The sequence below is a fragment of the Canis aureus genome, chromosome 38, assembly GCF_053574225.1.
Source record: "Canis aureus isolate CA01 chromosome 38, VMU_Caureus_v.1.0, whole genome shotgun sequence".
Lineage (NCBI taxonomy): Eukaryota > Metazoa > Chordata > Mammalia > Carnivora > Canidae > Canis > Canis aureus.
This window is the reverse complement of record NC_135648.1, coordinates 9,157,749-9,446,106: the sequence shown is the minus strand read 5'-3', so window position 1 is coordinate 9,446,106 and position 288,358 is coordinate 9,157,749. Positions and strand designations below refer to the sequence as shown.

General features: G+C 40.6%; 2 protein-coding genes and 3 long non-coding RNA genes across 16 annotated transcripts; 1 reads left to right on the top strand and 4 right to left on the bottom strand.

Annotated features, from left to right (window-relative positions):
• Positions 1 to 18,835: 18,835 nt before the first annotated feature.
• On the bottom strand, positions 18,836 to 26,542 carry LOC144307404 (uncharacterized). The gene is made up of 3 exons (XR_013374280.1): positions 26,418 to 26,542; positions 19,211 to 19,297; positions 18,836 to 19,039 (listed from the first exon to the last, which is right to left on the bottom strand). It is a non-coding gene; the product is annotated as an uncharacterized LOC144307404 (long non-coding RNA).
• Positions 26,543 to 80,753: 54,211 nt separating this feature from the next.
• LOC144307104 (uncharacterized) lies at positions 80,754 to 128,618 on the bottom strand. Of its 3 annotated transcripts, XR_013374066.1 has the most exons (8): positions 128,332 to 128,618; positions 121,694 to 121,913; positions 88,805 to 88,979; positions 87,280 to 87,433; positions 83,804 to 86,202; positions 83,401 to 83,455; positions 83,024 to 83,101; positions 80,754 to 82,874 (listed from the first exon to the last, which is right to left on the bottom strand). It is a non-coding gene; the product is annotated as an uncharacterized LOC144307104 (long non-coding RNA). The 3 variants fall into 3 exon arrangements; XR_013374065.1 differs by having other exon boundaries at positions 83,804 to 87,433; XR_013374067.1 differs by having other exon boundaries at positions 83,804 to 87,433; positions 128,353 to 128,618.
• A 16,637-nt stretch (positions 128,619 to 145,255) lies between these two features.
• On the top strand, positions 145,256 to 178,272 carry LOC144307372 (uncharacterized). 4 transcript variants are annotated; one of them, XR_013374262.1, is made up of 5 exons: positions 145,256 to 145,446; positions 155,132 to 155,277; positions 165,806 to 165,888; positions 167,132 to 167,299; positions 168,242 to 168,435. It is a non-coding gene; the product is annotated as an uncharacterized LOC144307372 (long non-coding RNA). The 4 variants fall into 4 exon arrangements; XR_013374259.1 differs by lacking the exons at positions 167,132 to 167,299; positions 168,242 to 168,435 and adding exons at positions 175,733 to 175,920; positions 177,311 to 178,272 and having other exon boundaries at positions 145,257 to 145,446; XR_013374260.1 differs by lacking the exon at positions 167,132 to 167,299 and having other exon boundaries at positions 145,259 to 145,446.
• SLC30A10 (solute carrier family 30 member 10) lies at positions 169,368 to 210,809 on the bottom strand. Of its 6 annotated transcripts, none has more exons than XM_077887116.1 (4): positions 210,347 to 210,809; positions 181,867 to 181,944; positions 176,949 to 177,188; positions 169,368 to 174,567 (listed from the first exon to the last, which is right to left on the bottom strand). In XM_077887116.1, exons 1-4 carry the CDS (start codon positions 210,792 to 210,794, stop codon positions 174,068 to 174,070), a joined length of 1,266 nt encoding a protein of 421 aa, XP_077743242.1. In that variant the 5' UTR covers positions 210,795 to 210,809; the 3' UTR covers positions 169,368 to 174,067. The 6 variants fall into 6 exon arrangements, with proteins under 6 accessions (XP_077743242.1, XP_077743246.1, XP_077743245.1 ...); XM_077887120.1 differs by lacking the exon at positions 210,347 to 210,809 and adding an exon at positions 185,058 to 185,305; XM_077887119.1 differs by lacking the exon at positions 210,347 to 210,809 and adding an exon at positions 184,784 to 184,825.
• Positions 210,810 to 218,574: 7,765 nt separating this feature from the next.
• On the bottom strand, positions 218,575 to 287,676 carry EPRS1 (glutamyl-prolyl-tRNA synthetase 1). Of its 2 annotated transcripts, XM_077886893.1 has the most exons (33): positions 287,499 to 287,676; positions 283,241 to 283,325; positions 279,722 to 279,821; positions 278,677 to 278,833; positions 276,812 to 276,951; positions 275,176 to 275,270; positions 271,414 to 271,540; positions 270,497 to 270,689; positions 268,747 to 268,918; positions 266,347 to 266,580; positions 264,948 to 265,032; positions 264,476 to 264,535; positions 264,162 to 264,182; positions 259,391 to 259,501; positions 257,374 to 257,510; positions 256,358 to 256,565; positions 255,352 to 255,464; positions 254,365 to 254,482; positions 248,818 to 249,174; positions 244,929 to 245,156; positions 243,618 to 243,880; positions 241,664 to 241,715; positions 240,990 to 241,199; positions 240,529 to 240,601; positions 238,929 to 239,008; positions 238,399 to 238,500; positions 231,273 to 231,428; positions 230,551 to 230,748; positions 229,778 to 229,951; positions 226,070 to 226,230; positions 223,968 to 224,046; positions 219,043 to 219,107; positions 218,575 to 218,943 (listed from the first exon to the last, which is right to left on the bottom strand). In XM_077886893.1, the coding sequence occupies exons 1-33, from the start codon at positions 287,542 to 287,544 to the stop codon at positions 218,793 to 218,795; spliced, it is 4,551 nt and encodes a 1,516-aa protein (XP_077743019.1). In that variant the 5' UTR covers positions 287,545 to 287,676; the 3' UTR covers positions 218,575 to 218,792. The 2 variants fall into 2 exon arrangements, with proteins under 2 accessions (XP_077743019.1, XP_077743020.1); XM_077886894.1 differs by lacking the exon at positions 264,162 to 264,182 and having other exon boundaries at positions 287,499 to 287,675.
• Between the last annotated feature and the right edge of the window lie 682 nt (positions 287,677 to 288,358).

Here is a 288,358-nt window from a genome sequence, read left to right as displayed (position 1 = left end):
AGAGAAAAGTTATTTAAGGTTTACAACTTTATTCACACTGTGGTGTCAATCACTGAAATGACGTAATGTGTAAATTATCTACCCAGTATTTACATTTCAGGCGGTACAGGGTTGGTTTTGTCTTTCTAGAATTTCAGGAGACCACAGTTTTGCTGTCTGAGAGGGCTATGCTGATCCGAAAATCATATTTTGCAAGATAGTCCAGCCTCTTTAAGTATGAATTACATTTCAAGGTTTCAAAGGACAGAAGTAAGTGAACTGATTTCCCTGAAAACCCTGCCCGCCAATCTAACATGCTAGAATTCTACTCAGCTGTCCTGTTGGAATCAGAACAGTTTAGGTTGAAAAAAAAAAAAAAAGACTTTAAAAACTCTATTCCTATGATGCATTTTTTTTGATACCTGCTTACCTGACATGGCAACCCAACAATTTGGCAACCCAAGGAAAGCCAGCAGCAGGGAAAGAAGGCAAAGAGACGCATTAAATGAAGTAACACTACTCTGCCCAACAAAGGACAACACATAGAAATCCAGCAGTGCATTCTGGGGACACTAAGCACTTTTTTTTAAAAGATTTTATTTATTTATTCATGAGAGACACAAAGAGAGAGGTACAGACATAAGCAGAGGGAGAAGCAGTTTCCCTGCAAGGAGCCTGATGCAGTACTCCATCCCAGGACCCCGGGATCAGGACCCGAGCCGAAGGCAGACACTCAACCACTGAGCCACCCATGTGCCTCCTAAGCATTCTGAAGACAGATGGCCTGCAAGCATTTTCAGCACCTATTATGTAGCAGACATTAAAGTAAATGGTAATATGTTAACTCATTTCATTTTTTGCAGTATACAATGTTGATCTAATTTTTGCAGATACAAACAGAAGTTGAATGAGTTCCTAACATCACAGTTAAGAAAGGACAGCACCATTTCAGCTCTGGCCAGTTTAACTCTAGCATTTGTTTTTACCCCTCTCTACCATGCCTTTCATTATCCTATCCAACTTTCTAATAAACTTGGTAAGCTCATAAACCAGCACCTGATCACCCCCGCTGTTACCTATCCTTAGTGTGTAACTGCTGGGGACATATAAGTCAAAGGCCAGAGCTTTCCCAGAGGATCTTTTGCTTTTTGCCAAACTAAGGTTGAAAATTCAACATCTGATTTTCCCATCATGATGAAAAGGACAAAGCAAAACCAATATGCAGTGAGAAAGGGCAAGTAAAGCGTGCTAAGAAATATCAAAAGGACATCTCTTTTGAAATCGTCTTTCTATACCCTTAAAAGCAGAGGTTGCCTAGATATTTTCAGAGATTGGTTCTTACTTGACGGTTGGGAAGAGAAGAGAATAGCAATGATAGAGAACAATTCAACACCTAATTGTATAGGGAAAGTAAAAAGATGCACAAATTTGTTATGTGTGAAGAGTAATCTCCCTCTGTTGTAGAAGACATGGTTCAACCATGTGAGTTAAGGGCAGTAACACTTTCCCTATTTTACTAAAAGCGTTACAGCTGGGATCCCTGGGTGGCGCAGTGGTTTAGCGCCTGCCTTTGGCCCAGGGCGCGATCCTGGAGACCTGGGATCGAATCCCACGTCAGGCTCCCGGTGCATGGAGCCTGCTTCTCCCTCTGCCTGTGTCTCTGCCTCTCTCTCTCTCTCTCTCTCTGTGACTATCATAAATAAATAAAAATTAAAAAAATTTAAAAAAAAATAAAATAAAAGCATTACAGCCAAGATATTCTAAATGGGTCAATTTCTTGCAGTCCGAATCCAGTGAGAGATAAATGAGATTTAAATCACTGGAAACGTATGCCTGATGCACCTTGCTCTTTAAAAATCCAACGTCAAGTTTCAATTATGCAAGACAAATAAGTTCTAGAGACCTGCTCTATATCATCATGTCTACCATTAACAATACTGCATTGTACACTTGAAGATTTGCTAAGAGGGTTGATCTTATGCTAAACATTAACACAATTTTAAAGAAATCTATCGCTGGATGACATCAAGAGGAGTTGTCAAAAACTGGTCAGGACATTTCTTGCCTGGAAATTTGAGAGGTCTTAAGATTGTACTTTTAAGGGACCAATAATAGCAGTCTGCCTGACTGGAAATCTTCCTCTTTATGTGATGATGAAAGGTTATTTTTAAAGAAGTTGGAATTAGATACTAAAGGAATCTGTTAACATCTTTTGTCAAAGCAGAAGAGTTTCTAAGAGGTGAATGCCAATCAATTTCTTTTCATGTCTGTAAAGATAAAATGAAGGGAATAGGCTTAAATTACAGTTTGAAAGCTTTCATATCAACCTAGAAATGGGCCTTCTTGAGGATGATAATGCATTGTTTAGAATACTGAGAAATGTGTTAAAGCCTCCATATTTAGACATCTTCAAGAAGATAAAGTATCAAAAAAAAGAAGAAGAAAAAAAAATATATATATATATCTGCCCTAGATAAGGATCCCTTGCTAAAAAGTCAGGGAAAAAAACAAGATGTTTTCATGAGGTTCCACCCAGCTCTGCTCCATAAAATTAGTATTTCCCAAAGATCTATGAAAGTAGTTGATTTTGAATGTTTTCACTATAAATTTAGGGTTGAAATTTAAACTAAAACCAAGCAATTCCGAAGCTTATTTTGATTATCCTTGGAAGTGACAAAATGGTCCTTCTCTGAACATCATTACTTTCAAGATAAACTTTAAAATATAAATCTGCCCATCTTGCCCCTGAAGCAATGTTCACCCATACTTCCCAGCCATGGTGTGCCAAAGATAGCTTATATTGGGTCAGAAAAGCCAATTATGCACATCTCTTCCCAACTCCACATTCCATGACTTCACAATAGTAGCTTGAAATTGGCCATGATGTAAGCATTTATATCATAAAAATTAGCAAACACTGCAAATCAGGGATTTGTTCATTTGTTTTGTTGTTGTTTTGAGAAATCTAGTTCAACATTTACCAGTTCATCACTGTGTCCATCTGTTTAGAAAAAGAAACATCAACTTTCTGCCCAACAGAAATTCAAGCTACGTGATATTTGACAAATTAATCACTCTAAATCTCCCTGCTTACTTATCTTTGAAATGAAAATAATAATTCCTCTTTCATAGGATTTTTGTGTTAATTGGGATAATTTGGTGAAGTATTGTAGCACAGTGCCTACAACAGGAAGGAGTTGGTTGTGGCCAAGATGTGGTATGCTAGTAATAGGCATTATTGTGACATTATCAGTGGCAATCATGATATAGTAGGGATTTTAAAAAAATTTCTTTGGGGCTTGAGTTGTAAAACTGTTATTGTAAATTTGGAGGCCAATTCTAAGTTTCAGAGGTTCAAAATAAAATAAGTAGCACCAAATTAAATAAAAATTCTTTGCTTCCCAAACTATCTGAAATTTTCATACTTCTTAAATAATTGTACCAATTTGCATGGTTTGGGTGTTTTCATTACCAATGAATGAGTACCACCTAAAGACTTCCCAGGAGAGAGGTATAAGACATTTTCTTCTTATCCCACTTCTCTTCAATCTGAGTGGTTTTCAAATTTTCATGAGCATCACAATTATTTGGAGGGCTTATAAAAAGAGAGATTGTTGGAACTTACATGCAGAGTTTATGATTCAGTGAGTCCAAGAATTTGTATTTCTAATAAGAACAAGGATGATGTTGATGCTGTCGGTCCTGGAACCACCTTTTGAGAATTGCTCCTCTTTCTGTATTCTGAAATGAGCCATTATCCGAGAACCAAACTAATACATGATAGTGCCCTTACCTTTAGGATACTTGCTTTCCCACCCATTTCTGTATCAGTTATATAATGCTGCATAACAAACCATCTCAAAATTTAGTAGTTTAAAAAATAAAAATTGATTATTGTTAATGAGTCTATTGTTCAGCTAGATGGTTTTGCTGATTTGGGCTGACTTTGATGATCTCCAACTGGGCTTAATCACAAAGCTGGGGTCAATGGACTGGAAGTTGGCTGGTCAAGGATTGTCTCCTAAGTCCGGTAGTTGACCCATCAGCTATGGTGATAAGGGCAACTGGGCCCTGTGTCGCTCATCATCCAGTAGGATAGCCCAAGCTGGTTCAAATGGTCAAGTTTCCAAGGCAGCACAGAGATACTCACAGTCTCTTGATACCTAGACTTAAAATTGACATGATTTCATTCCCTCTACATTCTATTGCCCAAAGCAAGTTATAAGACAGCACAGATGCCAAGGGAGGGGAACTAGATTCTATCCCTTGATGGAAGCAGCAGCAAATTCACATTGCAAAGGGTGTGGCTGGAGGGAGACATAGAAAATAAGGGACATTTTTGTAATCAACCTCTCCTAATCCTTTCTTTCAAAGAAAACATGAGTTAGCACATTTGGTATTCTAAGAAGTGCCCAGATGCATCTAAACACTAAAGGTAAAAACAGCTTGGGTTCTCTAGCTGACACTCCTACTACATAGATTATGGCTCTTTGAGTATGCCTTACCTCTTCCCATATCAGAGGATGAAAAAAAAACATCTTCCAAAATGTAGTTACCCATAATCACATATTACAGAGCCAAACTTCTGCTTCCCAGGTGTAGCTGGATCCTATCCACTCCCACATGTGCACATCAACCACTTACCAATTGTTTGGTCTTGGAAGAGGGATGTTACATAATAGGTTTACCACATAATTAAGAAATATTTTTCTTGGATCTCTATATCTCCCTCCTTCACTCTGTCCTTAAATGCATTTTATATTTTAATAACATTTGCCCAGACATTGCACTAAAAGAAATTCAGAAAAAAAGTGTTTCTTAAAAAGACTTTGATCTAACTTCCCAGATGAAATCTTTTCAAAACCATTTAACTCTAATTTAGTATTAAAATGCCACGTATTGTTTCCTTAATAGAAATAATGCCAACACTACCTCAGGAAAAGGTCAAAGAGATGAGAAGACTCAGTGAGCCATGTCATATTTATATTGCGTATGGATATTTTTTCTTCTTTATTCTTCCACTATTGATATTAGCCTTTGAAAATGCTTGAAGTGACTTAAAATTATAGTTCTTTACTGGGAATTATTAGAATATGTATGGAGACCAGAACCCATTTCTAATGCTTTGTGCTCTTCTAGGAAAAGTGTCCGTAAGTTTGGACTGCAAATGGTAATATTGTGAGGGAAAACTCCATAAATAAATCAATTACAAATGTAGCAACTCTGAAAATTTGCTGATGAACAATCCTATAGGATCTACATCCTGGAGTGAATAAATCTATAGGATCTCTTTTCTTTCTCCCCTCTACTTCTTTTTCTTGGATTCCCTATTCTCATACACGTGAATATCAAGGTACACATTTGAAGAAAGAAAAAAAAATCACAAAAGAGCAGCATATCACTTAACACAGGAATCTGTATAAATGGGGAGGACTAGTCTCTCTGATTTTGCTTTGGTGACTTGCAAAGGAATATCTGAGCTCACCGTATGTATAGGGGATAGGAGTTTCCTTGGCTGCAACAACATTGCAAAAGTAAAGCTCTTATTTTCTATTACTGATCTCAAATCTGGATCCTCCATTTCAGCTCAGCAACAGAAAATCTAATTTAGCCCAATATGATCTAACTCAAAACTCAATTTAAACTCAGTTATTTTCTTAAAGGAGTTTTTCCACTGATTTTCTATTCTCTCTCTCTCTCTCTCTCTCTCTCCTGAAAGCATGGAGAATTTAGGCAGTCAGGTACTAATAATAAAAGTCTGAGAGAAAAGGGCAGAGAGAAGGATATATTTCCATTCTTAATGTGTCTTTGTTCTCATCTTCTTAGATATATGGGCACTTGGCACTATATGAAGAGTAAGGGTTTGAGCAGATTTAGGCAGCATCTTAGATGGTCTAGAGCCCCTCAGCTGGATCCTTGTGCAGCTCCCTGGCCTGAATGATCCCATAGAGTCAGCCCTTTGAGCAGTCTTCTCCATAGACTTTGCATATAGAGTGTGATCAATTTGCCAAATAACCCCTTGGACATGTTAACAGCTAATATTCTCTGTATCCTAGGTACAGAGGAAACTCATGAGTCTTTGCCAACCATGTAGGGACCTCAGGTTATCCACTGGTCCGGTTTCTTACCAACTTCTACCACAATCTTTGTCAAGCTCCCCAACTTCATGAGGATTTGTGTTAAGCCTCATCCCAACCCTCTACAGGACAACTGGTTTGTGTGTAAGGACAAGTTTAAGTTTTAACTAATTTTTTTGAAACCACATTTTTGTGTTTAAGTGGTCTAAGAGAAGTGAAATTCAGAGGAAAAATTATTGCATATTTATTTACCCAAGCACCAAAGAAATCCAGATGTTTAATATATGGGAAAACCTTGAAAATGAGAATTCACTTTATATATTAGCTATGAAAAATGACCAACAATTGACCAAACCAATGCTTATGACAAAACAAAATGTTCTAATTTCTCTTTAACAGACTCACAGATAATTATAAATTATAATGCCAGAGAATTTCTTGGCTATTCAAATTCATTACAGTAGGCAATTGAGAGTTCAGTAAAAAGGTCATCTTACCAATAAAGCTTGAAATGTGTGATTATGCTTGCTAATTAAATCTAGAGATTTTGCTTTATGTTTGCTAATTAAATCTAGAGATTTTGCTTTGCTATGAATTCCAAACCCTAATTCATGATTTCTCTCTAGCAAGACTATAAGTTCCAATGGGACAGTACGTCTTATTCTTCATGTGCCCCAGCAACAACTATAAAACTATGTTTTAAATATATTAATAAATACTGATAATTACTTAATTAAAAACCTCAAATTCAGAAAATTCCTAAAGAAAATAAAAGACCTTTTTTGCCAGAATAGTCTTATATCTGGGTCATCGTCTCCTTCTTTGATCAACATTTCGTCTCTAAGTTTATGAAAAAAAATCTTTCCACATTTGTGGAATTGGATTAAGATAAGAGAAAATAGTTGATGAGTGCAACATTTTAAAAGAAAATACAGTAACCATACAGATGTGGAAATCCCTATTCATGACTACAGGCAGATTAGACCGTATCAATTTGCTACTTGGCAGGAAAATAATAATTAGTAACTTTCAACAAAACAGAGAACTGCAAATATATAGCCACACATAGTTTATTTCCATCATATGTTAGAAGCTCATGAAACAAAATGATATAAGTTTTGTACATGGAGAGGGTTGCAAAGTAGAAAGTAAAACTCTTCATTGAAATCACTCTGAATTTTAGCAAATCCTGAAACAGTATTTTCGAGTGAGTCTTATTTGCAATAGTCACTATATGCATATTTAAAAATAGCTATTCCGGGGATCCCTGGGTGGCGCAGCGGTTTAGCGCCTGCCTTTGGCCCAGGGCGCGATCCTGGAGACCCGGGATCCAATCCCACATCGGGCTCCCGGTGCATGGAGCCTGCTTCTCCCTCTGCCTATGTTTCTGCCTCTCTCTCTCTCTCTCTCTCTCTGTGTGACTATCATAAATAAATGAAAAAAATAAAATAAAAAAATAAAAATAAAAATAGCTATTCCATGGTCAAATGAGTTAGAAAACACTGCATTAAATAAAAGTAATGGGTTTCTTAACTACAGGACGTCCCAAAGACTTAAATATGCTAATGACATGATGAACCTAAGAAGGAATTATAGTGTGTATATCTCCAAAACTTACTTACTAAGAAACACTTTCCTCAGGAAGAAAGCTCTGTGTTAGTGAAAAAAATCTAATTTGTGAAACCTAGCCATTTAAAATAGTGTATATGTTTCAAACATGCTCCATTTGTTTTAATGCTTCTAGGTACGTATTAAACCAATCCAAATAATGTGAATACATCTGTCAAGTAGCTGAGTCTGCGTTATTCTAAACATTTAACTTTTCCAAATATCTGGATGTTTGCTATTATTTAAATTAAAAAAAGTTTAGATGGTAAACTGAATTTTTCATTTCAGTCGCAGACACAACCTATATAATACATACCCTTTTTTAAAAAAGAGGGAAAGAAAGGTAGAGTAGGGGATCTATTAAAGCCTCCATTTTCTCATCTAAAGTTTTGGATTATAATAGTTTCTATTACATAACTTTTATTTATTCATTCATTCAACAATCATTGACTGCCGACTATGTACCAGGCATTGTTCTTCCAGGGCTGAGGGAACAGGAACGAGCAGGGAAGAGAGAGGCAATGCAGATAGAAACAAGGTGATTTCAGATAACGATATGAACTATGAAGACAATAAAAAGCTAGAGAGAGGGACTGGATGGACACTCTAATTTGCATGATCAAGGAAAATCTCACTGAGGAGGTGATAAGCAACATGAATCCTGAGTGATTACAAAGAACCAATTGGCAATAATAAGAGGAAGGATGTTCCCAGCAGACGAAACAGATACCAAAGCCCTGAGATAGTAACATGCTTGGCTTTTTCAAGGATCGAAGAACCTGGTCTGTGTGGCTGGAGCATAGTACGGGAAGGCAGAAGGAAAGGGAGCTCCAAGTAAAAGCCTTAGGCTACTACCTGACCCATAGTAAATGCTCAATATATGAAAGTTAAGGTGATGATGATTGATGATGATGATGATGATGATGATGATATAACAATGATCTTTTAGGAATAGAAATAAAAATAGAATAAACTCCCAAAATGTCAGAGTCACGAAATATATTTTAGAGTAAACACAGGTTAAAATATCAACCAGTGGCCCTCACCCTTTCTGCCATGATGTAGATGATGTATTAGTCAAGGTAAGTAACGCTGATAACCAGTGACACTGAAATCTCAGTGGTGTGCCAAAGTAACAGTTCTTTCTCAATAACTGTCTGCTTTCAGTTCTCAGCTCTGCCCCAACTGGTACCTCAGTGATGCAAGCTTTTTCCATCATGCCACCCCACCATCTTAGAATCCTTCAATTCTTGTGCCAGGCAGATAGGTAGGGGAGGAAACAGTGAGGAAGCCACACCTCATACTTTGCCATCTCCCAGAAGCAACGACCATTACTCCAGCTCATGTTTCATTGGCCTGGATCAATCCCATGATCTAAAAGGGCTGGAAAAACAGGTTCTTCCTGTGTGCTCAGAGGGGAAATGGAACAGTTTAGTGAGCACAATTGCATTGTCTTTGCACAATATACTTAATCTCATGAGCATAGCCAGATTTTGGGCAGGGGGGAGAGTATCTCCTCCTTGAGTTGGCAGAGAAGTAAAATACTGTAGCAAACTCTGAGAGATTCAAAAATCACTCACTTCAAGCTGTGGAAGGATTGGGCAGATTCTGGGTTATCCTACCCATTACCCCTTTTTTTCTTTTTTCTTTCATCTAAGAAAGTGCATCATATTGTCAGTAGTGGCTTTGAATCTACCTATAAAGGCTAGTTTTCTTTTTTTTTTTTTAACCAGAACGTTTATTTTGACTAATTTTTGAAATCTAAAGGCTATTTTTCATTAGCCTTGGAAAAGCCATTGGAAATAAAGCCATTGGAAAACTTTCTATGACAACAAATTATTGAACAAGCCTCATGACAGATTGGTACATTGTGCCACACCTAAACATTATGGTTAGGAACTGCCAGATGAACCGCATCATAATAGAACATACACAATAAACAAAAGACTGTGCTGGTCATTGTTCAGTTCATTTGGCCTTTGCTTCAGCGATTCTTAACTGAGCACCCATTATGTGCCTTCAGCGGCCCCATCAGAACCTTCATACCTCAAGAACGTTTTTATCATCCCCATTCTGAAGGGCCAGCTGGAGTTCATCTCTTCCCTATGGCTTTCCCTGATGACACTGACTGAAGTGTAGAGAATTATGGAAGGAGGGAGAGAGGAGGAGACAGAAGGCTCTTTAGACCTCCAGGTCTGAGGTGATATGAGGAGATTTGAGCACCTTTGCATGAGAAAGGAAGTGATAGAGCACAGTGTTAAGGAGCACGATGGTTTTTCAGATAGTGAGACATTGCACAAGTGACTTTATCTCCTTCAGCCTCAGGTTCTTTGCCCATAAAACAGATGACAGGGTTATGGCAAGGATTCGATGAGAAAATGTGTGCAGAACACTTAGTTGCTCAGGGCCTAGTTGATAATAAGTGGTAAATGTCAGTACATAGTATGGTAGATGGAGGAGAGATCTATGCATCCGTGAAACGTGATCCATGGGATAGGCTGAGGTAACTGATGAACATTATCCAAGAACCAACTAAGGGAAGGATGACTAACATGATAAAGGGAACAGACTGTCAAGAAACCACAGGGAGATAAATCGGTGAATGTTCTGCTTAGGATGAGGGCAGACAGGGAAGAAAGGGAGGAGCATGCCCAAGGCTGTCCTACAGGAAAGCTCAGGGCGTGACCCGTGTGTGCTCCATCCCAACCGTGCTGCTGAAAGGAACCTTCTCTGAGCTCAGGCCACCCACTCCATAATTTGGCCCAGTCCTGCCAGGATTCCTGATACAACGCAGCAGCTATACCACCCACAGCCTGTGGTTAGAGCAGCCCTGAAGGAGAAGAGACAGACCTAGCAAAGAAAGAAAGGAAGCCACAGAGGAAAATGGGGTGCAGGGAGAAACAACACATCCTGATGTTAGCTATATTATTAGGTACTTGCACGTAGAAGGGATAGGAAGCTGAAGTCTAGACAGTCTGCAATTATATTAAATTTAATTAGTGTAATTAGATATAAGTGAATATACAAATATAATTGATATACAGTATATTAATTCAATTAGAGAACCATGAAAAGCCTGTGCTGATAACCTGGTCTGATGGGGCCATGATTAACAACTCCAGTGATCAATAGGAATCAAACGCTAACAAGCAAGACAGACGGGCTCTAAAAATTAAGTAGGTGTTCTTCCAATACTCAGAATCTCGTATTGCCAAGTTCATTTCAAAATCCATTCACTAATTTTTGACATTCTAAATCTGAGAAAACATATAAAAATGTGTTCGTTGTTCAGGAGATATGACCCACAAAGAACAAGCCCAGCATTCTTTCCTATAGTATCTTCTCATTAAGCTCCTGAAAATGCTGCTTGTTTCACATTTTCGCTTTAGAGCCCCTTAATTTCAGGCATATATGTCCCAAGGAGAGGTAACATATTCATCTGTCCTTAGTTGTTAAAAACTAACCTTAAACTATGACTTGAAACCACCTTAGAAAACATAGGGTAGAATCCTGAGAGAACATGCAGAAAGCATGGCTACAGAGATTGAACCGTGGTAGCCCAGAATCCACAGGAGGGCATCCACACCTGGGGAAGAGAAAGAAGAGCATAAAAGATATGGAGAAGAAGGTCCAAAGGCAAATTTCTCTGTAACTTTGTGTGAGCCAAGCGAGTACAAGAGAGATGAATGCATCTATAAAAGCTGTGAATGCTGAGTTCAGATCCCATCACAAGAATGAGATTATACAAACAGGAGAGATATGACCCCACACACAGGTCTAAGAATGCTCTATTCCATTGGGAAGGTCAATATTTTTATTCAATTATATGAGAAAGCTTTGGGTCCTAGTTTATAAATATGTAGAATTCTCCTGAGTGTTATAAACCTTTGTTATCTTTATCGGAATGTTTCCAGGCTGGTGGACATTTTGGTGAGTCCAGATCCTTCTAAAATCTTTCTGCAAGTCTGATTAAATCCATCTGGCTCTGATTAATTTACAATTAACCTGCCAAGTACTGTCTCAGAAGAACAGCAGAGTCCAAGCCTCTCTGAACCATCATTTTGCTAAAACTAGATCTTAGAAGAGCGTGTGAAGCCCAACAAGAGTTCAAAGGAGAGTGATGTCACTGCGGGCTGGAGGCATCAAGAGGTTCCATGGAGAAAAGGGAATGTGGGCCAGGCTGGAAGGAAGCAAGAATTTTATCCCTTTGTAGCCACCCCAGTGTTCAACAGTGTCTTACAAATGATAGATATGCAATAACTATGTGTTGACTAAAAAGAAGGGCAATAAGAACTAATATACTTCTCAATAAATCACCAACAGAGCATCTCCAAGATTTCAGTTAAACTTCATCCCAAGGTTTCAGGACCCTATGTGACCTCAGTGAAAAAAATCTGCCTTCCTAAGCACTAGCACCCTGCTGGGGAGGCCTTTGTGGTCACTGATATTCCCAGTCACTTCTGAGACTTTTGCCCAAATCAATTAGGCTACACATTGAGAGTCAAAAATCCTCTCTTTATAGGTTATGGGACAGGAAGAAGACAATATAAGAATTGGTTGAGCAAATTCATTAGGTATATTGGTGGGTTCTTGTTTTTTCTTCTTCTGTTTGCAGTCTAGCCTATTATTTCTCCAGGAAGTTTAGCCTCAGTATTCTATGCCCAAAATATTAGGGGAAAAGAGGGAAAATGTGGGGCAAACTCTTGTTTGTCAGGGACAAACCTGAGTCCAGCAGATCTCTGATGTTGTCTACTGATAATGTCTACTTGCTCCCTTTTTAACAAGTTTTTTGCTACTTCGTAGACCTTTGGTTTCGTAAAGACAGATATGTATTTCCCAAAGACTCAACATTCCTGGCATTCTCTATTTTTTTCTAGTGAATGTTGGACAAATATGTCTACTTTCATGTCCTCAGTGGCTCTGACTAAAGAGTATTTTCTTCCCCAGCACTTCCAAGATGGCTCCCCATTCTTGGTCCTTTCCTCCTATGTTGTCACTTTCCAGGCTTCTATCTTCTTCCTTCTCTTACCCTACATAATCTTGCTTATCATATATATTCCACTTCTACCTTTTAGCCATAACGTATAGACTGATGACTCCCAAACTGCAGCTTCACGCAGATCTTACTCCTAAATTCTGAGTGCTTAGTGGATATATTCACCTATAAGGCCCATAGGCCCATGTCCAACTTGAAGTCACTAATATTCTCCTTTACATACTCTTTTCCCTGTGTTTCCTATTTTAGGGAATATGAATCATCTATCCTTCCCACAAACCAAAGATTTATGAGGACAACCTTTCTCCCTCTCACTCCCCATTTCCAAGGTATCACCAAGACCTGCTGACTAGCAGGGGACTACCTCACAGAGCCACCCACTTCTCTCTTTGATACCACCACCCTCATTCTGTCCCCTAAGCTGCACCTGGACTATTGCAATAGGCTTGACTGACCTCCCATGTTTCCACCCCCATTCATCTCCACGCCATTCTCCACATTGCAGCCAATGTGGTCTTCATAAAATTTATAAAATTCAAATGTGATTAGATCACATCCACCTACACACACACCCCGCTCTGCTTAGAATTCTTCTCTTGGCTCCTCTTACTCTGAGGATAAATACCAGAATCCTCTACACAGCCTTCAAGACCCTGCATGGCTGACTCCTACCTTCTCTCTAATCTTATTTCACACCACTTTCTACCTTTACCTTACATTCCCGCTACACTGGTATTTCCCTATACCTCCCACACTCATGTTTCCCACAACTTCATGCAGTGCTGACTCAGCCTCTTTAAGATTCTCTTCTTCAGAACTTCCCCTCCAGCAACTGGTTGATTTCTGTTTACCCTTCAGATCCCAATTCAAAGCTCTCTTGCTCAGCCTTCTCTGAACTATAGACTAGGTTAGGCTGTTATACACACACAATCCATGCCATCCTGCTCCTGTGTTTCAGGCCACTTATGATTTTATATTTGTGATTACTTGATCAATAAGTCTCCTGTCCATCATATCCACAAACAGGGACTAGATCTACTTTACTCACTATTATTTCCCCTGATCCCTGTATGATGCCTAGTATGTTGTAAGCAGTCAATAACTGTGACTAATGATTCAACGAATAAGTGAACGGATTCACTATATTACTCCAAACAATATGTACCCAATTTTTTTTCAATTCTACCTCTTTAACATCTCTCATCTTTAGCTCTGCTTCTCTATCCCCAATGCTGTTCATTCAGAGCTCAATAATCTCTCACCTCATCTATTACAGAAGTCCCCTAAATCCCTCCATGCTTCCAGTGCTATAGCATTACAATCCAGTGAACACCCTAAAATACAAATGTCAGTATGGCTCTCCCTTGCATAAAAATCCTTTGGATATTTCTAAAAAATGGTGCCGATTTCCATCTCAGTCTATTTGCCCTAGCACCTCCCTCTACTTCTTCCCTCTTCAAATGTGTCATCTTAGCAGTGATCCCCAACATTTTTCATGGCATGGCACGTATTTAAAAATGGCAATATTTATACAACATACTGGAGTCTGTAGAGGAGGTTCCAAGAGCCCAAAGGCTAAGGAACTTGACAACCTAACACATTTATACTCCCTGTGGCCTGACACCTAGAATGGGAAGCTCTGGTTTGGGAAATATCAGTTCAACAGTCAAGTCTCGCCGAGGATTGGCTTTCTCTATCACTTTTTCGGTCACTTTTGTGACTCTACTACTGCCTGGCAGACTTTTTAATAGCACTCTAAATACTTACTCTGTTTACATTCCTGTTTTTTCTGTGAGACTGAAAACCCCTTTGGAACAGAGAACATACCTCACCCATTTATGAATTCTCAAAATATAATGGCTGGGCCCGGATGAATGAATAATGAACAGAAAAAGGGACTAGAAAGATCCAAGAGTCCAAAAATCCTGGATGGCCATTAGGTAATTTTCTTCAATCATCACTTTAGTGTGTGTGTGTGTGTGTGTGTGTGTGTGTGTATACACATATATGTATATTAGAAATTAAAGTGATTTCTTTCCCTTCCCCTAAGCTCCTTTTTTCTAGAGGCAAGCTCCCAAGCTACAACTATGACTAGAGTGCTGGCGTTTTAAATTATAAATACACCAAAAAGCAAAATACAGCTACTCTGAGAAGTTGAGTCCTCAAGTACCCAATAAGGTCATTGTGCTTTTTACTGCCAGAATATTTTCTATCAGTTGATGCTTCTAAAATCAGATGTTTCTCATCAGCAAGAAGAACGAGATTTCAGAAGGTGAAGATTTTATAAACGCATTGAAAAAATGTCAACATTTTTGGTTCAAGTTATGATTTAAAGAAGTATAGCCTCATATTTTAAAATGCTAGGAATGCTCTCAATGTGGTGAAAATGTAAAAGGAGAGCTGAGGTTCCCAGAACAATGTTTTCATTTCTCAGATGGACCTGACAACAGAATGAACATGGCCAGAAGCCCCCTTTCACCTGAAAAGCTCTCAGGTACTTACTGAGAAGTCAGTAGACATCAGCAAGTTCATCAGTTCCATCTAAGAATGGATGGCTCCAATCAGCATGCCCAAATTCAGCAATTTCCATCAGATTGCACTTGGGACACTCAATTTATTGCTGCTGACCTAGAAGCCAAGGAATCATTTCTTGGTGGTAATAAACGTCCCTGCTTCTTTCTCATCCTCAGTTTCCTGGTGAATAAATATTCCAGTGCCCTCACTGGAGTAAAATGTACAGGATATAAGCTGTGCTGCATTTCTCAGTATTTCCTTCCGTGCATGGTGCCAGGTTGGATTGGCAGGAGAAATTTCCCTGAGTCTTGTAAAGGCACCAGTGAAGCAGCAGCCTTTATACTCTGAAGGTTGCTAAATGACATGAGGCACAGTTGTAGCTTGTGGATATTGTCACTGATCTATCAGCTCACCTTGTTGACATGGGACTCCCCAGGCCTACATCAAGTCCAGTTCCTACCACAGAGCTTCTTTCATCTTCCTCCAGTCCAAAGCAGTTTGTCCTTGAGTCCAGTTGAATCTCATAGGTTCCATTAAATTGAAGTTTGGTTGCTCCCTCCCATTCCACAAGGAGCTTCCTGACAGCAGTCCTACAGACTCAGCAACTTCATGCCCACGTCAGATACATCAGAGTAAAGAATCTTCTACAGAGTTCTTTACCAGATCCCACAATTGTGGTAAGCCTAATCACTATCACAAACCCCTTATTTTATGTCACTCATTGTCGTTCTCCTTCTCAAATTAAACCTGATATAAGAGAACTCCTGCTCATCTTACCTTTCCCTCTAACTATCCTTTGGAAAACAAAGGGAAGCTTTCTAAGGAAGTATATCCCCTGTCACAGGTGAAGCAAGCTACCTCCATAGGTATCATCTGACTCAGGAATGCACAGTCACCAGTGCGTCATCCACCTCATCCCCAGTAACAGGGGATCAGAGCAAACATCTATGTCCTTGTAAAACAAATGTCTTAAGAGAAATATATGATCTTCAATCTGAAGCATCCAATGGCCTCAGATCCAAAGGAAGTAATTCTTGATTCCTGTAACAGCAGATGAAACCAGGGAGGAAAGATCCTAATGCTCCTCCAAATTTCTTAAGTTCCTAAATTACCTAAACTCAACGTGACCGGAGCTAAAGGAGTTTTTCTGCTTTAAAATAGTCATACAGCATGGGGAAACTAGTCAATGCTATTATAATATGGTGACATAGAGTAACTATACTTGTGGTGAGCACAGCATAATGTTCAGATTTGTTGAATGTATGTTCTCATTCATTTGGGGAATATAAATAATAGTGAAGGGGAATAAAGGGGAAAGGAGAAATAATATGTGGGAAATATCAGAAAGGGAGACAGAACATAAAGACTCCTAACTCTGGGAAACGAACTAGGGGTGGTGGAAGGGGAGGAGGGCGGGGGGTGGGGGTGAATGGGTGACGGGCACTGAGCGGGGCACTTGACAGGATGAGCACTGGGTGTTATTCTGTATATTGGCAAATTGAACACCAATAAAAAATAAATTTATTATTAAAAAAATCATGGATACTAAAAAAAAAGATTCTCTCTCTCAAATAAATAGATAAATCTAAAAACAAAACAAAATAAACAAACAAAACACCTCATCTTCACATCCTGGACCACATCAATAGCCCTTTCAGAAACAGAAGATAAAACACATATCTGGTGCTTGCCGTGGACTTGGTGTGTTTGCCAAGTTGCCCAGGCAACCAGAACCACTGACTTCATTACTTCTGTCAAATGTTTCAGAAAATACATTTTTAACTACAGAAGATAATTTCCATAATTCAACCTTTCTTCAGAGTATCACAGCCAAAGAGCTGCTGTGTGAGCTCATGAAAGTCTAGGTGTGTTGAGAAAACTGGGTGCATTGTCAGTATAAGCACTTAATTACTGATGGTGCCTCATGTGGCTAGATCACTTGCCAGGACTCAGGAGGCTCATCACATCTCATCCCATCTGAGCCTCATAATCATCTTATTGGTCAGTGATTATAATACTCTAGTGGCCATTTTACAGAGGAGAAAAATGGTCACTCAATACTGACATGACTTTCCACAGTCACATAGCCACTGAGCAGTAGAGTCTGAGCAAGAGCCCAAGTATTCCAAGTCTTTCCACTGAGGGTGTCTACTGTGTCACACTAACTTAAAAAAGTTGTTCTTGCACAGAAATATCATTTTACAAGTAGACCAGGAGGTTTCTACCTTCTTCCCCAGGTGAAGTTTACCACATCTACTGAAGTGTTGTAAGCACTGGCCAGTTATCAGGATGAGCACCCAGGCCCAAAGAAAAGAACAAAGTGGATTTCACTGATTTGATATGTCAAAAATACACATTTTTTAGCAACTATTCCTCTGTTTTCCAGGCTTCAAAGAATTGCAGGTTGTTAAGCAGGGAGAAGAAACCAAATAGAACTTCTCCAGAGAAAGAAGGTATCTATAAGAGGCACGCTATCTCCCTGACCCCACCTGTATACCCTCTGAGAGGAGACAGAGAATCCTTCTTAACTGGCTTCCACTCCCAGCTTGTCTTGGGAAAATCCCTTTCATAATCCTCAGCTCTCTTGTGTGTAAAATGAGGAGCTTGGAGGAGATACCCCCAAACATACCTTCAGGTATTATGTTCAATGTTTGGTGGACGATGCTTGAGGGAACTAATGTGTCATGGGAGAGCACTGGATAAGGAGTCAGAGAATAGACTCCGATTAAGCTCATCTGTGCCTCTTGGTGACTACATGACATCAGGTCACTCAGTCAGCCTCTCAGAATTGAAACTGCCCCTCTCATAGATCATTTGTGAAGAGCAAATATACAAGTGACAATGGTATGGGCTATTAGTAACTATCACAAAAGAGTTACCTGCCAACCCCAGATGAGCCACTGGGACTCTAAAACCTATTTTCTGAGATGATGTAAATTAAGGAAAGGAGGTCCAAAGGCAAGAAGTTTTACTCATGGTATCTTGAAGAAAGAAGAGATGGCTACGGAAGAGGACAAGCATGGTGTATGAGTCCCCTCCCAGGCTTAGGGGGCTGCACCTACCTTTACCTCCAGGAAGCTGCAGGTAGAACCTAAAATCATTTCCTTGAGGAACTTCTACCTCAATATAAGTCAAGGTTCCTTTTAGGACCCAAGAGATCAGATTCATGCAGTTGGAGAATGGGGATATTTCTGCAAGGGAACACAGCATTGTTCTAGGCACCAAGGAGGATCCAGAAGAGCCATATTTGGTACCTAAGAGCTCCCGCCAGGGTAGCACCAAGTCTGGATGCTGCACTGTCTCCCAGAATGCCTGCAACAGTGGCTACCCAGATATTTCCTTCTGGTGGTCAGTGTAGGGAGCAGGAAGGACAATGGCAGAGGGTAGGATAAGAAAAAAAACACATGCAAGCACATAGAAAATGCTTCAGGGACTCCTAATGCCTCCACATTTGCTGGGCGATGGGGGGAAGTATATTAAGTTTACTATGACTCCATGGGTGTCCATGAGTAGAAAGGCGGGGGCTGTTTGGGTTCTAGTCCATAGACTAGACTAGGGTGGATGAGAAAAATACTTATCCCAAAAGGTCATTCAATAAGCAAACTACAAAGTAAAAATTCAAACTAAACCTTCTTTACTTGATTTTTATACTTAGCAGATATTTTTAAAAATATATTCTTAAAAATTCTCCCCAAATAATATATTCCTTGGCCACTTGACAATATAAATTGACTCTCAATCCATTGTGCACAGGTTAGTGTCCATTATCTAATAAGCTGGTCCCTGGCTTCCAAGCAGATGATTTAATTTTGTTGATGCCACCTTGCTCAGAGTTTCTTCTAGATGTAATGAATTTCAAGCCATCCTGTTTATAAGAGGAAAAACCATACAGGAAAAATATTTTTGCATGTGAACTGTGTTACTATGAGTCCTATCATATAAGACTTTCACAGGAGGTGGCAACATTTGGACATATCAGAGTACATTTGGACAGTGTCACATAGAAATACACGAAATGTTGAGCTTTCTTATTCACCTGCACAACTGAATGCATTGTCCATGTGTTCTTCAAGGGCTTGTCCAGCTTCAAAATTGCATCTCAGCATTTCCAGCATGATGGGACCTGCAAATTCCATCCATGGGCATAAATCTCCCCCAGAACCTTTAGAACATTTTTATGTAAGTATTGAATAGTACATGATACATTTGTAAATAAAGATTTGTTTTAGATTGGAATAGTACTGACTGACTTATAAAGTTCCATTATCAATAAATAATCATGATACATGACTCCTTTTGACTTAAGTTCTGTTAAATTTCATAATACAAAACAATTTACAAAAAAAAGTTTTAAAATGGCATGTCATATTTAGAAACCATAGGATATACATAATTTTATACCTGTAAATATGTATATAAATACAAAAATTATGTATATTAAAATGTGCACTAAAATTTAACCAAATATTGGCAACAAATTTCACTTTTTCACCATTTTGTTTCCAAATTCAGAAGGAAGGTTTTATTTTTTTTAACATTTTATTTATTCATGAGAGAGAGAGAGAGAGGGGCAAAGACACAGGCAAAGGGAGAAGCAGGCTCCATGCAGGGAGCCTGACATACGACTCCATCCCAGGTCTCCAGGATCACACCCTGGGCTGAAGGTGGCGCAAAACCACTGAGCCACCTGGGCTGCCCAGGTTTTATTTTTTTTTTTAAAGATTTTATTCAGTTATTCATGAGAGACACACACACAGAGAGGCAGACACAGGCAGACAGAGAAGCAGCCTCCATGCAGGGAGCCCAATTTGGGACTCAATCCTAGGACTCCAGGACCATGCCCTGAGCCAAAGGCAGACACTCATCTGCTGAGCCACCCAGGTGTCCCTAGAAGGAAGGTTTTAGACTTTTATTTGTAGACCCTCTCCACAAATATTGCTGGTATATAGTCTTTATTCTCAATTATAATTTCTCTTTAAACAGTTTTTAAAGTACTAAAACATCTCAATAAATTGTGTAATAATTTATATGAGATAAATGAAACAAATATCATGAAGAGCCTCCAGAGATTAATTTATAGAATTGTACCCATATTTCAGCATCAGTGTTATGATCCTGTATTTATCCAACAGTGCTGTTATGGATACAAATTTCAAGATACATGAGACTAAAAGTCATTTTTAACTGGACCACAAGGGAAGAAAATGTTCAGCTGAGAAACAAATTAGCTGAGCGACTGAATCTTGAGCAGCCTCCCAACAAGCTCACATATTCACTAGGTCCTGAGAGTCTTTTGCACTGATTTGTTTTGAAGGGAAAAAAAAAAAAAAACTAATGACTTTTATTTATTAAAAAACAGATGGCATTCTTGTGTTTAGTTATATAATCTACAAGATACTTTGCAAACCCCAACACTAACAGCCATGAGTGAGGAAATGTCATAATATTGAATCCTTGTCTAATCATTGTCTATTCTGGTGTAACTGAGTTCTGTTTGCCAAGATCACTAGAACTTAGGGAGACAGAGACACTCCTTCCCCACTGCAGTCCTAGGATGAGTCACAATGTGAATACACACATCATTGGAACATCTAAAATCACCTTTTTTTTTTTTTTTTTTTTTTTTTTTTTATCAAAGACAGGCTTTGTGTCTCCTAGGAAAGACCCTTTCTTGCTAATAAATCTCCTTCGACTCTTCTTCTTGTGGTTTGTTTCTTTGGTTTTTGCAAATTCTTTGCCAACTTCTTCATCCTTCCTGGTTCTGAATTACCTATGTGGCTTGACCTGAGACGTAGCTCTCAAGCTTTCTCTTGACCTTACCTGCCCACTTTCCCAATTTAAAATCCTGACTCAGCACTCAAAACAAAAAGCGATTGTTTGCCCCTTTTCAGTATTACTGTTCATGTCTTGAAATGACAGGTCTGAAACAAGACCTCAGAGTTTCAGACAAAAGGTGGTAAATTCTAAGACAATGGGACAATATCCAGGAAGGCAGGCAAGAGAAAATTCATCAAACTGCCTTTTCTAGACACAGCTGGCATCTTTCCATTTGAGTGAAAGAGAAAATAGAATACATTCTCTTAATTGAGTCTGTTTTTCCATTTCTAAATTGTGTTCTTTTTAAGATCAAAAAGAATCAAAGAAATCTCTTGAGGCTGTTTTCTTGTCATTGATGTTTTAAAAACAGTAAAACACCTTCACTGAATTGTCATAAATTCAAAGCCGCGTAAAGGAAAAATGTTGATAGTGCGTGTTCTCTTTTGTCAGAAAACATTTTTACAAATCCTCTTTATATCACTCCTGCTATTTTTTTTATTACTTCAAATACACTCTTGTTGACCTTTTTGCCAATAACAGTGGGGTCAGCCCAACAAATTTTGCTGATAGAAAGAAAACATCTTGCACGTGTAAAGCACACTTCACATTGACCTCCATCATGTACTTCACCGATGTCATCACTAGCATCGGAAGAAGAGGGTTGTCTTGCAACTACGTATACATGGAGGAGTCTAGCCCTTTAGGAAGGCAGCAAAAGGTAAGGGCCAATAATGGTGATCTCTTCCTCTCTGAAAATAACTTCAAGCCATTGATATAGCAGAAGACAGTGGTCCCACTCAGCAGTCTGTACCTACTGACAAGCATCCATGAGAAGAGAGCCTCAGAAAACTCAATTAGAGGCCTCTTGTGGAGTGGGCAGTCACAGCTTAGCATTGCAGGGTGTCAGAAGGAACACCCCATTGCCTAAAGGAAACAGGAGAAAATGTTGCCATGCTTCTGAGAGGTTCAATTATACATGCTCCAAAAGGCCATTCTAACTCCAATCAGGGATTGCAAGGGTAAGAAGGCTTTTGGACTCAGGAAGAGTTCTCTTCTCTGATACTGTCATTGTGTTTTGCCACTGAAGAGGCCATGATATGTGTCTTTGTATAGCTCATTATTTCAGAAAAAAAATATTCACAAAGAATACAAAATGTAAAGTATAAGTGGAGGGGTGGGATTGGAGGGTAAGAAATTACATACACCTATAGCAAACCTCCCTCCATGAGAGTGAATAAACCCCAACACTGGAAAATATAGCCTTCTTTATCCCTCATAGTTTGCCTTTAGAAAATGGAAATCTCATTATAGACCAGAATTAGCCCCCTGAACTGTAGGGGACTAAAAGTTTTTTCTCTAGCCTCTTAGATTCTATAACCAGGGCTTGTAAATTAAGCTGAAAAAGACAGATTAATAAGATCAAAAACATACAAATTGTGTTAACATTTTTAATTTTACATGCACAGTGGCTTCACAGAAAAAAAAATATAGCTAGAGATAAAAGAAAACAATTAGACTTGGAGTTTTTATATACCACTTTAACAAAGGGTGATAAATTATGACATACAACTACACAAAGGAGAGGGGGTTTGAGTTTCCAGGGGCAATAAATTGTGGGAAGGTAACTGGGAAATATACAGAGGAAATTCACTGTAGATTAGAGTTATTTAGTAAGCTTTGCTTAAGAAGATTTACCTCAATACTATCTCTGCCTCCAGTGATAAAGTTTATTCTCTCTTCCTGATATAGGAGAATGGGAACAACTTCCGTGTATATATATATATATATATATATATATATATATATATATGGAAGATGGAAGAAGAACAGAGAGCTCTTTCCATGCCTTCTTTTTCCCAAACATGGCCAAGTGGCTAGGTTGGGGTGGCATATTTAATCAAATCCTTCAACTCTGTCTCTGACAGGTGACATAAGCAGTGATGTGATGCATCCGGTCCACAGGTTTACAGAGTCACTTATTAAAGTGTCAGGGATTTTGTGAGCCAGTGTTAAAATAGGTGTTATTAAAAAATCAACTGTATAGCAGGAAGTGTGCTCCCCCTTCTCACTCTGTCTCTGTCTCTGTCTCTGTCTCTCTCTCTCAAATGAATAAATAAAAAGATCTTTATTCAACTATACAAAAACTTATATGAGTTATACTAAAAAACAGAGATAATAAATACTCAAAACTCCCATTTATTTTAGTATATTTTATAATAACCTACACAGTTATACACATCTACCACATCTGTATGATAATACTGTAAAATATTGTGTTATTGAACACCACCTCTTCCCAGTTTCTCTCCCAATTGCATGTTGGTAACTAGAAATCAGCCATGGTGGGAGTATTTACACCATGGAAATCAGCAAAAACTAAACATCTGGGTTTGATTTATTGTGTTATTTTTTAGTCTTAAGAAAGATGGAGAAAATGTTTATAATGCAGATTAACTTTAAAAACAAGTTAGCCATGTATTCTAAACTATACAAAATACTGAGGAAATATTCTTCCAGTATTTGAAAAGTATCTGATTCAGCAAAGAGTCACTCATGTCATCAACAAATGAGTAAAGTTCTGACATACACAGTACTGAAGCTGAAAAAATTTCTGTTTAATGAATGTGATTTGGACGAGAATAAGAAACAGCTGAATCATAGGTCATATAACATGTGTGAGGACAATAAATTTTACTGGGAAAAGAATTAGCAGATTGAGATGAAACTCTACTTGTCAGGTCATGGTTGACCTACAATCATAGACTGGCTACAGACATGAGTTCAGCAAGAATCAACAGAAGCATTCTGAGAATTGGCTATATGGAATTTACAATAAGAAGTGCTATACATGCTACTATTATTTGTAAATTGTGTGCTATGCATCTATATATCTGTAATATTACAAAATACATATACGGATATGTGTACCTAATGCATATATTTTTTTTTTTGCCAGTGATTAAACATTTACCAGCACATCATTAGACATTAGATGCAAGGATGGTTATGGGAAACCATGGGAGCTGACCCCCATTTACTAGCTTCAAATGTGATGAGCCCTGAACATTCCTGTGTTCTTTTTAAACTTCTTAGATGGATTCTTTTATCTATGAATTTAACTAAAACTGACTTGAATGTGCTCATATTTTTGGCCTATATGATCTCAGGGGATAATGAGTTCCACATTTCTTATTCATGCTTCATAAGATTTTAGAAAAATATCTCTTTAATCAAGCAATGTTAAAACTTCTTTTAAAATTAATTGCCCAGCATACATAAGATACTCTCAATGGTCAGTCCTGGGAAGTAAGATTGAAGAGTCAGGAAAAGTGAAGGGGTATTTTTATTTTCATTCTCTATCAGTCTAACTTGGTTTCCTGAAAAAAGGGAAGTATAAGATAAGGTAGGAAGAGGAGGATCAGAAATGTGCTATGTGGCACATTTCGTGTGGGATAGGAGATTTTTATTTATTGAGATCCCATCACAGTCAAGAAACATTTAAATGGCTTATAGAAATTCATATAATGCAAATGGACTAAAATAATGACAACACAACCAAGGTGATGGGATAATCATGGTAGCACAGAAGGGGAAGCCACAGATAAAGTTAGCATACTAAAATACATGCCCTAAGGGGTTGCGCTACTATTATGGGTAAACAGGATTCACCTCTACACGTGGGAAATTTAGAGATCAAAACAGAAAGCTATATAAACCAGCTTTTTCAGACTTGTTCACAAAGACTTCTGGGCACTAAATAACTCTTGCTCACTGTTGAGCATTATTGTAGAAGGCAAAGAGCCATTTACAGAGCAGCGTGAGGCATGAGAGCTAACAATACCATTGTGGCTTTAGCTACCAGTCCAGTGATGCTTCTTGCTCCTATCAACTGAACAGATTAGCATTCCAGCGCTTCAGGATTCCACATTGAAGTGGTCCCTGTGGAAGCTACAGCACTAAATTAGATGAGCCTCTAAGCTCTCTTGACCTTCTATTTAGTTCAAGGAGTCCTTCACAGGGCACTCCAGAATGTTCCCTTCACTCCAGACTGGGGTGTCATGTAAGGGTCATTCAAACAGTCCTTGAAGCAATTCTTTCAAACCTAGACATCTCTCTTTTCCTCTACCCTTCCTCAAATTTTCCCAACTAGTCAAAGCCCAGCTAAAGCCCCAGGTAGTCCCTTTTTGAGTATACAATAACTGATTGAAATTTTTATCTACTTTCCATGACTAACGCTAAATATTTTCCTGACCATTTCCCAGCCAGAATTCTTTGAGATGGGAGGCTTGTTGGCAATAGGCACTCCTGGCTGAATGACTAAAATGACATCGCTACCTTAGATAGGTAGAAAGGGAGTCTGAAAGCCAAGGCAGAATGGAAAAAAAAAAAAAAATCAATAAGGCAGCTTTTTAAAGTACAGGTATATTGCACAAACATCACACTCAAGGCCCTGGGAAAATTATCCAGAATACATTTCCATCCAGGTCTATGTTTTTTAAAAACTACATTATAGCTGGAAAAAAACTGCTCCATTCTTTTGGAGAAACAACTGTATCAAAAAACTTAGATTTCCAGGAAGATGGGAGTAGGAATTTCCCTAACTTGAATATCAACAATGAACAATTTGACAGAATTGGCTAATTCCTCAAAAAACACAAGCCACCATAACTCATCCCCTAGGAAACAGATAATAGCCCTCAAAGAGAGAATATCAAATTTATAATTTAAAAATTCCCCAAAAATGAAGTCTCCAGGCCCAGGTGGTCTCACTCGACAATTCTACTAGATGTTTCAAGAAGAATTAACACCAATCCTATGTAATTCCTTCCAAAAAATAAAAGGAAATAGTTCCTCCAACTTGTTTTATGAACCTAGTGTTACCCTGATACCAATATCAGACAAAGGCAATATACAAAATGAAGGAAGGAAGGAAGGGAGGGAGGGAGGGAGGGAGGGAGGAGAAAGAAAGAAGAAAGAGAAAGAAGGAAAGAAGAAAGAAAGAAAAGAAAAGAAAAGGAAAGGAAAGGAAAGGAAAGGAAAGGAAAGGAAAGGAAAGGAAAGGAAAGAAAAGGAAAGAAAAGGAAAGAAAAGGAAAGAAAGAAAGAGAGAGAGAGAGAAAAGAGGGAAAGACCCATATTTCCTTCTTAAATAACTCTTTGTTATAGAATATAAATCAATAGCAGGACTCTCCCCCAAGAGATTCAGGTTGGCATTATACACTCAGCAAACTTTTTTAAACATTTAAGTAGTATTACAAAACCAAAAAGATAAAGCAGATATAATAGAGAATCTGGATTAGGAAGATGCCATCTTGGAGCCTTTAGCAGGCTTCAGGATCCTTGGAATAATTATTAAAACACAAACCTCTGGACTCCACCCAAAGAGTGTCTGATTCCATACACCCAGGGGAAAGCCTGAGAACTCACCTGTCCAACAAGTTCCAGTGGACGCTGATGCTGCTGGTCCAAGGAGCTACACTTTGAGAACCACTGCCTTACTACTTTGTAGCTCTAGGACTATCAGGATACCACCTATATAAGTTTCAATGTCCTCATTTGTAAAATTCATTTGGCAATAACATCTATACAAACTATCTAAAAAAAAAAAGAGTCAGCTTTGAAAATCAAAAGAAAATGTAAAAAATAAGAAAAAGAAAATGTGAACAATTGTGTATTTTATCAATTAGGAAGAATTACATGAATTCCTTCATTCAAAAAATATTTTTATAATACATATTAGGACACAAAACCAAATCAATCATTGGAGCTTATTGTCTAATATGGAAGAAACCTTAAACAGATATTTAATTTTGAATGTAAATGTTGTCTTTAATAAAAATATTTGAACAAAGTTTTAAAATTTGAAATAGAAAGCAATAAAGTAAAAGAAGTGATTAGAAAAATAAACCAAGTTAAGTGAGGCCATAGGAAGTTTCCAGATAAAGCCCTGTCAACCCATCAGCTATACTTGAGTGCCCTGGATTCCTTCTGTAGAAAAATTAATTAAGGAATTAATCTCCAGCCCTCCTAAATTACTGTCAAGCAGGTTGAGAAAGTTTTGTGATGTCTGGAGTATAGAAGATACAGCAATCAGACCTATAAAAAGAGGCAATTGAAGAGAGGAGATACATCCAATTCCAATGTTCAGTCCCAGCACCTGCAGGAAGCAGTCCTGGCCACTCACTTCAGCTTTCAACAGTACTTTATGTTTTGCAAGTTATTACTCAGAGCCACAGCATATCGCCTTTCATTAAATCTGACTGGAAATAAACTGGATGTTTTCCTTAATCAAGTCCACACTACCACTTGAGTCACCTTTAGGCCAAAATGTATTCTCCTGTGCTCATCAGAAGACTCTCTAGGGGAGCTTTATCTTTGAGAGGGAATTTCCTAGATTTTCAAGCTGGCAGTGACCAGGAACCTGTCTGCCCTCCAAGAACAGCCAGCAGGCTGGAAGAGCCCTGTGCTGCCCATCTGCATTTAGTAGCAAGTTGGTGATTTGCTCACAAACTTGAAAATTCAGCCAAATAAATACAGGATTAGATTAGAAGTCCCTTTTTTGGCTCTCTCCTCAGTTCTTTCAAAACTAAAAATTAGGGATGCCTGGGTGGCTCAGTGGTTGAGTGTCTGACTTTGGCTCAAGGTGTAATCCTGGGGTCCCAGGATCAAGTCCCACATCCAGCTCCCTGCATGGAGCCTTCTTCTCCCTCTGTTATGTCTCTGCCTCTCTCTCTGTCTCTTCCTCTCTCTCTCTCTCTCTCTCTCTCTCCCTCTCTCTCTCTCTTTCTGTGTGTGTGTCTCATGAATGAATAAATAAAATCTTTAAAAAATAAAAATTATTTCTTTTTCTGCTCAATACTTTAAAAAGGCAAAAAAAAAAAAAAATAGGATTTCCTCAAAGAGCTTTCTATAAACTATGGGAAGAAAGAGTTCTGTTTTCCAGAACTCACTTTCCAGGAAGAGACCAAATTTCCAATTTCAAAATATTAAAGTTTACCCTTGCTGCTCCTATGTCTCATTCACAGCAGAGAACAAGTCTACAAATCTTGACCAGACAGGCATCAGTAGGTGATGGGACAGTGTACCTTCAACTTAATTTAACATCTTGAATCTATCTTGGGATAGTTTATCCTTGAAAAAAATACCTGCAAATAGCCCAATCCACCACCATCTCTAATTTCCTTTATCTTTGTCATCATTATTCCTCTTTCTTTTCTACACACAGATCTAAGAATAGAATTGTATGTCTTGATTTGAGTGACCTGAAGAGACCCAACTGGCCTTGTTCACCACATGTTTTCAAGCCTAGAATCACTACCATCACATATTCCCCCATCTTTGTACTACCCTTTCCTTTGTTTAAAGTTGCTTTCAGAAGGAAAACTCTCAGGTCTATTTACATATGGAAAGAGGGGAAGACAGAGACCTATCAAGAAAACAGTCATGGGGGACAAAAGGCAAATTGAAGACTGTCTGTTGCAGACTGGGCTCTCCTGAAATCAGATTCTGATACAGGTATGTGTGCAAGAAGCTGACTGGTCACAATTTTGAGGATGAACACCTGCTGGGGAGAGAAAGATGCAGATTGGTCAGGGGAGAAGTTGGGATGTTATAGCAAAGGCCTCAACCAATGCTATGGAGGGCTCTAGAGTTGGCATGGTCTTGCACAATCTTTTTACCCTACACTGTATCTGACTAGCCACTGGATACAGGATGCCCCCCACCTTCCCCCGAGGAAAAGAATATGATCTTGATTGAGGTGGCTTTCTTCAGTGGAGGACCAATCACCAGAAGGGAACTCAACCACTAACACCTCTGGCAGCTGGAGAAATGAGTATATAAGTCCTAAAAGAGGAAATCTGGACAACACATAGAGCATCTACAACAAAGACTAACTACTATCCCACTTATTTTATAATTTTGCCTGAATCTACCAAACTTCAGGAGCTCAGGCTCATTGTTAACAAGAGGAATTGGGAGGATCAGTCAGGATCCCAACAGGAAACAGATGACACATTCATGATAGGACAGTGTAAAGAAGGCTTAATTACAATGGAGCTTTTTGCAAAGATATAGGTCAGGTACAAGAAAATAACAAGGTGGCCACATAGACATTATGGCTCCTAGAGAGAAAGAAAGAATACTGGAACGCAGCAAATACCATGTAAGGGAAGTGATGTTCTTTAAAGAAGCAGAGACCTTCAGTTGAGGTAACAGCCAGCTCAGAGTTATCATAGAGAGGAACTGGGAGGACTGAATAAACCAATCTTACATTCTTACTAAGGCTCCCAACTGGCCCAACCCAACCTAGCAAGGGAGCCTATTGCTGGCATCCACTTAGGTCAGCCTCCTGGGACAGAGAGCCAGATGACAAAAGTAGAGAATGAATCTAAAAGCATAGATAGAAGCTCTGACAGTGATTTAAAGGGACATTGATTTGCTCAATAATTTGCTCAATAACACAACTCCATGCTAGCTCCCACTTCCAACAATGAATATATAAGGTAGTGTCAATCAGTCTCCAAAACTGAGACCACATCTTAGTGAAAAAAGTTCATAATGCAAAATACAGTAGCAGTGAGGGTCAATGAATGTTGAGATATTAGGGAGGTCATCTTTCAAAAAATTTTTTGAGCCTTTGGAATGTGCTGATAATGAAAGTCAGTGATGTGGTGTGTTTAGAAAGTCAGGATTAAGAAACAGAAAAAGAACCTAGCAACAATGAGAAGGTAACACCTGGGACTATACCAGTGACCTAAGAACCTAAAAACAAAAAAACAAACAAAAAAAATGAGCTTTATGGACACCGAGTTAGAATCAATGCAATCTTCATATTTGTATCTTTAAAAATTCCACAAGTGACCTCAATGCACAATTGTGGTTAAGAAACATTGTCATGTCCCTGAATAGATAAGCTCACTAGGGACTCCTGCAAAACATAGACAAAGAAAGAAAGCAGGACATTTTAGCCTTTGACTGATTTAAAGAACATGAAAGCATAAAGTATTTGGAGTGTCTTCTGAAGGCTAATGCCAAGTAATTTGAACATAAAAACAATTTGCTGCTTCTCATCTGATTAATGTTTATTATTCATATCAGGCTATCTACAGCTATATACTCTTTGTAAGTATGATCTCCAAAGCATATAGAAGAGAGGATATTACTGAGAGTTTTCTCAGAATACAACCCTATTGTACCATAAAGTCAATTAAGCCCCATATATGTCAAAATTATAAAAATAGGTGGCAGAGTCTTAGAGAAGATGTTAGGAAAAGGGCAATCTCAACCCACCTAATAATCTCTCCAGCCCTGACTCCACTCTGTATATTCTTGAGCCAAACTGCTGCTGGGGTCCATGGCCACCCAGATATAGGTAGGACCCCAGCCTCTGCATAAAATCAAGTAGAAAGAAATGACACTAGCATTTCTCTCTGAAGAGTTTGCCTAATGGAAGCAAGGGTAAAACCTGTTGGGTGGACTGGGTCCTCCCTACCCCTGTTGCTGGAGGAATGCAAGGAGATCTGGGAAAAAGGGTAACACAGGGGCCCTCCTCTCTACTGCCAGAAGAGCAACCATTTGTAATTCAGCACACCCGCAACCAGACCTGCAGGTCCATGAGCCAGCAGCATGGAATAAAACTTAAGGATGCTCAGCATCCAGAGAAGGGAAAAAGTATGAGCACAAAGCAAGTATAGACATTTTTATAATCAATAAGAAGGATAAAATTCCCTCATTTAAAAAAGACTGACTAAATAAATAAATAAATAAATAAATAAATAAAAGACTGACAGGTGAAGCTAAACAATGAAAATAAAGCTATATTCTATTTACAAGAAACACACTGTTTAAAAAAGATAAAGAATGGTTAACAAAGAGGAAAGGATGAGAAAATACTAGGCAAATATCAAGAAAAACAACAGTGGCAAGAAAAATACCAGGTAAGTAGAATTTAAAGACAATAACATGAACCAGAATGAAGAACATTAGTAAAAGACACAATTTGTGAAGATAAAATAGTGATAAACCTAAATACATCACATGACAGTTAAATGTATAAAACACATTAAAAAATCAGCTAAAATACAATTATAAGAAGTGATTTTAATATATTTCTTACAGAATTAAACATATCTAATTATCTAATATATCAGTAATAACTAAGTCAAGGGTAAGTTAAAGTAACACTTGATTTTAGAAAGAGGAGAATTTTAATCCTTGAATAGAATATATATTCATTCCATATATTTATAAGATATTTGCAAAAGTGAAGCACCAGGGTGGTTCAGTTGGTTAAGCATCTGCCTTCAGCTTAGATCATGATCCAGGGGCCCTAGGATCAAGCCCCACACTGGGCTCCCAGCTCAGGGAGGAGTCTGCTTCTCCCTATTCCTCTGCCCCTCCCCACACCTCAAATAAATGAATAAAATCTTTTTTTTAAGAAGACATTTGCAAAAGCAAGTTACGTATTTGACCACAGAAGGAAAGTTTAATAAATTTAATGTAATAGAAATCTTACAGGTCATGTTTTCTGATAATATAATAAAATTACAAATGAGAAACAGTTGATGCCCAAAATATTAAATTCTTAGAAGCATGCATTTACAAATATCTAGATAATCCTTTTAAAAGATGAAGCTAATTCAAAACTGGCTGAAGACCCAAGGAGTAATAGAAAGAGGTACGCTTCATATCAAATTCTATGAGACTTAGCAAAAACTAAAATGTACAGCTTTAAATGCCTTCATATTTGAAAAATGGAGAATGTACCAACTTAGTTCTTTTTTTAAAAAAATTAAAGGTAAGCCATTAAAATAAATGAAAAATACATAGGAAGGGCAGTCTGGGTGGCTCAGTCAGTTGAGCACCCAACTCTTGGTTTTGTCTCAGGTCATGATCTTGAGACAGTGAGATCAAGCCAGGCATCTGGCTCCACACTCAGTGGGGAGTCTGCTTATGAGTTTCTCCCTCCCTCTCCTTCTTCTCCTCCTCTCTTTCTCTCTCTCAAATAAATAAATAAATCTTTTTTAAAAAATACATAGGAAGAGGGAATTAATAAATCTAAAATGTGGTATTGGTGAAATAGAAAATAAAATTGATAGATACAATAAATATACCCAAGAATTTATGCTTTTAGAAATAAACAATGCCATTGTATAGCTAATTACAGCACAAATAGATCTGACTGGGAATGAGGAAAGGAATGAAATCAGATTCAGGAGAGATCAAAAGTATAAGAGAATATTTCATACTGATCTATGACAACAAATCTTAAGCCCATAAGAAATGATTTGCTACTACTATAAAAATAATTTTTTTACGAGATGTGGAGAACTTGGATAGACCAACAACCACAAAAAGAAATGGGAGAGGTGATTTTAATCTACTGTGAATGGGACACAGGACAGGAGGGTCAATGGCTAAGCTCTACTCAATCTTTAAAGAACAGATCATTCCTATGTAATTTAAAATATTTTGGCCATATAGGGACACCTGTGTGGCTCAGTCAGTTGAGCACCTGACTCTTAATTTTGGCTCAGGTAGTAGTTTCAGGGTCATGAGACCAAGCCCCACGTCTGCACTGAGCACAGAGCCTGGTTGAGGTTCTCTTGCTCTCTCTCTCCCTCTGCCCCTCCCCCTGCTCCCTTGCTCTAACTAAATAAATAAACAAACAAACAAAATCTTTTTAAAAATATTCTGGCCATAGAAATTACAATTCCTAATTCACTTTATGAAATCAGTATGTCTCTAAGGCCAGAATATAACAAGCAAATAAAAATAATCTCACTCTTAAATATAAAAGAAAAATATCTAAATAAAATAGAACTATAAAAAAAGAAAAATAAATAAATAAAATAGAACTATAGCAATCAGATGAATAATATACTATGACTAAGGAAAGCTTATTCCAGAAATACAAAGGTAATTCAATATTGACAATAACTATAACACCTCCATGAATTCTTTATCATACCTTTCCCTCTCTTACCACTATTTCAATCTTTCTGGCTCACTCTCTTTGGTACCCAACTCCTACAAGTATTTCCCCCCTACAGGATCTCCAACCCATTGATCACACAACTATATTACTTGCCCCCACTTTACTCCATGATCAATCATTATAATCAGGTCCTTACATATGCCTTGGACAGTCTTTCCATCTCTAGCTTTACAACTTTTGGAAAATGACAAGCCTAGCTATACTAGCAACCCAATCTTCATGCCCTTACCTGAATATTTGAACATGACTTAGGAAAACACATATAACTACCCTGAATGGTCACTGAAGTTTCTTATTGAATCTCAAGTGGCTCCTTAATTGCTCAGAAGTCATATTGAATTCCCTAGCACCCTCACTTTCCCGCATTACATCTCCTCCCTCCTTAAGCCTCCAATCTTCAGCTTGATTATTTTGCATTGCAGTGAGAAGGTTCATCAGAACATAATTTCAATAGATTCATACTATCATATCTACCAAGATGTGTTGACATTTATACCCATATACTCTGCTTTCCTGCCTTTTACTAATGATGCTGTCTTATCTAAAGCCAATCCCTTGTGCATTAGATCCAAAAAAACATATACACTGTCTCCAATTCCTCTTCTTCAGTGTTCCTATTTTCAACTTTTACTGAGAAAAATGTTAAGCATACTTAAAAGTTACAATAGCAGAATCAAGATCCACATAGACTCCTCTAAATTCACTTATTACTAATATTTTGACACATTTTCTTGATACATAGATGTGTGTGTAAAAAATAAAATGTGGGCAGCCCTGGTGGCTTGGTAGCTTAGTGGTTTAGTGCCTCCTTCAGCCCAGGACATGATCCTAGAGACCTGGGATCGAGTCCCACATCAGGCTCCCTGCATGGAGCCTGCTTCTCCCTCTGCCTGTGTCTCTGCCTCTCTCTCCTCTCTCTGTGCCTCTCATGAATAAACAAATAAAATCTTAAAAATATAAAATTCATGCATGCATGTGTTTATTACACATGCATGTGTATTCCTTTGGCTGAAACATTTCAGAGTTCATCTTTATTATTCCTAAACACATTAGCATGCACATCCTAAAAATATTTCCCTACAGGACTACCATACAATCATACTCAGAAAATTTACCTTGCTACAATATTATTATTTAATAGCCCATATTCAATTTCCCCGTTTCTCCCAATAATATCCTTTACAGATTTTTTATTATTGATGGTAATGGTAAAAGCCATGTGGTAATAGACAGTAGTATTTTAACCTAAGATTCAATCAAGGATCATGCATTACATTTAATGATTATTCTTGAACTCTGTTTTAACTACATTACAATCAAACTTTCACCCCAACACTGCACTCCACTGGTGGCTTCTTATCAAGGTCACCAATGTGTTCCATATTACCAAGTCCAATATCCTCTTACTCAGTCTATAATTAGAATATTGACATGGCTGAGCACACCCTCCTCCTTGAAAAATGTCCTTCCCTTCATTCTAAGACACTAAATTCTCCTGGTTTTCCTCTGACTAAACTTGACCTTCTTTGTCACTCCCCAGTAGTCTTCTCTGCTCTACCACTCCACAACAACCCTCCAAAAAAAAAAAAAAAAAAACCATGAAATACAGACTCCCAGGTCTCCCCAAGTGAAGATCATTATTTTTTAAATCTTCTTCAGATCAGATTCCAAACTAATAGGAAATAGCCAAGGGATCTATAGATAATCCAGAGAAGAACAATTCCAAATAGCCATCAAATGTATTAAAAGAAGTACAAACTCTTGGTACAGGCACTATGGAAAACATCATGGATGTTCCTCAAAAGTTAAAAAGAGATGTACCATAGGATCCAGCAATCCCTTTGGGCATTTATCCAAAGGAAATGAAAAAACTAACTCAAGATGATATCTGCACCCCCATGTTCATTGCAGCATTATTTACAATAGCCAAGACATGGAAATAACCATCGATCGATGAATGAATAAAGAAAATGTGTATACACACACACACACACACACACACACCATGAAATATTATTAATAAAAAAAAAGAAGGAAATCCTGACATTTGTGACAACATGGGTGGACCTTGAAGACACTATGCTAAATGAAATATCAAGCAGAGAAAGCCAAATAGCATATGATCTCACTTATATGTCTAATCTAGAAAACAAACACCTTATAGATACAGAGAAGAGACTGATGGTTTCCAGAAGAGGCAGTTGGGTAGTGGGTGAAACAGATGAAGGTGGTCAAAAGATACAAACTTCCAGTCACAAAATAAATGTCATGGGGATATAATGTATAGCATGGGGACTATAGTTAATACTGTATTGTATATCTGAAAGTTACTCAGAGAGTAATCTCAAAAGTTCCCATTACCACTATGTGAGGTAATGGATGTTAACTGGACTTATTGTAGTGATGATTTCACAATATTTACAAATACCAACTCATTATGGTATACACCTGAAACTCTTATGTCAGTTATATTTCAACTTTTTCAAAAAGTACAAACTCATCTGTAAGATATGAAAACAGCACTTGAGATCTAGCAGACACACAAAAACTAAAAATAACAATAATATCTATTACTGGCAGGGATGAGGAGGAAATGATAGAAATGGGAAATGTTGCAATCTTTATGCATGGACAGATGGGTTACTGTAGAAATATTTCTTTAGTAAAATTCTTGAATTAACATTTTTTAAATAGCCGCATCAAAACAGTGGCCCCAAAGGGAAGTATATACCTTCCAAATAGGTTCATTTAGACAGAGAAATGCTCAAGATCCTGGGAGAGGAAACAAAAGATAAAGAACTGGAGAAGGAAAGGTCAAAGCGGCCAGAAGCTCTCTCTATTCTACTCAAAGATTCCCTCCCAGCCATTTACCCAGAGCACTAGCAATTTCCTGAAGGACTAAAAACAAAAACACATCTCACCAGGAGTAATGAGTATTGATTTCCAACACAATTAAAATCCTTTTAACCAGCACTGAAAGCCACCAGCATACAAATAAGTTATATTACAATTGTCTGTAGTTTAGAATTTATTTGCCCATAAAAACAGTAAGATAAATCTCCTAAAACAGCTCAAACTTAAATCACTCTAACTAACAATGGGAAGAAAAATGTAAAATCTTGTTACTAAAGTTCATTATTTCAGCAACATTCTGTGTCTGCCCTGAAACCCAAACTCCATTTGTAATGTTTCAGTGGTCTTGGTCATCTCCCAAAGAGGTTATGTGCTCCTGACCCTCCCCTGACTCTCCAGTTGGAGAATAATGGTATCAATATCTACTACTTAACCCTGGTCAAGTTCATGATACTTTTCACATGCATCATTTAATTTAATCCTCACACAACCCATGATATAGATATTATTATCCCTACTTTCCTTAAACAAGGCAATAGGTTACAAAATACCTATCTTCTTCCCTGTAACCAATAGATGGCCGAGAGAGACATATCTGACTCTGAAGCCATGTTCTTCTTACGTGCTATACCACCAAAGTTCCAGTGTTCTGCCCCCAGAACCTTAGTTTACCTACCACTGGCCCTGGGTTCCTAGACTATGTGCCCAACCAAATTCTAGAAACACCAGGCTCCTGGACCTTTACCACCACACCATGCTTTGTTCACAACCACCAATCCAGATGAGAGTATGTGGGCATCCAAGTAACACATCTCTGTTCTTGAGAACATTCCTTTGGACAGACTGGATCTTCCACTCCAATGTACAGAATTCTAGATCCATTGGTGAGCTCCTGCCTAGTGTTTTGGTTGCCTCCATGGAGGCTGTAGAGATAAGGATTATGTTTCAATTTCTGCCCAAATTTAACCAGGGTCCAACTGGCTGTAGACGCTCCACATTCGGGAACATTTTGACTCATAAATGTCTATGATCTTGCATGCTAGCCCCACATGAATCCAGCACACAAGGTTCTTGTTTAATAGGTGACCTTCTCAAAATAGCTTCAGATATTAGCTCGCCCTGCAAGGTCTCTCTGGGGAAGCTTAAGAGACAGATTTGCCTTTCAGCTTTCCAAATCCTTTGTTTGGGGTTTCAGAAAATAACCCACAATCCAGCACTCCCTGTACCTATCATCGCTTTACTTTTTAGAAAGTTGAATCACTTGGAGCTTTGTACTATATTCATTTTCACTGATCTCATTTTTTCCCCTTTCTTCATTTTTTCCACTTAAGGGGCCATTTTCCCACAATTTTGCCTAAGGCTCTGTCTCATGAGAGGTGATAATAACTAAGTTAAGTGCTGAAAACTTCCAAGATGTTTCTTGTGGATCATTTTGGGCTGTTGCTTTTCTTCTTCCTAACACGAAAGACAAAAGGGATGGTAGGACAGGATATCTTCGAGATTCTGTAACAGGTATACACAGCTTAACCAAGATGAGCTCATTTCCTATTTTGGAAGAAATGGAATTTTTAAGAACTGAATTTCTCAAGTGATATCATCATCCTGTGAGGGGGGCAGGAAAATCTATGAGACAAAGGATTCCAAGGGAGCAGGACGCTCTTCAAACAAAGAGTTCTGTAAGCACAGAGGCAGACTGACCCATGTGAAAAAGGAAAGGAAGCCCAAGGTCAAGTTGGCCACACCTGAACTCTGGAGGCTTCTAAGAGGAAGAATTGGGCCACAGCATTAAGTCAATGAAAAAACACATTCATTCATTCATTCATCCACAGTAGTTATTGAACATCTACTAAGTTCCTGATACATTATGCTAGGATATCAAGATAATTTAAGACCCAGTTCTTATCACCGAAGAACCACCGCCACTCCCAGCCCCATTCAAGTGCAGTGACTTCTACTGTTTTCTGTCATGCTGTTTCTGGTTTAATATAAAAAACTTTGGTGAGGTCATGACAGTAAGTCCACTCTTAAAACCCACTGGGTTGGGAAAATACACATGCCTATAGACTTCTAGATCCCTTAGAGTAAGTCGGGGGAGTACCTGGGTGTGAAGAAGCACTGGGTAAATGAGATAATCAATAAAAGCAACATGACGAAGAATGAATCTTGCTCAGTTTGGCATGAGACAGGACTTGCTTTCTGAATTAAAAACTGTGAGTGAGCAAGAGCCCACTGCAGTCACACAAACATCTACTAATTCTTTGCCTGATGCTCTAAATTCCATATTAGTAATAGCTCTGTGACAATCAAAGTACTATCAGAATCATCATCTTGTGCACTCTTTACAGTGCCCCTTGGAGATAAGGATTATTAGCAGCAACTATGAGACAGACCGCTGAGGTGGCTTGCACAAGATCACTGAGCTAGAATGGGAGAGCTATTCCCATGATCCTTCCAACTCTGATGCTCTTCTTACTACATCAGGCTGGTCCTGCTAATAAAGGTCATGCATAATTCCCCCAAGTGTACCAAATATGTCCCATACTATAAATGGAAGGAAGGAAGAAAAGGGGGGAGCGAGGAAGAAAGGGGAAGAGACACCTAGCTAAGTGCTTCTTATAATTTTATCATCCCTTTCACCTGCCCACTTACAAAGTTGTAACTATTTTACAGAAAATTTTATATATGTGGAAACTAAAACTCAGAGAGATTGAATCGCCTGCCCAATGTCACATAGCCCATAAGAAATGAAGCCAGAACTAAATCCCAAGTCCAACTAAATCCACAGCCCACACTCCTAGCTCCTTACCTCCCTGCCTAGTATGGTTCATGTGGGCAACTTCTGAGGAGCTCACATAACATCTGAGGATCATTTTTCCCATTCCTCAAATGGGATGTTGACAGAAACGACCTTTTTTTTTTTTTTAAGATTTATTTATTTGAGAGAGAGAGAGAGAACACATGTGTGCAGGGGTGCGGGAAGGGCAAAGGGAGAAGAAGAGAGAATTTTTCAAGCAGATTCCCCACTGAGCATGGAGCCACTCTGGACCCTGAGATCACAACCTGAGCTGAAACCAAGAGTTGGTAAGCTCAACTGACTGCACTACCCAGGCACCCCAAAAAACTACTGTTTTTTAAGCGTACTTTACCTACTTCTTTTTCAGAGCTCACAAATGTGCTGCATGACATGTGTTTTAGACCCCTTTTACTGGAAAAAATTGGATCTCAAAACAACAGATCAAAAGCAGAGTCTGGACTTGAACCCAGGACTCTCTCATACCACAACCCAAGCACTTTCCACTATTCTGTGCCATCTCTCCAGACAATGGATAGGCAAATGGTGGAGAACAAATGAGATGATGAATTTGATAACCCTTCATGAAACATAAACTAGTAACACTAACATGTTATTGGTGTTAGTAATAGTTAATTTCCAATTACTCAGCTGAGATACTAGACAGAGGTTACAGGTTGAATAACTTGCCCAAGATTACATTGCAAAGAACTGAGAGTTGGGTTTATATTCCAAGTTCTAAGTCCTAGGCCAGTGTCCTATTCCCTTTCTGCTGTGACTCAATCACCTGGTGCCTCAGCCTCCTTGGCACTAAAATGAGAGCAATGGTAACTGGCTGTGTGAGAGCACATACACACCTACCAGATGTTCCTTAAAAGGATTCTTTTCCCTTCTCCCCAGCACTCAGATCATAGAGCTGCACCCTGGTTGCGTGTGGATAATGACCTGCCACATTTTTACAACCACAAAAATAAAACAGCATTTTGAAAGGTCATCTCCATGCTCCCTGGCTACTTATGGAAACACTTGCTACAATAAGATCTGTGAAAAGCCACCTCTGTTGTGCAAGCCACTTGGGGGTGGTGCTGTGGTAATTGTAGATTTGGGGCAAATGGTGTTTTTTTTTTTTTCATGTCATCATCCTTTCAACAAATGTCCCAACTACTCCTTCCACAGGGAAGAACTCTAATGACCTAATGCACCGGAACTTTAGTGCTACTAACACCATCTTAATAATCAATTCATGCTGTCAAGATGCTTCCAGGAATTGTACAATTCAGTAACTGAAGTTCTCAAAACAAATAAAAAGACCAAGTTCTCAAGGGTTGGATTTTCCTATGGGAGCATATAATTCAGCGGATGTTTAACAAGTGCCAGATTTATCAGGATACTTCCAACCCTGCATCTGATAAGAAGTGTCTAGAGAATAAAGTCTTCTATTTCTCCCCCTGGACCTACACAGCTGGAACCTTACCACTCCCAGACACCGCAGAATTAGCATTAGCCTTTGCTACTTGCAAGTAGGTCATCCGGATAAGCCTGTGTATTGGCTTACACATATATTTGAAAATGAAATTCCTCCAGCAACTGTAGCTCCACCGTAGTTTTTCTCAGGTAACTCCTTCACTGGCATCGACCTTCCTGTAACATGCTTCTTTCGATTTTATAGTGATTACTGTGATGATAAAACTGTGTGTGCCCACAACAGACTATCCTCACAGTGAAGCTTCATGCAGTTCATTCAGGGTCAGGCAAGTAGGGTCCATTCCATGATTCTTAACTCATAGGCAGATATCGGGAATGGTACGCATTGCTGATCATCCTTTCCCCTAGAAAAGCCACAGCGCGTGTGTCCTCATGCCATGTGAGAAATCAACTGTTCTTGCTCTGTGCTCCCACAGAACTTTGTTCTTGATTTGTATACAGTTGTGGTTTATCTGTGTGCATGTCTGTGTCCTCCACAGCCTGTGAGTCCCCTCAGGAGCAAACCAAAGCCACAGCTAATTGATTTCTCATATTTGCATCATCAAGCACAATGCTGGGAGTCTAGAAAATGTCAAATGAATAAACTGTTAATAGGAGCCCGAGAACATACACTGTTGTTGGTTTTCAATGGACAGGGTTCAGTGAAGGGACAATCTGGAAGTGGACTATACAGGTCAAGGGTTATGTAATTTGTGTTCCCTTCATCTGTCATTAACCAAGTGGCTGGATCTCATAAGTGATGGACAGAACCATAGTTCTGAAAGAATGCTTGTCACCAATGCAAACCATTGCAATTGTTCAGTTCCCCAACCTCAGCTCTGAGAGGAGCTCTCAGAAAAAAACCCACTAAAAGTCTAGAGCGAAGTCCCCTGTGTTTTTCTTTAGCCTGGGATAGAGCACATACATCGGTGGCTCATTGCCAATCTTCCTCTCCATTAAAACCCCACAGAACATAGTCTGGTCTCTCAGAATTGACACATCCCTTTGCTTGACAAACTCCTCTTCTTCCAACAACAGTGACTCATTCCCCACTAGTGTCACATGAAGATGACCAATTGTCCTAGGCTCAGTGGGTTATGAAAAAGCAGCTTGGCACGATGACAGCCTGCCCTCCCAATCCCCAGTCACAAGCCTATTTGGCTGTCTACCCTCAATTCTGCCTTTTAATTGCTCATCACCCGCTTCCCATTCGCTCTTCTCTGTGACCCTACACAGGGGTTCAGAGTCAGAACCAAGGGAAATGGATAAAAGAGTCCACTCAAGCATTTTATAATTACTCAGAGGCTGACAACTTTGGCCTCTAACCATGTTCCATAGTGAAATCTTGTCATTTGAAGAAGGATGAGGATGCAGAAGGTTTTTAAGTAAAATGAAAATTAAGATGAAAAAAGCATAGCAATCATCATTCTAATGGATCAATTTAGCATAAATGCACCAAAACTGTCTAGAAAGACACCCAAAGAAATAGATTCCTTTGCATGGAGTCAAGAAGATAAAGGGGGCTTCAGATTATAAAAAACATTTCATGGGGATCCCTGGATGGCTTAGTGGTTAAGCGCCTGCCTTTGGTCCAAGGGCGTGATCCTGGAGTCTCAGGATCGAGTCCTGCATCAGGCTCCCTGCATGGAGCCTGCTTCTCCCTCTGCCTATGTCTGTGTGTGTGTGTGTGTGTGTGTGTGTGTGTGTGTGTCTCATGAATAAATAAATAAAATCTAAATAAATAAATAAATAAATAAATAAATAAAGTGTAATTCCTGTTTTTAAAAAAAAAACATTTCATGATGCTTCCATTGGTTCTGAAACACTTGTGAATCTATATGAAAGAAACTTTTAAAAGTAAGAAAAACAGGATGCTGTGGCTTGGATATAATTTTCTATTATACAAACAAAACAGATTGCCGGGGATACTAACAGAACACAGTTTAGAGAAACAACAAACAAACAACCCTCCTGTTTTCCATGCCTAAGTTCTGAACCAATTAAGAGGCACAAAAAAAGAAGTATATAGAGATGAAAAATCATCTTTTTCATCAATCTCTTTTTAGAGAATGTGGCTTACAGGTTCAGAATGAACTCTATGTTACTGACTCCTAGAAGCAGGCGTATGTAAGTGTGAAAAAGCACAGGCTTTCTAGTTAGGAGCTTGTCCCTATAAAATGTTCAGTGTACAGAAGCAGGTCAGAGTGTGTTTACAGGCTCCGAAATCTCCTCTCTACCCCTATCACTCCTTTACCCATTCCCACAAGGCAAAATGAGACTGACCTACTTTCTCATGTTCCTCATCCCAAACTTCCTGATCCCAAATGTATTCTCATTAAGACACTTCTTCCCAAAGAAGATATGTGTGAGGCCAGGATAGTGTGCTAATAGAAATTCCTCAACACAGAAGCAAACATCGATACTGAAGACCAGTTCTTAACCATAGGGTGTGGTAATCATTCACCCCAAAAGAATCTGCTGATTGCTTAGTTGGCAAGAAACTTTGCCTTGGGCATTAAGGAGAACGGCAAAGGAAGAGGAGGAAGCTACCATTTGTTGAGCACTTGCAAAGGCCAGGAACCATGGGAAGGCACCTTGGGCATCTACCATTTCATTGAATCCATGCAGTTCTGGGAGGTAAGTATTAACATCCTCTTTATTCTTTTCACAGATGAGGAAACAAAGGCTTGGAAAGATTGTAGAGAAGATGACATAAGTTTATAGCCAGTTCACAATGCAAAGAAATTTGAATGAAACCATTATAAGGCCTCAACAAAACCAATCATCCATACTGAACACAAAGTGAATGAAAAGTAAACACCATGGTGTTTACAAGGAGAACATAATGTACAGATCGACAACCTGCAAAGCCAGAGAACAGAGGGTGAAATGGGATCACTAGCTGGAAGTAGAGACAGGGGGCTGGAGACGGGCATGGGGAATGGAGAGCAGAGAGAGGCTCCAAAGATAAGGGAGGGAGTCAGACATCTTTGAACTGGTGGCCTGGATCCTTCAGCTTTGATTGGCACCAGGCGTTCCCACTAAAGTGCACTCCTGCATTTAGGCTCCTATCAGCACTTCTACTCCAGAGAGGCTGAAAGAGGAAAGTCAGCCTGAGAAGGTGACTGGGTGGGGAGAGAGGAAAATGAGTGTGGAAAGTTTCCCTTCTTTGTTTCTGCTGTCTCGTAACCCATACGACGTGATGTTTTATAATCCCCCATCACACAATCAGCAGAGGGATGAGCATACCCTGTTGCCACGAGTCCAATGTTAATGCTAAAGAAATATTTCATTTCAGACTCAAAAAGCTTTCTCTGCAACCATTCACAAAGGGAAGAACTTCATCAACCAAATATTTGGCTATTCTTTAAGACCAAAATAGCTTTTTTTTTTTTTTTTTTTTTTTAAGCATATACTTTCTTATCCTAGAAAGAAGTAAATTGGTCCTTAAAACTTGACCAGGAAAAAAAAAAAAAAAAAAACCTTGACCAGGGCAGCCCCAGTGGGTCAGCGGTTTAGCACTGACTTGGGTCTGGGGTGTGATCCTGGAGACCTGGGATTGAGTCCTGTGTCAGGCTCCCTGCATGGAACCTGCTTCTCCCTCTGCCTTTCTCTCTGCCTCTCTCTGTGTGTGTCTCTCATGAATATATAAATAAAATCTTAAAAAAAAAAACTTGACCACGTGGATCTAATAATAATACTACCACCTACTAAAGGAATTTGGGGAATGAAGTAGATTCCAGTTGTAGAGTTCTACAAAGCTGCCTCACACGTAAAAATCCTTTTTATTCTAATTTTATAGGTAATGAAACCAAAGCTTGGAGAAGTCAATTCATTTGCTGTCACATGTCTTAAAGACAGTAGGTTAAGCTTCCAGTCTAGAATTCTCAAACTTCAAAAATTTCTCCAAATATTTTATCATGCTAGCCAAAAAAATATGACCCAAAGATACCTAGGAAATTCTTAATTGACTCTTCACATCTTTAATCAAGGGCACCTGGTGGCTCAGTGGTTGAGCATCTGCTTTTGCCTCAGGTTGTGATCCTGGGGTCCTGGGATCGAGTCCCACATCAGGCTCCTTGCAGGGAACCTGTTTTTTCCTCTGCCTATGTCTCTGCCTCTCTCTGTGTCTCTCATGAGTAAATAAATAAAATCTTTTAAAAAAATCTTTAATCAAATGTCTCTTGTTTTGGGAGTGAAACTGAGCAACCATCCAAATAATGAAGACTTTTGGTAGTTTTTTTTTTTCTTAGCCACTTGTGAACCCCTAAGAAATATTTTTTATTTTATATTTCCTTTTATAAACAGTGAAAAAGAGCACTAGGACAAATGTTGTGCTGGTAAATGTTAAACACTCAGATCTTCCAGGACCTTTACAATTCGATGGTTTCTGTGGCACCAATACCCCCACTACAGTCATTTCCAGCCACCACTGTGAGGTCACTGAATGAAGAACTGGGTAGAGATTGCATCATCAGCCATACAAGGGGGTCCAGCACACCACTGCCCTCGACCATCAAACTGAATTAACCAGAACCCTCGTAATGAGCTAGCCCTTGAAGAAATACATCACCGGCAGGGCACTGCATACAAATAACAGGCTCCAGGTGTGACATTTATCAGACTAAGTGTTGGCAATGGAACTGGTCTGACTTGCAAATGAAGATATGAGCCCTTAAAAAGGAATCTCCACTTTCCAAATCAAACTAAAGTCAGAACTGCCCACTGGAGGTTTTTAGCTTGAGAAAGCAAGCCTCCAGGTGCAAAGAGATGAATGAGCTGCAGCCCAGATCTGACCTTTGGCTTTGCCCTTGCCCTTTCTAACTTGAATCCCCACTGCTACCCCTTCACTGGCCCCTGTGGTGAGCAGCCTTGCTTTCAACACTGTGGATCTCACCTTGGTTTGCATGGGCCCAGGACTCACAGTTTCTAGCCCACTGTATACTTTGAGATGCTTACCCTAAAACCCAAAGGACTGATATAACTGGACAGCTTCCTCCCTGCTTACCTCTAACTTCTGGCCTTTTTTTCACCAAGAAGCCACCGTATTAGGCCCCACCACCTGGTTGCTCCCCCTTGGAAGGTCTCAGTATCTGCACCCATGCTGAAGACCAAACATTAGACAAAATTAATTAATTCCCACCTGAAAGCATTTCACACTCTCTCTTGTACCGTTTTCTGACCTGAACCATAACTCTTACTCATATCAGGAAAGTTGTCACCCCCCTCTGAAGATACAACCACACCTCCTATAGACTCACAACATTTTCTTTAAAATATACAATAGCCATAGCCATAGCATTCCAATAATGAGAAGTTCACAAGTACCATAATAGAGATATCGTTCCCTCCCTCCAGTTGACCTGAGGCCTAAGCAGTCTGACCCTTACTTCACCATCTCCACGTTTTAGGAAACCAGAATGCTGTAGGTGCTCCAGTCTTGAAAAGGAGATGGTCCTCCCTCTGATGTTCAAAATAAAAAAAAAAAAATTACAAAAATGCCTTCCTTTCTTGAGGATCAAGTCAATCTCCATAGCTTATTGACCCCAAATCAGTATTCTCCTTAAAGTAGCCCCCTAGGCAGCTATGTACATACTCCCTAAAAGTCCCACTGATGCTAAGCTTCACTTGGAAAGTTGGAACTTCACTTTGAGAATCACCTTCAAAGTTATGGCTCACCCAAGATTGTCAATTATATTTTGTTTTTCTCACCCATCATATACACTGTACTTGGATCTTGAAAAAAGACCAAAGTGCTGTCATTACTGAGCATATTCAGAACAGTTGCCAGGCAACAGTATCTCCTCCACACACATATCCCCATACCACCTCACCCCATCTCAGACTGCCCCAAAGACAACTTCTAAGAACAAAGGAGCTGGGGATCCCTGGGTGGCTCAGTGGTTTAACGCCTGCCTTCGGCCCCGGGCATGATCCTGGAGACCTGGGATCGAGTCCCAAGGTTGGGCTCCCTGCATGAAGCCTGCGTCTCCCTCTGCCTGTGTTTTTGCCTCTCTCTGTCTGTGCCTCTCATGAATAAATAAAATCTTCAAAACACACACACACACACGAGCTTATTTTTACAACTAAAGCTTCTATCATTGTTTACTCTCACCCAATTGTTCCTTAATGAAATGGCTAGAGAATGGAGTGTAACATATGGTATGACCAAAGCACAGGTTAGTATTCCCCTTAGAAGGGCCCAGAAGCCAGGGATTCTCATTGGGAGACTGAGAGGGACCCAAAGAAGACATCTAACCCATCTTTGGGTCTCAAATCAGTTTCTTCCCACATTAGGACTGTCAGAGACTGAGCTGGACTGGATCAGGTCACAATATCCTAGTGCCAGCCCCTTGCTGTTCCTCAAACATGCCAGGCAAGGTTCCATTTTATACCATTCACACCAGCCAAAATAGCTCTTTACGCACAACTAATTCTCTCTCCTCCTTCCAGGTTCTGCATAAACATCATTCTGATACTGCAATCCTTATTTAAAATTGTAATCATTCTCCACCCCTATTCAGATTCTTGCCAACAGCATTCTATTCCGTTTCTCTATATAATTGTTACCTTCTACCACATAGTGTATTTATTACACTTATTTATTCTCTGCACCACCCACTCCCCTATTAGAAGATAAACTTTTAGAAGGCGGAGATTTTTGTCCTTCTTGTTGACTGAATATCCAAAGTGGTTGGCATAGTAGCTAGTACAAAGTTGGTACTCAAAAATATTTGTTGAATACATGAATGCTAGCAGAGACCTTCTTATGCGAACTGCAACCTCCTCCCCAAATATGTTCATAATGCTTTTCCTTGACCACTTACCGTCCTCTGTCAGGTTCCCATTGTCCTGAAAATGGTGGGCACTAAAGCTAAGGTGTTCTCATGAGCACATGTATAGGATTTTTCTAATCTTGCCTTTTCTTCCAGAACCTGCGTAATACCTACTGTGCATCGTCAACATACACATTAACCCAGGAAGGATGGGGAAGAGGAGCATGGGATAGGGAATGTGAAACACACATGCAGGACAGAGAAATTCTGCAGGTAACAAGAGGGTGCATATATACAAGCGTGAGGGGATAAGGTGAGGGAATGCATGTTCCACTGTCCATGTGCCTGCACCACCTGGGGGTAAGGGATCCCACCTGTCAATTACCATGCTTCCCCAAGCCAGCAAAAATAAATGCATCAAAAGCTCAGCCTTACGTGAGTTTTCACCATGTGGTTTAGCTCCCTCTACAAGCTTCCCACCAAAGGGAAAAAAAGAAAAGAAAACTTTCATTTTTATTTTAAACCTTTAGGACTGCAAAGAAAGGATAAAAATGAGAAAGTAGGGTGGCTGGGGGTTTTCTCCCTATTCTCTTTTATAAAACAGCTTAAGAGTTTAAAAGATCATAATTCACTATCAGTGAATTGAAAACCATGATCTGAAATGTGCACTAGCACACCGTCATCCATAGAAGGGTTTTCCTGTGGTTGGTAGAGTTACTTCAAGGGTACATGAAGTAGGACTATAAAATGGATCCACACTCCAGAACTACCCTGGGCTGGAGGAAGAGAGAGGGAGACAATCCACTACTGGGCAGGGAAACCAAAGGCATAGGATCCATGTGTCTGCCAAGGAAATTTCTGTTCCACTCATCACCTTCCAGTACCTTCAGGACCATCAGCAGCAGGACACTGTTAAAGCACTCACCTTTCTCCATAAGCAGGTTTAACTGAGCATATATATTCATGTATCAAAAATGCTACTGTTAAAAGTTGTATTAGTTTTCCTGTCTTATTAGTATTAAAGGATGTTCTAACAGCATGATTGTCTATGTAAAAAAACCTAATGGTACTATAAAAATCTACTAGATATAGTGAGTTTACCACGGTCCCATGCTGTAAGAGCAATGTACAAAAATCAACTATATGTCTTTATACTAGCAACAAACAATTGGAAATTAAAATTTTTTAAGTACTATGCATAATAGCAGTAAAAAAATGGAATACTTAGGAATAAGTATCACAAAATATGTGCAAGACTTGAAATCTACTGAGAAATTAAATCTACTGTAAGTTAATGGTGAGATAGAATATGTTCAGGTGAGATATAATATGTTCAGGGGTTGAAAGACTTATTACTAAAATATCAGTTCTCACCCAACTGATCTACAGACTAATGGGTAGGAAATATCAGAAAGGGAGACAGAACATAAAGACTCCTAACTCTGGGAAACGAACTAGGGGTGGTGGAAGGGGAGGAGGGTGGGAGGTGGGGGTGAATGAGTGACGGGCACTGAGGGGGGCACTTGACGGGATGAGCACTGGGTGTTATTCTGTATGTTGGCAAATTGAACACCAATAAAAAATAAATTTATTATTTAAAAAAAATAATAAAATAAAATAAAATAAATAAAAATAAAATAAAATAAATAAAATAAAATAAAATTAAATTAAATTAAATTAAATTAAAAATCCAAGCAGGCTTTTTATTTGTAGAAACTAGCAACCTGATCTTAAAGTTTATCTAGAAATGAAAATGACCTATAATACCCAAAACAATTTTGAAGAAAAAAAAAAAAAAAAAGAACAAAGTTAGAGAACTAACACTATCTGATTTCAAGCCTTGTTATAAGGCCGTAGTAATCAAGACAGTGTAAATTTGGCCTCAACAGAGACAAACAGGTCAATGGAACAGACATAAGCTCCATATATGTCTTAGATATGACAACTGATTTTTGACAAATGAAAAGAAAAAGAACAATTCAGTTGGTATAGAATACTATTTTCAACAACTGATGCCAGAACAATTGGATATTCATATGTAGAAAGATAAAACTTAATTCATACCTTACACCATATACAAAAATTAACTTGATTTACAGTCTGAAATCCAAACCTAAAACTGTAAAATATCGGGAAAAAAAGCATAGAAAGAACTCTTTGTGTCCATGGGTTAGCAAAGATTTCTTAGATACAACACCAAAAGCATGATCCATAAAAGAAAAAAAAAATGATAACTTGGACTTTATCAAAATTTAAAACTTTTTGAAAGACTGTTTAGAAAATGAAATCACATGTCACTGAGCTGGAGAAAACATTTTCAGATCATGTGTCTGATAAAGGACTTGTATCTAAAATATAGAAAGAACTCCCAAAACTAAGTAACAATTGTTTTTAAATAGGCAAAAGATTTGAACAGACACTTCACCAAAGAAGATATAAAAATGGCAAATAAGCACAAGAATATGTTTATCATTAGTCATTAGATAAATACCAATTAAAAACACAACAAAATATTAATACATGCATATTAAAATGGCTAAATTTAAAAAGACTAACTATACCAAGTGTTGGTGATGGTGTGGAGGAACTGGTCAAACTATAAAATGGTTCAACCATTTTGGAAAACACTTTGGCATTTCTTTAAAAGCATTCAGTTCCCTAAAAAGTTAAGCATTTATTATGATCAGCCATTCAACTCCTAGGTTCTGGCCTAAGAGAAATAAAACCATATGTCCATGAATAGGAATGTTCATAGCAGCTAGTAGCTGCTATGAATAGTAGCTGTTCATAGCAGAATGCAATGACCAAAAGCTGGAAACAACCCAAACACCTATCAACAGGTGAATGGATAAACACATTGTGGCATATTGCTTCAATAAAAATGAATGAAATATTGATACAATCACAATATGAATGAATCTCAAAATAATCATTATGAGTGAAAGAAGCCAGACCAAAAAAAAAAGTGTATGTATTGTATTCATACAAAATTCTAGAACATGCCAACTAATCTGTAGTGACAGAAAGCAGATCAGTGGTTGCATAATGATGGGAGGATTCAGAGGCAGGTAGAAGGGAGAGAATACAAAGGGGCATGAGGAAATTCAGGGGATGATGGATAGGTTCATTATTTTTATTGTGGTGATAGTTTCACAAGCACATACATATGTCAAGACATCAAATTATATATTTCAAGTATGGGTAATCTACTGTATATAAATTATATATCAATGAATCTGGGGCTTTTCTAATTTGTTTGTAATAAAAAGAATGTTCTAAAAAGATGTTAATATCCCTAAGCCTTTATATATGATCTCTCTCTTATCAGCTAATATCTTACTGTAGAAAGAGAATGAATGATCATTAAGGACAAAACTCCCAACTTTTCCAAGAACTTACCCTAATGACACACTAATCAGGTAACCCAAAACTCTTGACAAAAGTCTTGATGATGGTGTATAATACTGAATCCACTCAGGGATACTTCCTTTTTACTCAAAGTTTCCACACAAGCCCATATAAAATTAAGGGGTGGTCACTACCTGGATGGGAGTAGTTTTTCTATTTGTGACCCTTACCCTTTTATTTCTCTCCTCTCTCCACCCAGGTCCCCAAAGTTAGAATCAAGCCATTCAAATCAGGACAAAACAACAGGACAATTTTCTGGATCCCAATTAGCCATCCTAACCTCTTGGGGCTTCTCCAAAGCCAAGAGAGGGAACCTTATATAGTTGGGACCTTGGCATGCTGTGTGACGATGGTCTCATCTTTAGACCACCCCCAACTTGCTGAACTACAGAGGACATTTGGTCCTCACTGAAATTCTTGGGCTTGAGAAAGTTCAGCTCTACCGTTCATGTCAATTCAAGCAAGTACTACTGATCATAAATGAAGAGAGTGCTCTAGAGACTGGGGAAATGGAAATGTGTCATGTCCTATAATTTTGCAAATAACCTTCTAAAGTTTCCCCATGCCATGGGTTGACTAGCATATGATGCTCATCATTGCATGGGTGCCCAGTGCTGGCACCCGACCAACTCAACTGGGAGCATTCCAAACACCAAGCTGAATAAGGGAAGAAGAGGACACCGAACCTCTCTGAGCTCTTTCCATTAACAAGGTGAAGGGTTTCTGGCAGAGTCAGATTTCTGGAGTGGAATCATCAATTAGCCAGCAGAGACCATTTCAAATCCTGCTTCCTGTCAGATAGCATCCTAACTCATGACGAAATGGAAGGCAAGTTCCAAAGCTACTTGGCCGCCGGCAGAGTGTGGGCAGCCCTCAGCAACTTTGACCTCCTCGCACTGAAATGAGAGGAAACTGTGATCCAGGGCTGACATTTCCGCAGAGCATCGCCCAACTCTCCCAAGGGGGGGACCACAACTCACTGATAATGGGGCTTTGAAGTGTCTGGCCCAGGGCCAGGAAACGTTGGAAGTGTCCTTTGGAGAATATCTGTTTTAGATTACTCCCAGTTTATAGGAAGCCACACATGCTAACTTTAGCATTTCTCCTGCCTTCAGAATGCAGGGGCTTTAGAAGATTGAGCACAAGCCTGCTCTTTTGGCTCCGACTTAAATGGCAGGCCTACTGGGTTTGGGTGGTTTACTTTGGATTTTTTCCCCTTCTGTGCTACATTCTAACCCTACATACATTTCCCCTCCAACTGTCTTAATTCTCATATCACGGGGGACATTTTATTTCTCCCTTTTTTCTCTTTTTCAAAAGGTATTTCTACAACAGAAACCTAAATCTACCTGACAATTAAATGCTAGCATAAAGTGCCTCCTTATAATACCACTTGGATTGTGAGATGGGTCAAACGATGCGCCCCAAAATGTGCTGAAGCAGCTCTCTCATTATAACTTTAAAAATCCCAATCTACTTTATTTTTTTAAGATTTTATTTATTTATTCATGATAGACACAGAGAGAGGGGCAGAGACACAGGCAGAGGGAGAAGCAGGCTCCATGCAGGGAGCCCAACGTGGGACTCGATCCCGGGTCTCCACGATCACACCTTGGGCTGAAGGTGGCTCTAAACCACTGAGCCACCAGGGTTGCCCCAAGCCCAATCCATTTTATAATGGGATTCTGCTCCTTGGTCAAAACAATCAGAAATTGGTTCTGCTGAAATGTGTGCTGTTAATTCTACCAACAGACCCAAATTGATTTGGCCCTGATTGCTTCTCTCTGTAGCAATTGCTTCTGATGAATAAATCCAAATTATAATCTAAATCCTCCCCCCTAAAGTGTGGTTTTTGAGCTGCCAGCATTGCCATCACCCTGGGAGCTGTGAGAAACTCCTGCTGCTCTCTTCCACCTGAGAAATTAGATTTTCTTCTAGTCTATTCTTATCTTTGGGTCTTAAACTAATAATCTTATCTGCCCATTAAGAAAACAGCTTTTCCATCAGGTTAACACTCCTAAACCCAGCCCAGCCCTTCCCCAGCTTCCTTTCCAGCTTTATTGCCCAGGCACCGAAATCCCAGTAAACTTTTGGTCAAGCCTCTCTGTTACAAAAGAGGTTGTCAAGTGTCTATGCTCCTGGCCATCCATTGGCTTTGCCAACTCCTGGTGTACTGCACACAAACACAATATATGGCATGGAAAATACTATATAACTGAAGGAGACCAAGGGCCAGGGTCCCTCTTCTGGAGTCTGGACACTGGTCTCTACCCTAACCCAGAGGGCAATGGACAACAGGTCACCTGTGTTTGTTCATAAATTCAACAAGTATTTACTTAAAATAAGATTACCAAATATTTACGTGTTGCTTTCATGTGCCAGGTAGTAGTCTAAGGATTTTTACCCTAATTACCCTATTTAATCCTCACAGCTGCACCGCAAGGTAGGTATTAGTTCCCCCACTGCCCACTGAAGCATGGCTCCAGAGACTTCGCTTTTTACCACTATTATCTTACTTCCTCTACCAAGTGCCACTGTGTGCTGAGCACAGGACAGGGCACTAGTAGTGCAACAGCGAAAAGCAGGCATGATTCTTGCCAGGTGGGGGGGATGTTTGGGAAACGAAACATACATTAAAGACAATGCCCAATTAATCAAGAGTGAAAAGAGAAGTACAAGATGGAGTATGAGCCTATAACAGGGATGATCACCTACTGAGGGGCTAGGGAATGCTTCCCTGAGAAAATGACATTTAAACTTTTCTATGGACCTGGAAATTAGAGGTTCTACCCTGAATGACACAGAGAAATCATAAAGGTACAAGCTTCCTCAACTGCGTCTAAAACATTTATACTGCCTACCCACATTGCGAAAGGGTAAGACAGAATTTTGTTAAATGTCTACTACGCGTACTTAGCTCAGAGCTACAAAGAACAGTCCTGCTGTCTGGCCTCGAGAACACACAGCATAGTTGAGGAAATAAGATTCACATCCATTCACTGATATTTATCACACAAATTGAAAGTCCGACTCTGGAGACACAGGACAAAGCAGAATTTCCAAAATTATGATGACATACTATCTAAATAGCGGGTAACGTGGAGTGCTTACTATAACCTAAGTGCTCTGGGTACATGAGTCATTTAAAGTTCACAAAACCATGTAGGGCATATTCTAGTCTTATACATTTTTTTGGAGATGAATCAATTCAAGTTCAAAGAGTTTGAAGAAACTTGCCCAAGGTAACATGATCAACAACAAATGGGAACATGGGAATTAAAACACAGGTCAACTCCAAAGCCCCTATGCTCACCACTTCAAGGTTCCCAAACTCTAGTGCCCCCAACCAACTTGATATGGACTACAAGTCAGGGAAGCAAACCTGAGAGCACCTGCCTTGCTCCAACTGACAGTAGCTATGGAGCAATGGTGTCCCTGGGATGCAGACCTTCTGATTTTTTTTTAAGATTTTGTTCATTTATTCATGAGAGACAGAGAGAGAGGCAGAGACACAGGCAGAGGGAGAAGTAGGCTCCATGCAGGGAGCCCTACGTGGGACTCGATCCCAGGTCTCCAGGATCATACCCCGGGCTGAAGGCAGGCGCCAAACCTCTGAGCCACCCAGGGATCCCAGACCTTCTGATTTTTAAAGAAAAGCCAGAAATTTGATTTCTCCCTGAAATCTCTTTCCCAAGTTGGCAACTAATTGTTTAAAGCTTTAAACACTATGAAAGGCATATCAGCCACCTTTGTAGAACCATATGTGGCACCACTCTACTGTGTCTACACTTCCCCATATCACTCCAGATGCCTAAGGAATCCACAAACAAATGCCAATAAGTCCTTCACGTGGGTGAGTGGAATAACAGAGAAGTACTACATCTAAGATGAACATAAAAGAGGAATAGATTAGATCTATTTGAGGCAGAAAGAGGCACAGAGAAAGCTCCACAAACAGAAGCATCTGAGTTGATGTGGCTACTGAGTAGCATAGAAGGCAGGGAGGACAGCATTATGAAACCTCAAGAAAGCACCATATTCTCAAGAAGTTATAGCAGCTTGGGGATCCCCGGGTGGCTCAACGGTTTGGCACCTGCCTTTGGCCCAGGGCGCAATCCTGGAGTCCCAGATCGAGTCCCGTGTCAAGCTCCCTGCATGGAGCCTGCTGCTCCCTCTGCCTGTGTCTCTGCCTCTCTCTCTCTCTCTGTCTCTCTCTCTCCCTCTCCCTCTATCATGAATAAATAAAAAATCTTAAAAAAAAAAGAAGTTATAGCAGCTTGAAGTTCATAGCACTAAAAAGGAGCTTGTGAGAGAGTATTAAAAGGCCAGATGGGTGTGGTAAGCAGAGGCCAGCTCTCAAGTGATTCTTCCTGCCCCACTGAAATGGTTGCTCCTTATCCAATGTTTTCATGCATATGAACCAACAGTGCATGACCTAAATCTATCAGATAGGCATTTTACAGAGATGCCTCTGGCAAGAAGAGAGGGACCAGAAGCAGGAAAATCAGTCAGAAGGAAATTGCAATAGTCAGGAGGAATGGCAAAGTCCTGAACTAGTGAAAGAGGAAGGGAGACATAGAGGTGATAGGAAAGTGGAGTCAAGAGAGCCAGGTTACTAATTGCATATGGCGGCCAAACAGGGGAGGAGAAGGGTTGGCTCTCAGGTGTCTGGCCTCTGGCTAAATGGAAAGTTAAATGCAACATGAGGCAGCACCTGGCAAGTGACTCCCCAGGTAAAATTCAATAGTAGCAAAGAAATTTATTAGCTCTAAAGAGCTGAAGACTGGACAACACTCTTAGTGACTTATTTATAATAGAAACTCCAAAGCTGCTCTAAAATTAGTGGAGGAAATGGAGGCATATTGCAATAAAAACTCGAAATACATTCAGCAAGTGTAACAAACAAAAATCAGAAAGATGCAAAAATAATCTAAGCTAAAAAGAGACAGGTGATTCCACAAGAACTATAAAGACAGGGGATCCCTGGGTGTCTCAGCAGTTTAGCACCTGCCTTCGGCCCAGGGCGTGATCCTAGAGACCCGGGATCGAATCCCACGTCGGGCTCCCGGCATGGAGCCTGCTTCTCCCTCTGCCTGAGTCTCTGCCTCTCTCTCTCTCTCTGAGTCACTCATGAACAACTAAATTTTTAAAAAATTAAAAAACTATAAAGACAAAGATTACGACCCACGAACTTTAAATGAGGCTACGGCATATTGGTGGCTGAGGCAGGAGAAGGAAAGCCAGAGCCTTCTGTAACAGACAGCTGGAGGCTTTGACCTGGTAGGGAATGCACAGGCTTCAGAGTCTGAGGGACCAGGGTTTGAATCTCAAGCTAGTTACATACTGTATGATCCAAGATTCATGGTTTAGGTTTTCTGAGCCTCACTTCCCTCTTATGAAAAACGACAAAAATCATCTCGGGGCACCTGGGTGGCTCAGCTGGTTGAGCATCTGACTCTTGGTTTTGGCTCAGGGTCGTGAGATCAAGCCCCGAGCTGGCCCAGAGCAGGGTCTGCTTAAGATTCTCTCTCCCTCCACTCCTTCCTACCGCCTCTCTAAAAATATATATCTATCTACCTATCTATATCTATCTTTAAAAAGAGAAAATCATCTCTGTACTGAAGATGTGTGAAGCATCTTGCTCATCATAGGTCCTCAAGAGATGATCCTTACTATTATTTTTCCTCAGAAGACAAAACCTTTCCCTGGCATTAAATTCTCAGAGGAACTGAAGCTTGCTCAGCAGAGACAGGTAGACAGATGCACACTTTTACAAGCATTAGGTCACCCAAGCAAATGATAGAATAGACTGTGCCTGAGCAAGTCAAGAACAGGAGGCTCCCTAAATCTGGAAAATCTTTCTTCTTTCAGGGAGGTCTCAGTTGGGTGGAACCAAAAGTTTGGAAACCTCCTGTTAAATAGAAGGTGGAGAAGGGTCGGAAACATATCCTCCAGGCTGAGGAGGCACTTTAAGATCGAAAATGAAGCAAGCCACCCCACACCAGTTTCGTTTAAGATAACTTATGGATAGAGGGGGAAGCAAACAAGGACCCAAACTACACAACTATTTTCCACAAAGTCCGGACCTTAATCCCCAGCTTTTATAGACCAAGGGGTGGTGTGGTGCGGTCAAAGGGTAGTTACCTAAAGTGGCACCATCTGCGTACTAGTCATCTCTACTAATCATCTAAAGTGCGGCTGTCTTTGCCCATCCTCTCTACTAATTAGCTAAATAACACCTTCTGTGCACCACTTTAAGGAACATCAGAACAAGCCTTCCCGCATTTGGTCAGGGCATACTTTAAGCTTCAAGGTACCTAAAACACGTAGCCTGAAGGGAGGTCATTGGGCGGACATGAATAAGATGGAGGGCCAAAGATGGAGGCAGTGTTGCCAGCACTCCTACATCTCCCTACAGATGAGCCCTGGATTTTTCTATTTAGGGTCCTGTGGGTGATGTCAATGCAGTGCTGGGAAAGTGTCTACCAGATGAAAGGCTCCATCCCAGAAGCCTTCCATGGGATTCACTGTTGCAAACAGTCTACAGGTCAACCCCAGGACAGGACCAAGAAAGATGAAAGTTTCTCACTTGAGCCTCTTCGTAAGTTATAAAATCCTCTCCTCCAGTAGAAGTTTAGTCCAGGGGAGTTTTCTGGAAGACAACCAAATACTGGTCTTGAAGTCATCCTCCCTCCTCACCAACCTTTACTACTTCTCTTGTTACCCAATTACCTTATAAAGTCAGACACATGTCTCTGATACAGACATATCTCTGTGTCTCTAAATGAAGGAGGGCCATGCTCCACCTTCTCTCTTCAGAAAGGAAGGTGTGGGGATGCCTGAGTGGCTCAGAGGTGGAGCGTTCTGCCTTCAGCTCAGGGAGTGATCCTGGGATTCCAGGATCAAGTCCCACATCAGGCCCCCTACATGGAGGCTGCTTCTCCCTCTGCCTATGTTTCTACCTCTCCCTTTCTGTGTTTCTCATGAATAAATAAATAAAATATTTTTTAAAAAAGGAAGGAAGGAAGGAAGGAAGGAAGGAAGGAAGGAAGGAAGGAAGGAAGGAAGGAATGTAGGTAGGTGTGGGGAGAAAAGGTAGCCATGGTTTTAGAGGAAGTTGGAGACCTCAGGAAGTGAGAAAATAAAATATGGCCTTTTAGCCAGAAGATAGCTCTGTGATTGGATCTCCAACATAATCATTATTACCATGGATAGAAGGCCCAAACACCCTTCTAAAACCTAAGTCTGTTGGAAATTAAAAAAAAAAAAAAAAAAAAAAGGAAAGATGGAGAGGTGAGAAGGAGAGAGAGAGGGAAGAGATGCAAAGTGATTAAAGAGAGAACAATAATTAAAATCTGTACTCAGAATGAGTGTGCAAACAGGAGTTCCAGAACAGATTGGAAAACTGCACTACTGAGAGAGCAAGCAAAGTCAATCATTGGAACTGAATTAAGTCTGACTGATATTAATTTTGTGGAGTAGTCTGAAAAATATTGTGTTTGAGAGTTCAAAAGAGATCAAAAAAAAGCATAGTATCCATTTTTCTTAAATAAGAAAATATTTTTAAGGAATTTTTAAAAATGAAGTAACAAATAGTGAAAAAGAACCCAAGAGAATTTTTGGAAATACAAAATCTAGTCATTAAAATAAAAAAATTCAAATGATATGAAATGACATAAGTTCAAATGTTAATATGCAAAGATTATCAGATAGGAATTAGAAATAAAAATTCCAAGGTAGAAAAATATGTTGGGGAACCTTTATAATATATTCCTAAATAACTCATGAAAAAAGTTACAAATGAAAAAAATCAGAAATGCAAGATGAAAAAAGTACAATATATGTGAAAAAAAAACCTTGTGGAATATAACTAAAATCATATTTACAGGGATATTTGTAGCTTAAAATGTAATTATTTAAAATAAAAAGGAATAAAATAATGCATTAAGCATCCAACTCACAAAGCTAGGAAAAAAGAGAATAAATCTAAAAACCAAAACAATAAAAAAATAAAAAATAAAAACCAAAACAATAGAAGAAAAACCCTCTGAAGTAATAACTAATGAAGTAGAACATAAAAAATAATAAACAAATAGAATAAAAAGTAAAATTTAAAAATAAATACTAAATAAAACAAAAGAACAGCGAAGTTAAAGCTCATACTTCCAAAAAGACAATAAAAGAGGCAAGAGTTAGCACAATGGAGCAAAAACAGTAGAGGAAAGTTATAATTAAACAATATTTAGAGGGAAAAAAGGATATATCCATAGACAGAACGAAGTTTAAAGATCAAGAGAATTTAGGCCTACATTTATACCAATACATTTTTAAAATTTAGCTTAAATATAATGTATATATATAAGTATTATTATATATAATATATAATAAAATATATATAAGTAACAAATTATACATAATAAATAATATATATTATCTCCAAAATTTGCTTAATAGAAAACCTAAATAAACAAAAAAAAAATGAAAGAAATGGAATTAGTCATCTGAAATACTTCCCTTCAATGGACACCAGGGTCAAAGGTTTTTATGGGCTAAATCTACTGAAACTACAAGGGAGGGAAGGTTTTATAGGTTAAGTTTTATAAAATAAATGGAAATATAATATATCACCTTTGTTTCTGATGAAGCCCATTAGTGGCTTTGTTCTGCTTCTACAGTGTTTTCATGAAGCCAACTTCCCACATTTATTATTTTTTTAATAATAAATTTATTTTTTATTGGTGTTCAATTTGCCAACATACAGAATAACACCCAGTGCTCATCCCGTCAAGTGTCCCCCTCAGTGCCCGCCACCCAGTCACCCCCACCCTCCACCCTCCTCCCCTTCCACCACCCCTAGTTCGTTTCCCAGAGTTAGGAGTCTTCATGTTCTGTCTCCCTTTCTGATATTTCCCACACATTTCTTCTCCCTTCCCTTCTATTCCCTTTCACTATTATTTATATTCCCCAAATGAAAGAGAACATATAATGTTTGTTCTTCTTTGATTGACTTATTTCACTCAGCATAATACCCTCCAGTTCCATCCACATTGAAGCAAATGGTGGGTATTTGTCATTTCTAATGACCTCCCACATTTAAACTCACCCACTAATTACAGGCCCAGCTCAACACCTTCAGAGTCAAAAATGTGCTCCGTTAGCAAGAGGAGCTGTTTGGGATGTTTCAGCAGATAGGTGGCAGGGCTGATAAGATTTGCTTGGCACCAATGAACAGGACAAGTTGGAAGTCATAAATACCTATGGCAGGGAAAACCCTTTAAGAAGAGATAAGGTTGTGAGTTAAGTAAGAGCAATAAAAACACAAGGGTTTAAAAAAAAACACACACACACACAAGGGATGAATGCAAGAGACTGCACAGATAGAAGCAACAGGATTTAGCAATTGATATGGTATTTGGGGAAAAAAGAGGCTGCAGGGAAAAAGGATTTCACTCTAGGGAGCAACCAGGAGTGAGTTTGTCCCCTAGGGAATATTTGTCAATGTCTGAAATTAGTTTTGATTGTCACATCCGGAATGGTGGAGGTACTACTGGCATCTAGTGGGAGGAGGCCAGGGACACTGCTCCACATCCTACAATGTGCAGCACAGCCCCCTACAACAGAGACGTATCCAGCCCCAAACGTCCACAGTTTGGGGACTGAGGCTGAGAAACCCTGCCTTAGAGTTATGGGAAGAAAAGTAGTACCTTTAACCAAACTACAGAAGTTAAAAGGAGATAAAGAATTTTTAAAAGAATAGGATAAGCTCTGTGTTATACACATTGCGTTCCAGGAATTCATAATACATACAGGTTGGAATGTTCAACAACCAGTAATGCAACAATTATGTAAACATAAGCTTATCAACTCGGTTGGCTTCAGCACTATATTGGCAAGACTTTGGATTTTGAAACCTTACCTGAACACAAAGAGTGGTTCAAAACTTGGCTCTACTGCCAGAGGTATTTTCAGAAAACATTTTAGATTCCCTGATCCTTGGCCTCCTCAGCACATTAAAATTATTCTCTGATACTTCTAGTGAGGAGTAAATGAAAAGTATGTGGGGGCTCCAACCCGATGTCTGGCACAAACTTGCTGTTCAATAAACATTATTTTTCTTCACTATTTTTAAATTAATGTTACATATTTGTTTCGTAGAATATGTGTATTGTGTGCCTGGTATGTGCCAGACTAAATTCCAATTAGAAAAGAAAGGAAAGGACTATAGAAGGAGTTCTGTTAATTAGCTACGTTTCAGTATTCAAGTTCAGGAGACTAAATGAAAAGGCCACTCCCCAGATGGCCAACTCCAACATACCCTTCCAATCTAGGTCAGCCCTGGAGATCCCACCCCAGATCAGTGTCAGGTCAGCAAGTCTGGGGTAGAGGGGTGAGGGGGAGAGCCCAGTCCAGGCCAGAAAGACACCAAAATGATTCATGAGAGGCCAGAGCTTCATGTACTTTCCACTTTCCTGAACTGGAACTAGAACTGGAGCTGTCCCATAAAAAAAAAATAAATTAAAAAAATAAAAAACCAGTTTTGCATAATCCTAGACCCAGAATAATCCAGAAGCAAGGAGTGTCCTGAAACGGATATAATAATACCCAGTGGTCCTTATATATATATATATATATATATACAACTGCTGTTATCAAGAGAAAATAAATAGGGTATCCCTTATAAGAAAATGAATCACAAAATTTAGGGGAGAAAGGCAATTATGATTACCTATGTATTTCTCAATTTCAGGTCCTGCTTTACGGTCTTCCCAGGCAAGTGTTAATCTCTGGGTACTCAGCAGCCGTAAGTATGGCCCTGGGAATAAAACTAGGAGGCAAGGGCCCTGCCGTTGAGAAGCTGAAAAAGATTCAGGGAGATAGGACGTGGAATTCAAAAGATGAACAAAAACCATGTAGGCTGCACAAAGTGTAGTGTGCTAAGTCTCCCGCGCAGCCCACACCCCCATCAGCTTTCTCTGTGTCACCACCCTCTTCAGCCTCTGCCACGGTCCTGGGGCCTCTTCCCTGAAAGACTCTTTGTTCATCAAATGCACCAAGTGCTGAGTTCTCACTATGCAAAATGGTTGAGTAAGAAGGGCCAGAGGCAATCCCTGTGCACAGAGTTTCCAATGCTGGAAATAAAAAAGCTAGACGAGGACACACAGAGAAACATGTCATGATCGTGACTTGGAGGAGACACTGAGTTCATACATGGGCAGCAGAATGAAAGTCCCTGCGCCTTTTTCACGCTCTGCCTAATTGATTCTTGCCCCGGTAATTAAGGAGCTTCTTTGACATCATGTTGGATTCACGAGAGAACAATTCAAAATCACTTAGTAAAAACAATAGCAAACACAGCAGTTTCCAAGACACACAAGGCTCTTTCTAGCATAGATATAGACATAGATGATATAGATTATAGATAGAGATAGAGATACAGATATGGATAGAGAGATATGGGTAGAGATAGAGATAGAGATAGATAGAGATAGAGATAGAGATGATAGAGATAGATAGAGGTAGAGATAGATAGATAGATAGATAGATAGATAGATAGATAGATAGAGATAGAGGTAGAGATAGATAGATAGATAGATAGATAGATAGATAGATAGATAGATAGAGATAGAGATAGAGATATGGATAGAGATATGGATAGAGAGAGATATGGGTAGAGATAGAGATATGGATAGAGATAGAGATAGAGATAGAGGTAGAGATAGAGATAGAGATAGAGATAAAGATATGGGTAGAAATAGAGATATGGATAGAGATAGAGATAGATAGAGGTAGAGATAGAGAGATGATAGAGATAGAGATAGAGATAGATAGAGATAGAGATATGGATAGAGATAGAGATAGAGATGATAGAGATAGATAGAGGTAGAGATAGATAGATAGAGATAGAGATAGAGATAGATAGAGGTAGAGAGAGATAGGTAGAGATAGAGATAGAGATATGGATAGAGATATGGATAGAGAGAGATATGGATAGAGATAGATAGAGGTAGAGATAGAGATAGAGATAGAGATAAAGATATGGATAGAAATAGAGATATGGATAGAGATAGATAGAGAGCTAGAGATATAGAGAGATAGAGACAGAGATATGGATAGAGATAGAGATAGAGGTAGAGATAGAGAGATGATAGAGATAGATAGAGATAGAGATAGAGATAGAGATATGGATAGAGATAGAGAGCTAGAGATAGAGATAGAGAGGTAGAGATATGGATAGAGATAGAGATAGATAGAGGTAGAGATAGAGAGATGATAGAGATAGAGATAGATAGAGATAGAGATATGGATAGAGATAGAGATAGAGATGATAGAGATAGATAGAGGTAGAGATAGATAGATAGAGATAGAGATAGAGATAGAGGTAGAGATAGATAGGTAGAGATAGAGATAGAGATATGGATAGAGATATGGATAGAGAGAGATATGGATAGAGATAGATAGAGGTAGAGATAGAGATAGAGATAGAGATAGAGATAAAGATATGGATAGAAATAGAGATATGGATAGAGATAGAGATAGAGAGCTAGAGATATAGAGAGATAGAGACAGAGATATGGATAGAGATAGAGATAGAGGTAGAGATAGAGAGATGATAGAGATAGATAGAGATAGAGATAGAGATAGAGATATGGATAGAGATAGAGAGCTAGAGATAGAGATAGAGAGATAGAGGTAGAGATAGAGAGATAGAGAGATAGAGAGAGAGAGAGAGAGATGATAGAGTTATCCTCTGATTCTATGTATTTCATTCCAGGAACTAACAACACACGCACATCTTCTGACTGCTGGTTCTCTTAGGACGAGTCTTCTGGGAGCATTTGGACTCCTCCCCGAGGAAGGCTCCGCATGTTGGCCAGTCTCATCTCTAATGAAGAGTGTGACCGCCCTGGCATGCACCCCCTCGAGGCTCTCTCACCAAGATTGTTTGGCTTGGCTGATGTTCACCAGTGGCTTAGCAACTGCAAATCCCCCACCGTTCATGTCAGCACTGGGCTGGGCTAATTGTTTTACATGATGAGTCATCCGGAGCAGCCAACTGGTTGTCGGTCATCTCTCCTACCTTCCATGGGCATCTCGAGGCAGCGCTCCCACATCTGGTTCTTTTTTTCTTTTTTTAATAAATTTCTTTTTTATTGGTGTTCAACTTGCCAACATATAGAATAACACCCAGTGCTCATCCCATCAAGTGCCCCCCTCAGTGCCCGTCACCCAGTCACCCCCACCCCCCGCCCACCTCCCCTTCCACCACATCTGGTTCTTCTTCCTGGCTGACGCTAAGGGTGCTGTGTGATTTTCACCAACCTAGAACCTCCCTGAGCTTCTGCATTATCACCAATTAAAGGGTAATAATCATCCCCTTTTGCGAATATCAGGGTCTAACATTTACTTAGTGATAAGATTATAATTTGACTAAGGACTTTAGAATCAGTGACCAAGATCTCTATTACTAGGTAATCTTCCAACTGCCTAGCAGACTGTTCTCAGACGTGTTACCCACCTGGTCCACTGGCTTCAGGGTTCCTATCAGTTAGACGGTTCCTGTACCTTTCAAGCACCAGCCCTAAATCATGGGCATGACTGCGGTGTTGGGCTTTTGTGTTACAGTTCCCCGTGGATTTGTTGCCATCAGTTTTTTCCTTTTGCATATTTCTTTGCATGTGTCTTAGTTAAAAATGCCTTTTAATGGGGGCACCTGGGTAGCTCAGCCAGTTAAGCATCTGCCTTCGGCTCAGGTCATGTTCCCAGGGTCCTGGGATCAAGCCCTACATTGGGCTCCCTGCTTAGAGGAGAGTCTGTTTCTGCTCATGCTCACTCTCTCTCTCCCTCTATCTCTCAAATAAACAAAATATTCTCTTTTTTTAAAAAAAAAATGCCTTTTAATGCTTGCTTATACTATGTAAGAGGGTTAGAAATACGTCAGGTCAGTATTTCATTGTTTTGGGTCAAGTGACTGAAAAAGGTTCAGAACAAAGCCTGGGAAGAAAGCAATCACCAGAGAGGATCACAGAGTCAAGACAGAACCACTTTTGTGCACATATTTCTGAATTTGAAATCAAGCTCATCTTTATGCAAGTTTAACTTTTGGACTTAAAATCACTTGAACTAGACAATGTAAAAAGAGAGATACTAGTAGTCTCTTTGTCCAGTCTTTTCTGGAATGGTTCCTTCCATGAATTCCCAAGAACCTTGCTATGTGTTTTTACAAATGAAGAGCATGTACTCCATTGAAGAAGAGTCCAATGGCATCTGCTTCCCATCAATACAACGGGAAGTAGATGGCCAGAGCTTTATTGGAGACAATTCTGTTGGGGGTCCAGTAACCCCCCAAATGACAGTGATTGTCTGGCCTGCCTCTTTCTCCAGCTTCATCTCACACCACTAGCCCACATATCCTTTTTGTTCCAGCCACACTGCACGGTTTCCAATTCCATTAATCTGCTGTTTTTTAATATCCCTGGACCCTTGTATCAGTACCACTGTCCAAATGCCTTCCCCATAGTCCCCTTCTCTGCCAGGTTAAGTCCCACTTGTCTTTCATCTGTAAAATGAAGACAGTCTTCACACATACTTCAGAGAATTGTGAGAACCAAAAAAGATCATCTATGCTACATTCTGAGAATGGTATCTGGCCTGTTCTACATACTCAGTACCCTTTAGCTGTTATCATTACTCTTGTTTCCAGACTCAATTCAAACATCATCACTTATAGGAAACCTTCCACAAAATCCTTTCCTGCCTATTAGGTACCTACCCTATATGCATTCCTTACACACTGAACATGTCTCCATCACAATGAAACAATAACAAGGAGTGGTGGGATGACTGGGTGGCTCAGTGGTTGAATGTCTGCCTTCGACTCAGGTCGTGATCCTAGGGACCTGGGATCGAGTCCCCCATCGAGCTCCCCCGCAGGGAGCCCACTTCTCTGTCTGCCTATGTCTCTGCCTCTGTGTGTCTCTCATGAATAAATAAAGAAAATCTTAAAAAAAAAAAAAAGGAGTGCTATGTGCAGACATTGCTCAAAGTTCTTACAATATGAATCCTCACAATAACACTATGAGGTAGACGTATTATTATTCTCATTTTAGAAAAGAGCAAACAGGTTAACCTATTTTTCCGACAACTGACAGCTAGAAAATGACCAAATCAAAATCTTGAATTCTGGGGTACCAGGGTGGCTACAGTCAGTTGAGCATCTGACTCTTGGTTTTGGCTCAGGTCATGATCTCAGGGTGGTGACATCAAGCCCCACACTGGGCTCCACACTGGGCTCCACACTGGGTTCCACACTCAGAGGGGAGTCTGCTTGAGATTCTCTCTCCCTCTCCCTCTGCCCTTCCTCTCCATTCTCTCTCTCTCTCTCTCTCTCCCTCTCTCTCCCTAAAAATAAATAAATAAATCTTTTTTATTTTAATTTTATTTATCTATTTGAGTGATTGATCAAGAGAGCACAAGCAGGGGAGAGGCAGAGGGAGAGAGAGAGAAGCAGGCTCCCCACTGAGCCGGAAGCCCGATGTGGGACTCGATCCCAGGACTCTGACATCATGACCCGAGACAATGGCAGACGCTTCACTGACGACCCACCCAGGTGCCCCAATAAATAAATCTTAACAAAACAAAACAAAACCTTGAATTCTCTGCTTTGAGCATAAATTTCTTATGCTTTATCACATTGAATTTTATTTGCTATTTTTTGTTTTGTTGTTATTTCTCCCCATTAGACGGCAAGTTCTTCAAGGATAGAGATGTGTTTATTGTGACTATCATTGTTTTTGCCAGAACCCTGCTTTCTGCCTGGCACAAAGTGCTTGTTCAATAAATGTTTGACAAATTAACATATATTCCAATTCCCACCACATAAAGAGGAAATGAAGACTAGAGAGTCCTAGCAAAATAAGTCAATCCGGGAAAGGCAGGAACTTGTAGTTCCCATTTCCTGCCTCCATTTTATGGTTAAGATGAGGCTCTAAGTTCTGCCTGACTAGAATTCAGCTGCATCCACAGCCTTATATTCCCATAAACAAAGACACGGGGTGGTCCAGTGCTGCATAAATCCAACAGGGGAAAGTAGTTGGATGAGAGACAGCTCTTCCCTGTGAAAAATCTATTTAGCAAGGAAACCAACCAGAGCATGACACTTGCCTGGATTGCCTTACCTCTCCCTCCTGCCAATCCATCCACATGGCTCCCCTGAACTCCAAGCGGCCCTCCAGGTGCCCCCCACCTCCCCACACCCACAGGAGAACACAGTATGTGCTGTCTCTGTGTTCCCGCAATTCTTGGATAGAGTATTTGAACCACCTTAGTGGGTCTTCTTCATGTGTTAGTCACAATTTGTCCTCTCTGTGGCATGGTTGTGGTTTGTCTCCTGGATTAGATTTAAAGCAACAAAAACTCAGTTGCCTAGCCTGGCACATGAGAGACCCTCAGCAAATACTGGATGATTGGTGGACTGGGTGAGTGGATGACTGGATGAGAACCAAAGAATAGAACTAATTCAACCTTCTGTTTCCATCCTACCCAGATGCTGGCTCATCAAAACCCACTGACAAATCCTGCGACCTACATCCATCCCTCCCCTGTAATTTTTCAGTATCTTATAATATAAATGTAATTATGCCTCAGTCTTCTTTTTGTCTACCACAGCTAACATAGAGCTGGGTATATAACAGATTCTGAATGAAAGGGAAGTGAAATCATTCATTCATTCAACAAATATTTATTGTTCCAAGCTCTGTGCTAGTATATTGCAAGACCTACATTGACATTTTTGACATCTCTGAGCCTCTCTCAGCTCCCAAAGTCTTAGCTATAAGTTCTCCTTCTCTCACCAAATATGACCCCCCAACATAGGAGGGAAGGCTCACCACCACCACCACCCCTCCAAGTCCTCTATCAGCCAGACCAGCTGCATTCCACCCAGCCCTCAACCCTAATGGATTCCCCTCTCTAGTAGCCCACAAAGTATTCAAGGGAGCCAATCTCATGCTACTGACGGAAACAAGAGTCATCTCACCTGCTTGTCTCTACAAAGCCTGCCTCCCATAGCCCCTGCTGGTTCCCTATTCCTGCGGCCAGCCCCCATGTGGCCCTGCATGGCAGGAGGTGTCTTGTGCCCCAGAATGTGAATATATGTAACTAATAAACTCCTGTCAATCTTACTTGTCCAGTGTCAAGAGTTGAGTGTATGACCATCTCATACTATTTTATAACAGGCAATCACTCCTTTACTAATTGAAGTGAATGAGATGTGATTAGAATAATTTCAGCCATGATCAAGATAAACAAGTCTCCTTGCTGAAAACTGGGATTCTTATTCCAACCAGATGCCAAATGTACTGGCTCCCTCCCCTGAGATGAAACCTGACTTCCTAAGAGAGAAGCTATTACCATGAGAGAGGAAGGTAATAAGCCTTTGAAGAAAGTTCCTGGGATTGGGCGAGTCCTGCTGGGGGAAGCTCTAGCCTGAGCAGGAGTTAGCCAGACAGAGTTCTAGTAACCAAGGATGGAGTTCCTGCTCTCAGGTGTCCTGTGTCCCAACAGGGGAAAACAAAGCACAAAAAACAAATGAACAAATAAGACAATGTTCAGCAACATGAAAAATGAAGGAGGGAGATACACTAGAACTTCAGTTAGTAAGTTACAGCCTTTGGGTCAAGGCCTACTTGGGTACAGCCTACAAACTAACTTTTTAAATGATTGCAAAAAAAATCAAAAGAAGATTAATAATTCATGACATGTAAAAACTGTACACAATTCAAATTTCTATGTCCATAAATAAAGCTTTATTGGAACAGAGCCACACACAATTCACGTACGAATTGTCTATGGCTGCTTCACCACAAGAGCAGACATTGCAGGGATTACAAAGCTGTAAATAGTTACTATCTGATACTGTGCAGAGGTCTGCCCACCTCCGAATTAGGGTCACAGGGGTGGAGACAGGGAGCAGAAGGCCGGCAGGAACAGGCTGCTCTGAGGAAGTGGGTTGAATTAAAACCTGAAGAATGACAAAGGGCTGCCAAGTGGCAGTCTGGAGGAAAAGCATTCCAAACAGAAGAGAAGCAAACATGGAGATTTTGACATGGTAACCAGGTTGATGAGCTCATGCATTGGACAAAGCATCTCTGAGACCAACTCTATGCCCAGCACTGTTCTAACTATTGAAGACAGAGACTAACAAGCAAATAATCCTTGCCCTTGTAGCTTAAATTCTGAAGGAATGAATCATAAAAGACTATGAAATAGAAATAAATGAATGTATAATTCATTTCACATAGTAAGATGAGCTCATAAGAAAAATAAGACAGCAGGTTACAAATTAGGGAGCCAGGTGGCTGTTTCCTGTTTATTGACAAAGGTCTGTTTAAAGCAGTGTCACTCGAGATGAGGTGGAAATGAGGAGGAAAGACATGTCCTGGGCCACCCAGGTGCTCCAGGCAGTGGAAACAACAAAGTACAAGGGTCCAGAGACGGGGATGGGTTTGGCGAGCTTGAGGAACAGCGAGATCATGGGACCCACGTGACAACAGCAGTGGGGAAAGGGGCAAAAGCCAGACCTGGATGGTTTTGTACATCACTATCACGTAATCTGATTTACATGTTTGAAAGAACCCTAGACATTGGTAAGTGAGCCATGGGAGGATAAGAGTGGCAACAGGGAGATGAGAGAGAACACTGGCAAAGCTGTGAAGAAATGACACCATCAAGTAGATGAGATCATGGTGGCAGTGCTGAGCAGGGGCTGGATCCTGATGGTTTCAACGTAGAACCAACAGAATCTGATAAGAGACTGAGGTGCAGGAGCCACACAGGGAAGGACCAGGGTCAATCAGAAGACAGAAAAAGAAAGAAAAGGCAAGAGCTTTTTCTATGGCTTCTATGCAAAAGAATGGGCAAGGCAAGGTAAGTCAGTTTAGGATTGGCTAGTTTGAATAAACTCAGCAGGCTCTGAGGTATAGGCGCTGTCCCTAGTTGTCTGGTACATGGCCCTGGGGGATTATGTCAGAGGAATATTGCCCTGGAGTATAAGAGCTGTGTGAGTAAAGAAGGTGGTTGGGGATATGGGATTGAGATCAGGTGGTTTGCATTTGAAAGGCACACTCAGGGCTGAGTTGACTATTACCTAACCCTGGGAGGAAGAGTCCCTTCATTCTCAGCAAGACCCTGAAGGTCACAGCACTAATATGAAAAGACCTAGTTAATACAAAGGATCATCCAAGGAGATGAGAAGTCACCAATAATGTGGGAGAAAGAGGGGAAGTGTGTGGTGGTGCCCTCAGAGGACTAGAGAAAGTAGACAATCACACTATAAGCTAGTGATACACAAAGTGAAGTCAAAACAGAAAATCAACTACTAGATTTAGCCAGATGGAGTCACTTGTGACTTTGCCCAGTATCGTGCATGGTGGGAGATAGAGTCTATTTAGAATGGGTTGAGGGGCAAATAGGCAGATGACAAGTATAGACAGTGGTTTCAAGAGGTGCTCTTAAGAGCATCAGACATGAGGCAATAGTAAGTGGAGGGTGTTGGGAAATAGGAGGGCTTTTAAAAGATGGACCTTATTAAGACCAGCTTATGTGCTGATTGGAATGACACAGGAGAAAGGGACAACTGGTGGTGGAGACAAGGAAGGGGTAAACGACGAGCCAAGTCCTTTAGAAGGCAAGAAGCAATGGGACCCAGAAGGGAAATGGAGGGAATATTACCTGTGGTAAGAGACCCATTGTCACACGATGGTCTGCATCACTGTATAGATATAGATGCAGGGGCACGGGTAGAATTGAAGAAATTCTCACCTGGCTCCCACTGTATTGTCTGTGAAGTGTAGGATGGGATAACTGCAGGATGAGAATGGGAAAGTGAAGTCTGGTAGGATGATCAAGCAGAGAGAAGGGCCCTTTGGAGATGTGTCATCATCATAGATACATAATTATCTCCAATAACATTCAGGGGCTCAGATGCAGGTGCGGCACCATCAGACAGTTGTGACTCTGAGCTCTAGATCCCACACTATAGGCTTGAAATCCAAAAGAAGCCAAAATGCTCATCCCTACCTTTGGGGAGCTTCGAAGGAGCTTAAGAAAGCAAAATTAACCAACACCTTGAAAACAAACACAGCAATGTATAAAACAGGAGGTGTTGTTCGGGTCCCTTCACTCATGATTGCCTTTATTAGTCATCAAATATGAAAATGGCACTGCAGACAAATAACAAAAAGGACAGAATCAACAAAATTATATTTGACTTTGTGCTTTATACTTGTATTCTTTTCACAGTGATTTCTGTTAATTGAAATTAGCTTGGAATCCAATCGAATGCCAATAAAGAGGTGAGGCTAGAGGTATGATTGGTAGAAAATTTAAAAGGAGTCTTAGCTTTTAACTTTTATAGCAAATAATCTTAACAATGAACAGACAACACATTCTTCTGGATTCTAAAGAATCCATGAACTTTTTCTGTAAAGGGCCAGATAGTAAATATTTTAGGCTTTGCAGGTCAGACAGTCTCTGTTGCAAGTGCTCATCTCTGCCGTTGTGATGTGAAAGCAGGGTTGAGGGGTGCGTAAGAGAGTGAGCGTGACAATCTCCTGATAAAACTTTGTGTGTGCGCGCTGAAATTTCACCTTCATATAATTTTCACATGTCATGAAATGTTAGTCTTCTTTTGATTTTTATTCAACAATTTAGAAAATGTACAAAAACATTCTCAGCCTGCAGGCCATAGAAAAAGCTGGTGGTAAGCTGGATTTCGTCCATGGCCGGTAATTTGCCAACCCCTATTTTAGACCACAATTAGGCACTCAAAGCTGGAGGGGAACCATCTAGCTAAATGAAAGCAAGCATGTTCAGTTCACATCAGCTCAGCAATTATTGAGCACCTGATATGTACAGGCAGTATGCCCAAGGATTCTAAGTTATTTGGAGATCATGTGAACTTACTGAACAAAAGCTAAAAAGACAACTCAACTGGATTCCCATGTGACTTATAAAATGATCTCACATTTGCATCAGTTAAGTATACGCTATTAAATTCTCCCACCCATGAAAGTTACCGGCTTTACAATATAGAGCATGTTTCAAAGGCAAAGGAAAATAACACACAGTGTCTGCTCAGTGCAGTATTTTTAAACATCCATAACTTTGTTATTTCAAAACCAAATTTCTTCAAACAAGGCAAAGCACACATTCCTTACTCAGGGTTATGTACCAGGGATGCCAAGTTTGAAATTTCCAAATAAAGCTGCTTTTGAGTAATCCAAAGACAAAAAAGTATTTGAAAAATCTCTGAACTGCTGAAAAAATAGCATTTTTTTTTCACCTTTAGATAACTCTGAAATGGGTAAATGGACTTTCATTTACCTTCCAAAGTAAATCCATTTGGGAATGAAACTGAGAAAGAGAAGCCAGAGAAATCTTCCATAGATTCCATTAATTGCTATTGATGCTCTGGGGCTTGGGCGGGGCGGGGGGGGGGGGCGGGTGGGCAGGGGGAAGCACTAGGAATCAGAAGATTTAGATTTCTAACTACTTTTAGTTGTCTGCAATCCTCTCTCAATATCACATATTCCGTTTAAGAATGGGCCCCAAACAGATTCCAGTAGGATATAGGAATATCACCATGCAAACTTCTTGAATAATGCACTGTCCCCATTAACCCAGGGTGGGAAGTCAGGGCTTAAGTCAGAGTTTAAGCAGTGAGGAAGATGGCTTGGCATGGTGTGGAGGCCAACCAGAGTGAGGAGAGTACCCACACGGGAAGTGGGGGGACAGGATTGATGAACTAAGTAAATAAATATAGTAGGATGAGAGCCAATGCTCTCAATGTAGGAGAAAAGATAGAAAGAGAAAAGAGCATAATATACTCCATGGTGTTGAACTGGAATTGGAGAGATTAAAGTAAATTCGTGGTGTTCGGTGTACATGGTAGATACAGATACAAGTATAGATATGAGTGCGCGTACACACATGTACGTGTGTGTCTGTATGTGTGTATACATGTGCCCTGTCGCTCTGTCCACTGAGGGGGCCTGGGAGCAGCAACACCCCCAAAGCAAACAGCACACCAAACGTTCTAATCTTCTGAATACTATTCTCCACTAAAAACAATCAGGGCTCCTTGGAGAAGTGACCGACTCCATGGCTAGAATAGGAGCGAGGAAAAGTAGAAGATGAGCCTGGAGCCAGAGGCAAGGAAATACTCAAAGAAGGCCAGGAACACGCTACACAGACATGGAAGCCAGATTGCAGGGGTTCCCACCGGCCAAATCTGGGATGATTTGAGTATGCAAATAAATATAGTAATGAATGATAACCCATTGAATAAATAGAAAACCATGTGAGTCCCTTCAGAACTTAATTAGCTAAAAGTTTACATAGCTTCAAAGCAACTCCCTACAATATATTTATTAATTACAAAGGGGAAAAAATGTTTACAGTGGAGAAGTCTGGCAGATACCAACTTCATCAAGTCATCAAGACAACGGGCATCAGTAAAGGACGAAATGGAATCGTGCCCCACATGACAGGACACAATAAAAAGAGGAAATAGTCTTTTTCCTCCCTTCCCAGCACATGGTACGATTGTCCTTCCTCGGTTTCTTGAAGCTAGGCATGAGGATGACTTGGCCAATGAAATGGGAGCACAAGTGACACAAATCATTTCCAGACAGAAGATTTAAGAGCCAGATTCATTATTTCTCTCTCTTTTTCTTTTTTTAACTCTGTCTTAGTGGGTAGAAGTATGTGTCGAGATGAAACCTCTGTTGGTCTCAGTCCACTGATTACAAGAAGAGCTCCATGCTTCCTCCAATCGGCCCCACCCTGTCTGCTTTGGACATGTAACATGACAGAAAAATAAATCTTTGCTGTATTAAAACATTATTGTGGTGGTTGTTAGCACCACATAATTCACTGACGCATACACTGGTTGATAAAGTGGTTTTATTTGCATGTTTGTCTCCTCCATCAAACATAAATTTCATCAAAGGCAGGAATGACACCAATTTAATTCCCCCCTGCCAAGAAAATCTGTTCTTTCTTGTGTCTTGTGCCCCCCCCCAATTTTTTTTTCTTTTTTTAAATTTTTTTATTGGAGTTCAATTTACCAGCATATAGCATAACACCCAGTGCTCATCCCATCAAGTGCCGGTCACCCAGTCACCCGCACCCCCCGCCCACCTCCCTTTCCACCACCCCTTGTTCGTTTCCCAGAGTTAGGAGTCTTTCATGTCCTGTCTCCCTTTCTGATATTTCCCACTCATTTTTTCTCCTTTCCCCTTTATTCCCTTTCACTATTTTTTATATTCCCCAAATGAATGAGACCTTTGTCCTTCTCCGATTGACTTATTTCACTCAGCATAATACCCTCCAGTTCCATCCACGTCGAAGCAAATGCTGGGTATTTGTCGTTTCTAATTTGCCCCCCAAAACTAATGCCAACAACATCCACCTAATTCTTGAAGCCAGAAAACTGACCACACGTCTGTGTCCTTCTAGATCTTTCACCTGTCCACCTGATCCTGTCCATCATACCTTCTTAATACCTCTGAAATCTCTCCTTTTTTCCCCCCAAGCTACTGCACTATCTAAAACAGAATAACACCTTCTTTTCTTGCACCCATCTCTCTAGTCTCCTGGCTTCTAGACTGCCCTGCCCCAACCATTCTCCACACTGCTCTCAGAGCTGGGATATCTAAAATGCAAATCCAACTATGTCACTCCCCAGCTTTGACCACTTCAAAGGCTCCCCACTGTCTTTACACTAAAGCCCAAACCCTTTATTATGACAAAGGAGGCATATTATGACCAGGTCCGCTCTAAAGCATATGCTCCCTGGGGGCAGAGGCTTTTATCTGTCCTGTTCACTGCTGTATCCCTGGCATCGCTCAGAGTCTGGTCCATGGAAGGCTTGCATGAATTGTTGTTAAGCAAATGGTCTTTGCTTATGTCCAGCCTCACTCAAACTATTCCCTCTTTCCCTCTCTACCTCCCAGGCCCCAGTCACACAGTCTTCTCTAAGATGCATTCCAGTTCCCTCTTGCTGGGAGGTACTTCCTCTGGTAGCACCAAGGACTCGCAGGGCAAGTTTCAAGTCTTGGCTCAAATATCACTTCCTACGAAGGTAGGATAAGATCTATTCCTTATCCATCTTATCTCAAGTAGCCCCCACCCCACCAAGTTCCTCACTTATCAGGTCTTCCCTTTATATCCTTCTTAGCACATTTCATAATATATTATTACCTATTTATGTTTATTTTTATGTACCATTTCTCCTCCCCCCAGAAGGTAACCTCTTGAGGACTGTCTTGCTTTTGCCTGACATGTAAGAGGCACTCAGTAGACAAATAAATGAATGCCTATTTGGCCCCCATGCCCTCTTTTTTCCTATCTAATTTGGGGTTGCACTTCCTTTTCTACTAAGTGATCCATGTGCAACTTCAGATTTTAAGATTATTGTTGGCTTTTCTCCCCTTACTACCAATTACCAAGCAAATAGGTGTGAATGAGATTTCATTTATTAAATGTCACTTGCAGTTACCTAGAATTTTCTGACACTGATTTTTCCCTTTACCAAGCCCTTCTTCCGACACACAAAACAAAGCTTTTACTATAAACACCACATACTGTAATGGAATTCAAATGTCCCCAACATAAAAAAAAAGAAGCAGTATTTTTAATGAACCATAAAATTTTCTGACAAAATTTTGAACTGGATAGCCGTTGACAAATCCAAAAATCAACTTAGAAGTGTGCTAAGCAGCACAGGCTGCCCACGCCTAATGCCTGAGGCAGTCAGATGTCCCCCCCTTATTCCCTGAGGGCTCACCCCACCCTGCCATGTTTGCATTTGACTCTTGATCACAAGGAAAGAGATCTGCTCTAGTTGCCTTGGGACATGAAAGTTTATTGTAAGGATGTACACAGTAATAAAGAAAATGGGAATGTCAGCCAGACATTCTTTCTTCCAGAAAATGGAAGCTAGCCCTTCAGTACAATTCAGGAAAAGATGAACCACCAGGATCCTGGGGAAAAGTAGAAGTGGAGACACTAACTAAAGGATTGTTCTAGATACAAAGCAATTCTACAGATCTTGGCAGAACGATTTCTGGACGATCCCTCTGCCCTCAACCCCACTCAGCTCCTTGGCTTTTTCTGTTTCCTGTGCATTAGCCTGCCTCTCTCCCCATAACAAGTGATTTATTTATTCACTCTCTTCTCTCTCATAGCGGCTCTTCCTATTCATTGACTCAGCTTCCTCAGACCCTCATTTGCTCTGGACATCTCATGATGACATCAAGGTCCGCTTTTTGCTTTGCTTCACCTTCAGTTCCCAGCCATATCTGAAATCAGTCCTGCTTCCCAACTGTACGTTCCTAAAAATGATCCACTGACTGGGACAGTAGTTTTGGTCAAAGCATCTCAGTTGTTTGAGATGGAACAGCAGCCTCTAGATCAGTGCTTCTGTATCTTGACTCAGCTGTGCCTGGATGGACCAAGACATGTGGTTCAAAGCATGGCTGGCTTAAACCTCCCCCACAACCCCAAACAGCAGCTGAGAAATGACACAGGGTCCCTGAGGAGGAGCCGTGGATAGACATGGACCATGGTTACATGTTCAATACTTTGCACTGAGCATGGATGTATTTGTTTAATATTTTGATGACTGTACTGTCTTATAACTGGTTTCCTTTGTATGTGCTCATCTTATACATCTAAAAATGTTACTCTAAGAAGGCTTCCATAGATTTCGCGAAACTGCCAAGGGAGTCCATGGCACAAAGGTTAAGATCCCCTGCCCTCAACCCAGATCACCCTGAGAGCCATGTCTCAAACTCTGCTGTGCCCTTAGGGTCCACTATAATGCCAGCATGGAATAGGCATTGAGACATGAAACAATGAATACTTACATCCCCACCACCCCCAGTATCAAAAACTATGCCCAGCCCATGGAAGACACTCAAAGGAAGTTTATAAATGAATAACTCAACATCTGAAGCCCCAACTTGTGAGCCCTTTGCCTCCCTGCTCCAGTCTCACCCAGCTGACTCTGCATTCTGGCATGCTGAAGCAAGGAATCATTTATCAAGTAGGCTGGTACACTATCAACAATCAATTTTTACAACAATGCAAAATCCTCAGTCACTCATAAATTACTTCAAGATAAACTCCAGGCCTTGAAGTGAAGTGCTGCCAGATTAATGAACAATTCCAGAATGTAATGAGAGGTTTCTAACGTCTGGAAGGCCTCTTCCAGGGAGAAGTCTCTAGATCTAAGGATAGGCCTGTTATTTAGCCACCCATGTTCCCGGGCCCCACAGAGCACAGTTTTTCAAGCCAGCTGGTGAGAGTCAGTAAGGCCATCCGAGGACTTGGACGGATTTCTTTGTCTGCAGAGTTAATTGGCTCATATGGAGACTGAACCCATGACCTTGATTTCCTTAGCCCCATAGCCTAACCAGCTGAGCTCATCATCTTGACCACCTGAATGGCTTCAGAGCCGTGCAGAGTAGGAGCATAGCACAGAAGAGATACACAGGAAGTCAGAGTGAAACAGAATTAAGCAGAGAGAGAATTCTTGAATAACATCCTTGATATTTCACTTCCTGCTCACAGTAATGGGCAAAGGGCTTCAAAGCTACTACCTCCTTCCTATACCACCCAAACCCTGACCCTTGAGTGCATGACCGTAAAGGGCAATGAAGGTCATGTCCTCAAATATCTTGCATGATTGTTGGCAGTGATACCAAGAACTAATCCAGATTTTTTGCTACGATATATTTTGAGTTTTCTTTTGCCAACTTTTTATGAGCTTCGCTTTTGATCCACCCAGAAGAATATAGGAAGACCAGGGTTCACATCCTTCCCACCCCCTCCCCAGAAAAGCCCTTCCTGACTGTGTACAGGGACTTCCCAAGGCTATGATGTGCTCCAAGGGATAAGAACTTATCAATGGCTTTGGATGTACCAGAAATAATACTGGGCATTTTATAGCCGTTATTTAATTTAATTCAGAGGGATGGATGTTTAAAAACTATTTTAAACACCATCCTTCTAAACTGCCGTCAGAATTAGTCCTTAAAATAAGTTAAAGAATATATGAGTTGGATACATTCATTAAGTGAGGAGAATGAAAAAGTTAATAGAATAACTCATCTGCCAGGTAATTCTTACTAGGGATTGATTTATCCGATTACCCATTGTCATTCCTGCCATGCAGGAAAAACTGTCAATGGAATACTGGTATTTTAGGGTTTTCTTTATGGAGATATTTCTTCCAGGAATGTAGTTAATAGTATTAGAAGCATAATAAATTTTGAAGTTGACAGGAGTAGATGAGAGTTCTGGGAACCATGCCACCAGTGGGATGTCATCACGTGGGGTGATGAGAAGGCACATGATAGGATGACTGTACATCCCCGAACAACCCTGGTTTGTGCTAGCAATCCTAGCATCCTCTTTCACTCTCAGATGTATCCCAGTTTATATGATCATGGACCAGACTCAATATTGTTAAGATGTCAATTCTCCTGAAATTGATGTATAAGATCAACAAAATTTCAATCAAAATCTCAGCAGGATTTTTTGTAGAAACTGTCAGACCAACTGTAAAACTTATATAGCCATTCAAAAGACCTAGAAGAGCCAAAATGACTTGGAAAATGAAGAACAAAATTGGAAAACTAACAGTACCTTAGTTCAAGGCTTATAATCCAGAGCACTGTGTGGTATTGATGTAAATATAAACAAAACAACAACAAAACAATGAAAATAATGGAAAGTCCAGGAGACCCACACATGTGGACAACTGATTTTTCACAAAAGTGCAAAAGCAATCTAGCAGAGAAAAAAAAAAGTCTTCAACAACAGGTGCTAGAACAGTCAGCTATGTATATGCTAAAGAACCGAACTTTGATTCACACCTCACATCCCTTCATATATAAAAATTCACTCAAAATGGATCATGGGCTTAAAGATAAACCTAAAACTATAGAACTTCTAGAAGAAAAAATAAGAGAAAAGCTGACTTTGGATTAAGTATAAAAGAACAAATTGATAAATTGGATTTCATCAAAATTAAAAACATTTGCTCTGGGAAAGATACTGCCAAAGAATGAAGAGGCAAGCCACAGAAATGGAGAAAATATTTACAACTTTGCATCTAATAAGGGAGTTGTTCTCTAGCACATATAAAGAACTCTCAAAACATAAGAAAAAAAAAACATTTCTTTTTACTGGGCAAAAGATTTTAATAGATACATGATGGCCAACATGCATATGAAAAGATGCTAATCATCGTTCATCATGAGGAAAAAAAACTAATCAAAACCACAATGAAATACTAGTATACACCTATTTAAAATAATGATCATACCAAAAATAAGATAATATAATGACCATACCAAGTGTTGAAGGGGATGTGGGAGGGAATTAAAATTCTTGTACTGTACACTAATAGTGGGAATGTAAATTTTACTTTAGAATTTAGAATGTAAAAATACGGGATCCCTGGGTGGCGCAGCGGTTTGGCGCCTGCCTTTGGCCCAGGGCGCGATCCCGGAGACCCGGGATCGAATCCCACGTCGGGCTCCCGGTGCATGGAGCCTGCTTCTCCCTCTGCCTATGTCTCTGCCTCTCTCTCTCTGTATGACTATCATAAATAAATTTAAAAAATAAATTAAAAAAATAAAAGATTAAAAAAAAAAAGAATGTAAAAATACTTCAGAAAATAATTTAACAGTTTCTTAAAGTATATCTATATATATATCATGTGAGCCTACCATTCTACTCCCAGATATTTACCCGAGAGAAAAGAAAATATATATCCATGCAAAGAATTCCGTATAGATGTTCACGGAGCTTCATTTCATTTGTAACATCCAAAAAAGTCCCAAACAACCTAAATGTCCAGCAACAGGTGAATGAATAAACAAGCTGCAATTTATCCATGCAGTAGAATGGTAGTCGGCAATAGCAAGGAATGAACTAATGATATGACACAGAATAAATTTCAAAATAAAGATGCAGGGTGAAAGAGGTCAAGCCAAAAAGAGCATCTATTGCATAAGGTCATTCATGTAAGTCTTTAGAAAATGCAAACTAACCTATAGCTACAGAGAGATCAGTGGTTGCTTGTGGCGTGAGGAGTGGGGCTGGGTGGGGAGAAGATCCTATCAGGAAAGGGACAGCAGAAACTTTGGTGGAAGGATGTAGAGGTACATTATCTTGTTTGTAGTCATAGTTTCATGGCTTCATGGGCATATTCACATATCAAAACCTAAAAATTGTACTTGCTAAGTAGGTATGGTTTATTATATGGCATTTGTACTATGATTATACTGTTAAGAAACCTGACGAGTAACTTGGCCCAGATCTCACGTTAGTAAGTGGCAGAGTTGCAATTTGAACCCGAGTTTACAGCTTCAGAGTCCATGCTGTTATGTCTCAGCCACTAAATATACAAAAGTGTAGTTGCTACTATTATCATTATTATTTACCCAATCCTAGGCCTGTCCTTTATGGAAACCAACACTAGCCCCAAAGAAACAATAAGACTTGCCAAATTTCCCCCTAGGAGTGAGCAACAAACCCAAGACTGTGCCTGTATGTCCTGACTCCCATCTCGGAGCCCAAGCCCTATTTCTCTCCCATGAAGCTCCTCACCGGTCACTATGGGACACCAGGTGATACATTAAGGAAGTACCCATCCCCTTACAACCTGACCCCACCACTGGCTGAGTGAGTATGGATTCTTCATGTGACATCTTAGTTTTCTCATTGGTATATGAGATCGTAAGACCAAAAATGCCCTGGTTTGGATGACAAATTATAGGGTCACTTTAGTATTATTTGATCCTGCGGCCCTAGGAGATCACTAAAAGGAGTAAAAAACATTAAAAGCAGAGGGGAACACCCAAAGACCAGTGTCACCACTTGAGGACTTCACCCAGCCTGGACTCTGAGAATGGTGTCACACATAGGAGGGGTCACAGCAGTGTGTTGGCCTATCCAAGGACACTTCTGGAATCCCTCCCAAGACATGCTGAGAAACCTAGCACTCCAGCCACCCCAGCTCTCGTGTTGATGGGCCAGGAAGTGCCCACCTTAGAAAGCCTTTGAGAAAGTTCTCCCCAGGACTTCAGGGAGCAGTACGGTAATAACAGGATCCAGGCTTTCTTGTTTTAACAACAGTTATAGGAGAAAGTCTCTCTGGCATCTTAGGTATTCTCCTTCCCCTCCTCTGTATTTCTTTCATTTTATTCCAACTACCTAAGTAGACCGTGAGGAGGCCTCCCTTAGGTCCTTCCCAAATCTATATGACATTGTCCCTCTCTCTCTCTCTTCCTCTCTCTCACACACCCATACACACACAGAATGCGAACTATTTAGGCAACTTTCTATTTTAGTTTGGAGCTCCTCCTTAAGAAGATCCTAAAACACAAAATCAAGTGTAAACAGTTTATTTGAGAGGAAATCTCGAGAAACACCATCAGGGGAGTTTTCAAGGAAGTGAGAGGGCAAAGGGAAGACAGCCAATGACAGGTTTGTTATCAAGCGAGTCATCGCTGCAGACAATTAGAGCTTAATCCTGCTGCCATCACTGGGAGCCAGTGTAGAAAATGCACCTCGGGCTCGTGCCACCTGAGCGGTGACGGAGCAGAGCTATTAATACACTCCTTCCCATCAGTCATTGATCAAGTCGATGCTGCCTTAAACAAGCTGAACCTAGGGAGGGAGACAGAAATTTCAACAGTATAAACTCCTCGATGGCTGCTATGTGTCTTATTCAACCTGAATCTCAGCCTGATGTAGAGCAGTTCCCTGACACTGGGAGCCTCCAATGCTAAAGGCAAAGCAGGAGGCCAAAGCAAGCTCCAGCTCCCCGAGACAGACTTCAGGCAAAGAAATGCAGCTGCTGGCATTGGGAAGGTGGCAGGCACACACTGGAGGGGCCACAGTGAGGATGGGACACCAACACTTGCTTTCCTAGGGCATTACAGCATCCCTCTGCAAGCCTGACTAACATATTTAGCACAGCATGCTCACCGGATACTCATGGGCTCACCCATATTTCCCAGCCCTGTAACCAAAAGGCTGTGAGCAGGAGGGCCATGCATCATTTCCAGGCAAAAGCATTTATGAGTCAGTACGCAACCCTTCCACCCTCCCTTCCTCTATAAGAGCAACCCAAAAGCTATATGTTCCAGGTCAGCTATAGGATACAGCCATCCCGGATCCCAGTGTTAACTGGAAAAGGAGCTGATCTGGAAGGCTGCAAGACCCACAGCCAACTTTGCGGAAAAGAAAAACAAACCTCTGTGCTCAGGCCCTGAGATTTCCAGATTTACTTGTTACTGCCGCATAGCTTCACCGAACCTGTCTAATATGTTAAGGTGTTTCGTCCTGCTTTCAATTTTTTGCATTTATTCAACAAATAATCATGAATAAATCAACATGTAATTACTATGTCCCAGACGGTATTGTTGGTGCTGGGGAGAAATAACAATGAACAAAAGGACAAAAACAGATCTGCCTTTACGGGGGCACCGTAAAGTGGGACTAGTGGGAAGTCACCCTTGCCATAAAGGGAAAAAGTTTGTTTCTCCGCACAGTCATTGTAAGAGGCGCGACAGGAAATATGCCTCTGGAGAGAGAGCTGTTCTGGTATTTTGATGGGATGAAGTCCATCGGCTGACATGTGTAAGGCAAGGATGTTAGAGAACAAGAAAGGAGGATATCGTGGCAAACTGCTCTTTGCACGTCATTGTTTCAACATGTGGACCAGGCTCTGTGCTAGATGGCAGAGATCAGAAGGTAACTAAGAATAAGGCCTTGCTTCACAAGCCAAATCTAGCGAAGGGAGAGAAATATACACCAAATATAAATTCTTTGATGGCTGCTCTGTGTATTATTAAACTTGGAATCTCAGCCTGACACACGGTAGATGCCCAACAAATGTTTATAAAACCTACTAATAATTACATGATATTGTTTCACTTGATCTGAAAAGAAAGACTGCATTAAAGCAACAAATCAACCCGTATCTCTGCAGATCCTCGCCCTCAGCTTTTGAGCATCGGTGCCTAAGGAGACCAAGGCTATGACTTCCTACATCACTCCAGGAGTGTGTGGCACATGGCTCTGCAACAGGCAGTCAACTGAAAGATTGGGCTCTGGGGATATGAGCATCAAAGACCTAACAGCTGTTCAGAGCTCAACTTGAACTTGAAAGCTGGATAGAGTAATCCGTAAGATGGAATGTTAGCCCTCGGGACTGACACTCAGTCAGCAACCTCCCATCTGAGGCATGTCCCGTCTACATACCTCAGTGCAAATCGCAGCAATCCATTGCAAGGACTTGCAAACATTTCAAGAAATGAATACCTCTAGCAATGCCCCAGGTTTAGAGAGAGGTAAAGGTACCATGTGCATCCAGAGAAGAATTCAAATTGGTGCATTTGTTACGTTTTGGGATCTCTTGTTGCCAGATTCTCATCTCCAGGGATGTTCTCTGCCATCCACATGCCTCCATCCTCCTGCGACTCTCTTGGCGTCGATTATAGGTAATATGGTACCTATAGCATAAGTACCACAATCAAAATAAATCCAAAAAAAAACCAAAAAAAAAAAACAGAAAATAAATAAATAAGTAAGTAAATAAATAAATAAATAAATCAAAGTTGTAGAAATGCATGAACATTTACCATTTAGCAACACAACTTACAGCGAGGTGTTCTTCCCCTGAAAACAGAGCTCCCTCAACCTCTTCTCTTTTCCAGGAAATATTAAAGGTTTGAGAAATCTCAAAAAAAAAAAAAAAGAGAAATCTCTGTCCTAGGAGTCACCACACATCCAGGGGTCCTTAGAGAAGAGAGAGCACTAATTTCCCCTGTTGGACACCATCCCACTACCCAAATGGTCTCCAGTGTGTCACCTTTGCCCATCTTTGTACTCACTGGGCCCTGTTTCTTAATGACTGTTCAATTGCTTGTGGATTAGCACTATTTAAAATATAGGATATCTGCAGTGACTGCCACAAGTTACCAGCCCCTTCTTACCCCCCCCCCCCCCCCCCCCCCCCCCCCGGGAAATTCCTCTTACTTGGCAACAGCTTTGTTGAGGCAGTAAAGAGCTCGGTGAAATCTGATCCAATGCACTGTGAAGTTTAGCAATCTCTTTCTGTTAGGTACACAGCCTACCCTGTATCTTACCCCAACAGTTGGAAATAATATTAACTGACCCCCTTATAAGCATCAGAAACCAGTTGCTTCTCACCACTAATCATCTATTTTTGGAAATAACTGCAAAACAAGCATATGGTCAGTCACGGCTCTAACTCTAAAACAACGCCTCTTGATCTTTCATCTCCCCCCCCCATTACTTGGTTCTCTTTTCTACCAACCCACCCCCTCCCATGACTTTAGCCCTAAGGATTGTTTTTCCTCTCTTCATTCCCTCCCCACCCCCAATCCTTACCCTTGTACCACAGCAAACCACATCTTACCTATGTGGAATGCAGAAGAAATGTTTTCCTTTTGATATTAAAAAGTCCTCCCACCAATTAAGTAAACATTGGCCACACCGCAGAGCTGGTATGTTATTGCAAAGCACAGGAGAGCACAAAGCCAGAGTTTTCGCAGAGCTGTGTCAAAAGGAACCTCAGGCTTTGGCCTCACCTCCAGGGAAGAGATGAAAACACGCTATGCACGTGTCAGAATGCCAAGTGCAACCATGTGCGTGCCTTGCTACAGTGTTAGAGGACGTGACTGAACAACAGGCCTGTGGGATTCCCTCTCCTCTTCCCAAACAGGATCCAGGCTGAGATCAAATGCCATGCTCTAGGAGGTTCCTCTCTGGCGACAACAGGCGACACTGGAACCGTGTGGTCCATGGGGCGCCTTCACGGTGCTCGAGGAATTGCAGCACAAAAGGCCGAGAGCCAGACTGTGCCACGGACATCAGCCAAGTACACATCTTTCCCAAATTTCTTAGGGTTGTGACGTTCCGAACCACAACCGTAAAACAGGAAGATGGGACCAGGAACCATTTAAAGGATTCTTTTCAGTGCACCTGCGTTTCGGTATGGGCAATTTGCAATTGTCTAAGATGAAGTTTCAACATTTAGTCGTGCATCATTGAGCTAAGGCCGTCCACTCTGAGGCTTCACAGAGGGAATATGGCATGCTGCTCCTGATCTGTGTTTGATGTGCCTAATGGTAACAGGAGGGCTGTTTCAACTCCCCTTCTCCATTTCCGCATCCCTTAAAAGAGATAATTCCAATTCTTCAGTAGAGCATCAAAGAGCACCAAGAAATCATAAGGCTTCCACGTGAAAAGTCTCCCACTGGGATGCCTGCATGGCTCAGTGGTTGACCATCTGTCTTTGGCTCAGGTCACGATCTGGGCTCCTGGGATTGAGTCCTGCATCGGGCTCCCCTCAGGGAGGGCTCTCCCTCGGCCTATGTCTCTGCCCCTCCTGTGTGTCTCTCATGAATAAATAAATAAAATCTTTTCAAAAGATTAAAAAAAGTCCCCCATTGTACCCATAGGGATTCAGTCAGTTATTAATAAAAACACCCCACTGAAGGTTTCCATTTTTGCCTGGGATCTGAGTATGTGGTTACTTTTGTCCACGGCATCCAAGGGCGAGTTAATTTTATTAAGAACATTTTGAGCAAACTAGCATGTCAGAAGTTGACACTACTCTCTCTCCAGTCCCTCTATTCTTGGTAACATGGTTAAATATCGCCTGGCCCCAAAAGCCAGTTGCGCCTTTTTTCAATCTAACAGCCATTCTGTGGATAGCATTTGTTTTCCATTGCTGCCAAGGAGACAATCTGGCTCTCATTTCCTTTGAAGAAGAGCCCGTTCTGATGAGTCAGGTCTACATTGGGAATAATTAGGTCAAATAAATGAGCCCTTCCAGCTGCCTGTGGCATCACTCAACACCCCCATGTTGCAGATAAAGGAGACAGCACTGGAGCAAAAGCAGAGGTTATCTGTTGTGAGTTATACCTACCTCTTGCCCAAGGGATGTTATCAAAACGTACGCAAGGTAATTACGGCTCCTCTCTTTGCATCTGGAAAAGTGAAAACTGATCCATAAAATCGTATGGTGGTCCCACTGCCTTCCCAGCCTGCAGGAGAAGGCTCCTATCCCATGAGGAAATGCAAACCAGCTGGAAGGTCTCAAGACAGCCTTCTGCCTTGTGTCACATTTGCTCCCGTGGTCTCCCAGTCACCTTATCCTGAGCTGTCATGTCCACTGGCAGGAGAGAGAGGAAACTCGGTGAGGTTGGAGGCCTACGCCAGCTCTTGCTAATGTTCTGCTCAAGCTGATACGTGCAGCTCATCATTCAGGCAAGACTCTCAGGTTAATTTACCAGTTTGCTCAACAACGCGTATGCACGGCAGGAGATCCATCTGGGCTCGGATTAGAAATGCGGAGCTGCTACCCCATTTGGGAGCTCCCCCGTCCAGATCTGGGCAGCGGGAAGTGGAGAATGGAGAGAAAAACCTTTACAAGGTAGTCTTTCATCCAAGAGGCTCATTACTCAGGGAAGGTGGGGAGGACTCTTTGTTTCTCCCTCACCTCTCTCTTTTTTTTAACTTTATTAAACCATTTGGAGCTCTCAAAAGTTGCACCACCAAATCCCACCAACCTGGGATTTTGTACCTAACATTGACAAGGGTCATGGACTTCACACGAGGGTTAATGATGCATCTCACCCTACATCAGGCTGACCAGACCAGGTGCTCTTTCCCAGCAGCATGTTCTCACAATTATCCCACCACTACTTGTTAAATCAAAACCACCATCCGAAGCCTCTCGTGCAAGTGGATTATCTTGAGTTGTGGTTGCTTTGTTTCCCCACGGACTTCACTGTTTGAGTTATGCCAGTTCTACAAAAAAAAAATGCGAAACTTGCTCCCTTAAAAAATAAGAAGTGAGAGAAATTCAGCTTACGTTGAAGTAATAGGTAGGAACCAAAACACTGCTCCCCAGGCTTTCCTGCCTACAGTGATTGACACATCTCACGCCTACCAGGTGGTATGTGATGCCCGAGGAGAAGCCTGGGAAGGACAGAACGGGACAGCTCTGAGCTTCAAAAATGAGCCCATTTTCAACTGTTCTGGGGCAACAGACTGTCAAAGTCAGTGTATCATAAAATATCTTTCATTCAGTCACTCAATAATCAATCACTGAAGACTGGTGGGTACAAGGCACTTACTTTTGTGTCCCTGCGCCCCTACCCCAGGTGTAAACACCAGCCCTGCTGGCCCTCCATTGTACAGCAGACCCTAAATCCAGGCAGCCTCCCAGATGCCAGAGCGATTTGCAGTGATGGGAGGTGAGGAGGGCTTGTACCAGGACACTCAGTTGAAAGGCAGCAGGGCTGACTCATAATTCAGGTCCTCCGTAGAGTCCCATCATCCTAATTTCCTCCTATATGAAATCTCCAGGTTGAGGCCAGGAGCCCTAACCCCATGCTGCCTGTGGATTCACCCAGGAGAGAGGATCTCATATCCCTAAATGAGGAGGAATTACCTTTTTTTTAAATCTCCTTGTAGCCTTGAAACAATCTCACTCACTTGTCTTGCTCTAGTCTAACTTCCTCTCCTGGGATGTGTCTGCAAGGCTCATTACTAAGAAATGCTGGCATCAGCCACATCATAGGCTTGAGACTCCAGCACCTCTGCTTCCATGAGCAAACCTCAGCTGTTGCAGAGTGAAGCTGTATTTCACCTCCCCCAAGAGGCTCGATCTAAGCCATCCACAGACCCCAGAAGCACAGGCAAAGGTGGGGTAAGAAGGGAGGCTCCCTCGCTGGGGCAGGGGAGCGACCGCAGGTCCTTTGCCACCCCAAGGAACACACAGTCGGCTTTGTACTGCCATCCCGGGCCGCAGGTGCAGCACGGTTCATGCATGCACCAAGTGCAGGATGTGCTTTGGGTCAAGGGCGAGAGAGGTGTGCTCACACGTGCAGCCACTGAAGCCTGGGGCTGTGCTCAGTGAGGCGAGGCGAGGGAGTCGGAGTCTAGCAGGGTCCGTTAATCCATCCGAGTGTTGTCTGAGCTGGCTGGACTGGAAACGAATTCACAGCAGGGCGGCCTCATGGTCCCACTGCCTTAACTGGGGTGGAGACCACAAAGACTTTTAATTGCTGGTAATACAAATGGAACAAAACTTTAAAATGTAATTTCCTCCTGTTTCTCCCCTACCCTGTGTCATCTTTAATCTGTGTTGGGGACGATATTGGGTGTATCAAGAGTACAGAGGAGAAGGAAAATCCTGTGATGTGAAATATCCTTCAGCAAGAAAAGCAATCGGAGAAGTGACTGTAAATCCACTTCAGCTGTTTGCTCTCTTCTCTTTCTCTCAGATTCCCCCTAGTAAGTAGTAAAAAAGACGATGGCTTTGGAATGCATGTTTTACTGGAATTGGAAGGAGTTTTACCAAAAGAAGTCCAGAACACTCCTTTTGCACCTGAAGAAGGACAAGACCCCCGCTATTGCAGCACCAGATTGGGGGGCGTGGAGCCCTGCTGATGAGATCTTAGCTATTTCCCTATTTGCAGACTCTGAAGCGCCTTAACTTGAAAACTGATGAATAAGTTTTCTTTTGTGGCATAAGAATAGGTGACCTCTTCCCCCTGAATTCCCATCCTGGGGGCCAGGGAAGAGAGCCCGGGATCCCTTCTCTTGGCCTTCACACCGTGGGAAAGAGTATCTAGAGTTTAAAAGCCTGATAAATGCCCTCCAACAGCTTTGAAAATCACTCAGCGTGAGCACTTGCCCCCTGAACAAACATCCACGTTGTATCGCGACAGGCATGCCTGGGGTCTTTGACCCAGTCACAGGCGCAGAGCTGATTCCCTTTGTCAATAGATTCAAGCCACTTGTCTCGCTTCTGAAAACAGTTTCTAAAGAATGATCTGGGGAAGTCAGTTTCCTAGGAGAATCCATCACATCTCCCGAACAGATATTTCCAACTCTTGCAAACCATTAGATAAACTTAAAGAACAAATTAGTCCTCACGGCCGGCCTCCTCAGCCTGCCCAGTTCACCACTTAAATCACGCTGCTTTCTCAGTGGATTTGAAGCAAGCTTTCAGATCAGAGCCCTCCAACCAAGAGCCCGAGTACATAACTCATAAGAACAATTGCCCAACAACTGTTTCTTCAATTTCTCACATCTGGTATCTGCTCCCTTGTGAATGGGACACCCACCAACCTGAAGGGTTAGGGTGGGGGTGAGTTAAGTCTCGAAAAGAAAGAGGTGATGGAAGAGCAGTGAGATCAGAACTGTCCCAGGAGGCAAATGTCAGTCAAGGGTTCTGAGACCCTGCACATAGCTATTTCGACTCTGTCTTGATCTTGTCCACATCTCCAGATATATATCCCTGCCACCATAGACACTATAAGCTATGCCGAGCCACGTACAATCAACTGCAAGTAACTTTACAAAAGAGTCTGTTCCTCGACAGAATCAGAACAAAACTTACTTGGATTCAGTTAATATCCCTAAACTGAATTAAGCATCATAACGGCCCAGTATGGTGTGGAAAGCAGACTTCGATGTTAGGTAGGATAGAGTTGCTGTACTTTGCCTCTGCTGCTCATCTGGTAGTGTGGTCAAGGCAGGCTACTCGCTGAGTCTCTGCTTTCTGCTCTGCAAAACTGAAATGATGACACTTAACCTTATATGAGGCAAACAAGAATAAAATGAGAAAAAAAAAGAAATGACAATAGGTCTTTCACACACTTGATACAGCATCATAAATAGCATCTAGTTCCCACTATCTTTAATGTACATACAACCATAACTGGGACCCCATTACTAAACTGGTTCTGACATTTTGACTTGTCTTGGTTTCCTTTATAAGAATTAATGAACAATGCCAGTATCCAGGCCGGTTACCATAATCGTTGTAATATTGATGCACCAAACTAATCACATGGTAAATTATAAGGGCAAGTTATTTCACACAAAAGGGAGAAAGGAATGGCTGGAAAGAGATGAGAAGTAAATTCACAACTTTAGCTACACATTCTCCCAAAGAAAGTTTTACTATATTTTTATGTCATTTTAATGTAGAGTATAATATTATAGAAGAACATTTTATTAAATTATAGAATTTCAGAGTCATTCAGCCCAAATCCTTCACTGATACCTGAATACCATGTGAAATACTTTTTATTTTTAACTTACTCTTCAGAGTACTTTTTTTTAAAGGCTATTAGAGGATTCCCTGAGTAAGCAAGATTGTGGCAACCTAAGAATAAGAGGTTCCAAGTCATGAGGGCAGGTAACTTTAGAGAATCCTCTCAGTTGACATGTTCTGAGCTGTAACTGGATATATGTCCTATAATTTCTCTTGGAAGAGATGAGAGAGAAGAAACTTAAAAATCTAAATGTCATGGCTGCTCCCACATGGGCACAGCCACTGCAGACTGACCATGCAGTCAAAGGCCAAGTCAAAGGCCCATAATCCAATGTGTCTAAGTCTCTTAGGGAAGATGGGCTATTGGTGGTAGATATTGAAAATTGGGCCCCAGGGGCACCTGGGTGGCTCAGTGGTTGAGTATTTGCCTTCCGCTCAGGTCATGATCCTGGAGTCCCGGGATCCCAGTCCCTGACTGTCTCTGCCTCTCTCTGTATGTCTCTTATGAATGAATACATAAATAAATAAATATTTTTTAAAAAGAAAGAACAAGAAAATGGGGCCCCAGCCCTAAACTCCTGAACAGAATCTTTGAAGATGATTCTGAAATTCACATTTTTCATAAATTCTAAATGTCTAACCCTTTGTAATGCAAAAAAACTGATGAGACAAAGCATTATACTCATCACTGAAATCGGCAAAGTAGTTTATGTATTAATGGAGAGAAAGAGGAAAAACAGAAAGCCAGTCATCTTCTTAATGTGCAGATGTGTCATACTGTGTCATTTAAAAAGTGCCCATGTAACTCATCCCCCAATTAGAAATATTACCCTATGCTTCTAAAATGAGTCTCAAAGTTTAGTCACATTTAAAATAAAAGGGTAGAAGCAGAAAATATTTGCCTCAATATAGCACTCAACACTCAATACTACATTTTTTGTAAGGGTCCAAATATGACGTTTTTTGGAGAAAGAAAAGCCTACTGGGAAAATAATATGGTTTTGTTGGGTCTGAATGCATCTTTCCAGAAAACCAACTATGCTGCATTCAGCCACAGGAGGATAAATTCTTCAGAAAGTTTCTCAGGAGATAATAATGGTGAATAGACTAACTTAAAATCGCAAGCAGAAAAATTTTTTCAGTTTCCAAAAAGAAAAATCAGCACCCTCTTCTAGTTCACTGAGAGATGTAGAAAGTGTGTCATATTTACCAAAGGCTAAGTGATTCCTATTCGTTCTAATGAGAGCTCCTGAGAGCCTAATTTTTAACTTTATCACAAGTTAAAATAAAAAGAATAAAGATATGATAGAAATACAAATTCACACTACCCATGAAATGAAGTTTCCACCATGGTCCACCATGGCCATTAGACTACATAACCTTATACCTATCAACAGTCCCTTCTACCTTCCTCATTCCTATGTCTTCATCACACCCTTAACAACATGCCATCTGCCTAAAACTGGACTGAGGGGATTGTCATCCTAAAATAATGAGACAAAAGTTAATATATACAAAGTACTACAGAATCTTTAGAAATTAGAGGTAATATCTACCTGGGACAATCAAAAAAGAGTTCATAAAAATAACATTTTTATCAACAGAGATGACCAAGAAAGGATGTTATGGAAAGAGAGAGAGTATGAGTCAAAACATGAAGATCAAAGATGAGGGACACAATTAAAGGGAGGCCTTGCCTCTCTTGCCACTTTCCCTCCACATATTTTATCAACCCTCATATCTTCTATTAGACTCCTTCAATATCTCTCCAATCTTTGCTTGACATTCAATTCTCTTTATCGTTATTCTAATTTATACACTCAGTATTTTTTCTCCACTTAGACTCCAACCATTTGTTCATCTTTAGATTAATCTATTTACTCCTTAGTTTAAAAGCAGGATTGGCTCCTTCAATGCCTATTGTATAGCCCCCTAAACCCTTACTCTAGCATTTAATGTCCCCAGTCTATCATTCTAGTTTTTGGTCTCAAAGTTTCCCTTAACACAGATACACAGAGGTCAGTGAACAAGTGAAGAAGTCAGGTGACAAGAGAACTGAATCTCAATTAAACAGCCACTTTAACCTTTGAGAGCCCAGTCTCAACAGAATGGTGGGCTATGGATATAGTGATGAGCCAGTGATGAGCCAGTGATGAGCCAGTGATGAGCCAGTGATGAGCCACAGTGGATATGGGGGAGGGGGGAAAGAGGCATAAAGGTGAGCGAAAGAGGTAAAAATAACTAGTATAGATAATTCTTTGGGAGCAGTTAGACAATAAAAGTAATATGAATAATAGGATGCTATGCTTGGAGAATCAGGAATGCCAAGGAATGGCTTCTTGGTGGAAGTGGGAGTGGTAGGTGATAATAGTAATAGTAGATGGAGGTGGTGGTGTTACTGTTTGTGGTGGCTGGGATCAGGAGAGAAGAGACTGCATCCCCAGGTTTCCTACCCAAAATCACAGCAAAAATGAGAGGTGCTCACCCGCAACCAGAGAAAAGTGAGGAACAAGTCAAAAGCCCTTACCAAGCCAACAATCTACAAAGAAATCTTAAAAACATTTGTAAGAACCACAGCTTTGAGTAGAAAAATTATTTCAGCATATTTTGGGAGAGGAGGAGGCAATATCAATTAAATATAAACTTATTTATGTATTTGTTTATTCCCCAAACTAGTTCCAGAAAGAATCTAAGGCAGCCGCAAAGTGCTAGGTGCTGGATAAAAGCCACCACATCCTGGAATATGAGCTAAACTCCCTTGGCCACCAGTGCTATAAGACCCGAGCAAATCGTAAACAAAGAGCTCAAAGCACCAAGCTCTTAAACAGAAGGAATAAAACTGAAGGACCATGATGAGAAGGGGCAGGTCCCCCAGGTGTACCTGAGTGCTGAACTGGTTCCCACCACATCAAAAGCAATGGCACAGCCCCTAATTCCAATTGCTGAAACATTTTAACAGCTGGGAATTAAAATAAGCTGTCAGCCAGCTCAAAAAGATTTTTTAATTCAAAATAAATCAGGCTAACAACCTGCAGATGTTTGGAAAGAAAATGTTTGGGTGACTCATTTTCAAAACCCAATTCCCTAACTTTGCCATTTCAGGGTTTCTGAATGACTGCTACCTGCCCTTCGTGTCTAATCATGAGACAAACTGTTATGCTGGCGTTGTCAGATTTAACATTGGTCTAACATGTTGATGATCGTGGATTCCATCTGGTAAACTAGGCTAAAATCAGAACTCAAGAGCAGAGTTGGTCAGATTACTGAACGTGTTACCAAGTCTCTGGATCTCCAGAAATCCTTCCATCTTTAACAGTAGATAGAGATACTCAAAAGTTCTACCCAAAAGTCTTGTACTTAGGTTTATGCCACATTTGTGCATACATTTCTTACAATGTATTAATTTCTGGGAGGTATTTCTTTGTGCCACATTTCTTAGAAAAAATCGGGATCATCTCAGGATGGGTCGAACGACAGAATAGAAACAAGGAGGGAAAACAAGAAGAAGAGGCTGCAGGAGCAATCAAAAATATCACAGACTCAAGATCAATGGCCAAAGAGAAATCAGCACCTCAGAGTCCCATCTAAGGACGACATGAGAAGTGCACGTGTCAGTGAGTGCCCATGGAGGAAGAAGAGGAGAGCATCAGCTTTTCCACCTGAGAACCATCTAGGTCAATTCCATTCGGCCTCTTTTAACTGGTAGATATAAAACAAACCACAATAATACAGTACTAAATCTGGTTCTAAAATCTGGGAGCTGTTGGTCATCAAAGTGATGAGATGAAGGTATTAGATTGCTGCCAGTGGGAGGGGAAACTCTTCACCCATTCATACTCAGCAGGTGATTTTGCCCCCGCTCCCAAGGCCTTCCCTTCTCCTTTACCTTCCCAGAAGTTCAGGCTGCTCTAATGTAATGCCATAGATTGGGTGGCTGATAAATAACAGAAATTTATTTCTTACAGTTCTGGAGGCAGGGAAGTCTAAGATCAGGGTGCTAGCATGATCAAGTTCTGGTGAGGATCCTCTTCTGGGTTGTAGATTGCCGACTTCCCAGGTATCCTCATGTGGGGCAAGGGGCAAGAGAGCCCTCTGGGGTCTCTTCTATAAGGGTACTAATCCCATTCATGGGGGCTCTGCCCTTATCATAACCTAGTCGCCTTACCAAAGTTCCCACTTCCTTATTCTATGACATTAGACATTAGGATTTCAACAAATGAACTCCGGGGACAAATTCAGTCTACAGCACTCTCCTGGCTTCAAGTCGCCAGTGATGGGAACTATCTCTGGCCTCAGTTTCCAACTCTTCTGTACATCCACAGGCATTTGCATGTTCCCCACTGAGGGTCTCACACCCAGCAAGGACAAAATGATCTGCCTCCAAGTCCATCTCCCACTTCATCCTTGAAAGCAAGAGCTATGTCTTGTCATCTTTGTATCCCCAGCACCCAACATGGGGCCTAGCATTTAGTAAGCAGTCAATAGCTATTTGCTGAATTAATCAAGTTCATTAAGGAGAAGATTATTACTTTTAAAGAGAATAAACTGAAAAGTCTCAAACAATGTCTAATAGGTACATTTTCCCAAACTGTTGATCAATCTGCCTTTTAAGACCAGAAGCTGAAAAAATAACAGAATGTCTTTAGAGGTTGTTTGATCAAACAAAAAATGAGAAGGAAGATTTCTTAGAAACACACACTTATTTCAACATTTGGAGCTTCCTCATATCTCACTGCCCGAGCCAATATCAGTCTCCCTGAATCCCTTTGAGCCAGAATTCAATACAAATAAAAAGTAGAAGGTCCTAGATCCTTAGCTCTAAGAGAAGAAAAAGTGAACAGAAACGATGTTTCATTCCCATTTCATCCTATTTCCTTTTCTCATCACACCGATCTCATTGAGAAAGGGGTAGAGTCCCTACTCTGCCATCTTATGCATAGTTCAAGACCATCTCACCAAAGAGTCAACATCCTTGATAAATGAAAACCACATGACTATCAAGAGTGTATTCCTTTTCAGCAAGGATCTATGGCCAAAAAGACATAAACTGAGCTTGATTTGCTTCCACATTACAGAAATTAGACTTTCTCTAGCCATGATTATATCCAATCTAAATTGTCAAAATCAAGTACCTTTGTACTTGACTCCACTACTTACTAGTTATACCAACCTGGACAACTCAGTTCATTTAGTTAGCAAATGTCACTTAAATTCCTGCTATGTGCCAGGCGCCATGCCAGAGGCTAGCGATAGAATGGGTAGATGAATAGAAATGGTCTTTGACCTCCCAGAAATTAATCCGGTTCTCCCCACCTTAGCACTCCCTAATGGCAAACCTCTGTTCTTGATACAAAGGGTTCCAATTAGGAATAAATGAAGTAACCTATGTCAGGTGCCAGATGCAGCACCTGGTAAATAATATGGGCTCATCAAGCGCAAGAAACTCTTATTATGATTAACGAATAAGTTAATGTTGAAATTTCATAAGTTATAAAATATAATACAGTTGTTACTGTTATCATTTCTCTAATAGGGAATTTTTAGACCAAGTTGTTAAAATAAAGCCAGTATTATATTTCCATCGATCAAAGATGAAGCATTTTATATAAATTTAAACTTCAAATGTGGCTGTTCTGATAGCCTAGGCACACTCCAGGCCTAGAAGATATTTTTAGGTAGCCCCATCTCCTACCATTCTCTGTAAACCTTCTATGCACCAGCTACACAAATGGCTTGCAATTACCCAATATAACAGGGACGTCCACCCTATACTCCAATGGGGCCCCATGCAGACTCCAGTTTTGTGCCCCTGTCACCGTCTGTCTCCTCACCCAGAGCTCAGGTATTTGAGGACATGGAATCATGTTTTATCTTAACTTCTATCCCTCGTGGCTTCTTGTTCAGTTCTTGGCATGCAGTAAGGATTTGGTCCAAAAATCCTCATTATTTTAAAAGTAATGATTAAATGAGGGCTACCTGGGTGGCTCAGTCAGTCAGATCTGCCTCTGGCTCGGGTCATGATCCCGGAGTCCTACAATCGAGTCCCACATCGGGCTCTCTCCTCATCGGGGAGTCTGCTTCTCTCTCTCCCTCTGCTGCTCCCCCTGCTTGTGCTCTCTTGTTCTTTCTTTCTCTCAAATATTAATAAATAAATAAAATCTTTAAAAGTAATGATTAAATGAATCAACCAGAGGGAAAAAATAGAATATGTTATTTATGCCTTAATCATCTTCTTAAATGTAAAATAAATTACATTAAAAGTATATTTTCTATTCAGTTAGAATTCAAAAAGCATTTCATAAATGCACAATTAACTATTGTATGCCCAACCATGTGGGAGACCTTATGAGTGATGTAAAAATGCTATAAACACTGCACACACGGTATACAAATTTTCCAACTTTGGAGGCTACAAAAAACTTTGGAAGTTATACCATTCAAAACTGTCATTTTATGGGTCATGAAACTGAAGTTCACAGCGTTTGACTGGCCCAATATAAAAAATAAAAAAAAAAAAAAAACAATGACAACTAACATACCCTGTACTCTTACCAGATGCCAAACACTTCACTGGTATTATTTCCTTTAATTCTCAAAACCACACAATGAAACAAGTACTATTATTAACCCCATTTCACTGATGAGGAAACTTAGCATTAAGGAGATTCAATGACTCGCCCAAGACGAAGCCAGGTCAGAGAAGAAGGCTGTGTGACCCACTGCCCACTTCTCGTGCCACCTGCCCATGATCCGAAGGCAATACGTGCACAGAACTCCAAGTAGGAGCGGGGCTAACCTGGCACCTCTCACCACTCTGGACAGCGGCACCAGCAGTGACAGAGCCTGTGGCTTCTGCAGTCCTCCCAGGCCGGCGTGGGACTTCTCATCTGTCTTGTTATTTATTCAATGAGATTCTGGTTACTTTTGTAAAAGCAAAAAGGAAGGTGTTCTTTCTCTCTCCCTACCCCCACTTCTCTCTCTCTCTCTCTCTCCCCACCCCCTGCCTCTTCTTTCCTCCCCTTCTCTCTCTCTCTTTTCCTCCCCCCTCCCCTTTCTTTCTCTCCCCTTCTCTCCCTCCCTCCACCCCCCATCTCTCTGTCTCTCTCTGGTACAAAAGTAGAGACAGAAAGAACATGTGTGGGGCCACAGACTTGGAATCAGACCCTCCCCCAAGCCACTCACTTCACCAGAGCAGGACCTGCCACAGTCCACTGTAAATAATTGCCTTACTGCCCTCCTTCCTTCTCCCCCAAAGGCGATCAAAGTTCTTGGTGAGGGAATTAAACTCCTCTATGAGCCACTCCTGCCACCTAGTGTGAAGAGATCTAGAGAAAAATAATTTGAGCTGATAGCAGAAGAAACACAATTTAACCTCCATATGGCAAAACATTTTCAAATAAACACCATCTACTTTCCCTGGACTCTTCTATGAGCTGCAAAACAAATGAGCGTCTATAGGTCAGATGCAGTAGATTGAGGCCATGATTTTATTTTTTTTATTTTTTTTTTTTGAGGCCATGATTTTAAACAAGCCAAAAGCTTCTTGACATTTTGCAAAAGAATGTCCCACGAGCACAAATTCCAAGACATGCCACAGTCACTTGGAGATCAAAATCACGTGTACAAACTATGAAAAATTTCAAATCAGCAGGGACCAATCCAATGAGATTGTTTATATATAAATATATATAAATATTGTTTATATATAAATATATTTATATATAAATATATATATATATATATATATATATTCTGCTATGAAATTGCTTTTCCTAAGATAGCTCAGGAGAAGCACATTTTCCCTAATGCTGAGACATGAGAGCATCTCTTTGCTTGTTTGTCCTGTTGTTGTTAACCTGATAAAAATGTCCCTGTGGCGTATAAGATAACGTTTTCAAAAACTTCCCTACAATAAATATCACACGTTTCACACAGCTTTCCCTATATCATTGGTTGGCATAGGCTGGAGACCACCGCAGGGTGAAATTCAGTGCAAGTATCGATTGCAAGACGCCAAGATATCTCCCCAGCACACAGCTTTCTGGTGCTGTGGTTTTACTCAAAGGTAAAGTAAGGTGTGGAAAGCCTGATTCTCTCTTTCAGAAAATCTTCAATAAAAACTTTCTCGGGGCACCTGGGTGGCTCAGTCCATCAAAAGTCCCACATTTTAAAAAAAAGAAAAGAAAGAAAAGAAAAGAAAAGAAAAGAAAAGAAAAGAAAAGAAAAGAAAAGAAAAGAAAAGAAAAGAAAAGAAAAGAAAAGAAAAAAAAAAAAGTCCCACACTTGCTTTCTGCTCAGGTCATAATCTCTCGGGGTCGTGAGATCGAGCCCCACAACCAGCTCTTGTGCTGAGCCTGGGGCCTGCTTGGGATTCTCTGCTCCCCCACCACTCGTGCATTCTCTAAAAAAAAAAAAAAAAAAAAAAATTAAACAAATAATTTCTCACAACTGGCCGTGGTAAAAGATTGGACAGAGAGAGTTTAGGTTTTTATAACTTCTGGAAAACCCTTGGAGTACGGACAGTGATTCTGATTAATGAAATACTGATTTCCTTCAATAATCAACCAGGAAAAGCATCAGGCTACTGTTCTTAATGGAAACTAAAGAGCCAAATAAGCTCCTTGCCGATGTGGATAAACCACCCCCATCCGGAAAAGAGGGGGTTAGTACAGTCCCTGTGAAATCAGAGTGAAATTTTCGGTTGAAATTCACAGCACTTGAACCCCTGCCTCAGCACCTGCCTCCTCAAACGCACAGGCACCCGCGTACAAGCAGAATGTACTGATCCCCAATCTCTCAGAGCATCTAGTGAAGGAAACAGAGACCCTGGGGAGAATTGCTGGAAACGAGAGGGGCAGTCAGATCGGGTTCCCCGGCTGCAAACCACCAGTGACTAGTGTGAACACAAGGGAGTATGAGAAACAGCCTCTTCAGGCCTCGCACCGGGGATCCAGTTACATCACAGAGGGTGAAACCACTTCAAAGCCCAGATATTGGCAGCCTGAAGCCCACTAAGGATTGAAATGAAATACTACCTATTTCACCAGGCCTGGAGCGACGAATCAAACAACTTAATTCCTCCGCCGAGCCTTGGTTAATGATCAAGAGGCTCGTCTCCCCCTGGCTGGCTCGGCGTATTGAGTGTAGTTTGTCTTTATGTACGTGTTTCATTTTTTTGGAAAGCTATACGAGATGATGGAAAGGCATAAATTAAAGAAGTATTTTATGGGGGGTAAGGCATTTATTTATTTTTATTTTATTTTATTTTATTTTAGTACTGCCACCTGCAAAGTCCTTTTAGGGCCACAACCGATAGAAGCTAAAAGGCCAGGAGGGAGAGAAGCAAGAAGAGAGAGTCTGCACCGTAAAAATAGGAAAGGCTCTAGGAATGTGGCTCTAGGCCCAGGAATCCAAACTGGTTATCTCGGACTATAATTCTTTCAAATTATTTTTCCAAGAACAGAGGCTCGTATCCCTAGACTGAGATTGTGCCGGGGAGCTCCTAAACTCCATTCCAGCATCTCGCCTTAGAAAGGTCTACAAATATCAAGGAAAAATGAGTTCAAAAACACACAGAAGTCCTACTAGCCAGCTGCCCAGTGTTCCTTCTACTTTTTTGTTACTCATCATGGGCCTCGGGGGCTGTTTCCACCTCTCTGGCACTCCCATGGCCAGTTCAGAGTGCTGGTCCTCTTCCTTGACAACTGCTGAAAGCCCAATTTTGTGCCCAACACCCATAAGAAAATTTCTCTGCAAATCCCATAGATTTATAAAGCCCTTTCCAAAAGCCCTACTGGGCTTCTAAGTCACCTATTACGTACCTCAGTTTCTTCATTGTTCATGTGTTTGTTCTATTTCCAAAGAGATGATTCATTCTTGAAAAGTCTTAGGGGTGGTTATACTTCAGGATTCCCCAAGCACCTTTGTAGCCTGACAACATAGTAGCTACTCAGTAAACAGTTGAGGATTGACTTTAAGGTCTAGATAAACTATTTAAAATTGTGTGCGAATTGGTCCTCGCAGCTCAAAGGTCTTGGGATGTGACCAGGGTGGGATGTGCATAGGAAAATGATTGTTTCATCTGACACAGAAATGGAGGTGCATGGTTTTTATAGTTTACTGTGGCCTAAGCTAGAGATTCTTCTTGTCTTGTGCTCAAAGACTACATGTGACATCTTTTACCTTTAGAAAGAAAAGAATAGCTGCTTAAGGAAAGGGCACAAGAAATAATAATAAAGGACTTCCCACTCCGTTTTCCCCAAGTCCTCAGAATTAGAACCATCGGCCAAGCACCACACAATGTGTGTATGAGAAGGCCTGCAGAATTGAGATGGTTTTAAGAAATCTGTGCATACTTGATGGGATGAGCACTGGGTGTTATTCTATATGTTGGCAAATTGAACACCAATAAAAAATAAATTTATAAAAAAAAAAAGAAAGAAAAAAAATCTGTGCATAAGGAGAGCGGGAAGGCTTTTCAAGGCACGAGTCTGTGTCCCAGAATGCCTTGGAATCTAAGATGCTGCTGCCACTTGCTATGGGACCAGGAACCTTGCCACAGAGGAGAATAAGCACAGCAGAAAAATTGACGTGACTGAGAAACCAGACTCAGACTGAGTCAGAGCCAGCGTGAGGCACAATTTGCAAGCAGGCGAAGTTGGCCGGGTGTGCTCTTGTGATCCCCCTTTCTGCACCTGTCTTTCCACTTCCCATCATCCATCCTCCAGGTGATCCTCGAACAAACTGCTGGATTGCAGGACCCTGAGCGCTGGGGCCTCTGCAGCACTGCTTTTCACAATGGTCCCTGACACTCTGAGACTCTTGTTCTATATATCAAGTACTTGGTTTGGAAAGCAATCAGATCAACTCATGGAACCGCAAAATTTCTAAGCAAAAGCTTACTTAGAATTATTTCATCTGACCCCCTTACACCAAACAGAGGCCACAGAGCTGAAGTGATTAACCCTATCCGGCACAGCTAACTAGTAGCAGGACCGGGACCACACCCCCCTCCCCCAGAGCTTCCTGATTGGCAGTCCTCTGTCCCTCCTGCCATACCACTCAGTAACTCAGCCAATAAATATTCACCGAACACCAACCATGTTCCAAACCCTGTGTTAAACTGCCAAATTGAGATCACCAAAAGGTTACAGACTAAAACTCAGTATTATTTAAATCATTCATTCATTCAATAATAATTCATTGAAACTTCTAGAGGAAAAAATAGGCAGGAAGCTCCTTTATATCAGTCTTGGTGATGATTTTTTCGATTGGACAGCAAAAGTAAAGCCAACAAAAGAAAAAAAATAACCAAGTGGGACAACATCAAACTAAAAAGCTTCTGCACGGCAAAGGAAACCATCAACAAAACTAAAAGGCAACCTGTGAAATGAATGAAAGGTGATAGGAGGAAATACTTGCAAGTCACATATTTGACAAGACGCTAATATCCAAAATATATAAGGAACATAGAAAGAACTCATACAATTCAATAGCAAAAAGCAATCTGATCTTAAAGTAGGCAGAGGATCGAAACATTTTTTTCCAAAGAAGACATACAGAAGGCCAAGAGGTACATGAATAGATACTCAACATCAATTTATACACCTATCTATATATACCACCATATAGATATGTAGATATATCACTAGATAAATGAACATACACACAATGAAATATTATTCAGTCATAAAAAAGAATGAAATATTGCTATTTGTGACAACATGGATGGACCCCAAAGGCATTATACTAGGTGAAATAAGTCAGAGAAAGAGAAATACTATACGGCCTCATTATATGTGGAATCCGGGGGGAAAAATAGCTAATAGAACAGATTAGTGGTTGCAAGAGGTGGGGGCATGGAGGATGGGCAAATTTGATGAAGGGGTTCAAAAGATACAAACCTCCAGTTATAAAATAAATAAGTCATAGGGATGTAATGTACAGCACAGTGACTATAATTAATAATACTGCATTGCATATTTAAAAGTTGCCAAGAGAGTAGATCTTAAAAGTTCTCACCATCAGAAAAAAGTCCTATAACTATGTATGGTGATGAAGGTTAGCTAGACCTGTGGTGACCATTTTATAATACATACAAATATCAAACCGTTATTTTGTAACACCTGAAATTAGTATGATGCTGTATGTCAATTAGACCTCAATTTAAAAAATGATTTAAAAATAATAAAAGGGGCGCCTGGGTGGCTCAGTCAGTTAAGCATCTGCCTTCAGCTCGTGCCACGATTCCAGGGTCTTGGGATGGAGCCTGATGTTGGGCTCCCTGGTTGGGGGAGCCTGCTTCTCTGTCTCCCTCTGCTGCATCCCCTGCTTGTGCTCTCTCTCACTCTCTCACTCTCTCTCTCTCTCTGTCAAATAAATAAAATCTTTAAAAATATTAATAATTTACTAAATATACACTATGTGGTACATTCTGCTTATATGTTCATGCCAAGAGTATCTAAAACTTAATTATTATGATAGCTTTGCTGAATCAACTGAATCAACTTAGCTAGTCTGGAACTAAATTTCCCAGAACGTCCTCTTCTGTGTGGTGTGGGTTAGGGCTGACCTCTCAAGGGAAATTTGCCTGGAATTCAGAAGGCAGGAGTAAATCAGTGGCCAGGACATCCTGAAAGTCGGTGTGGGTGCCAGGCACTGCTGTAGCAGAGCTGCTGGCTCATCTTGCTGGCTGGGGGCAGCAGCCCCACCTGCAGTTGGTTCCGCTTCCAGCAGATCTGCAAGTCCTATATGCAGCTCGGGAGCAAAGAGTCCGGCTCATTCCATAGGTCACCCTTGCTTGTTCAATTTGGAAGTGGTAGGAGACAGCCCGGGGGGGTTCTGGACTTTCCTTGGATTCTCTGCATTTGCCCTTGTCCTACTGTGCTATCTCATGCCCAGCTGTTTTCCCCAGCTCTGCAGAGCGACAGGCTGGCCATCAGGCCAGACACAGAGACAACAGCCTTCCACAGACTTCTTCAACCCCCTACCCGGTTGAAGATCAAATCCTTACTTAAAAAAAAAAAAAAAAAAAAAAAAACAACTCTCATTCCAACTGGCTCATGGTGGTTCCCCTTCACTAACTGAACCCTGATACAGAAAAGTATTCTTAAATCTCCTTTAATCCAGTATTTCTGACACAGAGTGACATATGAACTCTTAAGAACAAACTTGAAGGGCGGCTGGATGGCTCAGCGGTTTAGCGCCACCTTCAGCCCTGGGCTTGATCCTGGTAGACCCCGGATCGAGTCCCACGTCGGGCTCCTTGCATGGAGCCTGCTTCTCCCTCTGCCTGTGTCTCTGTCTCTCTCTTTGTGTGTCTCTCATGAATAAATAAATAAAATTTAGAAAAAAAACTTGCAGTTTCCTATGGTTGACAAATTATTTTTATCATGACCTAGATACATATAAATATTGATCAGATAGGTACAAATACTGATCTATAACTATAAACTAAAATAAGCCTTAAGTTTTACATATAAATAAAACTAAATCCCTAAAAATAAATAAATAAATAAATAAATAAATAAATAAATAAATAAAACTAAAAAGCAGTGAAATTGAAATCAGTTACATTAATTTAATGTGCCTAGCAACGTCATTTTGCTGAAATGAAGTCATGAATGAACCTTCAGTACAGGTTCTTTTAATATCTCAGGACTGTACCACCAGGTGCCCTGCGATGATTTAATACTTATGACCCTTTCTTCTACTCAGATTATTACAAAGCCTTCTTTTATAGTTTTCTGAGATGCCATATGCCTGTCACTTAGTGCAAACACGTCATTTGGTGATAAATTTCAATGATAATAAGAAGTTAACTCTGCCACTGTCCGGGTTTCCCTCCTCCCTCCTTCCCTCTCCACCCCCACCCCCCACCCCGTTCCTCCCTGGGGACACCATCCTGTCTGGGCTTAGCCAGATTCCTCATTCTGGCAGCTAAATCAGTCTTCCCCAAGAGAACAAGGCTTTCCAGCCTCCTACATACAAGACCTTCTGGCCAAGGGAAAGCTGGTGTTCCTTATTGAAGATAAGAACAACACACCCAACTCTGCTATATGTTGGAAAATCTCAGTGAAAGGGGCAAAGATGCTGTCTCTGCTTCCTCAGAATAACCCAGAATAATTCATACTATTGCCACTGCACCATAGCTTTCATCTGGAAATTTCATCCTGGAAGACCTAACCCTGGCATAGTCCACAACCACACTAAGAAGCCTGCAACGCTAACGAACACGTTAGCATCTCTCCCTGAAGTTGCTTAACTCAAGCCTCGGGCACCACCAAATTCATGTAATTCCAGCAGACACTCTTGCAAAGACTCAGACACACAGTACATTCGTGATGATGGTTATTTCTCAAGGCTGGCTTATTTGCGGCATTTCCATATGTGAAGGGTGATTAAAATCTGTGCTTTAACCTAAAAATCATTCCTTCCTTTGTGTTCCCCTGGGCCAACTGATCATCAGTGGAACCAGTAAAAGAGCTTATGGGACTCAGCCACCTCCCAAGATAAAATTTTAAATAAGAGCTAATCTGCTCAGATAACATAATGGACGGCAGACCCATAATGAGGTTTTAACAAAAATAAGAATGTGAGGAGGGCGGCACCCAACCTCGGTGGCAACCGGGCCACTCCCTACCCGCACACCTACCTTCTAGTCTCACTCTCAGACACAGGAAGGCAATGGGGTGAGGACTCCCAGAGCTGCATTGATAGGTGCTCAAGACAAACAAGCACGGCTGTTTCCCTGGAAAATCCACTGTCATCCAGGGATGTCCAGGCACCTCTTCCAAGACTTGTTCTCAGCGTGGGAAGTTATTGAACTTGAACGATGAAACACAAAAGAGGAGGGTGATTGCTATCATCGTGACAACTGCCCTTCCCTTCTCCTGGGCCAGATAGGGACTCAGCCGCTTCCTGTTTAATATTCACAGGAACCCTTTATTTTTCAAATAGGAAGCTAAAGCCTAGAAAGGTGAAGAATGTCGCCTGCCCCCTACATAGGCGAATGAAGAAGCTGGCCCTGCCCGACCCCAAAGCCCAGCCCTTGACCACTACTGCACCATCCTGCACTCAGCATGACTTCACTCAGCACAATGCCACTCTTCTCTGGCCCTCTTTCTGAATTTTACTATAACTTTGAAACCTCTATCACCTGCCCATTCCCAGTTACATGATTAACAAACCTCCTTGCATGTATTTTCTGTATTTCTTCTTAAATGTCTTCTTAATGTCTATAGCCAAGAATTGTTGGAATCCCAACATGTGCCAGACGAGGCACATCTCCCCTTGTCTTTTAGCACCCTGCTGACATTTGCCTAGTTTGGTAGGTGCGCTGGTTAATCGTGTGACTGTCAGGCATACCCTTTCATTGCTAGTAATTTTCACCCAGGCCTTATTTAATTTGTAAACCGTGTCAGCAGGGACTATATGCTCCCTAATGCCTAGCTTGGTGCTTGGCTCAAGAAACTCATAAATGAATAAAGAAAGGCAGAGAGGAGGAGAAGAGAAAGAGAGATGCTTAAATCCCTCCATTCCTTGAGTGCCAGCTGGAGAAATATGTGGCAGCTGCCCTAAAAGAGCTCTAGTCCAATGAGGAAAATGGACTTGGAAGCAAATAATTAGAATACAACGTGAGGGACGCCTGGGTGGCTCAGCGGTTGAGCATCTGCCTTTGGCTCAGGTTGTGATCCTGGGGTCTTGGGATCGAGTCCCACATCAGGCTCCCAGTAAGGAGCCTGCTTCTCCCTCTGCCTGTGTCTCTGCCTCTCTCTGTGTCTCTCATGAGTAAATCAATAAAATCTTTTTTAAAAAAAAAAGCACAATGTGAGAAGGACTATCAGAAAGACACAAAGTACTATGAGATCAGGATCAGGGAATCTGGAAGGCTTCTCAGAGGAATGAAATCTGGCATCGAAAAACATCGAGGACCAGCTGCTGAGGAAGGCTGGAAGAAAGCCAGGCCAGGTGCTCTTCCGTGCTCTTTGGTTTAAGTCCTGCAGTAACCATAGGTGAGGGGCAACATCAGGACCATTTTTACAGAGAAAACTGAGGCCCTCTAGGAGGGTTAGCTGATTTGCCAAAGACCACAGCTTAAAGTCAGGAGCCCAGAAGTCCTCCGCTTTATTGTGGATGGTCAAGCCAGCAAGCTGGCCGCTTAAGGCCTAACACTCCTCTGTCGTTCTTAAAAGTTTCAGGTTTTGCGGATCATTTGATGATTTGGCCTCTCTGTGAACAAAAGGGAGTTTGTTTTCAGGTGCGTTTTCCTTTCATTCTTTAGACTCTCCTGCCCTCCCGTGGTTAGATAGAGTTATAGCCACCTGGGCTTGCTTTGTGCATCACGGTGCACACTGACCCAATAAGGAGGGGTAAGAGGGGAGAAGGGGAAGAAGCAGGGGTATATTCAATTATATTTATTTGCAAAGAGGTAGTGCACCCATGATTGGAAAGCCCAGCTCAAGGGGGGGCTGCATGTCAGGTAGATCATGGAAACTCAGGAACAAAAAACAGTGGGAAAAGGATTGCTCTAGACAAAGCTGCTATGTGAGGTTCTGGATCCCACAGACTTGCCTCCCTCTCTACATGTCAGGTTCTGGACCCCACAGACTTGCCCCCCTCGCTACAGTTTTGCCATGTGAAACTATGTCTTCAGTCAGTGATGAAACAGAAACAGCCTGTCCCTGCAGAGAGGACATCTGTGTGAACCCCACGTGTCAGAACCAGATCTCATCCTTGGTCTCAAATGAGTATTTGAGAAATACCTACAAACAGCAGAAACTACTAGCTTTGCCTTTTATTCTTCAGAATTCTTGCTACTTTCAGATAAGAGCCAGGGTGAAATGGGCATGGCCCATCCGAGCAGAGGAGAACACGACACACAGCTAACAGAGGGCATTCCATTATTCAAGACAAAAGGCCTTTTATTGCCAGGAAAAATGGCCAACCCTCACCGCTCTCAGTAAAGATGGGAAGAAACTGGAAATAGAGCACAAAGTGAAAAATATTTTATTTTATTTATTTTATTTTTTTTTTAATTTTTTATTTATTTATGATAGTCACAGAGAGAGAGAGAGAGAGAGAGAGAGGCAGAGACACAGGCAGAGGGAGAAGCAGGCTCCATGCACCGGGAGCCCGACGTGGGATTTGATCCTGGGTCTCCAGGATCGCGCCCTGGGCCAAAGGCAGGCGCCAAACCGCTGCGCCACCCAGGGATCCCTATTTTATTTATTTTCAAAGTGAAAGATTTAAATCAGATGCAAGGAAGAAATTTCCAAAGGGAATGTGAATGGCAGTGTAGTATGTTGCAAAGAAAACTGAACTCAAAATCTAGAGGGCTGGATGTTAGTTCCCACGCTGGCACAACCCAACAGGGTGACCTCGGGAGAGTCGTGTCACTGTTCCCAGTCCCCTCCTCTGCAAAGACAGTGTCACACTCAGCAGTCTCTCTCTGTCCATTCAATACCAAATGTTCATAAGCCTAAGATTCTGTGATGCTTCCCTTTGGAGACTGTCAAAGGGAGGCAGGCGGGGTGGGGGGGGGAGAAATATTTTAAACCGTTTCCATTGGTTTGGACACAGATGTACTCGCCACCAGGGAAATGCTACAATGGCCTTTTGGGATGACCTTCTATTCCAAAATCAAGGGAATCTGAGGATGCTTCCCAAATAGAAGCATTTCACCTGATGGATAAAATCCTAGCATCTCAAGATTTTAAATGTTAATGGTCCTCTAATGCAACCCCCTGGCTGATGTTTCAATCCTACCACTAGTATTCGGGCTCCTCCTTAAATACTTCCAATGCCAAGGAACTGCTCCTTTTCAAGGCAGTTCAAGCAGTCTTTGAAAAGCTGGTCTTTAGAAGGGATTTCTGCATCCTTAGCTAAAGTCCGCCTCTCTATAGCTGCTAATCACTGGTCTGAGCTTTGTCTTTGGAGTCAGAGAGAAAGAAACCTAATTCTTCTTTCTCCTAATAGTTATTCAAAGATTAAAGGGTATTTACCAGGTTCCTGTGACTCTTCTCATCCAGCATCCACAGTACCTTCAACTACCCTCCCGTCCAGCTTGGTTTGAAGTCCTTTCACTGTTTGGAGTGTTCTCTTTCAAGTGTCTGATAAAATAGTTGAAGCGTTCATGCAGGATAGTGGTCAAGAGCATTGATTCTGGAGCCATACTACTTGGGTTCAGTTAGAATTTGCTGGATCTCAGACAAGTTACCATCTGTGTAACCATGGGTAAGAACTTACCTGGAGGGTATGATGCTGAGTGAAATAAGTCAGTCAGAAAAGGACAAACATTATCTGGTCTCATTCATTTGGGGAATATAAAAATTAGTGAAAGGGAATAAAGGGGAAAGGAGAGAAAAAGAGTGAAAATATCATGAGGGTGACAAAACATGAGACACCTAACTCTGGGAAATGAACAAGGGGTGGTGGAAAGGGAGGTGGGCGGGGGGTTGGGGTGACTGGGTGATGGGCACTGAGGGGGGCACTTGGCGGGATGAGCACTGGGTGTTATGCTGTATGTAGGCAAATTGAACTCCAATTAAAAAATTAAAGATTTGGGATCCCGCGCAGCGGTTTGGCACCTGCCTTTGGCCCAGGGCGTGATCCTGGAGACCCGGGATCGAGTCCCACATCGGGCTCCCGGTGCATGGAGCCTGCTTCTCCCTCTGCCTATGTCTTTGCCTCTCTCTCTCTCTGTGTGACTATCATAAATAAATAAATAAAAATTTTTTAAAAATTAAAGATTTTTTTAAAAAAGAACTTATATTTTGCTATGTCTTCTTTTTCTCATCATAAGGTGTGGGTTAAATGAGTTAATATGTGTGAAGCACTTAAAATGGTGCCAAGCACAATGAAAGTGCTTGACAAATTGTAGCTAGTATTATTATTACTGAATTATTACTGAATATTATTACTGAAATATGGCTTCACAAAGGAGAATAAATAAATCACCTCCTTCACTGCAAACATTATGCCTTTATTAATAAACCCTTAAGAATTCATTAGGTTTCTTCGGGGTCCACCAGTACACTAAGGGAAGTACAATGAACTTCCTACCAATTAAATCAACTATCACTTAAAACCTCTAAACCGGTTTTATAGACCCTACTTCTACACTTTTTCCATATCATACTTGGTCAGAAGGGGCTCTACAAAGGATGTTTTCAACAAGGCAAAGATGAAAGTATACCTAATGTGTTTCAACATCCTGAGTGGTTTTGACAACTGGGGTAAGTGTTTGGGGTTGCATTGGTGATATGTAAATAGAAATCTAAGCAAACCAAAAAGGAAAAAAAAAAAAAAAAAAAAACAATTTCATTAAATCTAGGAAAAACAAAACATTGTGCAAGAAAGGAAAAATACTCGTTTTTGCCACCATTAGAAGACCAGCCGCTCTGTTTTGTATTTATTTTGTAACCAGCGGATTGAGGAATTGGAATTTCAAATCAGTGGGAAACAAAAAATATTTTTAATCACTGTTTTTATTCACGCTCTGTCAAATCTTTCTCCCCTGCTTGATAATAAATCCTTTAACACCTCGGGCAGGTCCCACAACTTCCCGGTTCCTTGCAGTCATTAAGACCCAGGCCCATCCTGTAACAAGTCTGGGCTCACGTCTGACTTCCTCCTGCCTCAGTGCACGTCAGATCCACGGCCCGAGGGGCTGGAGACCAGCCTGCCCTGCAGCACCTCCTCCCTGCTCAGACTCCAGACCCCCTGGAGAAGGGGTGGGGGGGACCCCTGAAAGGCAAAGCATCTCCCTACTTAGCTCGAGTCACCCTCGCTCTGGCCAGTGAGACCAGGCCTGTGGGGCCCAGGCCCCAAGCTGACTCTTCCATGGGGTTCGTGAGTATCCTGGCTAGAGGATTCGAGAAGCTCCTCCTCACTCTATGGGCTGCACTGCATGGATCCCCTGATGTGGGGGTGCTGCTCTAGCTCCATCTCTCCTATCTTCCCAGATCCCAGCCTTAGAGGCCCCCGCATTGTGGGGTAGCCTACTTACACGGAGTCTCAACAAAGGGCTCAAAGCCAACCCCCTCCCTCATAACAGCCAACCCCCTAGAGATCAAGGCCCCTCCCGAGCCAGGACGAGTCTGGCAGGCCGCGGCCCTGCTGCCCCCGCTTCTCAGCCCTGCGGGCTCCCCTGCCTCTTCCCCCTTTCTCAGGGGCCCATCAGCAAGTCTGATGCCCAGGGCACGAGATGCCCATCTCCCTGCCCCACAGCCGCACACCCCAGCTTCCCAAATGACCGTCTGAGGGGTCCCTTCATTTGATGTGAGGGAAGGAAAAGCACCCCTGTGCTCCCTCTGGGGGGGCAGCCAGCCCCTCTTACCATGAACACCGCAGCCCCCACAAGGCTAATCATAAAAACTCCCCTGTCTCTGGGCACCTTATATAAAATGACAGATCAGATCCCCCCCTTCCTACCCTTTCATCCTGTGGTGGCTGCAAATTTCTATCAGCACCTACTAGGTCGTGGAGGGAGGTATCTGTCTGCTTCCCTCCGCCTCTTCTTAAAAAGCAGGAGTCTTGGGGGCACCTGGTGGCTCCGTGGTTGAGCGTCTGCCTTCGGCTCAGGTCGTGATCCCAGGGTCCTGGGATCGAGTCCCACATCAGGCTCCCTGTGCCTCTGCCTGTGCCTGTGCCTGTGTGTGTGTGTGTGTGTGTGTGTGTCCTTCATGAATAAATAAATAAAATCTTAAAAAACAAAAAGGGTAGGAGTCTCTGAGCTTCTTTCTATCAGACTGGGGTTTTAGTCACACTTCTGGGACAGCATCTGTTTCTGCATCTGTCTCCCTGACTGAACTGTGTGCTCGGTAAAGACAGAGGCCATGTCTCACTCGTTGGTGTATCCCAGCCCCTAGCACAGCACCAGGCAGGGAACGGGCAGGCCCTCCATAAGTGTAGACTGAATGAAGTGGGATCGAAAGAATAATTAATGGATGGATGGATAAATAGGCAAATGATTTATAGATAACAGATGGATAGATAGGTGGGTAGATAGATGGGTAGGTGATTGATAGATGATGATGATGATGATGATGATAGATAGATAGATAGATAATAGGACCCCTTTCCAACTCCCACTGATGGTGACAAAAATAAACCACCGCTGGTCTTGTGTGTTCTCTCAGCCTGAGATGTCACAGGCAGGACAGTGAGAAGTTTATTGAAGAATCCCCTGGAAGGGACGCCTGGGTGGCTCAGTGGTTGAGCATCTGCCTTCAGCCCAGGGCGTGATTCTGGGGTCCTGGGATCGAGTCCCACATCGGGCTCCCTGCATGGAGCCTGCTTCTCCCTCTGCCTGTGTCTCTGCCTCTCTCTTTCTCTCTGTGTCTCTCATGAATCTAAAAAAAAAAAAAAAAAAAAAATCTCCTGGAATTGATTGTTTCAGGTTCTCTTTTCATCCTCTTACATCCTATTCTTCCTCCTTCTCTCAGGTTCATTAAGCTCAGATACAAAGATATTTACACTATACTAGGAAGAAAAAACAAAATACTCTCTTCTTTTCATCTAAAACATCTGAATGAAAAAAAAATAAAAATAAAAAAAAAATAAAATAAAACATCTGAATGAGAGAAGTGTGTTAAATATCCCTGGTATTTATAAGAAGTGAGATTTGTCCAAAAAGTCTCAAAAATGTCCACCATTCTGGAATGGTATAAAATAACACTTAAATAACTGTCTCACTTAGAAACACTTTCTAAAAGTCAGGTATTTGGGGGGGGGGGGCGGTGTGGACAAAAAGCCTGGCCTGCCCATGGCTAGTGCTTCTCCTTTGTTTCTTCCTAAAGGCCCACCATCCCAAGGACATAATCCGTCCCGAGCCACGAAGAAGAACCAGAAATCAAGAAACACGAGATGCAGCCTTGACCCTCCCACCAACCTCCATTTGGTTTCCTCATCTGTGAAATGGGGACTTTGAACTTTAGGAATCTTAAGAAGCTGTCTACCTCTAAAATTCTATAATTTTAATTTAAACTCTACGTACTTGAAACCCATGAACAATCTGACAACAATGAAAGCTCTTCTTGAAAGAGAAGGTAATTTCCAAATCAACTGTGGTAGGCTGAATGATACCAACCCCCAAAGTTGCCCGTACCCCACTCCCTGGATCCTGTGAATATGTTACATTACGCAATACAGCAGACATTGCAGAGATAGTTAAGTTTACAGACCTTAAGAGAGAGAAGTTATTCTGAATCATCCAGGTGGGCCCAATCTAATTGCATGAGCCCTTAAAAGCAAAGGGATGTCCTTGGCCAAGAGGCAGCAGTAGGAGAAGTCAGGGAGATTTTAAAAGGTGAGGAGGACTCCACCCACCCCCGAGCCATATGAAAAGCATGAGGAGGCATGCCAGCAGCCTCTAAGAGCACAGTGAACCACCAGAAATTGGGATGGGGGGACCTCAGTCCTATGGCCACAAAGAACCAAATTGGGCAGCAACCTGAATGAACTTGGAAGCAGATTCATTCTAAAAGTCTCCAGAGGAGGAGGGGCACCTGGGTGGCTCAGCAGTTGAGCATCTGCCTTTGGCTCAGGGCATGATCCTGAAGTCCCGGGATCAAGTCCTACATCGGGCTTCCTGCATGGAGCCTGCTTCTCCCTCTGCCTGTGTCTCTCATGAATAAATAAATTTTTAAAAAAAATCCAGATCTGCTGATTCAAGTCCACACTCTTATCCATACGCTGTCTCTCTTTAACAGAACTAAGAAAACAAGAAGTCTTGTTCAAAGCTATGTTCACACCTATTGACAAATGGCCTAATACATAGGGACTATACATAAATATCCTAGACTAAACTCCCACTTGCATACATCAGCCCTGCTTTCCACTCTTGCAACCATTCCGCATAAATCATATTTGGGATAAAGATGGGTTCATAATATCTACAGAAATTGGATGTGCAGAAATGACAACAAAGCCAATGAATTAGCAACAATATTTTTCCCATTGTTGCATCTAGCCCTTCACGTGGAATCAGCGTCTCTCTCAAAGGATATTCGGACTCCTTATTCACTATTCATGTCATCATTCCATGCCCCACAGTGATTCTCCCAAACCACATTGCACCCCCCCAACTCCCTCCTCCGACCCAGCTGGGCAGGCAGCTGGCATGCTGAGCCTTGCAAGTGCTCGGCCACCCTGCCGTGTTCAAGCTGTGCACTCACAACCACCCCCGAACTCACCCACACGTGCAGCAGTGGAAATGGAGACACGCACTCCAAAAGACTTCAGGTGTCAGGTGTCTTTTGTAAATTGTACACAATCTTAGAAATAGCATAGAATTCTCTAACATCCCTTTTCTGCTCTACACTTCCTTGTCTGTCTCCCCAGTTTGCTTCCCTCAGTTGACTTCAGGAGAACGTGGTGGAGCAAATCCAACACACATAGCCATCAAGCCATGCTTGGATTTCTTCCTCATGATTTCTAGCATTGGCATTAGAAATAGAGGTGGAAGGACGCCTGGGTGGCTCAGCAGTTAAGCATCTGCCTTTGGCTCAGGGCGTGATCCCGGAGTCCCAGGATCGAGTCCCATGTCGGGCTCCCTGCTTGGAGTCTGCTTCTCCCTCTGCCTGTGTCTCTGCCTCTCTCTCTGTGTCTCTCATGAATAAATAAATAAAAATATTTAAAAAAAAAAAAAGAAATAGAGGTAGAGGTAGAAAACTGTTTTTTTTTTTTTTTAGAAAACTGTTTTAAAGAAATGTGAAGAAATGTGATTTCTTTTTCATGATATTATCTTCTAAACTTTCCTCTTTTTTTTTTTTTTTTTTTTTTTTTGTGGAGAGAAACATCCTACGGAGGGACATACTACAAAGAAACTTCTGGACATCCTCTGAAATTATCGAGTCTCAACTGGCAAATGATGCGGATTGCCATAGAATTAAAACTGATTTTTTTCCCTGTGCTGTATGGCAGGTCGAACGGCTTGTTGGCTTTTGCAGATCTGACCCCGGTAGATAAAAATGAACTGTAAGTATGATTCCCTTTACACTCCAACATGACTTCTGCCACTTTGGAAGGATTAGAGAAAAAAAATGACAAACTTGCTGTGCAACCGGGGCTTGGATCAAGGTGACCAGCCAAAGGACCTCACCCCTACAATAACAAGTGAAAACAGGAGTAAAAACAGAGCAACTCAAAGCACGGCATTTGGCACTTGAGTTCTCTGGATGTAAACGAAGCAGTGTGTTCTTTTAAATTACATTATGTTAAATGAGCCCCTGATTCCTCCCAATCTTCCCACAGAGGGTTGTAGGGGACAAGGGAGCCCCTTTTACATAAACTGAGGAAGTCTTCATTCACAGCCAGAGACAGGTGCAGCCCCACTGCAGAGCCAAAGAGCCTCACTGCCTACAGGGCTGCCCATCTGGGATGCGGAATTCACCACCTCCCCTGTCCCCAAGAGCCTTAGTACTGCAGTTAGTGAGGTCGCCATAAAAAAACATCCAAAAATCATTACAAGTCCTCATGGGTTTCTCCCCTGAGTAAAGTGAATCTGTGAGTCCTCGTGCAGAATGCCCCACGAATGCTAGGTTGAGAGAATAGGATCCTTTCTGGGCTTCAGAGCTTTCAATCACCATCCCTGAGTGGCCTGGTAACGATCTGGATGCAGTTACCGTCCAGCAACTGGTTCCACCATTTTGACCGACGCAAGTTAGATTATTTGGCCAAGTACAAATCAATCAAATCTGATGTTCAAAATTTTTTTTTTTTTTTTTTTTTGATGTTCAAAATTGATCAATCAGCTCAACCAACTCAGCACGGGCCAGTTGAGAGCCAAGACACATCCTGGGTGGAATTCAGGAGGATAACAAATTTCTCCAATATGGGACAAAAAAAACAGATTCTGATACAAAACCAGTGGAACATTTCTGGTAGCCAGATGGCCCGTAACCATCGGCCTCAAGACCAGTGATCCATTCCGTTGCTGCTGCCTGGGGATTCCTCGGGCTATGCATTTTAGGGAGTCACCACCCTTGAAGTAACTGGCCTTACTCTGACCTCATCCTCAGGCTGCCTGGACCACTTCATTTGTTAAAAATACCCCCAGAACCGTCCCGATTTCAGAAAAAGCAGTGCAGTTGTGGCCAATGCTGATGTTGCTGAAGAAGCCAGCAAATCAGGCCACTCGGATTCAGGTCCAGCTACTCCACTAACTGGGAGAGCCTTCTGCCCCTTTCTGGGCTTCTAGTCCTAAGGGATCTGGGAACACACCTCGGGGTCTTTGGGGGGGGGGGGCATCCAACCCTGTTATAGCAATGAATCTCAAAAAAAGGAGAAATAGAATGTAGGTACATGGTTCATCCCACTGACTCTCTGCCTGCTTTTCTCTCCTACCACATGCAGATGAAAACCAGAAGCATAGGCTTTCTTAAAGAAAGGAACTAAAGCTCCAGTCGTACCCATCAGCTCTCATCTTAGCACTACTCTAATTCTTCCAGAAATGAAGCATGACAGTTGAGTCTGCCAGCAACTTTGCCCCCCCTGACCTTGGCAGCATGGAAAGAGTACTACTTTCCCACTGATCCGAGAGTCACTATTTGAATAATTACTCGAGATAATCACTACAAATAAACTTTCTCTCTATAATAGTAGCTATTCCACTTCTGGCTTTAATGTTACTCACCTTCTTCCAAACAAACATCATTTCCCAATGCCTGGAAAGTTCCAATCTGGTTCCAAATTTACATATTACTTTTCCATTATCTCAGGGCAGCAATAATAATAATACTAACAGTTACAACATCTTCCTTCTCCAGGAAGAATCCTGGCCACTTCTTGCACTTTTCTGGTCTGGAATTCTCTTATGGGCTTATTTTTTTTTTTCTTTCTCCTCCTCCTCCTTAGTGGAAAATGTTACTTCTAGCTGCTGGATTTAATTTAATTTAATTTAATTACAGCATTTTCCACACATGCCCACGGGCTCTTGGTAATAGTTGCATTTTTAATAAATCTAATATATAATAATGACTTTGTTTTTAATTTTCCACTGAGAGTTGGATCCTAGGTTGAATACAGAACTCCAGACAGGGGCGTCTGGTTCACTCCATGTGATTGGGTTTCAGGGAACCGACGGGCTCCTAATTGGAAAGTGACTGAGCCTTCACCTTCTATCCCTGCACACCTGTGTTTAATGTCCTCAGCAAAGGATGTGAAATGACCAGTCATTTCAGTCAAAATGATCAAATAGGTTGTTCAGGCATCCCCCAGGCTGGACGATGAAAGGCCAAGCGAGGTGTGTAGGCAGTCCCTGGCCAAGACCATTATGCACAATGATTTTGATGAAGGACCTCCTGCTCTCCACCTGTGGCCACGTCACCGGGCCAATTCAGAGACGTAATTAAATATAATCCAACCAAAAGATGACTCCTGTGACCACCGATCTCTCCTTTACAAAGACCATTCCATAACCATTGTCAATGTTCATTGACTGGCAGCTCTATGACTATTGGTCCAAACTCAGTTAATTCAACTCTGTGGTAAATTAACAAAGCTTAGGGTTTTTCTTCCCTTGTCTTCCTCCCCTACCCCGAGTGCTCAGTAGAGAACACAATACTATAATATGTTCTCGAAAATATCTAGGGTTACTTTGATTGGGTACTACCATGGGTCAGACACCATTCTAAGTGTGTTACTCATATGACTTCGTACAAGCTTCTCATGCTATTGTCCCCATTCAATAGCTGAGGAAATGGAGACCTACAGGGTCCAGACAGCTTGCTCAAGTTCATCCTGCTGGTAAGTGTCAGAGTCTTCCAACTGCAGAGTCTAAGCTGTCCACCACCAGGTGTGTTTACCAAGTAAAGCCCAGTACAGCAAAATCTGAAGCCAATCAGTGGGAAAATCCTCTACTTTCTTTTTTTTTTTTTTTTTAAGATTTTATTTATTTATTCATGAGAGACACAGGCAGAGAGAGAGGCAGGCTCTATGCAGGGAGCCGGATGTGGGACTCCATCCCAGGACTCCAGGACCATGCCTTGGGCTGAAGGCAGGCACTAAACTGCTGAGCCATCCAGGGATCACCAATCCTCTACTTTCTTAATCAACTGGGCACCCTCTTGAGGTCAAGCATCACAGACCTCTGGTCTCCCAGCCAGTAACTGAGATCTGTCCATAGAAAACTTCACTACGGATTCCAAGCAGCTCTGAGAAAACTGGACCAGCAGGACAAGCCACAGCCTCAGAATGAAACCAAAAAGGCTGCTACACTCTTTCTCACTTGCCCGTTGCAGGGGGCATTTCTCAAAAAGATGGTGTAGGGGAGCAGTTTCACCACGGCGCCCTGGCAACCTTCCACATATCCCCTAGGCCGTGCAGGCAAAAGCTTGAAGCACAGATCATCTGAGGCATCCCAAAATGGCTCATGCTTTTCCCAGAACACAAGAGCATGGGAGGCCCATGGGGAGCTGCTGGGAGGCCATAGCCTGCTCACCTCCCTGCCTCCCCTGAGAGGCTGTCATGAGACAGCTCATCACCGCCTCCCAGGTTCTGATACAATATGGAGTCTTTGGCATGCCTCCCTCACAGCAGAAATGCAGAATATAAATCTATGTAGCTGCAGTTTAGGATTGGCTCTTCGGTAGTGGGGAATCCATAAGTCAGGTTGCAAAGATCCAGCCCCTTTGTCTGGGTCGTACTTTCCGGTGTGAAAGATAAGGATCACAGGGAGCTGCATACCTATTGTTTCTTCTGTTGTATACGTAATAAATGGTCTGAATCTGAAGGTGGTTTGTTTTATCTCTACCAGCCCAATCAGTCAGGCCTTGGCCTTACATTGTGTCTTGTGTGTGTGTGACGAACTGCCCCATCAAATTGGTCACCTACTCAGACAATGTAATGAAAATGAACCAGAAAGAGTATGTTTAAATAGGAGCTCTCATTTCAACGGACAGGGTAAGCTGATACCACCACCCCCAAATTTATATATATTTATCAAACACACACACATTTCTATTAAAAATATCCCTGAGAGAAATTTTTTAAAAAGTTGCTAATCTAGGAGCATTTGCTTCTATTTGCCTTTTGTTGAGCAAGCTAATGGATTTGGGAAAAATAAATGCAAATGCATACAGTTTAACAAAATTAATATTTATTTTCCATAAACAAGCTCAGGAGAATTCTCAGTGGGCACATATTTCCACATCAGACTTTAAAATTAATTATCAATTCTGAATTTCAGAATCTGTGTGAATCCAAATGCTAAGATGTGTCTGAGGATAGATCTCATTTACTCATCAGGTCTCATATGGGCCATAACAATAAAAAGAACGCGGGGAACTCCCTGTTACATGGCAGGATTTGAAAATGAACTGTTCTGGTTAATAAATACAGAGATGGCCAATTTTCAAGTAGTTATGTTCAAAGAATTATGTGGAAAAAGGATTAACATTAAAAGTGCCACGAACTTATTTTAATCGATTTGTGATGATTCAAGAGTCAACTTGCAAGACAAAGAAAATGAATAATTATTAAGTGATTTAACACACAAAAAAAAGTAAAGGAGATAATTCTCATCCTAAAGACCCAAACAGTCTGTTGGAGACAAGCTGTTGATTAATCGCACTAGAAAACGAGGCAACAGCATCAAACACCTCAGACTTCCCTCTGGGAAAACCAGTTCTCATACACCAGGAAGGCAAAGGGCAGTTGGAGATCACCTGATGAGGGAATGACAACCATATTCTTCTTTTTAATTTTTTCAAGTGCCTTCCTGTTTCACTAAACTAATCAGTTGTTATAAATCCCAGGTATAATTGGCTTCATGGACAGCATAGACAAAGGAAAATTAAATCACTCCCTTCTGCAAAATATAAATGTGTCTGACACACCTAATCTCACTGGTACACTCACACAAAAAAAGTTACTACAAAGTCATCAACCTTTCCAGTTGGACTCCTTAACTCTGTTTTATTAAGAATGATGTCATGCACTACTCCTTAGTTTCTTTAAAAAAAAAAAAAAATTCTCCATTTCTTTCCCCATAGAAGCATCTAACCATAAAGATAGTCTTCAGACTGTAGCCATTTGAAACTTATCCAGTTGGTTTCAAACCAACCAACCACTGGAGGGAGAAGGCCAGAGAGGGGAGGAGGGGAGGTTGACACGGATGCTAATAACAGTACTCCTGGGTAGGAAGGCCGCCAGTCTGAAGGCACTCTGGCAAACACGTAACCAACGTTGCATTTCATTTTACAACAAGTTCAAGGCACAGAGTTACTTATCTCCAAGCAGTGATTGGGAAGATAGGCTCGACGGTGGGGTAACTGACCCAGGATCACCATGTTTCGCATGTCTTGCCAGAAGTCCAGCCACCGGGCACCAGTACCCAGAGCCCAGTGAGCGTCTGCAGGCTGCAGACCGTGCCAGGGTCTTCGGGCAGGTGATCAACACCTCTGAGCTCCTAAGTCTCACGGCAGGACAAGGGGGCCTGAAGTGGGGGAGAAACCAGCCAGCCACGGGGAGACCTGGAAGAGGCAGGCGGCCACAGTGGACTGGCCTGTTTCTCCCTCCCACTAAACCATTAGCACTTTAAGGACAGATGTCCTGTCTGCTTAGTTATCATCCCCTAAGTTCCAGGGATGCTGCTCCGGGCACAGGGGGCTTGAAAAACACTTTGTCACACTGACCGCTCATATGACAGGTTTATCGAATAAGTTGGCACACAATGGGGCGTCACCAAAGCAGGGCTTTATCTGCTCCCCTATTGCTTCCACAAACCAGCCCCATAACCAAGTCCTCTCTCTCACCCCAGATGACACCCTGGGGAGATCCCACAGCTTTCCCAAGCACTCTTAGGGAATATAACATGCAACTGATAAGCACCCAACACCAGTCCAGATGAATATTACATCCAAATTCCTGTACAGTGGGAAATTTGTCCTCCTCCCTCATGACCCCCCCAGCTCGGGCCCAATCCCAGAGGCCATTGGGGAGGAGGAGACACTTCCCATTGTTAATCTACCTCCTCCGCCATCTGGTACCTGCTGTTCCTCTAGTATCAGGCCTAGGAAGAAGCGATAAGAGGAAGAGTACAAAAAAGTCACATTTGACAGGCACAGTTATATATTTGGCACCCAGCATACTCTCTTTTTCATAGATTTTTGTATGTTCTTTTTTTTTTAAGATTTTATTTATTTAATTGAGAGAGACAGAGTACAAGCAAGCACATGGGCACATTCCACCCTGAGCACAGAGCCCAACAGGGAGGTGGGAGGGGGGAGAGCTAGATCTCATGACCCTGAGATCATGACCTGAGCCAAAACCAAGAGTCAGACCCTCAACCGACTCCGCTACCCAGGCTCCCTTTATGGGCTCTTTAAAGGCCTCTCCTTAGCAAGGGCCATGCTTTTCCTCCTGCTGTCCCCCTAGGACACTTTCACGGGCATGGGGGGCCTGGGGTTGCTAACTACCAACCCCTCTGTGCAGTTCCTGTGTCTCTGCAGGAGGCTCTCCCGGGAAGGATACCTGTAAAAAAAGTTGCTTGCATTGATTGGCTCCACACTGGGCCCCAGGAAACCTGCCCATTTTCCCAGCGTTTGAGTAAACAAGCTATTCCCAGCATATCTGTCTCCCTCCACACAGGTACGGATTCAGCCTGCACCTGGTGACTTCAGACTTCCCCAGCAGGGTTAGTAACCATCCCTTTCATTTTCTACTGTCTGATGCTGGGACATCGAGGACTTCCTGACCCTGAGAGACTGGGCCTCCAAGGGGTAGCCAGTTCCTAGAGACCATAAACAATTTACCCGCGAGGGCACCTGTCACATATAAAACCAACCAATCTAGAGCCCACATCCCCACACACCTCCTCTATCAGGCTCTTACCCTCCACACCACTATTTACCTGCACCAATCACCCCAGAACCAGGTACCAATCAAGTAGGGAGAGCCCCTAGGACCAGAGCCCACGACAATTGTTCACCCTGGCTAATTCTATGTCTGCTTACTGTGTCACCATTCCTTCCTACATAAACCATAATAAAGCCTCTTACTCACAGTTTGTCCCTCCGCCTGCTGACTGTCCTGGTGCCTCCCAGTGGACACCCACCCCCAAGGGGTGCCATGCCCCATTCTCAGGAACTATAACAACCTATCTTTTCTTTTTTTGTTTTTAATTTTATTTTATGATTTTATTTATTTATTCATGAGAGGCACAGAGAGAGAGAGAGAGAGAGAGAGAGAGAGGCAGAGACATAGGCAGAGGGAGAAGCAGGCTCCATGCAGGGAGCCCGATGTGGGACTCGATCCCGTAACCCCAGGATCACGGCCTGAGCCAAAGGCAGACACTTAACCGCTGAGCTACTCAGGTGTCCCAACAACCTATCTTTTCAATGATAGGAGTCTCCTGATCTGTTGGCCTTACTATACCTCACATTTTCTATTAATACACTATATTTTACATAGGAAGGCATCAAACAGCAGACCCTACATTTTTCCAAGCTCCTGAGCACATTGACTCAACCTTTTGAGGCCCTGTGCATGGCTTAAGTTGTGGGGACTCTCTACTCATGCCCCTGAGAAGGAGTAAGGACAGGCTACAACCCTCACCAGAGGAATCCGTGCCCTCCAGTCTCTCTATGAATAACCTCCAACATCTTTTATAACCTTGAGGTGGGTGATGAGTGAAAGGTAATGGAATCATGTTGAAAGTCTGTCACACGTACCCTGTAGGTGCTGTACCACCTGTGAAACCATTCTCAGTTCTGGGCATCAGTTAAACTAGACACACAAAGAGTCCTATTTTAATATTCCCTCACACAGGCCTCCTGGATCCACGGGTCTCCTCATTTTCCAGCCGTTGGAGAGTCACAAAGTTGTCAAAGTTGTGTCTAGAAGGAGCTTCAGTCATCAGCTACAAACTCACTCTTATTTTATAACTGACAAGCCATCAATAAGTGAAGCTTTTTATTTCAAAGCTTTATAGGAAATTAGAGAGAAGAAAGCATAAAGAAAGGAAAAGACAGGGGCACCTGGATGGCTCAGTTGGTTGAGTGTCTGACTCTTGTTTCTGCTCAGGTCATTGTCTCAGTGATAAGATCAAGCCCTGCATTGGGCTCCATGCTCAGCACAGAGTCTGCTTACAACTCCCTCTCCAACTTCCCTCTCCCCTTTCTCTCTCTTGAATAAACAATTCTTAAAAAAAAAAGGGGGGGGGGAGAAAGATAAATAAAACCAAAGCAAAACAAAATAATCCAATGATAGCAATAATAAAAATCTCACCTAAAATCTGGCCATATATCAATGTATCAAGGTAGACATCAGCTTCACTGAGGAGGGCGCAGTTTCTATGTTCCAACACACCCCCATGCACATGTCACCATGATCCTGTATTGTCACTGTTGTCCTGCTCCTTGTCTCCTCCCTAGACCAGGAGCCACTCGAGGACAAGATCCAACTTGGCTTCAAAAATCCATCAAAAATTACTTCCATAGTCAAGACCCTGGAATAAAAAATATGAATAAGGTGCAGTTCCTGCCCTCAAAGAGCTTACAATCTAACTTCAGCAGGTGAAGGATGAGGGGGATGAAAATAAACAGATAATTTCATTTAAATTTAATAATTTAAAACAGTAAAAATAATCACTGCAGGATGTCTAAGATCATACGAGAGTGTAAGAGGCTAGCCAAACAGGCAGGGAACGTCTTCCTGCAGAATGACAGCTTTGTCTTGAAGGATGGAGGGAAATTAACCTGTCACACTTGGAAGGAAGGGATGACAGAAGGGCGCTTGCAGCAGGAGGCAGGGCCTGAGCCTAATGTCAGGCTGTGTGCCCAGAACCACCAGTCATTTGGTCTCCCGGAGAGTCCAGTTTAAGACCAGAAGCAATGGGAACCAGCGAGGAGGCAGCCTGGGTAGAGGAAGGGGGTGGTGAACCACATGAGAGGGAGCTTCAATTTACTTAAACCGAAGTTCATGGGGAGTTGCTGCAAGATCAGGACGTGCTGGGGAGACCTGCAGGTGCTCAGAGAGAGAGCAGCAGGAATAGGGATTTGAAGAGGGTGCTACAGATTGGAACACGCCTGCACAAGCATGGAGTCCCAACAAGCTATGCTTTTCCAAATCTATCAGGTCAAATTCCCATTCTTTGTCCCACTTCACTTAGCTCCATGGCTTCTAGAACCTGCAAAACGGATTTGATCTGCCAGGCTTAAAATTAAGACAATCTCTGACGAATCAGGCCAACCGGTCACTCTACCAATGTTGCTCATGTTGAGAATATTCCAACCAAGTGTTGTACGTGAGCCTCCTGGAGGCACCAGAACATAACCAGGAAGGAGAACTCTTTACTGAGCTAAGATCTTGGCAAATCCTTTCTGTGCTGTTTTCTATGTGGTGAAAAATAAAATGTTTTTAATTACTTGCTAACTATGCTAACTATAGCATCTCCTCCTCTAAAATATTATGAAGATTTGATCGAGGAAGTTCAATCTGGCCTATATTTATTTTATTACATTTCATAGGAATGGATTCAGGGAATAATTGTACTCGGTGGTGGAAATGAAAAAAGGATGCAGGCCCGAAACTTCAAACCCCCTAGGCCAGCAGGCAATTGCTTTACAGCATGCAAATGTCTTAGTGGGCATCCCCATGGATGTCATTTTCTCTTCTCCACTTTGCATTAGTCCTTTGGAGCTTTAAAACTTCAAATCAGAAGTTCCCTTTCACCAAGGGTCAGCCCTGCAAAATTGCTCCCTATCACCACAAACCATACTCCCTTTTGGGATTTCCAAGCTGAAATCGATTTCCTGAATTTACCAAATGCTTATTCTCATTACTGTTTTATATCCTCTAATTGAGGAAATTCTCTCTTTCCAAAGGCGTAACTATTTCCAACAAGATCCCACTGTTTCTCTGCAAGAAGCATGCCAGGAGAATTGCTGCTATACATTTCAATACTTTCTTATTTCTGCCAGCCAAAGGAAGGAACTTCACCAACATCATCCCCTCCCGCAATCAAGATTTATTTATTTCCACATCATCACAGGAAGCAACAGAGGTAACCTGCTGATTCCCTTGGAGCAAGAGGCTTGCAGGCCAAAGTTTTAAATTACTGTTATTTATTTATTCTTCCCTCTATTAGAATACCTCTCTGCAATGGTCGGTATCTATCTCCTCACCCACCCAAGTAAAAACACTCACTTAGGGCCAAGTGTTGGGGGAGGAGGGGTGGGGAGGGGGGAGCCATTGTAAAGGAATGCCAAATAACCAGAGCAGTGTATCTAAAGTGAGTGGATGCTCTGGACTGGTGTCATAATTACAACTATTATTATCTTATTAGATCTGTATAGGAAACACCGTGCTTAGACAAAAGAAAAGCTCAGCGGTAAGCTGACTTCCCCATGGTTATATAGCTAGAAAGCAGCAAATTATGGAGCTGCAGACTCGCAACCTTGAAGCTGCCAGACTCCACACCCAGTATTTTTTTTTTTTTTTTTTTTTTAGAGAGAGGGAGAGTACAAGCAGGGTGGGGAGCAGCAGAAAGAGAGGGAGAAGCAGACTTCCCACAGAGCAGGGAGCCCGATGCAGGTCTCGATCCCAGGACCCAGGATCATGACCCAAGCCAAAGGCAGACCTTTAACGGATTGAGCCACCCAGAAGCCCCACACCCAGTGCTCTTTCCTGTGTGTCTGCCATACTGGAGAGGAAGTGAACATTTTCCGTGCTAAGATCTGATTGGACCTATGGCTGCATTACAACAACATATGGCCTTCAAGAGATAACAAGTGCTGGCGTAGATGCAGAGAAAAGGGAACCCTTGTGCACTAGACAACTGTTGTGCAATCCAACTTGTTGGATTGTAAATTTCCACGATGGAGGATCTTCAAAAAATTAAAAGCAGAACTACCCTATGATCCAGCAATCCCCTTCTGGAAATAAATCCAAAGGAAATTAAAACACTAACTCAAAAAGTTATCTGCATCTCCATGTTCATAGCAGCATTATTTACAGCAGTTAAGACATAGGAACAAACTAAGTGCCCATCGGTAGATGAATGGATAAAGAAGGTGTGGAGTATATATACTAGGGAATATGATTCGGCTATAAAAAATGAGGAAAACCTACCATTTGCAGCATGGATTCCCATTCCCAACGTGGATGGACCTTGAAATCATTTTGCGAAGTGAAATAAATCAGAGAAAGACAAATACTATATGACCTCGCTTGCATGTGGAATCTAAAAAAATAAGACAAAACTCCTAGAAAAAGAAATCAGCCTTGTGCTTCCCAGAAGGGGCAGGTGGAGGGAGAATTGGAGGAAGGCGATCAAAAGGAACAAACTTCCATTTATAAGATAAATAAGTACTAGGTGTGTAAAGTACAACATGGTGACTGCAACTAACGCTGCTTCCTGGTACATGGGAAGCTGTTAAGAGAGTAAATCCTAAGAGTTCTCATCACAAGGAGAATAAATTTTTTTAATTTTCTTCTCTCTTTCTTTGTATTGTACCTAAATGAGCTGATGGATGTTAACTAAACCTGTTGCGATAATCATTTCCCAAGATACGTAAATCAAACCATCAGGCTGGATGCCTTAAACTTATACAGTGATGTACGTCAATGATTTCACAATAAAATTGAAAAAAAAAAGATATAGTCCTTAATAATCAGTGCTTTTAAAATTATATAAAACTTCAGATTTGTAAAAACCATCCCAGCCATAGTGCCTTACGATACTACTTTATACCTTGTCAAATAAATCCTTCCTAAACTGAAATGCAACCCTTCCATAGCACTATTTCTCTATTCAAATAATTCCATTGACATCCCATGATAAAGTGCAAATTCCTTGGTGGGTTTCAGAGCCCTTTGTTTTGAAACAGGGACTTTGGGCACTGAATCCCTATGGCTTCTTCTGGTTCACTAAGCTGGAACAGATTGTGGTGGACCAGAGGGCAGATCTAAGCCATCTGCTCTATCATAATTAAAGCTGAATGATAGGTACCCTCTGGGTACTTCCGGTATGCTTGAAATTTTGCCATAGTAAAAACTTCTTTTTTTTTTAATTACACACTCACAGTACAGTGTTTCCCAAACTTCAGGTTCCATGGAACACCTTCATAGTTTTGGCCATCTCTTAATTGTATTATTATATAATAGCATGTATAATATTTGTCTTTATATTGACTTCAAGCTGATCCACTGTTTTAACAAAACTTGTGCTAATAATAATATTAATGAAATCCTAGGTTTAATGATATCATTTTCTACTATACATTATAATTGATTTGTAACTATCAGAATGAAAATATTCCTATATATGCCATGAATATCACTCATACCAACAATGGTACACAAATCTTACTTTGGGAAATACCAATAGGAGAAAAGCATTGAGCCTTGGCCCTTCCTTATCAAGAACATCAGGTACTTGGGGCATCTGGCTGGCTCAGTTGGTAGAGCATGTGACTCTGGATCTCAGGGTTGTAAGTTCAAGCCCCACATTGGGCGTAGAGATGACTTTAAAATACTTTTAAAAAAGAGGGCAGCCAGGTGGCTCAGCGGTTTAGCACTGCCTTCAGCTCAGGGCGTCATCCTAGGGTCGCAGGATCAAGTCCCACATCGGGCTTCCTGCATGGAGCCTGCTTCTCCCTCTGCCTGTGTCTCTGCCTCTCACTCTCTCTGTGTCTCATGAATAAATAAATAAAATCTTTAAAAAAAAAAAAAGAACATCAAGAAGTTCTACTACATTGAAACAAAAAAGATGTTGAGGACAAGAGTAAGTACTGCCTGTGTAAAGTCTGAATTTGGCCAAGCTGAGAAAGATCTTGAACGCCACTCCACTCTGGGCATTTCTGTTATTCCATGTTTTTCATGACCTCAACAGTTTTGAGGAGCACTGGTCAGGCAACTTTTAGAATATACTTCAGTCTAGGATCATTGAATGTTTTAATCCTAGTTAGACATGGGTTATGGGGTTTGGGGAATTCACAGAAACAAAGTCCCTATGTCATTACTCAGGGGGTATATGACGGCAACATGACATCACCAGGGGTGTTCACCTTGATAATTTTGGTTAAGGTTTCTCTACAGTAAAATTACTGTTTTTCCTTTTCTATATTTTATGCATTGTAAATGAGTCACTAAGTTCAGCCCACACTTGGTTGGGGTGCAAGGGTGCAGGAGGATTAAGCTCCATTTCCCAGGGGGATAGGACACCTACATATATTCTTTGGAATTCTTCTGAAAGGAAGATTTCTCTCTCCTCCATTTATTTATTTATTTATTTATTTATTTATTTTTATAAATTTACTTTTTATTGGTGTTCAATTTGCCAACATATAGAATAACACCCAGTGCTCATCCCATCAAGTGCCCTCCTCAGTGCCCATCACCCAGCATTTATTTATGTATTTATCTCATTATCTCTAGCTGTATGGGCTCATGTATATTTATCTCATACTCTGGGCTACAATTCAATACTATACGTATTTTTTAATTATTCAACTTGTCCCAGCTTTGGCCATCAGGAGCTCTTTCGTGTTGGTGTTTATGTCCCTCTGACAAGCCTCTATCCTTTAGTGTTTTGAGCACTTCTTTATTTCCTGCCACAACAAGATTCTCCAGGTAAGTCTTGTATTTTCCAGGCTCTAATCCTAGAACCAGCTATTTCTCCAAGGAAGCCTTGTTCATTTTATTGGAGAACAGTATTTAGAAAACAAGATCTGGGCACTGGGTGTGCTTATGTTCTGGAGTGTCACTGCTTCTAAACCAGAAGGCTTTCTTTTAAAACATAAATAAGAGAGAGGAATGGGGGCAAAAGGGATGCAACAGTCACCAGGTTTTTGTTGTGCTGATCCCAGTAATGGGCAGAGCAGTGATTTACATTCTGGCTCCTCTTGGAAAACAAAAGAAATCCCACAGATTAGTTAGTTGGGAGGGACAGTGAAGGTAGATGGCTCAGAGGATGCCAGAATTTGAGAGAAATAGAAGATGGAGCAGTGGGAAGAGCCATGGATGACAATTCATCCCCATTTGCTGAGTACAGGCCTGCTATAAGCCTATTACTCCAGTGTAAGTATTAATAGCACCTCTTTCACTTTTAAAAATGTCCCAATTTGGACAATAACTAATCTGGTCACCCTAGAAACTGCCTTGAGGATAAGGTTGTGGTGGATAAATCACCAATGAAAAATTGAGGGTGTTTCGCTATGTCAAACAATGTAACCATTCCTTTTGCACTCTTACAGAAATTTCCGTGAAGATTTAAACCATTTCCCAGGGCACCTGGGTTTCTCAGTCAGTTAAGTGTCTGCCTTCAGCTCGGGTCATGATCTCAGGGTCCTGGGATCAAGCCCTGCATTGGGCTCCCTGCTCAGTGGGGAGCCTGCTTCTGTCTCTACCCTCACCCCACCCCCTGCTCATGCATGCACTTACTCTCTCTCATGCCCTCTCTCCCTCTCTGTCAAATAAATAAATAAAAATCTCAAAAAAAGGGATCCCTGGGTGGCGCAGCGGTTTGGCGCCTGCCTTTGGCCCAGGGCACGATCCTGGAGACCCAGGATCGAATCCCACATCAGGCTCCCGGTGCATGGAGCCTGCTTCTCCCTCTGCCTGTGTCTCTGCCTCTCTCTCTCTCTCTCTGTGTGACTATCATAAATAAAATAAAATTTAAAAATATCAAAAAAAATATTTAAACCATTTTCCAACATTCCTTGGATTTCAAACAATGTTTCTGTTAAACTTTCTGGCACCCACTTGGCCTCCCTGGGCAATGACCTCCAAAGAGGTCAAGAGTGTCCATCCAAAGAGCCCATGGTCTTCTAAATCTATTAATCCAGCAACTTTGCTGGCTTATCTCTGAGCTCCCCTTTGGTGCCTTAAGGGCAAATACTACAAATGGAAAGGAAAAAGTTTACCTTCTAATCATCTTTTCTTACCCTCGCAATCGTCCTTGAGCCTGCCTTATAGATTACGTGTTCACCTTCTGGCCACACCTTCCTCCACAGCATGTCCTTGCCATCCCTCGAGCCGTCATCTTGAAGGACACAGTGGAGTACAAGCCGAACTCCATCCTCTAGGATTCAGATTTTGAAATTTGGAACTGACATTTGTACAGCAAAAATGTTTCCCCTTACATAAGAAAGGCAGAGAAAATCATACAACGTAATTTGAAAACTCCAGTTGTCCACCCAACGAGTAAAACTTCCAGTATTTCCTGGCAACAGCAGAATGCAGGGAAAATGCGAAGTGCTAAATTTGGAATCTAGATGAACACTCACTCTTAAATAGGTTTTATAAAGCAAGACTAGCTCCAGGAATTGTGGTCCTAGAAAATTTAATCAACTGCAAAAGAGCCATAATAGTTTGTGCAAGTTTGAGAATTAAACGGTTTGAAATATTTGGACTAGAAGGGTCTCCTGGTTTCTTTCAAACTAAGTTGCTCCAGCAAGAGTTACCTAAGTGCAAGCAAGCCCAGGTGACATTTTTATATTTCCAGGAAGGTCTTGTGCCAAGATTCAGCCCACAGAGAATGATCAGGTCTTCATTAAAACTCCCAGAAGTAGGAATTGAGAGCAGGAAATAAGACATGCTCCCTGCACCAGCATGTCAAGCACCAGGACTCAAATTGTAAGAGCTGCTCAGGAAACAGATCCCAGTCCTGGCAGAGGATGTGTTACAAAGCCCTTGGCTCCCATGGCCGCTTCCCTACTTCCTGCAGTAAGGAGAGAGGGTCGGCCCAGAGGTCAGAAGGCAGGTGTGAAACAGCCTTGCTGGAGTGGCTCCCTCGGCCTGGCGTCCCGGGAGTGAGAATGTGGGCCAGAGCCAAACCCAAGAGTATGTAGGGGGTTGGCCTGAGGTTTCTGGGTGGTGCCCCTCCCTCCCCACCTCTTTCTTGGCCTCAAGGTCAGGCCCTGCCATGGGCTGATCTCACTCCTGGTGGGTATTGGAATCACCTGCAAAGGCTTTCAGGCTTCACATGCCTGCTTTCACAACTCAGAGCAGTAATTCCAACAGAGTTTCATCAGCTATGTTCATCACTGATGCCCTGGTTGTTGGGGTTTGGGCAAAATGAGAGAGGAACTAGGGTGGGTGCCGGTGCTGGGCTGTAGGTCAAGGGGCTTGCACTGTTTTTCTGATACCGCTCTTGACATACCACGTGATTTGAGATACATTGCTTGGCCTCGTTGGGATCCAGTTTTCTCAAGTGCAAAATGAGAGTTAGGAGTAGGTAAGTATAGTATAATAGGACGTACTCAGAACCAGGAGTGTCACAAGTCCTGATTTTAAAGCCAAAGCGCATGATTTAACCTCCCTGCACCTCAGTCTTCTTGCCTTGGAAATGCAGGTGAGAGATGCCAATGCCTTTACTACAAGGCTATCTTGAGGGTCAAATAAGATGATGTGGAAGGTCTTGAAGAACTAGGAAATGATGCATAAACATACAGCTGGACTCCATTGTCGCTGCTCTTATCATCTAAGCTCTCTGCATTCTAGAGTCATGATTTCAAAGGTTTTCAAAATGAAACCATAGTTAACTATCCATGACACCTCCATGGCTCGTCCACAGTCTTATTTCTATTCTTCTTTGAAATGGGATCTTAGGGCAGCCCGGGTGGCTCAGCAGTTGAGCGATGCCTTTGACCCAGGGCATGATCCTGGAGACCCAGGATCGAGTCCCACGTCGGGCTCCCTGCATGAAGCCTGCTTCTCCCTCTGCCTCTCATGAATAAATAAAATCTTTTTTTAAAAAAATGGGATCTTAGAATAAATGAATGAACCAAAAGCTAGCACCAATAGCCACCTTGGGTTTTAAAAAAAAAGCACTGATGGGTCAGGTGAATCAGAGTGAGGGACAGCCTCTTAAGCCCCAACTGTTCACCAGCAGCTGGGTGGTTTTTTTTTAAAAGATTTTATTTATTTATTCATGAGAGAGAGGCAGAGACACAGGCAGAGGAAGAAGCAGGCTCCATGCAGGGAGCCCTGATGTGGGACTTGATCCCGAGACCCTGGGATCATGACCTGAGCCAAAGACAGACACTCAACCACTGAGCCACGCAGGTGTCCCACAGCTGGGTGTTTAAAAGCAACTTTTCTCGTGTTAAACCCCATGGAATGCGGAGTGCGCAGTGAAAATACTTATGCACTCAACTCAACAAGTGTGAGAAGTAGAATTTGGATTTGGGGATATTCTGCATGTGTTCTTAGAAGCACAGAAATGGGTCAAATGTCTCCATCACTGTAGAGCTAGAGGCCCCAAGTTGGTGTTCCTGCTTTTAAACTTTTGGGGGTGGGAGATAGTTGGTGTGGGGATGGTGTCACAGGTGTGGGCCTTTGATCTGATAGGTCAAAACCTAACAGATTGTGCGTTTCAAATATGTGCTGTTTATTCTAGGCCAATGACATCTCGGTAAAAGTATTTTTGAAAGAGGGTGGGTGGTGTTCGACACAGAAAAAAACATCTTAAAAGATAGATGCATTCCAACTGTTAACAGTGGCTTTGGGAATAGAGAGTTTGGTGGGAATGAGGGGAGTAAAAAGAAAGCTTTGCTTTTCACTTTCATACACTTCCGTATTGATTGGTTTTGTTATCACGATCGTGTATTTCAAATTCTATAAATTAATTTCAAACTATGTCATTTAAAATTGAGATTTTTTTTTTCAAACTGCTTATTTTAACATATTGCTTTCCAACTGTATAGACTTCTGGAAGGGAAGGAGACATAGAGAAAGCCATTTTGCTTAAGAGTGGGGAGGGAAGGGGAAACTGTACCACAAGGTACTGCACGGGGAGGGGCAGGCCCAGGTGGGAGGCTCCAGAAGGAGGCTGGGATCATCCAGGAATAACCCGAAGAATTGCTTCAGAACAGCTTTAGGAAGAATCTTCGACACAGATTCCACCACTAAGTGCTGATTTGATTCCCAGGTGGGCCTCGGGTAGGGCCCAGGAATCTGCATCATGGCTCTCAAAGTGATTCTGACCTGTGGCATCTAATGATACTAAAAGTTCTAAAAGTCTGGACTGGTTGATGCTCAGTTTTACTTAGAATAAAAACTGTCCAGTAGATGGTGCTGCTGTCTCTGAAACTAAACTGAGAAACCATCCAATATAAAATGCAGGCCTGGGGTATCTGGGGAGGCCAGGCTGTGGAGAGCCTAGACTGGCAACCAAAGAAGTGTGAGTTTATTGTCTATTCACTCCAAGGTCAGTCCATGGGGTGAGCAAGAGAACGGAATGATGAAAGGCATTTCTCAGAAAAGTTAATAGGAAACCAAAGGATGAGTTGTAGAGACAGTGGTTTTTTTCAAGGGTGAAAAAACAGAAGGACCTTGAGCTTCTAGAGTCTACAGACAAGTCATAAAATTAACAGTTATGATGATAAGTAATTATTATTGTATACTGTATATAAATTATTCATATAATGTGGTATTATTTGTTTATTATTACTATTGCTACAAGCACTCGGTGCCAGGACTCTTAAGCACACCACATAATATTAACTGTTGAGTCCGCACAACAGAGCTATGAAGTAGGAATTCTTAGTGTCCCGTTTTTACAGACAAATAAACTGAGGTTGAATAACTTGGCCAGAGTCACCCAGTTGATATAGGTGGCGGGGCTGCAGCTCAACCTCCAGTGGTCTGGGTCCACAGCGTGCTCTGATCGTCTCCACTGCGTGGTATCAGGTTTTCCAGCCTCAGCGGCAAATAACAACCATGCCAACAATAATAATACCATGGCACAAAGAGGGTGATCATGAAAGCTGTGATGGGAGAAGAAGGTGACATAATGAGCCTGGCCTTCCTCTCATTGGATTGAAGGTGAGCCCAGGGCACCTGGCATTCAAACTACTGAGGTCATTTGGGCATTGAAAAGTGTGCAAGTCACTTCTTCCTAAAGGCTAGACTCTCTAGTTGGCCATAAATTGGCAAAGCGCAGAGGTGCAGTGAATGGCAGAAACTTGGCAGGAAGAGAAAAGAGAGAGGAACCACGCGTGGACTGTGACAAAGCTGCCCGAATAACAAGATAGGAACAGGAAGTCTATGGAACTTCCCAATCCCAAGAGCTGCTCCTTCCGTACCATCAGACAACAAGCAAATTCATGGTGAGCTCCTGAATGAAGATCCAAGGAATCACTAGACATCCCAATCTATTTTTTTTTACTTTTTTATAAATTTATTTTTTATTGGTGTTCAATTTGCCAACATATAGAATAACACCCAGTGCTCATCCCATCAAGTGTCCCCCTCAGTGCCCGTCACCCACTCACCCCAACCCCCCGCCCACCTCTCTTTATACCACCCTAGTTCGTTTCCCAGAGTTAGGAGTCTCTCATGTTCTGTCTCCCTTTCTGATATGTCCCACTCATTTTTTCTCCTTTCCCCTTCATTCCCTTTCACTATTTTTTATATTCCCCAAATGAATGAGATTTAACTTGAGGATTTTCTGTTGAAATACTACCACACACAAACACACACAGATCATCTTACTGTGTCATTTCGTGCAAATCCTTGCTAGCTATACAACCTTGGGCAAGATGCTTAAAGTTCCTTTGCCTTGGTTTCCTTGTCTATAAAAGATTACTTCCCACCTTGTAGGAGAGTTGACAACAACCAACGCACGAACACATGCGAAGTGGTTAGAACGAGGCCTGATACATAATCAGCGCTCCATACATTTTAGCTCTTACGTTCACGTTACCTATTATCTCATTTGAGTCATAACATCCTTATGAGATGAGATGGGTACACAGCATTATTTAAATCACTTACAACTGGGTTTCACAAAGGCTTTTATGAGGCTTCCCCAGTCACACAGCCAGCCAGTCCCTGAGAGAGAAGGAAAGCCATCGACATCCGGTAGATGGCAACCAATGTTTGCACTTGCTGTCACTGTCATTGAACAGTGCTCACTTCAGTCAGAGTTTCTGACTCCAATCCCAAATTGTATTTTCTTTCTTTTTTCCTTTGTTGTTGTTTTTTTTTCCCCTGTACTCAAGTTCCTATGGTGAATAGCAACATAATTTAAATCTGGAGTCCTAGCCAGATTCTGTATGTGACTCCTTCATTTGTAAAGGACTTCAAATGCCCAGATTATCCAAGTCTTAATAAAGCAAAGTAAACATAATGCCTTCAATTAAACCGAAGGCTTAAATATTCAGCTTACATGGAGTTCATCTTCATACCTTTGATCAACTTCATTTTTTACATTTTTTATTTAGAGGCAATGCTTTTTTTTTTTTCTAACTTTCAGAGGCAGACCCAAAATGTTCATACTGATAAATAATGCAATGTTAATTTTTAAATTATATTCTTTTAGGGTGTTGGTGGGGTGGGAAGCAATGAATATTAAGGGATGAGGAGAATGTGGAAGAAAGGAGCAATGGGAATAAAGTTAAATAAATGGAAGTTGGGTTCAAGACATAATCACTCCTATTCATAATTTTGAGAAGACACACTGGACTCTATATCACGCTCCACTCAAGGACTCTTATATTACAACTCTGTACATGTTTGAAAATTAGATACTTTAGGTTTCTCTGAGAATCAAAGGGGAATATATATTTACATGAATTTTGATGCTTTAAGTTCAAATCAGTGGAACAATAAAAAAAATAAGAGGACTTATTTTAGGAAGTCTTCTATAAATGCAATAGAAGGGTGCCTGGGTGACTCAGTTGGTTAAGCATCCAGCTCTTGTTCTCAGCTCAGGTCTTGATCTCAGGGTCATGAGTTCAGGCCCTGTGTTTGGCTCTCCATGCAAAATAATAATAATAATAAATTAATGTTTGAGTTTCTCTGTCATGATACTTTATTAAATTTTTAAGTCAATGCAGAATTTGGTTCTTTAAGCAAAGTATAAATTGAATTTAGAACGAATCTTCAGCAATATATGTTTTTTTCCTGTGGTGGCAATTTTTGTAGAAATAAATAAATCTACATCCTCCATTTTCTATCATTTTTTGAAAAGATTTTGTTTATTTATTCCTGAGAGACACAGAGAAGCAGAGACATAGGCAAAGGGAGGAGGAGTAGGCTCCCCGTGGGGAGCCTGATGCAAGACTCGATCCCAGGATCAATCATGACCTGAGCCAAAGGTAGGTGCTCAACCAGTCATCCAGGTATGTCAATTTTCTATTATTTTTAAGTGCTAGATTTTGAGTTTTAATCTATGGGTAAGAATCCACATGCAGGACAGTGAGTGCTCAGAGATATCCCTGGATAGATGGGATCTGAGGACTGGGATTATAGAGGGTTCGGAGAAATTCATCTTCTTTCCAGGATGGTTATGACAGTGTAGGAAACCAAGGTAGAGAGCTTAGAGTACATGTTCTGGGAGAGTGGGTCCCAACCCCAACTTTAATGTGACAAAAACCTAACACTGTGCTGTCTGCCACTTGGGCTGCAATGTCCGCCATAAATCAGCAGTGTGCTCAACACTGACGTCAATGCCTCCTCATAGTAAAACGTAGACTCACTTCTGTCCCTTTTGTTGAGGGAAGAGAGATGTGTCTGCTTGTTCATGTGTTTGCTCGGAATTTCCACAATTCAATCAAGAAATGAACTAACACGAGCTACTATCAGTAAATCCAACAAAGTAGCCAATATTTGTATGCTCCCATTCAGCAAAAATAAACCAGAATATTCTTCCCTTTGTTTCTGGTAACCTTGGAAGCCACCCCATGAGCAGAAAAGGCCTTCTACCCTACAGGGCCAGACATTCCCTCCTGCCTGCCCACAGAAAGCCTCTGGGCGATCCTGAGCTTCCCTCTGCTGACGTGTGTCTCAAGAGGAACAAGCCCCAGAAACCATGAGTTGTGTCCAGAAACAAAGGCTGGTGTGTAGACTGTGTCCCTCCAATTGCCAACAAACAGGAGAGAAAGCTTGGACACTTAAAATGACCCTCTTCGGATAGGCCCGGCCGTGACATAGGCTCTTTAGTTTGAGGCTGTTTATAGGCTGCTCTTTGAAAATATTTGAGTCATCAAACAATAGGAAAAGCACAAGAATTCCCCTTATTGATCTGTCCCTTCTACCTGAGTATCCCAGGCTAACTCCTCCTTCCCCAGAGAATTGCTTTCAGGAAACACCTTTAAGCAGAGTAAACGGACGGCCAGACTCTCAATCCTGGGTCACTCCAATTCAGCAGCTTTTATGGGGCTGTTATCACACTGGGGTCTCACACCTAAGGTTACCAGGTTTGTCTGCTATTATTCTCAGTATTTGCTTTGGCAAACCTTGGTTGTGAGGGTAATTTAGCTACACATAATCACAGTCTAAGTCGTGTGTGTGTGTGTGTGTGTATGTGTGTGTGTGGCAAGAAAGAGGAATTCACTCTCCACAGTCAAAGATCATAGTAATATCCCAGATGGTAGGACCTAGGACACACACACCCTTGTAACGCCCACACGCCCCACCAGCACCTCCAGTGCTCAGCACAGCATTTTCTGGACAGGTGATAGTCAATGTGCAGAGAAAGATTAAATAACCGAGTCTATATTTACAATTAAAAGAAAGGACTTATGTTCAGCTTCCATTTTGTTTGATCAACAGATAAAAGTGCCGAGTAAATCGTGTTTTGCAGTGGCTCACACATGTTTTACATAATCCTGCCCTAGGATTTTTAGAATCCTGGGTCCATATTGTAGAGGAGGAGGTATGTATGGTTGAGTTGCAGTAGCATCAGCAAGTCCAAGACTGCCAAGTGGAAGAATCGGAAACCACTTGACTGATGGAGAAGAGGAGCTCAAGATAGGCGGAGGGCAGAAAACACATTGACTTTGGCATCAAACCAACCTAGAGCTGAATTCTAACTCCAGCTGGGTTTTTTTGAGAAGGGTAATCTCACTGAGCCTTACTTTCTAATGTGTTAAATGAGGAGTTAATGATGCCTCATTTCCAGAGATGTTGTGAGGATTCAGTGAGCAAACCTGGAAAAGCATGTGACATATTTCCTGACTAGCGAATCTTTGGAAAGCTTGGATTCCTTCATGGTGGAAAGCTTGTGGGAGGCACAGAGTGACACGTGAAAATATAAAGGTACATTTCCTTTAAAAAATATGTTTACATTGAAAGGAGCACATGTAATTTTGACCTAAAGTGTTCAGTTTTTGCTTCTTTGTACATTCAGAGGGCTAGGCTGTGCCATCCTGGGACTAGACCTCTTTCCTCAGCTACTCGCCCACCCCCCCCCCCCCCAAGCTTTGGAAGCCTGTATCAGCAGCTAAACTCACCTCATGCACCCTCTACTTTCTCTTCTTAGGCCCTTTATTTCCAGCGACGTGGTCTATTGCCCATCTTGGGTTGAAGTGATATCAAAATCTCAAAAGTAACACTTCTCAACAGAAGTGCTGAGTCCTCTGTTGAGTCTTCAACAGAGTTCATCAAAGTGTTGTCCCAATTCTTCGTGGCTCAGGAAACAGATGAGTAAGTTGCCTACCTTTCTGATTGGTGGTTCCCTACTTAAACTTTATGGTCAGACAAGAACTACTTCTTTAGCGGTTCTCAAAATAATGGGATTCAAACCCAAGTCCACATGTCAATCGGGCAAGTGTAATCTCTATTAATCTGATTTACCACAACATTTATTTATCCAGAAAGTACTTATTACCGTTTGTGAAATGGAATTGCAAATTTATCTCATTCTACAGTTTGAATTTGCAAAGGAGAAAACACAGATTCTTGGGCAGCCCAGTTGGCTCAGAGGTTTAGCGCCGCCTTCAGCCCGGGGTGTGATCCTGGAGACCCGGGATCGAGTCCCACGTCAGGTTCCCTGCATGGAGCCTGCTTCTCCCTCTGCCTGTGTGTGTGCGTCTCTCTCTTTCTTTCTCTTTCTCTCTCTCTGTCATGAATAAATAAATAAAATCTTTAAAAAAAAAAAAAAAAACCACACAGACTCTGGTTTCAAATGGCCTAGTTTTGAATTCTGGTTTGGTAAGAACTGTGCAACCTGGGGGAAATTTCTAAACCTCTCTGCTTTAATATACTAATTTAAATTTAGCACATGCCTCATGCATAATAAGTATTCAATAAATATTAACCTCAGTATTATATTCATTTCAATATTGCTTCCCTTCTTATTCTACTTCCCCTGGTTAATGGGAATAATGTCTTAAAGACATCTCCTTTAAGTAAATGTTGGTCTCTCCAGGAAAAATTGTCCATTGTCTTAGATTGTTTGGTCTTTCACACCATCATCCCCCTTTCTTCTCCAAGGCAGCGTCATGAAGAGGTGTGGCCCACAGAGCCTTGTGACAGAAGGGGAGGATCAGGGTCCTAAGGCATGATTTCCTTTACTTCTTCTGGCCTCCAAGGAATCTATCTTTTGTGCAGGTGCCAGGAGCCCTACTGGGCACAATGTCAGTTTGGAACTAGTAAACTCATAGTCAACGTCTTGGTCCACAGAGTCAGGACCTGCTCCCGGGAAGCCAGGACCATCTTCCTTTCATGATTCTGTCTCATCTCCATGCCTTCCTAGCACAACTGATCTCCTAGAAGGCCAGATGTGACATCCACTCAGCTCCAGCCTGGACCATCTGTCTTGCAGGTACTATAAGAGCCACCTTGCACCCATCACACTAACTCATTCTAGCCAAATTGCCAGCACCCCCTCCACACCATTTGGTCCTATCCTTGACCTCTGTAGACCATGGGAAGCTCAGAAAAGTTAAGGCCAAGGATGTCCCTCTGCCTCTCAATACAGTGATCCTAAGCTTATAGGGCCTTTCAAGGTTGATGCCAGAGCAGCCCATGAGACACTTTCCTCTCTCAGACAGTGAGGACAGCACCCCTAGGTCACTGGTATTCTCTTCAATCTATCTAACACTCTGAGGGCAAATAAAAACCCACCCATCTAACCACTCTCCTCACCTCCTCACTCTCTTCCCTTCCCTCCTATCATAATCCTCTGACCTTTGATGTCACCAGTATCATAGCAAAGCAAGACCAATGGCCATGCTGGCTGGTGTCCCTTCCTTTTACTATACAGTAACTCTGAGAGCCTGGCCATTCATCATTTTAAAAGAGATACAAAAGAATTGAGAAATCTCATTTTGATATCAGAAGTCAAATATTCCTTCTCCCCTAGACAGGAAGAAGCCCCAGGCCGATCAGTGAGGACAAGAATTCTGAACACATTGGAGAAAAGCTCATAAATATATCCCGAGATGCACTTTCACTTTTTTGTGTAGACACAATGTTAGAGGAAGGAGTACACGCAAGGATAAATAAGGGATGCTTCTTGCTAAGATTCTGATCCAATGATAATTCTAATCACCAATTTCAATGCTATGGGGAAGTAGTTCATCACCACCACCAGGCATCAGCTGCGTCCTACAACTTAACTCAGTCCTGACACTATCGATCTAGAGATGATGTCAGATCCCACAGATTCTGGATCAGTCCTACAGGATTGGCCCCCTCCACTTCACACACCGATCACAAGCTCGGGTTGTCCCCTGTGCTTCTGACAGGAGGTTCCAATGACTCTCTCCTTGGGTTCAATCAATCTACTAGAATAAAAGCAGCTCACAGAACTCAGAGAAACATTTTACTCGGTGGGTTACAGGTTTATGATAAAAGGCTGTAACTCAGGAACAGCCAGATGGAAGAGATGCATAGGGAAAGGGCACAGAGCTTCCACACCCTCGGAATATGCCAGTCTCCCCACACCTCCACGTGTTCACCAACCAGGAAGGTCTCCCATCCAGTCCTTTTGGGTTTTGTGGAGGCTTCATCACATAGGCACAGTTGATTAAATCACTGCCTTTAGATCATTGAAGTTAATCTCCAGCCTCTCTCCCTCCCCAGATCAGGGGACTGGGACTGAACCCTTTCAACTTTCTAATCATGCAGTTGGTTGCCCTGGCAATCAACCCCCAAGCTTAGGTGAGATCCAAAAGTCACCTCACTAATATAACAAAAAACACCTGCCTCTCGTGGCTTAGAGAATTCCAAGGGTTTTTAAAGCTCTGTGTCAGAATGGAAGACAAAGATCAAATCTATATTTCTTCTTAGAAATCAAAATATCACACTTGCCCCCAAAAATCTCCTAATAAAGTCACCTGCCTGACTCACAGCTGACCTTAGATTTTTGAGCCCTGCTGAACCCGACTCTGAGCAGCAGAACCAGCAGACCCTCAGAGCTGGAAGCAAAAATAAATGTTCACTGAAGTGTGTCACTGGGGTTCGATGGTTGCTTATCGTGCAGCACCGGTGCGGCAAGAGATAACCGATTCAGAAACTGGTCACAAAAGGGTAGAGCTGCCATCGCAAAAACCAACAATATGTGACATTGGCTTTGGAGACTGGAAAACAGGAAGAACATAGAAAAAGCAGTAGGAAACCACCATGAACAGCCTGGGAAAGTGGAAATCCAGGTTGTGTGGTGGAAAAACAGTGGGTAAAACTGTGGCAATTTGGGAAAAACCGTCTGCATTTGAGCAAGATGATTTCCAGGGCCAAGTGCCCATAGTGTCAGCTGACCGCTCCTAGGTGCGTTTGATACAGTATGGCAAGAAAGAGATGAGCTAAAGGAAAACTGGCCTGGTTGCAAGGATAATGTTCAGGGACTGGGAGAGGTCATAACTTGCTGAGTTGCAAAATAAAAGAGGTTTCTCGGGGCAGCTGGGTGACTCAGCGGTTGAGTGTGTCTACCTTTAGCGCAGGTTGTGATCTCAGGGTCCTGGGATGGAGTTCTGCATCGGGCTCCCCGCAGGGAGCCTGCCTCTCCCTCTGCCTGTGTCTCTGCCTCTCCGTGTGTATCTCTCATGAACAAATAAATAAAATCTTCAAAAAAAGAGAAGAGTTAAGACAATGCCTCGTAGCCCCTCTTCCCCAGACAAAATGACTTGTACGAATGTTAAGGATATTGTCCCAAAGAAGCCCAATCCCTAAATAACAATAAATAAGTATTCAGAGGCACATCGCAAAAATAATTATGAATATGGCTTTTATTGACTGGAGTGATCTTGGAATCACATTCATAAGAAGGCTACAGTATTTTTAAGGGCGTCGCATTGGGTCAAGTGCCACCAGCCTGAACTAAAAGTGAATGAGGTTGCTCAAAACACAAAAGGGTCTCTGGGACTTAACATTCTTAAATCAGGTTGAAAAAAATTGCTTAAATGACATATTTTCCACTGCCCTCTTTAGAAGTGGTGAGTAGGATAGAAAAGAAACTATATCTCAGAGGGCAGAGCTAAGAGACATACAGGACAGTGTTCCCTGGGGAAGCCACCCCAAATAGCAGAAGCAGGGCCTAATAAAGAAACACTCCTCACTCCAAGAGGATCTGCAAACATCTTCCCAGGGGGATTTCAGTGGCTGCTATGTGACTCCCCTTTTTGAATGAGAGTGTTTATTGTCATTATCCTCTCCGTGTATCACTGTTGAATTTGGGACAGGTGTGGAGGGAGGCAGTGGGACAACACATCTTTTCATTCAAAGATCTTCAGGTCAAAAGGAGATTTTGACATCCAAGAAAACAATAAATGGTTATAATATAGACAATAAATGGCCCAAGTCTATCTCATAGAGGGTCCAGTGAAACCATGGACTGAGAAGCCATGAAACCTTCCACTTGTTCCCCTATTTATAGAGCAAGGGCCATTGTGGGAGGAAGAACAAAGTGAAAGCCTCTGAAACTGAAGGACAGTAAATCAGAAGTAAGATCAGCTTCTTCAGGGCGTCAGAGATTATCACCACCATCGAAAACCTGGAGGATGCCAGAGCGTGGAGCCTCAGCATACCCACCTTCATTCATCTATCTGACGTCTGTAACCATGAGAGGGATAGTGGCAGGTAACAGCGAGCTGCCATACTCTTAACCAGGTGAGAGCCCAAACCTCAGTGGCCATGTTAAAGCTGTATCTGAACAGGAGCAATGAGTAGACTTTGTCACTTAATATGTGCCTACTAGTTGGGTGAATGCTTCTTATCAACAGCAATCTGGAGCAAGGATGGAAAGCAGTTTGCCCTTACATAGAAAGGGCAAACACACTGTCCTGCCTTACGGTAAAGACAATTCTCCTGCTCCTTGTCATAATACATTCGGCAGGGATCCTGCTCATCTTGACATATTACAGAAATTCACCCTACTTCCATATGCGTACAAAATCATGCTAACCATATCCGTTTATCAGGAAGTGGCTACCACACTGGATGCTTTAGTACAGAGGTTCTCAAATGTTTTTTATTTCAGTGCTCTCTTGACACTATTAAGAATGATTGAAGTTGCCAAAGAGCTTATGTGGGTTATAGCTTTCAATTGTTATCATATTAGAAATTAAAATTTAAGATGTTTTTAAATATTATTAATACATTGAGAGATAACACACTCAATACATGATAAGTAAAAACCATATTTCTATTAACAATAACCATGTTTTCCAAATGACAACGAAAAAGTAAGAGTGGTGTTGTTTTACAGTTTTGCAAGTATCTGGCTTGATAGAGAACAGCTGGATTCTCTGAGCTACGTCTGCATTCAATGTGTTGTTCTGGCTGAAGTATGAAGTCCATGGAGAAAATCTGGCCTCACACAGATGTAGTTGGGAAAAGGAGTATTTTGATAGACATTTCAGATCATCATGGATAGCATTCTTTTTTTTTTTAAGTTATCTCTATGCCCAACGTGGGGCTTGTGCTCACTAACCCCAAGATCAAGAGTCGCACACTCTACAGACAGAGTCAGCCAGTCCCCCTGGATATGCTTCTCTGATACTACACAAAAACACAAGAAATGATCATTTATTTAAAGTTAGTTGCAGGGATCCCTGGGTGGCGCAGCGGTTTGGCGCCTGCCTTTGGCCCAGGGCGCGATCCTGGAGACCCGGGATCGAATCCCACGTCAGGCTCCCGGTGCATGGAGCCTGCTTCTCCCTCTGCCTGCGTCTCTGCCTCTCTCTCTCTCTCTGTGACTATCATAAATAAATAAAAATTAACAAAAAAAATAAAATAAAGTTAGTTGCAACATAGAATCTGAAAACTTACCAATGAGCTTTTACTCTATAACATTAAAAATCAATATCTCATACTTTACATGAGTCTTTGACTTGTGCCTGATTTTATAATATCATTGATCATGTGGAAAATATTGATTGAGTTACACAGATATTTCGAATATTGACACGCTTTGTTACACAATATCAACAAATTGAAATCATTAACATTACCACCACTCCAATCAGGAAAATATTGAAGTATTGGGAAATTTTCACCCCTGGGTTAAAGTGGTCTTACACTGAGCTCATTTTGATACCTCAGTAAGAAACCTTAACTATCATGGGGTCCATGATCCTCTATAACAAATAGAAGAACTCTTTAATGCAGATATTACTTTGCAAAGTTTCTTCATTTTCCCATGGTAATAGTATTTAAAATGGTGGCCAGTTTCCAAGGCTAAATCACAAGAATCTGCTTACTTGAACATCAGCCAAAAAAGAGGTGGAGGTCAGGAGGGGTAGGCAATAAAGGGAATACAACATTGTTATTATGATATTAGCATTTAAATGTCTTGAGGAAGATAAATTCAATTCATACATATTATCTATTCATTGTAAGGGTCAGTGTTGAATAAAGGAAAGTTTAATTATAGAAAAGTAAGACAAATGGGGACTTTTGTAGAATTACTTTTGTGACTTTCTGGACACTTGCAACTGACCACATGAAAGTTCTTTATTATGCATGTTAACTCTAGGAGTCTCACTTTGCTTTTCCGAGGGGGAGGTACCTGATAGAGATGCTTAACTGACACAATCTTAATGATCTACTCCGATCGCACAAGGTTATTTATGAGATTCTTTGTGTGGCAGGTAATAACCCTTTAACCCAAATTGTTTTCTCAACTTTAAAACACTAATTTGAAAGTCTTATTAAATAAAGTACAGAGGTTTTTTTTTTATCTGAGTTCCTATCCAATTACAAGATAGATTATTCAAGCTTAGAAAGTAAAAATTAATTAAACCCATATTTAAACCGTATGTATCCCAAAAGAGCCCTTGGAAACACACAAGTGTTTCCCATGGAAATGATATCAAGAAAAGCAATGTCTATTATCATCTAGTATCTAATATGTTGTAATGTTTTTCTAAAAACAACAGGAAGTCATTCCCTAATATGATGTTACACGACTCCTTTTCTCTGACTCCTGTGGAAATAGAAAATCAGGAACACGCCTGGTTGCCAACATTGTTTTAATTAAGCCTGTGTCAACTACGAGACTGGTTTATTATTTATAGCCAGATTTCTCCCACAATGAGTTCAAGGCAGATTTCAAATGAATTTATTAGAACCTGACCCTCGAGATTTTAGTTCCTGATGAACACAATGAAGATGATGCCCCAGTCATACTGAAATGAAAGTCTAAATTAGGTGGAGATCTATTTTCAGGCGTAAAAGCAAAGACCTACGTGAATTTAAACTCTTGCTTTTCATCAGAATCAGCCTCTCCCTAGCCCTGTCTTCTTGCCCAGCTGCAGTTAAAAGCTTTCTGGCTTCCTTATTTTGTTAAAGCCAGGAAATTTTGACCTATGGAAAAAACTAACTCCTCCAAAACACATTATGCATTCAACTCAAACAGAACCACCTCTGGTTCCTACAGGCTGCGGAACATGGCTCAACTATTCTTCCCTATTCCAGAAGTTTCAGGTGCTGACCTTTGAAGGCTGAAATCTGGCCACATTTCAGACACGGGAGTGCTGAGCTTGGGCACCCCCAGGAAGCCCTCCATGGTGCTCTCAAGGAAGCTATTATTAAACATTATGCTCTTCTCCAATCTGACTACATCTTGAAATGTTAAGAATAATGACTACTGAAAACTTGGCTGCACAACAGCAAAAGATCATTCCAAGACCTTAGATAACATCGCATACGGCAGGTTCTTTATTTTTTTATTAGAGTAGCACAAAGAATGTCATACAACTTTATTATTTTATGATCCTTTGAACCCAAGGACCTCTTCCGCCCTTGTTGCATGAACCCATTAAACCCTTCCAACATCAGTGGATTGGTGGCAAGTTTTCGGTTCCATTTGCTTACACTGTGCTGCTGATAGACACAGGGAAACTGCTTGTTCACCATGGTCATCGAGTTCAATGGGAAGGTGGAGTGGGTGGCAACTTGGTAGTGTGATATCTAGAATTCTAGAAATGGCAAGTTCAAAACAAAGACCACCTCCTACTGAATGGTTCAGGGCAAGGGTGAGGCAAGTAGGACACTGGGGGCAGGCAGGGGCAGGTGGTGGGGCATGCAGAGCCAAAGCCAAAAACTTAGTAATCAAGATAAATCATATTTCCAATACAAAAAGAAATAGAAATCAATGCAAAAAAAAAAAAAAAAACATGATGAGCAACCTATTGACATTTTAAACACAGATGGAATTGGACCCTCTACTTGACTCATTTGGCCTCACTCACCTCATCCTAATCTTGGCCCTTCTGTACTCATTCAGCGATCCCTGAAATCCCACACTTCACAAACCCCCTTTTTTACAGCACTGCCTGCAATTAAAATGCAAATCTCCCCAAGGGAGCAGCATAATAAATCTCCGCACGTTATATTTCAGTGTAAAGTAGTCTACGAAATGCCTTCCAAAAAAAAAAAAAAAAAAACAGGAGGGAGGCTGGAAAGAAAACAAGAGATTACTGGCACTGGGTCTTCAGGGGGCAGCGGGGCAGCCAGTGAGACACAGCAAGTTAAAGCCATTTCTGTCACTAACAGTCCCAGACTGAAGCCCCTGGTTTTGGCTTCTCACTCAACCATATTTAGGCATTTGTTGTATATTCCAGATCCTGAACATAGGGGGCGCTACCAGGACGGAGATGAAGGTTCAGAATTAATTTCTGCTTATAACTACTAAAACTCACTAGAATCTGTTGCAGTCCTGCAGAGAAAAGCACAGAATTTTTCTCAACAGGTATACTCAGCATTTACAGACTTTTTTTGCTGTGATTGTGAACTTATCCAAGGACAGAGGATTTGTAAAAACTCATCCAATTCAAGAGGACCTATGGAAACTTTCTCTGGGCCGCAGGGTGAGTAACAAAGCCAGAATAAATGTATATAGTAATAACAATAACAATAAAACTATCAGTTTTTTCCTTCATAGCCATCACTTGCAAACAATATAATTTTTTAAGATGGGTTGCAGTATTTTATATGAATCCGAACTCCCTTAAAATTTTAAAGATGAAAAAAAATTTTAAGATGCTTATTTTCAGTTAAAGTACTCAATAGGCTACTTTCTCAAGCAATGGTAAGAGTATCTCAGGCCACCAAGGCCAAAATAATGTGCAACAGATAAGAATTTACTCAAAACATCTTTGTAGCTTCAGTAGGATTCCCCTTCTAACTCTAGATACATGGTTTCTCTTCTCCAAACCAAAAGTGAGTGTTTATTTTGTTTTTAACTAAATCTACTACAACAAATTTACATACTAAAATATCAAGTAGTCTCTTCATTGCATTTATGGGGATTTTTCTCCTTTCTAAAGTGTCTAGAGATGAAAGAACATGGTGTTCATATCTCAACCTTCCCTGTTTTCATTGTTCCTGGTCCTGCAAAAAAATATGGAAATATACCAAGAACATATAAAATACAGATCTTATGAAACCAACAGCTAATTTTAAGGTTTGATGCTTACATGAGGGGCAGTCCTTTTTCTGGAAGAGAAGAAAGTGTTTAAATCAATGCCAGAAAACTCAGACTCTCCCCAAATTAAATGAAATGGGCAAAATCAGGTCCTGCCACCAGGAATATAATCAATGAAAATAAATCAAGGAAGGAGAGAAGTCTAGCAATCACTCACAATCTTACAAAACAAAACTTTTAGACACAATGTGATTTGTGTGTAACATTAGCTTTAATAGCAGAAAATTGCAAAATATGGGTATAAATTCAGAGGGAAAGAGGAAAGAACGATCAGTGTCTTCTGTAATAAGAGAAATTAACTTACAGGTCTATATTATACCTTTAGTCTTAAGGAAATCAGAGACAAAATGTATGCATAATATACACATTTCTTACAATATGAACTGGGTGAAATGCAGAAAATATTTCAAGCTGGTGAAGGTAAAAACGAGTATTTAACAAATATTAGTAAAAGTAATACACTAAGAAGTAAACTTTCAAAATTACAGGTTAGCCAACCTCTGGAAAAATAATTTCTTAGAAAACAATTGAATAGAGGTGGGGGAGAAGCATTACTAAATCTAAAATTTGAGAAGATCTTGGATGATTTTGATGTTGATCTTGAAATCACCTCTTCTGTTTTCTTTATTCTAGAAACTTCGCTGGTTTTATATTGCTGCATATTAAACTCAGCCGTGTCAAAAAATTATTAAGCTAATCAGTGATTTATACAAATGTTTTCTTTTTTTGTTTTTATACTCTGCATTGATAAATATGAACTTATCAATTTTGGACAGAAATGAACTCTATTAGACTAAAACAGTCAACCTTGGAAATCCTGAATTTGCTCAGATAAATCTCATGACAAACCTGTAAAATAGAAAGCACAACCTTAGCTCACACACAGGACCTAATCCCAGGTGAGACTTCAGAATTCTGTAGTCCTTCTGTGAGCAATTAAAGAGTAAGCTCTTCAAAATTTTTTCTAAGCCAATTTCTTTTTTCAGAAAATTTTCTCTGTAGCTTAAGGAATTACAAGGTGCTAAGTGCCATCAATAAAATAAAAATATTTTATTTACTAAAGGCTTGAAAAATTAGCATTTGATATTAAAGAGTCCTTTTTTTTTTACAATTTGAAAAGCTTTAACTCTTTGTGAGTGGATTAATTAATACACTAAGGTTTCATGTTACAAATATGTTTTCATTAACAGTCACAAAACTATAATCAGATCAGAAAGATTATTTTCTTTATCAAGTTATCAAATAGCTCTTCAGATTCTTTTTTCAAAGAAAATCAAAGGGAAAAAATTCAAGATATATAGATATTTCATTGCACTGTAACCAGCCAGGTAAGCTGGTGAGTTGCTCACAGTTTAAAATATTGAGCTGTTCAATCATGATCATGGGCAGGTCATTTCACTGCAACGAGAGCATTTTCAGAATAAAACCAAGTCCAGCCCCATTACTCACTCGACTCAAAACCATTAAATGAAAGAATGTGCTAAAAAAATTTTTTTAAGGGTTACATCCAATTTTGTGATGTATATAAATTTAATACTTCAGGAATAAATAACACTGAAATAGAGAATTACCCTGAAGAGAAAATGTTGATACCTTGGTTTCACCAAGCTTAGTACAACTGACCATTCCTGAACTAAGGCAGAAGGGAGTCTAAGGATTAAATATATTTAGCTTTGAATATCACAGTGAATTCTTCTAGATGACATGAGATTTCAAATGGGAGGGGATAGATTCCCAAGAGAATAAACAAGATTTTAGGAGGTTTAGGAAGAAGATACTGAATTTTATATCCTTCCGTTTGTTTCTATTCCATTTTATACACACAGAAAAAACCTACTGAACTCACAAATGTCATGTCATCTTCCTGCTAGTTTGATGTCAAGTTATCATGCCAAAGGTCTAAAAATTGGTATCGAGAAAATAAATAAACATGCACAAGTTAAATAATATTTAACCTGTAATCTTCTTATTAAAGCCAAGTGTATTATTGATTCTACAAGAGGAAATTAAATCCCTGAATAAGTACTTTGTGAGTTTGGCAATCAAATGAATGTTTCACTTTAAAAATATTTCAAGCTTAAAATTTATTAGTGAGTGTCATGTTTATAAATCTATATTGAAAATTGCCTTCTTAAAATTTCCTGCCTTAGGTTCCAGGCACCGCTGGATAAACTAAAGGTTTTAAGAAATGTAACAAGATTATTGTCAGCATGAAATTTGGAAGTCAAAAGCTCATTTGCCTAATACAATTCTCCTACAATCCTTTACCACTATCAGTGATTTGTTTTCCCTTAGCCATTGAATCAAAATGTTTGGTTAATATTCTTGGCCGCTTTGCAAATCAAAAGTATCCAAATAACATTTTACATTGATATCAATTCTCTTACTGTGTAACCAATAACCACATCTAATAAATCCATTTACTCTAATATAAGGAAATGTCTGCCTTATGTATAATGTTTGTTATTTGGGGGTAATTTTTAATGGCATCTGCATCCTTATTATTTTATGAGTGAATTCGATTATGTAATGTTGGAAAAAAACATTGAATGTGCCCAGGAACTAATTAAAGCTTAAAGCTGAATGGAAATTGTCTATGTTCTGAAACATCAAGAAAACTAAAAATCAGGATTTAGGTCTATCATTTGGAGACTTTTTGTAGTCTTTTTGGAATAAAACTAACAGAAATGTTTTTCTTTTGCATCTGGTGATTTTTCATAGCCATTATTCGAGCTGATCTTTGACAGGAAAAAAAAAATCAAACAATGTAGCCTAATCAATAACGTAGGAAAAGGTATGTGCCCATGAACCTTGTGCCTTTTGTATGGGGCTTTTTGGCGGGGGAAGGAGGTTGATTTTCTCTGTGTCTGATACCAGTTTTTCATTGGACTTATTACATGCACCTTTCTGTGTGCATCTACAGCTGCTAACGTGCATTGATAATAATTATCTCTGTGTTTAAGCTATAGAAAGCTAAAAGTAGTTTATTGGCATTATCTCTTGAATCCTTTCCACTCTCTAGAAGTAAAGATAATAAGAAAGACTCTTTCTGCAATGATGATAGTGTACTAATTTTCTTTTTCAAAGAGTTACTGTGAGAGCTGGGTCTTTAGCTAATATTTGAAGATAAACAGTCTTTGATATACTTGCTGGCATCTTTTGAGAGGCAATGTAGCCTCACAGCCAAGAGCAAAGGCTCTGGAGCCAGACCACCTGGGTTCAGATCTTAGCTTTGTTACTTGCTGGAAGAATTTAGGCAAATTACTTCATCTCTCCACAGCTTGGTTGTTTTCATCTGCCAAAGGGGAAGGAATGTGTGCTTGCTATTTTTTTAAATGATTATGTGCTTTTCATGAACTTGCATCTAATCTTCCCGAAGCGGTTGTTTTATTTTCCCAATTTTGCTGATGCTCAGCATCGTAGCTCTACTCTTGTTATCGTTCATCTTTAATAGCTTGCAGGGGCAGAAGGCAACAACTGAGAACTCCCAACTTTTGTTTCAAATCTCTCCTTTTTCCTTTGCAACTGACTGACCTGTTTAAGTCTTATTGTGAAAAGCTACTAAGTAGTAACTCATTTGTATTTTTGCTTCTTATGTGACTGGCAACTGCATTGGAAATAGGATGACTATCAATTTATGATGAAAAGCAAAGATGCTTGATCCTAACATCTTATTAACAAATGTGGTTTTGTTAGAGAATGTAATTTTGTGTGTGTCTTATTCACCTGCTATGAAAAAAAATCCAGTTTAGGGTTAAGGGCTTTTCAGGTTATGAGATACCTGCCAGTAAATGATCAAAATAGAAAAGTATATCCCCCTGCCAAATAATATACCAACATAAAGTTTATTGGGAAGATATTGTGGGGGAATGGAAGATTCATTCATTAATCTATTCAAAAAATATGTAGTGATTATCTCTTATTTGCTGGAATAAACTAGAATTCAAGCAGGTCCTATAGCAGTGGTGAAAAAAATTTTTATAGTATCCAGGAGCAATTTTATGAACCCAAATTAAACCTTTTCTTTCTTGCCCAGGAGTCAATCTAAAAGTCTATGAAAGTGACATTCAGTGTGTATTCAACCCTTATTAAGTTGTCAGAGGGCTATCATAACAGCTGTAGCTCTCTGCACCAAAAAGTCGAGCTCACACCCTTGCTGAGTAAACCAAGAAATAGGAACGGATATATAAGGAGGCAATAAAAAGCTCCCTGGGCAACTTCATGTGGTCTGTATCACTTGGATGCCCCAATTTGGAACATCCTCCACCATCTCAGTGAGACAGTCACTGCATCTACTCATCTTTGTCCTGTAAGGAAATACATGCAGCAAAGGGATGGGTGTCTTGCAAACCTGTAATCATGAAGCGAAAAAGCACCAAGTTTCTTTAAGAATCACAGTGCATTCCCTCTCTTCCTGAACAAAATAAAGCCGCCTTGGGAAGTGATCGAAAAGCTGAGATTCTGCTTCTACTCTTCTCAGTTACCCAGGCAGCTGGAGCTTTTTCAGCCAAGTCTCTGAGAATCCCTCAAATGCAGTCTTTTTAGCCAGGATGAGGATAATTCTTTTGAGTCGTACCATTAAGTGCTCTCTACAAGCAAAAGACTGATTGGTTAATGCTCAAGGGACTGAAGAGAGAAACAAAGATCCTCTTTCTTCTGGATAAGAGAAAGAGGTTTAAAAAAAACCTATACCAATACGTTTTATACTTGATTAACAGACAAGAATAGCACAAGAGGAATTTTTTAAGATGAGAGGAAAAGGAAAGAAAGATTATCTTCAGAAAAGTAGAACAATAGATGAAACAGCAAAAACCAGAAGATAAAGGAATAATATATTTAAATTCTTTTTTTTAAAGGTTTTATTTATTCATGAGAGACATACAGAGAGAGAGAGAGGCAGAGACACAGGCAGAGGGAGAAGCAGGCTCCATGCAGGGAGCCCGACGTGGGATTCGATCCCGGGTCTCCAGGATCATGACCTGGACGGAAGATGGCACTAAACCGCTGAGCCACCTGGGCTGCCCATATATTTAAATTCTTAAAGAAAATGACCACTGACCTAGAATCCTATATCTGATATAAAGACTTTTTATAAGACTTTAGCAATTAAAACAGTGTGGTACACACTGCAAGGATAAATGAATAGACCAATGTGAAAGGACAGAGCAATGAAACAGATCCACGTGTACAAGAACACTTATCTATAACAAAGGTGACCAGGGCAGAGCAATGGACTGATTTCCAATAAATGGTTAAGGGTGCCTGGGTGGCTCAGTTGGTTAAGTATGTTCCTTCGGCTCAGGTCATGATCCTGGGGTCCTGGGATCAAGCCCCATGTCGGGCTCTCTGCTCAGTGGGGAGCCTGCTTCTCCCTTTCCTCCTTCTGCCCCTTGCCCTGCTTGAGCTCTCTCTAATAAATAAATAGAATCTTTTTTTTTAAAAGAATCAATTCGTTAGCCATATTAGAAAATAAGTGAAACTTAACCCCAGCCTCACACCATATCCATACATTAATTCCGGGAGAACTGTATACCTACATGTGAATTGTAAAACAGTCTTTTGAAAATACCACAGGAGTGGGCACCTGGGTGGCACAGAGTTGAGCATCTGCCTTCGGCTCAGGTCATGACCCTGGGGTCCTGGGATCGAGTCCCACATCGGGCTCCCTGCAGGGAGCCTGCTTCTTCCTCTGCCTGTCTCTCTGCCTCTCTTTCTGTCTCTCATGAATAAATATAAAATCTTATTTTTATTTTTATTTTTTATTTTTTAATAAACTCTTTTTTTAAAAAAAATACCATAGGAGAGACTTTGTGATCTAGACGTGGGAAAAGATGACTTAAATAACAACTGTATAAAAGGGGAGGGGGAAACTGATAAATTGAATAACATTAAAATTAAGAAGATCTTTTTAGCAGAAAACATCAGTGAGAGTGTAAAGGTAAGCCCCTAGTGGGGAAAGATGCTTTTAGCACACATAATTAGAAGAATAGCTGGTGTTTGTCAATGATAAAATGGCCACAGTTCTTTACTCCCTTGCTCTGTTCCATTGCATCTGCTTGCTAGCCAGCCAAACGGTAGGGGAAAGGATTTGCACACACTACTTCTACACACGTTACATGCCCCCACCTGACAGGCCATGTTCTGAATCCTTGATTCCTTGATTCCTTGATTCCACAGCAGCCACCCACTTTTGGGACCCACTTTTCACCCAGAACTCTTCTACTTCTGCAATCTCAGGCTTCAATTTCCCACTCTTCGAAATTCATCTGTCATTCCCTGTGCACTCTGGTCCTCCTCTTTGACCTCATTGAGCCTTCCCTTGGGGTCATCCCCAGTCTTCCATCCTGCAGAGCAGCTGTGTATATTCTCACTACCTTCCTCTGGCCTCACCTCATAGCTTTCCTTCCCAAAAGCACACCACTTCTGAGTGAGATAGAGACAACATAAGGGGACACTCTCCTCTTACTTTCCCCCTACTACCAATTCCCTTGGCTCTTTACTTCTTTCTTACCTCAAGATGTTTTTCCTCCTAAGCAAATGGATATTCTTATTCTCATTTTATATACTAGGAAAATGGAGATCAAGTCCTCTTCTCAAGATCCCCGCAGCTAATCTATTGAGGAGCTGTTATTGGCAGCCAGGTCTGTGTGATACCAGTCTGCAGGTAGGAATACAGAAAATGAGGACTAGTAAAATAAATCACCCTGCTTCTCAAGTTCTGTTAAGATTTTGGAAATAACATAAGTAAAGCATGACAGGAGAGCTTGTGTTATTTTGGTGCCTAGATGATTTGGAGGTGGTGATGTTACTAAGAAAGTTAAGGGGGTCAGGAAGAAGAGATGATTTGACATAAAGGATAATGGGTTTGTGTTTAACGTGTTGAGTTGGAAGTGCTGCTAGGATCTCCAGGTGGAAGTTGTCCAGCAGGCAGTTAAGAACAGAGCTCGAGAGCTTACGAAAATAGTGACGTGTGTGGAGATGAGATTTGGAGTCATTCATGGAGTGAAAACCACCACACAATCAAGTGAAAGCATAGATTAAAAGAAGGAAGGGGGGGATCCCTGGGTGGCACAGCGGTTTGGCGCCTGCCTTTGGCCCAGGGCGCGATCCTGGAGACCCGGGATCGAATCCCACATCGGGCTCCCGGTGCATGGAGCCTGCTTCTCCCTCTGCCTGTGTCTCTGCCTCTCTCTCTCTCTCTGTGACTATCATAAATAAATAAAAATTAAAAAAAAAAAAAAAGAAGGAAGGGGGATGCCTGGCTGGCTCAGTCAGAAGAGCATGCGACTCGTGGTCTTGGGGTGATGAGTTTGAGCCCCATGCTGGGTGTAGGGATTACTAAAAAAAACCCAAACTTTTAAAAATATTAATTAAACTAAAACAAAAAGAAGAAGGAAGGAAGGCGGAGGATAGGGAAGGAGTTGAAAAGGAAATGAAGTGAAGGAGACAGAGGACAAGTAACCAGAGAGATTGGAGCCACAAAGCACAATATCGTGGAAACTGAGGAAAGAATCTAACTCATCAATAACCCACAGGCAGGTCATTGAATTTCTCTGTAACTTTTTTCCTATCTACAAAGAGATGAATAGTAACATCTGACCCTGTAATATAGGTCATGCTTTGCCTTGTTGCATACATACTTTATGCCAATATTTTACACTTTATTCAAGAGTACTTTGTAAACTATAACATTCTCTTCAGTTTTACTGTTATCAACAAATTGTTAGCCCCACAAAGTTGTCTTAAAACACAGTAATGACTTGATCTCTTGCATGCATAATTCACTCTTGGCAATATTTTCATTATGTTAATGTCTTTCTTAAGAGAAAGGGGGAAAACACATCCTCAATTAATTAATACCAATTTAGAATGTGTAATCATTTGACTTGAGCTAAGCTAGTGACCTCCTTTACATGAGCCGTGGAGCATTCACTTTACACACACTTCAAAAATGATAATACTATCCAACTTTAGAAAATGAAATTACCTTACTTATCATGCCAGTCCTGCCCTATACTCAACACTCAGCTGACGCCACCCCCCTCTGGAGGCTTCCAGTCATTATTATAGCTTCAAATGCCTCTAAAATGACAGCAACATTTGTGCCACTCATTTGACAACAAGGCATTCATTCCCACTCTAGAATCTGCAGACTCAATAGACTTAGACTAACTGCCAATTAGACTAGCCAAAAATGGGATAAAATATTTTCAACAGTTGAATGAAGAATCCAAATTCCCATTGTGTTCAGGGCTGGGGGGTAGGGGGGTGTCTAAGGCTAAGTTTGTCCCCGGTGTCTCCCAAGAACAAAGTTTCACAGGTGGGATTCAAACCCCACATGGTGGGAGGGCCTCCTGAGCTCTTTCCACCACTCCCTTTGCCTCCTAATTCTCCAGCCAGATAATAAATACCTGATCACAGACAACTTTTAAATTCTATGCATGGCACCTTCTACAGAAGAGGGACTCAATAAACATGTTTGCTGAAGAAACAGTTGGGAACATGGAATTGATAGAAGAAAAACTAGTTACGCAATGAACTGACTAAAAGGAGGAAAGGGGATCACCTGGTCAAAGATCCCACTAATGTTATTTCTCCACATTTACTCCTTTTTTTTTTTTTTTTTTTGCTTCCCCCATATTATAAAAGTTTGTTTTAACTTTGCATCTTCTTCAGAGAAGTTTCAAAATGTATTGAAACTGAAGCCTGATTGCTAGATTCAACAGTTAAATTAGGAGTTATGACCAATGCAATTTTCTAAAGCTTTTGCAACTAGCCAAGTATAGATATTAGAATTTCTTACCATAATGGTTTCCTATACCTAATCAGTTAATCTTATCTACCCATAGAAGCAGACCCAGCAAAAACCTGTCTTCCATAGGGCCTGACTCAATCAGTTCTTTGGAAAGGCTTTTCTTACCTCGCCACATAATGATCAGTGTGCTACGAATCTTTACTTTGATCTCTCTGTGACTTAGCTGTGTTCTCTGACTCAGCTCATAAGGTATGTTGGTTGGTTGGTTGGTTGGTTGGTTTTATTTGTTTGTTTGTTTATTTGTTTATATCAGAGACCATTTGAAGCCTGAATGAAAGCTCTGGATTCTCCCTATGGAAAGTTTACACACATGCACATACGTACAAGCCCTGACATCTGATTTCAAGGACCTTGTGACAACACATTTGTAGACTCCTTAAGAAGCCTGTGAAAGCCCAGGTAAGATTGCCTCTTCTAGTTTTTCCTTATGCATTTGGAGCATCACGCACCCACATTCACGTATTAAACTAAAGGTCCATTAGGGCTACCTGGGTGGCTCAGTCGATGAAGCATCTGCCCTCAGTCAGGTCTTGATCCCAGGGTTCTGGGATCCAGCTCAGTGGTTGGGCTCTCTGCTTAGCAGGGAGTCTGCTTCTCCCTCTCCTTCTGCTCCTCCCCCGACCCCAGCTCATATTCTCTCCTGAGTGCACGCTCTCTCTCTCTATTACATGAAATTAAAAAAAAAAAAAAAACTAAACTAAAGGTCCATCAAAAGCTTCCTTTGTATCTCACCTAACATCTAGGTGAGCCCATGGGGCAGGCCTTAAAATTACTGCTTTCAGGGATGCCTGGGTGGCTCAGTGGTTGAGCATCTGCCTTTGGCTCAGGGTGTGATCCTGGGGTCCTGGGATGGAGTCCGGGAGCCCTGCTTCTCCCTCTGCCTATGTCTCTGCCTCTCTCTGTGTGTCTCTCATGAATAAATAAAATCTTTTTAAAAAAAACCTTCCTGCTTTCATAGGAAAAACATAATAAAATAGTGTTAATATTTTAAATTACTTCTTATTTTTTCCCTATTTTCCCTAGCTTTCCCCCAATGGATGAGATTTCATTTTGTGTTTGCAAAATAAAACAAAAATGAGCAAACTACTGTGCTTCTGGAGCCGTCAAGGCTTGAACTGGACAAGGCTGAGCCTCACAGTCTCCCTACCCCTATACCACTTTGGAGTTAAGCTTTAGGGAGGCAATAGGAAAGCTCCATGTAACTTGGAAGGGGAAATTGCTTGGCGTCTAGTTCCAAGACAGCGAATAACAGAATACCTTGCATTTTGTGGCATTTCATAGTTTTCAAAAACACTTTCACAAATATTATCTTACACGATAACACCTACCTTCATCCCATCAGGCAGACAGGGCAGGTATTGTTACCCTCACTTTGTTGATAAGAAACTCAGATCCAGACAGTTTTGTGAATTACCCAAGGTCTTAAATGGAAGAACAGGGATTGGAATGTAGAGTTTCAGACCCAGACTCTGCTTTTTCCTACAGTATGAAAGAAGAAAAGGAAAATGAAAACACACACACACACACACACACACACATTTATGAGGGACGGGGCTGGGGTGGGCTTTAAAAACCCTTTCAACTGAAATGCATGAAAAATTTTGTTTTCAGCCACAAAATCAGGCCATCTATTTTTTAAATGCTGAGCAAATCAATCTTTTTCCTTAAAATGCAATTGTCCTTGTATTAGTCACAGGAGTTTAATCATTTGTGAGGAATAAAATGGCCCTATCTTTGCCAAATGCCATTGTAATCACTTGGGTAAACAGTCTGGAGCCATTTATATTATTCCTTATGGGATAATGGGTTCAAAGCTGTAAAATCTGGAAATATTTTACCACAAGACTGTTGCTATAGGCATTTCCCATTTTGAACCAAAGCTGGCTCTGCCCACAGTTACATCTTACAGGTCAGGAACGTCACTTAACGAAACATACAGCAAACAAACTACTTGTGAACCTGCCCACATATGGACTCTCAGAACTGGAAGGGACCTTGAGAGATTGTCTTCATCTCCCACTCCCTTCTCTTCTGATGGAGACACAACCCCTTTCCTATCAGCTTGTCTCCAATCAAGGAATGCACTCTCCTCCTGGCTCTGGTCACCCTGCACTCCTTGCGACCCATGGGGAGTTTGACATCAGTGAAATTCACCAGGCTGATCCTGTGTTGGTCGCTGGGGGGAGCAGGAGAGCAGGGTCTTTCCTTTCGCTTCTTGGGATCACAAATGTCAGTGTCAACTATGAATGGCCACCAACAATAGAAGACCTGTACTTTTACAGACACCTGCCATGCATTGATAGCTGTTATTTTCTTTCTTTCTTTCTTTCTTTCTTTCTTTCTTTCTTTCTTTCTTTCTTTCTTTCTTTCTTTCTTTCTTTCTTTCTTTCTTTTTCTTTCTTTCTTTCTTCTTTCTTCTTTTTTCTTTCTTTCTTCTTTCTTTCTTTCTTCTTTTTTCTTTCTTTCTTTCTTTCTTTCTTTTTCTCTCTCTCTTTCTTTCCTTTATTTCTTTTTTTTTTTTTTAAGATTTTACTTATTTGTTTGAGAGAGAAAGAACACAAGCAGGGGGAGTGCTAGGCAGAGGAAAAGGAAGAAGCAGGCTTCCCAGGGAGAAGGGAGCCCGATAGTGGCCCCATCCCAGGACCCTGGGATCATGACCTGAGCTGAAGGCAGACACTTAATCAACTGAGACACCTAGGCGCCCTGCTGTTACTTTTTCTAATATTCTCCATATTCACTGATTGTGATATTTTGCCAATGAGAGAACTGAGATTCACAGAGAGGAGAGTGAATTAATGTGTGTTAACACTTACTGTAGGAGGAACACTTTACATTTTCTCCATAATTTTATTTTTTTATTTTTTGAAGGCTTTATTTTTTTATTCGAGAGAGAGAGAAAGAGAGAGAGAGAGGCAGAGACACAGGCAGAAGGAGAAGCAGGCTCCGTGCTGGGAGCCTGACGTGGGACTCGATCCTGGGACCCCAGGATCATGCCCTGGGCCGAAGGCAGGCGCTAAACCACTGAGCCACCCAAGGATCCCCCCTCTCCATCATTTTAATAAAGGTTTAGTGATGTGTCCAGAAACACATAACTGATCAATAACCAATACAGCATTTGAGATTTGCCTGACTCCAAAGCCCATGCCCTTTCCATCACATGACTACTTCCTAAACCTCAGTATCAATCTTCACTAAACCTCAAATATCATCTTCACGATTTCTTTGAAAATCCTGTACCATGCACTCTATTATTTCCTGAGAGGCAGTATGGTTTAATGGGTAGAACATAATCCTGAAGTCAATGTGCCTAAGTTCCAATCTTAGTAGCTTTGTGATGTTAGGCAACAGATGTGACCAGTACATGTTTCCTTGTACTTAAAATGGGGGGTGATAGCACCTACCTCATAGGACTGTTTTGAGGATCAAATGAATAAATATACATTAAAGCACTATAGTAAGTCCTTAATCAAAGTTCACTAGTATTATTTCAGAATTTTCTTTAAATCAGGTTTTTGCAAATATATTGAAAGGAGAGACTGCATAACACAACTGTGAAATTACAAGTTTGGTGTGATAGTTATATTTCAATAAACTTTAAAATAAATTCAAAATATTCAAATAAAAGATGTTTGTCCATGTATTGCCTAAAATCATTTTCCATACCTAAGTCCTACTTCAGGAATATGGCTCCACCGCACACTGTTTGCTATCTATAAAGAACAAGAAAGAAAGAAGAACAGGAAGGAAGACAGATGGAAGGAAGGAGAGAGAGGGAAGGAAGGAAGGAGAGGGAAGGAAGGAAGGAAGGAAGGAAGGAAGAAAGGAAGGAAGGAAGGACGGACTATATGGTAAAAGATATGTTAAATAGATTAAATATGTGCATTTCTGTGAGAACCTACCTGTCCACATCCCAGGGTATTTTAAAAACCCAGGAAAAGTAAGTCTAGAACTTCTAGGACCTGTTAAGAACTTAAAAGATTAAGAAATGCTTAATCCTAACAGATTGCAAACGTTCTACTATTGCCCAAAGTCTGAGTTGCTGTGAAATTTTACATAAGAGCTTTTACTATTTGAGTCTATTTTTCCATCTATAAACTGGATAGAACTTGGGCCTGCCCCCTTGCATCAGCGTTTCAGAATGAAATGGGATTTATACTGAGATTGTTCAGCTCCAAGTACAAATGAGGCTATGATAACTCTTGACAAAGACACGTTTTCCCCCTGACTTTCATGAAATATCTTTTCCAATATCAAACACTAAAGATAATTTTGGATAGATGGAACAGCTTATCACAGGGAAATTTTAATTGAAAATACTGCGATTCTTGAAAACATGACTTGAGAATACAGGACAAAACTGAAACAATGCTCACTATTCATAATTACTGTTCAGTATTGATACAAATCCCATGAACAGGCCAGTGTTGGTCAATGAAGACATAAAGAAATTAGGATACTATGAATCCATTAGGAATGCTTTTCCCTTTAAGTAACAAAAAACTTACCAACAATATGTTTAAGAGAATACGGGCTTTTTCTTCTCATCTAAAAAGCCTAGAGGTTGGCAGCTACTGCCTTTGGTTTGGTAGCACAATGGTATCAGGACCTAAATTTCTGTATGATTTTATTTCTGTTGGAGGCATGACGTGGGGAAACTTGACTTTTCTTGACCATGACAAGACTGTCACAGCTCACTGCATCCAATCTGTATTCAGAAAAAGAAGAGAGGAAGGGAAGTGTAAAAGCTTCTTTTTTTTTTTTTTTTTTTGTCAAGAAAAACAAAAGCCTTCTCAGAACTTTCCCCACCCCCACCCTGAACTTCCTATACTGGTCCTCAGCCAAATCTGCCATATGGGCATCCCTAGTGGCAAGTGAGGCTGGGTGGGTAAGCCCTCAGCATTTCCAACCTCTACAGTGGAGGCAGGCCAGAGGGAAGGAAAATGGGAATGTGCATCAGGGAAGCTCAAAAACAGATTTTGGTAAATTATTATGATGAATGTCTCCGCTCAGCCCAAACTACTTTTTCCTTTTAAGTAAAGGCTGCCCTTTTCAAAATGTTTGTAAATGAAGTTGACCTGGCAATACTGAATCGTGTTTTTTCTTTCAAATCCATGACTATCTTTTGCATTGTTATTATTTTGATGTTATGAACCATTCATAAAACAGCATATTCTCCTCAAATATTGGGGCTGGGTTTCTAAAAGCTCTCAGAAGAATTCTCCATTGAAAAAACTTAAGCCCTTATTCATGCAAGTTGAAATGAGGGGCCTCTGGGTGGCCCAGTCAATTAAGTGTCTGACTTAATGGTTTTGGGTTCCATGTCCCGATGTCAGGGTCATAAGATCAAGCCCCAGGTCGGGCTCTGTGCTCAATGTGGAGTCTGCTTAAGACTCTCTCTCCCTCTTCCTCTGCCCTTTGCCTCTGTGTGTTCGCTCCATTTCTCTCTCTTTCTCTCTCTCCCCCTCCCTTCTAAAATAAATAAATAAATCTTTAAAAAATATATAAGTTGAAATGAGGCCAAAGGGGGAAACCTCTAATAAATATTTATATACACCAAAATACACCTATGAAGAAAATACCAAATATAGATAATACTAATGTTTATTTATATGCTGTAAACAAGTATTAAGGTGCCATATTATGATTTCATCATATCATCACTTGCTTGCTAGAAACTGTTCGTTTTTTCAGCCCTTCCCCTGGTCGTTTATTCCTCAGCCCTGGCCCCTGTCAGACACACCAGGGATGTACAGTTTCAAGGCCACAGTTAATTTTCCTCCTTTGCTTTTCTTTCCTAAGACATCCTTGCAAGCAGCTCTAATTCTGCTCTGTCAACTGTTTCTTTTTTCTCTTTCTAATACCTAGCTCCCCCTTTTCCCAAATTATCTCCACTGGAGTTGACATAAACTTTGCACGTTCTAGCATCCAGATTCTCCCCAGACATTGAGAAGGCACGCAGAAGTAAAACTCCTTATGTTAGGATTTAATGAAATGAGAACTTCAATAAAGTGTATATCTAACATACTTAGAGATGCTCATAAAAAGAGCACTAGAGGAAGAGAAAGAAAGAGAGAGAGACAGAAGGGAAAGAAGGAAGGAAGAATGAATCACAACTAAACTGCAAGACATGACTTGCTTCCCGGGGCCTGGATAAGATCACCATGAGGTGTGGTTATTTTCCTAAGGAATAGCACATCAAAAACATTTTAAAAATCCAGAGATTTTGCTTTCCCAGCACCCGGCAGTTCCTAATGCAAGCCCTCTTTTGTGACAAAGCAGTTCTGAATTCTAATGAACAACTATTAGATAAGAGATTAATGAAGAGTCACCCCCACATCTCAGTATCAATAACCAGGGCTTCATAGTAGTCACGATCTAGTAGTCTGATCCACTGAGCTTTACCCTCTGTCTTATAGCAAACGTTTTTGTTTCCGAAGACCACTATACCTTTTCCCCAGCTGCCTCTTTTCCTTCCATGTTGTGATATCTCAGGTCCAACAGGCTGAAGAGAATTCAATCGCTAATGCTGTAAAGAAAGGAATTATTAGTGGTCAGATCATGTTGTATAGACTTGGCCTTTGAGGAGACTGGCTTGGGCATGCTGGCGGGGGTGTGTCTCTAGAAGAAGTATTGACTTGCACCATATTTAAGCCAACGAGTTGTAATTACACACATATTGTGTGTCTATCCTTGCACGGATTCTGAAGTAGGGAATAGTTCAGGGCAATGAAAAGGGCCAGGCACTGGAGCCAAAGTGGCTTAAAATCCACTCTCACCACAGCTGAATTGAGTGAATCATTTTTACTCTCTTGAGCCTTATTCTCCTTGCTACTAAAGGAGTGAACTGATTTTGCAGTTTTGCGAAGATTGCACGAGATCAATCAAGTACAAGTCAAGTATCTGGCATGTAGAAGTGTTGAGCCAGTGTTGTTATTATTAAGATACAATCCATGTTCTCAAGGAACATACTATTTATTTGAAGAGATGAGACACGTAATCAAATCTTAGGTGGGGTAGTAGGAACAGTAAGTATTACTGGAATTCAGAACTGAGCAAAATATTTGTGAAACATGTACTATCTTAAATAACTTTTCTCTGATATTATTAAATACCATATACTCATTATTAAATATTATGAGGGGGTGCAAAAAGCAGAAACATTTTAATGACATTAATTCTAAATTTACACACACATGTAATACCCATAAAATAGTAGAGTAATGCCAGTGGAACTTAAAGTCCACATGATTTTCTAAAGGAAGCAAAATTTCTTAATAGGAGTGCAGATTTTACAGTCATGATGGAATGCTATGTAGCTGTTAATAAAAACAGAGTAGATTTTTATGTCCTGACTTGGAAAGACAATGAGAATATATTGCTAACTTAAAAAAGCAAGTTGAAGAACAAAACATATAGTGTGAAGACTTATTTTGTTAAGCACGTTTTCCTTGGAGATTTAAAATGATCTCAAATCCTTTACATGTATCTGTACTTTTTTTGGCTTTATTACCATCTAATAATTTTTGAAAATGTTCTAAAGCAAAAAGAATAAATTCAGTCTTCACAATGGAGAACTCTTGGCCAAAGTTTTTTGAGGGGAGGGGAAAGAAGCTGGCTGTGGTCAAAGTAAACACCAGATGGTGCCCTTCATCGGTTTCTTTTTGAAAAACACATACTGTGGTCTGATAAGATAGCAACTGTCCAAAATGGCTAAAATAGATTCTAGAATCAGACAGTAGGTATCTTGGTTCATTTTCAAAATCAGACTGATTTTTGAAACTAATGTTTTTTTTTTCATCAAAACTAGCTTTCTAGGAGGAGTATAATGCATGCACCACTGTTTTAAACCAATTAGTGTGTGTATGTGTGTGGTTGTATGATTAAGCCTATTCATCATAAATCTAAATGCATTAGGATTAATGTACCCATGCAGAGTAGCTAAATAGTATGTAGATGTGATCTCCATTATAATTAGAAAAATTCCATAAATCCTGTATTACCCCCTAAAAAAAAAAAAAAAAAAAAAAAAAGGGAAGTGAGGAAGAAGGAAGAACAAGAGACATCAAGAGTCCCAAAGTAGTGGCACCTGGGTGGCTCAGTGGTTAAGCATCTGCCTTCAGCTCATGATCGTGGAGACCTGGGATCGAGTCCCACATCAGGCTCCCTGCATGGAGCCTGCTTCTCCCTCTGCCTGTGTCTCAGCCTCTCTCTTTGTGTCTCTTATGAATAAATAAATAAAATCTTAAAAAAAGAACCCAAAGTAGCAAAGGACACTATCTTATCAAATGAGCAATGGGCCTCAGAACCTCTGTTTCAGCTGTTATGACCTGCAGTGGATGCGGGTGTGGCAGCCCAAGCCCAGGCGTTGTCCAGAGGAGATAGGAGATCTGCTCCCCCAAACCCTGTTGACTCTTGGAAACCACAGATATCTTGCCAGTGCATTCTTTGCATGGAAGTCTTGAGCGTGAATTGTAATCTGTACAATGGAGTCTCATTTGAATGTTGGTGTCAAAGACCGAAAATACCTGCTTGATAGACTGCGAGGTGAGAGGTGATCTACATTTCACCATTTATACTCATTCATTCATTCATTCACTTATTCATTCATTCATTCAGCAAACATTTATTGACAGTTGACAGATACCTGGGTGTCTGGATAATAGTCTGGCCACTCACAAGTTGCAATACCACACACACATTCGCCAGACTCTTTAATCCTTCTTATTTGACACCGTCACAGTGGTGGTGGTGACAGTGGTGGTGACTGCGGTGACACGAGAATATTTTCTATGAACACCTACAAACAACTAAGGCATCTGCAGGTCTTCTAATCATGGAATTTAAAGTTATGGTATTAAAAGATATTATTAATTAATGATTAATTATTATGATTAAAAAATCATATTTAAAGATATTTTTAAAAGATTTTTTTAATAGTCCCATGACACAATGAAATAAAATAAGGCAAAATGAGAGTGCATTTGACTCATGTTCTAAATTGAGCCAGTCATGGAGGCAGAATACAGAGGGACTCACCCAAAAATAGCTAACATTTTAACATCACTGACTCTGCCAGGAACTTGCATGATTTCACTTAATTTTCACAACACCCCAGCAGTAGGTATCCTACCTCAGGTAGAAGGTGTGAGGGATACTGATGTTCCAAGAGATGAAGGAACTGCTCAGGGTCAAACAGCTTTTAGGTAGCCTCTTAATCAGGACTTAAATGCTCACAGCCTTCTTCATTAAAACACACAAATAGGGGCACCCGGGTGGTTCAGTGGTTGAGCATCTGCCTTCGGCTCAGGGTGAGATCCCAGGGTCCTCGGATCGAGTCCCACATGGGGCTCCCCACAGGGAGCCTGCTTCTCCCTCTGCCTGTGTCTCTGCCTTTCTCTCTGCATCTCTCATGAATAAATAAATATTTTTTTAAGAAAACGCACAAATATATTAAGTATGGAAAATATGAGAAAGAGACAAAGACCTCTTGACATCTGGAAACTGATACTTAGAGCCCAGCACTGGTGTTGCTAGGACTGCCTTGGAACTCACAGCTGAGCCAGGGTGTTCTCCTGTGGAGAACTATACAAATATAACATTGTGTGTCAACTATACTTCAATGAGAAAGAAAGAAAAGAAGAAAGAAGAAAGAAAGAAAGAAAGAAAGAAAGAAAGAAAGAAAGAAAGAAAGAAAGAAAGAAAGAAAAGAAAAAAAGAAAAGAAAAGAAAAGAAAAGAAAAAAGAAAACAGACAAGAGGCCACTCTGTGCTCTTGTCTAAGCGCAGATCAAAACAAAAACACACTCTGCTAAGCACACCCCCTCGTCCTGCACACTATGAGTGACTGCTGCTTTTTAAAAAAAAAAAACAATTAACGTGTGACCCTTGATTTATCCTTTCTACCTAATAGATAGGATTTGTTGAGATACCCAGTCATACAGAGAACAGATTGGTGGCCGCCAGAGGCAGAGGTTTGGGGATGGATGAAATAGGGAAAAGGTAAGGGTAAAAATTGTCCAGCTATAAAATAAATGAGCCCTCAGGATCCAGTGCACAACACAGTGAGTGTCATTAATAATACTATACTGTGTGTTTGGAAGTTGCTAAGAGAGTAGATCTTAAAAGTTCTCATCACAAGAAAACAAATTTGTAACGATGTATGGTGACCGATGAGAACTAAATATGTGGTGATCATTTTGCAGTACATACAAATATTGAATCCTTATGTTGTACACCTGACACTATATAACGTTGTATAGCAATTATACTTCCATTTTTTAAAAAAAGACCCAGGGGGATTCCTGGGGGGCTCAGTGGTTTAGCACCTGCCTTTGGCCCAGGGCACGATCCTGGAGTCCCACGATCGAGTCCTGCATTGGGCTCCCTGCGTGGAGCCTGCTTCTCCCTCTGCCTGTGTCTCTGCCTCTCTCTCTCTGTCTCTCATGAATAAATAAGTAAAATCTTTAAAAAAAAAAAGACCCAGTCATGGAATTATTACCATTGGGGTAATATTGGCAGCACCCCATTCAGGACAAAGCCCCATTTCCTTGAGTCTTCCCCCAATCACCTAAGACCAGCCCAAAGGCTGTACTAGGTCCCAGTGAACACCCCCTTTGAAGCACTGCACGGTCCCCGGGGTGTACAGTGTCCCCTCTGCATCGAGCATACACCCCCCATGTTCAGCCACAGACGTGTCCCTGGTGGTCTCCGGCTGGAGGTCAGGGACAGAAATGGATGTTCACACAGATTCACCTGAAGCCCTCACTGCCTCTGACCTTTGAACCCTGGACCCAGTGATCCTGCAGCAGTAAGCTACTGTTAGGGTCCTTTGGGATTGAGCCCTGGTGTTGATAATGAAGCCCTTCAGCACTGAATCTATTTTATTTTCCTGGGAATAAGATGTCTGGGATTTTTGGTCATGTCCTCAGGTCTGTGTTATTCTCCGGCGATGTCAGGCGATGTGGCCTCCTCCCTCAAGGACTTTCAAATCTACCTGGCTAAGGACACTCAGGTTGGTCTACACTATACATTTTTGGCATTTCCATTGTGAGTAGTGAGTTAAAATAAGAATAAAGCCACTCGAAACCTTACCTATGAAAGTGGGCATTTTAGGGCACCCGGGTGGCTCAGTGGTTGAGCATCTGCCTTTGGCTTGAGTCACGATCCTCAGGTCCTGGGATCGAGTCCTTCATCGGGCTCCCTGCATGGAACCTGCTTCTCCCTCTGCCTGTGTCTCTGCCTCTCTTTCTCTCTGTGTCTCTCATGAATAAATAAATAAAATCTCACACTCACACACACACACACACACACACACACACACACACACACAAATAAAGTGGGCATTTTAAAGATCTAGCATTCCTTGAGCATGTTCAGCTCCAGGCCCTGTGCTGAGCCCCCGACGGGCAGTCTCCTGTCCCCCTCACAGCAATCTCGAGAGCCAGGAATTAGGATATTCCCCAGTTTTACAGATGGCAACACAGGCCTCGAGAACTCATTTTATTCACAGCATGTAGTCTTCCTAAGGTCAAGCAGCTCATCAGTGGTAGAGCCAGGATTTACCAGCAGGCCAACCTGGAAGCCACGATGCTCAAACTTCAGGCTATACTTCACAGGATACGTTACTTTGTGTAACAAAATCTCCCCATAAAGCTCTTTTCTGTAGCACAGGTTTAGTGGTACAATGGGCCAAATCACGTCTCCCCACTCAGGCCGTACCCTGCTTTGCAAGTCTAGCTATAAAGCAAGCACCAAGCATCACTCCTTCCAGAAGTGACACTCCAAATACCTCTGAACGTCAGGTGACAGCCACAAACTCACCGCGCTCAGCATGACTTTCTTTAGGTCCCAGCTTTCTGAGCAGGTGCCAGGCCTGGTTATTACCACTCCCACTGCAAGCCCGCGTCCACGCGGCCACTCTGAGAATGCTCCCCACCGCCCAGGTTGCAAGCAAAACACCACCAGCCCCCAGGTATAAACCCCGTGCCAGTTGCCCTCTTGCACCCGCAAGCCTAAAAGAACCAGTGCGGCGTGCCAGATGGTTTTGCTCTATGTTGGAGCTCACTGTCACCGCGAGGCCACGTTGGTGGTCATGCGGTGATACTATGAGCCAACAGAGGCCTCCCCCGCTTTTGCTTTACAAAAAAAGATGGGAAAGATCGTGGCTCTGCTTCTGGGCACAGGGTAGGCCCGTTTCCGAGTGGGCTCCTGAATCAGGACACCGGGCATGTAGGGCTGCGGTCTGTCATCCACAGGAAATCACCTCCCGGGCACGGGGCATACTAACAGAAAAGGAGGAAACTGGCCAGAGAGAGAGACAGACAGACAGACAGAGACAGAGAGAAAGCAGAAAGGAAGTAACGTGGTGGGTGTAATTGCAAACTGGAAAAAGTAAAAATGACTTTGGAGCACACAAGGACCAGGTATGATTTCACCCCCAACTCACGCACCACTCTATTTTATTCTGTTCTAACTTCTTTGGGTTTCTATGTGCTTCTCATCTGCTGGGGAAGATAAGGCTGGGGCGTGCAGGTGGGAGGCCCCAGTGACAGGCCAACTCGGTCCTTCCAGGACAGTTGACAGGGAACTTGGAGGTGGCTGGTGGGCAGGCTCCCACCAGATGTGAGATGATCAAGCCGAACCTGAGAGTCGGGGACAAGACTGGAGAAGCAGGGACTGACATGGAGTCCTTGAAGTGGACTTTAGTGCAGCCCAGTGACTGGGGAGACCCAGGATGAGCTGGAGGCAGCGTTACGCATGGCAGCAGGGTCGAGGCAGAAACGCACCCAGGAAGGCTGATCAGGGGACTGGGAGAAACTGCCCAGGAATCTGGAGGAGTGAGGACACTCCCCCCCGCCAGGGACATGCACAGCAAGTGCTCAGCTACAGCTGGGGGCGCTCAGGATTCCGGGCAGGACAGGAGACAGCTGATGCTCCAACGCTGACCAACAAAGCACCAGAGCAGGGTGGGGAAGCCTCTGGATGAAACCGTTCCCTGTGAATAGGTAGTCCTGGCTTTTCCCCCATCTGCACCCCGCTCCCCACCAAAGCTCTGGGGCCAGCTGCCTAAAGAAGGACGTCCAAGCCTTCAGGCTGGGTTGTCCTTTCCACCTCTCTCCACCCACTGACCTACTCCAAGGCCAATTCCAAATGCCAGATCTTCCGTGAAGCCTTTCCTCCTCGTCTTCACTCGCGTTGATTGTACCACTGTGTCATGCCAATTCGCCTTAAATGCTGCTTAATTGACAAAATGGGATTACCGAGATGGGAGGAACAGGATAAGAACAGGAAAAATGTGAATGCCAGGTTGAAAGCATAAGATAACAAAATCACTTGACATTTAACTCTGCTCTCCTGTCTCCTAGGACTCCTACAACAGCCCCACAAGGAAGGGAGCACAGGCCATCATTATTTAAAAAAAAAAAAAAAAAAAAAAAAAAACCTGAAGCTCAATGCTGTTAAATGATTTATCCGAATCCTGTAACTGTTAACACCAAGAGTTGAACCTATTCGTTCATTCATGTGTGTATTCATTCATTCGTTTGATAAATATTTATTGGTGCCAGGTCCTGTGTCACTGTTCCCAGCACGAGATGGGGGCTGAAGAACACAGCTGTGGATCATACACAGACTTATTCTAGTGGAAGAGACAGGAAATAAGTGAGTGAATGTGTGACATGATGTTCCAAAGTCACAGTGCTGTGAAGAAACAGCACGCAGGAAGGAGACCCAGAGGAGGCAGGTTCCCCACTAGATGGAGTAGTCTGACGTCCTGGACTCTGAGCCCCCAGCTGAGTCCTCTGTTCCATCCTGCAGACTCATTGCTGACAGAAGGGGACAGTCATGAAATGTGAAGCTCTGTTCTTGTCCTGATGCAGCCCAGGGCTTGGGAGGTGTGCCTCTGAGCCCCCAGACCCATTCAGCACAAGATCCTCCACCCCCACCCCCAGGCTGAGAGTGGGCCTCCTTAAACTCCCACAGAGCCGGACTGCCTTACTTAGCTTCCAGGGCAGGCTATTAGCTTCCTGGAGGCCAGAACCACTTGCACAGTTTCTAGTAAGTGTATGCTGGCTATCAGTTGATTGGTTGATTCGGTTAAAAACAGTTGGAAGAACTGAAGACTGTGATCCCCTTAAAATCTATAGGACTTCTCCAAAATAAGCCTAGCCTCTCCACCGTTCCCTAAATGCCAGGAGCTCCCCTTCTGCACAAACCCCCTTGGGCAGCCCTAGGCCACACAAGCCCCACTAGAAACCCGGGTCAGTCCAGGCTACAGAAAGTAGTCAGCTGGGTCAGTTTGGGACATTTGTGCCAAGATGGGCCTGTGACACTGCAGGTGGGGAAGAGTGGCAGAGGGGCACAGAGAAGACGGGAGCGAAACAGAGATGGAGACAAGCCCCACAGCAGTGGAAAACCGATCGGAAGCATTACTGAGTAATAAAATGACTAGAGTAAGAGACAAAGACAAAATGAGTTCAACTCTCTCGCGTATCCATCTGATTTCCACAAACACCTCAGTCATGTGATGTGTGTGTGGTGTTTTTTTTTTATTTATTTATTTTACAGCACCATTGAACAACTTTCACTGTTACAGGTATGCAAATGTGCACACATTACTGGGGGCATTTCACATGCAATTAGTAATGAGTTATTTAAACTTTGTATCTTAAAGTTTTAGTAGTTCCCACAAATGTGACAATTAAACTTTGGCAAAATCGCCTGTGAGGACAGGAGGAAGACTTGAAGCAACAGAACTCCATCATAATACTGTAACATAACTTCAGACCTCCTGGAAGGAAGAGCTCACCTTCCAGAAATCATCGTCCTCCCTGGATTATTCCCACCAGAATTCACAACAGGTTCATCGTCTCATGGCCTGGCTTTGTACCAAGAGGAGACAGTTGATCCATCCAGCAATGTTCAAGAAAGTTCCACGTAAACAAAAAGGTCCAGAATAAAACACTTGAAAAGAGAAGCTCCTGAACATGACACATCGCATTAGCTAAACTCCAAATTCCTAACATTTAGATTACGGTGAGGATTGGGGTCCGAGGCAATTTCCATTGGAGCAGCTTAGTTTCTTGATGCAATACTTTCATTCCTACCCACGGCGACTCATGTGCAAACACACTCAGAAGCACAAACAGGTAACAACTTAGCAGGTGAACAGCAGAGCTATAGAAAAGGCATATTCATGATTCAGTCTAAATTCAAAACGTAAATCAGGTCACATTTCCTCTTTTTTTTTTTTTTTTCTAACACAGTCCTTTTCTGCAGTCTTCAATTGCAAGAGTGTAAAGATACATTTAAAAGCGAGAAATGTAAAAAAAAGAAAAAGAAAAAGAAAAAAAAAGCGAGAAATGTCTCTTGACCTCCTGGAAAAAAAACGGTACGATTTGGCAAAGGGTTAAGGTAACCACAGACAATTCCAGAATTCGTTTTAGCATCTGAACTTGTCCTTGGCACCAAGATGAGGGGCTTATCTGGAACCAAAAGAAGAAACACCATCATGTTTAAAACTGGTGGAGAATTAAATACTTGAGCCCCAGGAATCAATCCTCCTGGAATCTTTTGGTCTCATTTTTTAGTGAATTCATCAGACCGAGGACATTCGTGAGTTGAAGGGGTCACGACATGACAGTGAGAGCAAATGCTTTTCATCTCATTCGCTGTTATACTGACTCATCTGCATAATCCGATTTGTAAAGCCTTTGCTGCCCCCACAAAATTATATCATTTCTTTAAATGTCCAAAGTTCCTAAGTAGAGATGACTGTCATTTTGATGAACGGTTTGATCTCTGCTTTAAAAATATTTTTTGAAGACTGAATTGTGCAGAACTGATTCTATTAAAATGATTACCGGGCTCTGGAGGGACTTTTACCAACAATAATTCTCAACTACTCTTAGGATAAGTCAGTGGCTCAGAAATAGAGGCCAATTTGCCCTCAGAGGACTGGTGGCAATGTCTGGGGACATTTTTGGTTGTCACAACTCATGAGTGTGCATCTAAGTGAGCAGAGGCCAGGGATCCTGCCAAACATCCTACAATGCACAGGACGGCCCCACACAACAAGGAATTAATCCAGTTGAAAATGTCAATAATGCTGAGAAAGCATAACAAAGACTCTTACTGCCTACAGGGCAGCTGCCTTATTATAATCCCAAATCCACCTCAGTGATTTCTTTGATCTTGAAAGCACTCTATCCTACTGAACTTTGGAGTTCCTGATTTACCCCCACTAGGGTTTGGCCAGCTGGTGGCAAAAAGGAAAAAAAGTAACCAATACAGAGAATATTTTTAATTCTTCCTCAAACAATGTCTCCCTATTTTATTGATACTTTAGCAAAAATTAGAGGGACAATATATCTATTGTCCCAAATATCATGGGACATTTTGGCCCATGAGACATGGGCCAAATGTCATGAAAAAAAAACCCTAATCTCTATTTTCACAACCAAAGTTGATATTTGGAAGATAAAAGCAGACACAGTGCTTCCCAGAGCCTGTGCTGAAATAATGTGGAAAGGACTCTTTCTATCGAGATAGGAGGACAGAGGGCAGCAGCAAGGGCCATTCTCTATGTCCTCCAGGTTAGGGCTCAGGATGGCTGGTCCCGACCCGACACACAGAGGTTGCCCTCAACTTTTAAAAAGTTATTTTCATTCCCTTAAAAAAAGACAGAAACTCGGAGTTCGTAAAGCCACTGTTCATCAGGCCTACTGCCACCAGGCAAGGCTGACTCAAAGAGGGAAAGAAAAGTCTGCTTTTCCTTGGGAGAATTAAAATGCAAGACAACTAAAGGGAGAGCAAAACCCAAGTAAAGGGATGCATGGGTGGCTCAGCAGTTGAGCATCTACCTTGGATTCAGGGCGTGTTCCTGAGGTTCTGGGATCAGGTCCCACATCAGGCTCCCGGCAGGGAGCCTGCTTCTCCCTCTCCCTGTGTCTCTCTCTCTCTCTCTCTGTGTATGTCTCTCATGAATAAATAAGTAAAATCTTTAAAAAAATAAAATAAAAATACCATACTGCAGGCATCACAGCACCAAAGAGGACAAAAGAAACCACCTAACCCCACAGAAAAATATTGCACTTAATTAGCTTGTTGGAACACATTAAACGCACTCAAACTGTCTTCAAAAGGGATTATTTCACATTAGCTGTATGTGAATTAGTGTCCATCAAGCAACTTTTCTGAGGTCAATTTAGTTATACTGGAATTAAGTGCCTTTTCCTTTCCTAAAAAGAAACTTCAGAGACTTACAGAACATTATTTAGATGCAAACTAGCGTGTGTTTCTTTAGCCAGCTGCACAGACACTATAAACTTATTATCTTCCCCTTTTAATAAAAGCAGAACGATGTGAAATCAGATTAGACCTTCAAATTTGGAAGTGAGGGACAGATTTCTTCTTTGGTTCCAGTCAAAACACCTCAACCAACATCTGTCTAGAATTTGGTTCACTCATCACAGGGTGAGCTTCAAAGAGATTCTCCCGTTTTTGTTTTTGCTTTGTTTTTGTGAGTACATGCTGTACTTTTCGTATTAAATATAAAAATAAAAATGCTGTCTTATAGTTTACCCCTCACTTGGCCATACAGACTAGTCCAATAAACTCCTAGGACTAAAAATGGGATTTACCTAATTCATGGCAAATTTAAACACAGATTCTAAAATTTCAAGGAATGAAAAAAATTCCTATCCTACTGATCACAGCTGCTTACTTATTTCAGCCTTAGAGTGAACACAAAGACATTTTTTAAATGGTATTAGTGCTGCAAAACGTGCGTCCTTTTTCCATTAACAACCCAGCATTTCTGTTGACTATTGTTTAGATTCTAAATAGGACCCAGTGCCTGCAACCTGAGAGATGATCATTGTCAATTTTGCAACCCATCAAGGAAGACTCTAGTTCTCTATGAGGGCATCTCCCATTATTCAGACCTATTTTGAAACTGTTCTGATTAAAATTCTGCTGCCTCAACTTGTTCGATATGTGACAGGTGGTTCTCCACTACTAATCCATTAGTATGTCGATTATGGATCCAAATCAAATTATAATAAATTTATTTGAAATTGGTAACATGGGTCAGAGTGGAAAAGGAAGTAAAGGAAATTGGAAGCTCCTCAAAATGCATTAAAAGGCAGCAATTAAATTAATTCTCATTTTTCCCTACACATACACTTCTCCAACAAGTTACTGGTTGGCAACTATAATAAATACTTCAAAATATGTCTAGGGAAAGAAAAGTCAATCTAGCAGGAATGAATACTCAGGGCCATATATGCTTCTCTCTTAGGGATACCCATTTTCTCCTGGTAAATGCTACATATATTAATGTGATCATGGGAAAGAAGACCCAAGGGAAATTTGGACAAATAAACTGTTAAGCAATAAATGAGAACGATCCCAACTGGACTGGTTCTGCAATATTAGTATTGCATCATACTTTAGGAAGTGCAAATATTCCCACACTTCCAAGTGAAAAAGAAAAGTATTTTATGCATGAAACACTTGAAGCACCCTATAGCTGTAGTTCATTTCACAGCGGAAAGTAAACACTCGTTTTCTCTCCACCTCACAAAATGAAGAGGTAGTCAGAAAGCATTTTCTTCCTCTCTTCCCCCAATAAACTCCACTTCCTCTAATGTTCTGAGAATATTTTCTACTTTAATGGGTATTCATTTTACATGTATTCGAAAATGAGTCAAGGAAAAAAAAACTTCCACAGTGACGGGACTGTCCAACTTTTTCCTCTTTTATGATCTGATAATGGAATGGGGGGGGGGGAAGCTATCATGGCTTTTAGGCTTTTTCAGTGTACTGGGCTATGAGCTCACCTGAGAGTCAGCTACAAGTTCCAATCACTTTAAAACAAGAACCACTTTGAATCCTGTGTCCACCACCACGGGGTCCCAGCCCTCAATGTCCCCGACACGTATGCGAGTGCAGGTTGCTTCTTAAAATAAATGCTCAAACTAAAACAGCCAGTTTGTTGAAGAGCAGCATGAGACCCCCAGCACGACCTAAAGGGGTTCTCAGGCACAGAGGAATTAACAGACACATGCAATTAACATCCCAAACAACACAGAGCGTGCGCACCACGATTTTGATCAGTGCCTAGAGCCCACAGAGGTCTTTCCAGAAACCAGAGCGCCTCGTCTATACAGTCTGTGTATGCGGGGTCCAGATTAAAAATGCGTGCTGTTGACATAATGTGGGTCCTCCTGACTTTTGCTGGGGGCTTGTCCATGCTCACTCAGACAGCTGTCCAACGATACTTCAATAGCCACTTCTGTTGTTTCTCGCCTCCTGAGGCCATCACTTGGGTACGTGTCCAGAGGGGGACAGCCGTTGTGCTCCGCACAGCCATTGACGTGGGCCAGAGGCAGGGCCCCGGGGGGGCAGCACAGCTGCTTCTCACAGCCCTTGGAGATGCAGGGGGAGCTGCAGAGCAACAGCAAGTCCTTCTGCTCTACGGGGTCCTTCAAGTCCACTTGCTCAAACTGGATGGTCACGTTGTGGATTCCCACACTGTGGAAGATCTCTCGAATTTTCCTACTGGCGTCCTGATAGTCCCTGTCCTTCTGATACTTGATGTGCAGGGTGGCGATGATCTTTCCGCTTATAAGTTCCCAGATGTGCACTTCATGTACACTGCTAATCCCGGGCACGGCCGAGAGTTTACTCACTACAACGAGGGAGAGCGAACAATTAGCTAAGGCTACTGGAAACAAGGTACCTCTATGGGAGGGACATGGTCCCTGAAGGCATTCTCAATGATGGATTTACAACAATGGGAAGAAAAAGAGCTGTACCGATCTGGGGACATGTTTCCATACTCTTCTTTCTCCTCTCCGAGTCCCTATACCACCCATCATGAACCCATAAAGAACAATCCAAGAAAATAACTTTAACAACACCCCCCAAAATTTCCAAGGTTGTTGAGTTTACAAGGGAAGACACCCAGGGTGTGTCAGGAGTATAAAGTAGGATGCCAATTTGAAAGGAGAACTTGGCAACGAGGCCCAAAAACTTTCACCTGCGTGTCTAGTACTAGGAAGTTAACCTAAAAGGAAATACCCAAAGATTCATGTACAAAAATGGTTTGAGCAATGTTCTTTGTATTAACGAAAAAAAAAATGGAAATAAGGAAATAGCTAAATCAATTATATAAAATATGACAGCCATTAATAAGTAAGTTGCATATTTCAGGATATGAGAAAAGGCACAGAAGGTATCTTTAAGTGAAAAAGCAAATAGTTTTACTGTATATACAGCACGATTTTTTTCTTTTTTTAAAACAAGCATCAGTGTATACACACACACACACACACACACATTTTATACAGATAAAGCTTTGTCTTACTGATGGATTGATTGAAAATTAAAAGTGGTAATTTCTGGGTGACAGGATTATGAGAGATTTCCTTTTTTTAATTTAAGTCTTCTATATTTTCCATAGTTTCTCAAATGAGCATGTATTTAGAGAGATGATGTTGAATGATGATTATGAGCAAAGACCCTGTAGCCAATTAGAGTTTGAATCCCAGTTTAGACTGGTCTTGGGTACTTTACCTAACCTGCAGTGCCTCAGTCTCCTTATCTGTAAATCGGGAATAATAATGATAGTTCCCCATAGGTTTACTTTCAGGATTTAAATAAGTGAATATAAATAAAGCACCGAGAACACTACTAGCACGTAATAAGTGCCAGAGAAGTGTTGCTTCTCTATTATTATCATCTATTTTTAAATGTGTGTAAATAATATAATATATATATCTTACTTTGTTAAAAGGCAAGATAAGCCATTATATATCACAAATTGTTTTGATATGTTTATCTTGTTCCCTCAGCTGGGAAACAAGTTTCTGGAAGGTGGAGACAATGCTGCGTATCTGCTCCCGGTATCTCCTTCCCCACCTCCTACCTCCTCTCCCTGCAGCACTGGGCAGACTGCAGGAAATGAAGGCGGATTACTTTACCTCTGTACAGTAAAGCAGCCAGAGCGCTGGCCACACCTAACTGACTCTGAGACCGTAAAGTAAGCAATGCTGCCAAAGATGAGGCTCCAAAACGCAAAAAGAACATCCAGGGGGAAGGACTGTAGGAGAAGCACCAGCTGTTAGCAATGGCTGGACCAGCTGGTCCCAGTGCATGCTACTGAACATGGGGCTGGGAGGGCTACGACCTACACTGACCACCATAAATCACACCCTCCCAGGGGAAAGCCTAGCTGTGGCCACACAATGTATTAAGACCCATTCACACCTCATTTCAGGGATCTGACATGATGTAAGGTCTTCCAACTTTGAGCCTCATAGAGGGCTGGGCTCTATCTGCATGGTTCCTGGCTCACTGGTGAAGCAATGATAGAGTGTAACAGCAAATATGCAAGAAAGCTTTTTTTCTATAAAAACATAATCTCCATTTAGAACCATTAGAAATAAAGGCGCACATTCAGTTTCTTGTCAACATCTGGATAGTTCTCATTTAGAACTCTGCAAAGTCTCCAAAATATGGAGGGACAGATGCGCCTGACTAAGGTAAGAGTTTGATTTTCTGTTTGAGCAAAGCAAAGGAACAGATTTCATTACTGAACGAGGTCATGAATGATCTGAATTTAAAACACGGTCCTTTTTATGGTATTAGACATGGTGACTTGCGTGCCCATAAAAAAATCAATTAACAAGAAAGCAGGATCTAGAATACCAATCAGTGATTCATGTTTTCAGAATAAGGAGATTAAAGATCAAGTTCTTGGCAGGGTAATCTTATTGGAATTAAAATAAATCTTTGACATGAAGGTAAAAGCCGAGGAACAGGTACTGCCCAAGCATTATATACTCAAAACTTTGCAGTGGAATCAGTCATGGGTTGCAAAGGACCTTTGGTTCTTGGAGCTGTGAGTCATCCTACTAGGCTACAAAACATATGATAGATGTTTCTTTTGCCAGGTGATTTAAAGTATTTCAGGATACATAAATCAAACACTGCTTTGAAATAGCGCTGGCCCTTTGGCCTGAAGAGCATTAAGCGGGCATGGTTCTAGATAAGAAGCATCTGACTTACTCAGCTCTTCCATGTTAACTCCTTTGGGGACCATCTGCAGCAGAATGGCAGCAGTCTCCTTGATGAGTGGGAAGGCAGATGACAAAATGATGATAACCATGATGATAGTCAGGCTGGGGTCGATGTAGCACTGCCAGTTACATGGGTCCTCAGGTTGCAGAGGACGCACATAAAATATGATGGCCGTGATCACCACCACCACCGACCCCAGGGCATCGCCCATCACATGCAAAAGTACACCTGCCGGGGAGAAAGAAAGGCCACTAAAGCACAGATCCAAATTTGGGAGCTGGGAACACGCAGTGACCCGGGTTCCCAAGTCTAAGAATATATCAGTTGTTATTTGTTTTCTTTTTGGTTAGGACAGCAGGATGGATTCAAATGAAAAAAAAAAAAAAGTCAACTACTTCATAGAAAACAAAGCCCTAGGCCACCATCCCAGAACCCAGAGAACCTGCAACAGCCTCGGAAGATTCTGAGCTGCAGACACGCGTGGGAAGAGGGACCGTGCGGGTTCCTAATGCTACACCACTGCCACCTGCCACTCATCAGAAGCCACCAAACCGGAAAAGAGGCTATGCAAATAGTTTCTTATTCTTTGAGACAAATATCTGGTATTAAATTGTTTTAAGCAGGGATCCCTGGGTGGTGCAGCGGTTTGGCGCCTGCCTTTGGCCCAGGGCGTGATCCTGGAGACCCGGGATCGAATCCCACATCGGGCTTCTGGTGCATGGAGCCTGCTTCTCCCTCTGCCTATGTCTCTGCCTCTCTCTGTGTGACTATCATAAATAATTAAAAATTAATTAATTAATTGTTTTAAGCATTTTGAAGAGGAGAGGGAACTAATAACAAAAGAGCGGTTCTTATTATTCCTTGTCTTCTCTCTTCCTGAGTCTGTTTCCCCTTTCCCTACATGCCTCTGCTACTCCCCCCTTAGCCCGAGTCATTCAAACTGGATCTGGTTCAAGGCGTCCTCGGGAAGAGCCTCCGGCAGCACTGCCACTGAAGAAAGAGCCATTTGTCACAATAAGATTCAAATCAAAGAGACAATAACCCAAATTGTGGCTGCCCTTAACGCAGGGAACCACTCTTAAGGGTTTTAATTATGATCCAGAAAATATGCAATCCTAACAGAGAAGATCCGGTGCCCCGAACGCCTGGGTGGCTCAGCCGTTGAGCGGCTGCCTTGGGCTCAGGGAGTGATCCCAGGGTCCCGGGATTGAGTCCCACATCGGGCTCCCTGTGAGGAGCCTGCTTCTGCCTCTGCCTGTGTCTCTGTGTCTCTCATGAATAAATAAAGAAAATCTTAAAAAAAAAAAAAAAAGATTCATTTTGCCTCTCCAAGTATCCCACAGATCCATTCAGTAGAATTAATAATAATCCAAAATTCTAATAGCTCACTCATGGTTACAAGTGAATGGTCTCACCTGGAAAATGCTTTAATGAAGCTAAAGCTTCCTCTTGGCAATACTTTTTAGGATTCTGAGTAGCTGAGTAGCATCGGAGACAAAATGGCATTCTGTGGACATACTAAATGCGATTTGTGGCCACGTTGCCCCAAAATAATATAGGAGTAAAATGTATCTCCTTCTGGCTGAGTGTTTAGGTATTAGAATAGGATCCTGATTCAATAAATACATTAAACAATTCCATTCTTTCTAATTCTGTGTCCCCTTTCCCCTCACACCCCTGAGAGAGCTTTTTACTCCCCAGGCCCTGTTCTGAGCCACGAAGAGAAAGTCCCGAGAGTCGATCCATAAGGAGACTGAAGTTCAGAGACATTAAGTTACTTGTCCAAGGTCACTTAGCTTAGTAAAAGGCAGAGGCTGAACTTGAACTGAGCACTTCTCATCTCACTGTAAGTGTGCACTGGATGGGAATAGGGGCGGGGGTAGGAGAGAGACAGTACAGGTCTCGGAGATGATGGGGCAGCCAAGGAGAAGAGGGCAGAAATGCCTAGAAAGGAGTGCTGACACTGGCACAGCAAGCCCGCGAATGTCAGCAGTGTTAGGACCTTATTCTGGAGGCGGTGAAGATCTCTGAGCAGATTCTGAAGTGATCTGATCACCTTTCTGATTCAGAAAATAAGCCAGGCAACATTACCTGAGAGACAAAGATGGATTGGCAGGCAGCTCAATCATCCAATTAGTCAAACTGCTCCCAAGGTAGCTTTACAATGAATGACAGGACATCTTAACAGCTGGCCCTCACTTCCTGTCTTGAGATTCTTTAAAAAACTCAGAAAAACTGGCTTATAACACAGCAATTTGACATAAGTTGAAATCTGATGTGTCCCAGCATTTGGAAAAGCCATCAGTGTCGTTGAGTTTGTTGGTAAACCAGAAACACAGCGCACTAGCCCTGGGCAATAACAAGTGGTTATGGAAAGATGAGAGATCTTTCTTATTGGAAAAAAACAATCAGAAAGAAGCATCTCATCCAAGGAGACTTATTTTCAAATGATGTCAGGGTTGTGGTGTATCTATTTATACTTATACTGAAATACAAAAAGTTAATTATCTTTCTGACATGCTGTTGCAACATTTTTTAATGTATCCCTTTTGATCCCATCAAATAAAACCAACCGCTACAATTGACGAGAATCTTTAAAGGATTGTGCTTTCACTGTGCTTTGCAGAAGATGGACTGTGTTTCTCAGAAGGCATTTGTTTTATTCCATTGAAATAAGAGAAACACTAATTAAAATCCAGAAATGATTTTTGTTCACGAGAATCCCCATCAGTCGTTTGCTCCCCTGCAGATCTGGGAAGACAGTCGTGCTTTCTAGAGCAACCACTTAAATGGCAAAAGTGTAACCACTCAGTGGACTGTCTACACTGGAGAAACAAACCATCTTTCCTGGAGCGTACAGGCAGCGTCCAAAACTGGGAAGCGGTGGAAATGTGAAGGCAGGTGCCAGACTTGCCTCTGCTGCTAGCCTGGGTGACTTGGGAAGTCACCGGACTCTAGGGACCCTGTTTCCTTGCAAAGGAAACCTTCCCACCCTGCAAAGCGAGGGGGTGGAGTCCATTCCCACTAAGGCCTTTCCAGCTGTAACATCCTGTGGGCCTTCTCTGAATTGTGGCTCGGAGATGAGGACGTAGGACCTAAGCTGAGGCCAGCCTCCCCCTTGGCCTGAAAGTGGAAAGGCCACTGAAGCAGAGGCAGCACAGGGTTGAGCCCAGCAATTTCTCTCACTACCTGAGAGACAACAGCTCCCACCCGGTGAGATTCTTACAAATGCTAAGCGACTCACTCATGAATGGTGCCTGGCACAAGCATGCACCCCCTAAACAGGGAAGCTGCTTTTCCTCCCATATCACATCCTTTATCTAACAACCACCTGTGAAGTAGATACTATTTTAGAGAGAGCGAGCTGGAGGCTTAGAGAGTCCAAAAACTTTCCCAAAATCAGAGTTTTAAATGACAGAGCCAAGATCCCAAACCCAGGCATCTTGAGCCCAAATCCCAATCTTTCAGGCACTGCATTATTCACCTCTGCCAGAAACCAGAGATGGACACTGGTCAGTACCTGTGGACCACAGGGCTGAGCCAGGTACAGTGAGGTGCTTTACCCCCCCCGATTTTTCCACCTAGGAGTTCCAACAGCTTTAAAGATTAGCCAGATCATACAAATTTGCCATAAAACATGCTTCCCAAACAGGGTCACAATATGTACTGTCCCACTCTTCATTCCTCTTAGCATCTTTCCACCTACCTGTTCTTCTTCTCTGCAACATAAGAATGAATAATTAACTGAATGTTGTCTGAAAAGTTAAAATGCTATGGAAAATCTATGATACATATATAATATTATAGTATGTATTTGATACACATTATATATAGCATATACTATATACATATTTTTATATTGAACCCAAAGAAAGATAAAGGGTAGAGATTTTTCATTTTAGATGTCTCTTTCCAGAAAGATTCACCACCAAGCACTTTAGAAATTCCCCTGTTGCTGTTCAATTTTTAAAAAGTGATTCATGTGGAAATTTTTAGAAGCTCGTGTATGGCTGTTATTGTTGTTGGGGTTTTTTCTGATTTTGCCCTAGAGATCCATTCCAGGTATCACACTATAGAAAAAGCCAGGAGTCTCTCAAAAATGAAAATGTCTCCCGATTATTACTTTTTAAAAATATTGTTTCCACTGAAGCCCTATCATAGGCTTCCCCCAAATCATCTGAAAGTAAAGGGTTGCATAATCTTTATTGAAATCCTCAAAGTCGAGACTGGGGACTGACCCTTCTGGAGTGAATCTGAAGTAAAGCCTCTGCTCAAGAAGTTGGAAGAGATGCTGCATACAATATTGGTGTCTAGTGAGAGATGCACCTCTGAACTCCCTGAGCTAACCTTTGCCCAGCGCTGGTGACCTTGAGCGCATGGTAGAGAGAAGGCTAGTAATGTGCCTTTCATGTGCCTCACCAGACCCTCCCCTTTGGGCCTGGAAATACAGATTCAAGTAAGTCAAGAGATCCATCACAGACGCAGATTTCTGGCAGAAATACGTTGAGGCCTGAGAGTCAATCAGCAATGTCATGTTGGACAGCAGCCACCTACCCTCTTCTCACCTGTGTCACAATTACATTCAATTAAGACAGGCCTCATTTTACGTTAACAATATCTAGGAGTGGACAAAACCAAGTAAAGTAATAGCATGCCACTGATCTGTGAGGCTCTGAAGCAGGTAGCACTGGCCTGGCTCTAAGTGGAGCAAGGATAAATCATTAGCAACTAGTGTGTCACTCAGAATCAATGCAATGATTAGGCAAGAGGCTAGGGTCATAGTCTATTCGTGCAACCGGCCTCCTTTCTAACACACGTTATTAAAAGGCAAACAGAAACGAAGGGTACAACACAGTCATTATGTATTACAGAAAAGGGTTTCAAATCGAGCCAAAGTCGACCCTACCTCTGATATTCAGGGCTTCAGACTTTTTCTCCTTTTTCATAGTCTCTTCTGGTTCATTCTGGGTGTTCAGAGAATCACCTGCATTCAAAGAAGAAACCTTGTGTTGTGTATAAGTTCTACAAACAAAAAGAACCAATGGACTCAAAAAAAGTTCCGTTATTTTAAACTCCTAAGCTCCTCAGACCCCCTCCACACACACGGCCCAGAAGAGTACATTTGGGCCTTGACATGAGCCTTGTGAGCCACTTTTACATTCCATTCACACTTCCATCCAAGTTAAAACAAACAAACAAAAAGGAGCAAAGTGGGAGCCCACCCCCATCCCCCAACCGGTTAACTCCCAGGGGGAAAAAACGATGCGCAAAGGGGAAGGGAGAAAATAAAGTGCAGACAGCATCCAATGAGGGGCTAAGGGTTGGGGGGGGGGTGCTATCTGTTGCCCAATAATAACTGATTTTTGAGAAAATGAATGCTCCAAGGCAGACAGAATAATGGGGAAGGGGAAAAGAAGGAAAGGAAAGGAAAGGAAAGGAAAGGAAAGGAAAGGAAAGGAAAGGAAAGGAAAGGAAAGGAAAAAGGGAAAAAGGGAAAAAGGGAAAGGAGAGGAAGGAAGGAAGGAAGGAAAGATAGAGAAAGAAAGAAACAAAGAAACAAAGAAAGAAAAAAAAAGGAAGAAAGAGGAAGGAAGGAAGGAAGGAAGGAAGGAAGGAAAAGAAAGAAGAAAGAAAGACAGAAAGAAAGAAAGAAAGAAAGAAAGAAAGAAAGAAAGAAAGAAGAAAGAAGGATGGAAAAGACAGAAAGGAAGGAAGGAAGAGAAAGGAAGAAAGAAAGAAAGAAAGAAAGAAAGAAAGAAAGAAAGAAAGAAAGAAAAGAAAAGAAAGAAAGAAGAAAGAAAGAAAGAGAAAAGGGAAGGAAGGAAAAGAAAGAAGGAAGGAAGGAAGGAAAAGAAAGAAGAAAGAAAGACAGAAAGAAAGAAAGAAAGAAAGAAAGAAAGAAAGAAAGAAGAAAGAAGGATGGAAAAGACAGAAAGGAAGGAAGGAAGAGGAAGAAAGAAAGAAAGAAAGAAAGAAGAAAGAAAGAAAGAAAGAAAGAAAGAAAGAAAGAAAGAAAGAGAAAGAAAGAAAGAAAAGAAAGAAAGAAAAAAAGAAAGAGAAAAGGGAAGGAAGGAAAAGAAAGAAGAAAGACGAAAGAAAGAAAGAAGAAAGAAGGATGGAAAAGACAGAAAGGAAGGAAGGAAGAGGAAGAAAGAAAGAAAGAAAAAGAAAGAAAGAGAAAGAAAGAAAGAAAGAAAGAAAGAAAGAAAGAAAGAAGAAAGAAAGAAAGAAAGAAAGAGAAAAGGGAAAGAAGGAAAAGAAGGAAGGAAGGAAGGAAGGAAGGAAGGAAGGGAGGGAGGGAGGGAGGGAGGGAGGGAGAAAGAAAGCGAGAAAGAGAGAAAGGAAGGAGGGAAGGACGGAGGTCAGGCCTGAGGACCCAAGAGAAACAAAGGAGACCGTGGGGAAGACGCTACGTTAGCAGCGGAGAATAAAGCTGCAGAAGGCATAGATTTTTTTTTTTTTCCCCCAACAAAATAGAAGCAGCCGCAACGGCCAGAAAGAGAAAGAGGGCGTGGATGCCGAGCTCGGGCCGGGCGGGAGGAGGGAGGGCGGAGAGGCCCGGAGGATGCAACCGAAAGGCACCTGCTACGTTGGAGAACACGGTGGCCGCCTGCTCCTCCTTCCCGCCGGCCGACGCGCGGGCGGGGCCGGGGCCGGGGCCGGGGCCGGGGCCGGGCCGGGGTCCGGGCGCGCCCCGCGGGGCCCCGAGGTCGGCCCGCGGTCCCGGCGGCGGGCGGCGGCGGCGGCGGCGGCGGGGCCCCCAGCAGGCGAGCCAGGCGCCGCAGTCCTGGAAGATGAGCAGCCCCAGCACGTTGACCGCCAGCCCCAGCGCGCCGACGACGAGCACCAGCGCGGGGTCGTCGATGCGCTCGGGCCGCGCCAGGCGCAGCACGGCCTCCACGGCGATGGTGAAGCAGAGCGCGCTGAGGAACACGGCGTTGCCCAGGGCGCCCAGCACCTCGGCGCGCGCGTAGCCGTAGGTGGCCCCCAGCCCCCCGCCGGGCCGCCGCGCCACGCGGCCCGCGCCCAGCCCCACGCACAGCGACAGCAGGTCCGACAGCATGTTGAACGAGTCGGACAGCAGCGCGATGGAGTTGCCCAGGTAGCCCGACACCAGCTCGGCCGCGAAGAAGGCGACGGTGAGCACGAGCATGAAGAGCAGCCGGCACGTCTTGCCCGAGTAGCGGCCCATCGCGGCCGCCGGCGGGGGCGCCCCTGCGCGCCGAGCCCCGGCCGCCGCCTTATGAGGCCCGCGCGCGTCCAGAGTCCGAGGGAGGGGCCGCGGCCGCAGCCTCCGAGGCCCCCCCCCCGGCCGCCTCCGAGGCCCCGCAGCCCGGCCCGGGCCCGGCCCCGCCCGGCAGGTGGCCGCCGGCCAAGGTCTGGCCTCCGAGGACCGCCCCGAGCGGCGGGCGCAGGGGGCGGGTCCGGAGCGCCCCCCCCCCCCCGCCGCGACCCCGACCGCGACCCCGACCCCCGCGGCCCCAGCCCCTCCCCTCCCCGGGCCCCGATAAGGCCCTGCAGCGCCGCGGGGCGGGTTCGCCGGGGGGACGTGGACAGCCTGGCCTACGTGCCCGGACGCCGCTCGCCCTGCGGATTCCGCAGCCACCGGGTGGGGCCCCGGGCCAGCCCCGCCCAAGCTGCAGGGTGCTGGGTGCCGAGCCCTCCCTCGGCATCGCCATCCGCCCAAGCCTCCCGCGCACCATCATCATCATCATCATCATCACCATCATCATCATCATCATCGCTGTGTCACCCCCCCCCCCCGCGCCCCAGGGCACACAGCCTTCCCTGTCCCCCGGACCCCTCCCAGCGCCTCCACTCACCAGGCCTCCCTCCCCAGGTGAACTGCAGGCGGAGAGAGCGCGCACATCATTCCTTGATAAGCCTGGACTCCCCCCCACACCCCCCCCCAAGCGCTCAGAAATCAGTCCCCCACCCCCACCCCCAAGGGTAGACCCAAGTCGCTTGACCACCAAGAAGCCCGGGCGGGCCTCCTCTGTGCCCTGGTCTCGTTTTCCACTGCAGAGAATATTCTCTTCATCCCCCCATGTGTCCCTCACAGCACATGACCTGATACTCAAAGTTCAATCCACTGACCTCCATGAAGGCTTATTCCAAATAAAGCCTTTCCTGTTGACAACAGGCTCTGTTCCAAGGAAAAGTTATCCAGAAAGAGAGCTGTCCCCAGGGCGCTGGGAGAGGCCCAGCGCTGGAAGCCCTTGAAGAAGGGTGTTCGCTGTTGGGTGTTCAGGGAGGCCCCGGTGGGAGAGCCCTTGCTGTTTTCATTCTTGGTTTGTTTTTGTTTTAGATTCTGTTCTCGTTCCCCAAAAGGATCTGACTGCAAAGTTGTGATCACTAGTCCCCCTCTCCTGTCCCTAACCCCCAAACTTTAACCATTCCTGAAACACATGCCAGGTTTGGGCCTGGAAACAAATGCGTCTGTTAGTAGCACACTCTGATTCTCGCCCCATCCACTGTCTTAGCCTTATAAATGACAATCTTTTGTCTTTCAGGGCTAAGGGACCCCAACAAACATGCTAAAATACCCTTGACCTGAGGGCCCTCGTTATACAAGATGAGCATCCTAACTGGCTCCCTGCCCGCCTCCGGGAGAATGTCCCTACATCGAGAACTTGAGGGAACTGATCCTCTGAAGTGCCTCTGAAAACGAGTATTAAAATAGTCAAATCATTTAAAAGAAACAAAAAGATACAGATAGGCCGAGGAAAGGTTTGAAGCTGTTTGGCCTTGGACAAGTTCCTTAATTGTCTGGTCTGGCTTTCACTCCTGTAAAAAGAGGAATAAAAACAGTGTCTCCTCATAGGTTTGTGAGGATTAAATGGGTTAATATGTGTAAAGTGGTTATAACGGTGCGTAGTAAGCACTCAACAAATTGTTAGCTGTTTATTTAAAAATAAATTTAATAAATAAATAACACGAAGGAAAAGAAGGTGTGAAGGGAGGAGGAAGAGACTGGGCAGGAGGAGGCAGGAAGGGCAAAGTGGTCCGGAGGCCCCCCTGTTATCATCAGCCTGCTAGTATTGATATTAGCACTTGGGCACATGCGTACCAGAATTACTGTTGAACTGCAGCTGTCACACTCTGTTGGGGAGAAAGATATCCCAGTTTCTGGCTTATCCTGTCTTCAAACTGTGAAGCCTCTGCAACATGAAACATAGGACAGCAAGCAAAGCAGTCGAAGCAAGACAGGGGGCCTGGTGGAAACCACTTGGCAGTGCTCACAAGGTCCCTACTGATTGCATTTCTTTGTCATTCACAAATGACAGAAAAACCCAAGGTCAGCAGAAATCTATCACTTGTGCCTGTTACCCAGTCGTCCTCCTAACAGAAGGCAGATAACGAGAATTATGTCACTGCCCCAGGAGGGTAGCTGATGGAACTAGAAGGTTCAGCGTGAGGGGCCCTGCCCAGAGCCTCGTTATTTGACTTCCAGACAGGTTGAAGGTATCAACAAAATGCACTTAAGAAAAATGCTTTGGCTAGCTACCCATGACTAGATAGATAGGTAGACCTATAAAGTTTATATATAGAGAGAGAATATATATAATCTAAGTTAATTGACAAAAATGTAGACTGCCTCCTATGCATTCTTGTAGATGATAAGGTTTTTTTTATAAAGATTTTATTTATTTATTCATGAGAGATACAGAAAGAGAGGCAGAGACACAGGCAGAGGGAGGAGAAGCAGGCTCCATGCATAGGAGCCCGATGGGGACTCAGCCCTGGGACTCTGGGTTCAGGCCCTGAGCCAAAGGCAGACGCTCAACCGCTGAGTCCACCCAGGTGTCCCGATGATGAGGTTTCAACAGCTTCTGTCTGTTGGGCTTTGACTGCCCAACCCTGTGCTGAGCACTTTACAGGCACAACCTCATTGTCATCCGCACAGATGACTCATAAAACTAGCAACGTCTTATACATGAAGAACCTAGAGCCCAGAGATTTTAAGTAACTTGCCCAAGATCACACAATATATAAGGGATAGAATCTGGAGATCTGATCCAGGCATCAAACTCTAGAACTTAACATTCTTCGGCCCCACATTATACTTATTTGATCATTTTCAACACTCCTTTTGTTCTAAACAAATGAAAGGATTCTTTTTAAACTTACATTTTTTTTTATTATTATTGGCATAGACCTTGATGCTCTACAACTTATAGAGATGATAGCACTAAAAGTTCTTCCTACACTGGTATTGACCCAGAAAGTAACAAAGTTTTTTTTTTTTTAAAGAATTCGAAAAAACAGCTGTTTTTGTTTTTGTTTTGTTTTGTTCTAAGTGACCAGAGATGATGCTCCCTTCAAGGAAGAAAATAGACATCTCATCCAAAGCACCAAACTGTTTTTCAAAAGAAGACATATGGGCAGCCTGTTTAGTGCTGCCTTCAGCTCAGGTCGTGATCCTGGGGTCCTGGGATCGAGTCTCATGTCGGGCTCCCTGCATGGAGCCTGCTTCTCCCTCTGCCTGTGTCTCTGCCTCTCTTTCTCTCATGAATAAATAAAAACATCTTAAAAAAAAAAAAAAAAAAAAAGAAGAGGTAGTTCTTTTTCCCCATAGCTCCTGCCTCCAGATTTTAAATACATCATCAGAATCTGGGTACTCTCACCTGTAGCCCAGCTGGAAACCCGCAGAGCCTGATAATATGTGTAGACTTTCCGAAAGGAAATTACTTCTCCAGGTCACTGAGGCATCTCCCGTCCACACCGGCTCCTTGTTGACAAATTTATATAATGTGTATTTTTGTAACACTTTGTAACACAGATACTTTTTGCACCCCAAAATATGTATTTTGTCCTTCCATGTTTTTTAGAGTACATTAAATTCAAGAGATTCTTTGAGATGACTACACATTTTTTTGATGATAGAGGCAGGAGGTATAAAAAAATAACACATAAGTAGTGGTCAACTCCCTTCGGAATGGGCTGTTTAGGGCGAGTACTCAGCGGTGTTGTGAGTTGAAGCCCACTTAGAAAGAGGCAGCTCCCACATGAATTTAGAGCTCTGCCCATCAGCCTGCCAAGTGGCACCACCAAGGCTCCTCCAAAATGCCACTTTCTTGTAGCAAAGTGGTAGCTAGGCCAGGAAGTGGTAGGAATGCAAGCCTCATCACAACATCAAATACTACAATTTGCTTATTGAAAAAAAGAAAAAAAACAGACTCTAGATAATATTAATTTTGCACTCACTTAAAGAACACTTGAAAGGTTGAAAAGCACAGCAGTTCATAATTTGACCTTTGGAATCAGACAGACTTGGAACCAAATCCCAGCCCTGTTGCTTGCTTGCGTGACCTGGGACAAGTTCCTTACAACCTTCTTTTTATACGTGTGTGTGTGTGTGTGTGTGTGTGAACTAAGGACCATAATAGTATATATCTCATGGGGTTATCACGAGGCTTGAGAAAATGTATGCAGATTACCTAGTGGAGTGCCAGGCTCATAAGAAGGGCTCAATAAATGTTAACAAACTTCTATTTTTTATAAACTACCCAGTCTGGGGCACCTGGATGGCTCAATGGGTTAAGCGTCTGCCTTCAGCTCAGGTCACAATCTCAGGGTCCTGGGATGGAGCCCTGCGTCGTCTTCTCTGCTTGATGGGGAGTCTGCTTCTCTCTCTCACTCTGTGCTCTCTTTATCGCTCTCAAATAAATAAATAAATAAATAAATAAATAAATAAATAACATCTCTTAAAATACTTTTAAATACTTTGTCAATACTTTTAAGTAATCAATCTTGGGCAGCCCTTGTGGCTCAGTGGTTTAGCGCCCCCTTCAGCCCAGGGCGTGATCCTGGAGACCTGGGATTGAGTCCCACATCAGGCTCCCTGCATGGAGCCTTCTTCTCCCTCTGCCTGTGTTTCTGCCTCTCTCTCTCTCTCTCATGAATAAATAAAATCTTTAAATAAATAAATAAATAAATAAATAAATAAATAAATAAATATTCAATTTGTAGTATTTTGTTAGCAGCCTAAATGGATTAAAACAAAGTATAGGAATGCAAGTTACCAACTGTTGAGTACACAGCTATAAACGAATGACTATGATCAGTATATCCCACCAGGGATGCTGAGATTGGGCTATTTGATACATCTGGCAGTAACAATGCCCATGTTATTTGGGGTACTTGTGGGCATTGCAGCTCTGGTCTGTGTGCTTCTTACCATCTGCAGATCCCAAAGTCACGCCGAGATGCTCATGGGGTAGTGTTATGCGTGAAGTGTGGAGAGGGAGAGGAGGATGCAAACCAGCAAGTGGAAAGGGACACAGCTACTGGGAAGAAGGGGGAAAGGATTAGAGGCAGAACTAGGAGCTCAAGACACACATCATCTAAAACTCATCACTAACTGACAGAATTTGGGTGTGAAAACTCCTGCTTGGTGAATAAGAGTAACAAAGAAATCAGCTTTTGGACCATTTCTAATTCAAATGGAAGCAAAAAAACAAACAAAAAAAATTCTCAAAGGTGCAAGAAACAGGGAGAAACTGCCCCCTTAATATTGATTCTAAACCAAATAGTTTTAGCTATAGGTTAAGTCCCCTGTCACTTAATAATTTACAAAAAGCTTTTACATGCGTTATTTAATGCCATCTGAACCATTACCATACAGACAGCAGATTTCTTCACCACTAGATTCACCTTAATTTTTAAACTACATTAGTTCCCCCCCCCCAATCCCATATCCATAGTTCCACTTTCTGCAATTTTAATCACCTGCAGTCGGCTGTGATCTGGAAGGTGATCCTCCTGATGTCGCCTCAGAAGATCAGTAATAGCCTCACGCTACCTCATGATGTCCATGTCATCCACCTGCCTTCATCCCATCACGCACGCATAGATTATCTCACATCATCACAACAAGGGTGAGGACAGTAAGATATTTTGAGAGAGACCATATTCACATTATTTTTATTACAGTTCACCTCTATAATTATTCTATTATTGGTTATTATTGTTCATCCCTTACTGTGCCTAATTTATAAATTAGACTTTCTCATCGATACGTATGTATAGGAAGAGACACAGTGTATACAGGGCTTGGTACTATCTGTGGTTTCAGGCATTCACTGAGGATCTTAGAACGTACCCCATGTGACTACTATATATGAAAATAAGAGTCCATTTGCTCAAGAAATTGTGGGAATAATTGTGTGGGGGTTCAAATAAAACCTATAAATACCTTTACTTTCCCCCTGCCAAATACACTAGTTCAACAGTCAGGGTTATGTGGTGGAGAGACAGATTTGGGAGCCACTCAAATCTGGGATACAATCTTGGCTCTATCGGTTGTTAGCAACTGGCCAAATCGCTTAATTTCTTTTAGGTCTGTGTTCTCACTTACAATCTGGAGGTAGAGACGTCATTCTCTCACTCAATGGTTGTGAGAATCAAAGGCGACAGCATAGTGGAGAGCCTACATGGTGCTCTCATAGTAAGTAGTTGACAAAGTGTGGCTCCCTTCTTTACCCTCTGGCTGTCACCATTCCCAGAAGTATTGTTGACTTCTGATAAGTAACAATCTGGCATCCTTTTCGCAGTTATTTAGATTACCTTATTTTTTATAAGACCACCTGCTCCCCCTTGGTTCAAATAATCTGTTTAGCTTAGAACTCATTAGTTACTGATTCATAAAATGTATTATGAATGCCAAGTACTGATTAATAAAATGTTTTAAGACTATAAAATACTTAAAATACTTTACAAATCTATGGGGCACCTGGGTGACTCACTCAGTTAGGCGTCCAATTCTTGATTGCGGCTCAGGTCATATCTCAGGATTGTCAGAATGAGCCCCGTGTCAGGCTCTGCACTGGGTGTGGAGTCTGCTTAAGATTCTCTCTCTCTCTCTCTCTTTCTCTCTCTCTCTCTCTCCCTCTGCTCCTCCAAATCTAAAACTCCAAACTTCTCAGCTATCATTACTATACTTCTTTGTCCATCATGACTCTCTCAACTGTTATCATGCGGCAAAAGAACAGAGAGAATCAGGTGGCTGGACTGAAAAACATAACTTTATTATCATCATAAAATCAGAAGTTGTGTTGAATATTAATGAGGTCTGGAGACAAACCAAGATTCTCGACCTCTGGCACTAAATCACTGTACAACTTAGACCAGTCACTAAATTTCTGAGCCTTAGTTTCCTAATCTGTAAAATGCAAATAAGAACCTTATACTACTCAGTGCTTGTAGGTGTTTTGAGCATCAAATAAGACAACAGAGGTACAAATATGTAGACAAGTAAAAAGCATTGCTTCTGTTGCAATTAAGAAGCCACAATCAACATGAGTTCTAGAAAGCACCAGGAATGTAAATGGTTCAGCCAAGGTTTTAGGCTGCCTGGAACTCCTCCCTGCTTCCTTCTGGTAAGATGTCCTGTCCCGTCGGATACAGACATGGGCATATAACCAAGGTTGAGCCAAACATAGTTCCGCGTTCTCTCGCCACAGCGCTCGATTCAAAGGATGGGCACTTGATCCAAGATAGGCCAGAGTTCTCTTGAAGCTTTCAAAATATACTAGAGACAGAGGTTCCCACTCCTGCCTGGTCACTAACTCAGTAAGGAGGTGACTCAGAGCCCCTAATAATTATCTCTCCCCCTTATTTTCTTCCCCAAACCCTTCATTCTGCAATAGGAAGGGAAGCAGAAAGAGAGGAGAGTCAGTGAAAGAGAATCTCTTGTGGAACTTCAGTCTCTGGTTCCAAGTTAATTATGTGAACCTACAAAAGTTCCCTTTTTGCCTAAGCAAGCATAAGGTGGGTTTTTGTCCCTTGCAACCAGACACTTCTGGTCAATAGCTGACCAAGAACCTACGCCTGTTGCAAGGGGCTAAGAGTGGTTTTCTCCTCCACTTTCAAGACTCATGAGAAATAGAAACTTAATAATTACAAAAATAAAATGGCAGACTAAATAGGACCTTTCCTTACTTCAATTCCTCACCAATGCTGGAAAAATTATTCCTGCTCCATATTTCTGCTCCCTCCAAAGGAAAAAACTCCAGAGAACACTGTCACCATCTTTGCTTCCTCAAATACCATTCTCTCTGCCACCCACCCAATGCCATGCCCATCTCCATCCACCACACCGTTGACCAGGCTCTGTGCAAGTCACTCACCATCTTCTCACACCCGAATCCATTGGTTTTCTCTGCTCATCTTGGAATTCTCGGCAACATTTGTGATTGAAGACCTTGCTTCCCTTTCTGAAGACTTTTTCCCTGTGACTGCTGAATAATACACCTTCCTGGCTTTCCGTATATCTCATGGATAACTCCTTCTCCTCTAAATTTCTAAATGTTGGTGAGTCTCAGGACTCAGTCTCAGGCCCACTACTCCCCTCTATCCATGCTCATCCCTTTGGTTATCTCCCCCAGTCCATTCTCCTGGACTTGGCTCATGCTATCCCCTCCTCCTGGAACATTCTTTACCCCCACTCAACTCCTCATCCTCATGCCTTATGTCGCAAAAGCCACTCCTCCTTCCTTGACATTCATTCCCCCTTTGTGGCCCACAGAATGACAGGAAATTAAACAAAGAACAGGCAAAAAAAGTAAAAGAGAGAGGGAGGAAGAGATGGAAAGAAAAAAGGAAGGAAGGAGGAAGGAAAGAAGGAGCAAACAAACATGGTTCATGTTGGAGCTCACAGCTTTTTGTGTGTTAAGGAGACTCTCTCTCCCATGAGCTTTGTACTTCCACAGGGGCACCTCCACAGAAATGACACTCCTCGCATCTTTCTGTCCCTTCCACAGCTTTTTTCAGAGGCAGGGTCACTACTCCAGTTACGAGGTATGGGAGAAAGCATGGGGCATGCTCAGCTGACCTCCTCTGACCTTCCTTTCTTTCTTTCTTTCTTTCTTTCTTTCTTCCTTTCTTTTTCTTCTTTCTTTCTTTCTTTCTTTCTTTTTCTTTCTTTCTTTCTTCTTTCTTTCTTTCTTCTTTCTTCTTTCTTTCTTTCTTTCTTTCTTTCTTTCTTTCTTTCTTTCTTTCTTTCTTTTCTTTCTTTTTTTTTTTTCATCTTCCCACGGAGATCCACAATCCTGGTCTGCATGTACGGGAGGGAAACTATGTTGGGGCAGGCTCTGCTCTGTGCAGAGGTGTCTGGGACTGGGTGGGTGAGATTAATTCTGGGATGAACTATGAACAAGCTCTTTGCTGCTACACATGTAAGCCATATTCTGTAACATATCTACAATAAAGCTGGTGTTGTGTTCAAATGTCATCCATATCTTATCTATCAATTGTTTCCAAACCTAGGAGAGTAAAAAAGGGGTATTATGTATGAGCCCCTAAAGCCCTAACATCCTGGTGAGTTGGCAGGAGCCTGGAGACGGATTAAGCTAAGAATCTACAGGCCCTGCGAAGCACAGGGACTGAGGCTTCTGGGGGAGCCAGAGCAGACGCTGTGAGGTTTTAAGGCTCCAGTGTGAGCCTGGCAGTATTTTGACCTTGACAAGTCACAGCAGCTTACTGCCTACAGAAAAAAAAATGGCCCTTGTTATAGCTGCAGGGCTATTTTCATAGGCCCTTGTGAGCATGAGTTTCAAAACTGGTTTTACTAAAAAAAAAATAAAAAATAAAAAAGATTGGTTTTACTGTGTGCTTGAGTCTTATTGTGCAGAAAGCGAGAGAGAGAATAGTGTGCTCTCAGAAATAAGATTGAACCAGAGGAAAGGACTTTTCCTGAAGGGAGACAGATACAAAAACAGGAAGGGAAGACTTAGATAACAGGCGTTATCTAAATATCCTTCTTAAGGAGGGGATTAGCTCAGATCAGACCTGGGACCAAGGAAATCCTTCAGGTCAGAAGCAGGAAGGCAAGATTTCAGCTCGCTGACTGGGCTCTGGAATGCTTCCACCATCACCACAGAGAACCAGATCCAGGGAACTATTAACAGTCATCCTCTGAAAGCTGTGAATATTGTCTGAAGTAAAAGCACCTGGGGAACACAGCAGCTGTGGGATATCTGCAAACCACCCCCCATTGGGGATGTGGAGAGCAAGTCCTTTGTATCTCTAGTTCACAGATCTTCAGGTGGAGGGGGAGGCACTCAAGGAACTGTGCCTGAGGAGTCTCATTCGCCCTGAACCTGAGTGAGATGACAAGAGCCTGCACCCCAAGCTGATTGCCCATGAGAGGAGACTTCAGGAGTCCTGGGGAGTGGACTTTGCGTGTCCCATTGATATGAATTCTTAGCCTGAGGGCAGACTGTTAAGGTTGCTTCTTCCAAAGATGGACCCAACCATATCTTCTATTCTGCGTGTTTTTCCACAGGGTGATCTTGATGCTTCTTCCATCAGAAGTGGGTTCATAGTGGGTGTCTGGGTGGCTCAGTCCATTAAGCATCTGACTTCAGCTCAAGTCACGATCCCAGGGTCCTGGGATGGAGCCCTATGTCAGGCTTCCTACTCAGCAAGGAGTCTGCTTCTCCCTCTCCCTCTACGCCCCTAGCACTCTCTCTCTCAAATGAATAAATAAAATCCTAAAAGAAGAAGAAGAAGAAGAAGAAGAAGAAGAAGAAGAAGAAGAAGAAGAAGAAGAAGAAGAAGAAGGAGGAGGAGGAGGAGGAGGAGGAGGAGGAGGAGGAGGAGGAGGAGGAGGAGGAGGAGGTTGTTCATGGGTTTGACACTCCTTCTATGATGTCATTTGCTTATAATCCATAGAATCTGAGGTTGCACCAGAAAAGGTATTGGAGTGTCCACCTTGTTTGATGGAACACATGGAACACTCATGTTTGAAACCCTGAGATACCACCTACGATGTCCCGAGGTCGCTCCAGTGAGAGGAAGCCAAGCTACTCTGATTTGTCCTGGCTAGTGGTCCAGTTAGACTAGACTCCAGCCTAGGAGCCATACAGATGATGATGCAGCCACCTGCCATCAAGTCACTATCCCATCCTCAGAGTCTCCCCAGCTGAGGCCCCAGACATCGTGGGGCAGACAGAGTGTTCCTATGGGTTTCTTTCCAAATTCCAGTCCAAAGAATCCCCCGTATCATAAAATGATTGTTGTTTTATGCCACTAAACTTGTGGCAGTTCATTACACAGCAACCAGAACAAGGAACCACTGTGTAAAGATTGGCAAAGCTTCCACAAAATTTGGAACAATTTGAGAGACGAAGTCTAGGAAGATTAGCACAGAATATTTAAGGCATTGTTAGAGGAGCTTCAAATCAAAATGGTTATTGTGGATGTAGGGGTTTGCTTGTGTCCTGTGGGAATAGGCCAAGAAATGGACAGTTGGGATTCCACAAACGGGACACACTGAGGGGAACTGACGCAGGAACATGATAGCTTGAGTCCAGGCTTGGGTTAAATTTTTTGTGTAAGTGGAAAACACGCTTCAAATGAGGTGATCCAACTCAGAGAGGTGAGAGTTGACAAGATTTGTTTGGACAACAGTTGCTTTTGGCAGACCCAGAAAACACTGACTTCATTTTTCTCACTGTGATAAGAAAAAAAAATCCATGTGGAAAAAACAAATGTCTGACCCAAAAAACAATGAAAAAGTGAAAAGAAAAGAGTCCCACAAAAATGCCAGCCTCGTCCATGATAGAGAAGGAAAGGGAACAATTTTAAGACCTTGATTAAACCATTAAATCATCGACAACTCCCCCCGAGCATTTCTGAGAAGAGAACACACAGGAAGCAGGAACACCTCTCAAAGCTCCGAACAAAAAATTTAGCACGACGACATGCCACTCGAGGCCTGAGACATTCTGAAGCTGTGGGAAGACCAAGTCTGCTGGAGCATCAAGTAGGAGCAAGAGCAATGGGGTCACTTAAGAGCAAGCAGCAATATTTTAAATGTCACTCTCTGAGAAAGGATGCTATGTGTTTACCAGATATGGAAAGGCTGGTCCATAATTAACCTCTTGTTACTACTGAAACTAAGTATGCAGGTCTGGGGCCTGGCCAGTCTGGCTCCATCTTGCAGGCATTGCAGAGAGGCAGAAAACAGAGGACGCCCCCTGTCTGCTGTCCTGTCCTCTGACAGCCTTGGGACTCTGCTAGTCCTTGTAAGTGGTAATGAGGACCTGGCTTACTCTAAGTGCTGAGTTGTTTTTTTTTTTTTTTTTTTGTGGGGGGGGGGATTGGAGGGGCTTTGGGGTTTTTATTTTTATTTGAGAGAGTGGAAGAGCATGCACACAAGTGTAAGGAGGGGAGGGGCAGAAGGAGAGGGGGGAGAAAGAATATTAGGCAGCCTCACTGCTGAGTGTGGAGCCAGTGTGGGACTTCACCTCACGACCTGAGCTGAAATCAAGAGACAGACACTTAGGGGATCCCTGGGTGGCTCAGTGGTTTAGCGCCTGCCTTTGGCCCAGGGCATGATCCTGGTGTCCCAGGATCAAGTCTCACGTTGGGCTCCCTGCATGGAGTCTGCTTCTCCCTCTGCCTCTCTCTCTCTTCTTCTCTCTCTCTCTCTCTCTCTCTCTCTCTCTCTCATGAATAAATTTTAAAAAAAGATAGAGAGAGACACACTTAATCAACTGAGCCACCCAGGTGCCCCTAGGACCTGAGCTCTGAGAACCTAAGTATACCTATATTAAGGGCTCTAGCTCTGGGATGTGGTTCTGTCAAACTGTTTCAAACTCTTCAAAAAGTGTGACAAGAAATTAAGAAAATACTCAAGGGCCAAAAAAGGAAGTAAAAGCCAAAATCCAACAAGATGAGTTGAAGGCAGAATCTGACTGAGGGGTATCTTTCCAGTAAAGACAAATGTTCTAGCCTTGGATTTTAATAGCCATATGAACACGGATGGTATGAGACAAAACTTAGATACATGCAAAGGGGAGTGCTGGGTCAGAGCTCAAAGAGAAATCCCTTGGAGAAAGGTGAAGTGAAACAAAACCATCAAACAAACAAAAACCCACTGCCGCAAAGGAGACAGCAAAGAAAGTGCATGTTTCGGCCTTGATTATGGGTGAAGACAACTCCCACAGGGAGTTGAAACTATACTGTGGCCTTCATGTGGAAATGCCGTCTAAATTCACATTATCTATGTTGTAATAATAATGGTAATAACAACAACAATCTCTCTCAAGAAAAAAAAAAAAGTTATGTGCTCGCAAGCTGGTAATATCTTCAGGTACCTGAGAAAAACAAATGCATATCTTGTGTGGAAAAATGTACTTAAAGTCCATTCCTCAAAGAATTCCCTCAGAGGAGGTTGCATTGAACATGAGTGAATTCACACTAAAAAATCATGAAACACATAAAACATGAGAAAGGAAACACCCTGAGAGAAGAAGCAATAATAAACAGCAGGGGGGCAGCCCCGATGGCCCAGCGGTTTGGCACTGCCTTCAGCCCGGGGTATGATCCTGGAGACCCAGGATTGAGTCCCACATCGGGCTCCCTGAGTGGAGCCTGCTTCTCCCTCTGCCTGTGTCTCTGCGTCTCTCTCTCTCTTTCTCTCTCTCTCTCTCTCTCTGTGTGTGTGTGTGTGTGTCTGTCTTGAATAAATAAATAAAATCTTTTAAAAATATATTTAAAATAAACAGCAGGGGTCCCTGGGTGGCTCTGTTGGTTGATTTCTGACTCTTGATTTTGACTTAGTCATGATCTCGAGGTCATGAAATCAAGCCCTGCATCAGGCTCCACACTCAGCCAGGAGTAGGCTCAAGATTTTCTCTCTCTTCCTCTGCCCTTCCCCTGCTCTCTTTCTCTCTCTCTCTCTCCTTCTCTTTCTAAAATAAATAAATCTTTTTAGAAATTAAAAAATAATAAAGAGCAAAATCAGACATGCAAGAGTTGCTGATATTGGAACATTAGATATAGAATATTAGCTAAGTGTAGTTAATATACAGGAATATACATGACTAAAGGAAGATACAGAAAGGATTTGTAAAGATCAAAACAACATAAATGAAAAATAGCTAAAATTAAGAACTCAATAGAACTCTTAATAGCCAGAATGTTATTAGTGAAGGCCTAACAGAGAGCCTGAACTTTCACACCTGCCCGGTGTCAACAGAGGCCAGGTGGGAACATGGACTTCTACTCCCATTTTATAATGATAAGCAGCACTCCTTCCACCAGCAGTGTCAGAGAAGGCCTTCTCAATCAGAAAATGAAAACAAGATCCACAGTTTCCTACTACCCCAAATGTCCAGGACTCAAATAAAAATATTTCATTATACCAAAAGCCAGGGATATTTCTGCTTGAATAAAAAATAATACCAATGCTTGGATAACACAGATGTTAGAATAAGCTTATGGGATTTAAAAATTTTTTTTAAATATTTTATTTATTTGTTTGAGAGAGGGGGTGAGAAAGAGAGCACACAAACAGAGGGAGGGCCAGAGGGAGAAACAGACTCTCCACTGAGCAGAGAGCCCCATGTGGGGCTCGATCCCAGGACCCTGAGATCATGACCTGAGCCAAAGGCAGACACTCAACTGACTGAACCACTCAGACACCCCAGCTGACAGGATTCTAAAGTAGTCATCATAAAAACACTTCAGCAAGCAATTACGAATATGCTGGAAATAAATGAGAAAATTTGTTGAGAGTCTCAATAAATAAAGAACTAAATGGAAATTTTAAAACTGAAAAATACAATAACCAAAATTTTAAAAACCTGCATCAGTGGATGAGCTTGACAGCAGAGTGGAGAAGACAAAGGAAAAAATGAGCGAACATGAAGATAGAATAACAAAAGTACCCTATCAGAATAACAAAAAGTACCCTATCTGAATAATAGAAAGAAAGGAGGGAGAAGTTGAATAGGAGCTTCTGGGTTGGTGTTGGAAAAATGATTCACCCAGTGAGGGCATGGAAGCTCTGCATGCCTTCCCCCATACCTTGCCCTGGACATTTTTTCTACTTGGCTGTTCCTAAGCTATAACTTTTATAAGGAATGAGTAATAGACTGAGAAAACAAAGGACAAGTCACAAGGACTCCAGTCTCTTGGCATTTGCTGAAGAGTATGGCCACCTGCTGGATGAAAACATGGGATCAGAGTTTGATGACATTGGTGTGAATGCTATGGCTCACAAAGTAATGCAAGTCACCAACCACTCAGATGAGAGGCTGACAGTGAATACTTGCTGCACCAGAAATATGAAAAGTATCATTAAGAAAAAATAAATATGGAAAAAAAAAGAAAAAAAATATGGACACCTGGGTGGCTCAGTGGTTCAGCATCTGCATTTGGCTCAGGTCATGATCCCCAGGTCCTGGGATCGAGTCCCACATGAAGCTCCCCAAAGGGAGCCTCTTCTCTCTCTGCCTATCTCTGCCTCTCTCTCAGTGTCTCTCATGAATAAATATTTTTTTAAAAAAAGAAAAAATACTTCAAAAAGAGGAGGCTGAAAACTCAAAAAGAAGCTAAAAAGCAAAGAAAATGAATGTTTTCAAAATAAGCTATGGATTAAAATTCTAATTACTCCTAAAAAAAAAGGATGAGCAAGGCCTCAGGGATGAGTGTGACTATATGAATTATAAAAAAGGGAAGACGGGGTGCCTGGGAGACTCAGTCAGTTAAGCATCAACTTTTGGTTTTAGCTCAGGTCATGATCTCAGGGTCTTGAGATTGAGCCCCACATCGACTCTGCACTGGGTGTGGACCCTGCTTAAGATTCTCTCCTTCTCCCTCTACTAGTCCTTCTAGAAAATAAATAAGTAAATGGGGGAAGATAACAGGGCATAAAGGGAGGTAAGGCTTCTACACCTCACTCAAAATATTGACACCAGTATTGGTACACTCTGATAAATTAGGTATGTATAGTGCACTAATTAGAATGGCCATTCACAAAGCTATGCCAAGATAAACTCAAATAGAGAGATCAAAATTGAATTCTAAAAACTGCTCAAGGAAGACAGATAAAAGAAAACAGAGAAATGAAAAACAGAAGGAACAAACAGAAAATAAAAATGAAATGGTTAAGCCCTAACCTCCAATAATTGCATTTAACATAGATAGTATAAATATAACAATTAAAAGACATACAACTGGTGAAATAGCTTTAAAAATCTGACTACATCCATAGCATGGAATACTACTCAGCATATACAAAGAAACCAACTACTGATACACACACAACAACTTGAATGATCTTAAGAGCATTATACAGAAACAGGGATCCCTGGGTGGCGCAGCGGTTTAGCGCCTGCCTTTGGCCCAGGGCGTGATCCTGGAGACCCGGGATCGAATCCCACGTCGGGCTCCCGGTGCATGGAGCCTGCTTCTCCCTCTGCCTGTGTCTCTGCCTCTCTCTCTCTCTCTCTGTGTGACTATCATAAATAAATAAAATTTAAAAAAAAAGAGCATTATACAGAAACAAAAAAGCCAATTTTAAAGGTCACATATGTATAATTCTATTTTTACATAACATTTTGAATTTATAATATTAAAGATGGAAAGAGACGAGTGGTTCTGAGGGCATAGAGTGAGTATGACTATAAAAACATGGCAAGAGGGATAACTTTGATGTAATATTTCTGTATCTCGATTTTGATGGTGATTACACAAATCGACACATATGGCAAAATGGCACAGAACTACACACATACAGTGTGCCAGTATCAGTTTCTGAAAAGGTGAAGGCATGTCTGAAGAACTACCAAGGCTATGTAGAACACAGAACAACATAAAGAGGAAAATATGAAAAACAGTTTACAAAATATGAAGGACGGAATGAGAAGATCTGATATTATCTAGTTAGTGTTGCAGGAGGAGAAAATAGAAGGAACAGGAGAGAGGCAAAACTAGAAGAAATGGTATCTGAAAATCTGGAATTTATGAAAGATATAAATGCTTAGATTTGGGAAGCACAACAATTCCCAGGTGGGGTAAATAAGAAGAAATTCATGTAGGGAAATGTAGCAAAACTGAAGAAAGTCAAAGACAAATTTTTTTTAAGATTTATTTATTTATTTTAGAGAAAGAGAGTGTGTGTGAATGCAGGGGAGGGGCAGAGGAGAACAGACTCCCCACTCAGTGGGGAGCCAGACACCCAACCTACTGAACCACCCAGGCACGCCCCCTCCTTTTTTTTTTTTTTAAGATTTTTTTTATTTATTTGAGAGAGAGCAAGAGAAAGCATGAGTAGAGGGAGAGGAAGGACCAGAGGGAGAAGGAGAGGCAGATGCTCTGCTGAACATGGAGCCTGATGCCAGGCTCAATCCCAGGACCCTAAGATCATGACCTGAGCCGAAGGCAGATGCTTAATGAACTGAGCCACCCAGGTGCCCCTGCAAAGACAGAGATCTTTAAAAGGTGGAGCATGTGGAAGTCTTGGTGCCAAACTTATCCAACCTGGATGTCCTGAAGAATGACATCCATCCCAGTGAAAACAATTCAGGCTAAAACAATGGGAGGACCCCTGACTCCACCAGGCAGAGATTCCACTGAAACTGAGCCTGAGCTCAAAGTGAAGAAGATTTGAGGTTTTTTGGTTTCGTTTTGACATGCCTTTGGTCTGTCCTTTAAATTAATCGTCAGAGCTTTTGATTATTCTGGATAGTAATGCATAAGGTCCAATACATCTAACTTTGAATTTTAGTTTTTCTCTCATAATTTGATATTGTGAGGGGGTTCACATTTAAAGTGGGGGCATGTTTATATTGCTGACATGGAATGATTAAAATACCTTGATGCTACCATTTCATGTCACTACATAATTTCTAGTGAGCAATACTGACCACCTGACCACCCGTGGAGCCTCAGAGGTGATCTCACTGACACACTGGCTGTTCTAACCCACTTCAGTCGTTAGGGGGTATCAAAATTACCAAGTGCTGGTTCCAAGGGGAATACCCAGAGGAAACAGTGGTTGGTATTGGGAGCCCAAGCCTTGAGAAGGTGGGCAACACCATCCTGATAACTGTTCATCTAGTCCTTCAAGGAGAGCGTGAAGAGTACACACAGCAGCAGAGGGTAAAGGGAAGATCTCTGATCCTCTTGTCTCATGTTTCCATGAGAGGTCCACCAGGGCAGCCTCTGTTGTCTGACCCCCTTCACTCCCACTCCAACATTCAGATAAGAGGTCACTCCTGGAGTGGGAAAGTCTTCTTTCATTGGTGGGTTTAGTTGAAGGAATGGAAGAAGCTTGGCTCAAAAAAAAAAAAAAAAAAAAAAAAAAAAGAAGCTTGGCTCAGCCCCTCCTGGGCTTTACCCTCCCAACTGCCTGCCCTCAGGGAAGGTACACTGTCCCTGTTTGGGGGCCCACCTCTGCACCTCCAGTTGTTAAGCTCTGCTTGTAAGAGGGAGGGTATGTTCACCACTGAGCTAAGTATTAGGAAGCCCACTGTGACATTCAAGGTACAGTCACAGCTTTTATCAAGAACTGGACTACTCTTTTTATTGCTATCTATCTGTGATCCCTTAGTCCTCACTTAGCTCTAGACTCAAGGTGGAAGTTATTCATTGGCCCCATAATGTCCCAACAATGTCCTCCATTGACTCTATTGACCAGCTTTATTTTTTTTTTAAGATTTTATTTATTCATGAGAGACACAGATTGAGAGAGAGAGAGAGAGAGAGAGAGAGGCAGAGACACAGGCAGAGGGAGAAGCAGGCTCCATGCAGGGAGCCCGACGCGGAACTCGATCCCGGGTCTCCAGGATCACACCCTGGGCTGAAGGCGGCTCTAAATCGCTGAGCCACCAGGGTTGCCCTAGGCACCAGCTTTAAAGCTGGTGTGGTTCCATCCTATTTAGTCCTGCAAAAATCCCAAGGCAGTTTCTTCAGGTAAAGAATTCTACAGAAAACAGGTGACCCGACCAAGTAGTGTCTCCTTCAACCTGACGTCCCTGCTGCTCCAACCTCGAGCTCTCATCGGCCTTAGTTGAGGATCATCTTTGTCCTATTGCCTATTGGGCTGATAAATTTTTAGCGTATCAGCAGGTAAAGAGCAAGAGCACAGACATACTTCATTGAAAATTACTTCCCGCAAAATTCTCTCAAGACACCTTCTCAAAGGTAGACAATAAATATCAGGACATGGACTTTGGAAGATATTTCTAAGAAAATGGAGTCACTAGATTTATTGCCACTTATAAAAAATATGGTGGCATGTCATAGTCATCAGAGACAGTTATCAAAAATGTCTTATAAAAATCACATTGACCATTATTGTCTCTTTCAAAAGACCTAGAAGAGAACAATAACAAATATATTGTTTACATCTTGTAAGCATCTGGCCAAAAGAAAACCAAAATAACAAGCTTACTTTCAGTCCACCTTCTTGGAAAAATGAGGGCTCTCAGGAAGGAAAAACGAGAATGTCACTACTTACTAGACAGAACTGTAGGGAAATGTTTAAAAGGCAAATCACCTGTATAGAGATACAGAAATGCAAAGTCCTGGTTCTAGCATCAACTCTGGCTTAACTTTAAAACCTTTGGTGCCAGAGCACCTGGGTGGCTCAGTGGTTGAGCATCTGCCTTTGGCTCAGGTCGTGATCCCAGGATCCTGGGATCAAGTCCCACATCAGGCTCCCCATGGGGAGCCTGCTTCTCCCTCTGCCTGTGTCTCTGTGTCTCTCATGAATAAACCAGTAAAATCTTTTTTATTAAAAAAGGCCTTTTGTTTCTTCATTTACAACTTGAAAATATGAGCCACATTTTATTTTATGAGTGACATTACTTTAATGAGTGACAAGGTCTGATGTTAATACCACTACATCAGCTTGATAAAAGCTGGACTGGAGTTTAAAATGTATAATTTTTAACAGTTGAAAAACATAAGCAATCCCCTTCTACAAAGTGTTATCTGGAGCACTGATGGACAAGGGAGATAACATTTATAAGGACCCTCTGAAATATCATGCATTGTGAAGGTATTACTATTTATCAAAAGGAAAGCATATTGATTCTTTAAAGTAGGTGTAATGATACATGGGATGAAGCTCAAAGTGCTTAAGTATCTTCTCCGTTGTCAGACCCAGTGAATAAGGAAAGAAGTACCAAAACATGTATTTTCTGGTGACTGGTCCATGCTCCTCTGGTTCACCCCACTAAGGACACTACCAACCTGTCATCAGTAAGATATGTTTTGTGTGGTTTTCCAGGAATAGTGATGGATCTCTATTGATCAAATGTATAACTAACAGCAAACAAGTATGTGTGTTGTTCAGGGATAAGGTGGGCTGCCAGTTGTGGTTGTGGAGTAGAGCAAGGGACTTATCTGCAGAGGGGCCTTACTAATATTTCATACATTCCTTGCCCCTTCAGCCCCCGGACAATCACCACCAACCACCAACACCAACACTGGGCAGTTCACACACACAATACAATTTCACTCTCACAACCCCCTTATGAGATGGATACTACCCATTTTACAGATGGAGAAACTGAGGTTTAGAAAGTTCGAGCAACTTTCTGGAGGCCACTCAGCTACTGGAATTGGGATTCAGTTTATAGTATATTAATTGGCACTTTTTGACATGCTATTTTGTGATTATTGCCAAGCAGTTTTTCACTGTTTTCTTTTCTTGGTGGAGCAGAATAGGGTCTTTAATTAAGGGCCTAGACTCAACCTTGTCATTTCTTTGTAACTCTACCATGAACTACCTGCATGACCGGATCTGACTCTCAATCTGTTTTCTTGTCTGTAAATGAGAATAGCAAATATTCTCTCATAATACATATAATTCTCCAATTCAATGCAATACATCTTAATTCTTTCATAAAACATACAATTGTCGGGATGCCTGGGTAGTTCAGGGTTAAGTGCCTGCCTTCGGCCCAGGGTGTGATCCTGGAGACCCAGGATCAAGTCCCACATCGGGCTTCCTGCATGGAGCCTGCTTCTCCCTCTGCCTGTGTCTCTGCCTCTCTCTCTCTCTTTCCCATGAATAAATAAATAAAATCATTTAAAAAACCCAACAAACAACCAAAAAAACTCAACATACAATTGTCCAAATGTATGCCACGTGGTGCTGCGGGTATTGTCTGTACACTTCGAAAGTGCCTGACACCCCACAGATGTCAATAAACACTGGGTTTTCATTAAAATTTAACTCAGATCGCTGTCAGAACAGCCTCTGTGTCTTAGAAGAAAATGGCTGAGAACAAGGAGCTGGTTTATCCTTTTTTTTTTTTTCTTTCTTCGGTTGAATTTGACTTCACGAATGTGAAATAGCTCCTATTTTTCAATCTTCGGTTAATCTTTCCTACTGACTTCCTAGAACTGACCCAGAGCCCTGTCACTGGGCAACCAGAGAAGGAAGCGATTCACCAAGCTATAGAGAACAGATGGAAAAAGATATAAGATAATATGTGGAACATCCACCGTGGGACATGTACCATGAGCTGTGACAGGTGTGTCCTTATCACTGAGCCCCTCATGTGGAAGTTAATTGTTCCAAACCCAAGATGGGGCTTGGAAAACAATGGTGTCAGATACGGACAAATGGCAAAGTAACTGCTTCTGGGAATTCAGCGTGATTCTTAAAATTATGTAATAATTATTGCACTCTCCCAATCGTTCCAATCCTGCCTCTGAACGAGACAGAGAAGTCGGGGAACTCCTGCCCAGGACTGCTTCCCCTTTGCAGTTTGAAAAGCTGCACTTGATGGTGTGGATTCTGACCTCGTGTTGACTGCCTGCTATTTGCTACCAGGAGGCAGGAAGCGGATGCCGTCTTGCCCCTCCTAAGACTCTCAGAGCCTTGCTCACTTGGCTTGTCCCTGGATCCAATTTGCTCTGCATGGAAAGAAACCAGATTTGCTTTCAGGGTTTACCAGACTGTGCACGTGAAAGGCTCCCATCGGGCTGTAGTAGTGAGTCCTAACTAGTACTAAGTCTAAACCAGGAGCTGGTAAGAGCAACCGATCAAGAGTGGGTTAAAACCTCCTGCAACCATGAATTTTGTTGATTACTGTGCTGTCACTGCCTCTAGTGATTTGGTTGGGGGAACATAATGCCAGGAAGGTGGTAAGAAGGAGAGGGATAGGCACAGGGAGGATGGGAAGGGGGGTGGAGAGAAAGAGAGAGAGAGAGAGAGAAATGAACACTATTTGGACTCAAAACTAAACCAAATCAAGTAAATTCAAAGGAAAGCCATTTTGTAAGAAACAGAATAAAAATAATAAGCAGATATTTCAGCTATAAACATTTAATTATCAATTATATAAACGGCAAGCCTAATCTATCCCAGACAGAGCTGTACAAAATTGTCTCTGGTTTGAAATAAAGGTCAATGTATATAAAGGTAATCTATCTGTTCAAGTATAGAACTAGGGCATAGAGAATTCTATCTGTTATATTTTAAAGAAAATTCAATCTTGAAAAATAAAAGCAGGGATGCCTGGGTGGCTCAGCAGTTGAGTATCTGCCTTAGACTCAGGTCGTGATCCTGGGTTGGGCTTCCTGCAGGGAGCCTGCTTCTCCCTCTTCCTATGTCTCTGCCTATCTCTCTCTCTGTGTCTCTCATGAATAAATAAATAAAATCTTAAAAAAAATAAAGAGAGAGAGAAAGAAAAATAAAAATAAAATATGAACATAAAAGATAATGTGAAAGTCAAGGAAAATCAAGTAAACAGTTAGGAAAAAATGTTTGGAAAAAAAAAAAAAAAAAAGCACATTTAGTCCCTAAATCTAGAGAAAGAGAATGTTTGGTATCATAGCATCTCCTGGGCGGAATCTACATGTTGTTTTAACCCCTTGCTCTTTCCCCAAACACGTGTAGCCATCCAAATTTCAGACTTTCCCTCTTGTTTTTTCTTTCACACTTGCGATTTTTACTTTTTTCATTTTGCCTTTTATTTTAGCCCAAAATACCTGCTTTCCCGATCACTTAGCATGTCAGGGATGGACTCGGGCCAGTTGGGATTGACCCATGGCTTCCAGATTCCTTCATCTCAGCTGAATCTTCTGTACATTCCTTTCTCCCAGGGTTTTTTGTTTTGTTCTATTCTGTTTGTTTAATTTCTGGCTCCACCTGTCTGATTCTCCAACTTCTCTTACTCCATGAACCCCAGCAATGTTTTTAAGCCTTAGCTGCATAGACAGTCTATTCTGTTGATATTTAAAGTCAGTGGTCTTATTGTTACTTTCCTATGATGTCAAACATCAGATGTAACTGGCATCAATTCCCACATCAGACAGATAAAGCAGAAGGAGTTAAAGATCCACAGAATCAGGACAGATAGAAGATTTGCTATGTATACATTCTCTCCAGCCACAGATTCCACAGAAGCAGTAATGGGTTATTCTGATTTTGATCACTAAACCATGAAGTACCACAGAGCTACAAGTTAGGGTTTTAGACACGCAGAAATTCTTTATCCTACTAAATTAGCATGTAATAATTATCCATTAGGTCAAATCTTCTGAAGTCAAGAGTCATTTTTCTTTCGTATTATATACCTCCTGCTATAAATTCATATGTATGGGTTAATCACATTCCTTCTTGAAATGAAAGACAATGAAAATTGGGTTAATGTCTGTGAATGAGATTCATTCAAAAGCTTACTTTAGGGCAGCCTGGGTGGCTGAGTGGTTTAGCGCCGCCTTGAGCCCAGGGCCTGATCCTGGAGACCCAGGATCGAGTCGGGCTCCCTGCATGGAGCCTGCTTCTCCCTCTGCCTGTGTCTCTGCCTGTGTCTCTGCCTGTGTCTCTGCCTGTGTGTGTGTCTCATGAATAAATAAATAAATAATATTATTTTTTTAAAAAAAGCTTAAACTTATTTCAGTGATGGGGAAGATATCAAAATGTATGTTATAGTAAAAGTGCTAAATACCTAACTCAAGACACAATGTAAAGAAGCTAAGTAGATATTCTAAAATTACTTGGTGGGTTTAAACATTCTGAAATTTCTAATAGGATAATACAATCTCAAATTCACCAAAAAATAAAGTGAAGAACATAGATCTTAAAACATCAGCTGAATGTGTACAACTAACACTATGCTTGGTTATTTAAAGTAGCATGTTGGGCACCTGGGTCGCTCAGTTGGTTAAGGATCTGCCTTCAGCTCAGGTCATGACCCCAGGGTCCTGGAATCGAGTCCTGCATTGAGCTCCCTGCTCAGTGCGGAGGCTGCTTCTCCCTCTGCCCCTCACCCTGCTTGTGCTCTCTCTCTCTTTTTCATGCTATTTCTCTCTCAAATAAATAAACAAAATCTTTTTTTTTAAGTAGCATACTGTATAGCATCCAACGCATTAAAAGAAGACAGATATTCTGGAATCAAGGCAATAGAAACTGATACAGTCAGGGTGAAATATTTGTCTTAAGCCTCTTTTTGTCATCTTAGCATGAACATAGACACTGGAAAGCACCATTTCCCAAACAAGAACTGAACTAAGACATATCTGATAATAATTCACTTTATAAAAATAAAACTACTATTGTCTACCAATTTTCACATTGGTTCAAGAGTCAAACCCTCTGTCTAAATTGCTTTTGCTATATGCAGGTGTATGTCATATGTCTGAAACACAATGGTAAGTTTAGTGATGGCAACACTTCCACTGCCAATACTAACCATTTGTTTGAAATTTGCCTCTTTGCCTTAAAATTATACTTAGCAATAAGAAATGGATTTTTGTCTTATATCACATATGTGAATTTTATAATCTGGAATTTCAAGTAATAATTTCTACATGATGAGTGATAGAAACAAGGCTTAGAATATCAAGTTAATTTATTACTGTCTTTTTAAAATACTTTAATCAATTCATTAGATTGAATAAAGATACATATTCTAGTTTCTTGTTTGTTCCCTTTTCTAGCTAATACATACTATAGCTGCTCTCATAACATACATTCCACAAGTAGGAAAATTTAGACAGAGATTGGGTAAAGGACTGGACCCAGCTGACACAATTTACACTAGCAAAGACAGGAGAAATACAATGAAAAATGCAAATATAGATGCTAAGGCTCCCCAGGTTTAGTTGTATAACACCCCTACTAGTGAGAGAAAACTGATCAGCATCAAATAAGGAAAATCTTGGGGGACACCTGGGTGGCTCAGTGGTTGAGCGTCTGCCTTCAGCTCAGGGCGTGATCCTGGGGCTCAAGTCCCGCATCAGCCTCCCCAGAGGGAGCCTGCTTCTCCCTCTGCCTATGTCTCTGCTTCTCTCTCTCTCTGTCTCCCATGAATAAATAAATACAACTTTTTTGGGCAGCCTGGGTGGCTCAGTGGTTTAGTGCCACCTTTGGCCCAGGATGTGATCCTGGGGTCCTGGGATTTGGTCCCACATCGGGCTCCCTGCATGGAGCCTGCTTCTCCCTCTGCCTGTGTCACTGCTTCTCCTTCTCTGTGTCTTTCATAAATAAATAAATAAAATCTTTAAAAATAAATAAATAAATACAATTTTTTTAAACAAAGGAAAATCTTGAAAATTCTTAAAAGCCAGATGAGCAGTTAAAATTCAATGGTACTGGGTTACTAATAAATATTATACATAATATGTATATATATAATTCAAAGGCTTACATTGTGATTTTTTAAGAAAACAAAAGTTACTCTCTACCAAGTGCCTATTTATTAAGTGCTTGAACACTTAGGATCCCATTTAGTTCTTACTATCTCCGTATTGCCTGTGGGCAGACAGGTGAGATGAGCTGACACCACTGCTGCCCTGTGGTAGAGCCATGATTTGAACCTGGTCTGTTCATGCTATGGGGCTGAAAATTTCTCTCTCCTGCAAGAAGCTTTATATATATATATATATATTTAATTCCTATTGTGGCAATAAAGAAACAAGTTTCCATCTAATAATTTAATCTTCTGAATTTATCACTTTAGATTTATTGTTCTCTTCCAAGATTTAACTCCATCTTTTGACAGATGACTCAGTAAGTTCAGTACCCATTCTTAAGTCCCTTCTAAAGGTTTGCATGTAAATAGTTTTCCTTTTTCTCAAATAGGATGGATGCATACAATAACTAAGTACAAATATTTCCATCTTAAAAAGGACAGAGTTCACTAGATCATTTCCTTTATTTTTTCTCTATTTTATGTAAATTCTCCCAGTATATATTCCTAAGAGTTTATCAGCCTAGCCACTTGTTTGACACTTTGCTTGATATCAGCTCATTAGGTAGTCCAGTATTTTTTTAACATATTTTACAGGAACACGAAAATATTATTTTTAAATTCAAACACCACCCTGTCACACCTGTCCACTAATTAAATGAGAGTGTTTTCAATCCCACATCCACTTCCTTTCAAATTGTTCCTTCATGACCCTGCTCAATACCTTTCCTCCCTCTCTGCTTCTCTGAATGCTTTTCAGCCGTTGGAACTAAAAATTAAAGACAACCCGCCCCCCCAACCCAAGATGAAAGCAGCCTGATGTCACCCAGCTCGCAAGGAACTTTAGACTGGAGGCCATTCCTTTGAGAAAGATCTTTTGAAAAGTCATGGCCAAGAGGGCCACCAAATCTGCTACAACATCTAAGTACTATTTACCTGTTTCAGTGTCCCCCTGGGGCATGTGTGCCGTGCAGTAGCAGCAGTCCAAGATGACATAGTTGAGGATATTGAATAATAGCCCGATAATTCCAGCACTGAGAATCAGCAGGGGCTCCTCCGTCTTCTGGGGATTAATATACCTTTTGACAGCTTCCACCAGGATGCTGAACATCAGAGCCACAGCAAAAATGGAGTTGCCAAAAGCTCCCACCACATCCGCCCGGAGGAAGCCAAAAGTGCTCTTTCTGTGCTGTTTTATACTGCTGACCCTCACACCAAACAAAGCTATGATCATAGACAGAAAGTGGGAGAGGACGGCGAAAGCATCGGAGGCCAAGGAGAGAGAATTGCCTATGTTGGCGATCACTAGCTCCATCACGAAGAGCAGGATGCTCACGATGCACATGAGAATCAGTCGGAAGCTTCTTCCTGAGTATCGCCCCATGGCGCCCAGCTCTTGGGCAGTTCCTTGCCCTCTCCTGGGAAGGCTGAGTTGTTAGGGGAGCAGGCTACAGATTTAGTTATTATGACTCCTGGATAACTCTCCCATTCAGCCTTTCAGCACTTGTCATATTTGGAAATCACCTTTTATAGGCTGCTATAAAATCATAAAACAGTTTAAAGGGCAATTAAGCAAGAGATGTCACGTGATTGGGACTTATGAAAATTGAAGACACTGGCTTCGGATGCAGACTTGAGGGGTTTCTTTTGTTTACTGTGTGTTTCATTATAAAAGCCAAGGACCTCTGTGTCTTTGAATCATGCAGAAGCTCATCCATGGCTTTGGACTTTCCAGTGTTGGTGTGTGCAATAACTACTGTGGCGAGACAAGCCATTTGACATGAACAACCATGTCTTGTCTACCCGGTGGGTAAATATTTTGAATTCTGTTAAGTGCAAGGAACAGGGAACATTTCTAGGGTTCACTAATCCACAGATCAGAGCTACAATAAATAAAAGCCAAAGATGAAGCGAGGGTGATTCTTCTACCGCCTTGTCTGTTGATCTGGAATAAACGAGCACCCTACTTTCATTCTCCATAAAGAAGACAAGAAAATCACTCCTCATATTCAGAAAAGATAAAACACCTTTAAACTAAAGGAGCTCAAGAAACCTCAGTTTCAGGAAGAAAACCAAATTATAATAATTTGATTTAGCTGATGCAAGCAATTTTTTTTGTTTTTAATCTTATCATCTGTCGCTTATAAACCATAAAGATTTACCAGGTCTGGAATATCTAAAACAGTAGCGGCCTCTATTGTTTTGAGTAGATTGCTTACAGTCAATCGTTTGCACAAATACAGACTGAAATTACTATACCCAATCTTTTCTTTTCTGAATTTAAAACCTATGATTTTTTTTTATGTGTTTATTTGACTGGGCCCTCAGGTGCTCAAGGCATTTGGTCAAACATCATTGTGAGTGCTTCTGTGAGGGTGTTTTGGATGAGACTGGTATTTGAATTGATAGACTGAATACAGCAGATTGCCTTTCCTGATGTGGATAATCCTCATCCATCTACTTGGAGGCCTGAACAGAACAAAATGGTTGGCCCTTCTGCGAGTAAGAGAGAATTCTTTCTGGTGACTGCCTTCAAGCCAGAGTACTGGCTTTCTCCTTCCTTCAGGTTTAAACAGAAACACCAACTCTTTCTGGGTCACCAGCCTGTCGTCTTTCGGACTAGAATGATGCCATTGACTCCCCTGGTTCTTGGGCTTGCTGACTCACCTTGCAGATCTTGGGACTTCTCAGACTCTGTAATCGCATGAGCCAATTCCTAACAATAAATCTATTTATATAAACATCCTATTGGTTTAATTCATCTGGAGAAACCCTGGCTAATATACTGACTTTGCCTAAACCCTGACAACTTCGATGCAGCCCTAATAATTTCTTCACATCTCAGAAATCATCTCCAATTCTGCTGATGTTCTAACAGTGAGATTTCTAACACAACCAGATGGTGACAATCACTGCACTAAGACTCTCCTGCTCATCCATTCATGCAACAAATACTAAGTTCCTACATGTCAGACATGGTCCTAGACTCTGGGGAGATAGCAGTCAATAAAACAGAGAAAGATCTTTTGAAAAGTCATGCCCTCATGAAGCTTACATTCTAGTGGAGGTGGGGAAAGAACTAACAAATTAATCATGAAATGTATTGAATTTCAGATGGTGATAAGAATTATGGACACAAATGAAGCAGAGAAGAGGGGTAAGTGCTGACATGTGGCAGGGATGGGAGGTTATTTTAAATAATGTGACCAGGGAAGAATTGACTGACATGTTCCTGAGTACAGATCTGAAGGAGGTAAGAAACTGAGCCATGGAGATGCCCATAAGAAGTTCTTTCTGGGCAGAGGAAGCAGTGAGCATAAGAAATCCCAGGAGTACCAAAGAAACAGTCTGGTTGGAGATGAGTGACTAACGGAGAGAAACAGGGTATGAGGTCTGAGAGACAGTGGCTGGAGTGGGGAAGATCATGGGAGGTTCTGAAATGGGAGAGCAGAAGAATGACAAGATCGAATTTCCATCTTAAAAGACTCTTTGGATCTTGTCTTGACATTATGTGAAAGCAGAAGCACCAGTCTGGAGGCTATTGACATGATCTAAACAAAAGCTAGTGACTTAGACCAGGTGGAAGTGGGAACTAGGCAGAACCAGCCACATAATTGCTGGGCTTGGATACAAAATGAAAGCGCAAGACCTTTCTGTTGAAAAATTATCAAGAAATCTTCGGTGATATAGTCACTATGAGAAACAGTATGCCAGTTCCTTGAAAAGTTAAAAATTGCTATTTGATCCAGTAATTCTACTTCTTGGTGTATATCCAAAAGAATTGAATGCAGGGTCTCAAGGAACTATTTGCACACCCATGTTCATAGCAGTACTACTCCCACTAGCCAAGAGGTGGAAGCAATCCAAGCATCCATTGACAGATGGAGGGATAAACAAAATGTATTGTGTTTATCCATGCATACATGTATACATGCAGTGGAATATGGTTCCATCTTAAAAAGGAAGGGAATTCCGACACATGGGGACGCATAGATGGACCTTGAGGACATTATGCTCTGAAATAAACAGGCACAGGAACACGAGTATTGTATGGTTCCACTGACATGAGCTACCTAAACTAGTTAAATTCACAGAAGTAGAAAGTTAAAAGGGTAGTTGCAGGAGGCTGAGGGATGGGGGACATTTTTTAAATGAGTAGAGCTTCAATTTGGCAAGATGAAAAAGTTCTGCTAATTGGTTACTCAAAAATGCAAATATACTTAATATTGACGCATACACTTAAAAATGGTTAGGATGATAAATGTTATCATTTTATCACAATTAAAGATTTTTTTCATTATTAAACATTTCAAGACAGGGGCACTTGGGTGGCTCAGTGGGTTAAGCATCTGACTCTTGATTTTGGCTCGGGTCATGATCTCAGGGTCATTGAGATGGACCCCTGCATTAGGCTCCGCTCAGGGAGGAGTCTGCTTCTCCCTCTCCCTCTGTTCTTTCCCATCACTCTCTTTCTCTCAAATAAATAAAATCTTAAAAAAAAAAAATCTCAAGACAGCAGCAGCAGAGCATTCAGCCAAGCACAGGGAATGGTGCTATGCAGGCGGCACACCCACCTGTGAGTACCTCCAGAACATGTTTTGTGGTTAGAGTTAATAGATGAGAGATTGGATGTGAGGTATGAGAGAACAGTCAAGGCGACCTTTGGGTTTGGGTCCGACGTTGCAACTGAGATGAAAGCAAAAGATGACAGCTGTAGGGTCAGGGTGGGAGCAGGGAGTAGAAATGACCTTGTTTGGTGTATCTATTAGCCAGCCAGGTTAAAATGCTAAGTAGGGTGTTGAGTTTGGAGTTGAGGGGAGAGGGATGGGCTGGGAATATATGAACTTGAATGCTGACAATAAAGTGAAGGAGGCCACCAAGGAAACGAGAGAAAATTGGAAAGAGAAGAAAATATGAAGAGATGAGAGAGAAGGACCAGAGACACAGGAGGGAAAGTAGGAGGGTGCAGTATTCTGAAGGCCAAGGAAAAATGTATCACAAAGGGGAGAGGGAATCTGTCAAATGCTGAGAGCAAAAGCAAAGAAGGACTGCAAATGATGGCTCAGTTTACCATAATGGAGGTCACCTGTGACCTTAGCAAGACAGTCAGTGAAGAGGATTCAAGAGAATGGACAAGAGAAATAGGAGCTGACAAGTAGACAAAAGCTTTACATTAAGGCTAAAGGAATATGGAAACAAGAAAGGTTCATTTTTTTAAAAGACTTTATTTACTTGAGAGAGAAAGTGCACATGGGGGGGCAGAGAGGTAGGGAGAAAGAATCTGAAACAGACCTCGCACTGAGCACAGAGCCTGACATGGAGCCCAACGTGGAGATCGATCTCACGACCCTGAGATCATGACCTGAGCCTAAACCAAGAGTTGACACTTGACAGTCGACTGAGCCATCCAGGTGCCCCAAGAAAGCGTTATTTTTAAGTTGGGGAAGATGACAGCATGTTTGTAAGCTGATGGAAAGACCTGGTAGAGAAGGGAAATCCAATGACAGCAAGCAGGAAGGACTGCTGGAAAGCCACCTCTGAGCAGGTACCAGGAGCTGGAACTCAGAGGAGGGGCTGCCCTCTGCTGCAAGCAGATGGTTCATCTGAAACCACAGAGAAGGTGGAGCATGTGGACACATGAAGGGGGAGGTGTGGTGCTTGAGGTTCCAGTGGGACTATTTGAATGATTGTAGCATCCTGGTGAAATCAAAATTCACATGACCAACTGAAAGTCAGAAGGGGGAAATCTGGAAAATTTGAGGAGATAAGTGGGGGATGTAATTGTCCAGGAGAGTGAGAGGATGAATGAATGAGGGGAGTGCAGTACATCACATATGTACCACGTATCAGTAATACCCATGTTAGTGCTGCCACCAGCCTTCTCATCCCCATGCTCCTCACTCATTCAACATCTGTCTCCTCATCACAAAATCTGGCTGTGGTAACATACCTAAAACATATTTTGAAATACCCCTAATTACGTGAGACTTAACAAAACATTTTTATTCAAAATTTTAAACTTTTTTCTGTCATTTCACTAATATTATTGTCCCAAACTCTTAAATCCTCCAGTAAAGTTGAACAAAGATGCTGGTTTTGCATCACCAACTGAGCCATGGATATGTGTTTGTACCTCCTAACACTGCTCAGCCTCAGTTCACGGATTCGCTGCCCTGTCTGCTCAATTGCTTGATTCTGCAACTAAAATAGACACCTTTCAAGGAGATAAAGCCAAGAGGAGAAAAACTCGTATTACTCACTACTGCATTCTCTGGCACTTTGCACAGGGCAGGCACTCAACTGTGTTAAATAAATGGCTAGCATTTTCTAGACACAGTGAAAGTGACAAGCGAAGGGCCACAAATGGGTTTGAAAATAACAGGGTAGAAATGGCAGCTGCCTCCCCAGACTTCTGACGCTGACAACCCCTAAAAACCAGAGTTTTGTGACAAATTAGTACTTGTGGCCACAATCAGGTATAAAGTTGGGGGCTATGTGCAGACTCCCCAGTTGAAATGCTTCTCTTTGCTTGTTCTGTGGAGTGTTCAGAGTTACTGTTACTAATTCTTATAAAGGCTTCATATGATTTACCTGCAGTCATGGATGAATCTAGTAATGGCTAACATGTAATATACACTAGTAGTCCCAGTGAGCAGAGCCCGCAGCAAATATACCTTGACCCGTGTGTTTTCTTTCTGCTGCAACAAACAAGAGGCACACAATCACTTGTGTGACGGTCAGTCAGATATCTAGTTAATGGCCATCATCTGCAGGTAAAATATTGATCGTCTCTTAAAGGATGTTGTTTGGATTCAGGTTTATGCAACCTCGTGAAAAGCAGTACCACTCTACAGATGTCTGAAAGTTTCACTATTTTACATGAACCTCCATTTAAGAAAGAAATTTATCATGAGCAGATACGAGGTAAAGGATTCCTTCCTTAATTACTTACAGGAGAGTTTCTTTAAATAGTGACTACCTTTAAAGCAGCAAACTTCAAGCTTTTCTGTGATTAATTCTACTCATCTGGAACTTCAGAAAATAGCCTGGGGATTTGTCTTTGCATCAATGATTGCCACCTCCTCCAAAATGGCCAGGAGCTAGGGGACAAAATGTGGTTATTAGCCTCTGATCTACTTTTCAGGATTTTATCATGGACCCACTAAAAAAAACTTGTCCTTTAAAGTATTGATGCTTGCAGGGAAAAAAATTAGAAGAGTAATTATGGTTAACTAAAGATACAAACTAGGAGCAACTTCCAGCTGACTCTGCATGGGCATAACTAACATTAGGTATTATTATTATGTGCTAGGCATTGTTCTAAGTACTTTATAAGGTAGAGTAACTCTACGATATAATAATTAGACTCCTCTCTACTTTACAATTGAACAGTTTACACAGCTAGTAAGGGTAGAAAAGAGAAGATAAATCATTCTGAATTGCCATAGTTCAGTAAAAATTGATTGAGTATAGGAATGTGGCTCATGTATTTCTCTCATTAAGCTAGGTATATGAATGTGTAAACATCAGTCTTGAAGGCATGCTGTGTTTAATCTGCTTTGATAATTTCCTACCAATTTAAGAACAATTTTGCTGTGTCACCACACACATACTTTCATGGTTTTGCATATACTGTTCCCTCTGCCTGGAATAACCTTTTCTATTTATTAAAATTCTACTTATCCTTCGAAGCATGACTCAAAATTCAAGTTCTTTTTGAAGATTTTTTGTTTTATTGGTGTATATTTATCACCACCAAGTGAGAAAGTGTGTTACAATAGGGCCCCAAATAAAGAGATCTACCTAGTAGACTAGAAAGGGGGAAAAGGCATTCCAGGCAAAGGGGCAGAGACAGAGACTGGAAATGGAACGTTGTTCACAAGAAACCCCAAATAGTTAGGTTGCCAAGGACTTTGCTGGATTGAAGAGGCTACTGGACAGGTAGGCTAAACCAGACTAGGCTAAAGGGTTCACATTTTATCCTATTAGTGAGGATATGAGAGCCATTGTGAGCCATGAGATTTTAAGGGGAAGGTGAACATCTTAATACATTGTAGATTAAGGGAAAAGACCCCTATGGAAATGTGGGGACTGCCTGAGATGAAACCCTGGAGGCCATTACAGTAACTGATGATGTCAGAGGTAATCGAAGCATCTGTGAAAGGGGAGACCTGGGACGCATCAGTGGTGAGGGTAGGTTGTGCTAGCCAAATGAACACAGCAGATGCTGTGCTGGAGGAGCTGACTAGCATGACTCGGGCTCTGGTTTAGGTTACCAGCAGACTTGGGTCATGCTAATCCTTTAGACAGGAAATACTGTAGGAAGAGCAGGTCTAGGAGTGGACAGTGAAATGAGGACTTAGGGACAGATGACCTGAAACACGGATGGAACATTCCAGAGACCTCAGTATGCAGCCGGAATGGAGGGCTAGAGATCAAAGTGTTGGGAGTCCTCATCCTGTTCATGTTCTCTGCAACATGAAATCAGATGAGAAGAGGGCAAGTACGGAAGCTTAGCCTAGGGATGTCTACCAAGCAGGACAAGGGAAGAACACCAGTGAAAGACTTGTAACTAAGAGAAAAAAAAAAGAGTGGCAGGGCAAGCCAGAGGAGTAATTTTAGTAAAAAAAGAAATGTTTTAACAAAGCAGAAATGCAGCAGACTGATATGGTAATTCAAGAGAATAAGAGGTAAGCTTTGGTCAGAAGTGGCAGCAGCAGCTCAGTGAAAATGGTGGTAGCATGGGGCAGAGGTAGGGGCAGAAAAGTGCAAAAAAAGAAGTGGAGGTAAGGGGGTCACTCCTTCAGAAATCATGGCATGCTTTTGGAAGACCCCAGAGTAAACTGGCAGTAATGACAGAGAGAAGCTCCAGGGAGAGCTGGGTTTTTTGTTTTTCTTTTCTTTTTTTTTTTTTTGGCTTTTTGTCCATTTGTTGTTTTGTTTTGTTTCAAACAGAAAGGTTTAGGACAGTTTTAGATTCAGCAGGAGTTAAGGAAGGGAAGCACTTGAGCATACATAAAACGAGATCAATGCTTGTTCGAGGTCTGAACCATGAGGGATGCTTAGACCAAGAGCAGTTACCTAAGGGTTCAGTTTTCTACAGCTCTTTGTTAAGAATATCCCGTAGCACAGGGTTCAGAAACAAATGAGCACATAAGACAGTATTATATTAGTTCATGATGTTTATTATAGGGGTTGTTTACAGAAAAGTCTTCTTTCCCACTGTTAATTTAGGCATAAGAATATGGTGTTTGTGTCTCACATGACCTCCTATTAGAACTTTTATTTTAAAAAATCATAAAACTGTTTATATCAGGGAAGATATTAATATCAATTTTTTAAAAAGTGAGGAGGGTTGGAGATAGGAGTTCTGTTTTATCCCTTAGTAACTACGGCCAAACAAGGTATAGTACTTGGCCGGGTTCTTGCCACAGATGCATTTGGCTCCAGGCTGCAGCTCACAGAGTGGTTTGAAGGGGATGCAAAGACTTTTAGCTCCCATGGATGGAGCACCAGGTTCAAGATCTTGATCCCTGCAATTAAAAACAAATAATAATTCCGTTTACTTATGCTTCATATTCCCATTCGTTGTTACTGTGATCCTCACAAGTTCTGTTTGTTCCCATATTTACCTGGCAGTGGTCTTTTTGATCCAGTCTTCACAGTCAATTTCCCCACAGAATGGAATTTGAGCAATCTAATAAAAAAGGACAAATATTCAGTATTTATTAACTCCTATTCTGTAGAAGAACACTCGAGTGGTTATTAAACTGACAAACAGAAAGGACAGGTCTCCCAGCCTTTTTCAGGCCCTGGTACCTTTGAAAACCTGCAAGGAACACTACTCAGGAGGTGCCAGGGTTCAGAAAATGTTTTTCCAGGATCCCAAAACCCACACACCATAAAACATCAAGACAACACAAAAACATCTTTGTAACACACTTCAATGTCCAAATAAACTAGCTACAAAGCAGTCTCCGAAGAGAAGAAAGGAAGGATGAGCAGACCTGAGTCCTAACTCCAGCTGTACCTCCCTCATTTCAAATCTGGACTACCACCTGCCCTGCTTAGGTAAACAGTTACAAGGAGGACAGAGGGGAGATGACAAACAGTAAATGGATTTTGAAACTGGTATTAACAATAATAATTAACAATCAGGTAAACCTCACTTTATGTCACACTGTTATAGGTTAAGTGAATCATTTTTAAAGTCCAAAGGTACTCAAAAGTCAAAAATCATTTTGTATTATTAGAAAAAGCAACGTCTTAAATTTTCTTTCATAGATCATACAGAATAATGGGCAAACTCAAGAGACCTGGGATTTTACTCTCATTTTGAAATTCACTGCCTGCTGGAAAATCTCTAGCTTCGAATTTTCTTTTGTAAAATGTGTACTGGACTAGACAAGAATTAAGATGTCTTTCAGTTGTAAATCCTAAACTTTTCATATCATGTCTACTTCAAAATGAGGTTTGTATGCAATAACAATTATATAACAGTTCTACAGAATATTCCTGGAGATCGAGGTTAGTCATGAGATCAAAGGTGTGGACAATCCCCATACATTAGAAATGTCTGTTTAAAAACGGATAGGAAACTATCCAGCTTCATCAATTTCTTTTTTATTTATTTATTTATTTATTTTTTTCCCATCAATTTCTGATCAACTATTTAGAGCTACACATTTCATACTCAAACTAAGACTCTCCTGTAAACCCAAGGCACTCAGAATTTGGTTAAATATAGTTCAAAAGGCTTCTTTAAGAAGTAAAGTACAAGGACATTGACATTAGGAAATTACAAAAAGAACAAGTAATTCATCATGAACATTATTCCAGGGTGAGGAGTGGTTAGTCATCTGTCTCTTACGTTCGTTCAGCAAAATGTGTTAGCCAAATTCCCCAAATTGATAAACTGTTATTTTCATAATCTGTCTTAAGACAATGAAGAAGTGGCAAATTGCTAGGAAAATCTTGGGGGTGGGGTGGGAGTGAGTGGGTGAAGAAAAGGTGGAAGGGATGGAGGTAATACATATCTTAAAAGCTTTTAAAGGAAACTGTGCAATGAAAACTGGAAGTAAAAATAAACCTAGAGATACAAGAGCCAAAATAACCCAGAGTTACCCCTCCCATATTGAAACTTGGTAAATCATTAGCATTTGTACAAACAGCATGAAAAGAATGTACATTCATAAAAGTATTGTTTAAAATTAATTATAAAAGACAGAATGGGGGAAAAGTTTTAACCATGGTCACTGTGCAATGATAAAAATATTAAGACTTAAATCACAAAGATGTCTTTGGGTAATAAATTTAAATTTGGTTTCTCAGAAAATTTTATTTTTTTAACCCCCACACAGCTGTACTTTCAAATCTTTAACAGATTTTACAGTAAATGGCCTCATTTTCTTTTACTGCAATAAAAAATTACTGAGCCTTGAGAAGGTATATCTAAAATAATTTTTTTAAAGATTTTATTTATTTGAGAGAGTGACAGAGCATGACCAGAGGGGGTGGGACAGAGGGACAAGCAGGCTCCTCGCTGAGCAGAAAGCCTGATGTGGGGCTTGATCCCAGGACCCTGAGATCATGACCTGAGCCAGTCTGATGCTTAACTGACTGAGCCACCCAGGCACCCCTAAGATAATAATTTTTAGAACCTAAAATGGTATAGCGTGAAACAAACTCAAGTTACTTAGACTTATAAATGACAATTTTGTACAAACCCATGTTTCAATTCTTTGTAGCTTCAAAGTAAAGTATAGGTAATAAGACCAGAAATTTCTGATTATTTTTGCATGTAATTCATTTATATGAAAGGATAATACAGTTTCATGCTGTTTATTCAATTACAGAAAGGTCTTTAATTTTTTTATTATCTTTCTATGCTACAAAAAGATGTAATTTTTTGCAATGTATGAGATCTTCAATTCTGTGGTAGAAAATGATAATGATGAGAATTATCATTACTCAAAAATCACAGTGATCAACAGGTTAGCAATATATGTCAACGGTAAAAAAAACATATATTTTTATATATCTAACTATACAAAAATAACATTTTTCATTTAATAAAGATCATCCATCCCATTGGAAAAATTAACTCAAGTTCTATAAATCAGATATGATTGTTTTTTCATTTAGGCCAACAAAGAAGAGTAGAAAAATCAAACTTTCACCTACATTCAAGTTCCAAAGATCCCTTTCTCCTTCTCTCCACCTGGTAAAAACAGCTTTATTTACAATAGCCTCAAAGGTTGCTTGATGGTCAGTCACCACACCAAAGCTGACCGATGTGGTGTGAGGTGGGGGTGGAAGTGGCTACTGAATACAAGAAACCAAATCTACTCTAATCTCTATGTGCTCTTTGGACATTCAGCTAATATATACTACTTTGTGCTTTAGAATAGATGTTGAAATCTCTGACCTAATAGCAGAATAAAAGATATGACTCTACTAAGACCTGCTGAGATTCATTTCTTTGAAAGCAAGAGATTAACTGATAGTTACTCTATCGATTTATTAACTCTTATGTAATACCTTTACCAGACTGTATTGCAAACATGGATTACTACAGCACTTCTGTAATAGATGAAACTTTAAAATTCAGTAATGGAACAGAAATAAAATAATCATAAATAAATCACAGTGAAAGAAAAAGTACACACTGCATCAGCTAGATGGCTATTTCCTATTTCCCTAGCCTTCTATTAGAAGTACGTAATCCGAGTCAAGTGACAAATTATGGAAACCAGAAAGATGGAAGATCACAAAGGCAATAAACTAAAATAAAAAGGCAAGGATTGTGGATCTGAAGGGGATTTTAAGATTATCTATCTTGTACTCATTTTATAGAGCGGTAAACTGAGAGCCAAAGAGATTAACACTGTCCCAGCTCATGCAGTAACATATTAAGAGGTTATGACTCTAACCAATTAAAATTATGCCTTATACTCTCAGCATGAATTAAAAAGAAATAAGGGCGCCTGGCTGGCTCAGTTGGTGGAGCACACAACTCCTGATCTTGGGTTTGTGAGTTTAAGCCCCACAATGGGTATAGAGATTACTTTAAAATAAAATCTTAGGGCAGCCCAGATGGCTCAGCGGTTTAGCGCCGCCTTCGGTCCAGGGCGTGATCCTGGAGACCCAGGATCGAGTCCCACCTCAGGCTCCCTGCATGGAGCCTGCTTCTCCCTCTGCCTGTGTCTCTGCCTCTCTCTCTCTCTCTCTGAATAGTCCTAAAAAAAAAACATAAATAAATAAATAAATAAGCAAAAAGATACAGAGCAAAGTGCATTAAACTGAGGAGAAAGATCTAAATAGTAGGACAAAAAATAAATAAATAAATAAATAGTAGGACAAGTCTGCCTCTGTAGAGCTCAGGGTAATTCAGTTAGACTCTGGTCCATGGTTTTCTCTCATTTATAACCTGAGAACACAGGACTGGTTGTAAAATCAAGCATGAATACTAGAATACTAAAGTTCATAAGTGATTCATTCTAGTAATTAATAATTTTGCAAAACAGGACCTCTTCTCTATGATAATTAAAAGTTTCAGCTAAGAACATCTGCATACCCATAACACCTAAAACTTAAAATTTTAAAGAATCACTAGTACCTAATTAGAAAGACCTAGGTCTTTTAAAGGAGCCTGAAGTACCCACTCATTCTGAAAAATAGGCTTAGACATGAGCAGTATTTTCCCCTTTATTCTTCAGAAAAGTTCAATCAATTAAGATCAGGAAAAGTATAAATGGTCAGAGAATTGAAATTTTTTACATAGACTTTTTTTTTTTTAAGATTTTATTTATTTACTCATGAGAGACACAGAGAGAGAGAGAGAGAGCGGCAGACACACAGATCAGAGGGAGAAGCAGGCTTCATGCAGGGAGTCCCGACTTGGGACTCGATCCCGGGTCTCCAGGATCATGCCCTGGACTAAAGACAGCGCTAAACCGCTGAGCCCCCCGGGCTGCCCTTGACATAGACTTTTAATCTGATTTTAGGAATATGCACATTACATTACAGCAATGCTTACTTCAGGAACTTAATTCAGCTGAAAAGTGAAAAAAGTTTTTTTTAAAGATTTTATTTATTTGCGATAAAGAGAGAGTGAGCATGACCGGGGCAGAAGAGCAGAGAGGGAGGGAGAAGTAGGCTTTCCACTAAGCAGGGAGCCAGACATGAACTCAATCTCAGGACCCTGGGATCATGACCCGAGCTGAAGGCAGTTGCTTAACTGACTGAGCCACCCAGGCACCCCCCAAATTTCAAGATTTAAAACACTAGGGGTCATACAGAATGAATGTTGTTTAGCCAGCATTTCAATCATGAGAAAAAGCTTTTATATAATCAGTTCACAGTGCTATCCAAAAATGATACAATGCTGTAATGCTTTGAGAAAGCCAATGGAAAACAGAGGATAGAATGTGGAGTAATATATAATCCTGTTGTGTGACCGGCCTTGAAGGGATTAATATCATGCATAAATTCAGTGAGTCTTAAAATACCATTGCTGAAATATTTCTATATACGAAACATCTCAGAAGTCTCTTACCTTCCCAGAATCTAGCATTTTCTGGAAGTCTTCCATTGTATTGGCCACAACCATATGAGTCTTAAGGTCTTCAGAAGCCCTATTAAAATATAATTGCAAAAGAATACATGTTTTTTCTTACTAATATGACAAAGTTTTTTTTTTTTTTTTAATTAGTGCAATTTAACAAAAGAGCAATATCCTGGAAGTGAGAACATCTCAATTTGAATCTCAGCTTTGCTGCTAGCAGTGATATACTGTAAATCTCAGTGAACTCATCACCGTATTACTATTAACACTAAAGAAAAGGAGAATTTGCCAAGCATGCAACAGGTAATAATTACTTTTGTTATTGCCATTATATCTCTACTGACCAACATTCTATTCTATCCCTGGCTATACTGCTTACCATTTATGAGTCTGTGTTATTTTAAAACCTCTTTGGTCTTAGTTTTTTCCCTTCTACAAAATTGGAAAAGTAAGTCTAACTGTCGTTACAGGATTATTGTGAGACTCAAACACCAAACATGAAAATGTGTTAAAATAGCAAAGACCATAAATACACATTATTTGAGCTATTTTCATACACTATATAATTCTTTTATAAGAACTTCCAGTTTTATAAATGGAAATAAGTATTATTCTCTTTCCCATTCAAAATCACACATTACATGAGAACGACTCATGGGTGGTGACCAAGAAAGAGAAAGCATGTTTTTCTTTTCTGCATCTCAGGACTAAGACCATGTGAATTCTGTGCCAGTAACTGCCCGCTCTCCACCAAATCCTCTTCTTCTGACTTTTTCATAGTAAGCCAGGCCCCTGTAAGTTACAGCCAATGAAATCCAGAAAAAAAAAGTAAGTAAATAAACCACTTTTCAGGCTTAAGCCTTTATGAAACCTACATTATTAACAAATTTACTGAACAAAAATGTCAATGAAAAAACTGCTTTTTAGCCACTCTAAAGCAGTGGTTTTCCAACCAGAGATGTGCATCTGAATCACACAGAGAACATTTTAACACTACAGATAACCAGAACCTATCTTAAAACCACTGGATCAGAAACTCCAGGTGTGAGGCTCAGGTATGTTTCTATTCCTAAACCTCCCAGGTGACTGAAGAAAAATCTCTAGCAAAGAACCACTGTACTAAATAAATGCATTACCTTAAATAGCAGCAATAAGGACAGGCAGCTTTCCGATCTTTCACCTCTGACAATACTACCTGTTCTTAGTTCAGATGGACTTCAAATGTACTATTCATTAGCAGGCTAAGCAAATGTTTGACGTTAAGAGACTCATTATCATTCCCTTTCAGGGTAAGCAAGCAAAGAGAAGAGAAATCACTTGACCAAAATCACATAAGCACCAATGCTGAGGCTAAAATTAGTTCATTCCTTAAATGCATGATTTATTAAGGCCTAATACAAGTTTGGTACAAAGTATGAGAAGACCTATGAATACATAAGATGAAGGTGCTACCTTCTCCCAAAATGAGCCTCTACTGCAAGTGGTAGTGGGCCTTCCTCTTTGCCACAGGTGGGTAGGAAAGAAAATAAGGTGCCACACCTCTACACCGATCTTCTAGTGCCTCTGCCCTGATATTTCTGATTCTAGAAGACCCATCTCCACAGGCCAGGGCAACCCTGAAGCTTCCTTTTACCTCAGGCTTCCAATCCCAGTCAATAGTCTTAGCTACATGTCATAATTACGTGGGGAGCTTTTAAACTACAGCTGCCACCCTCACTCTAGACCAACTAAATTAACATCTCTGGAGAGGGGTTTAGGCACTGGTATTTTTTAAAGCTTCCTAGGTAGTGCTGCTAATGTGTATCCAGCAGGTGAGAATCAATGCCTTATCCCTCAAAGTTCTATGTCATAAAAGCCTGGACTTAAAGTCAACCCAAATTAGTCCATGGGTCAGACAGGCCAGCTCCGCAAATCGTAGAAGGCAGAAAGCCCTTGGAAAAATCATGATACCAAGTCAAAAACAAAGAGAAAGGCAAATTAAGAACCATGAGAGTTCAGAGAGAAAGATGACTTCCAGCTGGGGCACTCAAAAAATTCCTCGGTACAGCTCTCAAAAACTAGATCAGAGACAAAAGCAATCCTAAGGAACTAACCTTGTAAACAGGTTCACATGGATGTCTTCCAAAATAGCTTTAAGTTTAGTCTCAGCCTCATTATCAGCAACTGTCAGCTTTTCTCCAGTATCTCGTCTGACAGCTACAAACTGGCAGCTCTTCATATCACGTGGCCCAACTTCAAGTCTGATTGGAACCCCCTAAAAAACAAAAAAGGCATGATATATGCCTGTCTCCACTCATGGCTTTACCTACTATAAATCATAAAAACCCAAAACAAACAAACAAACAAAAACAAACAAACAAAAAAACCCAAAAAATCAAAGGCAGAAGCAAACAATAAAAAGTGCAGGCAATATTCCTGAGATCATACAGAAACCTATTCCAATAAGAACGTACAAAACTAAGAAAAAATGTACTGCCCAAGTGGTTTTGAGCTAAGAGTGTTTAATGGAAAAACATGAGGATAGTGCTGTCTAGATCAGTATTCCTAACTTTTCTCACAAAAGAGCAGCAGAGAAAGGTCCCTTTGTATGTATGACACAAGGTGGGAACCAGAGAAGGCTTTTTGAACTGAAGGCCACCCCAAATCACTTTGGCACATCTGTGACTCATTCATGGTACAATGGTGTGGTTTGGTTGGTAGGTCTTAGCTCTGGATACTCTAGCATGCACCAGCATCTGTGAAGGGCTTGTCAAAGCACAGACTTGCTGGGCTCTACCCGCTTCAATTTCTTATTACAGTAAGTCCAGGAATGGGGCCTAAAGGATCATATTTCTAACAAGTTCTCAAATGATGCTAGGACTACATTCTGGGAACCATTCCCCTATTCCCTTTGGATTCTACAAAGAAAGTATAGGAAGTTTAAGCCTGGGAATGTTCAACCCTTATGCATATTCCAGGAGGGGAAAAAGGCCCAGAGATACCTTATTTTTTAAGATCAAGAACCTTACCTGATAAACAGTAGGTGTTTTTTAAACTTCTTCTTGAGCAAATGATCTTCTAAAACTAATTTGGAGTTTTCCAATTTAAGTTAGGAGTCCCTATATATAGAGTTTATCTGATGAGAGTCCCCCAAATCAAAGTCACAGGAAAATTTTTAAGTGTTATTCCACAAAAAAAAGAAAAAGATTTACCTATAGGGAAGACTTATAAAATAATGAACACCATGGAACAAATTATTGTATGCTAAATATTACATCATTTTACTGTTTTTTCTTTATTCACCTAATGTATGCATGTGTTAACAGTGCTAACTGCAATGAGATTTACAAGAGGAATAAAAAGAAACAGATCCTGTCCTTTAGTTTCATGTTTTGTCAAGTAAATAAGGCATGCATACAGAAAATCAGAAGTGGGAAACTATCCTCAGCTGGAAGAGAGAAGGAAAGTTACTAGAAAAGGCAAAAATTAACGAGTAATTTCATCAAAACTGAGGAATATTCTTTAAAATAATTGACCTATACTTACAAAAATGCCCACGTCATGAAGGACAAAGAAAGGCTGAACAACTATACCTGAGTAAAGGAACTAAAATGACAAGCCAACTAGCAGCAACAGGACTGGCTCCTGTACTGGACGAGGAGAGCCATGGCAGCCCAGAGCAGGGCAACATACCCTCATTTGGGTGAGAGGGCATCTTAGCATGAGAATAACCTGGCATGGGGACGACACCTGGGTGGCTCAATGGTTGAGCACCTCCCTTTGGCCCAGGGCATGATTCTGGAGTCCCGGGATCAAGTCCCAAAGTCCCACATCAGTCTCCCTGCATGCAGCCTGCTTCTCCCTCTGCCTGTGTCTCTGCCTCTCTCTCTGTGTCTTTCATAAATAAATAAAATCTTTTAGGGATCCCTGGGTGGCGCAGCGGTTTGGCGCCTGCCTTTGGCCCAGGGCGCGATCCTGGAGACCCAGGATCGAATCCCACATCAGGCTCCCGGTGCATGGAGCCTGCTTCTCCCTCTGCCTATGTCTCTGCCTCTCTCTCTCTCTCTGTGACTATCATAAATAAATAAAAATTAAAAAAAAATAAAAAAATAAAATAAAAAAAATAAAATCTTTTAAAAAGAAGAGGAAAAAAGAAAAGTTAATTCACTCATATTATTTTCCCCTATTTTCATAATACAGGAAGAGGTACTAAAGAAGTGGGAGTCACTGGGCTCTGGAGTGGTAACCAAACCATAAGCCCCAGTTATTAAACTGGGTCTCCCAATCCATACACATCCCACCTCACCCCCTCAAATGCCTCTTTGTACAAAGTTAATCACTACCAAATGAATACGAAACTGGATCTTCCAAAATATTTTTTTTCCTCAGGAATCCTTGGATTAAATGGAGATAAAATGGCATTAAGAAGTACTATCAGTGCTTTTCACTAACTAGTGACCCCTCTCGGTGTTCTTTATTCTTAGGCATCTAGTTGAGAACTTAAGGTGCTCTGTTTTCTTCCTGAGAATTGAAGACAAGGAAGTTGTAGCAGAACCTACTCATACTAAGTATCTCCTTCACAGTGTGGGCTCATCAGGGTATTAACCAGAGGGAGAGAGGAACAAAGTCAAGTCAGTCGTACTAGGAGAAGTGAGGAGAGGAGGAACATAGAAGGGAGAAGTGTATATGGATGCCTTTTCTCCCCTTTCAATCCAACCAGTAGCAAAGAAAACGTTTCTCCTTTAATATCTGGAATCTCAGGCAAGAACGCATAGGGTCAAACAGGCTGCTACTGGAATCACACAACCACTATTTCTAAGTAAAAAAAAAAATACTGCAATTAAAGGAAAATTATGTCAGAAAATATTTATTTTTAAAGTCTTCATTAAAGGTAGGAGAATAAGTAAAGGGAATGGTGTATTATATAAAAGGGAACAAAATCAATATAACTACTAATTTTTAGCACAGAAGATTGACCTTAGGGGTCGATTAAAACAAATAGAGGTATATATACCAGCAACTCTGGGAACCCTGTATGTGTTCATACTGAATAATCCCAATGTTGCTGAGCTTCCACACTTGGAATCACCTTGGAGCTGCAATATTACTACATCTTCTCATCTATTTCCTGTAATAGGAGTTTAGAAATTCTTGACTACCCTAACTGCTTAATCTATTAAGATTCCCTTAGTAAAGCATATGAAAGAAGTTAAATTCGAGATGTTGGAAAAAATAGAATTTAGAAAATAGATCATCTACTAATGACAATGTGCAATAAATGAAATTCACATTAAAAACATTAAAATCAGAATTTAGCCTTGAATATACAAAATAAAATCAACAAATGGGTATGAAACAAAGTAGTATGAAAAACCAAATATGATATTAATTTATGTTTTACTGATCAGCTGTCAAAATGACAGCTAGGAGATAACCATGTACCATTATTCTGATAGTCTTACTGTTTAAATAGCTTATTTATTATATGAATTCCTGATATAAACATTTTAGTATAACATCCCTTTGAGGTTTATTAATCATATACAAGGTCTTCAAGAACATTTTTATCCTAATGTAATAAAAATAAACTTCCACAAAAAAGGTTTTAATTTTAACAAATATATAAACTTTAAGTATGACTCTTATCAAGATTTGGACTGTGTGAAAATTAAGTGAAATTTAAGTGAAGAAGAAAAAAAACCTACAACCATCCAAACAGAGAAGAGTAATGAGAAAGTCTTATGTTTTATAAAAGCTTACATAAAGAAAATCTAAATCCAAATTGGGAGTATGGAAGTAAAAGATGCAACTGAAGAATTTACCTTGAGTTCCCAGTGATTGAATTTCCAACCCGGAGAATAGTTATCTCGCAAATCAACTTTAACTCGAACATTAACACTGAGTAACCGCCTTCGATAATCATTGCATTTTATAATCAAAGCATCTCTGTCTTCTTCAGAAAGTGCATTTGTAATGCCACAAGGAATAACCACAACCTAGAACCAACATAGTATCACAAATTTATACAAAGAAATAGCATACAAAGTATTATAGTCATGCTGCTGCATGATATGCAGGAATCAAAACATCTGGGGAACAATAAATTTTAACACAGATCAACTTTTGTGATTTCTAATCTCCATGGAATGTCTACCAATCAGCTGCATATTACTCATCTATGCTAAGTGCACCTTCATTTGACCTACTATATTTCATTAAACTTCTTGTAAACCATTTCAAAAGACGATTTCTAAAAGTTTTGTATAAAAAGCAGCTAAAAATTAAGAGAGAAAAAAGTAACAGATATGATACACATAGCTACACAATACTAAGATAAAGACTGTATTTTATTTTATTTTTTTTTTTAATTTTTATTTATTTATGATAGTTACACACACAGAGAGAGAGAGAGAGGCGCAGAGACACAGGCAGAAGGAGAAGCAGGCTCCACGCACCGGGAGCCCGACGTGGGATTCGATCCCGGGTCTCCAGGATCGCGCCCTGGGCCAAAGGCAGGCGCTAAACCGCTGCGCCACCCAGGGATCCCAAGACTGTATTTTATAAAAAGAATGATAAACAGAAATATTTTTCTTACCTGAACAGAAGCTACACGCGGTGGTAATACTAAGCCCATGTTGTCTCCATGAACCATTGTCATAACACCAATAGTTCGAGTTGTCAGGCCCCAGGAGTTCTGATAGGCAAATTGTTTCTCTCCTGGTGTCTTTGGATCTTCAAAAATAATTTCAAACATTTTGGAAAAATTCTGCCCTAAATGATGTGATGTTGCTCCCTAAGATAGAGAAATACAAGCATTAATTTTAAGAACTAGTTATGCCTTTGAAAATGATTTTGGTAAGACCATACACTTTAAAATGATACTAGACAGGTTTTTTGTTCCTCGGTTTTCTTATATTAAGTTTTTAAAACCTAAATGATACAACAACGGCAGCCCGGGTGGCTCAGCGGTTTAGTGCCGCCTTCAGCCCAGGGCCTGATCCTGAAGACCCGGGATTGAGTCCCACTTCGGGCTCCCTGCATGTGAGCCACCCCTTTCACAGGAATAACTTCAACTTTGGTTAAAAAAAGAATCCATGCTTTGGTAATTCGGGATATAAGCCTTCACTTCACTGATCTTAGAGCATTATAAGAATGGGATAGGAAAGCTTGAAATTATAACATCGTCTAAAAAGCACATGAAATATGCTGATTTTTTTTTAAAAGAGTCTACTTCTCTGATGCCAAAAGTCTGTTGGATGTGCTCACAGGCTATGCTTATGGTCACCTATGAACCCTACACAGCACTTGCTGGGGTACCTGGATGGCTCTTCCACTAGCGGATATGAATGCTTCTATGGTAGTTGTGTAATCTCCTCCTGCAAATTTCTCCTTTTCAGTCTTTCTGCCTTTTACAACAGGAATTGCCAGGAGTTCTTCGTATACCTTAGCATATAAGTCAAGTATCTGTAAGACCTGTAACAAAATTTTAAATATGAAAGCACTCACATTTATGGTGTATTTTATTTCTTAGAGACCTTTAAAACTATACTATTTTAAACCAACTATGGTGGGAAAAGCACATCAAACAATAAAAACATTTTCATACAGAAAGTTAAAGCACAGGTGGAGGGGCAAGATGGCGAAGAGTAGGGTCTCCAAATCACCTGTCTCCACCAAATTACCTAGAAAACCTTCAAATTATCCTGAAAATCTATGAATTCGGCCTGAGAATTAAAGAGAGAACACCTGGAATGCTACAGTGAGAAGAGTTCGCGCTTCTATCAAGGTAGGAAGACGGGGGAAAAAGAAATAAAGAAACAAAGGCATCCAAGGGGGAGGGGCCCCGCAAGGAGCTGGGCTGAGGCCAGGGCGAGGGTCCCCAGGACAGGAGAGCCCCGTCCCGGAGAAGCAGGAGCTGCACCGACCTTCCCGGGGGAAAGGGGCTCGCGGGGAGGTGGAGCAGGACCCAGGAGGGCGGGGATGTCCTCAGGTTCCCTGGGACAGTAACAGAGCAACTGCGCACCCAGGAGAGTGCGCCGAGCTCCCTAAGGGCTGCAGCGAGCACGGCAGACCCGGAGCAGCTCGGAGGGGCACAGGCGGCGGCTCCGCGGAGGGGGCTGCGGGGCGGGAGCAGCTCGGAGGGGCTCGGGCAGAGGAAGAGGCTCCGTGCGGAGGGGGCTGCGCGGTTCCAGGAGCAGCTCGGAGGGGCTCGGGAGGCGGCTCCGCGGAGGGGGCTGCGCGGCCGGGAGCGCGAATCCAACAGCACAGGGCGCCGGGACACAGCCCAGGATCTGGCCTCCCCCTGGGACAGGCAGAGGCCCGGAGGGCCCAGGACAGCAAGGACGCTCCTGCCCCAGCTGAGCAGATCAGCGGCCCCGCCCCGGAGCCTCCAGGCCCTGCAGACGGAGGAGTTCCTGCCGGAGCTGAATCCAGGTGTCCAGAGCTGGCCCCGCCACTGGGGCTGTTGCTCCTGGGGCCTCACGGGGTAAACGACCCCCACTGAGCCCTGCACCAGGCAGGGGCACAGCAGCTCCCCCAACTGCTAACACCTGAAAATCAGCACAACAGGCCCCTCCCCCAGAAGACCATCTAGACGGACAATTTCCAGGGGAATCCAAGGGACTTAAAGTACACAGAATCAGAAGATACTCCCCAGTGGTTCTTTTTTTTCTCTTTCTCTTTTTTTGTTGTTGTTGTTTTGTTTTGCTTTTTGATTTCCTTCCCCCACCCCTTTTTTCCTTTCTTTCTTTTTCTTTCTCTTTTTCTTCTTTTTTTTCGTTTTTTTTCTTCCTTTTTTTTCCCTCTTTCTCTTTTCTTTCCTTCTTTATCTCCTCTCTTTTTCTCCTTTTCCCAATACAACTTGCTTTTGGCCACTCTGCACTGAGCAAAATGACTAGAAGGAAAACTTCACCTCAAAAGAAAGAATCAGAAACAGTCTCTCTCCCACAGAGTTACAAAATCTGGATTACAATTCAATGTCAGAAAGCCAATTCAGAAGCACTATTATACAGCTACTGGTGGCTCTAGAAAAAAGCATAAAGGACTCAAGAGACTTCATGACTGCAGAATTTAGAGCTAATCAGGCAGAAATTAAAAATCAATTGAATGAGACGCAATCCAAACTAGAAGTCCTAACGACGAGGGTTAACGAGGTGGAAGAACGAGTGAGTGACCTAGAAGACAAGTTGATAGCAAAGAAGGAAACTGAGGAAAAAAGAGACAAACAACGAAAAGACCATGAAGATACATTAAGGGAAATAAACGACAGCCTGAGGAAGAAAAACTTACGTTTAATTGGTGTTCCCGAGGGCTCCAAAAGGGACAGAGGGCCAGAATATGTATTTGAACAAATTCTAGCTGAAAACTTTCCTAATCTGGGAAGGGAAACAGGCATTCAGATCCAGGAAATAGAGAGATCCTCCCCTAAAATCAATAAAAACCGTTCAACACCTCGACATTTAATAGTGAAGCTTGCAAATTCCAAAGATAAAGAGAAGATCCTTAAAGCAGCAAGACACAAGAAATCCCTGACTTTTATGGGGAGGAGTATTAGGGTAACAGCAGACCTCTCCACAGAGACCTGGCAGGCCAGAAAGGGCTGGCAGGATATATTCAGGGTCCTAAATGAGAAGAACATGCAACCAAGAATACTTTATCCAGCAAGGCTCTCATTCAAAATGGAAGGAGAGATAAAGAGCTTCCAAGACAGGCAGCAACTAAAAGAATATGTGACCTCCAAACCAGCTCTGCAAGAAATTTTAAGGGGGACTCTTAAAATTCCCCTTTAAGAAGAAGTTCAGTGGAACAGTCCACAAAAACAAAGACTGAATAGATATCATGATGACACTAAACTCATATCTCTCAATAGTAACTCTGAATGTGAACGGGCTTAATGACCCCATCAAAAGGCGCAGGGTTTCAGACTGGATAAAAAAGCAGGACCCATCTATTTGCTGTCTACAAGAGACTCATTTTAGACAGAAGGACACCTACAGCCTGAAAATAAAAGGTTGGAGAACCATTTACCATTCGAATGGTCCTCAAAAGAAAGCAGGGGTAGACATCCTTATATCAGATAAACTAAAATTTACCCCGAAGACTGTAGCGAGAGATGAAGAGGGACACTATATCATACTTAAAGGATCTATCCAACAAGAGGACTTAACAATCCTCAATATATATGCCCCGAATGTGGGAGCTGCCAAATATATAAATCAATTATTAACCAAAGTGAAGAAATACTTAGATAATAATACACTTATACTTGGTGACTTCAATCTAGCTCTTTCTACCCTCGATAGGTCTTCTAAGCACAACATCTCCAAAGAAACGAGAGCTTTAAACGATACACTGGACCAGATGGATTTCACAGATATCTACAGAACTTTACATCCAAACGCAACTGAATACACATTCTTCTCAAGTGCAGATGGAACTTTCTCCAGAATAGACCACATACTGGGTCACAAATCGGGTCTGAACCGATACCAAAAGATTGGGATCGTCCCCTGCAGATTCTCAGACCATAATGCCTTGAAATTAGAACTAAATCACAAGAAGAAGTTTGGAAGGACCTCAAACACGTGGAGGTTAAGGACCATCCTGCTAAAAGATGAAAGGGCCAAACAGGAAATTAAGGAAGAATTAAAAAGATTCATGGAAACTAATGAGAATGAAGATAAAACCGTTCAAAATCTTTGGGATGCAGCAAAAGCAGTCCTAAGGGGGAAATACATCGCAATACAAGCATCCATTCAAAAACTGGAAAGAACTCAAATACAAAAGCTAACCTTACACATAAAGGAGCTAGAGAAAAAACAGCAGATAGATCCTACACCCAGCAGAAGAAGAGAGTTAATAAAGATTCGAGCAGAACTCAACGAAATCGAGACCAGAAGAACTGTGGAACAGATCAACAGAACCAGGAGTTGGTTGGTTGAAAGAATTAATAAGATAGATAAACCATTAGCCAGCCTTATTAAAAAGAAGAGAGAGAAGACTCAAATTAATAAAATCATGAATGAGAAAGGAGAGATCACTACCAACACCAAGGAAATACAAACGATTTTAAAAACATATTATGAACAGCTATACGCCAATAAATTAGGCAATCTAGAAGAAATGGACGCATTCCTGGAAAGCCACAAACTACCAAAACTAACAGGAAGAAATAGAAAACCTGAACAGGCCAATAACCAGGGAGGAAATTGAAGCAGTCATCAAAAACCTCCCAAGACACAAGAGTCCAGGGCCAGATGGCTTCCCAGGGGAATTTTATCAAACGTTTAAAGAAGAAACCATACCTATTCTCCTAAAGCTGTTTGGAAAGATAGAAAGAGATGGAGTACTTCCAAATTCATTCTATGAGGCCAGCATCACCTTAATTCCAAAACCAGACAAAGACCCCACCAAAAAGGAGAATTACAGACCAGTATCCCTGATAACATGGATGTAAAAATTCTCAACAAGATACTGGCCAATAGGATCCAACAGTACATTAAGAAAATTATTCACCATGACCAAGTAGGATTTATCCCCGGGACACAAGGCTGGTTCAACACCCATAAAACAATCAATGTGATTCATCATATCAGCAAGAGAAAAACCAAGAACCATAAGATCCTCTCATTAGATGCAGAGAAAGCATTTGACAAAATACAGCATCCATTCCTGATCAAAACTCTTCAGAGTGTAGGGATAGAGGGAACATTCCTAAACATCTTAAAAGCCATCTACGAAAAGCCCACAGCAAATATCATTCTCAATGGGGAAGCACTGGGAGCCTTTCCCCTAAGATCAGGAACAAGACAGGGATGTCCACTCTCACCACTGCTGTTCAACATAGTATTGGAAGTCCTAGCCTCAGCAATCAGACAACAAAAAGACATTAAAGGCATTCAAATTGGCAAAGAAGAAGTCAAACTCTCCCTCTTCGCCGATGACATGATACTCTACCTAGAAAACCCAAAAGTATCCACCCCAAGATAGCTAGAACTCATACAGCAATTCGGTAGCGTGGCAGGATACAAAATCAATGCCCAGAAATCAGTGGCATTTCTATACACTAACAATGAGACTGAAGAAAGAGAAATTAAGGAGTCAATCCCATTTACAATTGCACCCAAAAGCATAAGATACCTAGGAATAAACCTCACCAAAGAGGTAAAGGATCTATACCCTCAAAACTATAGAACACTTCTGAAAGAAATTGAGGAAGACACAAAGAGATGGAAAAATATTCCATGCTCATGGATTGGCAGAATTAATATTGTGAAAATGTCAATGTTACCCAGGGCAATATACACGTTTAATGCAATCCCTATCAAAATACCATGGACTTTCTTCAGAGAGTTAGAACAAATTATTTTAAGATTTGTGTGGAATCAGAAAAGACCCTGAATAGCCAGGGGAATTTTAAAAAAGAAAACCATATCTGGGGGCATCACAATGCCAGATTTCAGGTTGTACTACAAAGCTGTGGTCATCAAGACAGTGTGGTACTGGCACAAAAACAGACACATAGATCAATGGAACAGAATAGAGAACCCAGAAGTGGACCCTGAACTTTATGGTCAGCTAATAGTCGATAAAGGAGGAAAGACTATCCATTGGAAGAAAGACAGTCTCTTCAATAAATGGTGCTGGGAAAATTGGACATCCACATGCAGAAGAATGAAACTAGACCACTCTCTTTCACCAGACACAAAGATAAACTCAAAATGGATGAAAGATCTAAATGTGAGACAAGATTCCATCAAAATCCTAGAGAAGAACACAGGCAACACCCTTTTTGAACTCGGCCACAGTAACTTCTTGCAAGATATATCCACCAAGGCAAAAGAAACAAAAGCAAAAATGAACTTTTGGGACTTCATCAAGATAAGAAGCTTTTACACAGCAAAGGATACAGTCAACAAAACTAAAAGACAACCTACAGAATGGGAGAAGATATTTGCAAATGACATATCAGATAAAGGGCTAGTTTCCAAGATCTATAAAGAACTTATTAAACTCAACACCAAAGAAACAAACAATCCAATCATGAAATGGGCAAAAGACATGAACAGAAATCTCACAGAGGAAGACATAGACATGGCCAACATGCATATGAGAAAATGCTCTGCATCACTTGCCATCAGGGAAATACAAATCAAAACCACAATGAGATACCACCTCACACCAGTGAGAATGGGGAAAATTAACAAGGCAGGAAACCACAAATGTTGGAGAGGATGCGGAGAAAAGGGAACCCTCTTACACTGTTGGTGGGAATGTGAACTGGTGCAGCCACTCTGGAAAACTGTGTGGAGGTTCCTCAAAGAGTTAAAAATAGACCTGCCCTACGACCCAGCAATTGCACTGTTGGGGATTTACCCCAAAAATACAGATGCAGTGAAACGCCGGGACACCTGCACCCCGATGTTTCTAGCAGCAATGTCCACAATAGCCAAACTGTGGAAGGAGCCTCAGTGTCCATCGAAAGATGAGTGGATAAAGAAGATGTGGTTTATGTATACAATGGAATATTACTCAGCTATTAGAAATGACAAATACCCACCATTTGCTTCAACGTGGATGGAACTGGAGGGTATTATGCTGAGTGAAGTAAGTCAATCGGAGAAGGACAAACATTATATGTTCTCATTCATATGGGGAATATAAATAATAGTGAAAGGGAATATAAGGGAAGGGAGAAGAAATGTGTGGGAAATATCAGAAAGGGAGACAGAACGTAAAGACTGCTAACTCTGGGAAACGAACTAGGGGTGGTAGAAGGGGAGGAGGGCAGGGGGTGGGAGTGATTGGGTGACGGGCACTGGGGGTTATTCTGTATGTTGGTAAATTGAACACCAATAAAAAAATAAAAAATAAAAATAAATAAATATAGAAAAAAAAAAAAAGAAAGGTTAAAGCAGCCAGTGTGTATATATATATAAGGAAGACATTCAACAAAGTAGTGTAAAAAGAAGTTGAGTAACTTCTTAAAATGTTCATAAATTCAGAATATAAGAAAAAAAGTTTATTAATGATATATTTATAGTAACCAAGATAAAAATCTTCTGAAGAATAATTAATTTCATCCCCGGGATTATAATTTTCTTCATACCTGGAAGCCCAAAAATATTTTCATCTGAAAATCTAAAACAGCACTTTTCTAATAAAACTTCATTAAAGCCGTTTCTTAAGTCCATGTACATTTGTATTAACTTGTTTTCTTCTTCTATTTAACAGGTGATACATAAATTTCAAGTAACAAAGTTAAGTATATGAGGAAATTATCTTTTAAGGTTATTTTGAGATCAAATTTCAGTTTAGAGTCATTGATTAAATGATTACTATGTAAACAGATAACACTATATTACTTACAGGTGGGGGAGAGGGGGGAAGCACAGCCCAGACAAAGACATGGAACACAATTAATAAGGAAGACAACTCTTCATACCTCTTCTGCTGCTTCTTCAAAAGTGGCAAATGCACTGTGCCCTTCCTGCCAGAGGAATTCACGAGTACGTAGGAAAGGCTGAGGATGTTTGAATTCCCAACGCTGGCAGAAGCAAGAACACAATTTGATCATTATGGAGAGTTTTCCCATTTTTATTAACAGTTTAATGTGGCAAGTAATCAGAAATCATAACTGTAATTCATAATTGTGATAACAAAATGCTTCCATTCTCTTAATCCTTTGAATCTAAAAATATGGAAGAACAAAACGCGCTTTAAAAAAGTGTAAGAATAATGAAAGAATAAAAGAGGGGTAGCCCCGGTGACGCAGCGGTTTAGCCTGCAGCCCAGGGTGTGATCCTGGAGACCCTGGATCGAGTCCCACGTTAGGCTCTCTGCATGGAGCCTGCTTCTCCCTCTGCCTGTGTCTCTGCCTCTCTCTCTCTCTCTCTGCATCTCTATGAATAAATAAATAAATAAATAAATCTTAAACAAAAGAAAGAAAGAAAGAATAAAAGAGTACGTACGTACCACCACATTGCACCACTGATTGAGCCTGATGGGCAGGTCTCTGTGTGACTGCACCCATTTTGCATACGCAGGATACATTACTGCAAAGATACAGGAAGATAGTCACTGAAGCTAGTCACTGAAGGTTTCATTTCTTTTTGAAGGCTGGTCAGAGTTATACCAGCCAAATAAGTAACAAATTAAAATGCTGTGTTTATGTAAATGTGTTTCCAACGCGTGTAACATTATTGCATAAAGCAAATTAAATTACTCAAGTAAATAAAGCAACTTAAACGTGACCTGATTTTCTGTTCTTCACACTGAGATTTACACTTCATATTTAATTTGACTGCTTTTCAGCTGTTTTATTTCCAGAAACACTAAATGAAGATACAGCATATCATGCTCTCTGTTAATTTCTCCACAGTCATTATGCTGGTCACTTCCCACATTCAATCCACAAAGTCAATTTCATAACCTTAGTATCAAAGATGCCGAATCTGAGCATAGAAAAGTTAACTAACTTGCTCTTAGCACAGTTATCTATTCAAACTAGAATGCAGATTAAATCTATCCAACTCAGGGACGCCCGGGTGGCTCAGCAGTTGAGCATCTATCTGCCTTTGGCTCAGGGGGTGATCCCACAGTCCCCAGATCGAGTTCCACATCGGGCTCCCTGCATGGAGCCTGCTTCTCCCTCTGCCTACACCTCTGCCTCTCTGTCTCTCATGAATAAATAAATAAAGCCTTTAAAAAAAAATAACAAAAAAAAAAATCTATCCAATGCATCTATCCAGAGAATGAACGCTCTTGCCATGAACTGTTAAAGTGAAGGTGTCTGTCTTATCTCCACCTACTCATGACTATCTAAAATTACTAAAGATTGCCAATCTGAAAAAAGTTGGTGTCACATTTCAATAATGCATCCTTATAATATACAAAAGCATCAGTAGAAGTATGAAGTAAAGAGCAAAGAATCCTTCATTCAAGATGGATAATCACTTAGGAAAACACTGACAAGCCCCAAAACTCAAGATTGCCAAGTGATGCTCTCATTTACTATGTGTAATGTTAGGAAAATCACTTAATCTTTCAGAGACCTATTTTTTTAATCTGAAAAATTGCTGCCTCCACCTTCCTCATTCACTATTATAAGAATATAATACATAAATGAAATCACTTAGTAATCTATAGAAACTCTATACAAATATCATATTAAAATAAGTAACAAAATTTGTAAGAAAATACGGCATAAAACATCAGCGTTGGCAAACTTGTATGATTATAAGTTTAATAAGTTTAATTCCAAGAATTAAAATTATTCCAAGAATGAAAGTCTTGTAAAGTTCTGAAAAATTATAGTATCAAATAAAAAAAATGATTTAAGTGGTTTAAAAAAATACCTTTACTCTAACGATAAAGAGCTCTGCAATGAATACTGCATAGAAACTAAAATTTTATGCATCCTCAGTGTACATTCATCTTTATCAACACTCGTTAAACTACGTGCTGTCAAGAAGGATCATAAACGTCACAAAGTCAGCATTGAGAGGACACTACAGCCGTGTCTCTGTTTCATATCGCAGTGCTCGCTCTCCTATGCCCAGAGGCCCATCCTCACCTGTCTCACTAGTAGGACGGACGGCAATTGGTTCAGCCAACTCTGTTTTGCCGGATCTTGTAACCCAAGCAACCTAGTAAAATAAAATCATTTTCCATATATATGTATCTTTAATGGCATTTTAGACAAATGGCACAAGTACAGGCAAATCTCTATTTCCATTTTTGCTATAGAAATTAAGGCAAGTTAAGATAACTGCCCCTGTTCATGCTAAGAAAAGTAGATACTTACTGTCCTTATAAATATTTAGCAAAAAGTAAGAGCCAGCTAATACAAGAAACAGAATTGTAATTTGCCCTGAAGGTAGAAATATATACGCTTTGTTTTTTGAAATGGCTTTAGATTTCTCTAAATTGGTTGTTATAACTTGCCAATTAAATTACTGTTCAAGTGCAAACTGAAAACGTACTTTTGAGTTTATGAGAGAAAACTGCAAAAATAAATATAGCAAGCTAACTTACCTCGGGAGCAAAGTCAGCAACATGAGTCTTCTCTTTCTCTAACGCACCTTGAGACACAAACATGGGGAAATAGCAGTTTTCAACACCAAGTTTCTTGATCTCAGCATCAAAAAAGTCCTTGATGGATTCCCAAATGGAATATGCCCAGGGACGAAGAATATAGCAGCCACTTACATCATAATATTCAATCATTTCTGACTTTGTGATGACCTTTTTAAAAAAAAGATATAGTCTTTGAAGCCTAAATTAAACCAAAATTTTAATACCAGTGTCAAGTGAACAATCATCAAGCTCCAAATCTGGAGACTTCCACTGTTGGTATATCCTCTTAATGTGCGTGTAAAATGGGTTTTTCTATACTGAGAAACACCAAGCCCTAAACTCTTAAGACTTGAATTCAAATCTTGCTTCTCTTGTTTACTATCTTTGTGACTTTGGATTAATCCTTTTACCTCACCATTTAAAAAACAAAACAAAACTGAATGATGACTATCTCACTTCTCAATTCACTGCTTAATGTGAACATGCTTTGAAATCTGTGACATGTTTAATGACTATACGTACTATGTATTAATGACACTACACATTACTGTGTGTCTTTACTTTAGAATCTAAATAAAAAGTAGTTTTTTTGAGAAACTTAAAACATAAAAACAAACTGAATGTATACTCACCTGAGAATACCAATCTGCAAGATTTTCTTCTTTTTTTGCCTCAAGACCCAACCTGCAGATATGAAAAATAAAATAAAGCCTTCATTCATCAACTGCTTTTAGGCTGAATGGAAGTAAACCTCAAGTTCAAAACAGAATAGTTTTTCTTCAGTATGAGTTATTTCCGTATTTCTCTCTTGTATATTCATCATTCCCAAGATAATGTTTTTAACCTAGAAAACAGTGCCACCATCTCTTCAGAGGTGGTTAAGATACTGCCTACAAAGAAGTAGGAAAGTGGGATGGGATAAGCACTGGGTATTATACTATATGTTGGCAAACTGAATTTAAATACAAAATTAAAAAAAAAAAAAGAACTAGGAAAGTTAAGCACAACAAATGCTATGATTTTAATGCAGACATCTTTTACAAAGTTCTTTATACAGTCATGTATTTATAATAAAGGCAGAATTTATTCACATAGAATTCTCTTACTAAAAAAGAAGAATCTTTTGCCAAACTCAATCTAGAAAACATAATTAGCAAAGTTACCGTTCCACTGAGAGTAACACGTAAAAAGTAATGAAAACAATGGCTGTGTGTGCATGTGCATATATATTTATAATCCTTACATAGTCTACAATTTTCCTTTTAACTGCAGTAAATAAAAGCTGCAGAGACAAGTGCAAAGTAAGTTAGATCTGCAATAAAAAACTATTCCAGGTGATGATCCATTTCTTGAAGCCCATAATTTTTCAAGAACTGTGGTTTTATGATCTACACAGAAAAAAATCACCCCTTAGTCATGTAGAGTTACAAACAAGTCTTTATTGGCTAAAAATCTTAATGTATTTATAGCTGACTTCTCCACTGCTTCACTTTGACATGGCTCAACAAGATGCCTAGTGAAACCTGGCCCTTTCACAAAAAGAGGTAAAAGGTGAGACATTCTATTCTCTCTTCTATTATTCTATAATCTATAAATCTGATCACCTAGTGAATACACAAGATAAACAACTGTTACAGCCTTTTAAGGAAATGTTGCATGTATGATATAAAAGAGGCAGAATTTATCAGTTAAATCTAAAAACAAAAGATCTCACAATAGCAGTTGTGAATGACCGCTTTTTCTTTTTATTAAGCCATTGAAGAAGCTAGCAAAAAGTTCACTCTAGTTTTACCATGGGGATTATCGACAGGGGCATCACATTATTCATACAAACTGGAACATACTGAAACATCTATTCCTCTGTTTTGTCTTTTAAACAACTTTGTTTTATATTTAACCTACCAAATGTGAAATCCTATTGAGAATAAAGTCATCGTTTAGTCACCATAAAAGATTTTCATCTGAAAAATTTGCTTAAGGTGTAAGACAGTGAGTACTGTCAGGCTACCAACTGTATTAAAAGGGAGGAAAGGGGAATGTTGATATATATTTGTTTTTATTTATTTAGCCAAATGAAGATCAATCGATCAGTGGTTCCATAAGAAACTAGCTGTGGTTACCAGTTCATTATGGTGGTAGGAGAAACTGGGAAGATGGGATACAAGCATGGGCATGAGACTTCACTGAACTTTTTATATTCTGAGAGTTCTGAACCAAGCAAAAAAATTGTTACCTATTTAAATAAATAGAAAATTAACAAAAGCTACCTGCTGGCACTAAACCTCTAGCATTCTCCAACTTCTCACGATAACCAAACTAACCAAAATTTGTTCTTTAAAAGAATAATTTAAGAGCTGAATTCATTAAAAAATGCTTCACTTCTGGGGATCCCTGGGTGGCTCAGCGGTTTAGTGCCTGCCTTCGGCCCACGGCGTGATCCTGGAGTCCTGGGATCAAGTCCCTGCATGGAGCCTGCTTGTCCCTCTGCCTGTGTCTCTGCCTCTCTCTCTCTATCTCTCATGAATAAATAAAATCTTAAAAAAATAAAAATACTTCACTTCTAATGAAGCTTCCATGTTTTATTACCTGGTCTGTTTCTTAGGCCCCTGCCCTTCTCCTGCTCCACTTGATGACAGCCCACTTCCTTGGTTTTTATAGGAATCTTTCTTTTGACCATCACTTTGTTTCAGAGGCTTATTCTGTTTTTCAGATTTATTTTCTTTTTCTTTCTTTTTCTTATCTTTGTCTTCAGCTCCAGTGGCAGAGACAGGCTTATACTCTACTCCTGTCAGAGATTTGTACTGTGCTTTCAGCTGAAGGAGTTCTTGTACAGCCACATCTACTTGATCCTTTAGTTTAACAAAAGAGGAAAAGAGAAGATAATACTTAATTCAAATCACTGTCTCAGCACCAATGTCCAAAGCTTCATAAACAGATTTGAAAACACAAGTGAAGACAGAGGGGAATGGGGTAGGGGTGGAGAACATTAGATGTACTAACTACTGAAAATAAAAAAATACAACAGGGACAGAAGTGTACAAAAGAGGGACTGAAAAACAGTACTATAACCACCTCGCCTGAACAGCAGTTGTTAGCCATCTGTAGCTATTTAAACTAAAGTAAATAAAACTAAACACTCAGTTGCTCAGTCACAACAGCCACATTTCACGTCTTCAGTGGTGACATGGCTAGTGACTACTGTTACTGGAGTGCTACCGAACACATCCACCAACATGGGAAGTTCTGTTAGAAAGCACTAACATATAACACGTATACCACTGCAATTTTAGTTAGGAGCCATTAAACTACATTACGTTCAACATTTTACAATCATAAAGATGACAGCAATCAAGTTCCAGTGTTACTGGTTAAACTTCAAAATCTGTAATGATGTACTGTTTTCCATTCACAAATCTGTGCCAAAAAAATCCTACTCCTATGAAGAGAATTATAATTAGCACAAACTACACCAGAGCTCAAAATAACACTTGCCATTTGAGACTGACTCAGCTTTAGGAGAATGAGTAAAACAAAAATCCTGCATCACGGGCCCACAAGGAGCCAGGTACTACTGCTAGGGCCTAGGTCCCTATTCTCCAGGATCTCAAAGACTAGAGAGAAGCAGACAATTTAATCCACAGCTAAAATAGTGTGTTTAAGTACAATGTCAGAGAAAGGCAGAATCTTAAGAGAATGTCTAGTCAAATCTAGAATGGCAGAGAAACGATCAACAAGAGCTTTTCTTTTTTTTTTTTTCAAGAGCTTTTCTAATACACAAAAGCTGATAAATGAAATATGAGAACTTTGATTTGATAAGCCAGGAAGTGTTATGGGCAAAAAAAAAAAAAATTACTTCTAATGTAAGAAACAAAAATACAAACAAAATATCACACAAACCTTAGAGGCTTTTTCAGCCTTAAGTTTTCGAACTACTTCTCCTTGAGAAGCTACTTTGTCAAAAAGTACTTTGGCTTCTGGTGCTTCTGGACCACTAGACTCAGAGCCAGCAGTTGAGTGTGAACTTTGAGATAATGGGGGCTGACCAGGAATGTACTCCTTTCCAGTTTTTTCTTTATACTGAGCTTTCAGGGAGAGTAAGCATTCTACAGCTTCGTTTACTTTAGCCTGAAATAAAAGACAAAAAACAATTCAGAAATTTCAGAAAGTTTCACTGATTATTTAAAATCATTATAATCCTATAAACAAATCATAAAAACAAATACACATACACATATAGTACTGTAACTTCCCATTTTACATATGTAAACAAATAAATAATAGAATACCCAAGCAAACTGGCAGTGTCTAAGCCCTAGGTCTATAAATAGTGGAACCAGAAATTACAAAATCAGAATAAAGATCAGCTCAATAGCTTTGCTGTACAAACCTTATTTTCATTAGCCTACTAAACAAAAACAGCACAAAACAAACTACAGCTTGGGCCCTACTAAAAACTACATTATTCTTTTAAAAATTTACAATAAAATAAGTAGGTATGTTGAGGTTCGTTTTTTTTTTTTAAGATTTATTAATAAATTTTAGAGAGAAAGAGTACAAGCAGGGGAAGGGCAGAGGGAGACAGAGAGGATAAGAACTAGACTCCCCAATGAGCGCTGAACCCATGAAAGGTGCAGTATCTCAGGGTCCTGAGATCTGACCTGAGCCAAATCCAAGAGTTGGACACTTAATCAACTGAGTCACCCAGGCACCCTGGTATGTTGAGGTTTTAATCAGACATTAACCTATATACATCATCCTCTGATACTTCAAAGTAATCATTATGAAAAAAATGAAACACTCAGCCCAACTGAGATGCTTATGATTCTAGCAGAGGACAACAGGCACAGGCAAAAGACCCAAGCTGGACACGTTACCTAAACAGTAGGACCATCTATGCACAGACCAGTCCAAAATCAAAGTTTTATTTTTTGAAACTGTAACTTTAGAACTTTAAAAGAGAATATTTCAAATCTGGAACTGACTTCAAGTTTTAAAGTTACTCAGCATTCAGAATTATTTTATCTTTGGTGTGTTCTCAGATATGTAACTCACACTGTATTTGCCTGAGTCACTGTTCAGCAACAATTCCACTGAGCAAGAGAAAGGAAGAGGAGCAGAAGGTGGACTTGAAGGAGAAACTGGAGGTAGACTCTTCCAAGTTTTCACTCCTTGCTCACCTTTTGCTTATACTCTGCCTTTATGCTTAGAAGTTCTTAAACAGAATTATCCATCTGACCCTGAAGCAGGGAGGAGGTGAGGCAGATAGAAGAATGGACAAATAGAGAAGGAAAAGTTCTCATCGAAGCCTGTAACTCTAAATCCTCAGCTGATCACCTTCTTTACCACCGAACATGACTTAATAGAACTTATTAATAGAACTATTTTTGTAAGAAATGGAAAGGTTAAGAGGCTTAGACAAATTACTAATGAAAAGTAAGTACAGAGCTGCTTAATAAATTAATAAACTAGTAAACCGTAACTCTCTGGTGCTCATAATGCAATGCTTGACTACCACCACCTCTAATGAGAAATCACTTAGGAATGTGACTGCAAAATTGGAATCTAGGCTTTGTACACTTCAGGAAATTACTTTCATATTCAGTTTCTCACTAGTTATAAAACCAACAAATAAAAAAAGAAGTATTATTTTATTATTTGAACATCAATCATTGAACATGGCTGTTGTGAGGATTAAACACAAAATACTAACACAGTGCCAGGTATTACCTAAAGAACACCTCCAGTCCTAATAACTGGGTTGACTCTCTAGAACAAGACAGAGCACTATTTACTCCTCTTAGCATTTAAAGAAGAAAAAAATATAAGCAGTATTTTGAAACACAGATATGGTGCATTGTAAGTATTTGGTAAATACAGGTTAAACTAAAGCCAGACTCATTTCAGTATTATATTTATCATTATCAAAAAGCACCTAATAAAAGTAGCTGCCTAATTACCAAAGAAATTCAGATGTTTTTACCCATAGGCTGACTTTTCATAAGCTTGACCATGCTATTTCAGGCAGTATGATATAATCCATTAACCCAATGAGACAGGAGGTACAGGTGGCTGCTGCTTTAAGTATATGGTTGCTGTCACTACCCCACACAGAACTTCCTGCCTAAGAATCAGCACAGAATCTCAATGTACTCTACTCAGAATGAAGGAATTTAAAGACCAAAGCCCTTCCTCTCAAATTACATCTAGAAAGCGGTCCATAGCTTGTGTCTGATCTACAGAGTAGAAATCACTCCTAACCTTGCCAAAGGGCAGGAAATACCAAGGATTTACATTATAAGCTGCAGGCTTTATTCCTAGAAGCAAAACTATCTGAAGATCATCATAGCTCTGCAGGACTTCCAACAGGCTCACTAAGGAAAAAAGAGAAGATTTCTCACACTTCACAAAGGAGAGAAAAATATTAACTTCTGGAACAAAACTCCAAGATCTCCCCAAAGCATTTTCTTTCTTCCACAGATGTCTAATGTCCATGAAAGAATCTTAAGGGCTCAGTTCCCAGTTAGATGCCCAGCAACTTCTTAATGAGATAGGGAACTTGAAACCTCTTAGTCCATTCTCTGACCAAAGTCCAGGATGCTGATGGGACAACAGATCCCTTGACAAGAACAAATCTCCTCCAGTCACAGAAGTCAAGTCCCAGGGTTCACCATACCTCTCTGTGTTTGTGTCGCAGCACAGTCTTTAATTTTTGGAAGCTTATGAGGGATTGGATTATATCCAGTTATAGAACTATAGTTCTGTTTGAATAGAACTGGCTATCTTGATTATTAAATACAACCTTTGTCAGGGTACCTGGGGTGACTCAGTTGGTAAACGGTCCAACTCTTGGTTCCGGCTAAGGTCATGATCCCAGGGTTGTGAGACTGGCCACTGCTTCAGGCTCTGAGCTCAGTGGGAATCTGCTTGTCCCTCTCCCCCTCTGCTTCTGCCCCACCATGCTCACGCACACTCTTTCTAAAATAAATAAGTACATACATATATACTAAAATCTCTTAAAAATTAAAAATAAATATGTCTGTTCTCTATCACAGATGCCATTCCTTTTGTCTCTTACAACAAACAATCCTGTTTTCCCGCACTGTGCTACCACCCACTTGGCTAAATGTTCTGCTTAAAGAGATCATTAAAACAAGAATAAAATGTATACTTAAGAGTTATTATAACTTGAGGGTTCCCCTATGAAGAATCAGAAATGGTCACTGGTCAAAATCGTCATGACAACCCATTATTTCCTGAATATATACCTCCACCTCTGCTGTCTTCCATACTCGGCCAGAAGGACAGCTTCTTACAAATGCACATTCTCTGCATACTCTGGATTTACTGAAGCAGAAGTTCAAAAGGTCCAGACCCTACAATCTGTGTTATAACAAGCTCTCTGGTAATTCTGACGTACATAAAGCTTGAGAACCATGTATCTACACTTCAAGAGTACCTTCTCTGAACTTTGCTCACCCAAAAGTAGCTTCCTTTACATCAGGACTATTTTAAATATCCTTTACGAATTTTAACCTCCTTCCCTGCTACTTACAACGATAAAGGCTTCTGAGAACAATTCACACCATCACACAGGATTACAGTCACATCACATGGATTATAGTGTATTTCCTCCCCGACACCCTCCCCCACACTAGATGATGAGCTGCTTCTTGTTAATATTTCCAGAGCTTGGCACATAGCAGGTATCAGTAAGTGTTGATTGTTCTGCCAAAATATTCAAGCTGTTTATAAACAATACTGTCTCTACATATTCCAGCACACTGACCTTCGGGGCTTTCTCCGCCTTCAGTTTACGAACCACCTCCCCTTGGGCAGCAACTTCATCATAAAGAGATTTACTTTCCACAATACTTGCTGATGATGTAGAAGAAACATTCGGTACCACCGCAGGAGGATTTCCAGGTTTATATTCCTGGCCAGTTTTCTCCTTATATTCAGCTTTCAAAGCCAAAAGCTGTTTTACAGCTGCATCTATATCTTCCTTTGCTGCTTTCTTGGCTTTTAGTTCACGAACCACATCCCCTTGAGCAGCCACTCTGTTGTAAAGGACCAAGGAGTCCTCAAATGTAGCACAAGTATTAAGCAAAGAAGGACCTGCTTTTTCCTTAAAAGGAGTCGTTGGCTACAGAGGCAGAAAACCAAAGGTGAAATAATTAATTCATGTTAAATGTCCCCTCATAAAATTGTACCAAACTGGTTGTCATATGACATTTTACACTAAAAAAATGTTTTAATCCCTTAAAACGTTTAAGTAAATAATCTCATTCCTAAAAATTTATAATGAAAAATGACAGAAGTAAACGAAAGTAGAGATACACGGCTATGATATGCACTGGAACATTTTTATCATTGTAAAAACCTAAAAATAACCTAAATTCTTGCCATTAGGGGATTAAATAAATTATGACACATCCAACAGATCTAAGAATAAATCATTGTTCCACCACATACCAGCTGTGCGACCTTGAATTAGTTACATAAGCTGTTTCTGGTTTCAACTATAAAAGAGAGGTAACTGTACTGAACCCATCAGTGTGATGGGAAAATATAAGGTAATAAATCTGCTTAAAGCTTTTAATTACAAAGGCTGGAAAAAACTGAGTATCAGTAAATTTCGGGTATTAACTTTTTAAGAAAGATAATATCTAAATTGATGACAAGCAAGACTTCTATGAAATACTGTGATATGATTTTAACTCATTATTATGGAACAATTCCATTTTTGTGTAAAATTATATATTTCCAGGCATATGATTATATATATATAAGTATATACAATAAACTTAAAGGTATGTTCACTAAAATGATCACTGGGTAGTGAATAACTGTGCTTTTATTTTCAATGTTATGCTTTCCTTCTGCCTAGAAAGCTTTCCCCCCTACTGAAACTCTTCCAGATTTAAAACCTAGCTTCCATACCTTCCCCATGACTTTTTTCTTTAATGATCTTCCACTTAATTTTTCAGAATCTCATCCATATTTATGAGTCATGTGTATTAACTCCAAAATTTTCATCTCTACTTCAGAACTCTGTCCTGATCCCAGACCAAGCATTCTGAATGGTCTCTAAGACATCTTTACCTGAATAACTAAAGAGCACTTCAAGCTATATCAGAGTTGCATTTTACCTGGGGGTTAGGTTCTGAAGTCAACATGTAAGTCAAAAACTAAATGCATTTGGGGTGCCTGGTTGGCTCAGTTGGTTAACCATGTGATTTAATCTTGGGGTTGTGAGTTCAAGCCCAATACTGAATGTAGATTATTAAAAAATAATAAATTATTTTTAAAAATCCCACATATACCCAAAATTACTTCCTTAAAATATATAACCATAAATATTAATATGCATCTGTAATTGCACAATATTATAAAGCAAGAATACAGTAAAAGGAGCCATTCTGTATCAAAAATATATACATTCTGTTCTATTTATTTTTGAGAACCTGAACTGACTCATTCATGCCTCGCAAACAGTATAAGAGGTATCAGGATAACTGAAAAATCTTAGCACCTTGTGGTGATTTCTCCCAGTACGTTAATGTTTTACATCAAAGAATACACAGGAAAAAGCCTTCTTGCAATTAAAAAAGAAAGTCTTAGAAGTGCCTTCCTTGGGGCCCCTGTGTGGCTCAGTTGGTTAAGTGTATGTCTGCCTTCAGCTCAGGTCATAATCCCAGGCCCCATGTCAGCCTCTCCGCTCCCCACGTGTGCGCCCTCTTTCTCAAATAAATAAATAAAATTCTTAAAAAAAAAAAAAGGAGCGGCCTTTGAATGCAGGTAGTACTTTAAAAATACTGTTTACCATAACATTAAGCCATCTATAATGAAGGTGTAAATGCAGAGGAAGAGATTTCAAACAGCTATCCTCCTGAGCTTAAAAAAAAAAGTCTCAGGCAGGATCCACGCTGAGACAGACTTTAATTATGATGATGATATCGGTTTCTATTAGAGGCAAACAGCCCCAAAGACGTACATTTCAAAGGAGAGAACATTAGCCTTAAGGCTGCCTGCAGTGTTGAATCCCAATCCTAGTCAACTGTACTTGAATTTCTATTAGGATGTGTGCAGGTTCCAAAGCATATCCATAAACATTATGACACGCCCTCCATCAAGAGGTGGAGTCTATCCCCTCCCCTCCTCTTGCATCTAGACAAGGTTATGAGTGCTTGACCCAAGAGCATAGCAGAAATGACACTATATGAGATTTTTAAGGTTAAAACATAAAAGGCAATGCTGCTTCCACCATGTCTACTGGACACTCACTTCCGGAGTTCTGAGTTGTCATATACAAAGTCTCACTACTCTGACACTATCACGCTAAAGAGGTCACTTGCAGCTGCTTTGTTCAACACTTCCACTTTCCTAGCCAATAGTCAGCATCAACTGCCACCCATGGGAGTGAGCCGCTGTGCATGTCCAGGCTAGTTGAGCCTCCGAGGACTGCTGACCAGTCATCACTTGACTAAAACTATAGGAGACGTATGGGTTATTATTTTGCCTCAACTCTCTTTTTTCTAATAAACCAGCCCTGGTTTTAGTATGCCACTTTGTAGAACATAAAGATTTTCAAGAATACATAAACTTCTGAAACCAGTATCACACTATATATGTTAACTAGAATTTAAATAAAAATTTGGAAAAAAAAAAGAATACAGAAACTTACAGCATTACATTAGCATCTTTACAGGATATGTAAAAAGTATGAAGTACAGGTAGAAACTAGCATCAATGAGGGACTGGGTAGCTACAATTCCCATGGCATGCTTATTTCATCACATACACTAGCAGTTCTCAAAGCTGGCATATGGAACCCAGAAGATTTCTGAGACCCTTTCCAAAAGAGGTCTGTGAGGTTTTATAATACACTAAGCTGTAATCTGTCCTTTTGAGTCAGTCTTCTGTTGAGTGTACATGGCAGTTTTTTGGGAGGCTAAGTCAGACATTAAACAAATATTTAAAAATGCAAAAACCACACCATCATTTGAACTCAAAATTTAAAAAATAGTCATTTTTCATTAAAAAATGTCACTTATATAAACATATAGTTGGGTTATTATCCTTTTAAAATGAATTAATAGGGGCAGTTGGGTGGCTTAGTGGATTAAGCATCTGACTCTCGATTCTGGCTCAGGTCATGATCTCATGGTTGTGAGATCGAGCCTTGCAATGGGCTCCCAACAGTGCTTAAGACTCTCCCTATCCTACCCCTGGCTCACATACACACTCAATCAATCAATATGAATTAATAAACCCTTTCAAAAACCTGTCAATTTTAACTTTTAGTATAGTAAATCTTGATAAATAGAACCCACATAAACAAAAGGGGTCCTCAATCATTTTTAAGCGTGTATAGGGTCTTGAGACTAAAAAGTTTGAGAATTTTCCTTTTTTCTTCTTTTCATTTTCTTTTGACTGAGATCACATAGTATTAATTTATGTAAATTAAAAGCTCAAGTCATGACATTCCCACTGTAAATAATTCCAAACTCATACCTGATAAACTTACATGCTTCTGTCTTCCCTAGCTCAGATTGTCATTTATTTGCCTAGTCAACCAAACAAAATTAGGACTTACTGTCTTACTGATTCTACTTCCTGAATTCATGGCCTACTTTATAACCCTCTTGCTCACATCCTCTGGCTTCCTGACCACTTAAAAGATCTTCCAATCCTACTTCCCAATTCACCTTCCAAGACATGTTCTACACTGCTACCAAATCATCAAAGCCAACCCAACATCTATGGATTCTAAACTATGCATTAAGGTGCCCCAGTGCGCTATAGGAAATTCATAGGAGTACCACAAAATATTTTAAATATCCAAGGTAAACAGAGCAATATACTCAACATCTGTCAAAACACTGCATGTACTACAAGCTCAAGGGGTTCAATTTTAACATTAGAGTATGTTACGTTTCTTTCAACGATGTCGTATCTTTGCAAAACTAATTTTTCCACAGCTGCTGTGTTAAAATTAGTCTGGTAGTGTCCAACCTGAGTCCAAGATTCAAGAAAGAAATAAAGTATTATTTTTTCTCTTAACTAGTATTATCACTTTAAGAATGAAATAAAAATTAAAGTTAAAATATTTAAATTGGAGAATAAAATCTTTTATGAATAAAATTTTATTCATATTAAAATAAGTAACAAAATTTGTAAGAAAATACGGCATAAAACATCAGCGTTGGAATAAAATTTTTCTTTTCTTTCAATTTATGTATCTAATTTTTTCAAATGACTACTGGGATATGAACGTTTATCAAACAATTAGTTCAAACAACTAGTCTGAAATGAACTACTTAACAAAGAGAACTGTTAGGAATTTCACTTAACCCTTGGGTGCCCCGAAAAAATTAGCAAAGAACCAAGGGTACTATGTGAATCAAGGAAGTTTGAGGAGCTCCATCTGCCTACACAGTGAACCCCCTCATTCTCTAAACACATTGCCAGTTCTCATATTCACACCCTTTCTGGTGGGGAAGCTGTGTCTCCATCTGGAATGTCCCTCCCAACCCTGACTGCCGGGCAGATTCCCAACTCATTCTTAAGCAAAGAAATTAAGCATTACTCCCAAGACAAAGAAGGAATAGAAAAAGGCAGGAAACAACACAGCTTCCTATCACCTGCATCATAGCAGTTCCTATCCATGCTCTTTTATGAACTTTGGTCTGTCAGCTCTTCTCTCAGAGGCACTGGAGTTTGACAGGAAAGTAGAGACAGGGAACCAGAAAGGTCAGTCACTGTTCTGACTCTGTCAATAATGACTTCTGTTATCTTGGACAAGGGATTTTTCCTGTTCTTTCCAGGTGTAAAGTAAGTAGCTAAAAGTAGGTGGTGTTCAGTGTACTCCTCAGCTCTACAGGATGCTCCTAATAGGATTTAAGAAGAAATCAATTTGGGGCACTTAGCTGGCTCAGTCAGTGGAGTCTGTGACTCCTGACCTCAGGGTTGTGAGTTCAAGCCTGACACTGGGTATAGAGATTACTTGGAGGAAAAAAAAATGTAAAAAGAAAAAGGACCTGCTGCAGCAGTATTGGTGGTGGTGGGGAATCTTTCTAAAAACATTCTTTCAATCTACTCCTTCTCACTTTTTCATTCATATTTTCAATATCAAAAATAATTAAATTTTAAAAATCTTGTTTTGCAAGATGTTCTGAAAACTTGACAGGACAAGAACAAACCACCCAAAACTAAGAACCACTGTATTTTTCAATGTCAACAGTAAGAGAAACGACCACTTATAAAGAAAGATTCTAAATCCTGGAGTAAAAAAATGGTTGATGAGAGACATATCCATAAATGTCACATTTACCTCATTTTTTGTTGTTTCTACCTTGGTCTTTTCCTTTGATCCAGATGTTGGCATTTCCTTTGTATGCCCATCAGGGATGTATATCAAAACACAAGGGGCTTCTTTGCAGCTATATGGGCTAAAGAGAAAATGGAGGGCCAAAAAAAGTTTACTTGAACAACATCATCTAACAGTAATTACAACTGAATTCTTAGATTCACTCAATGGCATAAACAGATTCACAGATTCATTCATTCTTAGATTCACTTCAAAGCATAAACAGTCCATTCTCTTATTATTCAAATCAGAAGCTCTTCAGAGTAGTTTAAAAACAATGAATACATAAGTAAAATTTCACAGTACTAATTTTAACCTTCTAGTTTAAGAACTTTTGTAGATACAAACACGCTACTCCAGAACAAAAGTACAGCTACTCTGCCTGCCACCAGAAATGGTATTAGTGGATGCTAATAGTCTCATTCCTGACTTAAATGCATCTACATACCACACCTAATCTGCTTATAAAGAGAAGAATTTCTATAAAACACAAGAAGTTCTCAATTCTATTTTGAAGAGTACAGTCATTAGCAAAATCTACCACCCGAGATTACTCACAAGCAAATGATTTCTTCAAATTTTGTAGTATTCCTACAATATACCTAAGGAAAATACACTATAAAGAAAAAATTAATAGTAATAATTTTAACCCCAAGATAAGATAGACTAAGATTTTTTCTTTATACTTGGACTGCATGAAAATGAATTATAAGATGGTTTAATTTTAGAAATGAATAACCTGCTACTATTATGCTATTTCAGAGTTACTACTTATTACTATTAAAATTTGAGAAATTAAAAAAAAATAAAAAATAAAATAAAATCTGAGATATTAAATATAGAAGACAAACTGTCAGTCACAGTATTTTAGTAGAAATTCAATTTTTAAAGTCTTATTTACTATAAGAATGTTACGTATTTTCATTTAAATGCTCAGTGACATTTACTTACCTAACAGGTTCATATGGCTGATCACATATGAAGAACCCTCTTCTCTGGAGTTGTATAATGTCTCCTTTTTTCAAATCCTTAAGGCAAGGGTCCCCCAGCATTAGTTCTTCATGCTGTATCACAGAAGACCAAAATATACCTTAGAAATCAGAGCACTGAAAACTAAAATATAAGTTGTTTTTTCCAGAAGGTGGAATATTTTATACAAATATGTTAAAAACTTCACTACCTAAGCAGATGCAGTGAAACAGTTAAGAATTAAACAATTATATATACTGTATTTTTAAAGTTAAAATTAATGAACTGATGAACTTCAGGAAACCTTTCAACGAACCTGATCAGTCGGTATCCCTGCCCATGTGAATAAGCTCATAAATATGAGCTGCAGTACAAAAAGCACTAGAGACCTACTGAAAGGCAAAACAAGATAGCACTTAAGCATAAGTTCTTTCACTTCACTGTGCTTCAGCTCCTATCTTCTGTAAAATGGAAACATCACATCTTTTCACATTTTAACAAAATTTTATAGATCTTTTCCATTTTACTTGAAAACCAAATACTTGGGCAGCCTGGGTGGCTCAGCGGTTTAGCGCCGCCTTCAGCCCAGGGTGTGTGTGATCCTGGAGACCCGGGATCGAGTCCCACGTCGGGATCCCTGCATGGAGCCTGCTTCTCCCTCTGCCTGTGTCTCTGTCTCTCTCTCTCTCTTTGTGTCTCTCATGAATATAAATAAATAAATAAATAAATAAATAAATAAATAAATAAATAAATAAATACATATTATAAACATAATATTTTATAAATATATATTATTTATATTTATAATAGAAATAAATTATTTTATTATAAATAAATAATCTAAAAAAATTTTAAAAGCCTTAAAAAAAAAACAAATACTTAAAAATAATTTTAAAAATTCTAAGAAGTTAAAAACAAAACAAAACAAAAATTCTAAGAAGTTTATATAATAAGGAAAAAGGAAATACAGTTTCTTTTAGAAGCCTACCTTACTGTTCTTGTTGACATACTGCTTAAAGTCCTCATCTTTTCCTAGCACTGGCTTTGTGATCAAGTGCTCGTAAGTGACACAGATTGCTGGAATTGGAAGTGCATGTGCAGTCTCTGCAAGCCAAGTGATCTTCGTGGTTTTCTTGTAGTCTTTGTTCTCCAAATTCAATTTTGCATCAAGAGATTCAATTTTTCCATCTGCATTTCTAGATATAAGATTGAAAAGTGTTTAAAGAAAACCAGAATTTCCATAAATGCATTATTTTGTTCTATATCTGTAGTAAGTGGCTAGGAATTTTTCTTTGGAAAATGTCAAAAGAAACATTTACTTTAACTTCTACTATGTTCTAGACATATACCAGGTAAGAGACAAATTAAATACAACCTACTAGAGAACAGGTGCACACACATCTGATGAAGAACATGAACATATTTACAAATTTTAAAGTCATCTGCATTAAGCATTAAAAAATGTAAAGTACTGTATTTTTAAACATATGACACTTACTTAAAATCATATGTAAAATGACTGAACAATTAAGATTTCAGAATTATTATATAATTTTATTAGCATATGTTCTATTTATGTAATCTTAAGAACAAACAAGTGTAGCATGCTATAATAAATGGAAAGTTCATATTCATTTGAAAACAATTTTAAACCATATTTTAGGACAAAGAATGTTATAAATTCTGTCCAAAGTATTCCTCCTGCAGGCATCTGCACAATGAGAATTAGATGACAAGAAGGGACCCGTAAACATCAGAAAACTACTTTCTTAACAAGGCACAGTAACTTACAACATCACAAGCAAAACATATCCCAATTACCTGATTAATAAACTGGAACACATATGGAAAAGACATTTGTTGTGTCCAGAACTGGCAGTTTCTATGCCTGAGCAGATTTACCAGTCAGGAAAATGAATGGGTCTAAATCCGGTAATTTTAATAAGTGAATAAACCTAAGAATTCCCTTCCATTTTGATATAAAACCAGATGAAAAATTCTTACTTATGTATTTTAGCAATGTTGATGTTGCCCCAATTTATAAAGGTAACCATCTCCCCCTCCGACAACGTCTCTGCATCAGCACCTTCGATGAAAACTTTAGAACTGTACCATACTGGCTTCAAGCCAACATCAGGATTCTGATTGGTTAAAAAAAGGAGAATGTTGATTGAAAAAACCAATTTATTGAACACAGCATGCAAATTTATATATTTTTTTCATTTTATTCTTTAGCCAAACATGTTGAACCCCAGCTCAGAGAGTTGGTCAGCCACCTGACCAATAACGCTAAGGGCAGTCAGATGAAAAGACCTGTCCCTAAGATTACTTCTAGCCTAAAATTCTTTGTTCTCAAAGCTAAGACAGTATTACTATTCCTTGGTGTCCCTCCAATCAGAATCTGCTTTCCTATCCTCAGAATGTCACTAAAGCTATAGCAGCAAAGGAGAAAATGGAGTCACTCCTGATCAGTGGCTGCAGAGCATCATAGGACAACAGATGTCGCCACAGCAGGAAATTGTGGACCTTTCATATTTCAGAAGACAAATTTTAAAGATTGTATTTGTATAGACAGATGAATTTTGTCTTTTCAGCATGTATTATATAAAGAAGAAAAAAAGATCTGGGTAATAAAAAGAACGGAGTATTAACTTTCAGTTTTTGTTTGACAGACTTCAAAAGAAGAAAAGTGTAAGATCTTGTGAAATATATATTACATAGCTTGTGTTTAATAATTGTTCAATGAATGTACCAATGCATTTGAGAAAAATTAGTGTGCTGTATCGACTTACATACTACTGGGCTCAGAGAAGAATGCTAACGGGCTAAATCTGTAACGCTTTGTGAGGAAAGTGATAAAAGATTCCACAGATCACACTGAGCAATCCAGTCGTCATTTAAAGTGTGTCTCCAAATCAATTCGTTCTTAACTACTTATCCTTCATTACTTGTGTAACTATTAACTAAGCTATCTGAACACAACTATCATCTTAACAAATAAAAACACCTCAGAATGTTTTAATCCTCATCATTCAAATTTCAAAGCATTCAGTAAGCTTGACAATGAAGTTAACTGTAGTAGATGACATGGTACATCAGATAGCCCCACTCACTTGGCTGAACTAATTAGGTATAAAATAAAGGCAAAGCCAAATCAATTACAGACATACAATCTTTCTAAATCTTATTAGAAGTCTCTTAAAATAAGTAAGGTTATGAGTATATTAGACTATTAGCAAATAAGTGAGTTAGTCTATGAATCTCCACTATACAAAGAAGGTATTTATAGACAACCCACAAAGCTGGAATAAAAGCATCTTTTTTACTTCAATACTATCAACCTAGCAGTCCTAACTATCTAAAACAACAACCATGGTTTAACTAAGAGGATTCCCTACTATCTGTATCTAAGAGTTATATTCTGAATTTAGATGGACAGATTTCATCCTCACTTCACTGATATTCCCTAAAACAAAGTAAATGGCAGTGTGATCAATCCTAACTAAAACTGTGATTCAAAGGGTACATGTCTGACTCAGTCAGTACAGCATGTGACTCTTGATTGTAGGGTCATGAGTTCAAGCCCCACATAGGGAGTAGAGCCTACTTTAAAAAAAAAATTGTGATTTGATATTACTAGGTCTGATGTTCTGGCAAGACAAAGTAACAATGAATAATCTAGTTAACAGAAGGAACCTCAGCTTCCCTATAAAGATAAGAGCATGAATTATATCTTTCAAAATGACCCCAGGAAAAAATAAATTTTTATAATATATGCTATCTCTACAGAATAAAAAACAATAGGCACAGAGTGTAAAAGTTCTGAGATGTGTTGTGGATTATTACTAGAATAAATTTCTTCAGCAAGAAACCCACAAAAACATTTACTTCAATTAGTGTCAAGTCCTGACAAATAATGAATAGAAAATGATCCCAAAACCATGCTATTGCCACCAAACCACATTTTCCCTTTTATTATCCTGCTCCTTCTAGGAATACATTGGTAAAAGTGTAGGATGACCTTTGGGTGTTTGGCTACTTCTTTCATTTCCTCCTGAGCCTCAGGGATATTCACTGGAATCACTTCTTTCTTCAGTAATGCAACATATCGTGGAGCCACTGGGTCAATAACCTGCAATAGATGGGTCCTCGTGTTAAAACATTTAGTTATTTTTAAAACTTCATAAATAAAATAAATAATAGCACAGGAATACTAACTGGCTTTCTTTGTTACTGCATTTACTAATATTTTGGTTTACCTGCTAAGTTTCCTTTAATATTTAACTGTCCAGTAGAAAAAAAGAAAATCATAATCGAAACTACATGAAATTTAGAGTTCCTTGCCAAAAATAACTAGTTAGTTATAATTAGTTAAAGCAAAATATTACTTTTGAAAATAACTTTTAACTCTGGTATTAGAAGGTGAAGAAAAATCATCCTGCAGGGTTATATATCAATCCTATGGGTAAGTGTGAGATGTCATTTTGTATTGTTGGAGAAGACCGTTTTCCAAGAATATATTTTATTATCACTTTTAATCAGTGTTAGGCAACACATCACCACAAAAGCAAAAGAGTATTAGGCCACTATAATAAGGCAATTCTATAAATTTGTAGTAAAAACAAGACATTTCTACTGATCTGCAAGCTACATATATACGGATCACTCACTGTGTTCCCAGTACTTAGCAAGGGCCTGGCACACACAGGTAATCAACAAACATTTGCGGATTAACTGAATGAATGGTCATACTGGCTATGCTCTAACCTTAACTCCACCTCCAAAACAGTAGTAGCATGCCTTTCTAAATCTGATGATTTCCCCCCTTTCACTGTTCAATTTAAAATTATCTATGATGACCACACAAAACAGAAGTGTTTAGACACTAAATAAAGCATATGGAAGAAAAATGTGGATAGAGGCATATATACAAACAGCTAAGGAGGATGCAGGAAATGGTATGGCTAATTAAACTTGGCTATGTTTGGGTTTGGTTTTTTTGGTATGATTTTTTGTTACCACTGTTTCGTTTTTTGTTTGCTTTGAGAGTATTTTTCAGCCTCTGAAAAGAATGATACTAAAATTCTGAGTGACTCAGAGGGTCACTTATATTTCATGTTAGTAGTAAATCAGGACCAGATTCTATTATTCCATTCCTTCCTTGAGTTAGCTTAAAGGTCATTCTTACTAGTAAGTTAAAGTTCCTCTTTCAGCTTCAATGAACTAAAATGATCAAAGATTTTTTTTAAATGATCAAAGATTTAATTTGTGATTACTCAGTTCAGTATTTAAGCAAGGAAGATCTAATTTCTTTAAAGAAGCTAAAACTAGACAAGCCAGCCTGAGAAACTTACAATTCAATGCAGCTCCGTTTTCTCAACTGACAAAAGGAGAAGGCAGTTTCTCACACCTAATTACAACGATCACTTAGGGCAGTGGCTGGCTAGCACAAATTCTCAGGCCAGACACCACCCACTGGGGTAAGGGTAGGCCTGGGAAAGGAAAAGATTCCAGAACCCTTAACACACTTCCCCTAAACAGCCACCCTTTTATTTACTGAGGTTTACTTGAAATTTTTTCATTTTAAGGAAACTTTCCTTATTTCAAAAGAGAGAAGTCAAAGAGAGAAGTTTCTACATACTTTAATTTACTAGGGAGGGAGAGAGGCAAGGGACTGGGATGACATTGTGGGGAAAAACTATTACGTTATCATACCACTGAAATACTAACATAGATTTTTAAATTAAAGCAGTAAATGAAGGTTGATAGAAGGAACTACTACTCTGAAATGAATATTCTAAAGCAATGACTTTTCTGCCTTGACCGAAGAGTTCAAATCTTAACACTTACATAAAACCATGAAGAAAATTAGAGAGATTAATACAGAGTAAGCTAGTGAAATGTCTCCTATGAGTGTCAAGGTAGATTATTTAGTGGACCTAGATAGATTCTAGTTAGTTATGATTCAGAAAAACTATGTATTAGTTTCCTGCCAAGATGCAATGTCAGGCTAAGAAAACATAGATTATAGTGTTTTCAGAGGGATACTGAATTATTACCCAACATCTCACTGTCCCCTTCATCCATTTTCTTCCCTTTTCTTTGCCATATATAATATACTCTGTAAACAAAGCTCTTTCTCCAAAGGAGCATCTACTTTAAGAGATGTAGCTAATCCAAAGTAATCCAAAGTTCACCCTCTTGTCCTTCAGCAGAAGATGCTCGAACAAAAATGCTTGGTTATTCAGAGTGGGAGAGTGTCCAAAGAATTTTATCCTTGTTCTTAATGACTGCTTCACAGTGCCAGGGCACTAAATTTAGTTCACTGATGCTTCACTTACATTTTATTCAGAGCTTGGAAAAAGCAAGCTACAAAATAACAAAGCAGGAATCAGACTGAATGGGACATGAACCCTAAATAAGAGATGTGTACCTCAAGGGTCAGAGAAAGTGGCAAAGCGAAAGAAGTGTAGGAAGAGGTCAGGATGGCCAGCAAAAGAAATGAAAGGATACATCATCAGAATAACTCCATTTTTACTAACAATCAAAATGTTTTAACTGTGCTGTTTTAAACATGGTTCTTAATGTTTAGAGGTCCCTCAGATGTATGGATAAACAAAGCAGCCTGAAAAATACTTACCTACTTTCACTCCCTCTCACATCCCCATTGAAAACTATATGGAAACATTCCCTGTCTGCTCCATCAATGAGGCAATTGCCCCTCCCCTCCAACTACAGAAGGAAGTTTACTATGTAAGGAGAAGGGTGTCTAGATCCTTGCAGATACCAGAAGAAGCTGAAGGTGAGGGTACTGCACAGAGAGACAAGGGGATTAAGTGAATGTATGATACTAGATAGGCCCTCAGTCTTCCTCCATTCCGCTCCAAAGCTCTGACAGCCAAGCCTTCACACTTCAAGCAAGTAATTAAAAAAATTTCTCTGGAAAAACTGCCTAATCCAAGAGACAAGAGATAAAGTTACCGACATAGAGGTTCTCCAACTAACTGACTCAGCCAGGTCACCCTACTGTGAGGTTCAGCTGACAAATCCAAGTCTTTCTTTCAGGGCTTCTAACTGCACCTTTAGTCCTCCAGGTTAAACATGAACAGATAACCTAGACTATCCAGACCTCTGAGATGTCTTTAATATGAAACCAAAAGCCAAAGTAATACACGGGGAAGAGATGTCATAAGAAAATAATTCCTATCAATGCTAATATTCTAAGCATGGAACAGGAACAAGAAGTTTTGTTTTGTTTTTTAATTCAGAGAACAAGAGAAATCTTATTTGGAAATATGATACATAAACGAACTAGTTCCCAGAACAAAAGGAAGGAGCTTCCAGATTGGAAGCCACATGTTCTTCCGATGGACAGAGATGAAAACAGAGCCCCACCATAACATATCAGCATGAAATTTCAGAGTGAAAAAACATCATACACAAGAAATCTTCATCCTTACCCAACCCTTCTCAGGGAGCTCAAAGGATGGAGAATAGCAACGGAAGAGAAATGTTAAGAGGAGGGAGATCTAAGAACCAGGCAATCCGTTACAGAACAAGAGCAAAGGGGATCCTAGAACGATAATGGCTGACTTCTGAAGACTGCTGAGCTTCAGAAGCTAACGGGCCGGGCCCTCATCCAGATCAGCACAGAGCAGTGCAGAAGGCTCCGGCAGAGCTGTCTACACGATGAAAATGAAAGAGTAGGAAGGCACAAGAACATCTTGGTAGGAAATTTAGACGACTCACGGAGAGTTGAAGTCAGAAGCAGAAAACTTAACAAATGAGGAAAAACAAAACAATCAACTACAAGAAAACCAACAGGACTGAGAAAGAGACCTATGTCCCCTCTTTCTACTGGGAGACAAATGAGGATGTCTGAACCTTAAAAAAAAAACAAAAAAAAACACACACACACATCTTAGAGATATAGGCAATAAAAATACCAAAAGAATGATCTAAAAGAGCTGCAAGTGATTTCTCTAGGGGAAGAAAATGGAAGAAAAAAAGAGGAAAATGTCGTTCAACCTTACAGACCCCGCAGAACTGACTGCAGTGAAATACAGTGAACTAAGTACATATGTGTAACTTTATTAAAACTTAAAACCTTTAAAATTTGGGTTATTAATGAAATGTACACCAAATTTATTTTGCTTGTAAATTCTACTTATTAGTAACTGCAGCAACAGAAAGAACCAATTAATTTCTTTATGTATCAAAAAACACACAAGACTGAAACAAATTCAAGACACATGCGAGACAAGCAAGTATTTCTTGAGGCAAGGCATCAGCACAATCAAGCAGCAATAAGAAAAAAGAATTACAGAACACAATCACAGAAACTATGGTTTAAAACACGGCATTTTAATGATTTGCCTTATTATAGTGTCTAAGCATCTGCTTCCAATTAGTAATTACAATGTCAATATGCAGTATTCCTTATTTGACTTTCATTTAAGAAACAGTTAAAAAAAAAAGCTAGATTCAAGAAGTCACAGGAATTATAATTAGTGAAACTTCAATACAACTCAGTGAAACACATAACTTTAAAACTCTGTCCTCTCAGCACACAAGGGAACAGTGGAATGAAGTTAGCCAAATCTTCCCTTTGCCACTAAGAAAACTAGAGGACATATTTTTGAAAACTAGGAATAATGCATTTTCAATGGATTTGTATAAGCAAGTGTTTTATATAAATGTGATTGTGCTTCAAAGCTGTATAACATCTCAGGTTATAACATGTAATATGCTAAAAGCTATGTGCTAAGGCAAATAAAAGCATTAAGTAATACCTTCTTACAGAGAGCTCGCAGCTTGAAAGCAGAAAAATGAAATGCAGTGTTCATAAAAGATTTAAGGAAAAAACTGTTACCTTTCCCCATTAACTCCAAGTTTATTTGTTTTAATCACTGTGACTTGTTTGATTTAGCTAACAAGCTTAATGGTCTTTATAGTTTTAAGGAAAACATTCCATTTTCCTGATGGTCTGCAAAATGGTAACGTTCTTCACAAAGTTTTCTCTACAATGAACACACTAATGATTCATATACATATATTATTCAAGACTTAGGCACGAGAAAGGAGGACCAAGAGTCAAAATATGTACCTTTTTATTAAACGCCCAAATTTTGTCCCACTCCATGTTCACAACTGAACGTGAAGAGCCCTAGAAAATCAATGATAAAATGACTTAAAAAGGCAAAAGGTATTCATTAGACAATTTAGGCTAAGTATGTTAGGAAAAAAACCCAAAAAATACTTCGAAGTTTACTATCTTTGGAATACAAAGCTTAGTATGCACAAACTCATTGTGTTACCCTGAAGAGCCAGAGTCAAGAACCATATATTTCACTAGATAAAAATACTACAGGTTGTTGCCTTTGTCCCACTTCCGCTTATTACCAGCACAGGACATTCTCAGTCTTCTACTATTATAAACATACTCCTAAAAAAAAAAAAAACTGCCCTTGCATTATAAAGAACAAGGAATAGAATGAACAGAAATAACAGAGACTAAAGGGATATTAATGAGACTTGAAAACTCAAACAGAGAAGCTGGAAAGCAAAGTGTAGGTCACCTGAGCAGCAATAAACTGTTTCAGCCCTTCAACGGTCATTCCTCTTCTGAGCACACCACGAACCGTAGGAAACCTTGGGTCATCCCTGGGAAATAGGGAAATTTTTAAGTACCAAGAAGATCTTTTTAAATGTACAAACACAGGAAAAACAAAATACCTTAAAGAATAAATTGTAGTCAGCTTTGGAAATATTTGAATAAGAGTTGTTTATATAATAAGTGGGTAGATCATAGTATCAGCGAGCCCACAATTCATGGAAAAGGAAAACTGGTCAAATATGATGCAGTAAAATAACTGCACTACTAGAAATAATAAAAGCACATTTCAAAAAAGATACAAAGGAAACATCTTCAAATATGGAAAAGCTATGCATTAAAACATTCTGATTTGCTTTTTATTTAACAACTATTCGAGGCCCTCTATATTCTACATACGACCACAAGAATCAGATAAGAGATGGTATTGTGTATCCACGTATGAATAAACTGTACAAAGCCCTTTGGGCTGTAAAAGATATATATATAGTTATTTATACATTAGTTATTAACACTAATAACTGCAGAAATTTGCAAACTTTACCAAGTCTGCTATAGAATCCTTTGCCTAGAGCCCAAGATAAATTTGCCCTTTATCAAATTCAGCTCCTCAATAAACCAGTATAAAATACATATTATTGAACAAATACTTAATATATCACTGTTATGTGATGCTAATAGAAACTAATATATACATTCTTGTTAATTCAGATAAAAAATATTCTTAGACTTATCCAGCATGGTACCTAATCCAAACAGATTTCATTTACACTGGCAGATACATGGCTACAAGATGACTTTAATTTTTATAGTCCTCTTTCTTGCAGAAATCTCATTTAGGTTTTTAATATGCTACAAAGATTTGCAAACTTTTTCCTAGATGGTGAGTCCTCTGGGCAACCAACAGTTCCAAAAGGTGGGTCTTCACCACCAAGGCAGAGACCATCTATGTCTTCACCTCAACTCAGGTGATTTTTGGCCTTCCAGGGACCCAGATGAAAAGAAAAGCCTCAGAGCCTGAGAATAATATGAAGAATGGTAACCAGATATATAAAAGACCAAAGTCACAACACTTTTTTACAAAATGCTAAGATCTGCAGAGAACATGCCCTTGTGTATTTTTCATTCCCATGCACCAGGATCCAAATGAGCACTCCGTGTTTGTAGCATTAAAATAAAGGGGAGAGGTAGGGGGACTCAGGGGACCTGATGGGCTGGATGCAAAAAAGGTAAGGACCAGAAACCCTCAAGGCCCACTCATTCCACCTCCTCCCATTCACCCTCCCCATCCCTCAAAACAGTTTTAAAATCACTGATATACCATGTTGTTACGACCTCTCAATTCTAGTTAACAGTAAACATACCATCCGTCTACCAATCCTTCGTTGACAAACCATGTCAGTTTTCTTTTGGAGAGCACTGTGTTGTTGAGATTTAGTCGACTATATTCCCAAATATATGGTTTTCTTATGCCTAAGGCTTCAATTATCCAATAAAACTGTTCATCCCTGTCATGGTATTCTGTTGTTCTCAGAGCATGTGTAACACCTTCAATACTGTCAACTATGGGGCAGGCAAAATCATATGTTGGATAAACACTGGAAAAAAAAAAGGATGTATTAAAAACCAAAATGAAGCATTTTACCCTTTTCATCTTAGATTAAGCATTATAAGCAGCCATAGTAATTTGAAATAAATTCCTTAGGGCAGCCTGGGTGGCTGAGCGGTTTAGCGCCGCCTTCAGCCCAGAGCATGATCGCATGATCCTGGAGACCCAGGATCGAGTCCCACGTTGGGCTCCCTGCATGGAACCTGCTTTTGTCTCTGCCTCTCTCTCTCTCTCTCTCTGTATCTCATGAATCAATAAAATCTTAAAAAAAAAAAAAAAAGAAAGAAAGAAATTCCCTAGATGTTAGGAATTTCTTAAAAATCAACAGGTTTGGGCAGCCCGGGTGGCTCAGCGGTTTAGCACCACTTTTAGCTCAGGGTGTGATCCTGGAGACCCAGGGTCAAGTCCCACATCAAGCTCTCAGCATGGAGCCTGCTTCTCCCTCTGCCTTTGTCTCTGCCTCTCTCTCTCGGTGTCTCTCATGAATAAATAAGTAAAATCTTAAAAAAAAAAAAAAAATCAACAGGTTTTATGATGTATAATATTAATATTCAAAGCATATCAAGATATTATCGGTCTTTGAAGATAATAGTTAACTCACACAATATTCAAACAAAAAAGCAAATTTGCAATTTAATGGACAACTGGGTATTGGCACAGCAAATTCTACAATCATATTTCTGTAACGACCAATACACAGTATGGTAGGAGGCAATAAGCAATATATAGTTGACCTTTGAACACCACAAATTAGAACTGCATGGGTCCACTGATACATGGATTTTTATAAATACAGTACAGTACTACAAATGTGTTCTTATGATTTTTTAAATAACATTTTCTCTGACTTATTTTGAGTAAAATATATAATATATATAACATACAAAATATGTGCTAACTTGGTGTTTATGTTATCAGTAAGGCTCCTGGTCAACAGGAGGCTATTAAATTTTGGGGGATCAAAAGTTATATAGATTTTTCACTGCATAGGGGGAGTCAGCATCCTGACTCCTTGCCTTGTTTAAGAGTCAACTGTACATCTTAATTCAAGAGAATTTTTAGCTTTTTAATATCTTAATTAATCTCACACTTGAGTAAATGCCAAAGCTTAAATCTCCTGTAATTAAATGAATTTAAGAACAAAGCATTTCCTTCTCTGATAAATAGGAGAGAAAAAAAACATTAATTAAAATTTCATTCATGATGGAATAGTCTTAAAACAATTCGTGATTAAAATAATGCACAGAACACACAAACACTTTGAATTTTAACAAACAAAATACTGCATCATGTCTTCTAATTTTTAGGATACTTCATTAAAATACTACTCTATTATGTTTGGCAATTATTTGATACTGAAAATGTGTAAAAATGGGTATCCAAATTCATTTTTCCAAATGTATTCAAAGTATTTACTTAATAAAATAAGGAAAAAGTTCTGTTAAAAAGGAAAGACTAACATAGACACCTGTAGCCATATATATAAGGTGAATGTCTGTATATGGACACACACAACTACATCCACAAGTTTAAAGAAAGTTACATTAGCTAAACAGGTTACTATTTACATTCCCTAATCTCTTCAAAAGTGTTGATTCAGCATTTATATGTAGTAGGCTTCTTCAAAGTATAAAAAATATATTCTACTTTATGAAAGTAAATTAACATGGGAGGGGAACTCGTTTAAAGAAAAAAATCATTAACTGAAAACCCACACAAAAAACTACTAATCAAAACTAGACAAAAGACATATGATACTTCCTTATGTTGTTTAAATTTCTGTAGATTTTCGATTTACTTTTGTGAATCAGTTTATGCCCAGCAGAATCCAAGTTCATGAGAGGAAGAGAAAGGTCTTCTCCTAAAGATACACACTACAGTAAACCTAATCAATACATAAAAAGCAACTTTAGGCAGACTGAAGGACTTTTATAAGATGAAAGGGATCTTAGAATTAAACTAGCATAATCCTAATCAACAGGTGAGTAAACAGGCCAAGAGATTAGGTTACATGCTGTACCAAGTTATTAATCTGTGGATGAACAAAGATCCAGGTCTCCTGACTGTTCTGCATCTACTCTGTGTTTTATAGAGATCATCTCATCAAAGCAAAATCATAGTAGGCTACCGAGCATAATTAAAGAGACATACTCACTTGTATTTATTTCCAGTTCTTGGATGTGGCTGAATTTTACAGCGATAAAGTGTTGGATCTCTCATACATCCATTATTACTACTCATGTCAATTTTTGCTCTAAGACAACAGGACTGACCAAACTGGCTTCCTTTTTTCATTTCTTCCCACATCTGCAGATTCTTCTCAACAGCTATAAAATGATAATTATATTATAGTTTATCTAATGTATTACTAATCTAGTTGAATTCAAATTATTTTAATAGTCCCATAATTTGTTACCAATGTTCATATTCTACTTGTAAATTATACGTACACCCCACTTGTTTAAAAGTACTATAATAGTTCTAACATCTGGTATGAAGAATAAATGCATTATTTTTTTATGAGTAAGTCTCACAAAACATTTACGAAGTATATTCTATAAATATGTTTTCAGAAGTCAAATCAATACATTCCACTGATGAAGTACTGATTAAGGGCAAGAGAGAAAACCATGAGGCCTGAAGGTTTTTCTCATCCTGCATTTCTCATTTTCCCAAGACACAACTGGCCAGCCCTTGACCCCCTCAAATTTAACACTGCATTTGAGGCAGAAGCATTCTGTCCCTTTGCCACCTAATGCCCAGGGGAAGGCCAGACTGGCCTGATCCACAGGACATCAGCACTACAGCGCACCACCAGGTAAAGAACCCAGCTTGGGCTATGAGCCTGACCCTTGGGCTCCCTGAAAGCCCTGTCAGTCATTCTAGTGGAAAGCAGAAGACTCTTGGATCAAAAAACATGAGAGATCACAGAAAACAATGGCACAAGTTTAATCCCAGAAAAAAAGAATTCTATGTTCCAAGTGGCTATAGTTCTATTTGTGTGAGAATACTGAAAAACCTGCCCCATGTGGTAGGAAAGAAATAACATAATGATTCTCCGTGGAAGCTCCTTAAGATATAATGGAAACTTTACCTGCCCTCAAAAAATCAAATGAGGTCTTAAAGTACAGTTGTTAACTATCTTTGAACATGTAGAAAAAAAAAAATGTAGGAAAACTTTAAAAAGAAGATAAAGACTTCCGTAACTATCTGAATTTACTATACACTTCCCAAGATTTAAATACAGTATTGGGCAGCCTGGGTGGCTCAGCGGTTTAGCACCGCCTTCAGCCCATGGCCTGATCCTGGAAACCCTGGATCAAGTCCCATGTCAGGTTCCCTGCATGGAGCCTGCTTCTCCCTCTCCCTGTGTCTCTCATGAATAAATAAAATCATAAAAAACAAGATTTAAATACAGTATTGTGGAAATTATGGCACTATAACTGTGGAATGAAAATAGCCCTATTTAGTAGTTCAAGGGACAAGTAATGAATAAGAAAGATATGCTTTTTCATTAAGTAATACTTCTGAGATATAGAATAATACCAAGTTTAAATATTATATTCACATTTACCCACATGCTAAAAAGATTTGGGTCTAATAACATGATCATCAAATATTTTATAGAAAGACTAAGTTCTCTTTTGGAGAACTACAAAAAGTTGCAGAAGTAACCATTCAAATGGAATGAATACAATGCAAAAGATGGCACACACATTTTGCATGTGGTTGTGATGCCAAGAACTATGTGAAGATGACAAAGAAAAAAGAAATCTGTGATGAATTAATACATGAATTATATTCCCAAAGGTCTCAAACCAGCATCTTTCATATAAATCTTGTTCTACTAAAGAGGCAGAATAGAAGCTCATCGATTAAAATACAAAACACTAAATGTGCCTTACAGTTTTTTCTATGCTTGGATTCTATCCTCTGTTCACGTTCTGCTTTCATCTGCTCAGCAGGAGTATCATCCACATAAGCCTTCCCTTCCTGAATTAGCTTCTCTGCATATTTCATTATAGTTTCAAAATGATCCGAGGTGTAAGTAAATTGATCTGGTTTGATATGCAACATTGCAACATCTTCCAAGATAACCTGCAAAAATAATCCAAAATAACCATCAACTTATCTTTTGCATTTTCTTGTGTATTTGCAATCCTTGATACTGCATTTGGGTAAATGTAATAATACACCATCAGTCACACACACACACACACACACAAAAAAAAAAAAAAAAAAAAAAAAAGCCTGAAAATGGTTGTGCAAGTTGTATATTAGATCAGACAAGGAAAAAAAAGATATTCATTATACTAGTCTCCAAATTTTCAGCTGAGAAAGCTGATCTCATGATGCAGCTTTTCATTTACTCTGGAAAACTGGTTATTATTGGTCATACTGACATTCATTTGCCCTCTCTTTGAATATATTGCAGTACTTCTGAATAAAGAGGATAAATGAGACTAGGAAATTTCCCCAATTTTCCAATGCCTACTTAGTGCTTGTTTCATTCATATACTTACAATTATATGACAAAACGGAAACCTGCCTCTAATGACCAATTCATTTAAGAAATTGGTACTTACAGAAAAATATAGCACATTTTGGTAAATTATACAATTGAGGAAGAAAAAAACAAATTGAAGTTTTTTGGTATGGGAGCTCAATATTGCTTGATTTAGGTCTCAGACACAGAATATACAGATGAAGGAAATAAGCAACTACAAGAACAAAATTTACTCTCATACCATGAAGGTATCAGGTCACCAACTAATTTTAATTAACTTTTCTGACAAAGGGTCATCACTACACCTTTAATTACCTTCTCAAAATCTTCCTTTTCTTTTTCAGGATTTGTGTCATCAAATCTCATGATCAGTTTCCCTTTAAAGTTAACCTGGTAGTGCTGGTTCAGAAGAGCAGCTTTTGCATGCCCAATGTGTAAGTAACTAAAACAAAAACATTTCACAAAGAAACTCATTAACATGTTTTAGCTAAATACTTAAACTTAACCTTTTTGAGGAGATGAGAACTAAACAAAAATCCTTCTAGTTGATACTCCAGTCATATTTTATTTTCTAATAAAAAAGTACTGCGATAGAAAATCTGACCCTCACAGGAAGAAAAAGACTACAACATTTATAAAATAATCACAAGAAACAATTTTATACGTAAAATCTCACAAAGGGACAAGTTATTTGTCAACATTACAACCTTGAGGAAAAAAACTAAACAAAAACAAAACAATCTTAAGGAGAAAATCTTTTTTCTTATAGAGGAAATGACTAGTCATTTAGTTAGAGGAATATTGCTTCCAAAACGGCTTCCAGTGTTACTCAGGAGTGCATCTTCTTCACTAAGACTTGGTGCTACTGAAAACTGAGCACCCACCTCACGCAGGCCAGCGAGAGGCATCTCTGAGGTCACCACTGCCATATAAGGACTCCATGAAAGGGCACATGAGGATAAGGAGGCTGCACAAGAGCCACATACTTCTCAAAACATCAGTTTTCTCAGAAGCCAACATAAAAGGATTTTAACTAAAGGACATTCCAGTACCAATGCTCCATGAATCACAATCTATGAAAACACTATTCTGTTCCTACAAGCAGTTGGTAATTACAAGGAATAAAATATGTCACAGGCACTGTTGATAATATTCTGTATCATCATTCTCCTCTATCAGTGAAGTGTGTAAAAAACAGTATCCTATGCCACCATTGTTGAAAGTACCCTCTCCTAGGCAGCAAACATGGCATGAAACAAGGAAGTTTTAATAATCAGTTCTCACGAATTTTTACCAGTTTCCCCTAATAATGACAGCCACGGTCCCACTGTGCTAGTCTCCTAGTTTCATGCCAACCTGATCTCAACTGTTGTCAACAGGGGAGGGGAAAATACAACTCCTTGTAAATCTTCACATCAATTTTTAAATCAATCCATGTTTTAAAATTCCTGCAGCATTCTAGATTGATGACTCAATGTTAACAAATATTTCTATGCACAGGTTAACACAGACAAGTACAAAGTAATGCATTTAGGGTTATTCAAAACTTTCTGCATAAAATAAAAGGCTGTTACTGGTTTCCCAGATGAGATTCTAAAACAGAAAAAGGACATTAGGGAAAAACAAATGAACTCCAAAAAAAGTATGGAGTTTAGTAATAGTAATAATATATCAGTAATGGCTCACCAGTTGTGACAAAGGTACCACACTAGTGTAAGATGTTAACAAATAACTGGGTTACAGATAACTGGGTGCAATGTGTGTGGGAACATTTTGGACTACATTATTTCTGTATATTAAAACTATTCTAAAAACAAAATGTTTGCCAAAAATAAAATAAATGACTGTGAGTTCCAAGAAAGAAACAGTAATACTTTCTGCAGTCTTTTTTGAAAGTTATACCTGTATCATGCTATACCCATCATTATTAGAAAGAGGGGAAAAACCCAACAAACTAATAATCACTGACACTAATCACTACCCATATTATGTGACAGTTAGTGTGCTTGGCTTTATATAAAGGAATTAATTTAGGAGGGTGAGGAAATCAAACCATTATGCTAAAGATTTTATTTCTGAATCTGAAATGTATGTGGTTCTAACAATTCTATGAGGCCAAGAAAGCTAGCAGGACTATAAAATATTCACCAGGGAACTAAAATAATCAGCTCAAGAGAAAACTTGTATCAGATTAGCCAAAGAAAAGATGTATGCTACTTTCAGTACAAATACCAAATTAGGTTTCTGCCACACATAACAGACATAGGCAGAATTTTAAGTCAAATGGACTCTAGAGCCAGATAACACAAGTTTGAGTTTGGCAAATTACCAAAATATTTATCAGTTTCTGAAATCATTTGTAAAATGCAGATATTAAAGTGCTTTCCTCACAGGGCTGTTAGAATTAAAACACTGTACAATGCTTGGTAATACCTGTACATAAGAGATGCTATATATGTCAGCTAAGAATAAGGAAAAGGACAAAAGTCAAGCCTTCTGCCCTTTCATGAAAGACACAGACAAATAAAATGACTAAAAAGAAAAATTAAAAGAGGGAGCCTGGCTGGCTCAGTTGGTAGAGCATGCAACTCTTCACCTAAAGGGTGTAAATTTAAAGCCACATGCCGGGTGTAGAGATTACCTAAAAATAAAATCTTAAAAAAAAAAAAAAACTTTAAAAATTCTTTGTAGTATAAAGGGATAAGATAAAAATTATGAATAGTAAAACAAAAACAAAAAAAAATTAAAAAAATAAAAAACACCTGAATACCAATTTATATTCTAAGTCCCAAAACTGTATTTGGCCAAAAGCATGGTCTCTGAAATTGACATAATTACAGCAGACAAACGTACTCTAGTACACTAGAAATTAGTTAGTTCCTTCTATCCTTTACCTCACTGCCTAGAACAACAAACTTAAAAAAGTAGAGAGAAAATGTGGAATCCTAAAACTGATGTTCCTGTCAATGGCACTTATGAAAAGTTTGTGGAGAACTATTAAACACAGTTAAAATGTTTTTTTCCTTATCTGCTACTTCCCATTGCCTACACATTCCACTCATCACAAATGGCTAAGAATTTAGCTAAAGAAAACAAAATCTAAAATTAAAAAACTTGCAGAGGGGATCCCTGGGTGGCTTGGCGGTTTAGCGCTGCCTTCAGCCCAGGGCGTGATCCTGGAGACCCGGGATCGGGTCCTGCACTGGGCTCCCTGCATGGAGCCTACTTCTCCCTCTGCCTGTGTCTCTGCCTCTCTCTCTCTCTGTCTCTCATGAATGAATAAGTAAATAAAATCTTAAAAAAAAAAAAAAACCTTGCGGAAACAAAATCATCTCACCAAATATGGCATAATACTTTCCTAATGGTTAAGTTCCTGAGGCTAATCACCTTAATAACAGCCATTGTATTGTATTACTATCACTGGAAGGGTGTTATTACAAAGCTTGTCCAGCATGCGCAGAGAAGCTGACGCATGTGAAAATGTGGACTCCCCTCAGCCTTGGGCAATGCTGGGCAAAGCCCCAGGCAGCCCCAGGCTGGTAGCTGCCAGCCAGAACAATCTATTTCTCTAAACAACTATTCAAATGTTATTATTTTCTATTGATGCCCAAAGTGAAAAGGGGCTAGGAAACCTGCTGACAATAGAAAGAACTGAAAAGGAATAGGCTTTTCAGGAGGCCCCTATCTTTATTCCAGAAAAGGAAAAATAAGTAAGTAAAAAATAATTCTATCATAACTTTTGCTTAAAGGACTGCTCCAGGTACAAATACAAACCTTATTAAATGAGAGCCTAAAAATCTCAAAATGTAAACAATACTTAAGGCTATTTATGGATATTTTTCTATTTAAAGTTCTCTCTGGGATAAAATAACATTATCTAATTAATAAGCTAAAACTACAAATTTAATACATTAACATTAATTGTCAATAAGACTATTAAGATGTTTAGAATTTTGATTCCCATCATCAAAATTTTATTTTCTTCTATATTAGCAATCTAGAAATATTAAAAGTATTGATCTCTACGCTTTTCCACTAAATATTATTCCACTGTAATTACAAGTTACATTTTCTTACCCACTAGCCTCTGGAGGAAATCTGACAGTAACCTTTCCCATCTCAGCACCTGGAAGCTCAACAAATTTCCCAACATCTTGTTTTTTCTCAGGTGTCTGAAAAGCAGAACAGAAACAACAAATACAGTTCTATCATTAAATGTTTAAGAATACATTCATTCAACAAATACTCAGTAGCCACTATGTGTGAGGGACGGTTATGAGACAAATGATGACTAGAACGCTGTCCTTGCACTTGAGGACCCAAAACCTTGGGAAGGATGTAAATAAAACCAAATACTGCTAATAGAAATATACATATATATTTACAGAGTGCTGTTAAAGCAGTCAGTTGAAGTTAACCAACAGCCTCTAAAGTCATCAGGGAAAGCTTAAAAGGAGGTCAGAATCAAGTTGGACCTTAAAAAAATACATGGAAATATATCCAATGCAGAATCTGTAAGAGTCTTCATTCTAAGAAAAGGAACAACAGCACAAGTAAAACACAAAGGCAATATGATTGCTCATGAAAAGTTAGAAATGCACGCGGAATGGGTGGGCAAGGAAGCTGAAACTGTTGCCAAGGCCCAAAATATGAAGCCCCTTAAAAACGTGCTTTTAGGTTTTAGGCAGGGAGGAAATCCCAGGAGTAACGATACCATTTATTTGCATTTTCTAAAACGATACCCAGGGGATCCCTGGGTGGCGCAACGGTTTAGCGCCTGCCTTTGGCCCGGGGTGTGATCCTGGAGACTGGGGATCAAATCCCACATCGGGCTCCCGGTGCATGGAGCCTGCTTCTCCCTCTGCCTATGTCTCTGCCTTTCTCTCGCTCTCTCTCTCTATCATAAATAAATTAAAAAATTTAAATAAATAAATAAATAAATAAATAAATAAATAAATAAATAAATAAATAAATAAAACGATACCCAGGACAATGCAGAGGCTGAACTAGAAAAGAGAAAGACTTTGGATGAGATTATGGTATTAAATCAAGCAGGGGGTAAGGAGGCTTCAATAAAAACCAGTAGTAACTGAGACAGAAAACATTATCGATAGGTATGAAAAGAAGAAAACTTGGTGACTAATTACATGGGAAAAATGGTGAAGGGTGAGTGACGATTTTTAGCCAAAACCACTGACTGGACTGTGGTGTCTTTGTCCAAGCAGGGAGTAGTTTTCAAATTTTACTGCATTGGAAAACCTTTCAAAAACTTTATGTGTGAAACAGATCATAATAGATAAACTCTGGCTGGGGAAGAGAACCTTTTGTACTGGACTCTATATCACATTCTCATAGAGAATCAACAAAAAGGCTCTGCAGAAGCCCAAGACTCAAAGGTCAAAAATGAACAAACAGTAGAGTGGGAAGAAAAATTCGTCATATAGCTATAAATAATGAGATTTTAGTTACTTTGAGTTTGGATTTCCTAAGAGACATACACTGGATGATCATAATATTTTAGACACATAATTACAAAGATTAAAGCTTTATGAAGTTAAACAGTTAAAGGAAGCCAAGACTTAACAGATTCTGAAGTTCTTTCCAAAAAGATTCCTTTTCACATATGAAAAAAAATTAACTACGAATAGGAATAATTTTCTATTCTGCTCTACGGTCTCAAACAGACTAAGATATCAGCATTAAAAAAGCTTACCACTTTAGCTTTGGTCGCTGAAATGTTCCACTTGGTACCTACAGACTGGAAGGCCTGCTGGGCTTCGAGAAAGCCAAACCAGCGTTTTATGTGCACTGGAGCTTTGTTCTGTTTCAACTGTTCCTGCCATGCAGCATTTCCTAATAACAAATATAATTTTAAAACCATTCAATAAATCCACAACTTTATAAGCAAAGTTCTAGCTGTGGTTAATTTAAGTAAATGAGGGATCCCTGGGTGGCACAGCGGTTTGGCGCCTGCCTTTGGCCCAGGGCGCGATCCTGGAGACCCGGGATCGAATCCCATGTCGGGCTCCCGGTGCATGGAGCCTGCTTCTCCCTCTGCCTGTGTCTTTGCCTCTCTCTCTCTCTGTGACTATCATAAATTAAATAAATAAATAAATAAATAAATAAATAAATAAATAAATAAATAAATAAAATAATTTAAGTAAATGAGATGGCCTAAAGTTGTGCTTCCATAGGTGTGCCTGGCTGGCTCAGTCCATAGAGCACATGACTCTTAATCCCAGGGTCTTCAGTCCAAGCCCCATGTTGGGCATGGAGCCGACTTTAAAAGGAAAAAAAAAAAAAAAGATGTGCTTCTATAATAAAAAATTTACAATCTAGGTATACATTTAAATGTTTTCTAATACTTTAATATGCTTTACAGGACAAAAGTAAGTTAAAAATATTTCTGCAGTTCAACTCACTGAAGTGAATATTACATCCTGCCCTCACCACCACCACACCCCCAGTATAAGGCCAATACCATATCTCACAATGAAGGAAAGGCTTTAAGTAGGTCAACTAGAAAAAAAAATAGAAATCAAGATCAAGATGGAGCTCATTTCTTCAGAAGTAATATCAAAAGCAGGCACTGAAGGAAAATTTAATTCTTTAATATCACAAAGTTACATCCTTAAGATATTATCTTCCTTTCATGAATATTTAAGTCAAAAATTTTAAAAAAGACAAAAATATCAAACCTATACATGAAAACATCTAATCAGAAAAGACCTTCATTTTATGTTGGTTATTATTAACAATGTAATTGAGTTTGGAGAAGTTTTAGCCACAAAAATAGTATACACAACATTAAAAAAACAAACCATAAAACGCAGATTTAAAGAATGATAAAATCTGGCATTTTTGCTTTTTATTTTTTTTAAAGAAAATTAACAAAATTCAAGTCCTGTTTATATCTCTCATCAATCCTATAATCTCATCCTGTTGCCAACAAGTCATAGAAAAAAGAATTCATGGGATCTCTGGGTGGCTCAGCAGTTTAGCGCCTGCCTTTGGCCCAGGGCGCGATCCTGGAGTCCCGGGATTGGGTCCCGCATGGAGCCTGCTTCTCCCTCTGCCTCTCTATGTCTATCATGAATAAATAAATAAAATCTTAAAAAAAAAAAAAAAAAAGATTTTGTGACCTCCAAGAGGAAACACTCCACACCATTCCTCAAACATACAGACACCCCTATCAAGTAATCAGAGACAACAATGCCTGGAATAAAGGAATGGCTGAGACAGGAGAGGTGCTGATAAAAATGGGATAAGGGCTTCTTTAAGCAGGACCAAGGTCAGCTTTACAAGCAGAAGGGAGCTGGGTTAGTGAGAGAGAGATGACCTCTTGTGACAGCAAAGGATTGGGAATTCCTGTACCTGGACAGGAATAAAACAGCCAAGGCAGTCATCTGTTTCCAAGGAAGTCCTAAATGATTCTCTTTCTATATACACAACCCACCCTCTCTCTCTCTCACACATACACAGATATATACATATGTATATATGTAGAAATATGCATACATATTCAGCAAAATATCAAGTAATAAAAAGAGAGCATTCTTCAGAAAGAATAACTGATACCTTTTAGGGTGGCCCAAACACATAAATCTGCTAAGCTCAAGGAATTTCCAACTAAGTATGTTCTCAGAGATAGGCAATGATTGAGCTCGTTGATTGCAGAAGTAAACAAATTACATGAAGACAATTTTGTAGCACTAAACTCCAACCAGTGATCAATCTGTGGACATAATAGAAAAGAAATGCACACCTCAAGGTTTAGATTTAAGCAAATGACCTCAGAACCATGCCTATCTTACCTCAAATTATAGAATTTGCCATTATGTGCATTTAATTTACGTGATATCTATATTGGCATTTTAAAAAACAAATTTCATTGCTCTAGTTCTGTGGGTTTTTTGTTTTCTGCAGAGATACAGAGGGGCACTTCAGGTAAGAAAAAGAAAAAAGATTTGAGAACTGGCAGCAGGAAGGAATAACCCACTTAATCAAAACAAATAGGTGATTCCTAGCCAAACAGATTCATCCACCTGCAAAATTTAAAAGTAAATACCTAGGAAACTATTCCTTATATATTTAATTTTATAAAATTCAGGAGACTTGGAGCTGAATACAAACAAGTAACTGGAAACAGACTACTGGAAGTTAATCTACAGCTGCTGTAATTAGAGTATATACCTAGAAAGGAAAAGGAGATCCAAACTATGAGTGTGACCCTGGGAAAACCTCTTAACTTGTCTAGGCCTGCTGCCTCATCTGTAAAGTTAAGGGAGTTGCAGAAGATGATCTACACAGTCATATCCAGCTTTGAAACTCCAGGAATCTAGGAAGAAGACAGTACTCACTGACACAACCAAACAGCTTGTATGGGATTTAAAGTTCAAACTTAGAGGGGGGAAAAAAAGTTCAAACTTAGGAGCTATGAGGTTTGATTTTTTCCTCTGAAAATTAAAAAAAGAGGAGACTTTCTTAGCTAGGTCTATCACTAAACTCCATTAATATCCTTACACAGAATAATAGCACATAAGCCAACAATAAAATAAAATTCCCAGAAGAACAGAAGCATAAATCAAAGCAAAACAAACCTAAGGAAAAATTCACTTCTTACCTCAGTATGTTCCAGAAGGTTCGAGCCATAGAGCCCAGTTGTGGTTGCAACTCGAGCCAAGTAGCGAAGTATGGAATTTATGTCTGTGAATACCACATTCCTAGAACATAAGCATGAGATAAAATATTACCATAGCTCTAGCAAATCAGTAGGAGTTATGAGACTTACAAAGAACTATAAAAATATAAACCTTATGTTTACCATGTATTTACCACTACAGTTAAAAAAAATCTAATTTATTCTGTTCTGAATGTTCAGCTAAATTCAACAATTCAGTTCAGAGTGAACTATCTATAAAGCTTTGTCCTTCTATTTATTCAATGGTGAAAATACGAAAATATAACTGGGGTAGCAAGAACAGTGATTTAAAATAAATCAAAGGAGAGAAGTCAAGGATATACACTCATAGAGGCTGGTTGCATCAACTTCCAGGTACAGTACAGATCAAATCCCATCAAAATTGTTCTGTAAAAAATTATTTGTTTTTAAAGATTTTATTTATTTATTCATGATACAGAGACAGAGACAGAGAGAGAGGCAGAGACACAGGCAGAGGGAGAAGCGGCTCCATGCAGGAAGCCCGATGTGGGACTCAATCTTGGGCCTCCAGGATCACGCCCTGGGTGAAGGCGGCACTAAACCGCTGAGCCACCCAGGCTACCCCCAAATTTATTTTTTTAAAAGACACACACCCATAAGGAAAAAGAGACTAAGGAGAAGAAACAGTAACAATACAGTTTAAGAAGCTAGACAAAAAAAAAAGAAGCTAGACAGCAGATGGATTCAACAGGTCTGAAGAAACTGGATTTTAAGTGGGCAGTGGACAAAGCTGAAAACCAACCAACCTGAATTTTAGAATCCATGGAAGACATGAATCAATGGACGTGAGAGTGAACTGGGGCTAAAACAAGGAGGGGTGGTGGAAAGTCTAAGGAGTGGGAAACAGAATCCATCAGACCCTATTCTGCTTTGCTCAACTGCTCCCCTTACTCAATCTTGGCAAAAACTGAAGCTTTATTTTCTAAGGAGTAAAACAAAGGGTCTCTCAACTGGGGGAAATCTGGCATAGCTGTGAGCTGGGTTATGCAGGTAACTGGGAGAATGAATGTGTGTGTATACATACCAGATGCTGAGATCCCTAGCCTTCTTCCCACCCTCAGCTCTCAAATTGTTCTGGCATCAATTCTTTACCTTCCAAACAGGAGACTGAAAGTCTTCACTGAATAATCTGATTGGTCTAAGAAGAAATAACTAAGGATATAACATCAGAAGTTCGCTCTGATGCTCAGTCCATCCCAAAGTATGCTCAAAGCTAACACATCTTTGTCAGATGTAAGGTCAGAACTTGTAAACAGCTTTAAATTCCAATCAAAATCTGAGGAGGTCATCAGGAGTTATCAAATATTTGAAGGAAGCTTTTAACTTGAAAGATAGTAACCAAAATAAACACATGGAAAATACAACTTGGACAAATTAAGGGAAAGAAAATTTAAAAAGTAAATAAATAAATTTCCTTTAAACAATGAAAAATATATTGCAGTCATAAAACAAGAACAGGATACTGTAAAAGCAGTACTCAAAAAATTAAAAAAAAAAACACTCTTAAATACTAAAAATATAATAGCAGAGATAGCTCAGTTAGGAAAAAAAAAAAAAAAAACAGGATGATAAAGTGAAGAACTCTCCAGAAAGTAAAGAAAAAATAGATGGATAATGAAGGTGATACTTAATCCCAACATCCATTTAAGATCAGAAAAAGGAAGAAAAAAACATCAAAGATAAAATTTTTTAAATTTTCCAAAAAAGAAGGTTCTCCAAATTTTCACATTCAAAGGGGACCAAGTACCCAGTGAAACAGATTAAAAATAGACCCACATAGGGCATGTGGCTGGCTCAGTCAATAGAACAGGTGACTCTTGATCTCGGGGTTGTGAGTTCAAACTCCACACCAGATGTAGAGATTACTTAAAAATAAAATCTTAACAACAACAAAACAGACCCATACCAGAGCATATTACTGTGAAATTTCAGAATACTGAATCACAAGAAAATATTCCTACAAACTACTGAAGTAATATAAAAAAGATCAGGAATCAGAGAGGTTTTAGAAGAGAACAAAGCAAACAAACAATTATTCCATGGAAAAGTAAAAGTTGTATACACAAACTAATCATAGTATGTGGCTCAGCAGTGAATAAAACTTACGGGGTCATTACAGTGTAAACACTGAACGGCAGTGGAACCAAAATTATGATACAGGGGCAGCCCCGGTGGCTCAGCGGTTTAGCGCCGCCTTGGGTGTGATCCTGGAGTCCAAGGATCGAGTCCCATATCAGACTCCCTGCATGGAGCCTGCTTCTCCCTCTGCCTGTGTCTCTGCCTTTCTCTCTGTCATGAATAAATATAAAAATCTTAAAAAAAAAAAAAAAAAAATTATGATACAACTACAGTGGGAGGAAGGGGAAGATGAGGAGTAGAAGAGTGTGTCTGAGTATGTGTTTTTGTGGATCTTGCCCCTTTCTCAATGTAAGTCTTTTTGTCAGTTTATTATTGATCTTTTTTTTATTATTATTGATCTTTTAAACACATTTCAAATCTGTATCCTGCTCGAGAATACCCTTGAAAACTTCTTCTAATTTGGTTCAGATTTTAACACGTGGTAAAGTATTCTTAAAAGAATCTGAGGGGATCCCTGGGTGGCACAGCAGTTTGGCGCTTGCCTTTGGCCCAGGGCGTGATCCTGGAGACCCGGGATCGAATCCCACATCGGGCTCCTGGTGCCTGGAGCCTGCTTCTCCCTCTGCCTATGTCTCTGCCTCTCTCTCTCTCTTTCTCTCTGTGACTATCATAAATAAATTAAAAAAAAAAATTAAAAAAAAAAGAATCTGAAACCAGGTTGTGCCTATTTGTTTCATTAAACTAAAATTAAGATTAATAATATCTCCTATTCCAGTTCTTTTTTATTCTTCTCAGTGGGTTCCAGAAAAAAAAGACGTTTAATCTTCCATACATCAAAAACATACAATATATGCTCATTGTAGAATGCTGTGAAAAGGGCAGCCCCGGTGGCGCAGCGGTTTAGCGCCGCCTGCAGCCCAGGGTGTGATCCTAGAGACCCGGGATCGAGTCCCACATCGGGCTCCTTGCATGGAGCCTGCTTCTCCCTCTGCCTGTGTCTCTGCCTCTCTCTCTCTCTCTCTCTCTCTCTCTCTGTGTGTGTGCTTCTCACGAATAAATAAATAAATAAATCTTTTTTTTTAAAAAAAAGAATGCTGCGAAAACAGAGAAGTAAAAAGAAAAAAAAAACTTTCTGTACATCTCTAGTTCCTTTTAGATTATAAGTGGGATCAGATAGCTTGCTGACAAATACAAGTATCTGGATATGCTTCTTTTAAGAATGAGGGAAAAAAGCATACTTCTCTCTACAATCTACCAACTAGCATATCAAACAGAGAACACTGAATTCTGAATATTTAAAAAATGCTGTTCAGTACTGAAAACAAATATAAAAGTACCTACTCAGACACATGAAGAATATTCTCTTTCCCTTCTTCAACAGAAATGCTGATGTTGTCTTTCACATGTTCTACAGCCAGCAAAGCTCCTAAAAGTAATGAGATGAAAAGATTTTTATTAACAATGTAGTACTTAAAACTTGAATCATAAAAAAAAAAGAAAAAAAAACTTGAATCGTAAAGCAGTAAGAATGACTCAACAAGCCATTATTAAGTCCTGCAAGAAGTAAACTTTTTCCCCAGTAGTCTATAAACAGAAAGGATAACCTTCTAGTCTTGGAGAAATAATATACCAGAAACTATTCACTAGCATAGTCCAGCTAATTTTGAGTATGTTCAGCTTCCACTTAAGGGTCTTGAAATAAATCTTTTCCTCCCACAGGAGACAAGAAATGAGAATAATGCCTTGTTTAAAAACTATTGTTTATAGCATCTGAGTGATTACCAGGCATCATGCTAAATTGTTTTACAACCTTATTATAATTCTTAATCTTTGTAGTGATCTTAAGAGGTAGACATCTTTATCTCTGTTTTACAGAAGAGGAAATTGAAGCTTGTAAAGATTAAATAATGAACCCAAAATCCTTGACTAAATATGTGGCACTGAGGAACTGAATGCAAGCCTAAGGCAGTCCAGAAGTCAAACTCTAAAACACTTTATAATCTGCTTCTCAACACTTACTAAATACCCTAAATCGATTCATTAATCCTTTACCCTTTAAATTTGGTTAACACAGACCACCAGCACCCAGATACTGATTTCTAAATATCAAGCTCCACTGGAAACAGGGCTGTGGCAGGGAAAGTACAAGACAGACCTAGAAAATTTTGTGCCAGAAAGCAAATACTCAAACAGATATGCCAGAATGACTCAGAGGCCAACCTGGAGGGGCTCCCACTGGCAAACAGTAGCAATGTAACTGCTAATGTAAATGATACTAGTTGTAGTGTATCCTTACAATGAAATTCTACTGGCAAATAAAGAGTATGAAGTGGTGTTACAGGCAACAAGATAGATGAATCCCAAAACATTAACCTAGATACAAAAGAATATACATGATATGATTCAATGTATGTAAAATTCTAGAAAAAACAAAACAATAGTGACAGAAAGCAGATCAGTGGCTATCAGGGACCAGAGATAGGGAAAGGGAACTGACTGCAAAGGGGCAGAAGGGAACTTTCCAAAATGAGAAATATTCTGTCATTATTGCAGTGGTTATTGTACATATTTGCCAATTTTAAATTAGCAAAGTTTAGTAAATACACGTTATAACTCAACAAGACTAATTTTTTAAAATAAAATTTTAACATTAAAGGATAAAAGTAAATAACACACACCATAACCGGAGTACATTTTGTTATGAATTTTTTTAATGGTAAAGGAAAATATGTTCTGACAGAAAAATGCCAACTAATACATGTAGAAAAAACAGCAGAATCGGAAGGTCATCTTTTGGCATCATCTTAATAATAATCAAGTTAAGCAGGAAGCATCAATGGATGCAGAAACCAGTAAAGGAAGGTTTGAGTGGAATGTGGATATGGTCCCAAAGCATCTCTCCACAAAATGCCTGGTAAATGCAAAGGCAAAACTTTGCAGTGTGTAAAGCTGGCTGACACCATCTTAAGTAATCGAGGTTAGATCATCAGTAACAGGAAAAATCAAATTCATGCATCAGTTAATGGATTGCAATGAAGAATAATGAACCACTTTATTACTCTTGCCAAAGATGCGTAGCTGAATATAACCATAAGAAAACATCAAACGATCTGATCAGAACATTCAAGTAAGTGGTCTTTAGTCTTCAGAGAGGTCAAAGCTATGAAAGCCAAGGAAAGATTGAAGAAACATTACAGAATGAAAGAAACGGGAGAGACATGACAACTAGGTGCAAAGCCATGATTCTGGATTTTGATCCCTGTACTAAGGAGAGTGTTGCTGGAACAATTAGTGTTGGGATGTGAATAGGGTCTGTGCATTAAATGGAAGAATGGTATCAATGTGTACTTCCTGATTTTGATGGTCCTGTCAAGTCACATAAAGAGTTTCCTTGCTTGAGAGCTGTTAACATTGGCGGATTCCTGATGTTGAAGCATCATTATCTGCAGTATGCTCTCCAGTGGTACAGAAGGAAACATGTACTTTGTTCTATCCTTGCACCTTTTAAATTTGAAATTATTTTAAGATTAAAAAAAAAAAAACTTCACATGCTGAATGCATGTAAAACAGGGAAATTCCAGTAATGCAATCTCTTTCTCTAAAGATTTCCTCCAATTGTACTGATTTAAACGTGTATATTTTAATCAAACAGTGGGACGAATTAAAAAAGGAGAGGAGAAACAAACATACATATATTCTGTAACTGGTCTACAGCTCAAAATGACAATAAATTTCTTTATAATCCTCCTCCAGAACAGTCAGAATGGGACCCCGAGTTCTATTAATGCACTAAGGAAATGGAGGATTTTCTAAGTAATACTAGTAAAAACTACAGCTATGGAATATCTAAAATGTGTCAGAAATTTTGCCTACAGTCTCATTTACTTCTGGCAACCAACCCTAGGTAGATAAAAATCTATTCCTCCTTTCTTAGTCAAGGGAATGGTGGGAGAAGCGAAACACGGAACCTGCCATGGCTCGGCAACCAGGACTGGACGCAGGTCTCCAGGAACCAAATGTTTTCGCTTTTAACCACGAGACCACATTGCCTAGTGCTTTCCAGCCCAAAGAGCAAGCCCATTTCTTTTAGAGTTTATTGATGTGTGTGAGGTTAGCCCATAATTACTGGAGCCAATATGCTAAAACCTTACCATCTCTAAAGTATTTAAAATGGCTATTAAATTGTGGGTTTTATTCCAAAAGACTCAGAACACCACCGAAGTTGACAATGTAACGAGTAATTTTGTCAAGCCTATATGACCAATTGCATCTAAAGATCTGCCCTGGGCGGCCCGGGTGGCTCAGTGATTTAGCTCCTGCCTTCCGCCCAGGGTGGGATCCTGGAGACCTGGAAACGAGTCCCACATCGGGTTCCCTGCATGGAGCCTGCTTGTCCCTCTGCCTGTGTCTCTGCCTCTCAATCTCCCTCTCATGAATAAATAAATAAAATCTTTAAAAATAATATCGGGCTCCCTACATGGAGCCTGCTTCTCCCTCTGCCTGTGTCTCTGCCTCTCTCTGTGTCTCTCATGAGTAAATAAATAAAATTAGAAAAAAAGTAATAAAAAATAATAATAAAAATAAAAATAAAGATCTGCCCTTCTCCCACATTAAAAAAAAAAAAAAAAAAGTACTTGTGGGGGCGCCTGGCTGGCTTAGTCGGTAGAGCAGGTGACTCCTGATGTTGGCCGTTGACTTGCAGCCCAAGTCTGGTGCAGAGCTTACTTAAAAATAAAATTCCAGAAAAAGAAATTTTTTTTAAGCACTCGTGAGTCTATACTATGCATACACATTAACAGCCAGGAGACTAACAAACTACTTAAATTCTTTTCTGTAAGTTCCCAAAGTAAAAAAAAAAAAGGGGGGGGGCCGGAATTCTAAGCTATCTATGTCCAGGAACCTCGGTCCCAGGGAAAAAAAAATCAGATCTAAGCAGAATGTAACGTGCAACGAGGAAGGTGACAGACCCGACGAGCGCTCCGGCGCGGCGCGCGTCCAAGGGTGTGGAGCAGGGCAACCCCCGGGGCCGCAGGGTACCCGAGCGTCCCAGCGATTACTCTGCCGCCGCTAATTAAAAAATAAACGCAACCTCAGCTCAGCTCCTACCGTCTTCTGCCCCGTTCCCCGGGAGCGCCGCGAATCCTAAAGTCAGTCGAGCGGATGGAAGATCTTTTCTGAGAAGAGGCAGCTTAAGGAAGGGGGGGAGGGGGGAGGGCGTAAAGCTCAAAGAGGAGGCGAGAAGACGCCGGGGTTTTAAGTGCCGAACGGTGTTTCCACGAGCCGCTTCGGGTGTGCAGGACAAGCCATCTCCAACGCCCGCGGGAGGAGGGCAGGCTGAGGGGAGAGGTCCGAGGCGGGGGCCCGGCTCACACCACGCCTCCCTCCGCGCCCGAGAAGCCGCCGTCAGGAGCCGAGCGGCGCGCCGCGGGGCGGGAGGCGCGGGGCGCACAGCTGCTCCGGGAGCCGCTTCGGGGCGAGGGCGGGCCTACTCCCCCAGACCGCGGCCGCCACTGCGCCACGCCGGGCCCGGCGACCTTCCCCGCCCCGCACCCTCCCGGGCTGATGCAACCCCCGCGGGTCCGCGGCCCCGGCCCCTTACCCAGCGGAGGGTCTCCTGCATTCACGGTCAGACAGAGCGTCGCCATCGCCCCGGGTCCGCGGCTGCCCGTCAGCGCGCCCGACGGCCGCCCGAACCCCTCCGAACCCGCCGAAAGCGAGAAGCTGCAACGTGTGCGCGCGCCGGACGCTGCCGCAGCCTTCGCCCCTCCCCTGCGTCGTGGCTGCCGCCGTCTTGGAGCGCACCGCGTGCGTCATCGCCGTGCGCCGCCTCCGCCCCGCCGCGGCGCCCGAGGCCCCCGCCCCCGCCCCCGCCCCCTCTGCGCCTGGGGACCGGAGGGCGTACGTGGCGCCGCGGGGACGCTGAAGCGAACGGGATTTACGACACTTCGTAAAGCGAGGGGCAGGTGGTGAGACCGGTTCGAGCGTGTGCGGGCGTGGGCGTGAGGCGTGGGCGTGAGGCCGGGCGGCGAGCCAGCCGAGCGGCTGCCGGGGGTGGCGCCGCGTGTTTGTAAACACCGCGGGGTCGCGGAGGCGTGCGCCCCAGACTGACGGCCGAGGCTGCGCTGGGGCTGGGGCGGCCTTTCTCGTGTTTCCTCGTGGTTTTTCAAAACAAGAACGTATTTCCAAGAGTTAGTTTCGTAGGTGAAAATAATGCTTAAGGAGGGTTTACTTGTAAAAGGCATTTCTGAAAGCTGGTGCCCGGTTTTGTGTTGACGTTGTTCGCCTGGACTCTGCAAGCGCCCCTTCCACGGGGTCCTCGGGTTTCTCCTCCACACCCTCTGTGGGGAGGAGAGTGTGCGTGTGTGTGTGGAGGGAGGGTGTGTGGAGGAGGGAGGGTGTGTGGAGGAGGGAGGGTGTGTGTGAGGGTGTGTGGAGGAGGGAGGGTGTGTGTGAGGGTGT

Coding starts and splice junctions, on each gene's coding strand:
- EPRS1 (XM_077886893.1), bottom strand. CDS start 287,544: ATGGCGACGCTCTGTCTGACCGTGAATGCAGGAGACCCTCCGCTGG. Junction 265,033..266,346: donor GAAGGATTGGTAGACGGATG/GTATGTTTACTG, acceptor CCTATTTCCCAG/GGATGACCCAAGGTTTCCTA. Junction 238,501..238,928: donor ATCAGTGGTGCAATGTGGTG/GTACGTACGTAC, acceptor TGCTTCTGCCAG/CGTTGGGAATTCAAACATCC.
- SLC30A10 (XM_077887115.1), bottom strand. CDS start 184,152: ATGGGCCGCTACTCGGGCAAGACGTGCCGGCTGCTCTTCATGCTCGTG. Junction 181,945..183,542: donor CGTGTTCTCCAACGTAGCAG/GTGCCTTTCGGT, acceptor CTTTGAATGCAG/GTGATTCTCTGAACACCCAG. Junction 174,568..176,948: donor AGTTAACATGGAAGAGCTGA/GTAAGTCAGATG, acceptor CCCTCGTTGTAG/TGAGTAAACTCTCGGCCGTG.